At 44.9% G+C, this 244,247-nt stretch overlaps 12 protein-coding genes, 1 non-coding gene and 1 pseudogene across 20 annotated transcripts in view; 6 read left to right on the top strand and 8 right to left on the bottom strand.

The window, feature by feature from the left end:
* Positions 1 to 3,707: 3,707 nt before the first annotated feature.
* On the bottom strand, positions 3,708 to 10,411 carry LOC144155660 (trafficking protein particle complex subunit 2-like protein). Its single transcript, XM_077687246.1, has 4 exons — positions 10,192 to 10,411; positions 4,067 to 4,327; positions 3,904 to 3,983; positions 3,708 to 3,822 (listed from the first exon to the last, which is right to left on the bottom strand). Exons 1-4 carry the CDS (start codon positions 10,222 to 10,224, stop codon positions 3,780 to 3,782), a joined length of 417 nt encoding a protein of 138 aa, XP_077543372.1. The 5' UTR covers positions 10,225 to 10,411; the 3' UTR covers positions 3,708 to 3,779.
* A 116-nt stretch (positions 10,412 to 10,527) lies between these two features.
* Positions 10,528 to 32,785, top strand: LOC144155656 (uncharacterized). 3 transcript variants are annotated; one of them, XM_077687239.1, is made up of 17 exons: positions 10,528 to 10,832; positions 10,911 to 11,138; positions 14,144 to 14,353; positions 15,031 to 15,219; positions 16,084 to 16,128; positions 19,240 to 19,447; positions 19,568 to 19,665; positions 19,748 to 19,832; positions 19,946 to 19,982; positions 22,563 to 22,733; positions 23,244 to 23,366; positions 23,431 to 23,506; positions 28,340 to 28,415; positions 30,542 to 30,593; positions 32,095 to 32,137; positions 32,372 to 32,439; positions 32,504 to 32,783. In XM_077687239.1, exons 1-17 carry the CDS (start codon positions 10,757 to 10,759, stop codon positions 32,630 to 32,632), a joined length of 1,914 nt encoding a protein of 637 aa, XP_077543365.1. In that variant the 5' UTR covers positions 10,528 to 10,756; the 3' UTR covers positions 32,633 to 32,783. The 3 variants fall into 3 exon arrangements, with proteins under 3 accessions (XP_077543365.1, XP_077543366.1, XP_077543367.1); XM_077687240.1 differs by lacking the exon at positions 16,084 to 16,128 and having other exon boundaries at positions 32,504 to 32,785; XM_077687241.1 differs by lacking the exon at positions 22,563 to 22,733 and having other exon boundaries at positions 32,504 to 32,785.
* LOC144155657 (periodic tryptophan protein 1 homolog) lies at positions 32,749 to 34,346 on the bottom strand. The gene has a single exon (XM_077687242.1). The coding sequence runs from the start codon at positions 34,241 to 34,243 to the stop codon at positions 32,831 to 32,833; it is 1,413 nt and encodes a 470-aa protein (XP_077543368.1). The 5' UTR covers positions 34,244 to 34,346; the 3' UTR covers positions 32,749 to 32,830.
* Positions 34,347 to 34,511: 165 nt separating this feature from the next.
* LOC144155659 (AN1-type zinc finger protein 1-like) lies at positions 34,512 to 39,285 on the top strand. Of its 2 annotated transcripts, none has more exons than XM_077687244.1 (7): positions 34,512 to 34,840; positions 35,397 to 35,439; positions 35,487 to 35,553; positions 35,634 to 35,859; positions 37,107 to 37,300; positions 37,375 to 37,455; positions 37,548 to 39,285. In XM_077687244.1, exons 1-7 carry the CDS (start codon positions 34,783 to 34,785, stop codon positions 37,713 to 37,715), a joined length of 837 nt encoding a protein of 278 aa, XP_077543370.1. In that variant the 5' UTR covers positions 34,512 to 34,782; the 3' UTR covers positions 37,716 to 39,285. The 2 variants fall into 2 exon arrangements, with proteins under 2 accessions (XP_077543370.1, XP_077543371.1); XM_077687245.1 differs by having other exon boundaries at positions 34,521 to 34,840; positions 35,508 to 35,553.
* Positions 39,286 to 43,290: 4,005 nt separating this feature from the next.
* On the bottom strand, positions 43,291 to 58,218 carry Mrpl38 (mitochondrial ribosomal protein L38). The gene is made up of 10 exons (XM_077687243.1): positions 58,079 to 58,218; positions 56,478 to 56,697; positions 54,600 to 54,758; positions 54,285 to 54,493; positions 52,285 to 52,403; positions 51,720 to 51,881; positions 49,798 to 49,934; positions 47,748 to 47,835; positions 46,123 to 46,304; positions 43,291 to 43,536 (listed from the first exon to the last, which is right to left on the bottom strand). The coding sequence occupies exons 2-10, from the start codon at positions 56,599 to 56,601 to the stop codon at positions 43,397 to 43,399; spliced, it is 1,320 nt and encodes a 439-aa protein (XP_077543369.1). The 5' UTR covers positions 56,602 to 56,697; positions 58,079 to 58,218; the 3' UTR covers positions 43,291 to 43,396.
* Positions 58,219 to 60,742: 2,524 nt separating this feature from the next.
* Positions 60,743 to 96,995, bottom strand: Ranbpm (Ran-binding protein M). The gene is made up of 10 exons (XM_077687238.1): positions 96,760 to 96,995; positions 93,456 to 93,620; positions 89,275 to 89,465; positions 87,170 to 87,271; positions 86,995 to 87,077; positions 82,449 to 82,561; positions 78,784 to 79,230; positions 72,403 to 72,548; positions 69,194 to 69,305; positions 60,743 to 65,348 (listed from the first exon to the last, which is right to left on the bottom strand). Exons 1-10 carry the CDS (start codon positions 96,950 to 96,952, stop codon positions 65,218 to 65,220), a joined length of 1,683 nt encoding a protein of 560 aa, XP_077543364.1. The 5' UTR covers positions 96,953 to 96,995; the 3' UTR covers positions 60,743 to 65,217.
* Positions 83,535 to 83,607, top strand: Trnat-cgu (transfer RNA threonine (anticodon CGU)). The gene has a single exon. It is a non-coding gene; the product is annotated as a tRNA-Thr (tRNA).
* Positions 96,996 to 100,081: 3,086 nt separating the features above from the next.
* LOC144155654 (uncharacterized) lies at positions 100,082 to 107,584 on the bottom strand. Of its 4 annotated transcripts, none has more exons than XM_077687235.1 (3): positions 107,419 to 107,584; positions 106,927 to 107,042; positions 100,082 to 101,661 (listed from the first exon to the last, which is right to left on the bottom strand). In XM_077687235.1, exons 1-3 carry the CDS (start codon positions 107,493 to 107,495, stop codon positions 101,249 to 101,251), a joined length of 606 nt encoding a protein of 201 aa, XP_077543361.1. In that variant the 5' UTR covers positions 107,496 to 107,584; the 3' UTR covers positions 100,082 to 101,248. The 4 variants fall into 4 exon arrangements, with proteins under 4 accessions (XP_077543361.1, XP_077543360.1, XP_077543359.1 ...); XM_077687234.1 differs by having other exon boundaries at positions 107,371 to 107,579; XM_077687233.1 differs by having other exon boundaries at positions 107,362 to 107,577.
* Positions 107,585 to 111,828: 4,244 nt separating this feature from the next.
* On the bottom strand, positions 111,829 to 150,063 carry LOC144155652 (uncharacterized). Of its 2 annotated transcripts, none has more exons than XM_077687232.1 (14): positions 149,567 to 150,063; positions 149,263 to 149,481; positions 146,023 to 146,172; positions 143,040 to 143,123; positions 139,391 to 139,522; positions 136,265 to 136,338; positions 128,205 to 128,280; positions 121,381 to 121,442; positions 121,027 to 121,054; positions 118,593 to 119,234; positions 117,256 to 117,336; positions 116,546 to 116,608; positions 116,228 to 116,371; positions 111,829 to 115,075 (listed from the first exon to the last, which is right to left on the bottom strand). In XM_077687232.1, the coding sequence occupies exons 1-14, from the start codon at positions 149,663 to 149,665 to the stop codon at positions 114,950 to 114,952; spliced, it is 1,980 nt and encodes a 659-aa protein (XP_077543358.1). In that variant the 5' UTR covers positions 149,666 to 150,063; the 3' UTR covers positions 111,829 to 114,949. The 2 variants fall into 2 exon arrangements, with proteins under 2 accessions (XP_077543358.1, XP_077543357.1); XM_077687231.1 differs by having other exon boundaries at positions 116,204 to 116,371; positions 149,567 to 150,059.
* A 3,063-nt stretch (positions 150,064 to 153,126) lies between these two features.
* Positions 153,127 to 198,307, top strand: LOC144155651 (uncharacterized). The gene is made up of 15 exons (XM_077687230.1): positions 153,127 to 153,507; positions 155,518 to 155,699; positions 159,392 to 159,527; positions 160,829 to 160,920; positions 166,309 to 168,246; positions 171,528 to 171,768; positions 172,553 to 172,754; positions 173,779 to 173,872; positions 175,947 to 176,256; positions 179,703 to 179,989; positions 185,474 to 185,679; positions 187,758 to 187,869; positions 191,670 to 191,948; positions 193,538 to 193,681; positions 196,987 to 198,307. Exons 2-15 carry the CDS (start codon positions 155,538 to 155,540, stop codon positions 197,065 to 197,067), a joined length of 4,284 nt encoding a protein of 1,427 aa, XP_077543356.1. The 5' UTR covers positions 153,127 to 153,507; positions 155,518 to 155,537; the 3' UTR covers positions 197,068 to 198,307.
* A 12,623-nt stretch (positions 198,308 to 210,930) lies between these two features.
* On the top strand, positions 210,931 to 227,071 carry LOC144161853 (protein unc-93 homolog A-like). Its single transcript, XM_077692440.1, has 3 exons — positions 210,931 to 212,047; positions 216,353 to 216,617; positions 224,529 to 227,071. The coding sequence occupies exons 1-3, from the start codon at positions 211,085 to 211,087 to the stop codon at positions 225,032 to 225,034; spliced, it is 1,734 nt and encodes a 577-aa protein (XP_077548566.1). The 5' UTR covers positions 210,931 to 211,084; the 3' UTR covers positions 225,035 to 227,071.
* Positions 227,072 to 236,890: 9,819 nt separating this feature from the next.
* On the bottom strand, positions 236,891 to 237,637 carry LOC144161842 (cullin-1 pseudogene; annotated as a pseudogene).
* A 797-nt stretch (positions 237,638 to 238,434) lies between these two features.
* LOC144161832 (cullin-1-like) lies at positions 238,435 to 238,998 on the bottom strand. Its single transcript, XM_077692426.1, has one exon. The coding sequence runs from the start codon at positions 238,996 to 238,998 to the stop codon at positions 238,435 to 238,437; it is 564 nt and encodes a 187-aa protein (XP_077548552.1).
* A 3,526-nt stretch (positions 238,999 to 242,524) lies between these two features.
* Positions 242,525 to 244,247, top strand: part of LOC144155650 (protein unc-93 homolog A-like) — an 11,515-nt gene continuing 9,792 nt past the window's right edge. Inside the window, exon 1 of the mRNA XM_077687229.1 lies at positions 242,525 to 242,658. The gene's annotated coding sequence lies outside the window, so the exon portion shown is untranslated. The remainder of the gene's footprint in view (positions 242,659 to 244,247) is intronic.

The following is a 244,247-nucleotide window of genomic DNA, read 5'->3' as shown; positions in this document are numbered from 1 at the left end:
ACCTGTCGCACCACTTCAACGTCTGCAAGTCTTCCTCTCTCAGTAGGTTAACCCACTTGTTAACCCAGTCACCAGGTGTCGTACTTCACAAACTGCTAGCTTCAGGAACGTTTCACATAAAAATTACAGGGCATGCTCAACTTTCCCAGAATGCGACGGCAAAAGCTTGGGCCTTCTGTGGATCTGCTGTTGAACTTTCCGTCGAACTTGTGGCTGCGCACGTCGCCACCTGACCAGCCCCTGGACAGCACCCTCCAAAGCTTGTTCCGCCTGCTCACCATCGCTAAGACCCTCCTGCTTGACCCCATCAGTACCTCCAGTTCTCAAGGCGGCGCTACCCTCCTCTGACGCTGCTATATCTCTTTCCCAGCCTGCACTCTGTCGCCCTTTCTCAGGACCCTCCCTAGGTGCTCCAGTCTCCCTTTGCCGGCGCGCACTCCCTGGCTCGGGCTCCCATTTTCTGTATCTTGCGATGCTCTACACCTCAACACATTCCATGAAACAAATATCTAAGGCTTTCAACTTGCATTTTCAGAACTTCCCAGTAGTGATTGCTGGATAAATACACAAGTACCTAGCAAAAACGCCCGTGTGTACGAGATTTCAGCGCACGTTAAAGATCCCCAGGTGGTCAAAATTAATCCGGAGCCCTCCACTACGGCGCGCCTCATCGCCTGCGTTGCGTCGGCGCGTTAAACCCCACAATCAATCAATCAATCAACACAAGTACCTCTGCTATACGTCACGCCCCTTTACATTCAGCTTCACTATTGCACAAAAACACTGCTAGGAAGACACTTTTCACTGCATCCTGCACTCTCACCATTGATTGTAAAGAAAAAAGCCACTCGGAGCATAGGGGTAAAAGCATAGCTCACTCCTGGGGCTCTGGCAATTGTTCCAGGGATACCCAAGAATAGGACAGCCAATAGGTTACCCGCCGAAACTTCATGCATAGCAAAAAACGGACAATAGAGGAAGACCGAAGAGAGAGCAGATGCTTGCAAAACTTGCTTCTCCCTTCTTGCACCAACAACACGAACTTTGCAGTGGCAGCTGTACATGTATTTGTCTTACAACCTACTCATATTGGCTACTGTGGTGCAATTGATACATAACGGAGGCACACTTGTTTCCCGTGCATTATGACAGTTTATGTTCTCCAGTGCATCTTGGCCAACACGTCACAAGACACTACTCAGGACTTCGCACAAACCAACATTGTCCCCACAGGCAGGCACTCAACGTTCGCACAAAACAAATGTTGAAATGGCTGCAACGAGGACACTTGCCGTGAATGTGAAAACCGACGTGTGGCACGAGCCTCGCGACAAGTTTGTCATGAAAGCCTGCCATGCCACGGCTGCTTTAGGCTGCAAAGAGTCTGTGGTGGCGGATAGGTAGCTGAGCTGTTTACTCTACCCATGTGTAGGGAAGGCGTCGCCCAAGGAGCAAAGCCCTTCTTTTTGTTTTTCAATTTTTCTGTTTCTTTGCCAGCATGGTCACTGTCATTGGTTTTGTGGCAGCCGCAGCTGGCTCAAGCCAAGGCCACTCGGCATAGTATTATAGTAAAGACAGATATAGATAAGGCATGTCTGGGGAGGAAAATTCGGTTCCCGACATTCACTATTATTCACTTCCAGACAACAGGCATGTTTTTTTTTAAACATTATTGTGCATGACTTATTTATACCAAATTTAACAATACCCAAACTATTCTTCCTTTTTTATGTTTGCCACAAAAATGGATGGCAGGTCTATTCCCAAGGTAGCACTGTTACTCACAGCCAGCTCTGTGGAACTGGCGCTAATGCAGTTTCAGAGATGGAAACCTGGTCTGCCTTCCCTCATTAGAAGCAAGCCCCAAAGGTTCAACTGGGAAAAAGCCTGCAAACTCAGTAGCCCCAACACAGATGCCACCATTGGTGAAAAGCTGCCGAAATATTAACAGTACCAATAAGAGAGCACCCGCACTGCTTTCCAGCTTTATGCATGTGCACCCGTTGGCAAAATAAGCCGGGGCACGTGAGCGTGGCAAAATCCATCGCCGTGCTATCTTACATTACACTTCTGGTGTCGAGACATCGATGTGCGCGTGCGCATCCAACTACACTCGTTATCCTGTCTTTTTATTCACTTCAAGCAGCAAAGCTGATCACATTCAGCGTTTGGCGATAGGGGTCACACACTGTCTGTTTCGCGCACACTTTGCCGGTGAAAGGTGCGGGTGAAATGTGCATTGCTCACTCTGCCCCAATACGACAGATAACAGATTTTGTCCGTCTCGGTGGCGAACTTGTGCCGCCGAGACGTTGTTGTATTTTTTGCCAAAAACATGCAGTAGGTTGGTAAATAAAAATGTACGCACCAAAACAGGAAGCAATAGAGGCAAGACACTTCATTTGAAGAAAGAGTAACGAGAGGTCACCTTGCCCACGTAGTAAAACAGGTACTTGATGGGGAAGAGTGTGAAAAGATGCCAACGCGGTTGTGGGTTTGATAAAAAAGAACAAAAAGAAATGCTTCCATGTGCATTCAATTGGTTGACACAAAGACCAAAATTTCTCTTTTAAGTTATCAAACAAAGGATACCTCCTTTAAAACTAAGAAATCAACATTTCCTTGCAGTGCGTCTTTTGCCAGAGCCAGGCAGATAGAGCAAAGCCAGCTTCACCCTCGCTGTCCCCGCCGAAGCGTGCGCCAAGATGTGTTGACCACAATGGCCCCTAGCGCCAAGCGCTCAATGCTGTCAGCTTTGTCGCTTGAAGCCAATGAAAAGACGGCAGTATATGGGGGTTGGACGCGCATGCGCATAGTGGTGACCAGAAGTGCAACGGCAGATGGCACGGCGATGCATTTTGCCACGCTTTGCCGCCTGGTGTACCTACTGGGAAGTACCAACAGTTGAGAACCGTGTGCGCTTACCCACAACGTACCGGTCGTCACTTGTTGGAAAGCCATACTGTCGCAGATCAGCACACCTGACCCCTTTGCCGGACGTGCAGCCACCACCAGGTGGGGGAAAGCTGCAGCTTTTGAAAAACTTGCTTCACACTGCCTTTGAAGTTTCACTGAAGAGGAATTTGCAGTTACTTTCAAGATATACCCTACCACTGCCATTGCTGTATGTAGGGAGCCAAAGCAAGACAGTATGGCAAGTAAAGGTAATGAGAGAGATAATAAACTTTATCAGATGAAAGGATTCAAGTGGTTGGTTTCCTCAGTTCAGGACCTTGTTGGAGCGTCCAACCAACTCGGCCAGGTGGATCAGCGCGAGCTGATCTTTGGCGCTCGAGCTGGCTAGTTCTCCCTCCCACTGTTCAACCGAGTGGTTAAAAATCGGGTAAATTTTAACTCAGCTGGCACTCCCACACTATGTGATACAGCGTGCAGGGTGCATTGCAGAATCGGCACTGCAAGTTGTACTGCATGGGCCAGATAAAGTAGAGCTTGGTTGGATGGAGGAACAGTCCAAATTTGAAGGAGACGCCAGTAGCGCTCCCCTTTCTTGCTGAGAAAAGAGTGGCCCCGGGGGGGAACGTAAGCCAGGCTAGCCTATAGTATTGGGTCACCTCTGGCTATAAAGCCAAGGGGATCATTGTCCCTAACCAACTCTACACCGAAGATGAATTTGCAGTTACTCCCACCATGTACCCTACCACTGCCACTGCCGCTTGTAGGGAGACAAAGCAAGACAGCACGGCAAATAGGGTGATGAGCACAGTCACAATTTATTTTCCCCTCATTTGTGATGATGGGAAACCTTGAGGCTCAGTCGATCATTCTCCTGTCATTATTCCATTGACAGTGTTATCAAATGCCCTGAAATACATATCACAGAACACCCAGCATTAGATATAAATTGGGTGATGCACAAACTGCACACTTCACGGCGCTACTTACTTGGACTTGATTTGTTCACCGGGAACATAGAAAGGGTTGCACACAACATCAGAGTATGAAGCATGAAGCTTATGAAACATCTGCAAATAAATGAATGAATTTGTTTCAAAAAAAGCCATTCATGTGTATGGAATTTATGAAATCACACTTGCAGTGCATTTACCTGTCTGATTTCATTGTCACGAAGTGTGGTACGTGAGGTCTCCACAATTACAATGAACTTCGTTTTTGTGTTCGTGACATATCCATACACTTTGTAGTCCTCTGTAGGGTATAGCAGTCCCAGATAAAGTTCTCGTACATCTCCAGAGCTCTTATTTCCAGGAGATATTTTTTCCTCAACCACATCCAACGATGTGTGTATTGTATATAGAAACTTGAGCTCGTTGCTTGGTGCCACAGTCTTTACAAACAACGGAGAATTCTGTAGAGAAAGAAGAAGTGCAAATTATAGGTGCAAACTTGGCCTCCAGTGACACAGTGCTTTCCCTGCCCCTGCTGTGTAGACCCCGTGTTTATAAGGCCTGCCCCTGTGCTCATGAGAAATTATCCCATTTCTCATTTCTCAGAAATTTAGCGACCATGCTCTAAAACCTCCTTCCAACCAAATGCAAAAAGCACCTACGGCAACAACATATTTAGGACCTCTAACTATGAACCATTCTCCTTGAGAATACCACAAAGTGAATGACATCAGCTATAAATGGCATTCGGTTTAGCCATGCGGGTCTACATGGTGGCAAAGTAAATGTCATTTGATAATGATAGCAGTGACATTGGGAAACTTGCAGAGTTGTAAAACAATAATGTAAATGCGTCCCTGAAGTTCTTAAACCTTGTACGTTTTTAAAACAAAACAAATTTGCTTTTGAAATGAAAAAAGTATAGCTCAATTATAGGTGACAATCACATCACAAGCCGAGACAAGCAACATATCCTTATCTGGGTGGCAGCAAACGTGGCACATCTTTGCAAAGGTGTCATTTAGTCTTTTTTTTCTACATTAAACAATGTACCGAGTAAAATGCTGATTTACTGGTAGGTTTTAAAGATAGTGCTTTACTGCTTATTATGAAACTTCTTTGTTTTGTAACAGACCACTGCTGTGGAGGCTACTTACTCAGTTCAAAAGCCAGAGCGAATATGTTACCTCAACTCATTCAATCACCGATTGCCGTTCACATAAATGTAATTTAGCATTCTCGTGTAGCGCTAAACTGATGGCATTCACAGCTAACGTCATTTACTCCAAATGCCACTATATTTGCCGTGTGACAGGGGTATAAAAGAATTCTCTACAACTGGAAAGAGTCGGTAAGACAAACTGCGCAGCAGCACCTTGTGTTAGAGAAGGGCACACTGAGCATGCCACAGAGGGAGAGAGAGTGATTAATTTATTACAAGGTTTAACGCGCCGATGCTTCACAGGCAATGAGGCACATTAATTTTGACCACCTGGGAATCTTTAACCTGCGCCAAAATATTGAACACAGGGGTCCAGAAGGGAAAGAGAAGGATACAGCAAGCTTTACCTAAACACATGACTGCTCCTCTATTGTATCCCAGAACTGTGCATGGACAGCTGTGGAGGAGCCTGTTATCCACTGTTTGGTGTACAGGGTGTTGAAACATTAAATGAGCGCCTTAAAATATTTCCCAACCGAACCACTTCTTTGTTCACTCAAACTTTACGCGACGTTCATGCTTGGCTGCATTCTTCCACGAGCTGGCATCACACATTTTGTTTTGAATATTTTGAATATTTCAGGTGGCACTGTTATTCAAATGTGGTCCTTTTTCCACCATAGCCCCGCTGGCTGTCCGATAGGTGAAAATCTCATTTTTTATCCCTAAATAAGCAGGTTAAAGTGCCACCATCGTTCTTGGTGTTAAACAAAAAAAAGACCAAGAAATGCAACCTTGATGCGAACGAAGAAGCAGTTCACTTAAGAAAAACTTTTAAAGACGATCAATTATTGTTGCAACACACTACATACGACGAACAAAAGGTGGCCACTACAGATTTTGGGTCTTACAAAACGGACGTGACAACTGCACCAAAAAGGCCTGGCTATTAATAATCCATTCAATAACCTCGCCTGGTGCGAGGTTATTGAATGGATGGGAAAAGGACTGTTGCCGGCTCTGCCCTGATGAGAAATTCCACAGCACATGCTGATTATTGGGGCACCTGCCCCACTGTGAGCTAGTGAACATGAGCAGGGTGCTTTCGAGAAAAGTGAGTGCTTGCCTGCAACCCTCATAGGTCACACATGCACCAAGCATGCACCTTCAAACCAGGTGAACTGCCGGTAGATAGCATAGCCTGCATTTTGGTGGGTGCTCATATCAGCAGACCTCTGCCCCCGACAGTACTTCAAGAACAGAGCCTTAGATGGAGAATTATGCAGTGCAAAAACCATTAGAAACAAGAAACCACTGAAAAAATTGGAATTTACAGGTCACACTTTGCAGAATATACATTATGAAAGACTAAGATGTAAGGGTGTTCCATGCTAGCAACAGCAAGACATTCTTCAGTTGTGTATATAGGTGCACGAATTGGCTTTTTTTTTTATCGACTCAAAAACTGCAACAATTGTGTAATTAAGCAAATAAACCGGCTGAGCTACTCGGCAATTAAGAAATCAAATTTTGAGAGGTTTAATCTGCCAAAGTTACGCCTGGCCTACAAGGTAAGCTGTAGTGGAGGACTACAGAATAACTTAAAGACTTCCTACGCATTTTTAAAGTGCTTTGAAATCTCGACACATGGCAGCTTTCGTTTTTCGCTTCAACTAGAAAAATGGCAGCCAAAGCTGGGATCGAACACTCATCCTCTTGGAGCGTGATGCTCCATGGGACGCTACATCTCAGTGACAAGAGGCACAATTTCAAATAAAAAATCTGGAGATGGCGGCAGCTGGCTATCGTTTCCACAATTTTCCCAGTGGCTCTTAGACTACACAGCGCATGCTCTCCAAAGAGATTTCTTCAAACATGTGCAGTCACTGCCTCGTTTCTAGAAGCATACTCATAACCAACTCTTTTTAATGCAACAGCTGAGCATCGAACACGCCTTTGTTAGCAGATCACTACTTTATTGAACAGCCAATGGCAAAACAATGCTGCGCAGCCTCATTTCTCTACGCCTTGAAATTCATGCTTTTCCATCGAAACTCTGTTGGACTGCTGAAGACCTTTCAATAGATGCTTATCAAATGTGTGGAAGCATATTTACAGTGTTGGGACGTATTGCTTGAGCAATTCAGATATTATCATTTTATATAAGAAAATTGCTAGGGTTGTACCTAACAGTCCTCATGTAAGAGCATGTTAAATGTGCCTTTTTAATGCTAAAAATCTGGCCTCTAGTCATCACATTAAAATGCAGTCTTAAAAAAGGCCAACCGCATGAAGCGATTTTTGCGGTCGATGCGAGTTATAACTCTCTGGGTACCACGACCTAGTGTTGTTGCCAGCACACCCTGTAGCTGAATTTAGTCTCATCGTGCGACCTCAATCAAGGTTTAAGGAATCACTACCAAAAAAACTGCAAAAACACCTGCTTCTGCATAGGCTTCATGAATCCACAGCGCATACCATTAGAATGCTCCACAGGGTAGTGAACATGAGCCATGGATTGAAAGAACAAGACATGGTCTGTCTGGTGCAGGCCTTTGTTGCCTCCAGAATCATTTATGTAGCGCTCCCTATACAGCCGTGGACCGTAGAGGTGCTCATAAGGAGTGTAAGGGCTTGCTTAGATGCTTTCCTCTGGAGTGCATCTAGCTTTGGTGTTGGGCACCACAACACCAAAGCTAGATGCACTCCAGAGGAAAGCATCTAAGCAAGCCCTTACACTCCTTATGAGCACCTCTACGGTCCACGTAATGACCTTAAGCCTGCCCAGTGCCGTTGATGAACTGATCGAGGCCCAGCTAATGATGCAGAAAGTGAGACTGAGAGCAACCACCATGGGAAGGGAAGCGCAAGACAAGCTTGGATATGTGGCACTCCACATTATGGAAGATGTGGTAGACATCCCTCCCCACCCCAACACAAGACCCTGAGTCCTTGTCTGATCAATCGTCAGGAACACAACACCTCAATGTCCTGAGAAAAGACACAAAGCGAGGGGCGCTGCATTAGAAAAGCAGTATAGAGATGAAGACCACATTGTTTATACTGACATGGCAGAAAATACCAGACGTGGGGCGAGATAGGCAGTCATCACCTTTGGAATGGATCTAATTACAATCCCGGCCTTAGTCATCTAGCAGGTAGAAGCCTACTGCCCTCAGTAAGACAAAGGCCAAAGCAGTTATCACCGACTCTCAAGCAGCCTGCAGAGCAGGTAGAATTTCAAGGCAAGTGCTTGGGGTTCTCTTACCAAAACCCCAGCAGAAGCATGTCAAAATCATATGGACGCCAGCCCACTCTTCTCTTCGCGGTAACTAGACAGCAGACGTCCTGGCCCGAGAAGTCGCCCACCCGGCACCGCAAAAAGAGTCTGAGCGGATCTGGCAATAACTTCTCACATGCGTAGATACCTCCTAACACTACCAACGAGACAACTATACCCTCCAGTAATCGATCAGCTCACGAAAGAACAAGTAATCCTGAGACAACTCCAACCATGCACATACCTACCCACAACCAACACGCCATCCATCCCACACTCGACGACTCCCTCTGCCTTCACTGCCAACCCCTAGCCACACACTACCACCTCGATTGGGAATGCCAGGGAAACTCTCCCCCATTCCCTCTCTCGAGAAGTGGGAGTGAGCTGGCCACGCAGCTATGTTTCGCCGAAAGGGCATACACAACTAACGCCGAAAGTTTTTGGTTAAAGTTGTTGCTAGGTGATTGACGACTCTAGGGATAACACACTCATTCTCTCTGGGCCTAGTACGGTGGACGACAGCGACAAAGATAGTACTATCGCCGGCACCCTCCGTCGTCGACTTTTGTCGCGTTGCTCGGTACCGGCCAGAAGCACCGAGCAATGCCACAAAAATCAGGGACGGAGTAATCTTTGTCGCTGTCGTCCACAGTACTAAACAGTACTATCTTTGTCGCTGTCGTCCACAGAACCAGTACCAGGTCATTGCACCCATGCAGTAACGCCCGTCGCGTCGTTCCTTAATGCAATAAAGTATTGCAAAACTGGGACAGCTCCTACTTATTTTCCAATGAATCCGCGCAAATTAGGTACTGACTACAGTGACGGGGCCCGTCGCTTTAAAATCTGCACTACAGTGACGGGGCCCCCTCAATATAACAAAATCAAAACCAGCCGATTAGCTGCCGTTTCTCGGTCAGGGATTTGGTGTAGTGGTTCAGCCGCTGACTACGGACGTTGTAGTCCGTGGTTCTATTCTCGCATCGTGTTTTTTTATTTTTTTTGTGTGTGTGTGTGTGTGTGTGTGGCCGCGTGGTTAGCGTTTTGTAACAGCAAAACAATTCACGCGGTGAGAGCAGTCGGTCTTGGTTTTTTACTCAAGCGGCCGAACCGCTCCCGCTCACTGGAGCCAAGGCCGACGTAGCCATCGCCAGTTACGCCCGACCTCTTGTAATTATTACCAGTGATTAATAATTAACAGTGACTCTGGCTAGTCAGTGAGCGGAAGCGGTTTGGCCGGTTAGGTAAAAATCAAGACCGATTGCTCTCGCTGAAATATTGTGAAGCGGGCGTCGGGTGGCAGCTTGGAGATCCGTTCGGATAGTGCTAGAGTTAGTCCGACCATCTGTAATTATTAATAATGATTAATAATTATCACTGATTCTGGCTAGTCAGTGAGCGGTAGCGGTTTGGCCGGTTGGGTAAAAATCAAGACAGACTGCTCTCAACGCGAGTTGCATTTCCTCTGGACGGAACAATTTAGGGGGCCCCGTCACTGTAGTGCAGATTTTAAAGTGACGGGGCCCCGTCACTGTAGTCAGTACCCGCAAATTATGCCAGTGAATGCGCCATTTTTTTTCTCCGCCTTTATGGAAAATTACTCCGTTCTTCGAATTATTGTCAGCGCTGTGCACCGTCACTTTTTTTTTCTTTTTGCCCTGTGCAGTACTTGTAGGCTGATTTGTAAAGAAGTGAATAGTCCAGCACAAAACAGATGACAAGCGCAATGTCGAAGAGAAAACCTCCGCGCAATAGCAGGTAATTAACTGTGCCGAAAGATCTCTCACTGCAGTAGGCACAGAAATTTGTAAACATCGACAGGTTTTCACTCACAGTGATAACGACAAATCGAAGGAAGGGAACCAGAAATGGGCGTTCACCTCTTTGCCGATCACAGCAACGGCGACAGCCATCACGCACTCTTGTTGAAATACTCTAGTTATCCAGTTTCACCCAGCACGGAACAATTGACTTTCTCCAGGCTGCTTCTTGAAGCGGCGTGCACAGTGAACACTTGCGTTTACTGGATAAGTTTACATGTCATTTCCAACAACATCCTTGAACTACGCTCAACGCTGCCGCAAGCACATGCGCAAGCAGATGCGAAGAGCTTTGGCTTCGTTTATGCATTGGCCGTGATTGGCTGCAGTCTTGGCGTTTTTTAAGCCGCTGATTTGCCGAACTTTACCAAGGACAGCAGTATTTGCAAAAAATACATTTTTAAATTAAAAATATTGCATAAAAGTAAAAGAAGTGTTGTTGATTTATCGTAGCTGTGGTAAGCCGAGAACATGGCGTGAAAGAGTCGGCTGAATGGCTGAATCCGTACCGAAACCCGCCAAACCGCCAAATACGCATTGTAAAGAATCAAAGGATTTGCGAAGAAACGAGGCTGTGTAACTCAGTGTTATTTTGTCGTCTCAGGAAAGTAATGATTGTGGCTCAATGGACAAAACAGCATCCTTTTTAACCTTGTGTCTGGATAACGATGTGCCAGCAGTGCGCAGGTTTTTGAAAAACGGTCAGTATTATCTCGCTTACGTCGACGTTGTGCTTCTTACCTGTAGCCGATGTGTAATGTACTGGCCTGCAATTTCAGGAATTCCAGTTGATGTTCAAGATGTGGATGGAGTGACCGGCTTACAAATTGCGGCCACAAATGGATACACGGTGCTGGCCCAGCACCTTACAGAAGAAGGCGCCAATGTTAACCTGGCGAATAACTGCGGTTGGACACCGCTCATGCATGCAGCACAACACGGACACGTGCCTGTCGTCATGCTGCTCTTACAGCAAGGTGCAGCCGTGAATGAGACCAGCTTCCTCGGTTAGTGCGAAAACAGCCTAATGACCCAGCGGTCTTCGCAGGAGGTGGCCTGAGGCACCCTCCACGCTCGGAGTGTTCGCTAATGCAGCTCAGTGGCGAGGCAGTGGGGTGCACTGGCGAGCGATCCGGATGCCCGCCTTGCCTACATGACCGCTGCCATTTCAAGATTGCTTTTGCTGTTTTAATGCGATTAGCATTCTTCGCGGACTCTACCTATTTTGCGGTATATCTGTCCGCGTCTAGCCTCATATGCCGAGGTGTGTGAAGCTGGACAAGAGCCGAGAGGAACTAGGATGGTGGTGCAAAAGATGTCAGGGAATAAAAAGAGAGGGGTGAAGTGACCTGAGTTCGTCCACACAGATATCTCACATGAATGACATTATAACTTGAATTCAACAGCAGAAACAAAAAAAAAAAACAAAAAACGGACGAGAAGGAAGACAAGGCGCACAGGTGCTGGCTCTCACTTGCCGTTTATCACGTGGCAGGGAAACTACCGGACAAACTGGGAGATGTGTTAATGGTGGATTAAAAGAACATAGTTACAGTCATGGACAATTCAAATACGAACTGCGGAACGCTCGGCCGAAGATGCTGGTGCCGTCACCTGGCAGTGGCCATGGAAGACGCACGGACATGCGCAGTTGAGATGTCGGGAGCGAGGCTGCGTGTCCTACTGCGATATGTTGCCCTCTGCTCGCTCGCATGCTTGCCTTGTCGCCATGCCGCAAGAGCGCTGAAAACAATTGTTAGTGATCCGATGTGAGATAGTATCTGCAGCCACTGTGTACTGGGCTCACACGAGCGCCTGCTCCCCGTGATTTCTGGAGTCGCACTGCCAGCATAGCATTGCATGTGGAATACAATAACTTGAGCAAATAACGATGGACACCTGGGTCAGGCCCAAACCATGCTCAGTGCTGCCCGCTCCGAAGATTTCTACAAGCACTGAGGTGCCTGCCAAGAAAAACAAAACGAAAAAATCAGGCCGCCAAAATTGTTGTGCAAGGGCAACTGGCCTATAGAATGGTTGGACCTGCCTATGTTCTTAATTTTGGTGAATATTAGAATTCTACCAGTAATTTCCCAGCCCACGCAATGCTTGCAGTTAATGTATATCATTGGAGGCGAATTCTGGCGGTATATTTATTGTTTGCTACAAGCAACGAATCCGCCAAGTGACTCAGCCATGACTCCGTCAAACAAAGGCGTATTCTTGGCGGCCAGCTCATTGTTCAATTCTCGAGCCACTGCACCACGAACGCAAAACAATGCAGTGCCGTGAGAATATCGGCAGCATGCATTTATTTTTGTCTCCATCTCTGTTTGCTGGTTTCCTTCAAGAAAGCATGATGAGCTCAACAATATGCCTTACGAGAACGTGCACGCCTTTCCCACGCAAGCACTGGCCACAGCTGCAAGCAATTGCGTGCCGCATTGCTCTCAACGCAACCACCACCCTCAGCTGCAGCAGTGGTTTTGCAGAGCTTGCAGCGCTCCTGCGGCATGGAAACAAGACAAACATGCAAGCGAGGAGAGGGCGACATATCGCAGTGGGACATGCATCGTCGCACCTGTCATCTCAACTGCGCATGTCCATGTGATTTCCACGGCCGCTGTCAGGTGACGGCAGCAGTACCTTCGGCCATGCGCTTCGCGGTTCGTATTTGAATTGTCCATGATTGTAAAACCTAGAAGAATATACCGACAGCCATCTCGGCAAACGTTGCGGAGACTGGGACTGCAAACATATCTTCAATTGCGCCTCAACACTGAATCAAAATAAGCAGAAACACATGAGAAAGAGTATCGAAGGTCATAAAATAGCAAAAAAAAAAATACACGTCAGCTTCCCTAGTGCCGTTTTATCGGCCAAAGAAATCATCTATCTTGAAAGTTTGTAAGCATATGGCGGTAGTGTTGTCATGTCAGTTTCATTGGTTATTGTCGCTTGCCATGTCGCCTTTTTCTTGCATTATTGCCTTGTAATCTCCTGTATTTATATGCCAGACGTCACAGCAATAAACTTCAGTTGAGAATCAGCGCCAGTGTGTCTCGTCCCCCATCTTGTCCTTGTTTTTTGCACTGTGCCTTGAAGAATATGGAAACCATCTTGCCCAAGCATCAGCGCTGACATGGAATCACACTGCTATTGCGAACCCCACCTTATCACTCAGAATTATCTTTTTAAGATAACCATGCACCGAAATGCTACCATGTGATGAGTGTGCACAATCAGCGATTCTCGCACGGTTGCAGTTTGTTGTCACCCCTACTTGACTACTGGGATTGAAGGGTGGCTGCCTCCATTAGTCAAAGGGATAATGTCACCCATGACAAACCCATTACCATGAATACTAGGCTAATTGCATTTACTTGGATAACCATCACCTGAGGGATGGGCTCTGCCTCAATTTTTTTTTATTTTGTGGCTTAAAAGCCTATCTTAACCTCTAACATCATTGAAAATCTCTCTTAATATCACAAAACCCATTTACTAAGATTATAATAAAGAAATATCAGATTAAACAACAGTTCTCAAAAACAGTCCTGGAACCTCATTAGCTCATTTTCCGATGGTCATGGACTTTCAAGGCAAAATTGCCGCAGTTCTTTTTTATTCTTTTGAACTACTTTAAAATAGCGGCCTGTATTAAACAACGGTCCTCAAGCATTCAAAACTATTCAGACTTGCATGGCGACATTTGTCGCACCTTATGGGCGTACATTCAAAATTAAAACTTTTTTTTTTTAATTTGCAGTCTCGTTAACCTGCGGCATGGAAGGCAAATATTTCTGATTACAATTTACTTGCGAACTATGGCACCATTCAGTCATAGACAACTTTTATGACATTCATAAAGAGCAGCCTGAAAAAATTGTAAATTCAAATTGGGGTCGTTTGATTGAGTTACGGTTGCACTGAACCTACTATTCACGAAACCCAAAGAGCTGTGCTCATGTGTGGCTGCAAGCCTGCACTCATTCCTTGCACTCTTGAGCAGGTGCAGGAGCACTGAGCTTGGCTGCAGCTGGGGGCCACCACTCCACTGTCTGCCTTCTGCTGGAAGCGGGAGCAGACATCACAGATCGTGCTGGCCATTCAACTTCTGGGCTGACACCCTTGGCTGCAGCTGCTGTGAATGGCCATGTGTCCATCGTAGAACTTCTCCTTCAGAGGGGAAGCTGCACAAATCATTGTCTTCCAGCTACCGGTAAGTGATTCGCCTAGTTTTAGCACGTTTCAATGAGGCCACTGCCGGTTTGTTGCACTGTTGAAGCTATACTCAAGCATAAGATTATCAGCGATTTATGGCATGTTAGAATTCACCAAGTGCAGTATATTAAACCTGGGCTTATTTCTACATCCAGAAAGTTTGTGATATTAAATGGCACCTGAAGATAACAGTAAACTCTGCTGCATTCAACAGGAGCACCATTAGCCTGGTGTTCCATCTGAGTGGCAGGTTCATTTAAGTGACACCTGTTTAATTATATAGTACACTCTGCTAGTTATTTCGTGAAGTTAAGACCAAATTATCACTGTTCATGTGTCGCTCAACTATGAAGAACATTTATGTAGTTAAAAAATTTCTAGTATATTTAACCCAAGTCCTCTCGGCCCACTCACTCCTTAAACAGTTCTTTACGAGCAGTGCTCTTATTTATTGTTGTGGGATATAAATTTCAGTGAAAACAACTTTGTCAAAACCTATAACAGCGTGCTATTTAGTATTTTTAAGCTTGAAAACCACGTTCTAAATTGAGATGGTCTATAGACTATTGTTGTAAACGCATCCTTGGCTGACACACTGCATAGAATGGATGAGCTCAAACTTGAAAACATGTGGCCACCTGTGTCTCAGCAACTGATGCCACCGCATTCCCGCAGGAACCAGCCCTCTTATGCTGGCTGCAAGTGCAGGTCACTTACGTGTCGCACAGATTCTCATGGACCAGAACGCTAACCCCAACCATCAGGATTTTTCTGGCAGGACTGCACTGGATGTGGCTACAATAAGCTCAAAAACAGAAGTAGCCGAGTACCTTCGTAGCATGACGCACTCGACACCTAATCAAGGTATGACCAAAGAAACAGCTACAATAGCAACCATGACCTTATCCAAAGGACTTCTATCGCCCCTTATGTAGCTGATTGCAAAGAACTGTATGCTTGTAACCTGGAAGCAAGAAGTTGCATCTAGATAGGTACTTGTATAAGTATAAATCCTTACACTCAGTCTTTTCATTTGCATGCAAAACTGCCAATAAAACTGTATGTAATGCATATTAAATGCCAGGGCCTTAGCCAGAATTTTTTTTCAGAGGGGTTTATGGGTTATCGGGAGAGCTTTCTCTGAAAGGAATACTAAGTCTCACTTACGGGCTGCCCAGAAAAAATTTTAGAGGTGGTTCAAACCCCTAAACACCCCCGCTGGCTGTGTCCCCGTTAAAAGCAATGCTAACACAAGACAAAGGGAAAATTACTAGCCTGAGCACGAGGTCACGGGTTCGATTCCCGGCCGCGGCGGCCGCTTTTCTGATGGAGGCGAAAAGCAAAAATGCCCGCGTGTACGAGATTTCGGCGCACGTTAAAGATCCCCAGGTGGTCAAAATTAATCCGGAGCCCTCCACTACGGCGCGCCTCATCGCCTGCGTTGCGTCGGCGTGTTAAACCCCCAAAATCAAGCAAATCATCAAAATTACTAGTGCAGCTTCTTGCAGTACCTAGAATGAGCAAAATTTACCTACTTGTGGATTCTTTAAGTCAGTGCTTGGCCACACTAAACTTTATTATAAGCGAGAAACAATATCCCAAGAGTGTTTTACCACTGAAACTTTTGTTCTTCTAGTGTTTTTCTAAAGAGTGACAAGTATTTGAAGATTTCATGTGCATTTCTGTCGTTCACTTACGTTCACTTACGTTCACTTGCCCACCTCACAGAGTACAATCCAACAGTGATAGATATCTTTGAAGCCATTACAACATGTGAGTATGTCTGTTGACCAGCTAGAGGTGATGCTGTACATATGTGAGCTAAACCTCCGTCACGAACAGCACGAGGGGAAATTTCAAAATATGTCCAGTTTGTCAGAAGTTTTGCTAAGTAAACATTTTATTCCAAAGCTGTTAATATCACAGTTTTCACCTTTTAGTTGACACCACATGGCGTCATTTGCAGAAAACAAACTAAATGAAACGCATAAGAGCAGGTGGCCGGACCTCCAGGAGAGAGCAAGTGCAGCAGAAACGACTGTACTTCTCCCCCCTTGCACTCGAAATAGCATCTGTGGCAATTTTACAACTTTGGTGGCACCAGTGGCAAGACACGATTTTTAATGCCCATTTCAAGAACCAAAGGTTAATGAGCTGTAAAATTAGTTCCAAGCGGTGCATCAAAAAACCGAATCTCTAATTGCACTCACCAGGCTTCATAGTATTGCAAAATGTAAAGATTACAGTTTTATGACCAACACTGCTTTGTCTATTGTTCCTGCAAAAATGGCTAATTATCTCTAATTAATTTGCGAACTAATTTACCAACTGAAAAAATAGCGGCATATTTGAAATCAGAGAAAAAAAAGCAGCAAGGCTGGCAAGTTTCACAGAGTTTACTTAGAAATTAAAAAAAGTCATGCAGACAATACAGGTGTTTGGTTGATTCGAAAGATTGCCTCGTTAGAATCATACTGAGACCACTTTTAACGTAAACTTTTCTCAAATAAGCTATGTAATTAGGAAGGAAGGGAATGGCCGTGGGACGACCCACTAGCTCATTTCCTGCAACAGAACCTATGATGTCATAAGCCCTGCTGTGCAATTGTCTGAGGCCGGCAAAAGCAAACATAAATTAGGCAGGGCTTATCAGCTAACCGAACGATCGAGCTGTTTGCGCTTAAATTTAGGGAACATTCTTTTTATAGCAGTAAGAATTGTGGGAAGAACAATTAAAGTTACGAACAAACACATAAACACCGAAGCAGTTGGTGTGGCACTTTGCCGGCTGACACTGCCTAATTCAGCTGTCGGACGCGTTGGACTTGTCTGACACAACACTGACCAACTGACATAAGTGGCACTGTCACCTACATGACCATGTTTGCTGACTCATAGCTTATATTTTAGCAAACGATTAGTACAAACCCTAATAAAAATACGGCAGGTATAGAAGTTCGGTCAGAAGCAAAGTGCGAACACTGGAACTTCAGCGGTATTTCAACGCCTTCTATGAAAGTGGGCGAGCTGTCTGTGAGATTGTAGCAGCCCTGGTCAGCAGGCTATTTTTAGTTTTAAGGCCATGCTCTGGATACTTCATTGTTAACGTCATGAAATGAAATTAAATGTTAACGTCAGTGTGTAGGGTGTGAAATGCCCCATACACTGAGTTTCCTTCCTAGAATTGACTGACACGAACCCAGATTAAACTGCCGTTTTATTTTTAAATAGAAATGTCTTAACTTCAGCTTGTCTGGATGGATATATAGACTCATTACACTAATACTGAGGTCCCCAAACGAGGTGAAAGACGCCGCCATATAAAAATAATATCAGCAGTAAAGGTAAACGCAACTGGATAGCATCTTTGTGTTTTCCCTTTTGTGCCACAGTAAAATTTCTCAAAACCTTACAAAACAATTCTTTTATTTTTCGACAGGCTAACAGGTACTGAAGCATGCTTGAGAAATTGTATATATCAGTTTTTTCTTATTGTAAATCGCTAAATATTCTCTTCCATTCAAAAACGTTGCTTTTATTCGCGACTATTCAAACAAAATCATTATTCACTTTTTATTCACTTCAAAACCAAAAATAACTAATTGCACACCCCTAGTAATGGCAGCAAGCAAAACTAACAAAAGAAAATGCACTCATCACCTTCACGAGCACATCTGCCTCCTAGTATAAGCCCATCTGGATGTCTCTGTCCTATCGGGATTTTTAGATGCCTGTCACTTTGTAGCTTTCCTGTGTTTTTAAGCGAAGACCCTCGCGAGCATAAAGCCCCGTGGCCTAGTGAGCATAAAAGCTGGTGTCCAGCATCCGTAACAGAAAAGCGGCCTCTTCACGAGGCGTTCTATCGCACAAGGCATTCTATAGCACATGGTGTACTACAAGCTTGAGCACAAAAGCCGGTGTCCGGCGTTGGCTTTAGAAAGACGATTCCTTTGGAGGCATTACGTGCCATAAAGCGTTCAACAGCACGAGTGCAAACTCGGTAGCTGCGAGAGTCATCCACGCCAGTATACCGCTGTAGCGGATCATGGGCTTTATGATCCAGTTGCACAGCCAAAGAAGTGCCTTTACCTAGCCTGCCATTGCTTTCTGCTGGACAGTTGCCATCCACTGAAATACTTTTGAATTAAATATTTTCTCCTTGATTAGTAAACTCCAGTTGTTAGACTATCACTGTCCCTGTGTTCCTTCTCTTTGTCTCCGTTTTTGTCCCGCTGGTTTCATCCATTAAATAAAATGATAATCGCGAACACTACATAGCAGGGCTGAAAAATTTTGCATGCAACCTGTCAACTGTAAATAAAAACAACCCTTCTCAACTTATCAAATATGATAGGGCTTGCAACCATCTTCAAATTTCTGGTGCCACATGCAAGAGTAGTTTTTAAACCTATTTTGTTTTTGTTTTCAATGGTTTTTTTCACGGGTAGATAGGGGTGCAGCTGTTCTGTGAATGCAGCCATTGCGTGCATTTATATGTTATTTCAATTAATTCATGCCTCATGTGCTAAATGACTACCAGTTTCAACTTTGTTTTAATATGTGTTATGTTAATGTGTATGAACAGGACTTAGTGAAAGTGTTGTTGAATTTATGAAAAACTACTTGTGCATTGTCAGAATGTGCAGCCATTTTTTTTTTTTTTTTTGTCACCAATTGAACCGCAAAAGAGCAAGCTTAAGTATCAGGGTTTACTGGTCATGTTATGCAATCAAAACATCGCACATTTTACTTAGAATGAGGCGGCAAGAAGGGCACAGGTTGGTCTTCAAAATGCTGTCAAACTGCCTAATGAAATGTAATCCCGGTTGTGTCAATGCCCTGAGGTTTGGAATTCATTGCTGGAACTGTTGATTTCCCTTGAAGGCAACATGAAAAGCCTGAAGGAAATTCTGAAACAGCACCCGTGCTGCGCCAATTGGTGCCATCCCAAGACGGGCATTACTCCGCTAATGCAAGCAGCCGTGTTGGGCTACATGGACGCTGCTGTACTCCTGGTAAAGAACAACGCTGACATCGAATTGCAAGACCACACAACTGGATGGACAGCTCTCATGCACGCTGTTTATCATAGGTATTATGTGGTACTTTCAGCTGTGGTACTTTCCTTGTGCTAAAAAATACCGAACCCTGAGAGCTCGTGTGTGTGCATGTGTTTTGTTTTTGATTTATTGTTGTTGTTTTTTAATCACAGGCACACCAATGTGGTTCGCTACCTCATCAGCTCGGGTGCTGACGTCTGTGCGGAAGCTTTCAATGGTGCCACTGCTCTAGACATTGCTTGCTTCCTTGGTTAGTGACACTTCCACGTGCATTCCTGGACGTGACGTGATGAAAACATGGGTCAGTCTTCGTTTTTCTTTTTCTCTTCCAGAAAATGGAGAAGCCAAGGTTATTCAGATGCTGGCTGATCAAATATTTGCCCGCTTTATGTCATCATCGGCATTAGAAAATGAGAGGTGCACGCCACGAGCATAACATCTTTGCTACTTGTTCATTTTTGACCAAGGCTGAAGTGGCTCAGCAATAGACCAGGACAATTAGTCTTCTTAACTTGCTTATTAACTTTCAGGGAATCAAGCGACTTGCAGCAATCGAAGACATTTAAGGTGAGCAACCTGAACAATAACTTCTCTATCTGCGTTTCTCTGTCTACTCTCTGACAAGTGTGGGTACAAATTTACCCAGACAAGCAATGTTACATCACATCACTCTTGAATAAGAGGCATTTCACACATAGTGAAGTTACATGACCACAAGCCAAGTACTTGAGCCAGCACCACTCAACCTGTTACTTTACTCTGCCTTTGTCACACTTTTTGAGGTAGCCATTTCTAGATCCAAAGCCAGATATGAAACAAAAACCGACCCAGTTTGTCACTTTACCCACAAATTCAATGGTGCAGTTATCAGTTGTGCAAATTTGACGCTGTCTCGAGCGTCGTGTTGTATGCAGTGATGTGATTGGCCCACGTCATTTTGGACCACCAATATGGATTTTGCAGCTGCCAAAGGGAACAATTCAAAGCAACACAGCGAACTTTGAAGAAGAAAGGAATGTGCCTTGGACAGGTCGAATGAGCTGTCGCACGAAAAAAATAAAGAAAAAAAAACACACAGGGACACTAAACACATTTTGTTTAGCCATAAAAAAATGTGCTCATAAAGTATTAACATTTGTTATGCTTGCAAACTGTTTTGTCATGCCTCAGGCAGCAAGTTTGTGCATGCTTTTTGATAAGTAGCTAGATGTAAGTTAAATGGTGCAATCACCTTTAAAAAACAATCTGAATTCTTTTTGTTTCAAAGCGGCTGAGTCTAAGGCAGAAAAATGATATAAAACAATCTGAATGCTTTTTGTTTCAAAGCGGCTGAATCTAAGGCAGAACAGTGATATAAAGTTCCGGAAGACACCTAAGTCTACTAAAGCGCGAAGAATGCGAAAGCATAGGTATATATGCTGCATGGTGTTTTCGGGATTCATTTGCGATTTGACCACACTCATTTGGTTGCAGCAGCCACAGCAGTCGATGTCGAAAGAGCCGTAGACGTGGAACCAGTTTAGGTTCAACAAAGGAGAGTGGCAGCAGCTGGAGTGTGAGGCTCATTGTGGCACTTGCTGAAATCGTGTGTGCTAGCCACGGGAGGGGGAGGCGCATAGCTGCATCTCCCCGGCCACTGGGCCACCAGCGGTTTGGCTGGCCCCTTAGCAGTGATGGTGCACCATTGCCAGTCACCCCTGTTAGGCTTATGTTTAAGCCCTCACTCCAAGCTGAATGACCTGCCAAGCTGCGTCAAACTCATTGTATGCCAAGCTGCAAGTATTGCTTGACAGTGTTCGATCTCAAAGCGTAGCGTTAGGCCTATTGTCAAGGCAGTGGAGCCCCACCACTTTCCCTCCTCCTGTACCACCAGCAATCCAGCTGGCTGCTCAGCGACAGTTTCACTGTTGCTAAGGCTTAATCTTGTATCCGCAAAATCCAGGAAGGCACGTTGCCCAGATGCCTCTGCACTAAAAATGGTTCTTGTACTGATTGTCGAGTTTCCTGTATGCAAATTTATTTACCTTCCCCCGTGCAAGCTAGTGCTATCAAAGTTGAACGGGTGAACACAACTGCACCGAAGGAGACTAGACATAACAGGCTTTTGGGTGCATGTTTTTGGCTGTATTTGGCGGTATGTTTTTGAGCTAGCGTGAGGACAACCTAAATCTTCTTTCTCATTTCTTTTTTTTTTTTTGCTAGCTTTTCTAACACACTTTCTTTCCTCTACACACGCATGAAGTCCAAAAGGGTCATAGTTTGGGCCTGTTGGTGATGCATAATGGAAACTGAAAGTGCAAATTAGACACGGACAAAGAAAGGGGACAACAGGATGCATGAAGGAAGGGCTGCGCATGTGCATGATGAGCAGTGTCGCTCCCGAATGCAAAATACTACAACGAGCTCAGGTGCCAGTTTAGTTTGTGTAAATGAGAAAACGCAAGGTCTTGCACAGGGTCAGAGCAGATGTCATGAAGAGTGATGCAGCAGCATTTACCTTTTGGCGCGGCAGTCACACATCACTGCTTATGTGTTATCATTTTGCACTGCCAGTATATATTTATCGGAAAAAGCAGTGCAACAAAAACGAGTAGAAGAAAGACACACGAGACACACATGAGAGCTTGTGTGTGCCTTCTTCAGTGCTCATTTCTGTTTGTTTGTTTGTTTGTTTGTTCGTTCGTTCGCTTGTTTATCAATTACAGGTTCCTAAGCACCTGTACGGCATTATTGTACAGGGGTTAATTTCAAACAGTATACAGTACATAAATGTGTCAGCGTGAGACAAATAGCAATGAAACACTTATTTGAACAGCATTACATGAGTCAAATATCTGGAAGAAAAATTATACTGCAATTAAAATTGCACTGCTTTTTTCTTTTTTGCCAAATATGTCCAAACAACATTCCCAAGCAAGCGAGCATTCATGATCAGTCTGCCAGCTAGCCCACGTGTTGGTTTTGCTGAGACACAGCACGAGTGCTCAGCATCCTTGGCCACATTTGAACACAACCCACCAACATCAGCGCATGTGAAAATGCAGTTTTGCACTCGCTTAAGAAATGTGATTGCAATTCTGACTCGAATTTCAGCTGATATGTATGCCCTTTCTTTTATTGTATTGCTTTTTTATTCGCTACAATTAGGGCTGGATCGATCAGCTAACGCAGAAGCTAGCACTGCGGAAAAGCCGACCATCACTGCCAAAGAGCTTCAGCCAGGCAACTACTTTGGCTCAGGACCTGGAGTCGTTAACTGATCTGCCAAAGCATGGTGTGATGCCAGCTTTAGATATTTCATTCACTTCTCCTGAACCAGTAAGTTATAGAACAAGAATTTTCTTGCAGGGCCTGTATAGGCACTTTTAGCAACTTGTTTCGCTGCCTATGTATTGCAACGTCGTTAGACAGTAGTGAAAAAATAGTCAGTGCATATTCGTGTGTAGTTATCTCAATTTTTCTCTGATTTGAGGAAAGTTTGGAGATTTGAACTCATTTCCAAGTTGCTGGAAGCAGGGACGTAGCCAGAGGGGGGATTTGGAGGTTCGAACCCTTCCCGGATTTTTTTTCAGGCAGTGCGTAAGCGAGACTTACTGTTGCTTTCACCAAAACTCCTCCCTTCCCACACCCCATAACCCCCTCCAAAACAAATTTTTTGGCTGCGGCCCTGACTGCAAGCACTCAATGAAAAAATGCTATAACACTGTGGTATATAATTGCATTTCCAAAAAATAACCTTATAAACTTAATATCTCTGTGCATGGCATACACTCTTGGCAGACTTTGCACTCAGTGGAGATTTTTATTGTGTGCTGTGTTGTTTTTTAGACATTTCCTGAAGTAGATGCTGTTTTTAGCAGAGTTCCACCGTCGTTTCCAGACTACGATAAAATGCTTGACATGATTCCAGCAGCTATGCCGGATTGTCCCACACAGATCAACTTACAAAAGGTAAATCAATATTTGCAGTGGTGTAGAGGCTATATCCAATGAATACTGTTCTCTCCTTATGCAGATCACCAGGAGAGCCACTGAGCCCAAATTTCTCCATCACCTGAGGCAACCCTCCATTAGCAGACTTGTGTCCGCTGGTACGTAGTCAAGTACAAAACAGTGTTAATTTACTCCTCCTGTATAGTTCTCAAGCATTGTGCGTGAGAGCTACTACAATCATCCATATATACACTAAAGGCCAGATACCAGTTAGACTATCAATAGGTCGAAATGGTTATAACTTACAAGTACACTACTTTTTTGTGGCAACAGCTTCTTCGTTGATAAGAAAGCAAAAAAAAAAAAAAAACTTCTATATGACTTTTTCTGCTGGGCCCTGACTCATTTTGTGCCCTGGGATTTGTGGTGCCCCAAAGCGTGAAAGTAAATGTATTGAACTTAATTGTTAGAAGGCCTGTGATAATGAACGTGTTCACAAGTGCGCAGTGTGTGCGCCGTGCATGTGGCGAACTTGCAGTGTGTGTGGCTCTTACAATTGTCACCAAATGCGGCACTCTATCATTCGAAATTTGCAATGTCTTACTGTGCACTTAAAAAGAGTGGGACAAAAATGATTGAAATTTTTGCCGTACTTCACAATTTCTAAGCAAAGAAAGGGACAAATTTTTGACAAATGACGAAAATCTTTACGTTACAACAAAAACTTCACAAGGCCCTCTTTTTAGGTATAGTAACATATAAATAATTAAAAGGTATGTATAAATATTAAGAGTTGTACATTGAACACTTCACGTAATATGTGTAAAATAGTATGTGGTACATACCGAAAGAATGGAAACCATTTCAAGCATGGATGCCATCCACAGCGGCTGCTTTTCAGATAAAAACAAAAAGGAAGAATGCCAGTCTATTGAGATTTTGGTGCACGTTAGAGATCCCCAGGTGGTCAAAATTAATACAGAGCCCTCCACTACAGAATGCCTCATAGCCCTGGTGTAGCTTCAGCGCATTTAACCCCAAATTATTTTTTTATTTATTTTAAGCATGCCATGGCTCAGCATGACTCAGAGCCGCTGTTTTAAAATTCCCTGTTATGCAAGGATTTATCAAGCCATCTGCCTTCTCCGCCTGCCTTACTCCATCTGCTTTACTCCAACTGCATTCTGGGCATCCATAGTGCCCAGTGGTTTAGTGGTATTAGTTTAATGTAGTTCTAGCTTATTCTATCATTTGGTGGTTTTCTTGGGAAGAGAAATGCCTTTATTTGTATTTCTGAGGTCTTCTTTTTATGTTTTGACCTTTTTTATTGCAGTATGGAGAAGAACTTATGTTTTGCCATTGCTACAGTTCTCTCACGTGCCTTATTGTGGTTAATTAACAGGCTGGCATTTTTTTCTGGTGTGTCAATTCAATTGGCAAATGTTATGAATTGAGCATCTATGATGCACTAGTAACTGTACTATAGTAACTGTAGTAACTGTACTGTACTGTACTCTTGACTGTACTATTTAATTATCTGAAGAAAATTTTTGTTCTCTGTAACTACATTGTGTTTGATAACTATTTTTGTAGGTGCCGTAAACATCTTTCTTGGATAATTTTCTGAAACGTATTTTAGTTTAAAGGAGTAAGGAGTACTGACACCAATTTTTGGCGTTAATATTATTGCACAGTTCGCTTCCTTCACTGAACAGAATACCCTGGCTGAAATATGAGTGGCCTGCGATGCGCAGAACATACTTTAACTGGATCTCATTTATCGCGCCGACGGAACCGCACGCAGAGCGGCGCTCAGCAAATGGACATCGGCGTGACATCATCCCGTGGTAGCCAAAAGAAGTGAAGTGGCCAGCGCTCTTCAAAAGCTCGTGACGTCACATAACAAGTGCGGCCCCAGAAGCAGTGACTGGGCGCTGGCACATTCACAAACGGGTGCACGTAGCCAGAGCTACAGGCATAACCGCTGCTCAGAAAGGCACTATTGGCAAAAATAAAGTTCCACACACGGGAAAGGAAGCGATAATATAGCCCAGAATCGCAATATAAGTCGCCATCAGGACTTTTATTGAAAGCGGTCATCGAATTTCCACCGCAATCGTAGGCCTAGCAACTTCAGGCATCCCAGCTGTTCAGCTCTGGCGGTGACGCAGTCGAAACAACGCCCCCACCAGCCTCCGCAGTGTTTTGACGTCCGCACAACGCGGTGAGGTCATGCCGGGATTCTGTCATATGCGCCTTTCGGGCTGAAAACGCGGGATATTGATACCAATGATTTTCAGGCCGTTCAGTTAATTAATTACCACACGCTCAAGTATTTAAAGGGCTGTTTCGGGTTCGCCAGACAATTAAGCATCGATAAAAGCAATAAAAATGGAACATAAAACTTTCGTGTCAGTACTCCTTTAATTGCAACGTGTTGTGTGGTGCGTAATTCGACCATGATTCAGCTGGTAAGAACACCACTGTTTCTTCCAAAACTATACAGCCATCTTGGGTTGTCAACCCACATTTCAACATTGGCTGTTTATGGATGCTACATCTTCCCCTCAGGGAAGAAAAGAAAAGGTTACAAAAAATATTTCAGATGCACAGGTCGTTGCCTGTTTCGTTGAGGGTACTGTCGTGAGACACTCTTGGGAGTTGGGGGCAGGGCTTGGTGAGGATCAGCTGCACTGTGGCCTACAAGGTCACTGTTACCTGGCACAGCTTCATCATCCAGATCTGGCATGTCGACCTGGTCTTGTTGTTCTTCCTGAACGGTGCTTGCATCTTTGAAGAAGCTTAAGTTGCGACAAATCGGCACCTCATTCCTGAACGCTGTGACTCTGGAGCCATTTACCTTGGTAACCGTTTATGGATGCGGTTCATAGTAAGGAGGAAACTTACGATTTAAGAAAACTTGTTGCTGATCTAGTTGGTACATACTTAAAGAAAGAAGAAAACGTGGTGCAAACTAGACGTGGATGAAGAAGAGAAGATACGGCAAATGTTGCGCCTGTATCTGTCGTGTCTCCTCTCCTCCATCCACGTCTAGTTTACGCCACGTTTTCTTCTTTCATGGAGAAAACTTATTTGACCTGCCTTGTCTGCAGCGGACTTGTCCAACACGCAGCTGGTTGGGGCTGGTGTGTCTCCGAGTGTCGGCGTACTGTTTGTTGTACACTTTCCTTTGCGTGTCATTCCGGCTAGCTTTGGAGTAGGCTGAGTTGCGAGCACCAAGTGCAAGCGTTGGTAGAAGATTCCTCATGAGTCTCCCAAACAAAAGTTCTAACAGACATTTTCCTGTGGAACCATGGGGTGTTGACCGATAGGTAAGCAGAAACTACTGAAGCTCAATGGCCCAATCCGAATGGCTGACACGACTTGAGAGTACAGACTTCTTGAGGGTGCGCATAAATCGTTCGGCTTCTCCATTAGCCTCCATACCCAAGATGTCTGTATAGTTTTGAAATAAACGGCGGTGTTCTTCCCAGCTGAATCATGGTCGCAACAACATGGCCGCACAACACGTTACACAAGCTATCAATGATAGCTGGAGCATGAAATTGCTATGTGCACTAATCTGATCATTTTTTTTTACTATGTATTCTCCTAATGAATTTTTTCCTTTATACTGTAATGAGTTTCAGTGTCATTTTTAGCAAAACTAGCTTCTCCTCTCACTATTGATAAATGGGAATCAGTGTGTGTCATATCAAAAAAAAAAAAAACTTAATATGCCTCACTCTCAATTTCATTTTCTCAGGGCAGAAATTTTACCTACAGTCAGCTCTCTTAATGTTACCATGGCTGCATGCTTAAGTTTGGTCAAATTAAGTGGGCAAATTAATGTGAGTTGAAAAACGATATAACTTTAGGCACTGATGGAACCAGGGCCGTAGCCAGAAATTTTTTTCGGGGGTTGGTATAGGTTATAGAATGGGTGAAGTCTTGCCAAAATAGACACTAACACCCACTTGCGTGGTGCCTGGAAAAATTTAGGGGGGGGGGTTGAACCCGCAAATCTCCCTACGGCTACATACCTGGAAGGAACCACCACATTTGGTCGAATGAAGTAACAAAATTGAACTAACCTGAATAAATGTGCATTGCTCAATATGAATAAATTTCTTTGTCCAGCTATGAACAATGTTATCTTCAAAAGCTTCTTTTCGCCAATGATTACACAAAGCAATAATTTAGGTTTCAGAGCCTGCCTGTAGCAGATAAAAGTGTCAAAAAAATAGCAGATAAAAGTGCCAAATAAAATGGAATTTGGCCAAAAAGCATAACTCGTTTTTCTTTTGGCCACATTCTGTGAAATGCACATACCATACGCAAATGTATCTTTGTATTCGAAGTGCATATTGATATCAGATTGTTGCATTTGCTTGGTGTCACCATGTGACCCTGTCATAGCCGTGATGTGGCCATCGTTTCCAAGTTTGTTAAATGCTGCTATTATTATTTCACTGTGAGAAAAGAGTCGCAAAAGCTGCAAAATCAAATGCAAGGTATCCAGTAGTTGCGAAGTGGTTTTCAAGTAATAAATTTTAGCGAACAAGCACAATTATTGGCCACTTTGTGGTCCTTATTTACATTCTTGTGGGACCATTTTTGTGCAAGTGCTACCTGGGAAAACTATTTAAATGAGAAAGATTCGAGCCGTATACGAGATTTCGGCGCACGTTAAACATCCCCAGGTGGTCAAAATTAATCCGGAGCGCCCTCCACTACGGTGCGCCTCATCGCCTGCGTTGTGTCGGTGCGTTAAACCTTTCAATCAATCGAGAAAGATTCGGGCCATTATTATGCATTCATCATTCAAATATATATCTGTGCCACACGTGTACAGCTTAACATTCTGTGCATAAGAGTGATATAGTTCTGTTTCTATGATTTTCTTGTCCACTAAATAAAAAGATCAATCCACTGGCTACTTTGCGGGCTGTTGCTGGTGTATGTTGCTAAATTCTGGCTAATCCTTGCAGTGGAGCAATGTGGTGACATAAAGAAGTGTGGAACCTTTGATGAAAAGCACACTCTTACGCCACGGCAGCTTGAACAGTGAGTGACTGTTAAGTATTACTCCATTTCAAGAACATTGTGACCTACCTAGTACATAATTAGATTAGCATGCAGCATTTTGTCTGACAAGCGAATAGTCGTGACAGGAAGTTGGGAATTCTGGATACGATTGTCACCCCGATTATAACTGCTATCAGGAGACCTGTCACATATCTGATTACAGCTGGTCCTGATGAATGGCCATCTGTCTATACAATCACCTGTGGTATTGGAACTAACTCTCGAGCTCAGTTTCAAGCAAAGTTGTCAGTGACGAAGTAGCATGCTAAACATAACTGGAGTGAAAAGCGCTTATACTATGAACAGTGGCAATAAGGACCAGAAAGACAAGAACACCAGATGAAGCGCAACTAACAACTGATTTATTCGGGAAAAAAAAGTAAAATAAAAGAAGCTTACAACACGTGTGATAACTACCGCACACGGCTTACGTAGAGTGCATGCTCAGCTCTTACTGCGACAGGAATTATATTTCCCTGTTTTCCGTGTGTGGTGCTTATCACGCGTATTCTAAGCTTCTTTTATTTTGCTTTTATTTCCAAACATTATTTCATTTTACTTTTATTTCCAAACAAGCAAGTATATATGTGTTAAATGTGTGTTAATAAATCAATTGTTAGTTGCGCTTCGTCCGGTGTTGTGTTTCTAGTCCTTGTTGCTACTGTTCAAAGTATAAGCGCTTAATACTCCAGCTATGCAGCACCAACCAGCCCCTAAAGATGCCCTGTTAGCATGCTAAAGGAATGCTGGTATAGGCAAGAACAAAATGCTGTCTGAAAGACATCTCAAATGTCTGTAAAATTTGCAGCTCTTCAAAAAAATTTCCAATTTTGGTTTCAAACACTTTTTTTTTCCAGCAACATTTGCACTGACCTGGTTTTCACATTTTGTGCACTCAACAACTCTCAAGAGAAGCCAACATTTTTTTTTTTAACTGAGTTAATGTTCTTGTCATTGACTGCAGCCTGAAAAGCACAACCCTTTGTTTTAGTGCTTTGGTGCTTCTCCATACATTCACTGCTAATAATTTTTATAGATATGCAATAAAGTACAGTCTTTGTCAAAATCTTCTAGCCCACGGCGACCGTGGCCAAAGCTGGCACGCGGCCCAGCAGGGGTGCTGTGGTTGCCGCTGTCGGCTGGTTGCGTGGCTCAAGAAAGCGAGGGGAACTTTCACTCTTGCTTTCATAGTGTGGCTGATGTGATAAGTGCAGCATGTGGCCAGTTTCTCAGCGCGGGCACTCCGCTTCAGCGCAAGCACTTTGTGCTGCACTTGTCGCGCCAGCCACACTATGAAAGCAAGAACAAAAGTTCCCCTCGCTCTCTTTAGCTTCGCAACCAGCTGACAGCGGCAACCACGGTCGCCGTGGGCTAGAAAATTTTGACAAAGACTGTACACACTTTTGAATGCAATGGGTCATTTTGTTTCACAAGTCAAGTAATAATTTTGTGCTATAATTGTACCCAGGGGCAGATCCAGGAAAGCTCCACAGAAAAGGGGGTAAAGAATAAAATTCCTTGGGCACTTCGCTCTGCTTACGTGGCTTGAATGCGAAATCATTGATGCACTTGTATGGTAGATCGTGCTTAGCCGACACAGAAACTGGTGATGTGCCCAACGTCAAAGAACTTTCGATCCCAAGAAACGGTGAAAGTTACTGCAACACCTCTGATGAGCACTAGTCAGACGAACGACTTCACTGCGCGTTCTGTCGAGCTACGAGTTGCATGTGCTCACGGAGCCTCAAGGGGCTTGCGGTTGTTTTGGGTTTTTGTGTCGCATTTCTCCTCTTGGCAATCTTTCATTCGAAAGCAGTGTTGTATGAGCACAAGTGAAATTATGAGGCCATCTGCTGCTCACAGTGCCAGGGTTTTTCGCCTCATGGGGCACATAAGGCTTTCACCTTAAAAATAGGCTGAGTTGAAGGGACTGTGGTCAGCTTTCCCGCAATTTTCCACTAACTGAAGGCCATCAGAGAAGGCTTGTGCGCCCAGAGCCCACTGTCTGCATCCGCTAGCGATTGTGCCTGCAGTTCAGAATTTCTGTAGGTTCGCATTGAAATGCCTCTCTCATTTGCTTACATCTTCCCTTCTTTTTGTCATAGGATGGGGTCAGAGCCGAACGCCCATCCATCTTTGTCTACGCTGAAGTCAAAGGTAATGCTGCACTTACTGGCAAAGCGCCGTTCAGAAATGTGATGTGCAAAAGTATACCGGGAGCATTTCCTACACAATGTATCGTGTTTTGCTGCATTGAGTGACGGTCATAAAAATGTTAGGTAGGTACAGAAGGAATGGGTGGCAAAAAAAACAAAAAATAATGTACAACCTCTACTCAATCTGTTCTTTTCATAAGATTTTAATAAAAACATTGACCAACTAGCCCCATTCTCTCGTGTTGCAAAAGGGAATGCAACTGACATAGCGAGGGTGCCATGCTACTGAACTATCATTGAATATGGTTCAATTTGCAGCACACTGTTAAAATTAAGGGACGCAGATTAGTGATTCCATGATGCAGCAAAAAATTATTTTACGTGAATGTGGCAATGCTACAACCAAACAAATAAGAGGACGTATCAGCAGTTTGTTGAGCGACACAATAATAGCTGGTGCTAAAACAGCTGTAGCGGTATTTTATGACACTAGGTATGATCTTGTGAGAAACCAGTCATTAGTAAAAGTAAATGCTTTCCTGTGAGCTCCGTGTTGTCATGAACCACGTCTAAGGAAATAAGTGGCATGTGATGGCATAAACCCATCTGCCTGCCTGTGGCACATTTGGGTATGACCGATGGTGCGATATGACCTAGATTTGTTGAGCTTTGAGCACTTTTTTATAAGCACATAAAAAGCATTCCAATGGCAATACTTCTAGACATTGCAGCCCTGGCTCACTGTCTCGGCACCTTTCCTGATCAGACAGTCCTTCGTACTCTACAGTTTAAGGAAAGAGATAAAAGACATGAATAGAGCAATGCACTAGCTACGCTAAGCGAGCACAAATAATCATTAGTGCCTCATTGCATCGCCAAAAATGAGAACCACACAAAGGCCTATTTGAGCTACGTGCAGAACATCAACTGCATCGTAATCTCTCTGGCTGGTATCTGCCGTTTGTAGGACACTGTCCTTCGAATGGCAGACACCAGTGTCACAAAAAGTTAAATTTATAGTCTGTATCATGTCTGGTAGAAATTGGTAATTGCTGATGTGTCAAAGTTGCTTCACAGCTGTACCAATTATGTGAGCCTTATTTTATATGAACTAAGTCAGAATCAGTGTGTGTGTTATAAAATTGAGCAAGGGACAAATGCTACAAAACTAGGTAGCATCAAATACTTGGTGCTCACACTTACCCTAGCCAAATTTCCGCAAAAAATTCCCTTCTGTACTTAATTTACCCACCTCTTTTAAAAACGAAACTTGTAATTAGCACTTAGCAATCTTTTTTTTTTGCACGAGTGTAATTTACTTAACTTCCCAGGGTCCAAGAACTATGGCAAGGAAACAAGGGATGTAGTGACGTATATACAGTATACATATACATCGACTTTTCGTAGTGCCCAAGGAATACTTCCCACTATTTTGACTGTACAAGGAATACTTCCTACTATTTTGACTGCATTTATACACCTGTTGTCTTCCTTTTTTTCAGTGGCCACACAATCAACCAGAAGCTACACCTTCGCCTGAAGCAGGTGCTTAATATTAGACTTCTCTAGCCTTCAGAAAAAAGTTATTTGAACTTTACTCACTGCCTAGAAGTTTAGTACAGTGGTAGATCCAAGCTGGCCTTGCTTTTCATACTGAGTAGTCAAAGGATCGGGCAGCATGCACCTTCGCTCAAACCCTAGCAATTTGGCCTACTTGCACACCTAAAATCAGCTTGAACTCTGTAGCGTCCTGCTAATCCAGTGTTTTACCATTTTCAGATAACGTAGTCACGATTCTGAAAGCACTTGGTCTGGACAAATATGCAAAGAACTTCAAGGATAATGAGGTAACTCTTTTTATGCCTATTTTGTATAGGCCATGACCCCCCACCCCTTCCTTTCTGCCTTTAGGTTGACTGGGAAGCATTTGTGACTCTGGACCAACAAAGCATAGAAGCGATTGGCGTTAAAACAGAAGAGAACAGAGAAGTGCTACAAGAAGCTATTAACCAACTGTGGAAGATGCAACAGAAGCCATGAAAGGCTTATTAGAGCAAGATTTCGCGTATCAAGATAATGATTCTTATGTGCTTTTTGCAGTTGAAGCCACAAAGCAAGAGGCTTTTCGAGCTATGAACAATAAACCATTCTAGTCATTCAATAAGTAAAACTGCCTTTATTGCTGCACCATTTCTAGCAACAACAAGACATCTCAGCCAACACCGTGCACGAAAAAATTTAGGAGTCGAGGGACAGGCTGCCAAGTGCTCCGGATGGGATGTCAGTGTCCATCTTCGCTTCGTCTGCTTGAACGTCAGGTTTGAGCAGCTTCCGACCTTCAAAGTGGCTCAAGGCTGTCCATTCCGTAAGATCGAGGACGGAAAACCCCAGTGACTTGTCGTCGCCTCCAAGGGCCACCACAAAAGGTTCATCAGGAGAGCTGGCCATTGCAAGCACTGACCCAACTGCCAGCGGCTCCTGCGAAAATAGGAACACCGGCTTGTGGTCTAACACGTCCCACACTTTGAGTGATTTGTCTTCGGAAGCGGTGATGAGGCAGCCTGGGCAGTACGCGCTCAATGCCAATCCAGTAACTGCTTTGGTATGAGCCGAAAGAGTGAACACTGCTTCATCTTTGCGTGCATCGAAGGCGTAGACGTTGCCCTTCTCTGTGCTGACGTAGAAGTAGAACGGGTCGAAATGGTTCCACAAAACTTTCTCTACCTCTCCGTCCACGGCCCACGACTTGAAGCTAGCGTCTGTGCCTCGGCAGTCCCAAAGTTTCGCGGTGCCGTCGCACGCACCGGTGAGCAGTGTGTGACTTTCAAACGGATGCCAGGAAACGGACTGAACCTTCTCCCTGTGGGCAGAGAGACATCTGGCCGGTTCGCCCGTGTCCAGATCCCAAACAAGGGCCTTGTGGTCTGCCGAGCCACTGGCAAGCAGGTGCCTCATTTGCTTGTTCCACGACAGGCTCAGGACGGCGTCGGTGTGCATCATCTTGGTCTTGGCGGACGCTTTCTTCTTCTTCGCTTTCTTTCCCAATTTGTACGCGGGCTCCAAGCTGTCAACTAAATCCAAGTCCCACACGCTGATCACGGGAGTCATGTCGCCGACAGCCAAGTAGTTACCCGTGTTTGGGTCTGTCGGATCGAAGTTCATCCACTCTAAGCACAGTGGGTAGGCGGGCAGGGCGATGTCGTGGTGAACGTACAGATGTTTCTCCTGGTGGTTGCTGACGTACACTTCAACAGTAGCACACGTGTCTTCGTCAACACGTGCTACCGCAATCAAGTTGTCGGTGGGCCTTATGGTGAAGTTGTCAATTTCGTCCTCGCTATCTTCGTCGTCTTCCGGGTCCAAGTACGGGTCGTCCGCGTTGTTTGCGAAAACAGCAAGTCCAGCCAGACTTCCTACCTGCGCTGCAGTGTCCTCTTCATCATCGTACGTGTCCAGACCGTACTTAGCCGTAATGTCGTCGTCGGGTTCTTCCACCTTGCCGTCATCCATGTCGCCCATGCCGTCCACATTGCTGTCGGGAGCGCCTTTTTCTATGAGCTCTTTTAGCTGTTCACTGAGTAATTTTACTTTTTGGGGAGTTGCCTTGGCTACTCCGCGAGGTACCCAAGCGAGACAAGGAACGAAATTCATTGCAAAATTTAAAATGCCTCACCAATCTGACTGGCGCAGGCACACGCGCACACGACCGTCTGCTGTATGCCGAGCTCGTGAATCGTTGGATTGGATTGGATCGCTTTGTTCGTCTGACATTGTCCGTCTGGTTTTACGCTTCTGCAGATTTAGCGCGTTTTGGTTACGCTCATGTAAGTTGTGTGGCAGAGTTATTTTGATGTGCTGACGTGCTTTGACGAAATTTTTGCAAATAATATTTATTGATCGCAATGCCCGCATCTGTTACGCAAAACCTATTGTGCCATGTCATGTACGAAGCCATGACAGCGTCAAGCCAGAACCGGTAAAAATTTCGTCGACTGCGATGGTAGTCATCGAGTGATTCGGCCGTTCCGCAGTGAACTGGCGAACTTTTTGACAGGGCACAGTTTGCCTAATTCTGGTGAATTTATTTGTGGTAGATGAAACGACGCATATAGGCAACAGAACTTTCATACAGCAGCGGCCTGGGTGCACCTAGAGCCACTAAATAACTCTAGGTGCACCATTTGAGGACCATGGCTGAGCTACCGCAGCTGGGTAAACATTGTCACGTGGAGTCATGCAATCGCTTAGGTGAGTAAATCATGCCGTTATTAAAACGTCCCCCCCCCTCTCCCAAAAAAGAAGCGCAACGTAAGTGCATCCATTGATTCGCGCATGTGAGCTGCAAAAAAAAAAAAAAAAAAAAGTAATGTTGATTTTTCGCACTCTGATCGGACCCTGTGTGTTAGCTGTGTGTCAAGCTAAGGCACTCAAGCGGACGGTTCGTTGTCTTGCTTGACTATTCTATGACTTTATACACGCGTATGCATGCTTAAAGTACGTAAAAAAACAATTTCTTTGCAGAAACTCCAAATGGTCCAATTTAATCCGTTTCCCTCCATAGCAAAGATGCTGCTAGCTTTGGCGCGTAAAACTCCAATTTGAGGCATTCTGGCGGAAAACAGCGTAAGGCGGAAGCAAGGCAGAAGCACGAGCCAGTCTTTCTTCCCAGTCTTTGCGCTGTTCAAACCTTGGTTACACCCAGTGTTAACTTTCTCGCATAATAAACTCGCTGCCAGAATTTTGAATTGTACAATGATCTCACTAATAATGATGATTCTGGATGGTCTTCTGAACTGGTTTGCAGATTTTTTGCCTTTCGAGTGTGCACACTGCAAAAACATATTTTGGTAAGTTCTGCGAAGTACGCGCTGCTATAATAAATTTGCTTATATAGTGTCGCACCTTTTTTTCACAGCAGTGACCATCGAACTTCCGAGGCGCACGTGTGTGATCAAGTGCAGGTATGCTCCGTGTAGACTTTGCCACCGCAGTGTGCCCACAACGCAAACGATGCACTTAATCCTGGCAATTTTCTTCCCAGAGCCATGTGTTGACTGACAAGGAGGCCAAGTGCAGCAGGACTGGGACCCTTTTCTGCTGTACTTTTAGTGACTGCGTGCAAAAGGAGCTGACGCCTATAGTCTGTGCGCTCTGTAAGGCCAACTACTGTGTCCGGCACCGCCATGCTCAAGACCATCAATGCCGATGTCTGCCATCGCAGTCGGACCACATGCCCCTCACTACCAAGGTTGTCCAGAAAATACTAGGTAGGTCTAAGAGTCCACGCTTTTCAACTTTCTACTGCATGCTCTGTTTGTGGGAACCGTGGCTCGGAGCACCCATTTTTATTACGTTAGTTCATCAGAGGTGAAAGCACCTAGTCCTGGGTTTGCCTTTAGAAGCCAAGCTGCTGTATTTTGAGCGCTGAAGTCAGAGGCAGTGTACAGTGTTAAAGGGAACCGCTGAGCGTGCGGCCACTGCGCTCCGTGTAGCACCGGCGCCGAGGAGTGACAAGAATTGGAGACAACCAGCACATGTGCGCTGACCGCACGAGGTGGAAAGCCAACGTTGGCGGGAGTGGCCGCGTGTCATCTGCTATGGCGCGCCACCATGCTGCTCGGCTTGCAAGGGCTGGGAAATTTCACAATCAAAGAATAAAATAAAGGAAATACACTTTCTCTTCTCGCTAGAAAGTAAGAGTACCTTCTTACAGTTGTATGCATGGTGCTCAAATAAGTTAGCTCACTTTTGGTCCGCTCCCAGTCGAGCATGATATTTTTATGCCTTGCCCTCTTGGTCACACTAGTAGTTGGGGCATATTTCCAAGGTGCAAATACAGGAAATATGTTTCAGAAATGTGCCCAAAACAAAGGACCTTGTATATATTTTAAGGTTGTGTGAATGATTGAGGTTTCAGGTATGAACAAATGGTTTTTATTTGATTCTTTGATTATTGGAATGTTTCATTACCGTATTTGCACACCCTCATTGTGCATGAACAGACACCGTCATCGCGCAGGTGCAGAGATTACCTGTGTCTGCATTGTCTTTTTAAGTGCCCCGTAAAGAGCCTTGCAGCATTTTTGGGTGATGGGGGGAAGTAAGTATAAAAATAGCAAGCACCTGCCATTGACATTGAGCCGATTTGTTGCGGTGAGTTTGTTTGTTGTAGAAAATGTCCAGCTGTTTTTCCAGCTATTCCCTTGCCAACAATTTGGCAAGCACCATGTGTGGTTTCTCTGCATTGCCACTGGGGTCTTCAATTTTTTTCTCTGTCTTGTCTCTCTACCCAGTACACTCCTTTTTTTTTATTTTTTATTCACCTGTTTTGCTGTGTGCAACTGGATTTCATACTTCTTTTTTTTACGTTAGTGCTGCACTAGAGACTTGCACTTGTGATTGAAAAATTGTTGACAGACACAATGAGTGAGCTCAGTACAGGTCTCTGGGAGGGGGCTCTGCAAAAGGAGCTTACAACAACAACACTGTCTCTCCTCTTTTCACCTTCTGTCAGAGTCAAAGAAGCCTGCGGAAAGACCTGTGTCAAGCAAAGCCAGCATATCCCCAACTGCACAGAAGGTGAAACTGATGAAAATGAAGATGCATGCGGCAGGCGAGAAAAACGTTCCTCTCACCGACAGGGTGTACTTTGAGGTCTTCTTCCCCAAGGGCCACAAGGTCCGCTCAAAGCCGTACCATTTTTCCAAGGTAAAGCTCCCTAGTCTTCGCACTTTCACTGTCCAGGTGCACAAAAATGTTGGTTCACGTTTGTTGATCCACAGTTGTGGACAGTTGGGAGAGCGATTGACAGCACTGCCATCATAGAGAAGCTTCCGAACCAGAACAACAGACTTACTGAGAAGGTAGGCTACCCTCATTTTGGGCCCAAATGCTGCGATTTAAAATGTTTTCACTGCCAAGTTGTATTACCTACCTTCCATTTTCGTTTCCCCAGAAACTGCTCTTCTTCCATGCAAGCACTTTGAAGGCCCTCCACTTGAGCGATAGCTTCGAGACACTGCTGAACTCCAAGCTCCTAAATGAAGCAGAAGCTCTAGTCCTTGAATATGTGCCTCCAAGCTGCGATGCATTAGCAGAAGACTATCATTATGAAGAGATTTGAGCTTTTATATTTGTGGTAATGGACTACACAATTTTGAAGTGTAACAAGGTCTAGCATGATGCACTCGATCAAGCCGGGCCCTGCCGAAGGTGCCTGCTGCTGCCGCTCTTGACGTGCGGATAAGCAGTCTTTAAAATTGTTGATAATTGTAACTTGCTGCTTGTCACTTCCTCACCTGTATCAGTCACTTACACGCAAATAAACGTACTGCACACAGCGAGGTTCCCCCCTCCCACCCTGCTTAGGGAGTCAGGAAAATGCATACTCAGACACGTTCTCATTGCATCCACTGGGACAGTGCACATCGCTCAAAGAGTTGGAAATAAATTTGAGGCTCCTACATTTAAAGGTGGCAGCATTTAATTTTTTAGCTTGTTAGTTAACGAGGAACACAACAATTTTCATACGAAATTTGATAGCCGCCTTCATTTTTTTACACACATGCATACGTGGTCCATCTTTGAAATCAGCGTGACCATGTTTGAAGCCTCCTCTATAGCTCACAACGCGACTACGTGACAGGTAGTTTATTGATTGATTGTGGGGCTTAATGCACCGAAGCTACTCATGGGCTATGAGGGGTGCCGTAGTGGAGGGCTCCAAATTCATTTTGACCACCCGGGGATCTTTAGCATGCACCAAAATCTTGACACATGGGTATTTTTGCTTTTAGCCTCCATCAGAAAAGCACCACCGTGGCAGAGATTGAACCCATGTCCTTGGACTTATCAATACAATGCCTTAGCAACTGAACCACTGCGGTGGGTTGACAGGTCATAGTTAGGCCTAATGTCGCACTTTGAAGTCGAACATCATCAACCAGTGCCCACAGTTCGATGTAAAATGAGTATGACGTTGCTTGGCATGTGGTAGGCTCAGCTTGAAGTTTGCATAACGTTAGGTCGAACGTCACACTTTGAGGTCTCACATCATCAAACTGTACTCGTTGGAAAAAGTAGTCACTTTACTCGATGTACTTCAAGCTGCGGGTACCGATGGACATCAAAGACTTTAGCGAAACGTTAAACCGGAGCTTGGGCACATACCCGACAGTTGCTGCGGTTAATCAGAGTGATACATACCCACTGGGTTGCACGCACTTGCAGTAGAGTTTTGGATAATGCTTATAAACAGGAATGTATGCTGCTGCAGCGCACATTGTTGCGGACACTGCTGGGGCATGCACCAAGCAATCATTGAATCAATCCCCGAATAGCTTACAGCGCAAACACCTGGAGGCCCTACCACAAGAAATCTGTGGCCATACTTCGAATCTAGCAAAGTGTTACACAAACAGAGTAGCACAGACCCACGTCGGAGTATAGGACAATGCTTTATCAGCAGGAATGCATGCCGATTTCACAGGATATTCTGCGGTTGGCACTGCCAAACTGTCTAATCAAAGCAAAACGTTGACACTTTTGCGTACCCTGCATTCATGAAGTGACACATTATTATGGCATTCTTGTGTGTGTTTGAATGGCAAATAAAATGAAAACACCACCAGTTAGGCAAGAGTTATCATGCCACAGTCACCATGTGCTTTAGAATAAACTTTTGTGCAAGTTTCCATTGTTTCATGCCTGAGATAAAAATTATCATCTTTCTGCTGTAAAGCAAGCTGCTCTTACCTATCCCAACTACAATGAGCTCTCTGTGTCGGTTTGTGGTGTGTATCAAAGAGATAGTAAGTTAGTATGACTTCATTTTTCGTTCAGCAGACAACACAGGGCTCCCGTCGCCTTCTCGTTTGTCCCCATCTAAGTTGCGCTGTTGAACCAAAAATGAAACATAATGTGTAGTCCATGTGTAGGCCCATGTGGAAATGCCGGCACCCTCCTTGCATGTTGCTTTCTAGGTTTGCACTGTTGCACAGTGGGAATTAAACGAGAAATTCATTGCCCACAAGCGCTGGCAGTAACAATGCAATGGCCCAGTTCCTGTGTTGAGCTTATGCACACGCTGCTGATCCCATCACGTCAACTCCCGCTGCAAGTGTGAACATTAAAACTAGGTACGGACTGAAGCTGAAGCAAAGATTTGTCGTGTTGTGCTAGAAAGCATCATGCAGGATTAATTCCATTGCCAAGACGAGCAATCCTGGGGTTTACTGTTATGACTGTCCACTTTTACGTTCAATTGTGTTGAGGTAATTTTCTGTAAGAGACGTGGGAATTCGCTTGATTGATTGTGGGGTTTAACGCGCCGACGCAACGCAGGCGATGAGGTGCACCGTAGTGGAGGGCTCCGGGGTTAATTTTGACCACCTGGGGATCTTTAGCATGTGCCGAAATCTCGTACACACGGGCGTTTTTGTTTTTCGCCTCCATCAGAAAAGTGGCCACGGCGGCTGGGAATCCGCCACGACCCGCCACGGCGGCCACTGAGCCACCGTGACCGTGGCAGGTCGTGTGAATTCGATCTGGACTAGTCCTGATGTTTACTATACTAGGCGGTTATGTTGACCTGGGTTGCTGCTGCAAGGAGCTACCATTTCAGGTTTTTATGAGTAATTGCTTACATGCAGACTGTGCCATTGGTATTAGTATTGGGGTTCCCCAAATGAAAAGCTCTTGGGGGGGGATTTTCCACGAAATGTTGCACACATTTTTGAGATTACTGGAATTATTACTAGGAATGTGGATGCAAATATTTGAGTTAAGACCACAAATACCTATAGTCAAATTGAGAATATTCAAATTCACAAAAAAACTCTAAACATTGAATGACTAAGGTCTTTTTTTTTTTTTCAAATTTTGTTAAAGTCTAGTACTTCTCTTACTCTTTGCCACAGGTCTGCGAGCTTGATCTGTTCACCATATCTAGAGCTGTTTCATTATTTTTTGTTTAACTTAACTTCGCAGCCAATGCAACCTTGCAGTAGATATTATTTACCCATGCAGAAAGAAAGCAGCTACATGCTCTAATGCTTCCAGGTCAAGCAGCCAGTTATTTTTCACAAGGTTTACTACCTTGGGTTGGGATGAAGGTTGTGCACAGGCTCTAGTTTATTGCTTATTAAAATTTTATCAATGTTCCTCTGTTTCATTACTTTACTTTTCAACTGTTCAAAAAAGAAAGCAAGGAAAGGCAAACATTTACAGGATAAAACTATCAATTGAGAATAAGAAAGGGCAAAATTGTATCTGAACAGTTATGTACAATACACTGCAAAACCCTTATCAGCAGTCGGAGCATCCTGTACTTGACATCCGAGACTTTATTTTTTAAAAAAGTTCATCACTTGAAAAAGCAGCAGCAGCGGTTCTTTTTTCTAGACTGTGTTGCGAATAGTACTTAAAGAAAAATCTAATGGGAGGGGTAATTGTGTGAAAGAGGGCTAAAATTATGGAAATAGCGGAGGTGCTCTAAAAAGCATTTCACAAGAAATTTTGCAATCGAGTTGAACACCGGGGCACCGTATGCGGGTATCGTCTCGTACATAGAAATTTCAAGAGATTTGCGAGCAATATGTCTCAGGTTATATCAGGGACATGTAAAAAGAAGTTGGGCTCGGTAGTATACACAGCAATAGCTGTCTGCTGTCAAGTTTTCGTACATTTTACAAGTTGCTTGGACAATCACATTGTCAATGCTGCTCTGACCTTTGCTCAGGCCAGACGACCTCTGTGACAGGTAGACACTTCTGTCAGTTCAGTGCCAGTCTAAGCGTTGCAGTACCGTCTTCACGAACTTACCAATGCAGCCGAGATGTGCAACAGGCCAATATGAATCAATATGTGTGGGAAACATTGCCAGGTATCAAAAATAGCATGATGCAGGCACGTTTTCCTCTGGCTCATTAAGCCGGTCTGCCGAGAGTTGAACACACTCAGAAGCCACCGCCTTATGACAAAATCTTATAGCTTATTCCACCTGGGCCTTGCAGAGGAAACTTCCTGAACTGATGCCAGAGCAGCCTCAGGCCTTTCCATGGACAACGGCTTGTCCATGTAAGCCATGCTTAGTGACCAAGGGTGGGAACTTGGGCAAAGAAGGTTGCAGCTACATACAAAGCCTTTCGTCTTTATTTTCCGAAAATTGAAGCTGCCCTCCAACTGCTCCTGTCCTGTGTAGTGCGAATGCATTCTTGGCCCCTGAATTTTCGTATCTCGTCTTCCTGTCTAGGTTGTCTTGCCCTTGCGCCCACTCCACTCGGTAGCCATTCTGTTACTCAGACGCAGTCCACTTGGTAACTGACTGCATCACAAGGCTGGCCCACGTGCGCTTTTTTTTTCACTTAATCTGCATCCAGTTTATGAAACCATAATTAAGAGGGGAAGGACAGTAACTGATAAAAATTGAAATTTCGTTCTGATTGTAGATGTGAATTTTGTTTTTTTGTCTAAAATGTATTTTATTATCTTTTTTCAAATTTTTTGACAGCTTTTGTAAAAAAAATTACTCCACAGATGCAGCTGAACATGGCATTGGTGAAGTGTGCACAAGCCAAGGATTGCAATAAGACTATTATCATTCTATCTGTGTTGGAGCAGAAGTTAGTCGTTTGAAGTATAGGCTTGAAAGGCAAAATCAGTTTTCCCTGCGTCCATTTTTCAAACCTGAAGTTCAAATGGCCATAACTTATGCTTCAACACAGGTAAAATGATGATGTTCGTCCTCTTGGAATCCTTGCTTTGTCCACCTGCATCTGTGCAGCATATACTTCTTTAAAAAACCAGGAAAAAATTAAACCTAAAAGTTTGAATAAATTATAAAACACGTTCTACACACAAACAAAATCCATACCTACCACCAAAACACGAAGGAACACGACTCGCAACTTTTCTCATCACAACTGTAGAAATAGTTTTTGGCCTTCCCCTTTTTAAGTGCATTGCACTGGAGCGCATTGAAAAACACTCGTGGAGCTTCTACACTAACATTTTGCCAGTTTCACACCCATGCATCACACATTGAAAGCGCCCTGTTTTTGAAGATGAAAATGTGCAAAGAATGTCAAGCGTGCACTGGGGACAACTGAAAGTGCTGGAAGCCAGGAACAATGCTTTTGCTTTGTTTTATTTTGTAATTATTTTCAGCCTTTAAAATTAAAACATGCCCATCCTGTCATATGTCATTTTAGTGCCAAGGCACGTGCTTGTCTTTTGACATAGTGGTCCAAATTTCTTCCAATACGCATTTGGCAATTAAAGTAACACCCCCAATGAGAGCACCCCCAACTTCCAATGTATCTGGTGCCTGTTAGCTATGGAGATGCCGGGGATATTTCGAAATGCAAGATCCAATCACTCCTGCATACAATTCAAGAACCAGAGTTTTACTATTCCAGTCAAGCATACTACGCTGTTGAAAAAGAAAGATACTACAGTGAAACCTTGTTAAACCATACCTGACGGGGACGCGAAGAATGTACGTACTAACCGGCATTACCGTTTATCTGAAAGTATTAGGTTAAAGGGAAACCGAGTCGAGGATTCTTTTAACTATGAATAAAAACAAACTACGGCTTATGCGGGTATGGTTTAATGAGATTCCACTGTATTTGAAATTCAACTCTGCCTTAAATCATTAGGTGAAACCTTCTTTGTAGTGAAGACAAATGTTCACTGTATAACATGACAAATTTCCACTTTTATTTGCCATGGCACTTCAATGCCTCGTTATGGGGCGTCTATGCATGAAATGAAACGGCTGACTATGGTGATGCTAGGAGAGGTTCATGAAGGTGGTGACTTTGCGGCCCGTTGCTCGGCCCATTTGCGCTCAAACTCTTCCTGCTCCCTCCAGGCTTTCGCCACAGGGTCCTCGTACTCTTCCTCAGGGTAGATGGAGAACGGCCGCAGGTCCCTGTACTTCCCTGAGGGGAAAGGGGCACACAGAGCACTGTACTAGTGTGCACCAGTGCAGCACCAGAGCTATCTTTGCCGCGTGCGAGACCACCCACAAGTTAAAAGCGACCTTGCACTGTAGCCATTTTGACAAGAAAATGTGGCCAGAACCGATCACTGGCAGAAAAACTATTTCCAAATAGCCCCAACAGCACGCACTATAAAAGCCATTCACTTAAACATATATAGTACGACCCACTTTCACTAGGTATTGTTGAAAAGTTTGAATGGCACAGCTGTTGCTCGGAGATGCACTAACTGAAATGCACTAAACATAACGACTATGGTGCTCAAAATGCTACAATGTTGTTAGCTGAAGCATTAGCACGCAATTTACTGAACTAAGAAGGAGTTGCTGCATCCAAGCCAAAGACAGTGTTTTAGCTGCAGCTGGCAAAGATTGGTAGAATTAAGGCAGTTGAGACCGGGAGTACATCTCGGAAAACACATTGGATGTCTGGCTAAAGAATTAAAATCAGTTCTGTAGTTGATGACTGACCCCTTGACCAACCACCTCCTTTGGTCTTGTTTAGATCTGCTTCCAGGTACAGACAAATGACATTTTTGCAGCCATTTGATTACCAGCTAATGGGTATTTAAAAAATGCTTCCACCACCTTAACTCAGAAGCCATTTAAGTAAAACGCACTTGAATAAAATTTCTTTTTTTCAAAAAAGTACTGAAACCAAGTTTTTATGTTCTCTTTTAATGATCGATGCTCACTGGTCTACAAACCATGGAGTCCTGTATTCAGGTAAAATTTAAGAATGACAGCAGAAGTTGCTCCTGGGCCTCATCACCGTGGCCAGCTGTCCCGCCACAAGGCGCACAATCCGTTAGTGAGCATTTTGAACGTGGCGCGAGTCGTTTCCGTGATTTTTCTGACTGAACCTGCTTACAAATTATTACGACAAACAAACTACAGTAAACTCATGAACTAAGATGAATTCTCGCTTATTCCGAACGCGGGAATGTTTGTTTGACTTTCCCTGGAAGCAACGCAAAAAAAAAAAAAAAAAAAAACGTTTAATTAAGACGAACGGCCTTGCACATACTCTTTGGTTAAGACGAACAACTTTCGGGGTGACCACCACTGCTGGCGATTCTGGGTAGCGAACAAGGCAGTCTTTGCGGGGCATTCACGCGACCAGAGGGAAAGAAAAGTAAAAGAAAACCACAGCGCGAAGTGAATTTGCGCCACGGAGGAAGGGAAGGAGCGAGGAAAAAAGACACGCAGATAAAGCTACCACTTCTCCCACCCTTCAACCCATGGAGCCAGTGGCAAAGCGAAGAAGAAAAAAAGAGTAAGGGCGAGTTTTGTGGCCACTCTGCTCTGGAGGAGAGGCACAAAACTTGGAGACTAAAAGAAGCAAAAAGAAAAAGGAGGGGTGTGACAACGTAAGACTTCCTGTTCGCGAACGTAGCAGCTCTCCTGACCAATGCCGTTTCTCAACGGGAGCATGCGAGTTCACATCGGTTTGAATCACAAGTACCACCGCGTCACCGCAGAGAAAGCAAGGAGTTCCCTCTCTGTCTCTGCTGCATTGTCGCTTGAGGTAGCGGGTGTACGCTCTCCGTCACCGCCTGGACTGGATAAAACCAGGCACGGGCACTTGAAGACAGTCTTCTATCAACTTGCACACTCAAACAATTTTTTTTGTCTTCTTCCTCCACTGTAAGTCTACTTCATTCACCGTCCTGAAGCCAGATATTTGCATGCACATGGACGTGTAGCCGATTCTTTTTTGGGAGGGCTTCTGATAAGACGAACTTCTGATAAGACTTACAAATTATCATGGTCCCTTCGAGTTCGTCTGAACAGGAGTTCACTGAATTTGAGAAAAAGCAGACGATGTCATGCATTAGGTGCAATCTCCTTTCAAAATGTGCGTGTGTTTACATCTGGCTCCGTTGCTTTGGCAGAGTGATCCACTACATGAGCCATTACCATTCTTAACCGATACCCAAGTATAGTAGCTTTTCTGTGCAGAATCTTTGCCGATCTATGCTGGCACAAGGTGACAAAATGCAAGCATCACTATTTACACAACTCTCCCACTTCATCTCTCCCTTTGCTGAGAGAAGTCCTATAGTTCTTTTATGCTTGCAACACCTCAGAGTAGCAGTGCTGGGCAGCTTTGTGGCTTCTAACATAAGAGTAGTCATAAAACGTCAACAACATAATACAATTGTTTGCAGGGTATTTTTCTCATACTGCGCTCATAGCCTCCTTGCCAGGGCACCACATTTTTGCTTACAGCAAGTACATATTATACTTTATTAAGAATGAGAATGTGATGTAATATGAGAACAATTAGACTGCAAGCACTCAAGAAACTACCTGTGCTTGGTCTTCGGTTGGCATTCTGTTTTTGAGATATTAGTACGATAAACAGCATTTTTATTCTGCTGCTGAATATGTAGACACTACGCGCACACTTCTTAGCTATTGCTCTCAAAAGGCCTGCACTACACAGTCGTATTTTTTAATGCTGCAGCGAGTAAAGGTGTCCAACATTTACGTAAGGTAGGGATGGTGTCACAAGTTTACAAACCTATACGAAAGCGCTCTTTCCTCATTTCGTCCACCAGCCAGCTGGGAGTTCCCTCTGGGATCTTGTAGATATTGGGGTACTTGGGCATGGGAGGCTCATCTTCCAAAGGATTGAGAGACTTCAGTCGCTTCAGGTAGACCTCTTCCCGAATGTCCCTGGGGTCTCGGTACATGTCCAAGTACCTGCACACGAGCCAGGATGGATGCTGAAGACAGAAAGCCAACACTGCCCCCTTGCCACTCGCGCTGTTTCATCAGGCTGCCAGACTGAAAAATACTTCAGCCATTGGTTTTCGTTTGACCAAAATTTTTCAGCCCCAGTGGTGCCCTGAAGGGCAAGAGTATTGATACAAACCAATGTTCACCTGTTTATCTTTGTAAGAAGAACTGAGGACTTTACACACCAAAGCTATACTGCGACCACGAAGCATGCAACAGTGCCAATTATGATCCTTTCACACATGGCAACATCTTGTGCACACCTCCAATTTTGCTTTTTCTCTCCATCAGAGGTCAAACTTGCGGTGCCCTCGTGCTCAGTAGCAAAATGCCTCAGCTACTGAGCCTACCCACTAGCCCCCCCCCACTTCAACTTCACCAAGGAAAAAAAAAAAATCATCCTTTCACTCGTCCTTTCCCTTGTGTGCCTCTGGAGGTGGTAAGCAGCCACACAGAAAGTTGTGTCCCACGACATTCAACTGATTTCTTTACCAATTCTGTACTTTTATGGGATCATACAGACATTAACTATATGAGCTTCTGGTTCTTTGCTAAATAAGATGCTAATAACCAACTTGAACTAACCAATGGTGCATCAATCATTGCTCTAGATAAAAGAAAGTGACTGAAAATCAAAAGTAATCTATAGCACATGCCTGCATGGCATTGAAATTAGCAGTAAGGCAATACTTGTGACCTGTTGGCTACTGGTGTCCTACAGACCTTGTCACACTATTTAGTCTGGTTTTCAACGGTTCGACAAAACTTAAAGCTAAGCAGTCCCAACCAGGTGAAACAGTTTTCTGCAGAAGGACCGATAAAACTCATCCACATTTGAGGTGAGCCAACATCATACTCCTATTAAAGTGAACTTGGCTTAATGGACACTAATGGCCAAATCACATTTATCTGGTAAAATAAATGCGATTAAAGGAACATGTTTTCTCATGACAAACGCTTACAGTGCAGAATAACAACGCAAAGGTAGAACGTAACAACACAAGCGCTCATGTTCTTCCGTTCTACCTTTTTATTCTTGTTGTTCTCCACTGCAAACATTTGATATGCATAACCAACAAGCCCAACTGGCTCTTAATGTTTCCTCAAGCCCTTCAAGTTTGTCTTAATAACGTGCACTGCATTTAAACTAGTAACTAAAAGTTGTTGATTAAAACAGTATACATATTCGTTTAACTATACATAAGTTGTGAAAATATCATTTTAACTACAATACACTAAGCAACATAAATGCGCATACAAAATGTTATGCCATTTGAGAGCACCCACTCCCTCCACACTCAGTAAATCTCAGACAGCTAAACAAAAATGAACATCTGGTACACACCTTTGCACATTAGTTACCTCAGTCGGTTGCTAAGGGATGGGAACAAAATGTTTGCAACTTACGTGTTGAAAGGCTGCTTGTGCGGGTACAAAACTTGTTTCGGGACATACGCCGGAGGGTGAACATACTCAAATGTAGGAACCCGCATCTCTGTAAACAAAAACGATTGTGCAGTGTGCGATTGCCTTGACAAACTTAGCTTACCTACTCATCAGAAACAAAATACTATGGCCTTTTAGCATTGATCAAATACATATAGTCACAGTCACCCAATAAATTATTCCTGTCCCACCAGGAAAGGCTGGTTCTCGGCCTTGCTCATGCTCAGTTCATATCTACAAGTGCCAGCACTCAAAAGCTAAAATAAGCCTTTGTGAATATGTATCCTCGATTTCGCGGGCCGCTACAACCACTTTTCACACTGTCATTTTCGACAAACACCAAGAGGTGTTTATCTAACATGACAGTGTGAGTAAACAATGTGAAATGACACCTCTTCTCATCTCACTCTCACATACTTGTTCTGAACCCATTCCAGACAAGAAAATTATAGCCCTTTGTGCATCTTTCTATTTGCCAAAACATAATAAAAAGCACCTCAATTAAACCTCTGTAAAAATTTTGTCTTTCGAAGGAACGTGGCTTGTGGCCTAGATGAAATTCGAAAGTATAAAAATAGAGCCGTAGTAAATGAAATCGAAAGAAGTGGCACCAGTGGCAAGGAACCATTTCGAATGCCCATTTCAAACACCAAAGTTTAATGAGCTGTAAAATTAGTTCCAAGCAGTGCACCAAGAAACCACTTCTCTTATTGCATTCACCAGTGTTCATAGTTCTGGAAAATGTAAAGACCACAGTGCTATGACACACACTGTTGTGTTTATTCTTCCTCCAAAAATGGTTAATTATCCCTAATTATCTTGGGAACTAATTTTACTCTGAAAAAATCATTGCATATTTGAAATTAGTTTGGAAAGGCAGCAAGACTGACAAGTTTCACAGAGTTTACTTAAAAATTAAAAGAGTTAGTTTTAAGAGCTGTGTCCCCCTTAAAAGAATAAATGATCAAAACAGTTCATAAATGTTGTATATGCACAACAGAACATTTGCGTCGAGGTCAACCCATTGCTGACCGACATTCCTAAACGAACTGTGTTCTACAGAAATATATTTAAGCACTTAACATGCGGACCGGAGTTGTAGCAAATTTCGTTCATGCCGAATCGCTGCCTGAAAACAAGCACGCCTGAACAGACAGCACATCACCCTAATAATGGTATGGAAGGTGCAGCAACAGATATTTTCATGGTTTAGGAGAGATTCCTTCCTGTCCATTGTACCATAATGCTCACAGCGCAAAAAAATGTACAACAGAGAAAGGGACAACAAACAAGTGCCTTGTACATTATACATTACACTTCTTTTCCATCTCTCATGGCCGACTGATCCCTTTAACTAAAAAGCCCCTTGATAACTCGGAGGGAGCCTATCCGAGGACGCTGCTTTATCATACGGGTGGGAGCACCGTCATGTGCTATTTTTCATATTTTGTGGGGATTCTTTATCAGTTTGAAAAGAATGAGCATGCAATTAGTACATTGCAGAAATCACTCAGACGTCCCTCATGGGTGCCTACAAATGCCTCATTGAAACTTTATTAAATCAGGTGGTATTTCTCGAGTTAAACAAATAATTACAAATACCTGATTATATTTCACTAACCAAAAAATTACTGGTGGCAACTCCAATGTACTGCAAACATTATGCACTAGGTTTTCTTTGAGTGACACCCTTGCTCTTTTTTAAAATCCTGGTGCATTAGTTGGGACATCCTGTATACCTGCTCAATGTGACAAAATACACGAAGATTTTTGTACTAATAACACAGAAGAGTTTTTCTTTTTTTGATCACTTGCAAAACGCTGCAGAATTCTAAAACTACTCTTGCGATATCAACTACAGCCATGCCCACCTAGTGCTTTCTCAAGCATGCAATTTTACAATAAAGGTTATCCAAGAGCCCTGTTTGCTGTGATTCATTTTCAAGGTGGCGAGAAAGTGCAGTGCACACCACTCTCCCAAAGGAAGGGTGAAAGAGTGCTACATCCTTACTCAGGGTTTCATGAAAGAAGTCCACCAGGCTATCCTCCCACGTGCACTGGAAAAACGCCAGTCCAGCAGGTGTGAGCACATTTTCGAAGTCCTTGTAGAAGTCATACATTTTGAACGTCCTTTCCTTCAGGCTTGTGCTACAGTAGGAAAGTTGCATAAAAATAGAGAGAAAAAAAAGTACCGTATAAACCGGAATATAGGTCGAGTTTTTTTGCAGAAAAATCCGCACAAAAGTCACCCCTCGTCTTATATAGCGGTCATTGGCAGAGTTTAAATCGTCATCTGGCAACAATGTGCAAGCGTAGTCCGCTGTGCGCTTGAAACCCCCAGAACCGATCGTTCCGTGGACGTGAAGCGGTGAACCCCGAGTTGGAGAACAAAGTGGCGTACTTCGTCCGGAAGTTCGGAGCCTGTCCGGCAATCCGCGGACAGGCTCCGCGAACTGTACAATGAGTGGATAGCCGGCGACAACAAAAATACCCATATGGGCCGGCTGCGACCGAGTCAAGCTTGGTGTCCTTCTCTGGGCAGTCGCTGCCCGATGACATGGTTACACGAGCGTTCCGGAAGTGCTCCATCAGCAACGCGCCTGACGGCATGGAAGATGACAGTGCAAAGCAGTCTACTCTGAGAGCTTGGACGAGTGACTTCGGCAGGCACAGTGAGTGGCAGTGGCGGATGGGCGTCGAAAATAAATATAGACATTTGTGCGCGCTTCTGTGCCGAATTATTTTTTTTTCTCAACTTTTCCCACCTCAAGGTAGGGGGGTCGACCTATATACCGGGTCGACCTATAATCCGGTTTATACGGTATAGTAGCATTACACAGACAGGTGGAGCAATCATCTGTCAGACACCAGGAGTAAATGTAAAGCGCTGTCATGAACTTAATCTGCCGGGTAGTCGAAATGAATCCAGAGCCCTCCACTATTTGTGCATCTGTTATAACAAAGGTGTAACTTTGGTGTGGCAACCCCTCAAAAAAAAAAAAAAAAACTTAAAAAAAAGCATCTACAAACAACTTTAGAGCTATCTATTGCTCTCTGAAGAAAAGAAGCCATTCCCCATAAGCAGTCTAAGTTTAATGCCAGCTGTGAGCTGTAGCTACTGATATGCAACTGCTGCAACCATTATAAGGCTGTAAAAATATTGACAGTGTTTTGACCCGCCGCGGTGGCTCAGTGGCTAAGGAGTTGCGCTGCTGAGCACGAGGTCGCGGGTTCGATTCCCGGCCGCGGCGGCCGCTTTTCTGATGGAGGCGAAAAGCAAAAACGCCCGTGTGTACGAGATTTCGGCACACGTTAAAGATCCCCAGGTGGTCAAAATTAATCCAGAGCCCTCCACTACGGCGCGCCTCATCGCCTGCGCTGCATTGGCGCGTTAAACCCTACAATCAATCAATCAATCAATTGATAGTGTTTTTTTTTTATTATCATTGACAGGGTTTTTTTGTATGTACAGGGCATGGCACTGATGCCTTTCAACACTTAGCACATGATGTGCTTTGCAGTCAAGCCTTCTCTTGAAAACAAGGAGGGCAATCGCGAACATCTGCACAACACGTGCTCGCATTAAGCATAGTACATGCGCCGCCTGTTATAATTCCTGTTCCATTACCCATTTATTTTGGCTGAATTCAGCTTTTTTTTGTTCAACGTCAGGCATAATTTGAGAAATTTTAGGGCATGCTTTGTTTGTTATATTTACATTTTTTTTTCACCATGAAGAGTGGACTGAATTTTGTTCACTGCATCCCACATTTCGTTGGTGCTTCCTTTTCAGTGTGCATCTTTCATTCAATTCTGATTCATGCTTGTGGCCCAAAGCAGCACATTGTTTTCACAGATGGGAGCAAATGGTCCAGTGCTCTAGGTTCAAGCTTCCACATTCAGTCAATGCACAATAATCATGGAGCTCCTAACCTGTTTGGAGAAGGCAGTTTCCAACTTGAGTAATCGACCAGCCCATCCTGCTTGTACAGGACAAACACGAATCGGTGGTAGCCAGCGCCACGGGGCACGAATGGCTGCAGGTAGTCGCACACCACTTCGCCGCTTGCCACCTGGTTTCCTCTGATGTTGCCGCTAAAACATGAAAATAAAATAAATGTGGGCCCAGCTGTAATCACAAATAAGAAGTGAGCCAGATATGCCTGGCCAACATGTGGCCACACTTATGGAGGGAGCACTACAGGGTGACATAAAACTGAGATATCCCAACTGAATTTCCCGTCAGAGCACACAGTACACTGCCGACATAGAAGAGCATAAAACGAGTGCTATCGAGCTCTACACTTTGCACGTATTTTGTACTGCATTCATAAAAGACTAGCGGTCGTTGACAAAATGAGTGGATGTAAATAACCCGTCCCTGTTTACGTTAGCCCAGCAGCCCCATACATAGTGTGGCCGACAGTCACAGTAATGATTCCGAAAGCGGACTGCAACTTTTGCATGATGCAGACAAATTCCTTCCAGAGGTACTTACACAAACCAGTGCACATATTCTTTGCCATTCTCAAGCAAATGAGAATCCAGGCTGGTCAAAATAAGTGTCCAACACATGTCCGGATCAGATTCAAACGAAACTGATGGAGCCTTTGCAGCCTGAAATGAAAATAACCTCTTTTGCTAGCTGCCCACATGTGATTCCCAGTCAACTGAGCATTAAGCACAAACTGAATGAAACATTCACAACAGGTCTTCCTGTATGGTTGCCAATGTGTGTGTTAAAATCCGATATCATGTGCATTACTCAATTTTTAGGTTCACGTTATCATTCTGGAGGGATGACCTGAATGGGGCCATGCAGACAAAACACTAGTTTGGCTCATTCGAAAGACTGCCCCATTATAATCGTACTGAGAACACTTTTAACGTAAGCTTTGCTCAAATAAGCTATATAATTAGGAAAAAAGGGAATGGCCATGTGACTCACTAGCTCATTTCTCACAATAGAACATATGATGTCATATGTACAGCCAAGCATTTGGCTGAGGCTGGCAAAAGCAAACGCAAGTTAGGCAGGCCTTATAAGGTTGCATAACGAGCTACTTTCACTTAAGTGTAATGCATATTTACTTTATAGCAGTAAGAATGGTGGGGTAAACAGTACAAGTTACGAAAGTACATGGAAACATAGTACCAGTGTTGCATAGTACTGCTGTTAGTATTGGGCGCACTATGCTTGTTATAGCTGCACGGCAGTGCGGCACTTAGGGGTTGTCACACACGACACTGACCAACTGGCATAACTGACATTGTTCTACGTGACCCTGCTTGTCGAGCGTACCCAATGTTTCATGAAATTATTACTATCTACCATAACAAAAACAAGCCGGGCGCAAAAACGGTCAAAAACAAAGCAAAGGCGGACAGTAGTGCAGCGCAGTATGGTAGCAGCAAGGAAGCAGCAAAATTCAGCATCAATAGCAAAGAAAATGTCAACGTGCACGGTAATTTTTTTTTAGTCAGCTTTTTCAAAAAGCTTGGAAAACACCTTTTCACGATTGGTGATATCACGAATTGTTTAAAAGGAGCCTGTAGTGGTGATACCCATCCTTATGTTCTTGCCACTTTGTTGTGCACAATAAAGTGGCTGTGCCAGGTGCAGTATATTTATTTGTGAACTTTTCACATCAATCTAGCAACGTAGATTTAAAGTGCTTTGTCTCGTCTGTTTTGTTTTCTTCTCTTGTCCCCGTGTCAGTTTGCGCTTCCCGCAAATGCAACATAGATCAGCGTTCGCTTTTGATTTTATTGTCCTTTTAAGACAGCAAATGTACTGACTGACCACCTAGAACCCGTCAAGACTTTGCTAAAGGAATAAATGCAATTAGGCTAAAAATGAAGGGAAGGGAAGACTTCATTTGCAAGTTTTTGTACCAGCACACACAAAGAATTGCATTCGCATTAAAAAAAAAAAAGCACTGGCTGCAGCTCGAGTCTTTCTCAATGCATTAAGAAATCCAATGCCTGCAAGTGATTTACTGACAGGGACTGGATTTACAAAGGTCTGTCTGCATTGATTTCTTCTTTATAACTTGTATAATCCTTGCACACTTCAAAAGTTCAGCATGACATTGCCAAAGATGATACCTCTTACGTTCACTCACCATGTCGAAAGTGGCAAGATATATACTATAGTTCATATCACAAGCTAGCTGCAGCACTGTGGAGGCTACATTGTTGTCCCCCTCAGGGCGCCTAACTCACCGCGAAGGAAGCGACAAAAGGCGCCGGGGCCTTGCGGTGCCACTTGCCGAGAGGGGAGAAGGGAATGTCCTTTCAGGACCCCCTTCATGGCGGATTAGGCGCCCTCAGTGGGCGCACTATTGATAACAATGTAGCCTCCACAGTGCTGCAGCTAGCTTGTGATATGAACTATACATATTTTTTTGCTCTCATCTCGTAGCATAAAAGTTCTCATTACATCGATTTTCTCACTGCTGAAAATGACCACAGCAAAGAAAATGGAAATGAACTCACCTCAGAGGGAAGGATTATGTTGCCATAATGCACAGGTGTCAGATAGTCTGCATTGTAGTCATAAAGGATGTCCATGGGAACAACAGGGTGAAAAAAACCAAACTCATAGAGGTCCTTGAAAACACCATAGTGATCTGCAACATCTTTCACGTGCACCGGTGCATGGGTTTGCTTCCATTCCTGCCTCGCATCCTCGTACTGTATCCTCACTTAGAAGAAAAGAAAAGAGACAGAAACCAGTCAAGCAATGGTGTGCAAAAAGTGTGCACAACACCCACCCTCCCACTCTTGCTCCTAAAGCGAACAGTTACTCACAGGTACCATTACGCGACTTTTCAGCCATATCATAATTGTTCTTGTTGTCTTGAATTATCCTTCGCTGCTTTTTTAACTCTTGTCTGCTGGCGCTGTGTGATGAGATCTTGAACCCAATGTCAACCCGTTCTTCATACACGGGATCTTTGGCGGCTAGAGCTGCATGGGGAAAATAAAAACAACAACAAAAAACTTGATTGGCATAAGGTGCAATGGAAATGTTTTTTTTTTAAAGAAAATGAGCACAGTCCTGAACAAGCCAGGTGGTGAAAGAGCAGGGCGATACACAAACAACAACCTGTTTGCTCTTTGCTTAGTGACTGAGCCTTTATGCAGTGAATGCAGTTATGAAAGACAGATTTTACACCTAACACGTAGCAAAACGTTTCTTTAAGGTAAGTCAAGGTAAATTTACTTGCTGATGGTGAAGGGAACCCAGCAGCATTATGTGCGCTGGTTATCCCACAGACATAAGTGCACCACTGAGTTACACAAAGTAGAGCCACATTTCCATGCCAGGATTCACTAGCCCTGAGCATGGACGTTTTCGAGAACTTGAAGACTGCCAGGTAGAATTCATAAATTATCAGCGAATGTACCAACGGCCCATCACATATAAAATACGAAGGTCAAGGCACTTGAAATCACTAACACTTTCAATGGTCCCCGCTCTAGTTTTGATGCCAGCACAAGCTGGATAGGCAAGTTTATGAAGCACAAGGAATTTTCGGTGCCACAGTTGAGTGCTTCAAATAAAATGTCTTCCACCAGGTACGTGGCACGTCATGTCTTTTACACCTGCATGCTAGAATCGGCATCAAATAATTTTTACACGTTGCATGTTTGCACCTGCACGTTGCAATCAGGGGCACATCAGAATGGTGCAAATACGGTACTCTTGGTAAACTGCTCTAGTGTTCAACCCAGCATTATATAACAAGTTTATTTTTTTTGTAAGTCCCTGCTTCCTTAATCCTTTTGTCTGTGCCTACTATTAATGAAATAGTACTTTTTGTCTGGAGCTCTATAAAACGGGATCATAACCCAGTGTATACATCTTTTCAAGCACGCCTCCTGATGTGTAGCAGTGGTTTTTTTCGCCCTGCAGATATTCTGCAGCAGCAACATGTGAAATCTTGTTTAATTACTGATGATGCCAACATAACAGTTCACAGAAATCGAGAAAAAGTAATTGTTTATGAACAGTAGCGACTGGGGAAGGAACCAGATGAGACCGCCTCTTCAAAAACTTGCCGTTACGTAATCCATGGTTAAAAAATACATGTTAGAGATAGAAGCGCATGTACGATATGATCTTTGCGTCACGAAATACTAAGACGAATACTAAAACAATTATATTATTTAACTCCACTCTAACGGCCACAGGGGCTCTTCCGCACGATTAAAAAGTGGACTCAACTAATCCTCGTGCGCTCCTGCTAGTAATCGCAAAATGGGACAGCAGCCGGACATCAAGAACCTTCCAAGACAAATGACCGGATTCACTGCGGTAGAAGAGCGAGGCATTTGACTGCGACGACTACAAGACCTCCACGATCCTGTTCATCGCACTCCTCGTGTGCAACATACCAGGCAGCCGAAGAAACCGCAATACGTTTTCGTAGCAACGCTCCACAGTTATTACAGTTCCTAAGTGACCCATCGATCGTGAATACAAAACAAGGAATACTCAAACATGATTATCGCTACCTACTGGCAACGGGGAACTCCGAAAAATGGGACTGCAAATTTCCACTTTCGGACGGTTCATCAGGTTAATACTGCTGCGAGAGATTGCAGCCGGTTGATCACAAGCCGTAAGAGGTGGGCGCAATACAATAATGTAGCAGCCGCTCGGGCCTTTTTTTTGCAACTAACCTTGCATCTTTTCTTGCAAACTTTGGGCAGTGTACAGTGGTGGAAGGCGAACGCAACGAGTCATTGCTGGCTGGCGTTGTCCGAAAGCCCGGAAGCTTCTCAGCAACGCTGCCAAAGTGGCCATTGCTGAAGATGCTGTAAAATCACTTCCCGATTTCTGTTATTTCAGCAATAACAGATGCATTTAAAGTGCACCTACTTAGCAGACGTCAACGTTGACCTAACCAACGCCTCCTAAAAAAAACTATGCCTGGAACGTGAGCCGCGAACTCGCTGCCCTACCCTCTGATTTTTCTCTCCCCCTTCGGTACGAAGGCGAGCGCCTCTGGCGGTCGCTCCTGTAAACAAGCCGGCCCGCGGCCGCCGGGAGCAGAGCGGCCCATTCCGCGAGCAGACGACACCTTGCCGACCGCGCTTTGTCACCGCGCAACACTCAAGTGGCTTCTTTATCGTTGTTGCGAGACAACAAATTGCGAAATAAAATGAATTCCACTTTCTTGAAACTCATTTTAGGTAAACGAAAGAGCATATCAAGACGTAGGCCTGGCACAGGCCAAAATAGGCACGGTCGAAGTGCCTTAATTCGGTTCGCCGAGCGATGACCAATTTTTCACGCCTGCTAAGCGTCGTACCGCAACAACCACAACGAGACGGCACACATACCGAGGCGCGAGCACTCGACGGACCGCACCTCGGCAGACCGCCCGATGTGGTTCAGCATGAAAGATTGAATGACCGAGTACAGCGAAATAACGAAGGCTTTCTGCTTGGCTCGCAGAACTCTCCCGCCCCCATGCCCGAGGTTGAGTCGAGAACAAGACGTTTTATTTAGACAGCTGCAGACCGGCTCGCTACCCAGCCCGTTACTGATACATCGCATGTACCCTGAGACGCAACCGACCGACAAGTGCAAAGGCTGCCGAGGAGACACGGCGAGCTTCACGCACATCCTGGGTTATTGCACCAAACACCCGGAAGAAGCCTAGTCAGGAAGGATCCCACCGCGACTAGAAGCAGCCGCAGGGAGCGAAAACCCGGAATATTAGCACTGGGCCGTCCAGCAGATCATCGAGGTGCTAGCACCTACAGCAGGACCGGCGGACCGGCAACGGCGAGCGGCCGGACCCAGTCCGCGCGGCAGGCACCCCGAAGATGGCCCCGAAGTAGGAGCACGCGAGCGCTCACTGTGTTGCGCGTTCCCATGCACGCACTCACGCACAAAATCTCCCAGGAAAAAAAAAAGATACCACTGCTGTGGCTGGATGACTACATCACGGGGGTCACCTTACGGGTATTTTTTTTAGGCTGGCCAGTTTGTTTCAGTGCAAAATTTTGCTGCAGAGTTGCAGGTAGGTTTCAGCGCGGCGTCGGCTGCGCTGAAATCTACGCCGACGGAAGCTCGCGGGCTCGCGGTCTCCGCCGGCGGACAGCGCGGAGGCCGGCTGCTCCCGGCTACTCCATTGGCTGCTCCGGTAATGTCACGTGACCAAGCGGTACGAAGGCGAGCGCTCTCGCACGGCGCCTGGTCAAAACACGCGGCAGGGAGCTCTCCATGGGAAAAAGAGCGACGTTCCAGGCATAGTTTTTTAGGAGGCGTTGACCTAACTGAGCGCAAGAAAACGTGAAAAACATGCGTCGGAAAAGATTGGCTTGGATTGGATATGAATGACTTCAAGTTAATATACTAATGATGATGCGTGCAGAGCAAAACAGAGAAGCCTGGTTTCCAGCCGCGTACAGACGCCTGAGGATGTGAGTGCCGCCCCACCACGCAAAATGACAAATGTTTCCAGTCCAGTTCAGCCTCGAAGCGTTGCTCTTCCCGAGGGGCCCTGACCTGACCAGAGCGCGGGCCATCCTCGAGGCGACGGGGCTAAACTACGGGAATAAACCAATCTTTGTAGTGTTTTAACGCGAATGCCTTATATGGCCTCTTCTGCATTTGGAGTGCCCATGGTGGTGCCAAAAATCCTAGTGGTCGCGATATTAACATACCCATCCACAATTCTCGCATGCCTGCTCATGGGCATCAGCCCGTGACAGGCAGCGATTTATAGCGATTTATACCCCCCCCCCTCCCCCAACACCCATCTAACACCCCCCAGAAGGATTTCCTGAAAAAGCTTCCACAACCACGAGCACCCTGCCTAGGGATTAATACCCACCAAGGAGGTTTTCGACACCCCCCCCGCCCCCCCCCAAAAAAATCGAAATTCTGGATAAACCCATGGTGAGAGGTGCTCAAAAGCTCAAGGCAGGTTCAACTGTTCCAATTTGATTGCGACAGTGTCTTCACCTGCTTTGCTCTGTTCACCCTTATCCTTTATGACACAAATTCCTCCCTCCCTCACATTCCTGATTCCTTGCACGAAAGTTGTTTTGATGATGAATGAATGGGCAGAAATTTGACGGATTTCAATAACAAACAGCCCAACACACGTCGCTATGAGACTTGGTGGGCTGTGAACAATGCTACCTGTTTAAATGCAAAAAGAAACCCCTGCAAGCCATGCACATATCACGAGGTTCACCAGGACATGGGGCACACTGCGCAGTCACTGGAGGATTTCGGCACGGCTAGAGGATACAAAGGATACCTTGATCGGGAAGTAAGTAAAGATTGGTGCCCATTATAAATGTTCCTTCGCACATACCACACTTCTAATGTGCTCAGGATAAAAAAAAAAAACCCAGAAAAAGTAAACATCTCCGTGGCAGGAAAACTAGTCTCTCCAGTCACAACATATGCTACACACATGTACAGAGGCTCGACCCCCAGTTAACATCTAAAAAATTCAGAAAAAAAAAGTTTAGTGAGAAACTGTGTTTTTGTTTTTCAACTGTAGAAAGGGACACTATTGCATTAACTGCTCATCCTCCCGCACGTAAAGAAGGTGCACGACTTGCTACTTGCAAGATTTCTTTTTTGTTCATCAGTGTGAAGATCAATCTGCCCTTAATTCAAAAGATCTGCCCTTAGAACCATGTAGCCCTTACACACGTGACATCAGTATCCTCACAGGTCAACCCATGGTCTCTTATTAGCCTGTCCAAAACAGTTATGGACAGTGCCTAGGCAGACGAAAACTTCTCCTGCCATCGAAATTTTATGGGCAAATAAAATATGGAACTGCTTTGGAGCAGTTCCGAGCACTCCAAAATGACAAAAGACACCAACACCTTTACACGCTGCTTGTAAACATTAAGGGAGTGCCCAAGGCAATAATGTGCAGTAGCTATCGTCGTCCTGCACAAAATGATACGTGCACCTTTATGTTGATGTCTGTGCTGGGCAGAATTTAAAATTTCATTTTCTGTTTTACTCTGGAACTGTGGCTGATTGCCCGGCAAAGTTGGTAATGGCAGGCACTCACTCGAGCGGTCTCGGTTTATATTCAATTCCAACGCCCACACGCTTTCTGGGCGTTTTTCCGGGGAGAACAATGTATGCGTTATAATAGAGTAAATGCAGCACCTAATGATTGTTGCCTGCGACAAGTGGCTTCACTAAAAATACACCTGTCCATTAATTTTTTGCTTACACTGGCCCAATAAAGTTTACAGGGAGTCTTAACTGGCCCTACCGCCCAAAAAGTAAAACGGTGTTACTTAATGCCACCCACTCTTCCAAGAAAAGGGGGAGGGGGGAGGTCAGCACCCCCTCCCCCTCTCTAAATATTGTAACCAGGCTATAAGCACCACTTTGATATGCACACATTTCATAATTTGTGGGAGAAAGTGCCTCCACTGCCTCTAATTTTACACTAGCTGTGAGTGAACAAATGATCTTATCTGTAACAGCAATCTTATTCATAAGTGCCACATTTATAAGTTAAAATGAAAGCGTAGCATAAGTGGGCACGTTAGATTTTATTTTGTAGAGTATCCCTCTGTGCCAAATAGGATTTCAATACCTTTGCAGAACATTACATTGTCAGTGTTAATTACCATAGGCTCCCAGGCGGTCTGCTCCTCTCTCGACGACAACAAACTTAATTCGAGAAAGATGACACCTAATAAGCACAAAACGTGCGCCCTCAGTTCATCGCCACCTTCGAAGTACAGTGGGCTTCAAAATATTGGGACGTGCTGTTCGAGGATTCTTTTTTTTTTTTTGTTTTTTTTAACTGCAGAATATGATGCACACCTGGCTCCAAGAGAAAATTTGTTCACATGTACACATTTCCATCTTCATGTCGCCCAACACCTGAAATGTTTATGTTCATGCCCATTAGATGTCTTCAGAAACTCCAAAAGAAAACATGAACAATAAACATTTTCCAGTTTTACTCTTATAAACTTGACATACTTAAAAAAAAAGAGAAAGAAACGGGGATTTTAAGCGTGCAAGTGAATGCACTCAGTGCAACATGTCTACCTTGGCAGAGCCATAGGTAGGAGGATGGTAAGGGAATTAAACAAATTCCTGGCTACGCCAGTGACTAAAGGCGTGTCTCTGTATATAATAATATATAAAAAACTACAAGTAAAGGCCACATTTCTTGTTATGCTCGTAAATACAGACATCTTGAAGCATGAAGCCGCACCAACACTTCCAACATAAAACAAGAAAGCACAACCCAAAACTGATTTCTTTTTCTTCTGGGCAATCATACACGAAGTGATGCAAATCTCGAGGAAGATATTTTTCACACAAGCTAACAACAAAATACACTGGTACACCCTTTTTGGTGAATGTTACTGGCAGAAAAAAACCCACACAAAATCAGAAAACAGCAGCAACAAAACAACAAAAGTAGCATAGATATATGGCATTAAAAGCAGCATACGCACACAGAAGAACAACATTTCTTGTTTGCCTCGGGGCGTTTTGCATGACCATCATTCATAACTTATAGTGCCTGATCAGTACGGCATCAATTTAGCACATCTTTGGAACAAAGCTGCTTTCAGGAATATGCTAACACAGCTGGTAAGTAGGGTTCTGCATTTTTGGTTTAGGACAAGTGCCAATAGAGTACCAAATAAAGTTGTGAAAATTTGGTTCTAATATAAAAAATGTATGTATTGGAGGGTCTAGCAAGGCCCACCTACAGGAGACTACAAAAGATAACATATACATCGCGCTGACACATCCCAAGCACTTTGTGTGCGACATCTTTCACAGTTGTGTAGCCATACAGCAACACTAAGACAACCCACGCACAAATGAACTGCTGAACTGAATGATGTAAAGCGTGATGCGTAACTGTACCGTTAGAACTTCTGCATAGGGATTAGAAATTTAACTATGGTATTTTCTGGCCTACGAGTTAGTCGCACCACCGTATAAGTCACACCAGCCTATAGACAAGTATTTTGCTGAAAAATTTCATAGATAAGTTGCACTAAGTTCAGGTAGCGCATTTTTTTGTGGTCGTTTCCATAGGCGTGTGCACAGAGGGGGCAGTGGAGGGCGGCCGTCACCCCTAATAATCTGGAGGGGTGGCGCCAAATTTGCCCCATGCCTTCACTCAATCGAACCTGTCCTGCAGGGTTACAAGTCGACCACGCATGTGTTTTCACGATCATGGCAGCCGAAGAACCCTCAGGTTACCTTCCAAAAGCTGTTTACTTTCAGCCCGGAAATGCGGGGACTAAAAGCAGGTCGCTGTGAGAAACACGTTATCACTTTATTTGCAGCTACTACGGAGCTTGTCCTCCTCCTACTTTTTCTCGCAAATAACGTGTCTAGTACTGAGCAAAATAGCCGTGTAAAAAGAATTTCAGAACAGACAATATTACCTTCTTAAATTCTTACGAATTTCAAAAGCTAGCGTTCGAGCGGTACGCACGGGAACCTTGTGGCAGTTTACAAAAGACAGATGTGTCATATGTTTGTGTGCCTTAGGGAGAATGGAAGTTCTTTCGGCAGCGCGTTGTGAAATTGATGCCGCATCCGCCCTGGGACCTGCCCCCTTTGCTGATGTTACACATGAAAGTAAGAAGTTCTGCCCAGAAATATTTTGTATGTGTTGCAACTCCATTTCATTGAAATAAAAATTTTAAAACAATTCCTCGTCTTTCCAGTATGTGCTGACCGTAAAGCCTCCAGTGGGAGGAGGTTGGGAGTTCTCGAGAAGGGAAGGGGGAGGGGGGGGGGCTCAGGTAAGACTTTGCCCCCCCCCTAATCGAGAACCCTGCGCACGCCTATGGTCGTTTCTGATCATCGGCACTGCCAATGAACTTTGTGCAAGTGAAAGCCCGTTTGATTCTTTTTGACAAGCAAAACAACACGATCTTGAGCTCATTTACCGTTGCCAAACTATTTGGGCAAAATTCCGATAAAGAGCCAAACCACACCACTTGTAAACAAATTTGGGTGAACTGCTTGCATGCATTTGACGTCTTTCTCAGATTTGCTGAACCTGATCATTTATTCTGACGTTATCAATGGTGCCTTGGGGTTTGGTCCCGTTTGACTTCGCAAGAGTTCATGGAAAAATGCAATGCAATAAACTGACTTTAAAGTGTAAGAAAAGCCCTGATGTGAGCCCATGTCCTGCCCTGTATCACGCTGATAATGAAAAATTTTTGAATATAAGTAGCACCACTGTTAATATTGAGAAAAAAAAAAAAAAAAAAAAAAAAAACAAGATGCAGCATATGTGCAACTTATTTCAGAATTAAAAATGATAGAATGCATAGTTGCATATGTACACATAGACCTTTGCTTCTATATACCATGGCACACATCATATTCTATCAAAAAAGATTCTGTTGATTTTGCAGCACAATTACTAAACATATACAAGAATTCTGCTCCCGAACAGAACTTTGTACTTTTCGTAATGCGTGATATTTGAAACCTACTGTATCGTTTGAGTGTACATTGCACAGAATGATACTTTTTTCACATGCATGTGTCTTCTCTCGAGTAGCGAAGATGTCCTGCATGCAAGAAGTTGTGCTACAACTTATAATAAATAAGATTTGGTTGAGTGGACACAATTGAAAAGTGGTAGCTCGTAAAACATTCCATTTAGAACATTCCTTGAACAGTTGTGAAGAACATTTGCATTAAATGCATAGTTAGCAGCTCGCTCTAAATGTTGCAGTCACCACCAATCAGCTAACCCTATAAAGCTTGAATAGGTTTAGTGCACAACCGTTGATCAAGAAATGTTAAATTTTAAAGCTAGGAATACTAGGTAGCAATACTGGACATAGGGCTATGTCAAGCTCTTTGAAACTAATGTTGTGAGTCATTTAAGCGTTGCCACTAGCGATTGGGCATAACTTCGTTTGTCAATACACAGGCATAGAACTTCACACAATCCCCAAAACACTACTGAAAGTTTGAATCCAAAGGATGGGCTGGCAACCTGTTTTTGACACAAGGCATGATTTCTGCTTCTCGGGGGTGATTTTAAATCACAGATGCAAAGAAAGTGTGCTATGTGGAGCTACAGCCAACACATATCATTGCCCTTGAAGTGTAAAGGATGGGGGCACTGATTTTTTGTGTCAAGGTACGACACCAGATCACTACCCCTTTATGCAGTGCTTGCATCTCCATAAGCCCAGCCGCACTTTTGTATCAGTTGCAAGCATGCACTAAACAGGTCTAAATAAGAAAGCGTAACACAACAGCTGTCTGACATACTGAGTCGAAATGAGCACAAGCCCATTTTACAGCAGAACATCGCCAATCTTTTACCCCAATCAACCTCTACCAAAAAACAAAACAAACAAAAATTTTGCATGCTGATTCACATTAATAAAACCACACTAAATTTGAAAATGAATATAACCAAAAGTGCAGAACCCTACTCAAAAGCTGCAAAATTATAATTGAAAGCAGAGAAAAAAAAGAAAAAAAAGACCACCAGATTCAAAAGCTTGCCAAGTTGGTGGCCTTGGGGGACTCTTCCTGCCACACCTTTGGCAAACCTTTCAAATGGAAAGAACTATTCAGAACCTCATTACAGGACAGCATTCACACACAAGAATTGCAAAATGAAATACCAAACCGCTCAGTTGCACAACTCTCAATGAACAACGTTACTGCTGACTTCATAGAAGCCCAGCTAAGAGCATTCGCTCGGCCTGAAACTTCACGCACTAATTACGCGCGTCAAGTATTGATTAAAATGATGCAAGCCCACTGGGACGCCAAAACAATGTTACACATTTTTGCAGCTTCATGAGACAGTTTGAAAGTAAGGCAAGCGCTACAATTGATGCATCGTGTCAGGCGAGTACCACAGGACTAACGTCTCCATTCCAGCTGCTCACGTTTCACGTAAACAAGTTTTTTTTCCTTTCTTTCCACAATGCATTTTACTGCTGAGCAAACAGACGCCTACAGCCCGTCTCCACAGCAACTGGCCTGGCACCAGCATTTGGCACACAGCAGACCCCACTGTGCATAAACTTGTTTATTTCAACCACACCAAAAATCAACTACAGCAGCAGCAGCAGCAGCAGCAGCAGCACATGATTCACAGAGGAAAGCCCCGTCCTAGGTTCTTTTCTCTCGTCAAATTCATTGTGAAAGCGTATATGCAAGAGTTGAATCCTTGCGCACTGTACCTCCAAGTGTGCGCCACACAGTCTTGGAGTCACCTGCCCGTTAAGAGCTCTTCTACGGGCGGCATCACACTTCCACAGGGCTGCTTCCAAGGATGGAGAGCCTCGCACAAGCAGCCAAACACTTGACTCGTAAAAAAAGAAGAAAAAAAGGAGGGGCACGTGCGCGAGGCTTCCGGAAATAATTACATGTCGAAGAAAAGTCACATCACTGCAGCAGTGAGTCAATGTTGGCAAAGGCGCACGATCCCAAGCCTGCCTTGGACATCAACTTGAGCAGCTCGCGGGAGTGTGCGACTGCCAACTCCAGTGGTGGGCGACGGGGAAGCTTCTGAGATTCTGCAATGCAAAGAGAAACATACTGTGGACTCTGCTGTGTCAAGCACTAAACTCTGCAACACTGTTGTGAGGCAGTACACATGAGCTGCACCTGGAATCTGAATTTGAAAGAGCAATTTTTACTGCCATTTTTCATAGATGGCAGTAAATTACAGTGGTGATCTAGTGCATTAAGATCTGAAGCACTTTTTGGAGCAGGAAAAGAAATGCAGAGTTTTGGAGCAGCAAAATTACAATTTTGGACCACTCTTAGTGCTGTGCAAAATCAAATTTGTAGCAATTTGGCGTGGTGCTTTCTTTAGCTATGGTCACACTAGCAACACATGCTGCGCTACAGTAAAAAAATGAAACTCCTGTTTTTAAGTTGAATCCTGGGGGCCTTCAATTAAAGTGCTTCCACACTGTGTAAGGCAACAACAACGTAGTTCCCTGCCCCTCTTTCGAACGTTTTAGTGTCACTTCTATGGGAACCAGCATCCAGTATCAAATACAGACAATTCCAGTACGGTCAAATTAAGAACAGCATATCTGCTGCAAATGGTATTCCATTACTTAAGAGAACCTGTGGCGCGACAAAGTGAAACTAACCAGAGCAGGGCACAACCGGCAGAGCCATTGCAGACGTGTGCGTGTGGTGCGGGTGGCTGTGCAGGAGCTCTTACTGTTTTCGGAATACTGTGCCCCAACAGTGCACAATTTTCCATAGCCATAGCTGAGCTAAGCAAAGACCTATGCGAAGCCATAGTGAAGGACAAAATATCTGATGCAGGGAAGTGACAGGAGGCTCGGAACTTGCGCAATAAAGCATGAAATTAACTCTTTCGTTACCGCAAGAAACTGATCGATTTTGAGCAGTCCAAGAGAACATTTTTTTCCCTGCTAAACATATTGGTTAGGCACATATTGCAGTGACATCAAATGCAGATGACTCCACGTGCTATCAACAACACCAGTTTTAATGATGTCTTCATAAATAATGATTGCGAAAAAAATTACCAAATTCAAAATTTTCGCCCAGGTATCGAAGAAAATAAAAATAGGAAGTTGTGTATAACAAACCACCAGTAGTAGAAAAAATTTAGAATATACATTTTGTAAGTAAACATTTCAAAACCCATCCTAGAAAAAAAAAATTGAGTTGCACGGAACAATTTGCCAAATACAAAAGAAAATGTTAGCATGCATGGCACCCATGCCTTGTGGTGAAGCCCCAACTTAATTTCAAATTTTGCAAGTCAGGATGGTTCTCTGGAAGAAATCTGGTGGTTTGACATTATTAGAGGCACAGCTGAGTCGCCACGTTACGTACAAATACCTTGTCAATGACTACGGTCAGCACAAGATTCAGGGCAAGCAAGCGATGCAAGGAAATCAGCTTGGAGTTGAAAACCAAACTCGTTGGTGGATGCGTGCTGACGTTCTGATCATCACTTATCAGTCAGGAACGTTCATTTGTGGTTTATAATCATCTTCTGACTCGCTATGGTAGCCCTGTTAGCAGGAATAAAGGGCAATGTGCTAGAATCGTGCCCACCAAGCTTGACATTTAGAGAGCCTCCTACATTGCAGCGCCACCTAACATTTTCGAAAATAAATAATATCAAGCCTGCTGGAGACTTTGTCAGAATAGATAGCTCTACTAAGAAGCAACATTAGACCTCAGGAAATATCCTCGTACGGAAATGAAACTGGCTGGTGAACAGCTGGCGGTGTTCAGCTGGCGGTGTTCAAGGCCGATTGGAAGCGCTCTCCTCGTCTCAACTGAAATCACATGACCAGGTGTTATCTTTCGACTTTCAGCTCGAGTTGTTATCGCAAAAGGCATGGGTGAAGTGGAATCATGAGCGGCATGCATTTTTCGAGGATCAGTAGCGGGCGATGGAGGCGCCATGGCAGATCGGCTTGCAGTTCAGTAACTATGTAGTAGCGCCAAATATGAATTTCCCAATGCAAAACTGAAATCGAAACTGCTGAAAACTGGCTAAAAATGCAAGGCTCACTTGTTAGACATGCCTGGGACCTTCAGAAATAACCTTTGGCATAATAAAGCCACCCTTTTTCCGAACCAAAGGTCACTAGTGAATAGCTGGTGTCATCTTCAGGTAATTACAACCTCTCAACGCTGTCGGATTACATAGCTGACAACATAATTTGGTATTTGACTTGCTAGGAGCCTGTTGATAAAAAAGATATTGGTGGTAATGCAACATAACCACAAGTGGCATGCTTGTCTGTCAAGTGCAGCAGCCACAGCCCCTTTTACAAAAACACACGCCCCCCAGCTTTCAAAAAACGCTGTCAAAAATCTCAATGTCGCCAGAGCGGAATAATTTAAACCGATTCTAAAAGTGCAGTGCCTAGACTAGCCACTGGGGTGCATTAGGTGTATGAGAAATGATTACAACAGGTAGAAATCGGCAATATAAAGCACCGATCACCAGTGATCGATTTAAACAGGCGTGGTAATGAGAGTTAAGAAGGCCTGCCTCTATTGCTATCCAAATGAACTGCTTAAATCTGCCCGCTTATCTGGAAAGCACGTGAATTAAAGCTGGTCAATCACAACCAAAACAGCTGTGGCTCAGTTGTGCATGAGCAGAGCCTGCCATTCAGTGACTCTTGGTCACATGGTTTATCGCTCTGTAAGCTCCTGTCGTCACGTCTACTGTGCCGCTGCTATCATCAGGTGATCGTTCGGTCATTCCAGCTTAGGCTGTATATGACTATGCATTATTGGTGAAAAGTAAGTATTAATAAAAAAAAATGCTTTAGGCACCATGGTACCTGATCTAAGCGATTCATGAAAACAATGCTCATAACACAGCCAAAAGATAAAGCTTGGGGGCACACCATTCCTAATATTCTCCAACTTGCTAGCATATAAACATCTAGCAGCAAAACAATCTATGTTCATTCCCAGATGCATTGATTGGCAGAAGCTTCACTAGCGCTGTAGTAATGAAAAGTGACAAAAATGCCGCTGGCCAAAGAAATGGACGGGAAGCAGGTAGGCACAGTGGTGCCAACCGAAAATGTGCTTGAAAGACGGTAGCCAGACCGAAAACAAGTGTGTTCTAAGAAACGTTGTTTGGCACAGTGGGAGTTTAACTGGCAGCAGCTGGATCACCACTGGGATTACTGCTAAACTCTTTTTTAATGCAAAAGCATCATGCACCCTATGAAGCTGAAAAACCCGGCATTGTGAGCAGTGGAGGTCACGAAAATTCATGCATCTTCAACTAAAAAACTTTTCCAGGATTGAGTATTGATCCCAGGATGCGTTGTGCCAAGTGACTTAACCACTACTCTATATGCCTACACAGCACAAAACAAAGCTTTTGAGGCACACTGAAGCCTGCTTACATGTTTTTACTGTAAAGCATTATGGCTTTCCCTGGTGACAGTTTTACTGCTACATCACATAAGCGTCATGCTGGTTTCCTGAAGCAACCCCAATACATTCATAGCTTCTCAATTCGGCATTCCGAAAGGCCTTCGGACTGGTCCCTTATCCACTCAAGGGGGATTGGCCAATGATGATGACAGCAGCCTGCAACAGCTCACAGCCATTTCACCAATACCACTTGGCTGCAACGTCAACAAGCCCACCCACACAGTCCAACGTAACCACTCAGGGGGATCGGCCAGCGAAGATGACAGCTGCCGTCACAGGATCGTGGCCATTTAATCAATTCCCATTGCCATAACACTTTCACATTCAGAACATGTAACCAGACTTACATGCCCCCAGTAATTTTTGTGTATGCAGCAAGGATCAAACTAACAAAATTTAACATCATGCGATTAAAAGAAAAACACAAAGATAATGCAGGTTAGGTTCTCACCTAGAATCGCACTGTTGAGCGCCGCACACACAGGTTCCCTTTCAACTGGGTCAAGCTGGTATCCAACAGGACTGCTCCATGGGTCGGCATAGGCTAGCAAACTGAAGGCATCCTGCACATGGCATAACAGGGCAGACTTAGAAGCCTTGCTAAAAGGCAGAAGCCTTGCTAAAAGGCCTAATTAATTAAAAGGCCTAAAAAAAAAAAATGCAGAGACTTTCCCACCAGCAACTGCCTGTGCTTTTTTTTTTTCTCCCAGTTGCTACCAGAAACATCCCCCACTAAGCTGTTTTTGTGTAACTTGGTCGCAACATTACTGCAGACTACCATGAAAATGAATGCCTCTGATATCTTGCAGCATCCTTCTTGCACCCTTGCTTTTTTTTAACCAAGTCAGCCTTATCTTATCTCGTGGGCGCCTGGCTCAGGACTGGTAGGCTAGCGCAGAACAGCATACGAGTGTGCAAAACATAGTCACAGGAGACACGATGCTGCTGGTAGGTGCTTTTCTATGCAAGGGAGAGCCTGTGCCCACAATAAAATAGCTGTGTCCAGCTTGAATCAATCTTCCAACTTCTTCCCTTCGTCTGTACGGGATCTACTTTTTGCTGGCTATTTCCCAGTTGGGTATGTACTGTAAAAACTGCAGCTGTCCAGTGCTTGCCCATGAGCGTGGCGGTAAAGTTTAAGCCGATCGTTAGTCGCGGCAATATGCTAGCAAATTTTTTCTTTCTTCTTTTTTTCTTCAGAAATTTGGGATTTAGGTTAGGGGGTTGCAGATTATGCAAGGAAGCAAGTCGCGCAAGTAAATACGTTAGTTTAAACTAATTTCGGGCTAGCCTGCTGTGCGAGACCGTGTACCACGGTGGGCTTTAAAGGGACATTGAAGTGATTTGTAAACATTGCAGGATTACTTGCGCAGATTGTAGTCTGGAGTCTAGGTCATGTTTCGACCACTCTCGCTGCATTTACGCGACTCCATTTAGTAGACAAAACAATTCGAAAGTGCTCGCCTCCTTTCTGCATTCTCCTTGCCGATTTCCTACGACATTTCATATGAGGCTCAAACAAGATGGCTTGGCTTGACTGCACTACTCCACGGCTCGCTGACCCTCCGACAGAATCAGTCGCTCAGCGTTTAGTCGGCCGGCCACCAGCGGGTCGCCGCAGTTCGATCGCTCAGTTGAAACTAAGCCACGACACATTTGCGTCCAGAAGAATGTACCTTTAGTTTGTAAGTTCGTACACGGTATCAAGCTCTAAGTCCAAGTAGCTCCACACAGGCGCACATGTGATGCTTCGCTGTCTGGTATGCTAGTAGAAAAATCTAAGGCGGGAAAAGAATCAGTGAAGTTAATGTAGGTACTAAGAAATTAAATCAACTGAAACTTTATTGCACAGCGTAAAACCAAGGTGCCGAAAGCACTTTTTGCGCTGGGTGAACTAGCACAGCGGTAAGCAGCACGACCACACATTTGCACACACTTTTCTGCCGAAGGAATGCAGTCGCTAGAGATGAAATACTTGTGGGAATCTGGGGGACGCTTACTGCATGAGCGTTATTCAAGAAATAGTCATCTAAGCTGCTTGGAATGCTAAAACTAAATAAAAATGCAAACAGGCTATAGAATATGTACTTTATATTTCCGACCTTGACAGCGCTAGCTTATGGCCGAGTGGTCTGGAGCCTTAGATGTATTGTTTTGTAATTCACGAGTTCAAGTCCCCGATAGCGCGTTTTTTTTTGTTTTTGTTTTGAAGTTGATTTATTTGTTTTTAGGCAATGTTTTCTATACTGAATTCACCATTCTTGCGCTGTAACGCTCATTGCTCTACAAGCGAGTTTGCAGAACGCGTGCAGACTGACACTGACATGCTGGCGAGTTCTCGTTGGCGTGGTGTTGCAAGAAGCACTGACTGCTTGCGGGTAAAGTCCCGAATCAGTTGACCCCTGGCCTGGTGCGAACACACCTCCTACAATACAGGCACGAGCCAGGCGAGCTCCAAAGGTGGGGGAAAAGCGCATCGCATTTGAGCGTCTCTGGTGACGCGGAGGGTGTTCAGCCACAGTGTACACCTCGGGTAGTGATCGTTTGATTCCAAGCCATGCTGGCAGACTTATCTGCCATTTTATAGCCGGCAACATGGCTGAAGCGCGGTATGCTGATTACTGAGATATTGAGAATGCCCAGTCAATATTAACGTCGGATACCAAATGTGTCGTTTCACAGAACCAAAACCAAAACTGGTTTGAATCCTAATTTTGAACATCGTCCAATCACAGTAGCACCTCGTACAGAAGTCACTGCTTTAGTTGGTGCGGCCGCCGCAGACTGCGCATGGTAGTTTTTCTTCCTTCAGGTTTTATAAAATAAATATAGCCTTATCAACCGGATAAATGATGAAAAGTGTGTTTATTTGAGCCAGTCTACGGAACGCAAGCAAAAACAGAAGCTTGACAAATTCACTTCAGTGTCCCTTTAACTAGCTCAGATTACATTGACATTTCTGTTCATCCCACGAAAGTCATGTAACCTGGGTTCCACTGTACACACACCACCACCACACCCCTTAATAACCTCTAACAGGAAACTTTAGCTAAAGCCCAACCCTGCTGCGTAATAAAAAATACCTACTACACACATACAAAAAATCAACCTATTTAATAAATCTCATGTGCTTAAATCAATCCATTTAATAAATATCATGTGCTTAAGAAACCGCTTGCTTTCTTATGGTACGACATTGGTCCACAAAGTTCAAGCTCAACGTTGCACTCCGCCTGGCCGCCCTCTACTTTGTACTAGTCCCTCAGAATAAATTTGCCATCCATGCCCCTTCCCCATAACCAGTGAATAAGGCCATGATTGAGCTGGGGTCTTTGCTTGGAGGCGAGACAAGTTCTGGCCATAAAGACAGCCAAGCAGTCAAAGTCAACAAGCAGAGAACCCACCCTTCCCCAACACACACATTACTTGCACATTAGCTGCAAGCAGTAAGGAAGACTAATTGGAAGCGACACTGTACAAGGACTGCCACATGAAGTGGCGCTAACCCAGCTCCACACAGAGCCAACTGGGTTAACATCACTCAGTGTGTAAATTCACGCCAAATATATGCTCATTTTTCCTGCTTCCATCTTGCTGTTTCAGCCTCGTCCCTGTCTCTCGGCATGCCACCAGAGCATGCGTCGCCCGAATGGCACGCACCTGAATCATTTTCCGGTTCTCCTTGTTGGTGCCGAACTGGTGCTTGAGCTGCACGCTCATCAGGTGCAGCTCCCGGCCAAACTGCAGCATGCGCTCCATGCCTGCCTGGGTACCCCCGCACAGCTGCCGCTTGGGTGGGTCAACGTCTGCACGGGCACGCATGCCAACCGTTAGAGGTGGCACCCTGTGCTTGCTTGGAGAGCATCCACCAGGGTGCAGTATACTGGCTGCTTCTGTCCCACTTTAGAGCTCCTTTTTTCAAGCTAGTCAACAATTACACTGAAAATGAAAACCACGGGCCTCACTGTGCCTCCTTAATCAGAGGGGCCATGAAGACAACAGGCAAGTTTGGCTCATTCGAAAGATTACTTCGTTACAGTAACACTGACACCAGAGCAAGCTGTAGAATGAGGAAAACAGGGGATAGGCATGAGGCACCCCAGCTACTTTTCTGCACTGAACTGATGACGTACTATGGGCAGCTCATTGCAGCAACCTTAGTCAACATGGTCTGCTCTTGATAATTGCTTAGCTGAAATTTTCAGTAAATTAGAAGTGATGTACTGGTCCCGAAAGTTATTTTGAAGAAGAAGAATTCAGGCGACCGTCATTTTTCGATAAAATTCAAAATTTTCAACCGCAAAAACAGCACCATGTTTTGTACTGATGTTGGCACCCCCGCAACTGAGTCAGTGCACAGTTGATAAAGTAGCAGGCCAGTTAAGACTCCTGCTAGAATATGCATCATTCTTTTTTGAGTTCCTCAGCCTTCTTTGTTGCGCACAGTGCCGAGTGAGCAGTTTGTGAGGTGGATGCTTCAGGCGTCGATTTTAGCGATAGGCCTCAGCTATTATGGCAACCCATGACGAACACTCAATTTGGTGACGAAATTCGAGGTTCCAAATGAAATCAAGGGAGACGTCTTGCGAAATAATAACAATGCTGTTCTTCTGCTTTTTCGTTCAGTTATTCGAAATGTTTTGCGGTCCTCATGGGCTTCCCATTAATGCTCTACTAGAGCCTTTCGTTTTAGGTACTTTCCCTGAACAGAATTCTCATAGCCTAGCGTTGATTCGGTGCTGAAAGACGCCTTGATTGCTGAGAAATTGGTAAACAACGCACTTCCCTTCCTAATCTCCCTCGCAGCGATTCTATGACGTAAACAGTGGCTGCAGTAGCCGCTGTTTGCATCACGATAAAGTGGAAGCAAGTGAAGCAACAACGATGCATACCTATATAGAAGCAACCGAATACCATGCTACCACGTACCAAGCAGTTTCATCAGTTTTGGTTAAAACAGTCGTGCTTTTCTGAACTCCCAATGTCCTTTGCTGCTTCGGACCACTAAGCAAATGTTTCTTCATGGGAGCTGTGATCAGTAGTGATGCTTTGGTGAAGAAAAGCACATTATCCTTTTTTAGGCAGAGTGAATGCTGGCGTTGAATAAACCACTCTCGCGTAGCCCCCGCAATGCTTCCTTGCATAGCAGTACCGCCCTAAGTGTGGACAAGTAGTCAAGTAGTGCCATCCAGTGGTAGCCAAAGGAGACGTTGCATACACTTGAAAATACTAAACCTTAGCCAAAATAAGCGTCCCCATTTATTTTTTTTAGCACTACAAAAGTACGCAGAGGGTCATAATAAATGTGGGTGAGCCCACAGTACTGTAAACGGGTGGCACAATTATGTGGCCGGGCATTTCACTGTAACCGAAACGAACTTTTTGGCGTTTGGTGTTGGCGCGTGATCTATCAGCTGGGCTTCCATCATATTGTTTCTAGTTTCTCTTCGGTCTTCGACATTCAAACATGACACTACCAAAACCAGTTTTTATAAACTTCTGAAGGCGTATTGTTAAAATATTTGTCACGCAATTTTAACGTTTTCTGGTTAAGTTGAGCAGTATAGCCAGGCGGCGACACCTGTCTTCACATTTTCACTATTTTTTACCTTATTTCAGAAAAGCTGCGCGTAAAAGTGGTATATTCGTATTCCTGGTGAGCTAATACCCCTGTCACACGGGCACTTTCAATTGCGATTGAAGTGAATCGCGATCGAGTTTTCGAGAGCGCTCGACGCACTGCCGCTGCTACACGGCACGTTTCAATCGCGATCGAGAAGTTGCACGGGTTGCACTCGTGTACGCCAGATGGCGCTAACAATGTACTTGCGGCCGGCGTCTGGTCACTTCGCGCGGTCGTAGGTATACGTAACTATGTAAATATTACCTCACGCTTATTTGGGTCAAGTTATTTGACACAATTTGTGGCGTTAGTTGAAGTTGTCACATTCTGTGCCATTACTGAGCGGGGATGAGAGTATCGTCGCTTTTGTTCGATCGCGCTTGGAAGCCTCGATCGCGCTTGAGAAACCAGGATTGAGTTCGAGCGGGATAGAGCTCGATCGCGATTGAAACTGCCGTGTAGCAGGGGCCCGATCCAGATTGAGCTCGATCCGGATCGACTCAATCGCGATTGAAAGTGCCCGTGTGACAGGGGTATAAAATATCGATCTAGAGCAACTTGCATTTTGTATTCAGTGTTCCTTTAATGCCACCGAAGCAGGTGTACATTCCCGAGACTAATCTGCAGTGGGCGAAGCACCTATTTTGTTACTTTTTTTTTTGTTACTCCTTGACTGCTAGCAACCCCAGCTGCTATCCATGTATCTGCAGCGTGGTCAGCCTCAAATGTTTTTGCCCCTTTCTTGTGTGTGTGTGTGTGCTGCCAGAAAAGCAGGAATAAAAAGGTGCAGCGCTAGAAAGCACAGCTGCTCTCCAAGCAGCACGCTGAAGATGCACCTGTTTGTTCATACTGCACGAGGCGACTGCTCAGAATCGTGGATCGGCCACACGCGCATGCACAGATCGCTACTGGCAAAGGGTCTATTGGTTTGTCAACATCCACAGACGTTGCTCACTATCAGACAAAGCCCCTTGCAACAACATTCCCAAAGATCTTTCTTGTTATGGCTGCAACAAACCACAATGAATCGCCATCCGCAGGGATTTAGCATCATGGCATAAGCCTAAGTTGACATCAACAACGGTATTTGGTACACATTTATGTAAGGGTCAAAACAAACATCTGATAGACAAAAGCCTCTTTCCTCCTACCACACAGAAACAAAAGCCACAGCAAGGGGATGTTATCTTTACAATGCTCAGAAGCAACAGATAAATCTTGCTGATAACAAGAAACTGAGTGCCGCCAATTTGGAAGGGGGCCTAACGTATCTTGTCTGCCAGCGTACTACGCAAGCAAACGCGGTTGCAGGTAAAAGAGAGCACTGCTCGTGTATGCGAGCGTACACAGCAGAACAACTGTACCAAGCCTGCTTTGATGCGCTGGCTCTCCTTTCTACAGAGGGCCACAACACAGCCCGAGGAATGTGATGAGGGAAAGTGAACCTGCAGCAACTGAGGGCTACGCTCGCAATGCAAGAACTGCCGACTTTCTGCTTTGGCTAAAAATGTGACAGAAAGACTGCAGTGAACAAGTGTACCCCCTTTTCACGGAATACTTGTACAAAAAAATGCAGGTTTGTGTGTCTGCGTGTGGGAACAGAATACCACCACATGTCATTCTTCTCCTCACAAACATGAAAAGTGGCAAGACAGGTCACTGATCCTTGTGAGGAAATGGATCATCATCCTGCTTCCAGTGCCATTCGTGACGCCAGTGAAGAATCACATGAAGCGCCACGGCACGATCAGAGGAACATGCTTATGATCTTGAGGACTAGCATGAAACACCACTGCTCCTACACCAGGAGGAGGTAATTTTTTCCTCACTGAAACACTGTGTAATGCTTCCACCAATGCATAGCTATGCTGCTTAAGGCCGATCCACACGACGGACCGAGTCCGCGGTCCGATCGGTCACGTGATGCCACGTCACGGCACGCCGCGGTCCGGTGCAGCGCAGAGAGCATCCACACGGCGGACCGCCGTAGCAGACGACAGAGCGGTCCAACCAGCTGCACTCTCCACTACAGTGCTCCCAACCAGACGAACTCGCAAACCCATACGAACGGCTCGCACCCGCACCGCGCATGTTTTTGTATATTTTGCACTTGGTTTCGCGGTTCCGCGCGCATTTTGGAGCAGTCGAAATGGAAACGGAGCACAAGCGTCGTTTGCGCTGCTATGGCGTTAGTTTTGTACGTTGATGAAGGAGACTACCCTGCGCCGAAAAGGTCGTGCTGGGTTAAGGAGTGGATGTGTCGAAAAGAGCAGGGACTGCAGAACCAAGTTGTGGCGTGCGGAACTCTCGCGACCGTCTGCTACTGTCCCTGGGTCGCCTTCCGAACCCCTCGAAAAAAGAGAAAGCATTCTTTATTTTATTTTCGGAGAACACATAGCTAGGGTGCCTGAGACATTGGGCCGGGAGCCAAGTCCGACAAAGGGGAGGGGGAGTATTTCGACCGCCTGCTGTGCGTATAGTCATAAAAGCAGAGACATTTGCGCCCGCCGCAGTTTCTCGGAACTGCGCTGCAGTGGCGGCCGTGGGGCGGAAAAGCAGACGACAGAACGACTGGCTTTTCTTGAGCCAAAAATTGGATTGGATTTGCCTAAAAACACTGTGTTGCCAGACAACATTCGTTGTCCACACCAATTCCTTCGGTGCGGCTCCTTCGAGCGCTTCGAATCAACCGCGCTGCCCGCGACGTTCTCTATTGGCGCAACTGGACCCGGCTCTGCCCACGCGGCGCGGGAGCTGTCAGACCACGCTGATTGATGTCGCGGTCCGTCGTCGAGACCGCGGACCGAAAAGCCTCGGCGAATATTTGGACCGCGAAGACCGCGGTCCTGCGCGGTCCAACGGTGGCCCGCGCGAACTGGTGACGTCCTGTCACGTGATGCGCGGACCGCGGTCCAAATAATCGATTTGGTCCGCCGTGTGGATCGGCCTTTAGGAGGATGCCAACGCCTGCATTCCCCTCCCATCCCCATAAGCACGTGGTAAGCAGCTCCATGCATTACTGTGAGGGTCATCATCCAGCTACACTTGAATGATAATTATGTGCAGACAGGGCTGTAGCCAGTAATTTATTTCGGAGGGGGTTCTGGATTACAGAAGGAAGGAGCTTTGCCAAAAGAAACACTAAGCCTCACTTACACGCCTCCTGGAAAAAAATTTCGGAGGGGGTTCGAACCACCGAACCTCCCTTCTGACTACGTCCTTGCGTGCAGACAATTACTGCCCACATGCACAGACACAGAAAACCACAGGAAGTTGCACCACCTCGTAAAATATACCAATTGGAAATAAAAAATAAAAAATAAAAAATAAAAAGAGGCATGTAATGTTAAATGCAGCTTTAGCGCGTCAACATGCCACTCACTGCGGAGGCACACGCACATGTGGCATTAACACAAAAGGTGCAAAAACCTAGGTCCCACTGGGCTGCTGTGGCTAGTACGGAGCCCTCTTCCCATACACTTCCGTGTCGCCCACCTACCTGCACCAAGTCACTGAGCAAACATGGTACAGAGGCCACTGGACAAGACATCAAGTGCCCTCTGAGCAATCTAGGCCATTATTGAATACCTGAACCGCTGCTCACTGCAGAACATGGGTGACGAGCGTGACAGCAAGGTAGTGCAGGCCAGTGCACACCCTTGCTGGCAGGCTTGAGCAAACTGCTGGCACCGCTAAAATAATTCGCCACCAAATGCGTCGCACGGGTGGCTGGCTAGGTAGGGTGGGTGACAGTCAGCCGTACAGGCGTCGGATCTGCATCTTTACACCGTCCAAGTTAACGACACAAGTGCATGCATGTAGTGAAAGGATTACAGCTGGCATTGCCTTTATCGCTGGCCACACACCCCATGGTCAAAGCTGTTTTTACATAACCATGTAAGAAAATGAATCCCGACTGACAGTGCAATAGCCACACTGAAGTCAGGGGACCAATTCACGAGGCAGTTTTGATACACTACAGAAATGCTGCCTATAATTTTTAAGGCCTCTGTTGCTGCAATCTCGGGATGCTCAATGGGGTGAGTGTGGTGGAAAACTGGCTTTTATATGGGCAGCAACCACGTTAGTGCATGATTGATTGCAGAGTGACAGCTGTGTAGGTCGTCAGGTCTTAATGTGGAAGAAACAGGCCACAGTAAAGGATTTTGGAAGCACAGCTTCCATCACCGGCTACCACGACCAATGTGCCACAACTGTTTGCTGAATTCATCACAAAGTCTCACATAAACTTCACTATAGAAGGAATCAACTGCAACTCCACTTTGTTTTCTTCCTTATTAAGTAATATGCCACCATAACAGATATGTGCCACACTCAAAGTGCCTACAAGAAGGCAGTCGACCGGACCTGGCCGCCAACCTGTGCCCTGCCCGGCCAAGGTAAGGGTGCTCGCTTACCCATGTCCGTGTCCCCCAAGTCCAACCGGCTGAAGTGGCCGTTGTGCTGCCTGCTGTCGGGGTCCAGCCCGTTGGCCACCATAGTCCGTCCCTCACCACTGCTCTCCACGACCATGTCCGCCCCACAGTCGTCCTCGTTGTGGTCCCCATTGAGCGCAGAGTCCCCCCCGTTAGCCGCGCTGCCCTCCGAGCCAGCCACTCCGTTGGATGCGCCGTCACTGCCGGTCGACTTGGGTGACGAACTCAGCAGCAGTAGCCGTGGACTGGAACCAGGGGAACGGCGAGCTGGTCGCACTTCACCGTCCGTACCATTCACCATCTCCACAAACTGGCGGCAGCGCAGCATAAACAGCAGGTTGGGATTGTTCTCCAGGAGGCCAGGGTAGAGCCTCTGCGTCATTTCAATGGCCTCTCCCATGCGCCCGGCCAGCACCAACTTTTGGATTCCTGGAAGGACACGATGTGGGCACCCCATGCAGAAAAGAAGCTGGACGTATTGTTTTCGCAAACAACAGAACCCAGCCTGATGCTCTCAGGAGTTTTAACCTCTGGCATCGCAGTGAGCACACGGAGAGACTGATCCAGGATCTACATCATTCAGCTCTATTCCTATACTTGCCCATCCGTTAAGAGCAAAGACACGTTTTCTAGCAGCACCTTTTTTAAACAGTTGTGGGAATCGGGGAGAACCGCGACCCACGATCCTGAGCCGGTGCGCGCTTCGGGGAGAGACACAATGCTCTGAAACCGGTCCGGCGCTCCGCTGGTTCGTCGGCGCCTCAAGAGATGGCACCACTGCTCCGCACACTTTGGTATTGGCTGGCCCCGCGAACAACTGCGCGCGGAAGGGAGTGAGATTGGAGAGCCGGTCTGGGTGAGATCGGCGAAACAGCGCGGCCGCGGCGGACCATGTATCTCGGGTGGGGACTTCGTTGTCGCGTGCCGTAGGTGCTTGCCTCCCATCCGCGATCACAACCAGATGGCGTGATTCATGAACGCCGTCGAGCTTTGTGCTCGCATGCTTGCTCCCAAATAAACGGCTTCGCTTCGGCACTGCTCTATACTGTGTTCTCATATTGGCGAACCACGCAGGGCTGCCGTAGGTGAGGGGCCCACGTGGTTGACACGCCAGGAGCCAGCGTGGTGGCCTATGCTGGAGAACTGGCTAGGTCACCCCCAAGAACCCCACATATTCCACGCAGTGCAACATGGCCTTAACAGTCATCATTACCAATTGAGCTCAGAATGCCAGCCAGCCTTGTAATCACTACCAAAGGTACAGAGCATGGCCAGAGCATGGCCAGAGCACACTGGTGTTCACCACAACTAATGCCACCAACCCTTTTTAGTTGCCCAGTGGGTAAATTGTTTTGTGGCTAAGCTCAAGGTAGCACGATTGGCTTCTGGCAATTGTATTCGTCATTTTATGCTATACAGTTAAACCTGAATGTAACGAAGTTCATAAGTGTTCGCAATTTTTCGTTACATACAGGTTTTCATTACATGCAGGTTTCAAGTTAAGGCTCTCGCGTGAATGAAGCAGAAACCAAAATGATAGACATCACTGAAGGGGAACTTGTCCTTGAAAAATTTCTTTCACAGTGAAAAACTGCGCGAGATGCAACTGGTACTTTTGCACGAGGCAAAATCACTTACCCCCGTATTCACAAACGAAACTTAGGTATCACTTTTGCCATGTGCTGAAAAAGCGCCATTTTGCAAATTTGATGCTCTTTTCCGCGCTCAAAATTGTTGGGAGGGTGCTAGTTCAGATACTGTAACGGGTGGCTACATTTTTATTTTTTGCAGGCGGAGAAGGCATTTAAAATTGTGAGCTTGTCTCGGAAAAGACAAAACTTTTCGTTTTCTGACAGCAGAACTGAGCACCAACTGATACCACAGATAGCCGTGGAGATGCAGGACTACATGCCAACAGGCGGACCTAGCACCTCAAAACAATTCTCAAACTGACACTGCCTTCACACGTGGAAACGCACGGTAGTTTGCGGTGCGGGCGAAAAAAAAAGTGTTTACTACCTGGTGTGATGTACGCTACACAATCAAAACCAGAAGTGGCTGCTACATTAACTGTTCATCATCATCATCATCGTGTCAAATTTCGCTTTGAGGCGATTCTAGACATTTTCGTAGCTGCTCGCTCCATACAGTAGTGCTAGAATTTGCTAAATTAGCTGATTTTTCAGTAGAAGTGATAAAAACAATGGCGAATCAGCTGAGCGACTTCATTTCATCAAGGTTACCCCTTACACGGCTTCGTTACACAGAGGTCGCAACCACATGGGCTTCTATGGGGGTGGCATTGGGGAATGGAAAACCTTCGTTAACCCTTTCACTGCCGGGTGTTCCTGGCCGTAGCGCACTGCCAGTGTCGGCTTGGTTTCTGGAATATCGGGGAAAGAGCATAGTGATTTATTTGACTATGATAACTTCCGGAATGTAACGCGTCGAAAGAAAAGAGCATGGGTGAGAAATCGCCTCTCTTCCAAATATTTTCAGTTTGCCGTGTACGCTTCCGAGACGACGACCCCACCATTTCAACATCAGAATCTGACACTGTGGAACTCACACCCCTTCCTCGGATGAGAAACTCTCAGAATGCGAATTTGAGCTCAACTCGTATTCGAATCGGAACCGAAAGAACCATCACTCCTGCCCGCAGTCGAAGGCCCCGCACAGTCAGCCATCCTAAAGCAACCGCACGCATGGAGGGAGCACTTTCAGCAGCCCACACAACGCACAGAAATGACGCGTTGCGAAATCATGATGGCAGATAGAGATAGAGAAAGGGGATACAGAATTGATACAACAACCTCGTTTGCTGCTGACAGCGGCAAGTGAGCGCGCAGCGAGCGAGTGAAAGCTGCGATTGAGTCATGTTTCAGTTTATTGGAGAGGCAACGGCACTGGGCTAACCTGGCCTGCCGTAGCAGATGCGGGAACAGAATAATAATAATAATAATAATAATAATAATATAAAAACCTAGAAACCTGTTGCGGATGGCACAACAACCCTTGCACCCATAATCGCGCGCATGCTGCATGATCACTCATCCCGACAGAGTACAGCGCATGGAGCGACCATGCCCCCAGCACCGAAGGGTGGGCGCGGTCGCTGATGGCACGACCGCGCCCTTCGACAGATTCGACAGATGGCACGAACAGTTCAGGCACGCCTGCTTTGCAACATTCAATATATTCTTCAATATACTTTTGTAGAGAGCTTGTGAGTGAAAATACGAGCTACGAGAAAGATTCAACAGATGGCACGAACAGTCCAGGTGCACCTGCTTTGCACTATTGCGTGAATTTTTGAACACACAATGGAGAACGTACCGGTACGCCAGTGGCACTTCGTAGGGGAAATGCGAAAACATACCAGCACGTTAGTGACAGCAAAAAGGTTATATCCAGGAATTCTTTGCATAGAGGTTCGTTACAACCAGGTTTAACTATATGACACTTCTGCTTTTCTTATTATGGTGAAATAAAAAAAAAAAGCCTGTGTGTACAAGTCCTAACTGTACGATAAAAGAAGCCACATATAACTGTTAAGCTCTCCCCTACAGCGGTCTCCACAGGTTAAAAGTTTCTTGGGCATGTAAGCCCCGATTTGTTCTTTTTGCAATGACAAAGCAAACACATACTTTGCCGGTTCTTGATTGAAGAGACATCTTCATCAAATGCCTGGCCAGTACTTCGAGCAAAGGCTTCTGCTGTTGCACAGTAACCATGGTGGATGAGGTAAGACTGTACAACACTGAAAATGAATGAGCAGGGAGGGGGAGAGCAAGAGAGAAAAATAATGGTTGAAGAACAATGACACACTGAACCTAGTTTTACCAGCCGGCAGTGAAGTGAATTTCTGCAAAGGTGAAATTATCAATACGCACAAAAAAAAAACCCCTTTTCATCCTACTTGCTTCATGCGCAGGCTGTTATGAGCAGCTTCTTAACTGATGTGACAGCTGCATTAACATAACATCCGTCTGCTTTCTTCAACATCAAAAAATGCCTAGTCGAAAGGCAACACACTGCTATGTTGTGTTTGCAATGTACAGTTAAACCTCGTTATAACGAAATAATGGATATAACGAGCAAATCGTAATTCCCCTTAAAAGTCCCCATACAAATCAATGTATCCTCGGACTACCCGCGGACTATCTGCGGCGAGTCCGAGAAGAACCCCAATGCACACGGCGCGCTCGGTTGCGTCGCCTTCCTCCCCGCACCCCTCCTCCCCTGTTCGTTACACAGTGTTGCCAACTGTAGGGTTTTCGCCCTACATGTAGGGCGTTTTGGGAATTTTTTTTCTTGCCGTAGGGCCGTTCGCCCATTTTTCCGCCGAGCGTAGGGCAATTTTAAATTTTTCTGTTGAAGTTCCTATTTTAAGCCACATGAAGCCGCAAAAATCTGAAATTATGTCCTCATCTAACCGGTCGTAATGCAAATTTTGACCGCTAGATTACGTTTCCCCCCATTTCCTATTCTGATTCGCTACATGCATAGCGAGGGCCTCTGTTCTGGCATTCGTGGTGCCATAGGGAGCTTAAGAGGGTTCAACGCTGGTCGACCACTCTCGACATGTCGTAGACGCTCGAGTCACGGCCCGGGGGTTAAAAAGAAGGTCCCCTTCACCCCGAGAGTCCGAGTGGCGCTGGCTAACACCTCCAAGCGCAGGAAACAAAAATACCCTAACATAAATACCCCAGAAAGTGGAGGGGAAAATAGCCCCGCCGGTAGCGTAGTGGTCATCGCACCAGACGCGTATTCTGGAGGTCGTGGGCTCGGATCCCACCCGGCGGGCATTTTTCTCCACTTTCTTTCTGTCCTTCCAAATTCTTTATCTGTTTTAATGACCTACCACATTCTCCCCTTTGCTTTCAGAGGTTTTCTTGACTGCCAATGGTTGTATATATAAGAAGCAGTTTCTAACTCCGAAACTGTTGGCAACGAAAAACAGGAAACGTGTCAGTCGACTTCTTCCACTATATATATATATAAGCATTGATTTGGCAGCCGAAGCTAAATACTAACTAAAAGTAGCACAACCAAAATTTAAAAATAAAATAAAAAATAAAACCGTGTAAAATAAAAAAATGCAATTTTTTGGCGTAGGGCGGAGGGTAGGGCTATCGCAAACATTGTGTAGGGCGATGTAGGGTTTTTTGAGGTGCGGTGTGGGGCGATACGGTCAAAATTGGTTGGCAACACTGTGTTCGTATCGCCGATGTCGCTGTGTGTGCGTGGGTTTTGGCAGTCTTCAGCCTTATCTTTTATCGTACTGCCCGCATGATTCCAACAACGCGAGTGCGACAGGCGGGAAGCGAAAGCGCAAGACTATCACGCTTGAACAGAGGACGGCCATGATAAAAGCTGTCGCATCGGGCGCGAAGGAAGGTAAGGTGCACTCCGTGGTAAGGTGGCAAGAGACTTTGACGTGTGGACGAGTACGCTGTCCACCATCGTAAGCAACCGAGAGTCCATCGTCAGCGCTGTTGCACATGGCGTGAAAGGAAGCGCTAAGGACGGCGTCGGAGGCACTACATGCGGTGGACGTGCTGCGCGCCGCTACTTCAGCACGCTCGAGGGCGGCGAAGATGGCGTGAACATAGCGGCCGCAGCTGAGGGAGCCACCGCTCGCATCAGGACAGTACATCAACGTCCAATTACGGACTTCTTCGTAGCCAAGCCTGCTTGAAATACGAGTTTTGAACTGCAATAAAGTAGGTTCGTGACTTTTCCTTTTTACCTCCGGAATGTGTTTATTTTACTGACTACCGCCGTGCAACAAGATGCTATATCGCCCGCTTTTTGTTTTAGGTAACTACAATGCATAATATTTGCAGTAAATGTCGGTTACGGCTATAACGAAATATTGGCTATAACGAGCAAATCGCGGCACCCCTTCAAATCGTTATAACGAGTTTTAACTGTATTACAGTGCCTTTATTACCACGAATAAGACTTGATTATGACTACTACTGAAGTGAGTGCTACAGGTTAGTTTCTTTTTTTTTTTTTTTTGCGAAGCTTTTGGTATGGAAAACTCGTGTTACAGCGCAAGTAATATCAGCCCACTGCCCTTTTCGGTAAGGGAGCGAGCCTTCAAGCCACAACTTGGACTGCAAGAGTTGTTTCTATAGAATCACGAAAACAGTAAGACTACAAGGCTGATGCCCCTTCCATCTATTCCTGTGGATGCTCCACGTATAGCGATCGTTTTGAGCATGACCAGTATGCTCAGTAATCGTTTGCCTTATTCTTTGTTTTTGCTTGGGTTAAACATTACAAGAGGAAGATCAAATACTTGCATTGATAAGAAACAGGAGACCTCTAGGTTGATAATTCAATAGCTTGTGACAAACGTTAAAAAAAGAAAAAGTCAAGAGAGGTCTGTTTTATTGACCGCAAGGTTAAAATTGTAAAGAACACAACATTTCATATTCGAAAACATAAGTTCCCCACCTAAAAACTGCACTATAGGCAACTTAAGTTTGCACGTAATGAGCTGGTTTGAATTAATGTTGTGCTGCACCTCAATGATGACAAGTCGAGTTTGCTATTTTTGCTGAGTTTGCTATTTCTGCTTAACCCTTTAAGGGTCACGGCCGTACATGTACGGCATCGGCAAATACTTTCAAAATGGTCAATGACGTACATGTACGGCATTGCTCGTATCTTTAAAAAGCACGCCTTTTTCGCCAACTTCTCTTGCTTGGCATGTGCTGCCACACTTCGGAAATACGTCAAATTTTTTTCTATTTTTCTATGATTTACTTGAATGGCGCGCCGGCTATCGCTTGCACATCCCCTAACTAGGGGACGCGCTGGGGATCGCCCACCAGGCGGCCGGGCGCCTCTCGCTTCTTGTGCCTGCCACAGACCAAGGTTGCCTGTGAAACTGATGAGGCTCTTTTCTCCTTTTTTTTTGTATTTTATGGGCGGTGCGCCGTCTATCGCTCCCGCATCCGGCCGCGCGTGCCCCCGCGCGTGCAGCGGCTGGTTTTGGTATCGTCCTCCGGGCGCTTCCCGTTTTTGGCGCCCGTGCAACTGATGTCTATCTGATTTTGATTCACTCAAAAGGTGCCGGCTTGTTACTCTCTCGTTTTTATTTAGAATTTTTCTTGTGTTACTCATGAATAAACCACATATATGTAACACAAACAATTTTTTTGTCACTTTATGGTCACCCTAAAAAAATTACGATAATTTTTTCTCAAAATAGATTCATCCGAAGAATTTAAATCAGCAATAAAAAAAATCGACCCTGGGGGGTCGCATTTGGCGAAAAAAGTCGACCCTCAAAGGGTTAAAGACCAGAGGCCACTCATCACAACCAATTTATTAGAAGCTTATAAATCTGAGTTTAAAAAAATCTGTTGCCTCCTGTAGAAAACAGAGCTATTAATATTTAAAAAAAAATGCAAAAGCCAAACAGGGCCGTCAGTATGCCCAGCCCTTCTTTTCGCACAAACTAGGAATCTACATGTGCTGCACTGCTTTTATTTGCTATGCCCACATTTGAAGCAAGGAGGGCTTGCCATAGGGAACCACCCTGACAACCTGCCAGCCTCACCATCCAAGTTGGGGCTGTTGACCTTAATGGCACAAGGTACCACAGCGCTCCCACAAAAATAAATGAGAAAAGAAAAAAAAAAGCCACAGGGCTCCCACAAAAATAAATGACAAAAAAAAAAGTGCGGACAAAAACACCTGTCCGCACCAGCCTCAGTCAGCCTGCACCCTCAGTTGTGGCAAAAAAAAAAAAAAAAAAAAAAAGAAGAATGTTTCCAGGCACCGTTTCTGTATCCCTTATTTTCAGCAGCATGCACCGAATCAAGCGCAATGTATGTGTAGCAGGCAACTCGTCAGTGAACTTTAAACAGCCTTACAACTGTAGTGGGCAGTTTCAGTCATCACATCAGTTTAGCAGAGCTAAAATTACAAGGTTCTGATAATACTCCTTTAAGGAAGACTTCACAGCCAGTTGTAAATCTGCTTTGCAAGCAGTAGGAGTGGTGGCAGAGAAGTTGCTCGTATGTTTACAGTTTACGTTAGCGCCTAAGCCCCAATCAATGCCCGATCAACTTCCACGCTTCCAGGCTCCGAGAGCATAATTTGCCACTCAACAATACGTGCCGAGGGAAACAAAAGGCATCATCGTTTAGATAAAAGCCAAACCAATGGTACCTGTGTAATGTAGTCTGCCATTCACCCTGCTTGTCGTTGACTGGAAACCTTTCTATTGTAGTCCTTGTCCGCACCATCAGCTCCTGAAAAATTAAACCAATCGCAGCCAACGGTTGGGGGTGCCCTGCTCTGCAGCAATGGAACACACACTGACAGCGCTCCAACACACATTTACCTTCATCATGTCCTCAATGTCAAACACGAAGGGAGACTGTCCAAAGTTTGCATCCACCACCTCACCCGGTGTCTGCAAGCCCACTGTTGGGTACAAGTTGGGCTGCGAGAAACAAAAGGAACCTGAGAAAACAAGTACGCCAGACCTAGCCTTAGTACGAAGCGAGCTATGGCTTTTTAAACCCCTCACACCTATTTTACGGCAGAAACATTTCAACCGCTTTGCTTAATAGTAACTGCTTGATCTGCAGTTCTGGCAATGATGCACAATCCTTGAAAAGTGTGGACCAATAGCTTGTAGAACATCATAAAACAGAACAATAGCTGTTGCTAACCCATTTTTGCAAAACAATACAGCAAATTCCATTCACAATGATAAGGCATACTTTACATATAGAAGAAACTGCCAAAAACAAAAATAACATTGGAACCCACTGGGTCCTAGGACTTCACGGTAAAACTGCATTTTCTGCAAAAGCAATGCAAGAACACGTATTGTTCATTAGTGCAAACTAAAGTTCCTGTACACAGCTCTCCTAGGGGAGCAGAGTTGCGCATACATCTACCATCCCAGTTCCAAAGTAATGTGGGAAAGCCACCCGTCACGCCCGTAGAAGCCTCCGTGACGGTTGCAGTGGCAAAGCGAAGTCAGCACGTGCATGTGCCAACCGCTGCCCTGCGCCGGCGCAGGTCAGTGCAGTTGTGCGCAGGTTGGAACTCCTTTCCCAGTTAGGACCTACTTTCCCAGTTCGGTGCGCGGCACTGAAAGTGAGCATCCCTGTTACGGTGGAACTGGGGATGCGGTGGCTCGTGGAAATCAGACGCGCAACTCTGCGAAGCATACACTGGAACTCCAGTGCAAACAATGCTGCTCTAGCCACAGGAAGTAATGACATTCGATTTTTTCAACACAAGGTTTTACCCATGTAATGTATACTGCTTTTTTGTGGCGAGTATTATGCAAGCCACTACAAGACAACAAATCCCTTACCAGTACCGCTGCAGCTGTTTAACACTACCATATCGGCCCTGGGAATCGAGGGTGAATCGGTAAACGCAGCACAATTGATGCCATGTACACCTTTTATCTGCATGAATGCAGCACGCCCCTACGACAACTAGGCACAAAATGTGCCTGCTCTGATGACTTTGCAACTTGACATTGTCACACAGGTGCCGACACACTCAAACTTGCAGGGTGCACCCGAAATAATGAGAGAGGGTTTCACCGTTTTGAAGTCACAGCACTCCTTGCATTGGCCTCCTACTGCCGATTCAAATTTTTGGAGGGACACACAAATGACTTTACCTTATTGACGTGGTGCGGCCTTCTTACTGCTAAGATTTTCAGTGTGAAAAACAAGAGCGTGGCGGTAGCCATAATCACTCTACAACAAGATTGTAAATAATGACAGCAACGGGAAGTGGGCAGGGATGTTGAGCAAGTGCAGTAACGACAATATCCTCAACCTTTTATCTGAACGCAGAACAATGATCGGCACCCCTGTCCAACTTTGCAGTGAGCTCTGACACACAATCGTGTGCTATAGGTCGTATTGAACACGATAGTACGCACAGGGGGAACTTTAAATATATATAAAAAAGAGTGCCTTTTTGATGGTAACAGTCTACAAGACGCCACATGTGCAGGCCACAAACAACATCCACACAGCCTGGAACGATTCATCAGCCACCAAGTCAAAGTGCACACTGTGCTTATTGACTTTTAAAAGAGGCAACTGCACTTCCGTTTCAGGTAAAACACAGTCAATGGATAGTGCAGCATAAAAACGCAGCTACCGTAAATTCAGGGCATAACAAAACGCATAATTTGTCACGTGCATCATGATGCCAGTGACTAATTATGCTCACCTGCATGAAGTTACTTGAAGAAATGATGCAAAGAAGCCTCACTTGTCGTGTGGGTGCAATGGTGCGGGGATTAGAAAAAATTACTGCAAGGTGTGCTACAGCAACAGAAATAACAATTAAGTGGTATCACGGATTTCCCACCTGCTTCATACAGACGGGTACAATATACTTCTATAGGTGCAACAAGTTTTTCCAAACTCTGCTCACCCTCTTAAATGCAGAAGTCAATCTTACCGGTAAATCTGTGAAGGCAACTCCAAGATTGTGGCCATTCTTTGTGTAGAAGCACAAGTTGTCAATAAGGTTGACACCACAACCGATCACGTCACCAGTTGTGAACGTTGGGCCATACGGTTGGCCTGTCCCACTGGAGCAAAAGCTGTGCCCGTCATCCCCATGGTAACCATAGGAGTGCTTGTCCCAGCCTGCAAAACATGGTTTCACACACACACACACACACTGTTAGTCATTCGACAATACACAGTTCAATACAGATGCTGACAATGGACAAGGCACATCCGACACAGGATAACACAGAGTTAAAAAAAGGGGGGGGGGGGACTCCAAAGTACCGCACAGAATATTCTAAAGCCAATGTGTACTCACTGCATTACTGCTAACCTCATGAGAGATAGAATAGAGAAAGAAAACAAACCAAAAAAAAAAAGCATCTCACAAATGCATGTGTGCACGACGCCACAAAGCAACAGTAGCTCTGCTATCGAGGCACCCGCCTGTTGCTGGCTGGACTGCTGCAGTTGCTTATAAAAAAACTTTATTGCATCGACGCTCATCAATAAAAACCTGTTACAAAGCTCTAAAGCTTCCCCACATTTTTGACCAGAATATTCCTCTAGAGTTCACTTTGATGGTCCACATGCACCTAGCAGTTCGCTGTGGGAGCTGCGCACTTACTGGCTAAATTATAGGGAGAGCTATGTATACCTGATGTGCGCACCAACTGGTGACACCTCAAGTATTTAGCAAATGAGAGTGACATGAAGAATGGGAAAAGGAAGAGGAAGGAGAATCTGGGAGGGTGCTCACACTGCAGACTCTTTCCACGTTCCCAAGACAGGGCAACAAGGACAAGGCTCAATCAGGCAGAAGGCAAGACTAGCGTTGTTCATTTCACGTCTCCATTGCACTGCCTTGCTCCTACTGTGCTGGGAAGCACATTTGACAAACCTGGCCACCTAGACACACTCCACATTTACTTTTTTTCGTGCCGTACTAGGAAAATCGAACAAATAAATGTGTTGGTAGGCTAAACCAATCTATAAGATACCAAGATATCCGTACTTTCGAAATTAATGAGTAGAATTAACCTAGGAGAACATGTTCCAGTAAAAAAAATTGCTGGTCTTACGAGAAAAAGCCAAATCACTAGGGCTCGAACCCAGGCTGTTGGCATGAAAACACAAGACTTCCTCTACGCCACTGGTGCCAAACTGCGAACTCCGTTCAGCAGTTGATCGAGAGAGTAAAAGGAGATGTTCCAAGCAAACCAGAAGATGGCGCTAGTGGGGGTGCGCCTAGGCCACAGAGTTTCTCAATAGCTTACCTAGAGTGGAATATGGTGCAATTGTCAATGTGATTCTGCAAAACGCTCCATGTCTCCATGGGCGCCGCCATACCGTGTAGTTTGGCTGGAAGTACACCGTGGCATGGCCGGCAACGACTATGTGGCTACGCAAATTGAGTTTTTGTTAAAAAAAAATTGCTGCCAAAAGTGACGCCATTAACAAATTTTACTTTGTATAAAATACTGTGTTAGAGTGCTTAAGTTGACAAATACATTTGGGGGTTAGAAAGAAAAAAAAGGGAGTCATGCATTTTGCTCATGCCGCCGTATACTTGCGCCGTAAACGTAAGGACGGCTACACAATAGCTTTCCACTTCCAGTGCATAAGGGCTGTCCCGGATATATTCATAAATTATTACACACTCCAAACTAGATGCTATTTTCTTTGTTTTTTTTGTAATAATTAGCTGAAAATAACTTATTTAGATTGTCTTAAACTGTGTTCTTGCTTCCTCTCAACACAGTTATTATTATTGTCTGCTTCGCATTGGCAAGCGAAGTAGAAGCAACAGCTAGAGATGCAAAAGTGATGTCGTCGCAAATATAAATAAACCTAGAGGCGAAGCCTATTACCGCAAATAAAGTCTTCAAGCACGCGCACAGGCATTATAAAATTGCATGAATGCTTTAAATAGCAAATATATACCGGCTTGTCAAGTCGCCATGTATGTGGCCTCATTGCGCCTGTTAGTGCATGCTTCAAGGGGTAACCGCATGTAGCGACAGCGACGCAAAAATCCTAACTCAATGGGTACAGAAAACAGATAGTGTGGGTGATAGCGGCAAGCGGTATAAATTTATACACAGGCTGCCGGGCTGTCTCCATCGCTCGCTTTTTGCCGGCCAGAAGCAGCCCACAAGCGAGCGGCAGCGACGAGCGACGACGACGATGGAGGACACTGGCAATAGTGTACTAATTTTTTTCGCTTGTCGCAGTCACCCACACTATCTACCTGTTTGTTGTACCTATTGAGCCATATTTTTCGCGTTGCTTGTCGCAGTCGCTCCATGTGGCCACCCTTTCATCTTAGGAAACTCCTTGCTAAAGCGAGCACATGCATTAAGTGCTAATCACGCTGTGATTTAGACATTATCTATGATAGCCATTGAATGCCAGAAAGTGGTGTGCCGAAAACGGAAAAGCATGCCAAAAAAGAACTAACAGTTCAGCCGACAAGTCTAATCCATAGCACTTTGCACTAGCCACTTGCTGCCAATCCGATTCTCACGGTACCCACAATTCCCATGGCGGCATGCGATTGCAGTGACAGGTTTACTCTAGGTAATGCTGAGAAACTCTATGGTCTAGGCGGGCAAGTTCATCACTAACACTGCTGGGAAGGCAGGCTAGGTTCAGTAACAAGGCAAGAGAAACATGCCTCACCAACACGACACGTAAACGTAAGGACGGCTACACAATAGCTTTCCACTTCCAGTGCATAAGCAAAACATGCTACCTCAAGTGAGCAGCATCTTGTGTGCTGTAGGAAAATCTGTCTGCAACTGCATTCAGAGGGCTCACCAGTAAGCATGAATTTTTACATGCTCAATATATACACCAATTTCGTAGGTCTGCCATAGTTTTGTTTGCCTTATGATGGAGGCAAGTGTTGCAAACATTTTCACTAGTGCTATGAAATTTTTTATACCACTCAATCACAAATATACCGTAAAACAAACCAATTTCTGACTGCCTGACAAACCTCTCATAATTAGCAGCAAAAAAACATTGGTTGAGTAAAAATCAGTTCACAACACTACAACAGAATAGAAGGAATCAATCTTCACAAAGCAAGTGTGCAGGGTCATTTCACCACCAGGTTAAAGGCCTTGCTGGACAATTATTCATTGTAAAATTTAGAGCAAGCACCCCCTCTGCAGTTTCCGGCTAATTTCAAATTGCAGCTCAGATCGTGTGTCAGCAGAATCAAAGAATTAGCCTTGTGTTATTTTGGGTAGTCTTGCCTCAATCCAGCTGCACCCAGTAAAAGGGTGCACACAAACCACACTTTGCAGCTGTTTGCGGCTTGCAGTTTTCATTTGGCTGTGTTAGGCATGTTGAATGTTGCTGCTACGACAAGAGAGCCATGCACTTCACAGAGAGGAAAAAGAAGAACCAAGGCTGTGCAGTGGCCCTAACAAGCTTGAAAGAACGTGCCCTGTGCACCAAACTTCCTGTCCCTCCAAGATCAATAGCGAATGAATCTATGAGGACAAAAACTACAAGGGTTCGCTGCCTCACAGACAAAGGGAAGCCTAGGTGAAAGTAACTGCTACTATGAAGTGAACAGGAGGACAACACTTTCTTGCAAGTTTTTTCAGCTTGAGAGGAGCACACAAGCCAGTGGCCACAGAATAGCGTGGAAGCCACTCTGTGGGCGGACGCCAAAAGTCAACCTTACAGTTGAATGTTCTCAAGTATGTAGTGGGCAACGCCCACCTACGGGGTGTGGCACAGAGAAAGAAGGGGGTCGCTTCTCCAACAAGGTAGGTTGTTCTGTCGGACTGGCACTGCAGCAATTTATGGGTGGAATGCCCCGACCTGCTTCTCTCGTAAAGACCACAGAGGATGCGGTTGACAGATCTGAGAGACACTGAACAGTGTGCTTAATTAAACAAAGGCTTGAAGAAAAAAAGTGCCCTGCATTGCACTTTTTTCCTTATTTTTTTTTTACAAGAAAAATTTTAACTGTGTCTTAATTTCAGAGCAGAGCTGAGCAAAAGCGCCCTCACGAACATTTTCCCTTACTATCTCCATGACTGAAAGGGGTGCTTACTTGGCGATTTTAAGATCATCAAAAAGCAAAGATATGTCCCTCCCAAAACTGACCAGGCAGCCTGTTCATGTTGACGCCCTGGGCAGAGAGGCCCACACCCATGTAGCCATCCCTGCCCTTGCTGACGATCTTGACCTCGAAGTAATAGAGGCCGCATGCCGCAGGGATTGGATGTGTGGCACGGACACTGGCTGCATCCTTGTGGTTCTTGCCAATACCTATGACAAAACACACACATGTCAAAAATCCTGTTAGCAATAAGCTTGACGTCAGAAAGCCCTGTCTAAGATATGGGGAATGATGAAGCCTAGCTGGGTGCACTAGATCCAGGTTTTTCCAAAACACTTCTGCATTGGTTAGGAATAATTAACACAAGGTGGATATTTTAACCTGCATTGAAGTCTCAGAATGCAATTGTGTTGATAAGGCCTGGGTGTAACTGGGCACTGGCAAACCAAAATGCAAGTGGGGCATTGCATTTCAGATGGCACACTCAAGTACATGAAGGTGAAGAAATGTTCTACATGTACTCTGCTAAAAGCATGTAAAACATTCCTGTCACGGCAAACCTGAATTGTGCCTCGCACTTCCTCTGAGGACTTCACTGCGTCTAAAAATACATCTGAAATACCCACAAGAATGGTTTAGAGGTACGTCAAACGTGCCTGCACAAATTTCTTATGGGTACATCGGACTTAGGACTTGCTGTATCCCAGCATTCTTCCCTTTGGCATGCAGTTCACATATACCAAAAAGGTGCCAGAAACATCTTTGTTCATACAGAATATAGTCCTTGTGAAATTTCAGAAAGCAGGATTTGAAACAAGCGGCCCCACCTCTGGGAATAAATGGCAAACATATTGAGTTAACTGAAACATGCCCAAGACTTTTGCGCCCTGGAAAAATTTCCTGAAGTAAATATATATCTGTGAATTGCTAATTCTGCAATTTTATACAATGGATCAGCACCCATGAACATTTCTGAAGACACTTCACGGACGTAAACACATATTCTTAAAACAAAAGTGTGATGTATGTGACCAGAAAACACAATATACAGACAAGCACATATGCGAAAAAGATATGCAGAATAGCACTGTGGCATCTTTAAGTTAAATATTCACATGAATGGTCTGAATACAGTGTAGAATAGAGTTACTGAAACAGTTTATTTAGTGGCTTTAGTATAAACAGCATTGTGCAACAACGCACACTTGTCAAGTTTTCTGATTATGCAGCATACGTATTGCCAAAAGCCAAGACTGGCTTCTCTGAAATGTGCACAGCCACTGTCATAGCCTGGCCATTTCAGACAACGAATGCCTGAGGTTGGGAACTGTTTGTAGAATGTGATGTTTGGATTATATAACTATGCTTTTAGCTGGGTCAGTTTAACTGTATTTATACACTTTTGACACATCTGGTAGATGGGATATGATGGGACGTCAGTACCGTACATGACTGACGCAAGCCAATTCTTGTGGCTGGCAGCCTGATAACGTCGCTGGAAAGTACATTTCCTGAGAGCTGAAATCTCGTTTTACACTCGCCATAGATTGGCTGTACGCAATTCAGATACAACTACATAGTTCCTTTCATTTGCACCCTGATAGCATAGGCTGAATTCGAACTGAGCACAGCCTGTACGCTCTATCAGTAGCACACTCCCCAGCACGCCATAACATTTTTGGTGCTATTAATTGCAGCAAATAATAACCCAGCATATAAAATTGAATATGTTCAAAACATAGAGTTTAACATGGATTTACAGTAGGAATAGAATTTTTCATAACCGTTAAGTGTTGCCTAATTCAGCACCCTTTAGATTTCCCTCAAAGGGCGACTGCTGGATTCATCATGCCCGTTCTGCAATTTTATGATTTGACTCTATAGAAACGCCCCTTGTATGGCATACTGTACGCCTGATCTATCTTCAATAAGTTTGTGCGGGTATGTTCGACGTACCTATCTAAGAAGAGTAACATCCTGTCGCACTGCCGGAAATGGCTGCATGCACAACTGCTCATGTTCTTGGGGATCAGTTTGCGAATGAGCTGTGTGGTTTTATGGTGTCGAAGTAACACCTCCAACAGGGGCAGTGGGTTTGAATCCCGGAACTTTTATAGTATTTGTTTGCGGCTTTTTCTAAAAGCAATTCGCTCAACTTCCTACGCAATATTTATAGAAGCTGGAGCAGAGTGGTATGTTTCAGATTTATTTCAGCACAAGGCCCATAAAACCCTCCTACCCTTTGGGAACTCGTTTTTTTCAGGCAATAAATTAATTTATTACAGGGTTTACTCATCATCTTCTGAGGCAGGTGTTAAGTGGTACCTTTTAGGTCACTGTTGACACAGCGTGCCTAAATCCATAAAGTATTTTTTTATACGTTGATCGTGCCTTTAGACCGTGTGTGAACATTTACACTAAAATGTTATGTCTATGAAAAAACTACGGGGAAGAAATCAACTGTGCTTTTCTTGAATTGCAAATTGGTCGAGGCCACTCAAATTACAATGGTACGTGAATTGTCTATAAACATGGTTGGACGCTCTAAAGAAAAATTGCAGCGTTCTAGTACGGTCTGGTTCTAAAGAACAACTAGGTAAAGCTGAATACGCGCTCCAATTACGCAAAAGGAACTCCTCAAGCACTGCCCGCTGTTTGCGTAACGCTCATGCGCGCTTTCCACACACAACACAAATTAGGTTGTGCACACCACAGTACATTTTTAGAGCTATTACACAAACGATGAGGTTCTCGTACACAAATGATAACACACGGACTCAACGCGAACGTCCACAGTAGGCCTAGTGAAATAAATTCACACAAAAAAAGCAAATAAACAAATTTTAGTTATCTACCAGCCGACCGCAAGAGCACGGCGATCAGCAAGTTAATGATAAACGGCGACAACCGCACTGTGCATACAAGACCTATTGCGGAAGCAACGCTACCACGCCTGTGAAAGCACCAAATAACTACAGTTGTAAACATAATAAAAGCGCTTAACTTTACCTCGTAAAAACGCGAAACAAAATTCAGAGCAAAAACAAAGGTTCTAAACTGCAAGCCCGTCGATGCCATCAGCGAAAGTCTAGTACACATCAGCAACAGAACGCAAACTTGTCAGCAGCTCGCTTGGGCAGCGAACAGCTGAGACGCTCTTTCATGTGCGTCATTACAGCACTACAGAAGACAACATCGCAGATGCAACGCACAAGCATACATCATTTTATGCCACAGTGAAACTGGACAGTTTGATTCTTATTTGAGGCCAGAAACTTGTCACTGGTAGTGAAGCATGAATGCATAACAAGCTAATGACTCCCTTTCAGTACGTAACAGACCACCAACCTTTATAGTGCACTCGAAGATTGTTCTGTGACAAGCCTATGTAGGTAAATTTGTCCTTCGGGCTCCAAGAACGAGGGAGTGGGGTTTCTTCTTCATTAACTGTGGGATATAACAACTTCAAACGATCAACTGGCGGCTGTGAATACGATGTTGTAGGTTCCGAACTCCCAAAAGCCTGATTCATTGTCGCCATTGTAGTTGCTGCGAGTTGCCCGGATGCCTTACGCAAAAAACGTCACTTCGTGTTTCTTCGACTCCAAGCCCCCTAGCGACAGAGCTTTTCTTTCGTTTTTATTCAATTTGCATTATTTATGATTGGGATCCTTAGCACCATTTTACCTTGTTTTGTGTTATGATTCATTCCTGATTATTTGTTCATTAGACTCCACACTTCTCGGTGCAATGGATACAAGAAGCAGGAAAGTATGGGGAAATACGCACGATGAATAACGTAGAGTAAAAATTTAACAAAGTGGTGGGAAAAATTAAGCAGATGCAAATGACAAAAATTTAGTTAAAGTTACCAGCTACGGCCACACCTGCCTAAAAACACAGAGTTTCTCACTAGCCTAAAAATAGGTGAACAAGCGCTGTGGCAAAACCCAAGCCCCTACGCTCAAAATGAAAGCAATGTAAAGGAAAGCAATGTATTGAAAGCAATGAAAGCAATGTGTTGAATACCCAGGCAAGTGCTTTCAAATACCTTTGCTTAAAAATTAGGCAACCGTGGCAGGTAAAGAAGTGGTTACATGAAAATCGGAAATGTAATGCGATAGCATCACCCATTTTCAACCAAAGCTGACGTCAATTTGGACGCAGCATCATCACCGGAAGCTACATATACGCTGACGTCATACGCGCATTTAGTCGATGGCCTTGAGAACTTAGTTTGCCGAGCTAATTTATTTACTAGCATATACATGCATATTCAATGCGCAAATTTGTATTTTAAATGAACTGTTAAGCAGTTTTTTACTGAACTGCAAAAGGACCCCAGCGTTTTGTAGCATCAATGAGGCAACGTATTCCCGCGGGCATGTTCCAATTAAAAGCCTCTCAAGCCTTTTTCAGCAAGTGCTTTGTCCTCCAGGGGCCATGTTCAGCGTCCCTTCACCGTTAGATTTGTGCTTTGTGTTAAATTATATCATATAGGGGGACAGAGAACGTAACCCCAAGCAGATATGCATCATTCGACCCACGCGAGAAAGAGTGAGGGCGAATACATCTTTATTTGTCGAGCAAAGGTTGATATGGGCCTCATCGCGTGAAAGGCATCCTTGGTCCAGGACTCCTTGGGTTCGATTGGCTGTACGAGCTCGGGTCACCAGGGAAGCCCTCCACTGCTCGACCATGGGGTTAAGAGGTGGGGACAAGTGTGGCAGGGGAGCGTTGGCATGCCCGTACCATGTGGCATAGTGAGCTAGGCTGGGAACAGTAAGCGCAGACGGAAGGGTGTTGGGTGGGGAAGACGAGGTGGAGTAGGTGTTCATGGGAGTAAATGTTAATCTGGAGTTGCCGCCGAGTTGTGGCTTCCTCTTGGAAGAGGTGCCAGTATGGTGGGGGGAGGCTGCAGCGAGTTTGTCAGTAATGGGCGACTATCTCTGCGTAGCCATTCAGTGGATTGGGTTGGCCCTATGCGGGTACCAGCATCGGCAAGGGCTTGGTGTACTAAAATCGCGAGGTGTGACATTGGCGCCGCTTTATTGCCAGGGATGGCGGTGAGTCCAGGTCAGCGTTAACTAACAATAAGTGATGCCATCAAACCACATTAAAAACCAATGCAGTGTAATATATAGTTTGCGAGCGGTCAGTAAAGGCTTCAAGCTTTACTGCATGAGATTCCCAGTGATCGAACAATGAAATTACGTGCATTGAACTCACAAACAATAGTTCAATTAATTCATTTCAGTTCTACTGAGTTCGCGCAAGGATAAATCTGCCAATGAACTTATGCCGATTAGTAGTAATAATCAGTCTAGCGAAGTACCATTCACTCTGTGCCAAACCAGCAGAATACATTACTTGGTAACACGTGGCCTATGGTAGTTTAGTTTTCATAATATCGTGTTCCATGTTACTGAACGTGTTTTCACTACACTACCCTCCCCTGCGCCGACAAAGAGGTTTAGTGATGACAAGGTCTAAGTGGATCTGCCAATAGCAGTGGCATTACGACTGAAGCAAAAATCAAAAGAATTCCACCGAAAGTTGAAAATAAAGAAAAGTTAACCGGACTAGATAAACGTCTTAGCAAATCACAACATCTGACACAGTACAGTCAAACGCCGCTACAACGAACGCTTCAACTACGAAATAGCTAGCCTGTACAACGAAGCACGCGCCATGGCCTGACCAAATTCCTATAGGTCTCCCATGTATTGTGAATGCCACTACAGTGAAGCTCACTACAGAGAATTTGCCTATTTAACAAAAAAATTCATGCATTCGCAATCGCTTGTCATTTGGTAACGAATACGCCTAGCCGCCCACATGGTAACGCCCCGGCGATAGGTGTGCTGATGACTGTCAGTCATCCAGTTCAGCCATGGAGCTGCAGGAATCGATGAAGACGTACAGTGCATGTTGCAGCGCAGCATTGGTTGTGACAGCCGATGATTACATATCGGTGAATGACCAGGTGCTGGTTTGCTCTGACCTGACAACTGACAACGTCGTAGAGGCCATCATAGCAAAAAGGGCCGCCACAAGTGATCAGGCGAGCAGTGATGAAAAACTTGCAGAGGAGGCGAGCATTACGACTATCCGCAAAACGGCAGCGGCCTTTGACGTGCTGCAGATCTATACCTCGTCTCTCGCTGAACTTGCGCTGCAGCACGGCATGAAGCGCGACAGCATAAAGTCGGAGGTGGTTGCGCATTCAGTACACCATACAACTGTGCCGAATAAAATTGCCGACTTTTTTTTCGCCTATTGCAGTTTAATTGTGATGATTGTTTCTCTTAGTATGCTTATCTGTTTTCAGTGAAGTGCACGACACATATAACGAAGTGACGTGTATAACAAACAATTATCGCAGTCACACACGCTTCATTATACAGGCGTTTGACTGTATATGTAGTCAAGCACGGAGCCCATAAAATGTGTAAGACAATCCTCTTCCAGCCACAGTGGATAACATGAAAAGGTCTGAGGCAGTAGAATTTGAAGAAAATACAATGAATTTACTTTTGCACTGCGGCGTCCAGATCTGTGTGTAAAAAGTGGAACGGCAACAACATAGCTTGCAGCTGGGCAAGTTTGCGCGAAATAAACCTGGTGTCATTCTACTTTATCAAACTTTCAATAAAGACAAATGAATGAATGTGATGAAATTGAATTTTTATTAATGACGCAAAGAGTATACCAAGCACGGCATAGTCAAAGCAACAGCTTTTAAAAGCTGCCATTAAGCCCCTTCTTATACAGAAATGGCCGAAGTGTTGAATAGTCATCAAAGTAATATACACTTCGTTAGTTCAATTCTTGTTCAGATGCAGACATGCTTTGAGAATGCCAACAATGGCTCATAACCAGTTCAAGTATTTGAGGACAGCCTACTGTTGATGGTTGCTGCCCTAAAAGACAGGAGATTTTTCTATCTTAAAGAATGTTTACAAGCTCATGTGCCCACTGAAATTTGTGAATAAGCTTTCTTATCTGATGTAGCATCCTAACAGGACATTCCATTCAGCATGCATGCCTGCATGCTACCATAAAAAGTTAGTATATTTCAGCTGCATTGACATCTGCATACACAGTTCTGGTGCAACTTTAAAATTTTGGCCTTTTTGGCAGTTGTAGGTGTAATGAAAGATATAGAGCCAGTAGTAACACCGAAAAAGTTTCTAGTATCAAATAAATATTTCATCACTAGCTAAACATAGTGCTTTTACCTGAATGATAGATTCCATTTTTGATAAGTATTTCATTGACCAGTGCCTAGCCACTTCCCTCAACCCAGACAAAAAACAAAAAACTAATGCGATCAGCCTATGTTTATAAAGAACAAAAAAAAAAGAAAAAGAAAGAAACGACGGCACAGGGGTGTTGCGAATTTCGGTGTCAGCTGAAGTTATTGTATAACTGAAATTCATTGATTGATTGTAATTAAATTGGTTGAAATCATTCACTCATTGAGGGTGATTGATTGAATGATTAAAAATCATTGGCTGCATGCAACTACTTATTTAGCAGCCGCTTTATCGAGCCTTGGCCAATTGCACCCCTCTGTGAGGACATCTATTTCTCCATGAACACCATTTGGGCCGTGCACGCACTTTTCTGCGAACAAACACTGCTCAAAAAATCATGAATGCAATGATCCTGGCTCTGGCAAAGTTACGCAGTGAACAATCAGAAATCACTGCTCAGTCACAAAAATGACGCAACGGGGCAGGGCTGCTGTTCATACAGCCCAGAGCACACAGCTTGTGGCCAGCGTCATCATCAGATTTGAAGATGGCAGCATTGTTACACTCTAGTGCAAGCTCTATCGAGCGCTATAGGACGGTGGCGCCTGCGGACCCGGAGCCGGTACTGATGCAGTAGTGCAGCAGCCATAGTTCACGAAGCCAGGGTCCGCAGGTGGCGAGTACGGAGGTGGCGGTGGTGGCATGGTGTGCATTGGTGGAGCCATGTTCACCATAGCAGGAGCAACAGCGCTAGGAACCAAGGGCTGCTGGTAGCCAGAGATCTGATAACCAGACACCTGGTAATCTGTTGGGTGATAATAGCCCGTCGGGTGGCAGGTGAGCGGCTCGTAACGAGTGTGCTCCACCACAGTCATTTCCACATCTCGCCTGCAGCAGCAACCACAGCTGTAGCACACGCACAAGCAGCAGCTGAGGAGAAATACCGTGCCCAGGATGCCAGCAGGAAACAAGATGTCAACCGAAATTTGACCTATAGAATGGAGAAAGGACGAGTAAATTTTATTCGTACTGTTTCACATCCCTATTTAATTTAAATGGTCCAAGTCCATAAAAATAAACTCAGCTTCCCCTAATTTGAATGTCGAAATTGAGCAGCAGTGAGGAAGTATCTTTTTCAAATTTTGCACAACAATACACTGAAGCAGTTATAAACTTTTCAAAGTGTTCATGTTCACCGATTGCGATATTAATTTTATGTCCTCAGTGGCACTACTCTTAGTTTCAGTATTCCTGAACAAACAGCTTCCACAAAGGTAGACTTGTCACCAGTTCACAAACAGCAAAAATAAAGTTCGCTAGTGAGTAAAAAGTTTCAGTGAGCATGCAACGCTACCCGCTCCGACTAGTATGCAAGATTGATGATGGCGGGCAAAATGACCCGTGATGGCTGCTGTGCTTCCTTTCTGGTGTCTGCTCAAGCACAAATGTGCTTCCTCTTGATCATTTTGAGATCCGCTCACTTTTTCAGGTGCACAAATTATGAATGTGACACATAATAAGCCCGTACTGTGGAAGTAGGTACTATTATTTTACAGTACTAAATTTAGGTTCTTTCAGATAAACTTCTGGTTTGGTTTAGCGTTGCTAAAACATGAGAAAACTTGCATTCTAAAATGACAGTTGCTTTTTAATGCTATTTTTCACACAACAATCGCACAACTCAGTAGAACTCAGCAGCAAATAAATTGTCAGAGAATACTTAAAAGTTTTGTTGTTGTGAAAGTTATTTGACTGAAAAATGATTAGGTACAAACATATGGCAGCAATATCAACTTTATTTTCTTGCGCTGAAAATTTTATTCTTGCAGGCTTGTCGTTGTTACTGTGAGATTCAACAGTACTTTCAGTAGCAACGAGGCATCTTTTTTTTTTAATAACCATGCTGTGATGCTGTTTTTAAAAATGCATGCAAGCACAGTTGTAAAGTATGGTGTTAACTATAGGCATGCGAATACACGACACTTCCAATACGTCATGAGTAGTGTTTGCTATTTGGTTATATTCACAGCACAGATTTAACGTTTGAAGTATTCGAAATTTACAAATAAAATAGTAGCAATAAAAGTTGTATTCGAATTTAGTGTGCGCTGCGTACTTACAAGAGGGACAGAACAAACCATATGTTGGTGCTGCACACCAGAGCACTGCACGGGCCTGATTTTAAGGCCTGAGCCCGGCCCGAGCCCGCTTTGTGAAGCCCAAGCCCAACCCAGGCCCGTAACACCTAGCCCAGGCCCAGCCCGGGCCTGGGCTTTCATAAGTGAGCCTAGCCCGAGCCCAACCCAAGCCCGTCGTCTCAAGCCCAAGCCCGGCCCGGGCCCAGTCATTTATTTTTGAGCCTAGGGAGGTGCCACGTGTGCGGGACCAGACCCGGTCTTAGACGCTGAAGGAAATTTGTTTATTATATTTGGTTGAGTGTCTTCGTAGCAGGCTATCAGACGGAGCATCTACAGTCAAACCCGGCTATAACGAACCCGGATAGAGCAAATTATGCTATATATCGAACAAAAATATTTCAGTTACGGAAATACATGGGAAACATATTCCTTATAACGAAGTTCACATCCGATATATCGAACTCTGCGTGCCGAAAATGGCCGCCGAAATGCACGGTCTCGGAGCGGCGATTGGGATGCGGATTGGCCCCGACCACAAAGCAAGAGTTGCGACTGAGACATTGCACCTCGCACGGACGATGTGATGCCAGACACTTTCCGTAACTGTTTCCGACGCGCGGGACTCACGACGGAACTTGCGCAGTCAGCGAGTCTGGACCAAGACAGCAGCATCGGTTAATTGCGGGAAGAGCTCCCCCATGTTCCCGATGATGTTTCGAGTGACAGCCGTCCAACGCTTATAATGAAGCGCTTTCGAGAGTCGATGTGCTCGGCCAATGCGTCTTAGATTTTGGAGGACGCGGACTCGAACTAATGTAACAATGTTTCGTGTGGAGAATGCTATGCTAGTTGAAGCCGGCAAAACGAAAGTGAAAACAAAAATCACCGCATTTTTCTTTGCAAAGGAGGCAGTTCAGGCGGAAAGAAGCTTTATTAATTGCAATAAATAGATTATTTTGGGTATGGTACTGGCTACTTTAATGTGTTTGTTTCTGCATGTGGGGATGGTGAAGTGGGGAAGGATTGCGAACTTGTAACAATAAGTTCGTTATAGGTGGGTTCGGCTATATCGAACTATTGGATATATCGAACTAATCCCGGTGCATATTGCAATACGCTATAAACGGGTTTGACTGTAGTCTGTACAAGCACGTCATGAACTGAAACACAAAAAATAAGGGTTTAAAAGTGCATGTACTTTAGCTTACACCGTCTGCAGTTCACGCCACATCAGCGTAATAATAGCTCGTATTCTTACACGAGAGACACCACCACCTTTGGTGACCAGGCTCTTGGCACCTTCATGTGGTTGTCTCGCCTACAAGTTGGTATTGCTGAATTTTTTTGCTCCGCATTTGAATCCCCGAGTATGTATGTGCGTTAAAATATTTTACCTACAGTGGTTCTTAAGCACTGGAGTTTCTCTAGCACGCGAGTTTGATTTCCGGCCACGGCAGCCACATTTCGATTGGTGTGACACGTGTACACTGACATAGGTGCACAGCTCCAGGTTGTCTGAATTAATTCCTTCCCCACTAGGGCATTCCTTGTTATTGTACCTTTGGTATATGTTATAGATCAAAATATAAAATCTTGAGGCAGTACATGAAATGTCATTAAAATTACAGTATAGTGACTATCAGACCTAGCAAAACACATTTTTGAAACAACGCGTACAACTAATTACGAAGCGCGTAAAAACAAACTCAGAATATTCATTTTAATGCTCTTTTCTACACTTCACGACGGACCTATTAACGGCCGGGCCTATGAACCCGACCCCGGCCCGGGCCCACGGCATCAAGCCTGAGCCCGGCCCAGGCCCACCAATAATCGATTCCGGGCGCCCCGGCCCGGCCCATGGGCCGAGTCGGGCCCGGACTTTCGGGCCAGCCCGGGCCCATGCAGTGCTTCTACTGCACACTAACTACCAACTACCAACTAGCTACCTCACTAAAACGAGCACCTAAACAAGCACGCAAACAAGCCTTTGTTAGCTTCACTCTGGCACACGGCATGCAAGCTTTCAGGCTTCACCGCACGGCACGCCCCTTTATGACGGCTTTTTCGCACGACACTGAAGCCATACGAGAAAGCCTACCACGTGTTAGCCTTGCTCTAAACAAGTGCGGCGTTTTTTTATTTTTTTATTTTTTTAAATGAGCCAGATCCACCTAACGCGAATTTGAGAAACAAGTGGAAGCTTGTTACGGGACCTAAATGCAATGCCGTGAAAGCTATTAAATGATATATTTTATATGTCAGCTAGTGAAAGTTTACGGCCACAAGTAATTAAAAATTATGCCGTGGATTTGAGCAATGTTGGAGTGATAAGTTTGGATTTGGCTCATATTGAAGTGAAACACTCAAGTTGATGTGGCATTCTTATGAAAGACTTATTTAAATGAACTTCTAATAATGGCACGACTGAGTTTTGGTGCAAAAGGCATTAAACATATGCAAAAGGGCTTCAAGAACAGTAGAACTATACATGGAGAGCAGGTGAGTTGCCTTAATTGGCACTCTGCGTTAGGATAATTTTCTTGGACCCGCCTGAAGGCACTCACGAAGTAGGCAAGCTCTTCATTGTTTTTCTATGAATTTCCAGAACACTTTACGAGAAGGCTGCTCGTATACATTCTTCTCTGAATGAACTGGTTCGTACTATCAGAGGGGGGGATTTTCCAGGGCTTATAAGCGGCGGCTATTTAGTTATGGGAGCAAAAAAATAACTATAACGAGAGTTATTTCGTAGAGACGGGGGAGACGAGATGAAATCATTGTTTCACATCTCTCAATTTCATTTCGTTCACTTCTTCTTCCATTCACTTAACCATTGACATAACTGGGGACAGATCTTTCACCAATCTCCTAATTGCCGTCTGAATTCATGATAAGCCAGCTCCGAAAGGCAAAAAGAAAAAGTAAACTTCCGAAAACACCCACGAAACAGTCTGAACAGTGAAGCCAAAAGCAAACTCCCATTGGGAAAATGAGTAGCTCATTTTTAACCGTGAAACAGTAGGATCTGGCTCATTTTCGATAATGAACGCACACACGTTTTCAGGGCATTATCTCACCTATTTTCTTGCCACCGCTTCTTTAGGGGAAAGTTGTTGAGTTTTTCTTGTCACTCACTTTTATCTTACTCAGTTTCGGTTCCTGGATCTGGCTCATTTCGAAAAAAAAAAAAAAGCCTCAAGTGTATGCTAACTCAGCTGCATGTTCACTGAAGTGGAACACTACTTGTGTAAAATTCATGAGGTGAAAAAAGTTTCATTTTGCTATAATGGTACGAGTTTAATCGATATCGTTACTTGTTGGCTTGTAGCAAGGTTGTACCAAGAACTAGCATGCCTAGCCTAGTCAGTCAAATAAACTTCCTGTATTCACAACATGTTGAAGAACACACATTTTTTAACAGCAATTGACGTATGCCAAATTTTTGTTCTATTGCTTTGCCTTCTTCTGTAATATTTATTTCTTTGTAGCATTTTTTAATAAAGGATCAGTAATTTCAAGTTATCGTTTCTTTTTGTAGCTATGTTTTAAAAGCTCTACACAACACTGAAGCAAGAATATCCGTATTCAGAAATAATGAATTAGATTCACAGTCAGTTTACTATTAGTATTCAATTCGCAGCACTACCAAATTTGATATTTGCCCATCACTAGTGTTAACACTAAATTAATTAAAGGGCAGCACAAGTGCCAGAATAGGAAGTATCTAAGAAGGTTCACACTCTAAAAAAAAAAAAAAAAAGAAAGAAACTACGAAGCTGAAGTGCATTACAATGTCCCCATTCTCTGGCACAAGTGAACCAAGCACATACTACGGCACCAAATACAACAAGCAACAACAAGCTCCTCAACCCTTTACTTTTGTTTACTCCACTTGTTATTCCCTCATGCAAAACATGCAAAATTGTTCTTGCCCAGGTACTTGCTGTAGCCATCGCAATGCATGTCACTGACTTGAAATTCACATCAATTGCACCGGTATGTTTGCCTGTTTAATTTGAGATATTGAGATACTTTCACAGGCAACGGTTTGTGTTCTAACTAGGTAAAATTCAGTACAAAAATTGGAATAAAGTGTTTCAATGCACATTACCCACCATCGTCAGGGCTATCTTTAACGCTGCGATTCGAAACATGAGCAGATGACGCCACAGCTGACAAGGCTAGGAGCACAGTTGACACCTCGTACAGCATTGTTCCAATTATGTCGAGCCTGTTTTGTCAGACAGGAGGAGGAAGCATCATTACACCCAAAACTCCAATCCTCAAGCAAACAACATAACACAAGCTCTCTAGGTACCGCACTGACACCAAGCTAGTTTCTAGTTCTTGCATCACTTGAAAGCTTTTGAAAAAGCTTTATCTTCTAGTGTTACACAGAGTGTTACGCACAGAGCAACCAACTTGCTCTAGCTTAGCGCACAGAGGATCCTAAAATTAAACATTTGTGATTGCGCACACCTCTGTGCGAACATGCCTAAAAGCTACGTTGTTGGGAGTGCCATGGTAGGTGTCACGTGACAAATTCTCACCCCACACACAAAGAGAGATGGTCCCAAAATGTTGTTGCAGCTGGGTTACCGGTGCACCTGCATTCCTCCCTTTCAGTGTGCGCCTGGCTGATGGTTCTTCTCTGGTTAATTCTGGAGTCAGAACAGCAGATCATCGAAAAATATGTACGCCATATCCACACCGCAGCGAGACATAGATTTCTATTGCAGAAACTGGATAGTGGCCAGCAAGAGCTGATAAGGATACGTGCACTCAGAAATCAGTTGTTGTCTAGCTGGATAGATAAGAAAAGCAGAGTGCACAATGCGAAACAAAAAAGGAAGCGTTCACGGATGCCGGTGACCTGCGGCAGGCCGACAGCATGTCCTTGCAAATTGTGTTGACATTTCATACTCAGGGCCTCTCAAGTAGAATTCAACGGATTGCATGAAACCACAACATAAAATTAAAAGCTCGTGGAAAGAGTATATTTTACAAGATGAAATTAGTTAAAAAACATGTGCATGCAACTGCTACCGCAAACTGTCACCAGTTAAAGGCTGCAGAATGGTAACATAAAAAGAAGTAGAGTACTGCTTTAGAAGCATGAGTGACGTGGAAGAAAGGAAAAATTGGCTTATGTAAAATTCCATTTGAGAGTGAAATGAGCTTGAGCAGGTTGTTATACCCTTGGTTCTGTATTTTTATTTTCCAGAAATTCCACACTTTTCTCAATGTTCATCTGTAAATAACCATTTTTCAATACAGATTTGCTCAAATGGGAAAGTTGCCAGTTTTCGTTGGTATAAAATGAACGTTAGCTCAACAAGGTGCGAAATGTTCTTCAGCATTGAGCAATAACTACAGTTGCGTGAACTGAAAATACTCCCGTTATAGAATGCTTTCCATCATACGCATGCACATCTGCCCAATGAATGCGAAGCAATCTTATGTAATGTAATAATTTGGCATCCAAGCAATAAAAGAAGTTCAACAAATAAATAACGCAACAATGTGTCGCACTCAGTGAACACAAAACTCTAATAAAAAATAACTAAAGAGAAGATACAAATCAGGTAGAATGCCTTCTTACCTAGCTGAAATGACAAGAAACATGGTATTTAACATAATGCTTAACAGGATTGCACCTTTATTTTTTTTATCCTATACTATGCAATTGCACCTTTCCTAATTCCTACTCTCTGAATGGATTTTTTCTCATTTCCAGTTTCTCCTTTTTGTTCTAGATGACACTCCTATGTTGTGAAGGTGCGACTAAATAGCTTTTGCTGATACCATAGTGCTTACAATCATCCTATGTTCCCGCAATAAAATTTCAATTACTAACTACCAGCTGAACAATATTTGTAAAAGACTTTCATTAAAATCCATGGTGTCTCAACCATAATACCCAACTCTTTCAGTCTGTCAAAACTGATGCATCGTAGGATTGCATCGTAGAAAAGCCAACCAGAAAGTTGAATTTTAGCTTATTTATACAACCAAGCTGTCATTGGGAAAGTTATAGAAAGCTCTGATAAATACCTGTTAGATGTGCTTTTATATAAAACCAACCTTACACTTTTCATGGCTCTGTTTTCTGAGATGAGAGCTCACAAAGCTTGGAGCGAAATACTTTACAGCATGGCCTGATGGCACTGGTCTTCCGGTAATTTTTTTTCGACCAGAGACAAACCTGGGAAGAGCGCAGTATTACAAGGCTTGCCGAAAAATACATTACAGAACTGCCTGATGGCAGTGGTCTTGTGGTAATTTTTTTTCAACCCAAGTAAACGTGTAAGGCGCACAGTGTTATTCGGATGTACAGCCTCCCAACTTTTGAATAATATAGCGGGAGCGACGACTGACCGGCATGTCAGCGCCTTATCAAGGTGTCCACTGGCAAAATAGGCGAGGGTACACGCACGCGCATAGAACGACCTGTTGTGGGAGCGTCGTCTGCTCCGCTGTTCTTCTCAGGGCAACACACCCCCTGTTTTTCTTATCTTGCAAGGCCGTTTCGCTACCGCCAAATGTAGCTAAGCAGCGCGGGGCATAAAGGCAATCAGATGCAGTGGCAGGGGGTGTGCCAGTCTCAAGGAAACAGCGTAGCAGACGACACTCATACAGCAGACTGCCCTATCCGCATGCACGTACTCTCGCCCATTTCGCTGCTGAACACCGTGATAAGGCGCTGACATGCCGGTCAGTCGACGCTCCCACTATATTACTAAAAATTTGGGAGGCTGTACTCGGACATTACAAGGGGTGGGGCCTGAGTACCCAGGTGAAAATGTATGTTTTTTTCTAGCTGGATTATTGAACCAGAAATTTCTTCTAGCTAGAAATATTCTAGCTAGAAAAGGAAAATTTCTAGCTAGAAATAGCAGATTTCTAGCTAGAAATAGCAAAATTTCTAGCTAGAAATTCTGTTTCTAGTTCATTTCTAGCTGGATTGAGATTTACTTCTAGCTAGCATTTGTCAGTCCAGCTAGAAGGAAAAAAACCGCAAGCTGGAAATAATCGTTTCTAGCTAGACAAAGAATTTTTCTAGTTAGAAAGTTGTCGATTCCAGCGAGAATCTAATAATCTAGTCAGAAATGAAGCTGGAAATTATGATTTCTTGCTAGAAATGCTCTAGCCATTTTCACGGGGGTATACTTGAGAGTGGCACTTCAAGGGTTAAGTGCACCCTGACAGTGTCAAGTCAGCATTATCCTTATCCTTGACTGCAACACATGCAGTAGCAGCTGCTGATGAAGGCCCACCCAAGCAGTTAGCCATTAATAATGCTAGGTTCATCCTTGAAAACTAGGTTTAAGATAGCTGGAACTCAGATTGTGATATTTCTGCCAAGGGTTTTTTTTCTTTGTTTCTGTAGGGCCAGTCTATAAATGCGCTTCTCTACATGGCTGCTGTACAATTTTCATCAACAGGACCCTCGGCATGGCTCAGTTAATTGAGGGAAACTTCAAGGAGTAGGCCTAAAATGTCTTTGTCATCTCAGTGGCACTATCATTGTTCACATTTGAACTGATCATGTCCTTCCTTAAAACACGTTAGTGTGAACTGCAGTTTGTGGTCTATTCACACACAAGATATTGGATACCCACTATTGACTGACTTGGCAACACTGCAGGATATCGAAGTACCTCGCCTCAGACGTTTTGTCTGCTTGAGCGACATTCAAGTGCATTATCGATAAAGCCAACTAGGCCAAGTGTTCACAATTTTCAAATGCTCAATCAGAGAAGCAACATGTAGCAATGGGCAGTATAGCTCACCAGTACTATTCAAGGTATCACTTAAGGGCTCACTATTTCGTAATGCCCTATAACATAAATAAAATGCTGTAACAGAAAATAGCGTGCTGTAGTACTACAAAAAAAAGACACTGAAATTATTGGCAAGCCCTCTTCTGTGGCAAGCTCTATGTGGAAGTTGTCTAGAGCAGGGGTTCTCAAGCATGTTGGTCCCAGGGAACCCTGCTAAGTTCCGTTAAGTGCCAAGGAACCCCCCCCCCCCCTACTGCCATTTTTCATTCCGTTCATGCTTCATTAACGTGCAATAAATTCAAAATCAAGCAAGGGTACCGTTTTTTTTCCGTCGACTTTACGCGAATGCGTACGCTAGCGGCACCTATCCCCAAACAGGAGAAATGCGCATGGGGGTAATATAAGACCGAGATTCAAGTGCAATAGTTTAACCACGTTGCCCGTTTTCGGAGTCTGGCTGGCTACAAGCTGCTGGCGAGATTTATTGCGCAGCACGCGCGTTTCGGTTATGCGCCGAGATGTTCTTACTGACACAAGGGCGTGAGTAATGAGGGTTCCTTAGATCGATCGCACCTCAAGTTCACCATATAAGACTTTGTGACTGCGGAACCAGGGAAAATTTATCAGTGGCTCGCGGAACCCTGAGGAGGGGCCTGCGGAACCCCTAGGTTCCGCGGAACCCACTTTGAGAAACCATGGTCTAGAGCCATAGCTCGTACCTAAACTTTCTAAAGCTCAGAAGAGGAACATTGCGTAAACTACGACAATTACATCCCCCTCATTTGCAATAAGATTAGATGCCATTTCAATCTTATCAGCTTTATTATGTACAACAAATTTCATGGTTGTATCAACTTATTTTTGATTTAAAAGAACAACACTTGTACTCTGTACCTGCTGCACCCTGCTCGGTAGACTTGCATGCATGCCATCACAACCAATGCAATCAAATTGCACAAGGAGAATTCGTAAATGAAAACATCCCTTTTGAAAGACAAATTTTTTGTGTGAACAAATTTGTGCAAATTAAAAACTACAACCCCTTTCATTGTGGGATACACTTACTCTGCAGTGCAAACAGTAGAAAAACATGTTGTGTAGTCCTGCTACCATACAACATCAAGGCTCTCACACTTATGCATCACAAGCTTTGAACTAGAGCCTTTTCTCTAGCTCTCGCCAGGTGACAGTGCACATTTGGCAATGGTATACTGAATGAACAACTACAAAATAAACTGAAGTGAAAATATTTATTACCCAAAATATGCAAGCTTTCATTATTGCACTCTCAAACCAGAGCATTTGTTCTGAATAGACTATCCCTGGCTGTTATCACAACACAGCAAGACAAATGTGACGGCATATCACAAAAACTAGCACAGCATCATGAAAATTTATGATTTCCTCATCATTAGCGATGTGCGAATACGAGTTTCTGGTTCGAACTGAATAATGACTGAGCGAATAATTCGATTCAAAACTTCAAATATCAGCACTCCTTTTACCACGTGCCTGGGCATATTCTCTTCTACATTTAAGTTCAATTGGCTTGTAGTAACCGTCTTTGTAAAAACTACCATGTCTAAACCATCTTTTGGAACTCATGGGTGCACATAATACTTGATCAAACCGACATGCACTGCTCCAAAGCCAGATTGAAGTGATGCAATGGCTGCAATAGCTGCCTTTGTAATGCTGCAAGAAGCACTTTCCATCCGTGCACCTTTCTTATTGATCTAGCTAACAGTTAAGGATTGCAGGAAATCTATGACAGAAGGAAGCAAAAGCAACAAGGGCCAGGAGGATAAAAAGATCAGGCAGAAGCCACCTATGTGATGCTAGTAGCACTCTTCTCGATGTGTGACAAATTTGTGTTAGCCCACTCCTCCTCCTCGCATACCTCCATTCTCCTTGGTCTGAAGGTCAAGTTGATGCCCTACCATGGGGGAACGGTAAGTTAGATACAGACAGATGAAAACAGTTGGACAGAAACAGACAGCCCCAGAACTGGGTGAAATATCCGAAGAATGGCAACAGCATTGAAAGCTGGCAGGAAATGGGCATTGCTGACCACAGGTTTACTAAAAAAAATCATGCATCCCTCCATCGAACAACGGCGATGGTTGAACGTGAAGCTTTCTCGTGAGGGATTCTTCTGTTGTCGTCTGAGTTTAGACTTTGACTCGCCGGCAGTTTGGACTTTAGTTTCCACTACAGACACCATCAGTGAGACAGAAAGCTTCGCTTTATAAAAACGAAAACCTAAAGCAGGCTTCCCCAGTGAAAGAGTATATTTGAGGCAGAGTATGCTTTACAGGTGGAAGTTGGCTTTTCTGTAGCGGGTTTTGAGGTGGACTACAGACGCCATCAGTGAGACAGAAGGCTTCACTTTAAAAAAGACATTTCAGCTTGCATACTAAAGCCTTGTTCAGTCAAGTGTGAACAAGGCTCCTGTATGGAATTCACAATGTCTCTTTTTTTAATAAGCCTTTGGTCAACGATCCCCCTTTTATGACCAGGATTCTTCTACCCGACCAGACAAGATTTCGTCAAACCTTAGATTTCAAAAGGTATATGCACGTTCAGCAAAGGCATGGGCTTTTCTGACTTGCACTGAAATTGCCTGCTGAACATTGCTAGAGCGGGGCAACGCACCTGTGTTGCGATGCTGCTGTGAACACTGTACAAAAAGATGATGGTGATGCTATATGATGGTTTATAGCAAGCACCTTCATCAACCCCCCATGTCAATGAAGACGATGTCAGACACGACAATGATTGTTTTGGCTGCTGACTATCTGAGCGCTGATGAAGAGGACAGTTATGATGGTTAACAGTTATCATCTTGGCCAAATCTCTTGCATCAATGAAGACAATCGCAACAGCTATGGTTGTTTTGGCTATTGACTGTCCACAAATATACGATGATGGTAGCAGCAATTATAGCAATTAAGCTTTCAGCTTTAGTCCATTTTCAGAGTCAACAAGGACGACGATAACAATGATGATCCCTTTGTGCCTGCCAACTGAGACTAAGCGAGCTAACTGCACCATAATCTACCAACAAGGTAAGGTAAACAGCTTAAGTGCATTGAATAAGCCCGGAATATTGCCTCCTTTACTTTGGCAGTGGTGGTATATGGTTCCGAAAACCATATGCAGCCGCAACAAAATTGCGTATATTTAAATACTGAGTGATAACCCACTGCCAGCTATCGCTCGCACCCCATTCGAAAGGCTGTAGTCTACCTCATTGGGCACGAAAAAAATACTCCCGCTCTTACACAAGCCTGCCCAAATTATTTTGATCACAATGAAATACTGTGATTTTATTAACCTCAGGACGGAAAGTACAAATACAAACAGTAACTCTTTAGCATGTTACCACTATAGAGCTCACACCCTAGGATTTTTCGTTTCATTTCATGATTGCGAGTCCCAAAGGTATCGTCAAGGCGTATATAAGGAGCACATCCTACCTGCAGAGGTGTACTGGCCAACGATCACACCAGCATTTTTGTTTCGTGCTAGCGCTGCAGAGAAGCATGAGTACGCAATGACCTAATGTTCGGCCAAACAAAGCTGTGAGGTATAACGACATCAGCCTCCTAACAATAAGCCTAACAAAGGCCAACAAGGAGGCCTGCACTGCAGGGGGAGGTGGAGGGGATGCGACAGCTTGATGTCGGGATGTACCTTATTCCTGGGTGGAAATGGGAAGCTGGTCCCAATGTGAAGCTGGTTCCAGTTGGTCCCAAATGGGACCAGCTTCACATTCCTGCCTGGGTCTGACATCTAATGACATCAACTGCTACCCAGAGCTTGACATACAAAGAGTTTGTTTCATGAGATCTTTGTTTCACGTGTCTCAAAAAGTTGCACAATGTTGCCAACATAGCAATCTTGAAGTGGTTTCACGGTTACAAAGCATACACAATGCTAACAGGGTCAGAACACCTTCACGGTGTGTATTAGCCCCACATTTTTAGGTTTGAATTATTTAAATTTGAAGTTAAATTATTTTTTACATTTGAACTTTTCGCTACTGTCCAGCACTATTCGACTCGAGCCAGAATTTCATCATTTGCACACCTCTACTCATCAAACATTGAGCTCACAAGGCTCTATATCAAATTAAAAAAAAAAGAGTATCACACAGAGGATTTTGCCTTGCGATGAAGACGCCCTGGAATGTATTTCTTCTGCCCCCTGGCCAACGGAACAAATTTTTTTCCCCCCACAAATAGATTTCACTGCTGCAGCACACAATCGAAGACCACAAACACATACGATGTCCCCGGTAGGTACCAGAAGTTCGACGAATACCCCACCAAAGTGCACTGAAAGGTCCGGTTTACACATCGTGCACTTTTGGTCCATAGTTCAAGGAAGGCTCTTCTCTTGCTGCAGGGGCACCACCCTTCTTGAGCTCCACCAATGCATCTCGGAGGTGTTGCACGGTGACAGAGAGCTGCTGCAACTGCATGATGAAAATGGTCAATACACTGCACACGGAGAATGGCTACAAGCTCACAATGAAACCAAAACGCAGGCCTTCCAGTAAAGTTGAAGACATCAACTCGAAACAGCCATCTGATATAAATCTGCCCACTGCAGGTGACAGCAGCTTTCTTTTTTCTACAACGAATAACAGTCACCAGCTGAGTGTTTGGCCAAATGGACACCGGAAATACCTACTTAAAAAGTATTTGTGAACGCAGCAGTATGCCATAGATATAAACTGCATGGTGCTTTAACAAAAAATTGAACTTTTCCTCCAGAAATGACGCAGCAACAAAAATGACAGTCGACCTCTCATCAAGAAAGCCATCGAGTGGACAAAATGTAAAAGTGAGGCGTCTTATTAAGCACGCTAGCATTCCTAGTACAACGCGCAAAGCTTTTATTTTTTATTTCCCAGTTCTGCTCGTGGGTACGGTATTTCTCCTGCAAGTTATGCCGGGGCATTTTACAGATTGCACTGCTTCTTAACTACTCTTTTTCTAAAAAATGTTTCGATGCAGCCTTTATCGCACCAATTATATGACAAGAGCAATGAAATTTCCTGATTATAATTATGCATATTTTTAGCACCACTGCCAACTATTTGTGGGTGGAAGCCACCCCTGGATTTTCTCAAAGTGCACCACCGCACGAACTCCAAAACACTTGGTCACTGCTGCATCACTCAGCAGTAGCCTCGAAGAACAGCCAGTGCATTGAACATGAAGGAATTAAACAGGACTGAGTAAACACACAGTCAAGAATGTGTATTCATGCAGCACATGAACCTGAACTCAGACAAACCCGTCATCGAAGTCCTCACCTTGTAAAATGTCGCCTGCTTTGACATTTTATGCATAGAATGCCTTTGCTCTAAGCGGACAAGCTGGTTTTTGGCCTTGCACTTTCTGAAGCTTTCCATAAAAAATTGGCTGTCCACAAAAAATTAGGGCATTTCTCCACGATAGTAGTGATGAAATTAATCCCCGTGCTCGAATTTCTACACATCCAGGACAACATGTTGGCTTGTGTGTGCCTCCCATTGAAAATTAGGTGCATAAAAGTGGGGCTGCTGCTTCTTTCAAAAGCTTAAAAGAGCAATTACCTCTGTTCTCAGCTGTGTATTCACCTCTTGCTCCTTCTTTGTAGCTGCTTCCGCATGCTCCAGCTTGACTTGGACACATGTCACTTCCTTCTTCAAATCATCACATTCTTGCCTCGATGCTGACAGCTTCTTTTCCAGGTTCTGCAGGGCCTGCTCCATGAGTTCCACCTGCAACAATGTGTTACCATTGAAAATATTAGAATGGCCAGAGTAAGTATTGCGCTTGAGCAAAGCATGACCCAGCAAACAATGTAAAAATTAAAAATGTTAAAAGGTGACCAATTCTTTATGTATTTGCATGGGCATGCCTTCCAGCAACTAAAAAAAAAACACGGCTCTTACCTGCTTGGATGAGGAATCCAAGTGAGTCTGGAGCTGCATGGCCAGCAGTGTTTTCGACTGGGCCTAAAAAAAAGAAAGAAAAGCATAACCCCGTTAGAGGTTGCCCGTAGCTTCAGCAGTTAATTGTGTGGTTCGGGCGCACCGCTTGCCATCCTTAAACTGCCCGCTCAGCGTAATAAAGCTCCATCCATCCCAGAGTAAAATTTTTCACTGATGAAGACAACACCAGCCATGGTGATGAACGCTTTCACTATTGATTGTTTACGCATTACTAGTGACAATAATGATGAATTACATTTACCTTTTTGACTGATTTCTTGCGTAATAAATATGACAGCAATGACGATTTTTTTAGCTACTGCTGTCCATGCATCAACAAAGATGATGGTGAAAAGTTAGCCTCTCGGCCTATCTACTGTGTCAACAAAGATGGTGGTGAGAGTGGTAATAATTGTTCTGTGTCGTTCGATCCATTGAGATGCACCGCGATCTACTGGCAACTGTGCATAAACAGCTGCGCTGTAAAATGGGAAGTTGGTTTGATGCCTTTGAAAATTAGCACGAGCTGTATTACAAGGTGTAGTGCGGAAATTTTTATCACATTAAAAAAAAAAAAAAAAACGAACATTTACACACAGGTATTTACATGCACTGCAACCCATATAAATTGTTAAAAATTTTAGTTGCCAACAATTCTAAGGAAAATATACCTCTTGAGACGCCAAGTTGAGACGTTCCCTTAAAGAACACAGCTCTTGGTCTCGTTCAACATTTCCGGAAGGCACAGAGAGCTGGAAGTTGGAGGGAAAAAAAAATGTAACGTGTTTTGCACAAACTACAAGGCATGTGACCCGCATGCATGCACAATAAGTATCACAGGGTTATTCCATAACATTTACTAATACCTTGATTGAAAATGGTTGCTGTGGGCTACATCTGGCTTGTTTCCACACTTGCTTTAACTGTTTCACTACTGTGCCCCCATAAAATTGATCACTCTGATCGATGATTTAATTTCCTGACTTATTGCATTAGGGACATTCCTAAAACATAACAAAGCCTCCCAGTGCTTAGTTCAGCACATCAGCTTTGTTTCCATTTTTGGGGTGAATCAGCATTTAATTTTTGTGATCAGGGCACCAGTGATGACTTGGAAGATGACATTAAATCATTGTACATATGCACCCTGAAAGCAGCATTGGGTCAAATAGTTTACAATATTGGTAGGTATAAGTCGGTGAAGTTTGTTTTTGACTTGTAGTTGCTTTATTGCTGTTATGTGCGTTGCTGGAGTTCCTGTGCTGGTCTTGAATGCTGTTGCAACCATTTTCAAGGATTACAAAAAGTGTCAGTCCCATTTTTGTTGCAAGAAATTCGTATTTGGTATTACCACAAAGTTGCCCAATTATGGGTTTATCGGCCACAGCACCTTTATTGCATGCTACTGCTTTTCGCTACAGCCTCCTCATCAATCAAAGACTAAACACATGGGCCTCCGTTCAAAGTTCAAAGACTACTTTACTGCATGGTTCAGGCAACCACAAAAGCAAAAAAATTGCTTCTGTATCTCAAAAACTGTTTCGTGCGGACGATTTTTTTTTTGTATTTTTGAAACATGTATCTAGAGTACTTATGATCTCGATTTCTTTTATCAATTTATTTTTTAGTGATAATGACTTTTTACCTCATTACTTTTTATCATTTTTTTTGTCTCAAGAAAAAGTTTGATATTGCAAATTTTGTGCATATCATTTAATAAAGCTTTTTTAAATTATTGATACTGCAAGAAAGGGCATTCAATTATCTACATTATAGTACCTGGCATCATTTGCCATGATGCCATGTATGTCATTAGTATTTTCAGTGGCAACAAAAATATTTCTGTGGACCCTTGAAACATGGCCAGTTTTCCTTTAAAAAAAAAAAAAACATGATCTTGGGCACAGCAGCAGCCCAACTCAACAGCAATCCTGCCATGGTGATTACTAGCTGATGCATGAAGAATTCCTGTGTATTTTATACGAAGGAGAAGAGAATGTTCATTTACCTCCAATTCGGCATCAGTTTGGGTGCTGGTGACTCCAGACGTCTTCCTAGAGTCCTCAGTTTGCGTAGAGTTGTCTATCACTGATAAAGAATGGTGTGCCATGCCAGAGTAAGTGGCGTGGTCTGGCTGTGGTCCACCATCGGCAGCAGTGTCCTCGTGGCTACTCGTTTTGGTTGGATGACCATCGTTGCCTGCATGCACACTCAACACTGCGCACAAGGGCTGCTGGTGGTCTTGAGACTGCAATTCGCCACAAGCAGCTGCGCCCTCCAGGCTGCTGATATGGGTAGAGGGACTCGGAGCATTCTTGTCTAAACGCACATTAGCAGCATACAAGGGTCGATGATGGTACGGTTCGTCTGAGGGGTGGTACGGTATCAGTTGCTCGAGTTTCGGCGAGCTGGGGAACAGGCGCCTCCGTGCCCACTTCTCATCGTTGTTCACACTTGGTGGGACGAGGGGTGTGAAAAAACTGTCCAAGGAGGTGGAGGTTCGTGTGTAAAAAGATGGTCTTGGAGCCACCTTCCGGTTTTCCACTACATGTCCCTCAGTTGCTGGGTAGCGTGGCAGCCCGAAATATGATGTACCTCCACTTGTATCTTCATCTAGCACCGGATACCTTCGGCCAGGCCATGCGCGGAACTAATATTAAAGAAAAGAAAAAAGGAAGTGAAGGTTGAATCAACAAAAAGAACAGCTACAAAGCACAGTTGCCCTAGAACACAAAGAGTAATATGTTTTGATACCAAAACACAATGCACTAGTCGGCAGCTTTTACCTATTTAGAATACAAGGAGAACAGAAAAGTGGCTTGCAAAGCAGCACAACAATTAGTAGACAGCACAACTTGACACATTAATTGAAACAAAATCGAGGGAGTGTTCAAAAATCCTTTAGAAGATGGTGGTGTAAGGCAGCAGATTCTCTGAATGCATTAGAATGCCAATGCTGCCACATTCTTAGTCTTTCAACTCAGAGGAATATGCATGTTGCTTCCAGACAAACATTCAGCTGTCTCCTTTCTCATACCTTAGAGGGTGCACAGGGTGTTTGAGAAAATGCACAACAAAAAAAGCAACATTTCTTCAAAAAACACATATTTTCATAAAATTTCGCTTGCTGGTTTTTCTCTTTATGTTCTCTGGGGCTATAAAATCACCTTTAGCCTCGACAACAAACTCAATACACTTACAAAAAATCTGAATGGTCTCATTTTCATGAGTGCCAACTATAAACTCTACAACAGCCCCTATTGTGTGGAAAACAAAGGAACAGGAGCAGATGTCAAACGGGAGGATAAGCGAAATCAAGTCTGTGTGTTTAAGAATGTACATGACCAGCCGCAACTTGGGCAGATGGATGTCTTAGTGGGACTGATGATGAAGAATTGATGCGTGCATCCAAGTAAAGCGGGATTCACAGACAGATGGAGAGGCTGCCGGAGGTAGGTAGATATGTGACCCGACCCCATCACCAGATGTTCTGCACTGATGGAGCATTCCTAAATATGGAGAAACTGGCAGACCGGGAGGAGGAGGCACGGAAAATCTCAGTCTCACCGTCACACCACAGCAGGCTGCAGAGTTATGGCAACTACCGCTGCTTCCCAACTACACACCTTTCTTTGGTCCAAAACAGGTTGCAACTGCTACAAGAAGAACTAACAGATGGCGCCACATAGTCAAAACGAGTGCATTGGCGGCAGGCCCCAACCCATGGTGTAAGAGCCCCAACCAAGCCACCTGTGGGAACAGCTCCCAACACACGGCCCCACGAGCTTCCTCTCCACCTCTCTTCAACAGCAAGTGGTGAGCTTTGAATAGACGATGCATTGGGTTCCGTTCGCGCCCGGGCCGCCACTTAACTTTCTCTTCTATCCTCCAACCATGTAGCCGCTTGTACTCTCTTTCTCAATCAAAGCTTTAATAAACCCAAACCTTTCACTTCAAACTTCGCAGTTGAAGAAACATTCGCCCTGAACAGGACGAATTTTTCTTTAACTGCGAAGTTTTTGAGAAAGCTGTATAGCTTTCCTTTGTAGCCATATGGCTGCATTGAGGTGGATGTCAAACTTTCCTTCGCAAAAAGGTTCTTAGCATTACGGTGTTGTCACTGGTACAGAATGTGATGAGGACAAAATGTGATGAGGATGGCATTACTATTTATTTCAAATGTCGGGTTTGGTGCTGATGCACAAGTTAAATTGTGTTGACATAATTGTGAGCTAACAGTAAAGACTTGGAGCAGTAAAGTTCCTTTTAAGGGACCCAGAACTTGTTGAAATTGGACTTCCAATAAGGTGCGCACCCATATGAGGTTGAGCATCACCACCCGTTTCATGAAACACACACAGCAATGCCACAAACTGCTGAAAGAAATTTACAAACACTAAGGAATTGTGCAAGCTGCCAAATAAACACAGAAGTGACCTCACCTCAGAAGGGGTGGATAGGCCGACGTGACTGAAAATCGTGAAAAGGTGCAGTTAGATGGTGAATTTGACACTATAGAATTTATGACTAGGCAGTTTTATTGGTATAACCATAGAACTATGTAGAGAGCTAAAACTAGGCAATGCATATATTGGTCACTCATCTCTTCTACACTTCCAATGAAATTAAATTTTGTGTGTAACTTCCTCACTTGTCACAAGTGGGCTTAATAATACCAGGAAATCAAGCAGGAAGCAAAGAAACTTAAGTTTGATTTACCCCAACTGAGCACTAAATTATCTAATTGTCAAAGGTAACTTTTTCGTTGCATCCACATAAAAAAATTAACATCTTACTTCGAAATGCTCAAAAAGTCTGTCTCACTTTCAAGAGTACTTCCGTTCATTGCACAGGCTCCCTGTCAAAAAAAGAAAAAGAAAAAGGCAAGACAAGATGATTACGAGGCACTCTGTCTAGCCTGACGAAATTCTACATCAAGAGGATAATCCTCCTATATTTAATGAGAAAAAAGACAAAACAGGAAAGAAAACAATACTTTTCTGCAGTTCTACACACTAACACTTTCAAATTGATCCCGCTAACGTCATACTAAATCAGCTTTTAAAGTCTTACATGGGCAAATGAAAAACAAAGGAAATAATCTGGCCCAGGCAAACAATGAAGATTACCAGCCATTAGCGAAGCACCCTGTGAAAAGTTGCATCCTGTCTAATCAAAACACAGCAAACATGTGGCCTATCGCCCTATGTTGGCAACATGCAAAACCCTATAGTATCGTCACTGCCAAAGAGAGGTTCCATGTCAATTATGAAATGCTTAGATCTTGGTGGTCATACTAGCTATGAGGTTCCGTAAGGATGACAGGGCTTATGGACATGGTCATGAGCACAGTTTTTATCAAAGACGGTGAAAAAGGTGTGTGTATGTTGTATGCGCAAGTGTACGAGCATATGTGTGCACGTGTGCAAGCGTGCGCACACACACACACACACACACACACATTAATATATGTATGCCATACTATTCCTATTCAACACCCACATAAGATACGGGTTATAAAATGAAAATTATGTAGTGGGTGCTCTTTCATATACTAGCCGTAAACTAAAAATATGGGTGCATTCGTAATAGCCTGACTGTACGAGTTCATTACTCTATTAGCTGTCATCATTGGTAAACATATTCAGGGGTTCTCTGCTATCCTTGTCGAATACTAGGTTAAGTGCTTCGTTGTTCAGGCTTCTACAAACTACAAACCTCATTCTTTGTATAGATTCTAACTGAGGCCAGAAGTTAACATTTTCCTGCTCATGCTCATTCCAACTGACAGCAGTTTGTCATGTTTTCAGATTCTAGTTTTGCTGCTCTCCAAGCCTGCCTAGACAACTGGTGCAACCTAGCGGGCAATAAAAACACTCGTGTCTGACTTCTACCCTCAATTTTGCTGTTTTTCTGACCAGCAGTGATTTTAGAAGTGTCACCAAAGTCGACATCGTGCTAGTGTCCCACAGAAACGCCACATTTCTAATACTGGAACTGTAAGATATGCCTCGAAAACAGAAAAGTCAAGCAGATATATACAGTTGAACCCCTTTATAAGGGACACGTACCGGGGAACAGTTTCCGAGATGTCTCTTATAAGCAGGGAACCATGTTTTCACTTACTAATCAGACCCTAGTTCAATGTGGGCACCGTATGACTAAAATAAGCTCAAAAGAACACTACAGCATGTTGCAAAAGATTCATTCTAACTTATGTTTGGCCCCCAGAATTTATGAAACAGTTCTGAATCTTGTTTGCTTCATGACTGTATTTACACTGTTTTTTACAACCGATTCAAGCTTTCTTTCCTTTCACTGCTTGTGGAAGATGAATCGTAGATGTTGAGTTCACAAGTCTGATGAATAGCCAGAGCGCACAGCTTCTTCCGCTGTGTGCTCAGGCTATTCATTACGCTTGCAGGACTCAACATCTGCGATACTGATTGGGAGCTACGTGAGTGGGAGCTACCCACAAGTGCGGTCGCGCTCCAATGGATGGCAGTCAGCTTCAACCCCTTCTGTAAGTTGCATTTCCATTGGCAGGGATCCTCGCCGTCATTTCATAGCTGACTGAACCACCGTGTGTTGCCTGAAGTTATAATGCAGGCGTCTGTCGTCCACCTGTGCTTCCACAATGGAAACAACTGCAATTAGTAGCTGGTGGCACTGCATCTGAAGTTAAAATGTCTGTTACAAGCGAGGTTATTGATTAAAGTTCAAGGATGACTTGTTCCTTATAACCAACTGTGTTCTACATCCGATGTCTGTTATAAAAGAGGTCAATTTAATGGGAAAGATAGGGCAGCCAACCATGTGGGTGAATAGTGTCTCTTATACACATTTGTCTCTTACATCCATGTCTCTTATAACTAGGTTCAACTTTATATATATTTTTTGCGACACAGGTGCGGCTAACTTTTGTTTTACAACTTTGAGAAACCGATCTGCCCAATAGCACCACCCTCAGTGGGACTAATTTATTTTTTCTGTAAGTGAAGAAATGTTAGTTAGATGACATTTGCAGGACTTTTTCACAGATACTACGCCTATAATATGTATTTCTTTAGGTGTAGTATCTAAATTGTTTATTACATCTTGTTCCTGTGAAGCAACATTGACACTTCTGCATATTTTTTACAGGTGCAAATACTCGCAACTTGGAATACTTTGCAAATATCGTTTGTTATTCTATTCAATCCGAAGTGACGTTTCACTGTTAGAGATATCCAAAGTTTACAAAAAAATATTCGAAGTTTGCTAATATGTATATAAGCACAATAAAAGCTTGCTATGCCACTTAACGTACAAACTTTCAAGCTTCTGGTTAAGGCAGAAAGTTGTGCTATTTGATTATCTGACTGCATTTCACTAGGGCATGGTTTCTCAAAGTGGGTTCCGCGGAACCTAGGGGTTCCGCAGGCCCCTTCTCAAGGTTCCGCGAGCCACTGATAAATTTTCCCTGGTTCCGCAGTAGCAAAGTCTTATATGGTGAACTTGAGGTGCGATCGATCTAAGGAACCTCCATTACTCACGCCCGAGTGTCAGTAAGCACATCTCGGCGCATAACAGAAACGCGCGAGCTGCGCAATAAATCTCGCCAGCAGCTTGTAGCCAGCCAGACTCCGAAAACTGGCCACGTGGTTAAACTATTGCACTTGAATCTCAATCTTGTATTACCCCCATGCGCATTTCTCCTGTTTGGAGATAGGTGCCGCTAGCGTACGCATTCGCGTAAAGTCGACGGAAAAAAAACGATACCCTTGCTTGCTTTTAAATTTATTGCACGTTAATGTAGCATGAACGGAATGAAAAATGGCGGGAGGGGGGGGGGTTACTTGGCACTTAAGGGGGGACGTGGCTTTCAAAATCAACTTTTTTATTTCTTTGTGGATTTTGATGAAAATTGGCACAGCAACTGGAAATGCTTCTGTGATAACACCATAAAAATTTGAAGTTAATATTTTGATAACTTTTTTATGTATGAAATTTTCTTTCTGTTCCGCTTGTACCGAGCTTGAGCGGCTTATAAAACACGATAGAAAACTTGTTCGAAGTGCTTTGCATTCCCAAATGAATGGACGAGGTCGTGACAGTTTTAGAATTTTTTTTTTACAACACAATGTTTTTTAGTTTTCATTTTTTTAGAGGTTAATGTGCAACAGGCATGTCAACTGTGAACGATTATTTGAATAAAAAAATCACAAAAAACAAATCTGGAAAACTAAAAGTGTCACGACCTGAACAGTTCATCAAGGAATGTAATGCAAGAAATGGAATCAAAATAGACCCAGCGGTCACGAAGAAATCCCTGGGACAAGCGACACAGGTGGCAAAAAAAAACTGTTTTGAGAAAACGGCTTCCGAAGTTGCAACATAGGTTTCACATATCAAAAGTCGTCACGGTTGTAGCCTTTCATGTCTTTTTGAACATGGGGCTACTGGAAGGCCTTGCCTTGAAATTGGAGTGCCTTTTCAGCCTTTCTCTTTCCAGAAAACATCATTTTCAGCTCCTCCGTGAAGAGTACATACCCCCCTTTGCAAACCAAACGGAGGGGAGATGGGTTTCAATGGGCTTTCAATGCAAAGTAGGTTAGTTGGTTGGCTGTATCGCACTGGACAACCTCCTTTTGCAGTTTTGTCACCATGGCAACAAGTTAAGCATTTTTTTAACTTAAATTTGAACATTTTTGGCTTTTTTTTCATGTTTTTCTTGCCTGGCACAGCAACTTAGTACTCATAGTGCAGGTGTTCATTGCCAAAAGTTTGCATACCACAAGGTTGAAAATGAGCTACTTTGAAGCTTGGTAGAGTATTCTGCATAACTCCCAACTTCAATGCAAGAGCATATTTTTTTTACTACTTTTGACATTCAAGGCATCCAATATTTCTCGCAGCACAGCTAGTATGCCCTGAGCAATGGTATCAATAATTTCCCTAAAAAAATCACTGTTAAATGCTGCCACAGTAACGTACATTTTTAACGCAGAGAGCATATTTTTATTCCTATATTACTAACTCAAAACCTGTTTGCATGAAAATTACAAGTGCACGGGAAACGTTGCGCAAGAAAGGCGATATGGCTCGCGCGCATCGCAGCGCACGCTTACCGCGACATATCGAGCTTTGATTATACCTGATATGGCTGGTCAGGTCGCTTTTAAGATTAAAACTAACGTCGCAGGCATTAATTACAACTACTGGCGTTCAATCGTAACCGGTTGCCCAGTCATGTGATGCTCCAATGCGCGTCGGCTATGCCGTGCGCGCCGCAGCGTTTGACACGTCGACCGTTTCTTTCTCAAGGCTAGCGAGCCCACAGTCAAAACACAGCAATAACTAAGCGTGTAAACATCGCAAATCCGACTAAAAGTTCACTTCACGAACCGCTATCGCAAGCGCGCACACCGCGTCACCCTCCGGGGTCTGGCGACGGTAGAGTCACGCGCACCACGAAACGTTCGATGACCTCCGCCTTTCGAGCCCCACAACTTCCCGTAATCTGGCTCGTTATCTCTGGCATTCCCATCGCGATAACGTCCGTGTTGAATACCACAGATTGAACAGAAACTCGGCCGAGCGAAGCGGCGAAAATGAACTCAATCCGCTCGCTACGCAGCTCAGGCGGCCGCCATCTTGCGTTGCGCCCGCGACATCCAATCAGGAGGGTCGCTGTTCTGTGCCCCGACCGGAGGACCAATAGCGCTTCAGCATCTATTTCTAGCTTCGTTTGTGCGTCGTTTCTTTTCTGCCGTTTGTGCGTTTGTGAATGAACGAAGATAAAAGAGACGAGCGGAACGGGAAAGACGATCGCTCGGCCGATCTAACCATATCAAAATGGCCGCGCCCGGTGGCACCGTTGCGGAGATAGAGCGCTCCGAAAATTGCCGTTTTTTCGCCCTTTTGCGCTGATAGTTTGTCACCGCGCCTGACAAAAGTATTTTTTATGCCAATTTGCGACGCTTTTCAGCGTAAAAACTTTGCAGACGCACAGAATAGGAAACATAGAAGCCGAATATGTGGGTTTCAAAAAAACGATGTTTTGGTCATTTTTCCGAAGTTGAAAGCCGCGTCCCCCCTTAACGGAACTTACCAGGGTTCCCTGGGACCAACATGCTTGAGAACCCCTGCACTAGGGGAAGGGCATGGTGATATGTTATCTTTCTTTGTTTCACGGACGCTTAGTAAAATTTCAGTTGTAGTCTAGCGAGTGTCCTGTGTACTTCTTCGTCCGCGTCTGTTTTTCGCTAGTAAAATGCAGTTTCAAGCTTCACCACATAGTGTTCTCCTTTGGGTTGGCTTTTTCGCGCAACACCGAAGTTGTACAAGAAACCCTAACTAGTTTAAGCTTTGCAAGACACAAATGTATGCTAGCTCTGGTGTACATTAGCCTAAGTGGCACACTCCTTGTACAACATATGTAAGCTGAAAAGTGAGGGAAAAATACCTAAAGCAAGTGGTCCAAGTGTGGGGCGGACACATGTAGTGACTGAACCCCAGCAAAACATACTCCACCATGTGGAAATGTCGAAAGAACCATATCTGTCTGCATCCCAAGTTTCCAAAAGCACAGGAAAAGCCCGCTTTTTAGACTGACGGGAAATTGACTGACGGGAAATTTTTTGAGCTTTAATAAAATTGGAGATTGTGCACCTCTAATGTGGTGAGCGGGCAATTGCGTGCAAGTGCGCTCCATCAAGACAACTGGGCGATTTAAGTTGCAGAAATACAATGTGTGAATGCTGCGAAATTAAGGTAAAGAAAGAGAAGAAGCTATGCAGACAAACGTTTACTACTAGTCCAGCAATGAACCTGCAATGACCGATAATGAATATATGAATACCTGCAATGACCGATAATGAAAACATGGCGAGAAAAATGTGTCCACCACTCAAAGGGCTCATATGACAGAGGCTTTTTTGATCAATTTCTTCACAAAAGTGGCACGTAAGGCCTCGCATCAATTTGTAAGTTGCCTCCAAAATGGTCTACAAACTGCCCAGTAAAGGATGGCACATCAAACTGCATGCATTTACTGGTGCATGCATCTGTGGCGTGTCAAAAAACTATGCCAGGAATGCTAACATAGCCCCGACTAGTGCGTGGGGATTATTTGCATAATCTTGGAAAATATACCAAAAGCAATCGAGAACAAGTGTATAAACAAAAAGAAAAACACCATACATTATATATAGAAACAGTAGGTGCGAGTATACATATTTGTAATGTACGCTAGTGTTTATTCTTTTATTTGTAGTGTTCTTTTTGTTTATGGATTTGATATTGATAATTCGCATATATTTTCTTAGATTGTGCAAATAAAGTCATTCCATCTCAAACCTGCTGTTTTCATGCAATGTGTGCTGTGCCCGTGTTTGTGTGTGTGGATTCCCACACATTAAGTTGCATAGTGAAAGCTCAGTCAGACTAAATTCTGTAATTCAATAAATGATTACTTTCTATACAATGTGCCAAATCACAACCTAATTACCCATGGAGTTTATTGCAAACTCAAATGAATTCAGAGCTTACCTCAACTTCTGAGATATTTGCAGTGCCATCACGAGCACAATCATTATGGATGGAGTTTATTGCAAACTCAAATGAATTCAGAGCTTACCTCAACTTCTGAGATATTTGCAGTGCCATCACGAGCACAATCATTCATGGCAACCGACCTGGAAGCCTCACTGTTCCTTCAAGAAAGCAAAGAGCAGAGAGAATAAGATGACCGATAGATACTCCTGCCCAGCGTTCACAAAGCTACACAATAAAGTCACATTCCCACACTTGCAACTTGGCATGTCGCGCGATGTCACAAAGCGATGAGCAGGCTGTCGCTTTTCGTCACCTTGCGACGGCGGAGCTGATCACTCTCGGACCAAATTCCCTTGTTGCGTGACGGCATCACAAAACAAAATAGCCAATCATAGCTGCAGAGCCGACTGACGCAGCCGGAAGTAAAACATTTGTTTACATCAGGCATTCCAAACGACGGCGAGCCAACCTCGGCGGGCCTGCCAGGCCGGCAAGCAATGTCCTTTATAATTCAGTTCTTTGATCAGTGGCTTTAGCATACACGCATATGAATCAATAAACAGCGTGGGACTCATCAGTGTAGAGAAATGTGTTTGAATTGTAGAAGCAAGTAATCTTCGTATATAGCTAGATGGATAGCGGGACAGTAGGCTGACTTGCAGCCTGTTCGTACTTGTATCGACAAGTAGTAAGCACCGTGGAGTTCTAAGGTGCCAGAACTTCTGCGTCTGTGAAAAGAAGTTAACTTTGCAGGCCGGGATACAAGTGTTGTGGCGTGACAGTAAACGTGTGTACAGTGTAGACCGCTTATAACGTATGTCGCTGGAGCCGCAAAAATCCGCACTATAAGCGGTACCGCACTATAACCAAAACGTGCGCGAATTCAACCAAATCGCCACCTACCTCTCAAGTCATCCTAAATTTTTTATCACTCAAACGCACAGCGCCTAAAAACGAAGGAAGGGTCTTTATTTCGTATTATTTTTAACATCAGCCGCTGCTGCCGGGTCTCACACATTGCAAAAGCGCCATCTTACAAACGGCGAGTGCGGCTTTAACTTCCGATGTGTTTGTGTTTTGAAAGACCATGGCTGCGTTTTTTGCGTCTATGAAGATGCCGCAAGACATGATAAGAAAGGCCAGCAGGATTTTTTTTTACCCCACCTTGGGTTCACGATGCCGAAGGCGGCTGCTTATCAGCGCAATGTACTGGTGGTGGAAATCTTTGCGCGGGGCTCGCTTGTTCGGGGAGAGCGGTGGCTTATCTGCACAACGTTCTAAAGCATGAACCGCATGCATGGAGCGATTTCTCGCGAAAACGTGCAGCGCACGCCGCAGGCGCGGCGACGCCGGCGCGGATACAACTGACGTAATGTGTGCGGCGCGGTAAGAGGCGGCAACATGGCGTCGGCACTGGCCGTGAAGCGGTGCAGGCAGCTCCAGCGACCACTTCTAACCGCTCGCTGAAATGCCGCACGAGGCGCAAGCGAAGATGCTCATGCAAGAAAAGAGCTGATGATGTGACCGCAAAGTGGAATATAAACTGCCATCCACGCTGCTTGTGAAAGCGCCCATCAAAAATTACCGCGGGTCCGCGGCGGTAAGCCTAAACTAAAGTCCCTTCATCTGATCGAGGGACTTCTCTGGCGCGGCTAGCCGGCTCGGAGCGCTTCGAATCTCCCGCCATTAGGTGCGCGTCTTTCCATTGGTGCAAGTCGTCAGGCTCCTCCCACTGCCACGCGAAGAAGCCACCGCGAGCGCAGAATCGTAGACGTGAGCATGAAAAAAACGCACGCGCAACGCCGACGTGCACAATTCGTGTGCGAAAACGGGCCATGCGGTTCACGATTAATAAAAACAACTTGCCGCGCGCGAACGGGGAGGGGAGTCGATCGCTATCTTCCAAGGTGCATCAAGCAGGGACAGTTGTTATCACGTTCGCGCGAACTAAAGGGTGCCTATTTTTTTCTTCTGTGTCCAAGTTAGGAGAGCAAGGGGTGCGCGCTGCGTCAGCTGGCCGATTTCATCATTTATTTTCTTTTGCTACCCTAAAACGATGCCCCAGCTGCGCCGGTCGATGAGCAGACCCGCCGAAAAACCGCACTATAAACGGTTTTGTGCTTCGGCCAACCGCATCTTAGGCGGTATGCTTATGCATCGAGTTCTATGGGAGGCAAACCGGTGGTCACGAAAACCCGCGTTATATCCGGTCCCGCACTATAAGCGGTTACGTTATAAATGGTCTACACTGTATTTCTTCCTGCAATAATATGTTGGAAAGAGCCTGCTTGAGTTCGTTATTTTCGACTCCTCCTGCAATGCTTTCAGACCTGCCGCGGTGGCTCAGTGGCTAAGGCGTTGCGCTGCTGAGCACAAGGTCACGGGTTCGATTCCCGGCCACAGCGGTCACTTTTCTGATGGAGGCGAAAAGCAAAAACCCGCGTGAGCACGAGATTTCGGCGCACGTTAAGGATCCCCAGGTGGTCAAAGCTACCTAATCCGGAGCCCTCCACTACGGTGCGCCTCATCGCCTCGTCGCCGCGTTAAACCCTAAAATCAAATTGCAATGCTTTCAGCACTGTTCCAGGTTAGTACCGCGTGTTTTAGAGTGATTTCTACCTGTTCTTGTCACGCTCGTGTAACAATTTTTTTTTTTTTACTGCAAATGGTAAAAGCACCAAGAAAGTTGTAGAGGTTGGGTAAGAGCTCCGCTAAATGCAGTCACATCATTGCTCGTCGCAGGTGTGAACACGACCTCATCCCGTGACACGCCGTCGCGTGACGTGCCCGAGTTGCAAGTAGGAATGTGCCTTAAACTTTACACATACATAGAACTTGTCACCTGCCTCTATAAGAACAGCGCTTGAGGCTTGCTGCTGAAATAGCTTACATAGCAATCTTAGAACCCTAGCAAGCAGTCCCACACCTATACCAGAAAACCTAGTAACACCAGTAGAGATAAATGACTGAACACGTTAAAATCTTAGTTATCGTATAAAATGGTACACATATTGAGCTTTTTTTTTTTTTCAGAAATGTGCATAAGAGCCATTGCTCCTCTAAACAAGCAGTCATTGGGGGTGTGTAAATCGTAATGTGACAACACGAAAAGCCCGAGAATTCTACTCTCATCATCGCCCCTTTGTGAATGGACACTACTGCTATGGTGCCTGTGAAATGGGGACTCACTAAATGTGAGTTCTTTTATTGCGTGAGTAATAGATGAGGCATTTTGGAAAAATTTTTCACTGCCCATCCATGAACAGATAGTGAAAAAACAGAGAAAGGCAGAGCACGCGCGGGGAGAGGTGACGTCAAGCTGAGCTGGCTGCGGTGCTGTGGCCTTAGTGCAGTTGCCTACCTATAGCACGGAAAGCGATGGCTGCTCCACACCTCTCGCCTTTGAAGTGCCTATTACCCAGCATCCCAGCATAAAGTGGAACGTGAAGCAAGTGTGAGTAGGCACAAAAGAGGTTGGAATGGGAATGAAAGCGACAAAGTGCCGATACCGGTGGACAACAAAAGGAGCGACAGGCAGCCAATGCCGCTGCTAAAGAAAGCCAACATGACCACTGAGAGAGTTAGAATGCAAAGCAAGGTTGGCACGATGTGCGAGGGATGTGTGAGGAACACTATGTGGCAGACCCCTAAAGATAGACCAAGGCGAGCACATTGGGCCAAGCCTCAAGTCTGCAAGGGAGAGCAGTGTGAGATGCTCACTAGCTGTTAAAGATTCACCAATAAATCTTTTATTTTGTTTTTTTTTTTGTTTGTTTTTGAACTAGGTCTTTCGCATTGTTCATTCTGGTCTTGCGATGTTTAAAAAGCTGTCTTTACTCTGACATGAGTGATGCCGGAACCTGGTGAGGCTAGAGGGATATTGTAGCCAAGCAGCAGCTGGAGAGCGAAATAGCTGACTTACAACCCACAGAACGAATCATCCTGCGGACATCATGCGGTGCACCCCGCATAACAAAACAAATGTGTGGACTGCATCCCTAAGTAAGAGGTCAATCTATACAGAAGCCCACTCCATCCACTGGTTTGTATGGTATAGCTGCTGCGCACACATGTAACAGACACACGCCGTCAATGTGCAAGCCAACTGCACCAGCCAGGGCACACTGTTCACTACTCCGTAGCACTCCTTTCAGCAAAAGAAACACAGGGAGTTGTACACAGTACAGGGACACATTTAAAAAAAAAAAAACCTAAACGAAACCATCACAATGTGTTCATTTAGCTTCATGGGCATTAGAGAAGTGACTGCTGTAATCAATCAATTACCAAAGACAGAAAAATTTTATAGTAAGTTCTGCAGTGAAGGAGACAAAGCAATATCAAGATGAGAGCTATCCTAACTGTTGCTTTTAAAATTAACATTTCATGTGGGAGAGATGCTTGGAATAACTCTAGGCATTAAGAAAAAGCGTTCACTCATTATTACAAGGCCCTCAAAAAAAAAAAAAAAAAAGCCAAAACTGAAATGCCAAAATCAATCTTCTCAGTAACCAGTGAGCTAATACGAATAGAAACTCATTGTCTTCAAAAGAAAAAACGAATTCAACCAGCCGAGCCAAACAAAGTCACTTTCTTAAACTAATTTGTGCCTTAAGTTATGCTTTGAAAGGTTTCCAAAAGGTAACGACTTTAAAGTGAAAATACGGACCTTCAAGTGTAATCGATCTTGAAATGTTTGACATCCCTCGTCTTTTTTAAAGCACAATATTAAAAATTTCGAGTTTTCACCACTCCCTAAATTTTTACTACTACTACTTTCAAATCCAGCAAGTTTTCACTCTAATTAGTTCGGCAGCCAGTGTAAATTTATGCTTTCATGCTTCAGTGCCTTATTGCAATTCTAAGCACCCTGCTTCACTTTTTGTGATGAAGTTTCAGACAAAAAGTTACATCTTTCTGAGCAATACGGCTACACAATGCTGCAAGCACGACTGAATGACCTCCTTTGGCTCCCGCTCCGAGTGGCATAACAGGCGAGAATATGCATTTCACGCAGTTCCCCATAAGTGTGAGAAACAAGTGTAAGCAATGAGGCTGTGGGCCCTCTCAAAACAAGGAACCCTCCCCTACTTTATATTAAAAGCGATGCTAGAAAACCATTTAATATGACCCTTATCTAAAGAACCTATCGGGATGAAGCTCCCTGTTAAGTACTACGTTACCAGCACTGCCTTTATAGCATTCTCATCTTCATGGCGCTAATCAACATGCTCAATATACCCAATATTTTTAAGTACGAGAGAAGACTCACATGTATTCGAGGCTGGCTAGGTTTTACTCATTGGAAGACAAAGGCAACTGGAAATTTAAATCTTATGAATGCAAGCTTTCCTTCCATGGCCTTAATTTCTACTGCAGGTGTTGCACTGTCAAGACTGGCCAGCATAAAATACACTTCTGGTCTACACACACTCACCGAGTGAATGCCGCACGCACAGTATCACACAAAAAGCTATCACAAAATAGAATACTGACCCATGCCATTGGTGCCTAGCCAAGATTTGTTTTCTTTTGAGGGGGGAGGGGGGAGAAGTACCTGCAATGCATAGCTGCAGCTAATTTCGGCTAGAGGTCATGCTGGCACTCAGCAATTTAGTACAGTTGTCATTCACTACAAATCAGAACAAGATTAAAGCAGCATTTCATGCGGAGCACAGGGTAGCAGTTAGTACGTATTACATGAACTGAAAAAGTGTGTTGGTGCGGGCTTGCTGGTGCGGGCTTGTTTGTTGTCTATTAAATATTACAATTTTGCCAGATTGTTTTTCTGAAATTCTCAAGGCGACGTGTGTGTGTGTGTCTGTGTGCGCGCACATGTGCGCATATACACACCAAATACCTTTTGAATATTCTTCACAAAAACTGTCCCACACATAAAAAACCCCTATACAGTCGAGCTCATTTATAACGATACCGTTTATAACAATATATCGGATATAACGATAAGCAACTATGGCACCGTCCACTTTTGCATGCTTTCTATGGTAAAATAAACTGCTTATTACAATGTTCCAGCACTGCGATATCGGATATAATGATTGAATCTGTTACAGCGTGACCCAACAATGTGAGCTGCCGCCGGCTGACAACATGCGCCGTGAGCCGCGATGCGCCTCATCCCTTCCACTTCTCGGAAAATGAATCGACTGTACTGCTTACGAGGAAACGAGGGAGAAGGAGAGCAGTTTTCCTACTGAGCCCCCCTCTCGGCGCCGGCACTTTGTCATCGTTCCCGCGCCCGCCCACTCGCTAGCACCGCTCGCTTCCGCGTTTGGTGGTTGTGTCACGTGTGCGCCGCTTAAAATTTGGCAGGGTGTCTCTTCAACTGCCTCCGTCTTTCCGCGGATGGGACGTCAGGGCCAATGTTTTGGAAACATCTGAGTGCCTCAGGGAAGAAGCGATCGTCACGCGGATACGTGCTACGGACAGCAGTGACAGTGATGACTCTGACAACGCGGTTGAGCAGCCTATTCAGTAGTCTTTGCAGGAGGCCCAATGCATGACACAGTTCCTCAAGGACTTCGTTTCCGCCAAGGACCTTTTGCTCAGCTAGGTGAAGCACCTATAGATGCTCTTGAAAAAGATGTGCGCCAGCTTTGCGTGCAGAAAACAAATCTGACCGACTATGGCTTTAGACCTTGCTTGCGTGCAATTAAAATTGTGTAAGGTCTGTTTCATCTTTTTTTTTTTGCAACTCACTTATTACAATTATTGGTTATAATGATGGGATTTCCTTGGTGCTTGGATATTGGTATAAGTGGACTCGGCTGCATACCTAATTCTATAACACACAAAAAAAATTCCCTATAGTAATGTCTCCCAATAGCCAGGCACCACGTAGAGAATTGGATGAAGTGCAAGGACAAAATTATCCAGAGCAAACTGTCAGCACAAAGGAAAATTGCACCAAAGGTTAGCGCTATGCACGGTGCAAATTTGGGAGCAGTCTGTAATAGTTGACATCAGCTTACCTCTTTCCCTCAAACGGAAAGCACACAATCACTGCACACTGCCTTGGATACCCTACGGGGGGGCAGAAGCTTGGGGTCTTACGAAGCACCTTGAAAGAAAACCGAACATCAGCCCCGAGAGCCACAGAAAGATGACAGGGACAACACTGGGACAGGAAATGAGCACCATGGATTCAGGAGCGAACAAATACAGGTGGAGTGAATTCTAGCGCAAATTGGGAGAATGAAGCAGAGTTGAGTAGGACGGCATCTGATAAACGGCATAGACAACAGGTGTACTATGAGGGTAAGCGTGTGGCTACCAAGAGATGGGACAAAAAGATGAGGGAGGTAAAGAAATGAGACGACACTCTAGGAGTAAGGAATGGACGAGGCTCGCACAGGAGCAGTTGAAGACTATTGAGAGGAGAGGCCTACTATGAGCCCCCAATGACCGATAATAAATACATCCTTGGCTGGACCGTGAAAGAAAACATGGACAGGAAAACAGGAATATGTCAACTCAACAAACTCATTCACACGGCCAGTTTTTTTTTTTTTTTTTTCTTTATCATGGTCACTGCTGTGGGTCCCTTTTCTGTTAAAAGGTATTTTTGCAATCAATTCCCCCACAAAAATGGCGTGTGAGGCCCAGCATCAGTTTTTTGGTTGCCTCCAAAGTGGTCTACAAACTTGGCTGCACAACTAACTGCATGCCCGTACAGATGAATATGTGAGGGGCACGTAACGTGTCGAAAAATTATGCCAGGGACATTATCCCAGCTGTGGTGTAGTCGAGACTGATTCAGACTATTCAGACTCTTTCAATCGATCTTCCCAAAATATTGCATGCAAACATATTTGCACTACTCCGTGTTTATCAGAACCAGCGGATATAAGGACTGTGCTTAACCTTGATAATGATTCCTCGCGCGTTATGCAAGTCACATGGTGGCCTCGACAAGGAAGCAAAGGAAATTTGAAAGACGACGTCGTTTTGGCGGTACCTCAAAAATGCCCCTTCTCATTCTTGTAACCATGCCAATATATGTGTGCTAAACCTCGCCATGTGACAAAAATAATGATTTGCATGTGCAATGGGGAGCCTTAATTTATGGTGGTGATGTTCATCAAGAACTAAACGCTCCTACATGTCCAAACTGGCACCTACTGGGTGGATGAAAGGCGGCAAATGGTCCCGTACACATCCTCAGGGGAGAGGTCGCAAAAGGTGACGCAATCCATCTGGAATACAAAAAGAGATGAAAAAAACTCGTATGATGCTTTGAGGTAAAGCACTGTCCAAAAGTGGAATGCTTACGTAGAATAACTGATTGAAGTTACAGTCACACAGCCCTCGTGTAGAGGGGGAAAAATAACCATATGAGATCCAAAGGCTTTCCAACCACAATATATATATATAGTTCAGCCTTGTGGCTAAGGGTGAACAGTACGAAAAACACACAATTGCTTGAGCAAAGTTATAATAACACACATTACATAATTTAGACAGTTTTTTAATCAGATACATTATAATCAATACTATCTATGAAATAAAATTAGTTGCCTAACCCTGATATCACAAATTTTTTATTTAGCTTAAAGTTTAATAAGTACTCTTCCTACTCTTAATAAGTATTCTTTCTGCTTTTAAACTGTTTCACAGAAATAAAACCTTCTTTAGGTGGTCTCAGTAAAAAGTTTTTTTCAGTAACAACTAATGATGTATCTGGACATACTGAAGTAGGTACTATATCTAAACATAGCTAAATAAATTGTTTTCAACAATGTAAACATCTGACAATGCGTCACTTCAAATATGGTTACGTACCAATTTTCCTGACCTGACGAGCATCGTAAAACTTTCTACACCATCACGCAGCTCAAAAATTGAGCAGAAAAAGCACTACGAGTCTCAGCAAAGATGTATTCTCGGGCAGTCCACGAAAATAGACATTGAAAAAATCAGTCATTGACTGTAGCATAACAAAGCTTCGAAGCAAAACAATAGAAAATGTTGTAGAACCAACAAAAATATTTGAACAAGAAAAGAAAAAAAACTTTAGCCCACATTTTGTGGCCTAGCAGCTAGTACTATGTTTACGAATTGAAATAGCCTTGATGTTAGACATGCGTAAATATTCGCTTGTTTTTTCTACTATTTGATCGAATAAACATTATTCGACATTCGCTTAGATCAGAATGCCAATATTAAGAAATTTCAAAGTATTCGGAACTAACGCATAGTGAATGTTAGGCTGACTTTTTTTCCTCCCTGAAAAGTGCAGCATGTGTAGGGTGCACGCTCAACGCAACGCAAGTCTAGTAATACCCCTGTCACACGGCAGATCTAATGACATTTACAGCAAATGTCATTCCCTCTAAATGTCATTAGTTCGGCGCTACACGAGAATACTGAATGACATTTGAGGCGAATGACATTTAGCGGCTAACTGAGGTCCCGGACCTCAGTTAGTGGCCAAATGAGTAGCCTCTACAGCAGTAGCGCGTCCCTAGACAGGAGAATTCAAGTACTAACAAAAAAAAAATCTCGTCCCCTGCACGCGCTACCCTAATCCGGATTTTTCGCAGACTTGTCTCAGCTTGTGATGTCTACTGATTTCACCTAAATCGGTGGTTTTCTTGTTTTTATTTTAAAAATATTCCTTTGTTACGTTTTCTTTTTTAAATATTACGTGTGAAAACATTCTAGATGCGCTTGAAATGTAATTTTGCGGTTTTGCAAGCTCGCTAATCGTCACCGCTATCACAATCAAATGACATTTGTTCCGCCGTGTAGACCCGCACGGCCGAGCCGAATGTCATTTACATCTAATGTCATTCAGTTTGAATGACATTACATTTGCCGGGTGACAGGGGTATAATACTCGTGCCCCACTGGCATCTCCAACACGTTTGAACCAAATGTCGTTTGACTCAAATGCAAATATTCTGCTGCTCCACTGGGTTTTTCAACAGCATTCGGTTCATATGTGCTTTGAGCTGAATGATCATCGCAGAGGACAACTGAGGCTCTCAAATGCCTTCAAGCCGATACAAATGTTTGTACCCTCGTCGCAGTGCCTTCACACAACTTTCAAGAAAATTAATACTGAAGTCCCAATACAGAACACCGTTTAAACATGAACAATTTTTTAACAAAAACGTTATGCAATTGATTTTTCAAGCCCTGTTGACATTAAACTCTCCATCCAAGCAATGCAGATAGCAAACATTTTGAGAGTTACAACTTGTTTAAAAAAAACCCGTCCAAAAAGTGTTTTTTTTTTTTTTTTTGTGACCAGGTTTTGTGACCCATGAAGTAACGTCACAATAGGAAACCTATTCGAAGCCACTACCTTTTATATTTCTTTATGGCTGGAGTTTTTTTTGCACGCGCAGCCCATTTTCACCTCCTTCGCCAGTTCACCCGATGGTCAGACTCTGCCACAGTGAAGAGGGGAGCTTTGCAGGCAAGAAAAGATTGCCCACCGCATAGGGCCATATGCATGGCAGGTGAGCATTTTAGTGGCATTTTTTTGGTTGAAAAGAATGGTGCATTTGTAGTGCACAGGGGGGAAAATACAAAATTTTGATTGCCACCATGAGAAGTGCAATTGTACTGGTTTTAACACTCTTGCGTGAGAGCAAACCGAGAAGAGCTAACAGTCAGGTGCATTGGTTTTTCAACTTCCGTAACCCATGGAGTGAACCAGGCAGACATGAGGAACACGAAGAACAGAAGATGGCTGATACAGCAAGTCTGAATGCAAAAGTGTGAATGCAAAAACGGCCACGTGAGCTTAATATAAAGATAATCTGCATTGTGGTTGGCTCATTGGATAGCTCAAGTTACCCCGAACTGACAGTTCCCCTCCTGCACACATGCTTGGTGTGCCTGTTTGTGTCTCGAAATGTATCAAAATTTCCTCGGCAGTTTACATTAGCTGCAACTACTAGTCTACTGTTGTTACATGAAAAGGGGAACAGCTGGTCTTATCACTCAGCTCTTGTCCTGGTGGGCTTACACTGTGACACACATTGTTGGAGCTCTATCAGTTAAGAAAAAGTAAGCTCAAGATCGGTTTGGTCCACTGTTTTGCATTTTATTTTTGTTTCTAATCACAGCCTTTAGGAACCACAACAGGTGATAAGTAATCTCATCAAAGACTTGTTCATGAGGCAATGGCCGCCTCAGTGACTCCTTTAGAGTCACTGAATAAGCTGCAGTCACCTAGACTGCAGCTTATTCAGTGACTCTAGTTGAGTGCACAACGCCAACTGGATACGTGCTCACCTCCCAGTTTCCTGTTGTTCGAGCCACCTTGACGATGGACAACAGTGAGTGGAGATCATGGTCAAGGTTCTCGTTGCGGCTCTTGAGACGGCTGTTTTCTTCGCTTAGCGCCTCGACCACGCACCGTGCACCCTGCACATGCATAAGACACCGCCAGTTTTATGAAGCTTCCTCCACAGCAAAACATTTTAAAACAACCAATCAATGTTGTTTCGTCCCCTTTGTGCCCCTTGTGCAGTGTGCCTGGTGATATTGATCACTACCTTATGAACTGCTCCAAAACCAGCCTTGAGGGGACAAATTTATTCCGTGATCTCCAGAAGCTAGGAGTGCCCCATGCTACATCAGAGGACATTATTTTTCCTAGGGACCACTGGATTGTGCGAAGAGAGATGTCTCATCTTCTGCTGGGATTTTTGCAGTCCACAGGACTAAGTGAGGTGTGGTGACACAGGACTAAGTGAGGTGTGGTGATTTTACGTGTCTCGGATATAATATTGGGGACGATTGGGCAGAGCAATCGCCTGCAGGTATGCAGAGCGCAGGTTGCCTCATCCAATAATAGATACTAGTACTACTACTACTACTACTACTTTAAACAACGCCTACTCAAGGTCTATCACCATACAACCACAAACTAAACACATTTCAAAGCCTCTGATGCATGTTATGACAAACTGAGCTGCTTTTCAGTCTCAGTCTGGATAGCAAGCGGCACAAAAAAATGACAAGTTTCAGTAGCAAAACTGTCAGGTTTATCATTAATTCATGAGCAAGTGGTGCACGACTGCAACAAATGATATAATGAAATCAAGGGCAGGTGCACTGAGCCACCCAGCCCTTATACTTTTCTCACTCAAACAATACCTGCAGTAAAAAACGTTCCCGCTACATGAAACGCATATTAAAGGGCCATGAAGACAACATGCAACCTTGCTTTGTGAAAAAAAAATTGGACTTTTCTACCTCACTAGAATTTTGTTTGGCAGGAAACAAAGCTTCCATAACGGAAAAATTTGCATTTAAAGAGGACAGATTTGGAATTATCCGCTCACTTCCCTATTTGCACTGAAAGTCTCCATGATGTACCGGGTGCACGAGGTATTTGAGAACAGAACATTGGCGTCAGGCACAATAGAATATCTCCAGCAGAATCAGACATATTTTCCCCAAACTTTGCGAAGTACTTCTCTCATGCTTTATTTCCATAACTACTCAATGAATCCGTCATCGGCAGCAATAAGCGATTCGATTCGGCTTCGCAAATGCCCGCATGCACGGATCAAGTGGTCGTTAGAGATGTTGGCCATTAAATGAGAAATGGCGGCCTTCAGCGAGTCTTTTGTATTATGCGGCCCTTTGTTGGCCTCTTTTTCAACGACGCCCCAGACATAGTCATTAGGCGGATTTAAATCTGGAGAACTAGGAGGCCACAAATTGGGAGGAACGGGGTCACAGAAGTTGTCAGCAAGCCACGATTGGGTGATGCAGGTGGTGTGGGCAGGAGCTGACTTTTGCTGAAAGACATATGGTCTTCCTTTTGAAACACCCTCTACCCATGGCTTCCCAATGCTGGCAAGCACATCCACGTAACCGGCAGCATTAACGCGGAGTCCTGCAAACAAGTGTGGCGTCACGACGTCACCCCTCACTGCGGACAACGGATAACACCACCGCCGGAGAAATTAGAGTTCTGATGATGTCTGACTGCTGAATGTGCTTTATTGTTTTCGCCACAGATGCCAGGTCACTGCTACAACACATCAGCTCTGACCGAACGTTGTGAACGAAAGACTTCACTACTTTTAGAAAGGTGGATATTTCCATGTCGCTGTGGTGCGTGGCCAGGGCAGCGAGGACTGCATGGGGTTTCATTTCCTGCTTCAACTTGCACTCTTCCATCTTTGAACAAACTGTGCAGTATGACTGATAAGGAGTCGACGAACAAGAAGTGGTACGCCTAGATATATAAGATGAGGCTTCTGGTGTCGATGGCTTTAGGGAATAGCGTTCTCAAATACCTCGCGCACCCGGTATTCAGGTAAAGAAGACAAAAATGGGTGGACAGTTTGACAACTACATGTAAATGGATACAGTATTGACGGAACAGAAAATTAGGCCGTCACCATTTTACCTTGAAAAACCTCGCAGAGCATTTCACCAGTGTACTAGTGTTCCCATGCGGTCCGTATTTATTTCAGATGCTGAAACTTAAGCTCATGTTTATACTCGCCTGGAACTGGACAACCTAAGCACCACTGAACTCTCAGTGCTTCAATGAGAAAAATAGGGACGACATTTCTTTCGATCCTGAAGTCTGCACACTTACAAGAGCTGCACAGAAATGGGCCCACATACTCGTCTTCATGGGTTTCCACCGCAAAGTTACTGTCACCTTTCCATAAGTTTTCGCATCATAGTAATTTGTTAAGTGCCTTACCACTTACAAAATAGTACCCTTTTGAATTTCATGCAAGCACAGTCACCTTAAAAGAGATGGAAGCTTAAAATTCTAAAAAATTTGCTTTTGTTTTTAACGGCATCAGCAAATCCCTAGTCAGCCCGGTGGCATCTCTCAGTAGGTTTGCAAAAATGCCTCAAGGCATCGCTATGCTATCTATGCTACTCCTAATTAACTTGCCCAGCTAAATTCAGCTAGAATTAAACTTGACACATTTTTTAATCCACCATCACAATCCTTTGACAGAAGCAAGGTTGTATGCTGTCTTCATGGTCTATTTAAGGCATTCGCTTTTGCAAGCAATGCACAAGCAATGCCAAAGAGTTACTGCCGCCTTCCAAATGAGGACATGTTATATACACCCAACAGAGGACTCCCTGTTCTAGCATGCAAGCTACACACAAAATCTGCAAAAGAACAGAAGTGCTGGAAGCATATTGTGAGTGGCAGGGAGGAGGACGGTAAGAGAATGCTACAAAAAGGCTTAGGCCCCTTACAGCTCCTCTTACACCTCTGCCAAAATGCAGTTCACAGTCATAACTGCAGCAGATGTGCACTTAAACATACCAGCGTGTGCTCAAGGCGACTTTCTCACAGGCAGCGCCAATCGCAGGGCTCCAGTTACAGGAGCCCGCGACCATATCATATCGTGTTCCGCGCCTGTGCTCTATGGCGTAAGGGGTTTGTTGAATAAACACAACACCTAAGCCCCAAATACCAATTGCTGTGGTCGCTATGTTTGTTTCTTGCCCAATAAGTGAGACCATAATAATGCCTGTAGCAGATTGTAATAAATAAATGCATAAACAAGCTTGCACACCATAGTTCTATAAAAGAGACAGTCACAATTAATGGGACACTTGAGAGTTTCAAACATTCCCTGCAATCATGAATTAAGTATGTACACAACTTTTCAAGTTTTTTCCCGGCTAATCCACGGATCTCTCTTTTTTTCCACAAGAGTACCTTTCACCTCTCCCTTCCTCCCCCCCATGTCGACTGCGATAACCCACAGGTAGGTCCTCTGCCTCTTGCTTAGCAGATGCATATGAGTGCATGCAGCTGTAGGCATGAGTCCAACAAGCCCTTTTCAGTCTCTTTAGCAGGGCTGTCGGCAGTACGTGGGCCCTTTACTAAAAGGGGCGGACAAAAGGCGCAAGGAAAAAGGTCAGGAGAACACACACGTACGAGGACAGCTTGCTCAGCAAGGCACTTCTGATTGACCAGGTCCAGCAGGACCTCGCCCCAGTCGCTGATCTTGTGCACGGCATCCTAAAAATGACCAATAACATAAGTGAATGCATTGTTTTATGAACTCAAAGATGAAAACAATAAGCACTTGATAACCACACAATAAAGCCCGTAAATGAAATTCAGTACTCTGCCTGAACACTGAATGCTTTCAAGCACAGCGTTGCAAAACAACGAATGAAAGACTGGCCCTTGAACCAAGTCACCTCACAACATGTTTTATTAACTCCATTCCTTCTTACCTTATCAATACATGAAAATACGTATAATGGATACAAACATTTGACGCTACTTGTTAGGAGTAGCATCATGTGAATCTTGGTCTTAATTAGTACCACATATTCTAGGCGATTTTTTTTTTTTTTTCAAGTTTTGACCTGAACACACATTGACCTAAAATTAAATTTTCCAGACAATTCGCAGGCACTAAATCTGGAAACACAGAAGGGATGGGAAACTAACAGCGTCATCCAAAACCTCTAGTGGTGATTTTTCAATGCATCTACACTTGTACTGGCCCACTGTCTGTATTGTTCTCAATTGGCTTGAGTTAGGCCATGAGGGTCCACTAACCTAGTCGCATGGCTGCATGTATAAGGAAGAACTCACTGAAATTGACATTGCGATGAAAGGGCACACACACACGCACGTAACCCTATGAGGTCGGCAACCAAATTTTGACCAGTGCCTGGCATGAAAGGCAAGGAAGAGAAGTCAGCAAAACAGTCTCCTATTGAGACGTGGGACTCTGACATTTTCATGCCTGTAACTCAACCGCAACATTGCACTGAAGTGCACGGTCCAGAAAACTAAAACTGAGGCATGGGAATCAATTACAGAATGGGCACTCCTTCATTGCTACCTAGTACTGATTGATTGATGTGGGGTTTAACGTGCCGATGCAACGGAGGCGATGAGGCACACCGTAGTGGAGGGCTCCGGATTAATTTTGACCACCTGGGGATCTTCAACGTGCGCCGAAATCTTGTACACACGGGCGTTTTTGCTTTTCGCCTCCATCGAAAAGCGGCTGCGGCGGCCGGGAATCGAACCCGCGACCTCGTGCTCAGCAGCGCAACACCTTAGCCACTGAGCCACCGCGGCGTGTCTACCTAGTACTGCACTCACTGAGGAACGAGGCATTATTTGCGAGTGTGTGTGTGCTCGTATGTGCGCGCACATTCGAGAAGAAGGGGATGTTATAAAAGAACTTCGTGTTCGTATCATTACCACTAGAGCAACCAATTTTTCATTCTTATAAAACCAGTTAATATTCCGCTTGAAATTTTTTACAAAGAAGGAAATTTAAGTTATGTTCAAACAAAAAAAACTGTAATGATCAAGTCCTTTAAATGTACCATCTATGACCCCTCTCTCACCGGCTATACAGCTTTTACGTTGGGAATGAAACAGACTAGAGTCATTTCGTTTATCAGCTGGCACCATGTTGTCATGTCAGTCGTCAGGGCCCAGAACACTACAAAGACAACAGGCAACTTTGCTTTATTCAAAAGATTAGGTAGGTATTTCACACCTCACTAAAATATTGTTTGGTGAAAAATGCTTCTTGTATTCAGACAAATTTGCAATTTAAAAAAAAAAATTATTCGCCAAAATTTTCTTGTAACGTATATTAGGGAGCAGACAAACACGGATGGTCAAGGAATGCAGTTTGGCAGGAATAGTGAGTCAGCCCACATAAAAACAAAGGTGAAAATGTATAGGTGTTTGCAGCTGGGATGCGTAGAGTTGTGGACACACCACAATTGAAAGTTTCGCCCGCTATGACATGGTGCACTCAAGTTACTTTTGTTTTTTTGCATCTTACTGTGTTTATGTGCATTTTCTATGTGTATTTTTGGTATTTTAGCTGCAGCAGCTACCAATGCCAGCATAACTGCATTTTTGCAAAGTTGCACTGTGCAGTTGGACTACAGGCATCCAACCTAGTGAAAACCTCACGGAGCGTTTCATTTCTGTAATGGTGTGGCAGTGGTAACCATGCTTGTTTCAGACGATGAACCCCAAGCTCAGGTTTACATTTCACTAGAAGTGAATAACTAGAACTCTACTAAACACTGAATATTTAATGAGGAAATGGGCAAATCTAGTTCCTAATATTTCTTTCAGTTTTGAGTGTGCATGGTCAGTGTAGAGAAAGCGGTGCTTAAAGATAAACTGGAGCAAAAATTTCAGCCTGTTGAAAACCCTATTTACTATAATCTGGCTAAAAAGGCAGGAAGGTAAAAAATTTGACACCTAAAAATTATGCAAGACACCAGCGAAAACTGGCGATTTTGAAAATGATACTGATAAAAGTGCAGCCATTATGACCAGGCAGAGGTTGCGTTGCAGCCGGCCCAATAAGTGGTGCAAGCAAGCCCTACTGGCAAGCCGCTCATGTCGAAGAATGCACGACATCTCGGTGCGTATGAACAGCCACGCTGCGAAAGTGCATGGAGCGGAGCTCACTGGTTCTCTGCCCACATGGATGGCCGGTAAATCAGGCTGGCTGGGATGTCACTTCTGCTACATGGCTGCTTGCACACTACACTGGCAGTGTCGTCTGCTACCGAGCTATGTTAAAAAAACAGAGCTGCCAGTTGTGCCCAAGTTGCTTTGGTAGCACCTACTGCACTCTCGGAATAAATTTGGAGGTGAAATTTTGCTGCAGGCCACACAGAGATCTGAGGAAATTGCTGGATATAGTGATCAGGTGGACATTTTGTGTGCACATCAAAGCCGTGATCAAGCCTACCTGGTGAGTATAATAAATGGCTTGTACAAAATGGGAGCCCCACTGACAGCAGAGCTGGAGTGGACAGAGTGAGCGATTCGAGGTGACAATGCTCAAAGGTTTAGTACAAGCAGGCATGCACTAATGACCTCAAGGGGTGTTTTACGCATGAGCATGCATTACCCGTGTGGTGACAGCAGTCTCTCTAAGACGCTGTTGCAACAGGTCTGCTCTCTTCTCGGCCTCCGTTCCAATGTCACCCAGACACTTCAGCAGCAACCGATTCTGGTCCAGCAGGTAAGCAATTACAGCCTTCAAAGAGTCAGTGAAATCCTGGAGGTGAAACACAACAAACACTCATCAGGTGACATGGCCACCAGTACAGTGCCAAAGTGGAAAAAGGCTACTGTGCAGTGAAAATCCAAGTGTAGCAGGTTCTTGCAGTTGTGACTTCATAGCATAATTTCTTCATGAACCTCATGCTGAATGCAAGATTCTCCACATATACAGTAAACTTGGGCTCAACAAAAGATGAAATTAAACATCGCGCGGAGCAGGCGTCAGCAGCAATGGTCGGAGTATAGGAAAAAAGAGGGAGTGACTGCATGGCGACACTCACATTCAAAAATTTTTTTTTAAATGGTTGGCACGGTCTTTGACAGGCCCCATCAGAGTGCATTGAGTTTGAACATAAGCAAAATAACCAGGTGCGTCGTTTTTAATGCACGCCACTTCGCCGCCTCAAAAGAGTAGCACCAAGACGCAATTGGAGCAGACGAATAGCGTGATCAAATGAAACCTGTTTTTGCCAGATCACATAAACAGGCACGCAAGGAGCTGGATGATGTTAAACTTTCAGTGATAAGCACACACCGCAGTACAAGCGAGCAAGCGTTTATTGTTCTCGCTTGTCTGGCTGGGGTTGAACACTATTCAAGGCATGGCTGGTGTGATAAGCAATCCGTCCAAGGTGGACCGGTGGTGGTGATCCTGTCCCTAGCCACTGAAGGGCATCAACCAGTCGAGATTCATTGCAGAATGCAGGCTGCCCATGGTGACAAACATGTCAAAGACGGCCAGTGAGTATACTACATGGAGCCATTAAACCTGGCATGGTTTCTTCTGGTGTGATTCTGTTGCATGACAATGCAAGGTGTGTTTGGTCACCACGAGACTTTCCCTTGTTTGGACCCTTAAAGAAACTTTTAAAAAGACTACAATTCTGCTTTATGCAAACATCACGGATGTAACTTAATGCACTACCATCATCCTTTTTCGCAGACAATATCTGCCACCTGCCCAGGCAGTGGGGCCTATGACTGAGTGCATTTAGCGCCTTCAAAGAAAATCTGGTGTCTCTTGCATCCTTGTAATATTGCTTCATTTAGTTCTACCGCACCTGCTGATACACCTTTTTGTTTGTCTGAATAAAGTCATGTGAAGGGGTTTCACATTTGATCACGCTTTGTACTTTGAGTAAGAAGCAAGAACTTTGAGCAGCTTACTGACAACCAATAAAATTTGGTTAGTTTGGATAGGTTAGCCCCTAATAAGATGTTCACTGGCTCATGAGTGCCACAACAAACGGCACACAAAAAAATACATACAAGGAAACACACACAAAAAAACATTGCTCAATTGTTTTTTTCTTCATTTAATGCTTGAGTTATGCCAAACAAAAACGCTATTTACACATGATGTACCATACGATGCATTTTCAGCAATTTGAAGCCACAAAACTCTGCATCTTTTCCAGCATGGAACAGAAGTTCAGGGCATTGCTACAGGCTTTACAGTCAGTGTTTGATATGGGAGAGGGGGGCTGTTTTCAAACACAGCCAGAGAAGGGGGAAATCGTGATTGTGGCCAGAAGACTATTCTGACTGGCTTAATTAAAAATTTGTCAGACAGTTCTGACATTCAATTTCTCTCATTTGTAAACGAGGAGCACATGAAAAATCTTACAGCCAGTCTGAGCTGCAGACAAGACTTCCAACTCTTATTAACCATTTTCATAATACCGGTTATGTCGAAAACAGCCCATATGCTCCTACCCTGCACAGGAACTCTCAGCACAATGTACCATCAGAGCAACTCAGCGACACTGTTAAAACTTCCGACACTCGCGTAGTGCGTGCAATGTGAAATTCTCCACACCAAAATAGCCTCTTTTCTAGTTGGGAATTCCTGTCTGCCATGCCAAAACCCACTGCAGAAGCATGTTAACTGAACAAAGAGGGACGGTGCGTCAAGTTCCCCGTTTTGATGGGTATATTAACGAATACTCCTGCTCCAAGCTGAGATGAATCGATACGTCTGCGGCATCCTCTGCTTCACAAGGGTGCCTTTCCAGCTTGGGAAAACCGGTAAATGCACGGGCTTATGCTTCCTGAGCCAATAACAAGTAGGACGCTTCTTTTGGCACCTGCTGTACTGAGTATATAGCTACGGCGTTGTGGTACTAAGCACAAGATTACGGGTTCCAATGAAGCTGCAGCCTTTGTAAATAACCAAAGCACCTGTGTGTCAAGGTCTGAGTGCGTGTCAAAAAATCCCGAGGCATTCAAAATTATTCTGTGGATCTCTAATGCCACACATGTACCTCATAGCCCAGCTAGTATAGCTTTGGCATGCAAGTTTTATAACAATTTCATTCACGTTTTGGTGTCACTGTAGCAATGTGCCTGACACAGCACCCTGGCACTGTACTGGTAGCTCGGCGCTTAAATTACCATGCTTCAGTTGTGAAAGTCTAGCGCCGTCCTAGTTCTTGGGACCTCTGCTCCAGAGGTTTTTGTAAGTGTTTAATTTCACAGAAGCAGGCCTTTTTTATTGACCCCTCAAAAAAAGCCTGGCCAACTTCTGGCTACAATTATTAAGACCAACTCGATGAACACCAGACTGTCCAAAACTGCCCGGGACCAGCTCCGCCTTTTTATATTAATTTTTTATAATTCCTACTACAAGCTTAGTCCTGGATTGCCCGCGAACTCTTCCGGACTGACAAATCGAAGAGACGACCTGCGTGGTGCCAAAGCACCCTCGCGCAAATCCGGGAACGTGGTGCCTTAAGTTAAAAGTCGAACGTCGAATCGCGGGCACCGGTACATGCACTGCGCACGCGCAGAGCTACGGCGTGACATCGCAAAGCTGGTCCGGTAGTACGCGATGCCACGCGCTCTCGTATACGCCGCGCTGTCAGAAATCAACACGCGTTAGCAGCGTGAGAATCATGGTTTCTATATATGTCAAGTTGGTCCCATAGAACGCGAGGTCACACGTTCCACATGAACATAGAGATCGATCATTTCAACAGCCCAAAAATAATGACTGCACTTTGTGCTTCACTTCACTGCAATCACAGGCCGAGTTGCACGAGTTGTGAATTGGAGCTAGCAAGCACGTCAGCTATGCGAACGGTACCTGACAGTCTTTCAAGGAGGATGTCGCATCCAAGATCTTGCTCAGGAACTCTGTTTCAACATGGTCCGTGAACTTGGTCATCACACCAACCATTGACTGAACCGCACTAGCTTTCGGAGGAGCAACGTCACAGCCCGCAGACTGCTTCGTCTCTGAAGACAGCAGCGAGGAAGTGAAGTCCATAGTCGTGAGTATAGAGTGTATGTCACTCAATTCCGTCTGCAACAAGGCGTACAGCTCATTAATCGCTGAGAAAATAAATTTAGAAGAAAACCGTACAATGCTTATTTGCTGTAGCGCTCACCTCCGACACCTCCGGTACATTCTGGACTGAAGACGCAGACTCGTCCGGTTGAGCCTGGGATTGATTCTCCGAAATCGCCGCAGCACGGGCCTCGTTCATTAGCGATCTGGTTCCAAAATGGCGATGAACGATTGAAGAACACTATTCAATAGGTCCTAAACACGCTGGCCTGCTGCCATATTTTTCTGCAGTTCGTCGCGCTGCTAGCGGCCTGCAGCGTTGCGGTTGGAGGCAAGGTCGTTGTCGTCGTCTGCTAGCAACCTCCGTACGCGTGGCCCGCGTGCGTGGACGTCAGCAGTCGCACTCCCTCCCCCTTCCACCCTCATTGTGATTACTTAAATTACTGGTTTTTTTAGAATGGTGTAGTGTTCAAGTACATGCAAAATCAAATACGAGAATTCAAAAAAGTAAAATTATACTGCAGTGCAGCAAGCCATCAGCAAGCCCAGGCTGGGGACACGCAGGAGACACCTGGCGCGCTGTAGTGAAAAGTTACTGACTTGTACCACAGAACAGGGAGGATTTTAGAGAAGCAAAGGTCTAGCTTTGCCTGTAGTGCCAGAAAAAGCGTAGTGGCGGCAGGGCTCGCAAGCTTGGACGTTCCCTGGTTTCCCTATAGGCGGCGTAAAAATCGACGCCCCACGTGACCAACCTATAGCGCTGTTTTCGACCATCAAGTCCACCAGACGACGCAAGCGAAAGGTTACTTTTGGTATAGAATACAAAACATTCATTCCGTGACTCAAAGAGCTGTCAAAGAGCCCACACAGTTCGCTTACAATGTGTTATTTAAAAATATTATTAACAAGTTCCACATCAAACATCCGTTGAGCAAAAATGTGCGCAACTTTTTACGAACAGCCGACTGGTGCACCACCTCGTTTCTGAATTCGCAACCACAAAGCCGCCAATTCAAATTGAAACCGCTGCAACGGCCCACCGTTTCTACGTGCGCGGAGCATTAGTTTCGTGACTGTTATTGCTGTTATGTGCTTTTGCGTCCATCCGCTGTTGAGAGGACTGGCAAAACACGGTAATTGAGTGCTTGTTGAGTGACAAATGTGGGAAATTCCGCATCGGAAGACAGCTGTCGAGGCCAGAATATTTGATTCTTCCAACAGAAGGTGAGTGTTATGCACTCCGCTAGAAAGACGTTGCAAACGAAACCGTTGTCGCCGTCAATACCTCATTCGTGCCCTTCGTTCGAAATCTTAGCGCAAGTGAACGAGTTGTTATGGCAAAAAAATAAAGTCATGAAAGCGACGTACAATTGCAGCGATCGAAATGAAATGATGTCCTGGCCTCTGTAAACTTGCGGATGTCAATAAACGATTTGTTCTCACTTGCTGCTCACTGTGGTCTGTGCCAGTCGAGGCCATCTGGTCACCTGGCGTAACATCACTTCACTAGCGCGGCGCAAGTAAACACGCGACCAGCGTGCCAGCCAGGAACCAGCAGGAGCAGCCACGGCCGGACTCGACGCCCCTTTCGCGCGCGGGAGGAGGAGAGTCGAGTCCGGCCGTGGAGCAGCGAGCCGGCGGCCGCCGTGCGAGGGCAGCCATGTTATTAAGGACCTCAAGCGGCCTGTGCAAAAAGCATCCGCCATGTTTACAAAGCCGTGTTTACAGCGCCATCAAGCGGGCGTACTGGGTAGTTCACGACGCCGCCACTACGCTTTTTCTGGCACTACAGGCAAAGCTAGACCTTTGCTTCTCTAAAATCCTCCCTGTTCTGTGGTGGCGGCGTCGTGAACTACCCAGTACGCCCGCTTGATGGCGCTGTAAACACGGCTTTGTAAACATGGCGGATGCTTTTTGCACAGGCCGCTTGAGCTCCTTAATAACATGGCTGCCCTCGCACGGCGGCCGCCGGTTCGTTGCTCCACGGCCGGACTCGACTCTCCTCCTCCCGCGCGCGAAAGGGGCGTCGAGTCCGGCCGTGGCTGCTCCTGCTGGCTCCTGGCTGGCACGCTGGTCGCGTGTTTACTTGCGCCGCGCTAGTGAAGTGATGTTACGCCAGGTGACCAGATGGCCTCGACTGGCACAGACCACAGTGAGCAGCAAGTGAGAACAAATCGTTTATTGACATCCGCAAGTTTACAGAGGCCAGGACATCATTTCATTTCGATCGCTGCAATTGTACGTCGCTTTCGTGACAACATTTTTTTTTGCCATAACAACTCGTTCACTTGCGCTAAGATTTCGAACGAAGGGCACAAATGAAGTATTGACGGCGACAACGGTTTCCTTTGCACCGTCTTTCTAGCGGAGTGCATAACACTCACCTTCTGTTTGAAGAATCGAATATTCTGGCCTCGACAGCTGCCTTCCGATGCGGAATTTCCCACATTTGTCATTCCACAAGCACTCAATTCTCGTGTTTTGCCAGTCCTCTCAACAACTGATGGACGCAAAAGCACATAACAGCAATAACAGTCACGAAACCGGTGCTCCGCGCACATTGAAACGGTCGGCCGTTGCAGCGGTTTCAATTTGAATTGGCGGCTTTGTGGTTGCGAATTCAGAAACAAGGTGGTGCACCAGTCGGCTGTTCGTAAAAAGTTGCGTACATTTTTGCTCAACAGATGTTTGATGCGGAACTTGTTAATAGTATTTTTAAATAACACATTGTAAGCGAACTGTGTGGGCTCTTTGAGTCACGGAATGAATGTTTTGTATTCTATACCAAAAGTAACATTTTGCCTGCGCCGTCTGGTGGGCTTGATGGTCGAAAACAGCGCTTTAGGTTGGTCAAGGTTGGTCACGTGGGGCGTCGATTTTACGCCGCCTATAGGGAAGACAGGGAACGTCCAAGCTTGCGAGCCCTGCTTGTACTCTTGCAGAAGCAGAATACATCAGCACCTAATTTAGTCCTAGAGATAATTTCTCACTCTACAAAATTTAGGTCAGTGTAGTAGTGACCATCGAAAGGACAACGGCTACGCCTGGCTACGCTACGGATTAAAAAGAAAATCACTGATTTCTGAGTGGACTACCACAGCGCAGCGCAAATCGAACAGACAGACATTGAACTTTATTAAGACCGGAAGGTTTAACCTAGAGCTTATTTAGTGGCTCTAGTTTAACCTAGCGGCCGGGACAGCGCAAATTGAAGCCAAAATAACCTCAATTTCTTCTTAGTTTCACTGCCTACTATTCGCGCTTTCGTTTTATTTGAGCGCCCTCTTCCTTGCTAATCCCCGGTCCATGCCCCGGTCAGATCATACCGCGGGCGCGTTCTTTTTGAAGTCGGATACAAATCCCCATTTTTTGACCGGCGAAACGAGTCATCACAAGGGAAACGCGCTCCCTATTTTCCCTGGGAGTTCTGCCACAGTTATGTCGTAGCTTGACGTGCCGTGCATCTTTAGCGATGCATTCGACAAATACTGCAAATAATATAATGCTTAGAAAATTTGTTCGTCTTAGTCCGCTCAGGTGAGGAAATCGCACGCTGCTGAATAAAGTTCCAGCGGGTCCGGTCGTATGTCTAGCTCCTTTCCCCGTACATTCCGTAACAGTCTCCGCGCGTTTGTTTCGAGGGCGCTGTGCTTGCTTCAAGTGCATCGGTGCTGATCGTTTGCCCGTTACGATACGACGCGAGTCGGGGCAGGCACGCATGAGGCTGAAGAAAAACCGCCGAAACTTCCGAAACAAAAGCATGGGCGCCTGACGTCACGTGTGTAAAAATACTCCGAAGGAAGAGCCACGAAGAGCGCCCCAAACGACGGTTGAACCGAAGCAGCTAGCAGCACGGTAGTCTGCCTAACAGCAAGCTGAAGAACGCATAAAATGACCGAAAAAACGTGTGCGAAGAGGCGAACGACCGGACCTTGGCGGGTGAACCACTAGACGGAGACGGGATACGAGATACGGCGCAGCAACTGCATTTTGGTCTCCCGAGCAACTTGCAAGATACCAATGCCTGCCTGCTGAAAATCGGTGAATATAGTTACTCTTCCGCAAAAGCTATTGAACTGGCGATCCGCTAAATCCTTTTTGTTGGAGATATTGCATGAAAGCGTGTTCGAAAAAATATATATTAGTTAGGCATTAGGGATGGGCTGCGGAATCAGCCCATCGGCGCTAGCACTGGGAAGCAAAGGTTGAATATAACCTTGTCAGGGTATCGGTATCGCGTCGCATTGGCTCGCAGTCACGTTGGCCCTCACAGAAATATCGCTATCCTTTCAACTGCCCTTCGCTCTCTCGGCAACAGCCCCGCTACTTTTGACCCTTTTGACTTCCGGTAATAACGCCAACACCCGGAAATCCATTCCCGGAAATGTGGGGGGATAAACGGCGAAGTCATAATAAAAGTTTTTTTTTTTTACTACGATCTACGGGGAAGTGCGCATTTCATAGAGCTTCATATACTATAAAATCGATGAAGGGCTTTCTCGATTATCAATCCCGCGGACCGCCCCGCGAGATGTCAACTGTCCGCAAAGTAAAATCCTGCCTAAAAATTCGACTTGTGGGCTTTCCCTGTTGCCCAACTTGGCGGGAAAAAATAAACATAAGAAAAAAGCGGCGCTAGTTTCGCATGTAACAGCAGTACATATGCAGCCCAAAAAGAAAAACCTGAAAAAAAAATCATTCTGCAACATGCAATTGAGCTGTGCCCTAATAAAAATCGATGTGCTTTCTTCTAGCGCATGGTGCTAATACATGAAAATCCACTTTTAAAGTCAAGGGTGTGAGGGACGGGATCCATGTTCACGGGTAAAAAACAAGCATGTTGACCCCAAAGTCAGTAAGTATAGAAGTTCAAAGGTTAGGTGTCCCCGCAAGAGTCTTGAAAAGGTTAACGTTATAAGGCTGCGTGGAAAGCCAAAACACCAAACCATTTATACTGCTGACCCTGTGGTATAACGTCCCTGCAGTTACATTCTTGACAAACCACTGCACCTCCCATGGTCGAAATTTAGCAGCTCAGTGATTCATGCCGAGCGTGGAAATACATAGTACATTTGCTGTGTGGTGCATTTCTGTACTTCCTCAGCTTTTACAAATGTGTGTTTCAGCTGTGTATGCGTGCGGAGTGGGAATGTGACTGCATAAATTAACAGCAATTGCATCCATTCATAAGGGCATAAAAATTTGTCCGTCTTAAGGGCACAGGGCATGGCGAAATTTTTAAAAATATGACTTTTTTTTCTTCACAATTACTGAAGTTCATTTCCAATGCTCATTTTCTATGATCACACTTTTCTTAGAAAGTCGGATTTCTGGCTCAAAAGCAGTTTTTCCGTAAGCAAGTAGTAAGTGACCACATGCCATTTAACAAATGTGGAAAAAACGTGCAACAGCGACTTTGGATTTTTCTGGCTGAAAAATCAGCTATGCAATGGTTACTAAGCAATTTATTAATACAGCTGGTTCCGGAAAAGCGTTTTGATCTCGAACTGGACATTTTTTGTTGGAAAAATTAAATTACAATAAACACAAAGCACATTCTTAAGTTAGTTGGTTTAGGTACTACGGCTCAGTTTTCTTGTGTTTGTAGCATATCGTCCAGTGGTTCAAGTACTTACAGAGTGCGTGGCTTTCTATGCAGTCCCTAGGCATCATTTCAGGCTTTATGTAGGTGCAGGCAAAGAGTTGCTAGGCATGATGGCAATAGTTGTGGAACAGTTCAGGTTTTAGCAAAATAATTTAGGGCAGGCCCCCCAAGGGAGAAAATTTCTCCTAAGAAAACAACTAACATCCGGTTGAGGGGATGCCCATTCCATTCTACTTTTGCTGTCTCTCAGGTTTTGCAGATGCAGTCATGCAAAGACCATATATAGAGGCGACTTTGATTCGGGGGTGTCTCTCCACTCAAACCCTGCCCACAGTGTTGTTCCCTATATTTCTTGCCAACGTATTTACTGTGGTGGCATCGGCATCACATGTAGCTTTGTGGCGATGTTACAGAATGGCACGTGTATGCTTATTAACTTGATGCAGGGGCGGAATCCTCTGAGGTTATGTCTTTGAGGAGAGCACTTGGTGAAGATGATACTGGACCTCTACTGACGCTGGGAGACCGTGTGGTATGGTTGTTTGAGCACGGACCTGAACATGGCTGGGTTCGTTGGATTGGCCGGATTCCTGTTGTTTCACCAAATTGGGCTGTTGGTGTTGAATTTGTAAGTATTTGTGATTTTTTTTTCCTAGCTTCTAGAAGATAATGTTAGCAGTTTGAACCTTTCTAGCTGAATGTTTCACTCCTTGCTGTTAAAATTGGCTGCAACTTGTCTGTTTTACGTCTGATTTAAACCGACTTGGCACTCATGGCACCCTTGCACCACTGACATTTTTTTCTGCACTTCCTTTGGGGCACATGTGTTGCTTTTTACGTAGCTGCTATGCCATTGCTAAGTTGAATACCATGGAACTTGGAAAATATTGACGTCATCAATGTCAAATACTTGAATGTCAAAGTGACAGTGAACTTTCATCTTCCAGCTTTTTCCCTTTGCCCCTTCTCTTTTTTGTTGGACACAGGTAAAATCTTGTTGAAAATAGATAAAAACTTGTGTGTTTATTAAATGGAACCAAAAATAATCCTTGTGAATAAATTTTGCAGTAAGTTAAGTACCGCATGAACTTCACAAAAGTTACTGTAGTATCGCGGCTGCAGTGGTTGTTTTTCTGATGGAGGCAAAGCACGAAAATTCAAAATTTGTGTGTATGTTAAAGGTCTCCAGATCTAAATGAATTCATTCCCTTCTACTACAACACGCCCATGTGCAGCTTTGGAGCGTAACACCTCAATTTGAACTTTGAGATCATGATGGTTAAAATTTGCATGAGCTTTTCAAAAAGGAAGCCATGGCTTAGTTCTGCAGGGTCCCATTGCAGTGGTCATTGCCACTGGGCCCTTAATTAAGAAACCACTTGAGTTATGGGTAAGTGATAGGGAAAACGCCTTTAGCCCTTTGAGGGTCGATTTTTTTTACTGCTGATTTAAATTCTTCGGATGAATCTATTTCGAGAAAAAATTATCGTAATTTTTTTAGGGTAACAAAAGAAATCGTTTGTGTTGTTACATATATGTGGTTTATTCATGAGTAACACAAGAAAAATTCTAAATAAAAACGAGAGAGTAACAAGCCGGCACCTTTTGAGTGAATCAAAATCAGATAGACATCAGTTTCACGGGCGCAAAAAGCGGGAAGCGCCCAGAGGATGATACCAAAACCAGCCGCTGCGCGTGCGCGGCTGGATGCGGGAGTGATAGACGGTGCACCACCCATAAAATACAAAAAAAAAAAGGAGAAAAGAGCCTCATCAGTTTCGCAGGGGACCTTGGTCTGTGGCAGGCGCCAGAAGTGAGAGGCGCCCGGGTGCCCGGTGGGCGATACCCAGCGCCCCCTTGTTAGTAGATGTCGGCTTGCTTGGATGTCGGCTTGCTTGGACAGAAAAATGTGACGTCAGGTTGTCCACGAGCACCATGAGCGCCCGTACCTCTCAAGGCCGAAACCAAAAATGATGCCATGAATGGCGTCGTAATTCATAATCAGCAACATGCTGCGCACCAGTAACCCATACATCACATTTTACGGGTTGGTACGGACACATTGAACGAAAGAGACCTAAAGACACAATTTCGGTGCTCCTCTAAATGAAACAAGAGCAGTACGAAACATTGCAATGCATCAAGCCAATAAGTGCTGGGCTGAAATTTTTAATGTCAGGCTCATTGGCTCACCATCATTCTTAATCAGCATTTTGAGCGATGTCTGAAGGTCGAGAAACTCTGAAGAGATATCATGGGAATATGCAAGTTTACAACAGGAAGCTATAAGATGCATACAATGGGAAAGCACCAGTTTACATAAACGTTGTGTTGGCATGCTCTCTGATTTGAACCTTTTAATAAACTAAGTTGCTTTTTGTCACTAATGTCTCAGTATAAGTTGTTGAGATCACATTGAATAAATGAATGAAAGGCTTTATTGAAACAGGAGGCTAGTGGCCTTGGCTAAGGTATGGGGTAAAAGAAAGCGAATAAGGAGTTTTGAAGCACTGTGGTAGAGTAAAAGAGACACTTGAAAGTCTTCACGAAGTCCTTGTAATGTCTGTTAAGTAGGGTAGCACAATGAGCAGACACTTGATAGCCTTTTAAGTTTGTCACGCTTCATACAAACCAGTAAAGACCATTTGTGAGAGCATAGGTGACAATGTCTTCTGGTAAGGAGTAGTTACCCTGACCTGCTGTAGGGGGTCAGTTTCATTTTCCAGAGTGTTACGCTTGGATAAGATGTTGCCTGCCCAGCAGTAAGGCTGAACATGACCATACTAAATGAAAAATATCAGGAAAGGTATGGAAACTTTTAGTGTGGGGAGGTGCTGTCACGTAGCCATGCAAACAGGCTGCAGGATTTTTTAAGACCAATTGATTTGAGCGGCATAGAAATCAATAGCTAATTTAATGTATTTTCTTAAAGTTGAATAACAGAAAAAGCTGAAGTGAGATAACACAGCATGTAGTCATAGGTGGGCACAAGGGCTATTATTACCTGCTCCTTCTAAAGCCATCAGCTCATGTGCCAAAAGTAACCACGATGGAAGGTAACATTTCTCCACGACGTTCACACAGACAAAAAGAGTAAACCATGATGCAAACAAGTGTGCACTTTCCCTCTTATGAACTGTCAAAAACAGCTGTTTTGGTTGCCCACCACTTTTAGGGATGAAAAGGCACTGCACTGTGCTTTTTATGTTTACATTGATTTCAGATGAGATCGAACAAAGGGTGACTGGTCACGCTCTGCGATTTGTTTGAAGTTTTTTTACATCATTCCCCAATAATTTTAATGTCTAGGTTCACCATCATTTTCCCTGGAGAAAATTTTGCCTAACTGAAAAAGATCTTGGAATTCAACAAGGCAGACCCCCGCCGCTACGTGCTCCTGCACCTCGGCCAACTTTAGCGACGTCTATTTATGAGAATATTCATGAGGGACAATTGGTAAATTTTATGCTTAATTTATGCATGATGTACATTTCTCTAAAAAAATTAGTTGCTGATGAAAAATATAATTTTTTGTAATAAAATGTCAAATATGGCTCAGAGCCCAGTTTTTTTTCTAACTTTGTACCTAAATATAACGAAAAGTACTCAAGTTACAACCTTCAAAATTTAGCCAAGGGTGCTAATTACACATATGAACAAACACACCAAATAATAAAATTATATTAATACGTGGCAGCAAAACAAGGATAATACGAACGATGGTTAAGGAAAGGCACTAAAGTGTCTATTTGGGCATGCTGGTTTAACATGGTCAGGGGGAGACAGCGCAGCTGGCACACATACAAGAAGGATGAAGACGCACACGAGCGCTGTGTCCAGTCGTTTGGGTGTGTCCAGTCGTCTTCCTTCTTGTTCGTGTGCCAGCTGCGCTGTCTTCCCTTGATGGTTAAGGATGACAAGTGATCTATTTACACTATGTACATGGCGGTCACGACAGCGCCCAGTCAGGTTGCGTGCTGCCCACTCCTTCGGCGTCGTTTGCAATGTCGTCCTTTTTCTTCTCAGAACAATATTTATTAAGGTTAAGATGCAATGGGCACGCAAGTTTGAAGAAAAAATGGAAAAACCCCAAGTTCAGACACTTATATAAAAAAAAATGCATCAATGATACAAAAAAAAATTCAAATTGGAGAGGTCGACCAGCTACTCTTTGTTCAATCCTATCTGAAATCACCTTTTAGTAATAGTATCTAGTGCAGTTACACCATCGCGCTTTCATTGCATAATGTGCACTGCTTGCAGGGGGTATGTGCTGTTAACACAGATGCTTGCTCTGGTGCTCACTTTTTGCTCTGCTAGGATAATCCAATTGGAGCTGGAGATGGAAAATTTGGTGGCAAACGCTACTTCTACGCAAGAAACGACCACGCTTACTTCCTGCCAAACTCGAGCTTGCTTCGTGCTGCCGACTACAATAGTAGCTTCCGAAAAGAAAGTGAGTGTTTTTCTTTTTACTTCATGCAGTTTGATGTGAAGTGTTGGTGGAAAGTAAAGAGACTGCGAGCAGCGCAAGCAGCAAAAAAAAAGAGGGTAGGGGGGGGCAAGGCCAGCACCCACACTTTGCAATGCAGCTTAATGTCAGTTTTAATCTACCAACCAGCACAGTTTAAACCCCAGTTTGCTTTCCGCAGTTATATCATATGAAAGGTCATGAGCCTTTAAGATGATATCAGGAGACAAAATTAGCACTATACTTCAGGAAACATCAAGCATCAGGGTTTTTTTTTTTTTTTGATGATTGTGTTGCGAAAGTGCTAGACGTTGGTGCTGCTGCAGAGTGGCCATTGCACAGCATTTCCGCATAGCACTTTTTTTTTTTCTCTCTCTCTCTCTCTCAGTTGGTGCTTCTCTTGTCAGCTTGTGGGGAGGCTCTTCTTGTCTCACTCTGCTCAGCAGAGTAGTGGTTTGGGCGAGTTGGTATTTTATGATTGGCGCTGCACAAGACGAGAGACAACAACACGAAAAAGACACACTGTTGCAGTGAACTAGAATATTCTAGTCCACTATAGCACCGTGTGTCTCCTTCGCTTTAATACCCGCCACTCACTCTGTCATGAACTCATTTAGGCTCCTTTTGATGCTTCACAGCTGTCTTTAAGAGGCCAGTGGTAAAGGAGCAGGTTTTGCTGCTACACATATCGGAACGGCTACACTCATTCTCTTCTTTTCTTGTCTTTTCTTTGGATGGTTGGGATAAACTAGCATGTGGGACTAAGTGCATAGTGCTGCCATCTGTGGCAACACGTGTATCAGATTGAATCTGCCACAAACTCCTCTTCGTCTTTCTTTTGTAATGTTTGCGTTATTTGCATCCTTAGCCCATGTTAGTCATAGTACATGCGAAACCTCGCAGGGAAGCGCATTAAGCAATCATTTAAACACTTATTAGATGTACAGTTGAAATCTGTTGGGTGAAGGGTTTGACAAGGCTTAAATTTGCACTATGCTTGAGATTGGGTTAGCATTGTAGTCTGCAGTGAGGCGGTGTATCTAAAATCGCTTAACCTTGGCAATATTTTTTGGGCCCAAAATACATTGCATTTATACAAGCATGATACAGCGGGCTGTTATAATTCTGTGGTTATTTTTGTTGTGAAAAATTATAGTACTTGCTTTCATGAGTATTTGCATGATTGCCAAGGGCTGCTTGAAAGCAAACTAGCTGTACAAAAAAAAAAAGAAAGAAAAAAAGCCAACCTTGTATTCTTTCATCTGCTGTTGTCTGCTTTGTTTCAGATGCCATGGCCACAGATGCCATGGCCACACCTGGCCATCAAGCTAAGATGTACACTTTCCCGCATCGCTACAGTGCAGCAAAGTGCCCATTTGTAAGTTGCATCTTTTGTGCCCGTGTTGTGGCCACTGCTCTAACTACTCGCCTGCATAGCAACTGTTGTCCGTGCATGTTTGTGGTGTGTGGGGCAAATTTTAGACTGTTGACCATGCTTCCAAGTTGTGATGACATGCAAGAGACAATTTGTTTTCTTTCCTGCTTTCACCAATTCTGTTTAATGGTACCTAAGTTGATATAAAATTCAATTTTAGGCTACTCACTGTAGGCCTAAATCGCTGGCCATTTAAGAATACTATCTATCCAACAGCAACGATTTCCAGCTTGAAAGAAGCAATGTGACACATATATACTACCACAAACACAAATGTTTGCATCTATATATGCCACCATTTGTATTGAGCTTGAGTTGTTTGAAAAACCCGTCACGTACAGTAAATGTTTGTTGATTCGAATCCCAAGGGGATACCATCTCAGTTAGAATTAATGAAAGTTTGAACTGCCGAAAGTGAAGAATAACCACTATACACTGCAATTGGGATGCTGTCGTCAACACTTTGATACTTGAAAGAGCCCGTGATGGTTGCCTGCCTTTTATCCCTAAAGGTGACAGTGAGCACTATTTGCTCTAACAAACGAATGTAGTGTAGAGCCTCATCTTCGCCTTCTTGAAAACTGAAGAGACGGGCGGAATTTCATCCGGCCATGATTTGTAAGCGGACAGCCGCACTATGCTTCGTTCTCGCTCGTCCGCCTTGTCGTCATTGTTAGCAACACATTCTGCGCTTCTGACCTGTGATATGATGCCCTCATCTGTCCGCACACCACACACACCACTGTGCTCCCATCCTCATTGACCGAGTTCGCGAAGAATGCGCCTTCCAAAACGCTTTAGATTGGTTTCACCCTGTTTTGCCTTCTCCGTTCTACGCAGCCTTGTCTGTAGGCACAGGGTGCTTTTCTCTGGTCACGTGCCAGCCACCAAGGTGACGCCACGGTGGCATGTAGTTCAAATTATCCGTGGCATAACCAACTCTGGTTCAAATTAGCGGGCTTCTGTATACATAAGCCTCTATGGAGACTTAGCCAGACGAAATCGTACAGTTTGAACGATCTATAAATTCGAATGATTGAAGCTCAAATTAACGAGCTTTCACTGTATAAGATTTCAAAATATTCCTGCTTTTATGAGCTAATACCAAAAGCAATGCATATTGATGGCAATCGTTCACTATGTTTTATCTAGGTAGTAACTCACATAGATAAAAAGGATAAAAAGAGTGTTTATTCTATTCTCACCTTGTCCTGATTGGTATGGGCAGGCAAATTTAGTATGGGCAGGCCAAATGCCCATATAAAAAGCAAGGATTTTTATGGCAAGAATAAAATGCCTTATTTGACATACATGTTTTTTAAATGAACACATCATGGTTTGTACCTAAAAAATGGCTCCTATGGCCTTTTTAAATGTTTAAAAATGTTTATTGTGATAGTACACCTTTTTTGCAGTGCTTGAAAGAGCTCATGGTTTTTTCATAAAATTTTAAATTGCAGAAACATAAGTCATTATTACCATTTTTATTTCTTCTAAAATATAAGAGTAAAGTTTTTTTTTTAATTTTTGTGGCATTAATGCTACCAGTCAAAACATTTTGCCAAATTTGCTTTTATTGAGGTTGATATATGTCTACATTAGTAGTTGGATTTCAATAATGCAGTCGGACCAACTGTAACAGTAAATTATGCCATATAGAAAGCATGAGAAATTCGTTGCTAAAACGCATTAAAGATATATTATTCACAATATGAACCACTCATTGGATATATCCAAACTTTTTGGCTCCTAGAATACTGGCCAAATCACTCCAGCTTTCTTCAGTTTTCGCGCCAGGCTTTTTTTGCAATACACCTTTGGCAAAATAAGTCTACAGTGCTATCTACATGCTGTCTTTCTTATGGTTAGGAGAGGAGCAAAAGGAGGACAGTTTTTAGGTTTAGCATGGTCCAATACAGACTTTGTGCATCCCTTTTTTGCCTGCTGTCAGCATGATCGCATATATACAAAGAACACTAACTACTGTTTTGCTTTAGGCATGTTTATGGTAGGCTTACACGAGTGTCGTCGTTGTTGTTAGCAGCCACAAAGATGTGCTTTTTTTTATATAACCAAATAGGTTTTTGTGATAGTTTGACAATATAATGCGAAGATGCTAAATGTTTCATACTGCGGCTTTGTGTTTCCATGCATCGCTGGTGCTAACTGAAGTTGTAGTAGATTATGCGTGCGCACTTCAAAAGCTGAGGTATCTGCAGTGTCTCAAGCACAACCTGTATCCTGTTCAGCTTGGTATAGAATTGTCCTACATGTAGCAAATTTGTAAGAAAAATTCTTTATATGCAGGTTCAGTATATTAAACTACTGGTTATATCAAACTGATTGTCAAATGTCTTCCAGTTCATTACAACAGGTTCAACTGCCAGTTTTATAAGCCATGTAAGCCATATGGACCATATTGTGAACGAACTCTCTCATTACGAATGGTATCAGTTGCATAGTTCATACTGCTCTGCTCTGGAGCATCAATTGACATTTGCATAGGTTCATTGTGTTGTAGAGTGCGGCTATAAAAAAAAAATTGGTGGCATGTGCATGTTTCATCTTGAGTGTTTAACTTCAGTACTGTTACATTTGCTGATGCTCGGCTTCCAGGATCTTCCCCTTCCCTTTGTTAACTGCTGCTGGCTGAATGGTTGGTGACTAACTTCAAGGTAATTATTAGAGAATTTGAATTTTGTGATATTGGACAGCAGTCCCTGCAGAGTTTATCTCTTTATTTTTGTGTGTGCGTGTGTGTGGAGAGGGGGTGGATTTGGTATAATGCATGCATGTGAAATGAGATCGTATGAATGAATTGAGCTTACTTACTGCATGTAGTTGAAGCAAAACTATTTGCTCAGATGTAATTTGCATTAGGTAGGTGTAATGAGGGCAATTAAAACAAATTTTCATTTATGCGCCACATCTGACTAAAGTCGGCACACAAGTACAGTTGAGCAAGAGAAAGCCGAAACAGAAATCGAGTTCTAGGTATTCTTGATCCTTTTTTTAGTTACAGAAGCAACAATAATAACAAATTAATCCTACAATTGCAAACCTAATCAAGGTTACAAAGCTAAATAAGGGTTTTCTTGTGTCATTGCATTCACAGAAGTGTATTGTGTTGCACTTTTTATACAGGGTATTTCGGCTAACTTTAGCCAGCGTTTAAAAATATGCCAATGCACTCTGAGACGATGCGGCCACATGCATGTTGCTCACTTTTGTGTGTAGTGTGTCATGCTATTTTTGTATTTTGCTTAATTAGGTAATTATTCAAGATTAATTAGTCAACTTCTGAAGAAACAAAGCTAGGAAAAAATTTCAATTGGAAAGTTCCAGAGCGGTTTGCAAAACATCCAAATAAATGGTTTCTGTCTTTCTATCCGCAAGTATTAGTGTTTTTCAGCTTATTGATGATGCCCGTGAAATAAAAAAATGCACCACGTGGCATACCCGCTTGCACATCGGGATTGCAGTGCTCCCAAGCATTCCGCGTACAAACAATTAGAGGTGCATAGTCGCTTAAAAAGCGACAGGGCAGATGGTGGACCTGTTGCATCCGGCAGCACAACAATAACTGCTGCGTCTGCTCATTGCTATGACGATCTGTCGCAAGAGGAGCACATTGCTGGCGTGTATGGCACAGCCAACGCCTACTTCACTGCCCTGTCGCCTTTCAAGCGGAAGCGCGCCTATGGCTGTTCGTGTGCGGAACGTTTGGGAGCACTGCAATCATGACGCGCAAGTGGGCATGTCATGTGGTGTTTTTTTGTATTTCATGGGCATCATCAGTAAGCTGAAAAACACTAATACGTAATAGATAGAAAGACAGAAACTGTTTATTCGGATGTTTTTGCAAACCGCTCTGCAACTTTCTAATTTGGATTTTTTTTTAGCTTTGTTGCTTTAGAAGTTGGCTACTAAAAATTGACTAATTCTCTAATTAAGCAAAATACAAATAATAGCATGACACAGTACATACAAAAGTGAGCAACGTGCATTTGGTCGCGTCGTCTTAGAGTGCATCGGCATATTTTTAAACTCTGTTTAAAGTTGGCTGAAATACCCTCAGTAGCCATCAGTAAAATTTACAAAAAAAATTCAGAGCCCTTTCCTCCTATAAAAAGGGAAGTCCAGCGAAGCGGGTGCTCTGGTGGAATTTGCTATGTCGGGTTGTAGCTATATGGGAGATTTGCTATGTTAAATTAGAAAGACAGTGGCACGACCTCTTCGTCACAGACTAAGGACACACACGATTGGTGGGTGGAGGCAATGACGTACGTCTCTAGTGCATCGCACAGGTTGCCACTGAAGAGCTCGCGGCATTGCACAAATTTCATTGGGGAGAGAGACGCTGTGCGTGGTGAGGAGCATACACGACTTGGGAAAGAAGCGGCAGTGGTGGCGAGGAGCATTAAGTGGGGCTGTAACCTTACTCCCTCCGTAGATGGTCATGCTTCACTGTGCAACACACAAATCTTCTTATACAAACAAAAAATAGGCTATGTCAGTTGAAAAGGAAGTTTTGAGAGCCCTAATAAATTTCGAACTGTGGCTTTACTTAAAATTGGGTAAACAATGTGTAACGGGCTTTGCCAGCTATAGCTGGTACCTTCAGTGACGAACTGGTCACCCACATGAAAACATGCCATTTACATGGGTAGTAGAATGTCTTATGCTTTTTTTTGCCCTGCTATAAGTAAAATCAGTCTTTTGAAACTTATTAAGAATGATGTCCCCCAGCTTCTGGGACATCTTTTTACACACCCGATTTTATATGAAGAAAAGTGCAGCAGTGAAATACTGAATAAGTGAATAACTAACAGTCAGCCCATGAATCACCATAGCAGATATAAAAATGTAATTTAGCACAAACAGCAGGAAAAAAAGACATTAGCTGAAACATGATAAATATAAAATTTGCATTAGTGGTGAAAAGAATTGCTATGCAAAAGGTATATAAGAAATGCAAAGAAGGCTTCCCAAAGTTGTGCACTTTTGTTTGGGATGTAATATTTCCAGAATTGATTGTGCGAAATTTGTCATTTGCCACATGCAGAGTAAGAGTTAATTTATGTCTACGGAATGGCTTGTTTGTCATCTGATGTGTCAGAGGTAGCTTTGGGGATGTGGAGGAATGGTTTTACATTCATCGTATGGAGAGAAAAAAGGCAGTGAACTCTGTTAGGGTATGGGCACCTTCAACTAGCGGCCTGTGATATGTGTTTTGAGTGACACTTAGGACACGCAACAACTATCACTTTAAGCGTTTGGGTGGAGCACATGCACGAGCAGTCAACAGTGGTGCACTTCTCTCCCAAACAGCCTGGCTCTGCAAATCCTGGCGGCGGTGGACGCGTAACTGAAGTGCACCTTATTAGCTCCAGCAGAGACGGCCAGCCGCACAGTGTGTGCAGTTCCAGCAAGTTGCACCGGTCTCAGTCCACGCGGCTACAGGGGGGACCCAGCTTGTGTGACTACGACAACTGGCTGGGCGGTCGAGGAGACCCCTGCAACGTGCATGTCAAGTCCTGGAAAAGCAGCAGCACCCACTCTGTGGTCAGCTGTCCGCCCGTGCTGCTGCCCAAGATGCTGGTGGCCCGTGAACTGACCTCGAGCTCGGACAGCGAGGTGAACTTTGGCACTCTGCGTTCCCTCATGTCCTGCTTCACATTGGGCTCCCACCGGCGAAAAAAGCGCAGGAAGAAAAAGAAGAAAAGCCACCGCCTGGTGATTGCAACTGGACCCAACCACAGCAACTACTGCTATTCTGGCGAAAATGCAGCTGCCACTCAAGCCCGACAGCTCGTTTGCGAAAAGGAACGTGGCAGTGAGCGTGGTTCACAGGAGCTTGACTCGGCCAAGGTGCGCGTATCTGGCGGGCCAAAAGCTATGTGGAGGTATTCTCTGCAAGAGCAGGACTTGCCAAAGAGAGACCCGCCTTCTAAGGAGCCGGTCACTAGGCACGCGACAGAGCAGAAAGGCCCGCCCAAGCTTCCACCCAAGACTTCTTCGAAAAAGAAGCGCCTGGCACCACAGCCGCCCGATGGCACAACGACCCCCACAGGGTCCCTGCCCAGGCCTCGACCAGTGCCACCTGCGGCCGGGCCTGGCAGCTCCTCAGCGCACAGCACTGAGAGCCTCAGCCTGACGCGACGGAAGTCTCACAAGAAGCCAGCACCCCAGCCGCCTGCGCGCGATGCTTGGCGCTCGGTCACCAGGGGTGCAACTCTGCCGACTGCAAAGCAGATGGGTGTGTATGCCAACGAAGGCGTAGAACATAGCAAGGGCACAGCTGCCTTAAAAGGGCATACACTCTCTGTCAGCAGTGCCCTTGAAATGTCCAGCAGCTCTCTTGTTCGCTCCTATTCCTTGAAAAGTCAACAAGCTCAAGAAAAGCAAGAATTTGGTATAAATTTGGTTAACATGGTAATCAAGCCTGACCTCCCTGTCAAAACAATTCCAGTTTCGAAACCTGCTGCTGTCAATGAAAATGCTGTGGTCATCGGGTGTGATGGATCTAGTGAAGGTATAGGAACCAGCATCAGGCAAGTTGCCAAGACACCTGATGGAACAGGGAAGCCAGAACTTGGAAGGACCGGCATCTCGGGCGGAGAGAAACGGGATGCTCTCAAGCACCCAGTCACTGACAGAGAAGTGAGGTCATCCACTTTGCCGCCTACTAGGCAGTGCCCGCCGATTTTGGAAGAAGAAGAACCGTATGCCACTACAACAATAATTGGAGAACCGAACAACTTGGAGTCTGTTCTAAAGCGTAACTCAAACGTCTTTGAGCTCTTGGATGCTTTCAGCAAGCTTGAGTTGAACTCTGAGGAAGTACAAGAGGACAGTCAGCCTGAATCGCCGAAGCAGCAGAGAAAGCAGGCGAAATCGTTGAAGTCCCTTTTTCAAAAGCACCCAGCAGATGCCAGCAAAGTTGTTTCTACAAAGTGGACTTATACGCCCATGGAGGTCAAGAAAGAGAATATTTTTGGGGTTCTCAAGCCTGCTTCTACATCTCCTGCCAGACATCAAAACAGTGGTGAAGTTGACCACAAAGTGGGGAACAGTAATGACCCAAGTCCGTCTAGTTCATCTGAAGCTCAGTTTGGGAAGAAGCCGCAGCCCCCTTCATCTTTGGACACACCGCTGGCATCTTGTCGCATGAACCTCAAGCCCGTCAGCCATTCGCCCGACTTTGGCAGTGTCCTTTGCAAGCTTCGTCCTCAAACAAGTGACTCATCTCCTGAAAATCCACCATGGGTATGTGCATAAAAAAATGCAGCATTTGTAGAAAGCTATGTAAAGATAGCATGTGTATCTTTACACAAAATGTTTGATTAATTTTGTTTAAAAACCACTCTGTGCTTATGTTAAGGTAATCGATAATTAGGTGCAAGACTGCTAAAAAAGCAATGGAAGGAGAAGTGGGTAGGTCTGTTTGAATGAGGAAATCTCTCTAAAACTTAGGTTTATAAACATTTCCGTGAAAACAGGTTCAAGTTAATTAAAATGGTGGTGTTTTTAGAGCTTTTTATTTGTCAAAGCAAGGTTCAGTTCATGGCTGGACATGGCCTTGTTGATATGGCTGAGCATTCTTTACTCATTTTGCTCTTGGTGAAATTTTCTTACTGCTTTAGGAGAATCGTGTTATAAGTGATCAAAGGCTGGCTTTGGTTTCTTCTCAGCTAGTTTTTCTCTCAACTTTCTGCTCAAAGAAGGTCAGACAGACGTCACAATTAAAGAATTATCAAATTTAAGGCAACCAGCAGGGAGGAATTAAAACACCTTGATTTTACAAAGCTCTGTCCTCGACCTCTTTGCAGTCTGTGGCTGAGTTTAAGAAACTAGAGTAGAAAATTTGCTCTGGGATACTTAATACAAGTCCTGAAACCTATTGCGAGTGGAATAGTGGAGGGATTTTGTGGAGCTAGCTGTGCTTTTGTTGGATAACAGCACAGGCTGAGCTCCACCCTTCCAAGTCATGTCAGGCTTGCTTTGTGCAATGCTCTGTGCAGTGTGACAGCACTGTGAGGAATTGTGTGGCTTTAGCAGAATTCTTAAGATGTGGGAATTACTTCCTTTGTCAACGGTTTTTTGTGGTATAAAATAAATTGTTAGCAGTAAAAACAACTGGTGTCTGCACTAAAATTAGCAAATTCCGTGACTCAGAAGTCCAGAAGTCGAGTGTTTTTGTTTGAGAGCCTAGCCATCTTGGGGGCTACGCTCTGTTTCATACATAGCGTGCAATGCTGCCCAGGCTAAAGAGTGCAATTGGGCGCTTCCTGTGGCAAGGAAAGTAAGGTGCAAGGCTGCTCAAAAAAATAAACTTGTGAATGCTTTGGACTCAGTTACTATAATTAGGATTTTGCTAGTGTTATCTAAACAGACAAAGTCTATGTACATTTACTGCTGCAATATTTGATAGTATTTCGCTTCCAGTATTTGTTGCAAGAGAAACTCAGTGATGGCACCATGTGTCCAAGCAGAGTGCTGCTAGACGAACACGTCTGAACTTTGAGCAGATGACGCAAATGGTTTCTCCACTCCTGCCTTTCCTTTCAGTCGTGTAGACAGCATGATTTGGCTGTGCTTATTTTATTTCCACACCTTTATTATTTTATTAAAAAAACGTTTTCCGAAAAAAGAGTCCAGGCTGCGTTTTAAGCCTTGGTCCTTTGGGTGTGCTGATCCCTGGCGTGTGCATCTGAGCCGTGATGTGAGGGGGAGTGATACAGTGTGTTTATTTTTTGCTGCGGATTACTTGTGTAGCTTCCACTGCATTGCACGCTATGTATGCAACGAAACAGGGCCGTAGCCAGAAATTTTTTTCGGAGGGGGTTATGGGTTTTGAGAAGGTGGTAGTTTTGCCGAAAGAAACAGTAAGTATTGCCTATGCGCTGCCTGGAAAAGATTTCGAGAGGGGTTCGAACCCCCAAACCCCCCCTCTGGCTACGGCCCTGCGACGAAGTATAGCTTTCTTTTTTTTTTTTTTTTGTCTAACAAGCTGCAGCCCTTCCTGGGACTATAGCATGAGTGGTGTGCATGTCAGAATATGAAGTACAAAATACAATATACAAAATACAAAGTTTTGCTTCGAAATGAGCCAGATCCACATACCGAAACTAGATCAGATAAAACTGCAGTGACAAGAAAAAACTCAGCAACTTTCCCTAGAAAAGAGGTGGCAAGAAACTGGGTGAAATACCGCCCTGAAAACATGTACACGCAGATTGCAGTTCATATCGAAAATGAGTCGGGTCTCGCTGTTTCACTGATCAAAATGAGCCAAATCCATCTGCCCAATGGGAGTTTACTTTTGGCTTGATTGTTTGGACTGTTTCGTGGATGTTTTCAGTAGTTTTTCTTTCGGAGCTGGCTTATCATGAATCCAGACGGCAATTAGGAGATCGGCGAAAGATCTGTCCCCAAACGTGGACGGCAAAGTGAGCGGGAGAACAAGTGAATGAAATGAAACTGAGAGATGTGGAACAATCATTTCATCTCGTCTCCCCCGTCCCTATGGAGTAACTCTGGTTATATTTATTTTTTACTCCCATATTTACCACTTTAGTGCATACCTAACTAAATAGCCCCTGCTTTTACAAGCTCTGGAAGGCCTCCCCCACCCCCCCTCTGTGGGTGCGAATCCATTCATGAAGGTGAAGAAGAAGATATGAGCAGCCTTCTTGTTAAGCGTTTTGGAAATTATGGAAAGGCAATGAAGAGCTTGGTTTGTAAGTGCCTTCAGGTGTGCCCAAGAAAGTTGTGGTACGGAAGAATTCGAAAAGAGCTGCCAGGGCTGCCAAGAAGACTCATATTCCCTTTATGTATAGTTCTACTGCTCTAGAAGCCCTGTTGCACATGTTTAATGCCTTTTCCTTCAAAACTCCAATGCACCATTCTTGAAAGTCAATTTAAATAAAGTTTCATAAGAATGCCGCATCAACATAAGTGTTTCAATTCAATACGAGCCAAATCCAAACTTATCATCCTAATGTTGCTAAAATTCACTGCATAATTTTTAGATACTCGCAGCCATAAACTTTCCCTAGCTGGCAAGTAAAACATATCAGATAATAGCTTTGACAGCATTGTATTTATGTCCGGTGACAAACTTTCGCTTATTTCTCAAATTCACTTTAGGTAGATTTGGCTCATTAAAAAAAAAAAAACTCGTGTGTGTATATATATATATCTCTCAAGTATTTTAGTCTGCTTAATGTGGTAACAACCATCCTGTAAGGAAGTCTTTGACTTTTATTCTAAAAAAAAAGACATGCTGGAGCATTACTGCTTCGTTTAAATATTCATATTTAAATTCAGGCAAAGAATTGCTTCAAGGGGCATGCACATTGTGTCATCATACCATGGTGCCCAGGCTAATTTTAAACGTCTGGCACGTGGTATTGTTAGCCTGCGATGGCAAGGGTATGAAACAGTTTATCTAGTTGCACTGTCTAATGGGCTCACTGTATGCCGACATCTAGATGAGGGGGGAAAAAAAAAGTCCTCCACTAGAAGTCCGTTGTCCCGCGATGCAGAAGCGTCAGCTGGAAGCCCTGAAAGTGACGGCCAACAAAGCGGGACCAAGCAGCGGGGCCCCTGTGCTGCCACCAGAGGCCGAAAATAGCGCACCTGGGGGGAGGAAAGACGGAAACTCGGCTGGTGAGAACGGCGCCTCGTGCGCGGCCGTGGTGGCTGCATCCTCACCCGAAATGATGGCAGGCAGGGCCTCGCCTTCACCAGCGGCCTCTGCGCGGTCAAGTTCGCGCACCAGTCCAGGTGAGCCTCCGCTTTCATTTCCCTCGTATTTTGTCTCGCATTCTGTGCGCTGACAGATTCTTTGGTGTACCTCGCATTTGGGTTTTCTGATCGGAGGCTGCCCTGCTAGGCATTGTGTGTGGGTGCCTCTTTGGGCAGTCTGCCTTTTGCCTGATTCATTGCTGAGGCATTTGACTGTGCTCGTTTTAAGTCGTGCTGCGGTTGTTTGCAGGAGTTGAATGTCTAATGAGACCCCTGAAAAAGCATCTTCCTCTTTGCGGGTGTCTAGTTGGTTTTAAATTGAGCTTTTTTCAGTGCGCAGTTTTTCATTAGTACAGAAAGAGGGAAGAACTTGCTGCAGTTAACTGTGCAGTGGGGTAGTTGGGAGGAGTGGGATTGAATATTTAGCTGCAGAATTGCTATGAGTGCGTTGCAAAGCATGAGAAAAAAATAACACGCGAAGGAGAAGGGCAGGCATGCAAGAAACCAGATTGGCAGGGCTGTAGAGGGAAACACACGAAGAAAAGACTCCACTGTACTAAAAATTGGTTAGAAACATGAAATTTTAGTTTATTCTGCAACTTGCATGTGTTTTTGGGTTTGCAATGGACCATCAACTAGCCAAAGCCTCTGTGTTGACAAGGCCAACGACACACTTGTGTGAACTCTGCCAACAATTGAAGAAGGGGTCTGTTTAATGGCCTAATTTGCGTTACTGAAGCCATTGAAAGTATACTGCTGTTATGTGTTATAGAGGTGCTTAAAAGAGTCGCTGTAAGGTTGTGCGACCATTCTCATTTGGCAGGAAGGCAGCGTCCACCAATGCACCCCAATTCTCCGACTGCTCTGATGCAAGCAAAGCTGCCAGCACTGTTTCGTCAGCTCGAAGAAGCAATTAGCAAAGGAGAGCATGATCGAGCTGCTATTTTGGCCAGGGAACTGGCTATGTACAAGGTGTCGTGCTCATTACGACGAGTGCGGAAAGTAGCCGATCCCAAGCAGTTCACGTGAGTTTGGACTTGAGCCCATCAGCCCTAGGGTTGCCACCTGCCCGGTTTTTGACCGGCCTGACCGGTTTTTTAGACAGCGGGCCAGTTGCCAGTCCTTACTTAAAACCGGCCATCATTGGCCAGTTTTTTGGCCATCGTGCCGCGATTATTTATTTTTTGGCATTTTATAAGCGTTAATTCAGCAACTACGACCATAAATAGGCGTCGGCAAGCTGTGCGAAGACACGCAAGCAGAGAAATATGCGGGCGAGCGTGGGCGAGATGCAAAGAAGAGCTTTTAATGGACGAAGTATGTGCGGTTACCTTTCAGTGCAGCACATTCAGTGCAATAACCAAAATTTCAGTAACTTTCATTACAAACGTTATGCTAATTCCTCTCTAGGAAATTGCTACAATGCATATGACATTGCATGTCATAAAACATGGATTTTTTGTTTTTTTTTTCCACCACAAATTCTGCCTTCTAAATACCACGCCCCCCCCTCCCCCGAAGGGCCGTTTTTTTTTTTTTTTTTTCGGGAAAAGGTGGCAACCCTAATCAGCCCGAGTTTTCATTTTCCGTGTTTTGTTTTTTATTTTGTACTCCTACTTTAATTTAATTTGGAACAATTACCATGAGAAGTGTGGACTTTTGTATCAATGCTAGTAGATAAGCCAAGTTAAAGGAAATATAAGAATGGTATTTCTAGGTCTATTTTTCTCAATTTTCTTTAAAATGTTCCAGGTTTTAGTAGTGTCATGTCTATTTACTCATCTAGTTTGATTAATGTTTTAACTTTATATTGTCTGGAGTAGCAGTTGAAAGAACTGCAAAATGTTAAAAAATATATATATTGTATGCATTTGATTGCAGCTGCTCGCAAGTTTATTCATGTTAAAATTATTCAGCTTATGCGGCACATATTGAAAATAATTTTTGGCCGATACGTTTCTTTCTTTTATTGGAAAGTGTCGAAAGTTCAAAGCCACAATAACCTGAACATGAAGGAGTTGAGTCAGTTTACCTCTGGTTCTTTTGCAGAGTGAAAATGTACGTGGAAGACAAGAAGTCTCATGTTGGTCCCATTTCATTGCCTGTACATCCTGAAATGACTCTAAGCAATCTGAAAAGAAAGGTTAGTGCAATTTGCTTGTACTGGTTCAATTTGCATATGGGACTTATTTACCATATTTACCATATGTTTGTTAGGGTATTGGGAGTTATAAGTGATTTCCAGCATATTAATTTTATTTGTAATTAACAATATGCTTTTTGACACATGTGTAGTTTAGGGCTTATGTAGTCCAAAGATTCAAGCAGTTACACAAACTGCATACATGAAATTTTGTTGAGCAGTAGCTGCCATGTTGAAGACTGAGATTCAAGGAGGAAGCTTTGTAAATGTGTATATATATTGCTATATAAAATGAGATCGTTGGCAACATTTATGAGTGTGCGTGTGTGCATGTGGGTGAACACAGTGAGCCTTTGATATATATATTTCATTATAAAAGATGTTTCATTAAAGCCAGCAAGGCTTTGCACTGTGTGCGTTGCAGTCTGGGATGATGGAAAGCTTTGAATAATAAACTGAGAATTCGAATGAAGTGATTTTGTTGTAATGAGAGTTTACTGTATGCATGTACTGTGAGAAAGATGGAGTCATTATCCCAGAATAAATATAGTGCAGTGTCATTTTGTGATGTTATTACTGATGAAAAAATGCTGATATCCCTGTTTAAACTAGGCAAACAGGCAAAAATGCATAATCAAAGGTAGTTACACTGTTACAGGTAAATATTTTTTGACCTATAATCACGACCTTAGGTCTCAAAATCAATGAGGCCTTTGTCTGGTGAATAAAAGGGTTTCTTGTGTAGAGAGGCCTTATAGTAGGTAATTTATGGTACAATATTGAATAGTATCAGCGATTTGAAAGGGAGTAAGATTTTTTGTATGTATACCACATTAAACACCACCTGAAGCTCTCAAACATTGATCTTACATGTAGCTGTCGTTGAATGCTTTTGCCCGACATTTGGCTACCTTTTTTATTGTTGGTGTCTAAATTTTCTAGGACTCTTTGATTATATTAGGCTAAGTACTAAACTCTATTCATGCACTCTACTGCCAAAATTAGGACATTGCACTCTCATTTGAGTGGACCAGAGCAGTTTGGAATAGTATGTGGGGTCACCAGCATACAGTCTTTAAAAGATGCAATGGGGGGTGGCTGTAACTTGTATGTAGTGTGGGCTAATGTACGGGTAGAAAACTGTGTTCTCAGTCGGATGCAACTTTGTAATGAAGGGCTATTTTTACCACCTTCACAGATAGTAAAAAATATTAAATTTTAAAAGTGAAAATTTAAAAGCAAATCGTGACAGCTGAAGATATGCAGAAATTGGAAAACTTGTTCCCATATTTTGGTGTGCAGGTTTACCGATACTATCAAAATGCAAAACAGTGGGTTTCTGGCAGGCTTGGACTGATTAGGAAGCATGCTCAGCTTAGTCTACCTCGTCACAGGCACTGATGAAGTCCCTCCAAAAAGTAGACCATGAAACTTTCAGTAATAGCTTTAGCATGCTGTTTGTCAAGTCCTGATTTCTAGCTTCCATAAAATCTTGCATTCCCCAATCCAAGGTTTGGGTTGGGCCCAGAATTAACGAACCTCAGTGCCCATGAGTATGACTCGCCCCGTGACTAATTTGTGAAAAATTTCGGTCATGAAATCAAGGAGCTGTATGTTATTGTTAGAAGAGGCAAAGAATTAATTTAGGCCACTTCATGTCTCCTCAGTTTTGGGTTATGGTGCATGGTGCATAACCCGAAATTTTTGTTAAAGATATCACTGTTGCATAACCGCTGTTGTATAAGATGACACTGGTGGGTTCAAGAACCCAAACTACAAACCAACAAAGCTTTTATGAGGTAGCATAGTACTTCTGCCCGTGTTTAAAAACTTTGTCAATTTTGGTTTTTACTTTCCCCTTTCCTTATGGTATGTTGTGCTGATACAAGTTTTCTTTTATTTAATCAAATTCAACAACGAGTTTTGCGCACTTCCTCCTGCCCTCCTTCCCTCCCTCTTTCCCTAATTTAGCATGGAATGTGGTTGTTGCGCCAAGTAACCACCAAGAGTGCGATTGTGATGTTGAACTTGTGAGCGACACCCATTTTATGCTGATCCCTCAATTGTTGCACAGATTGAGGCCGAGTACAACTTTCCCGTGAGGGTTCAACGTTGGATCCTGGGCAAGAACCTGGCCACGGATGATGGCGCCACACTGGAGCAGTACGGGGTGAGCCACAGCGCGTGCCCTGTGTTCCTGTACCTGGTGAGCCCTGCCGAAGAGCTGAAGGCCGACGAGGTCCTCCAGAAGAGGCGCTGGAAACCTCCGGACAGCATCGCCAGCACTGAGGAAGGAATGGAGGAGCTGGCACTCGCAGCGGGCAGGCGGGCACCCTCTGAAGCCTCGAGCACTTTGGACGCACTCCTCAATGACCACATGGCAGGTTCGGTTCGGGCCACTGATGCCTCCCTGTTTAATGAACGGGAGTTTCGGTTCGGTTCTCCTAAGGGGCTGTCGAACCAACCTCCTTGGTTGAACCCAACTGTATGGGTGGCTACAAGTGGCCGAGCTTAGGCAAGCCAACCTGTCTGACCCTTGGAGGGTCACTGAAGTGTAAAAACAAGTTGAACTATATGTATTGGTAGGTGACAGAGCAGGAAACTGCAAACAAGCCCCCCTGTGGCAGTAGCAGTTGTTCATTAACGTGGAAAACGTGAAAAGCATGGGAAGTAGTATTGCCGGCCTCTACGTTGACCACCCTGCGGTTTGTGACGTCTGTGAATGATGGAATGGGATTGACTGAGCTTGTCTAGACTTTTTCCTCATAAGGCAATAAGGTGGGGAGTCTGGGGACATGTGAACATCAAATAAATGTAGGAATGAAATTCTGCCGAGCACATGTTTTAAATAAAAGGACACAAACTTGAGATAGTAAACATCTTAAGACAAGCTTCTCACCATTGGAAGGGGTAAGCTTTCTTTCAGTTTCAATTTTGTTCAAATGTTCTGGCATGTAGTTAAATGATTCTGGCGTGATGTTCTGGCATGTAGTTAATGTGCAGTTAAATGAGTTGTGATTTATAGTAGTGAAGGCGAGCACTATTCTTTCTTTTCACTGCCAGCACCTATGTATTAGAGGCAGTGGCAAGTCACGAGATTATTGGTGCAATCAGCTACATGATCGTTCCCACTGCCAACTTTGCTGATTGCATGCTGGCCAATTGTGCAAGTATTATTTTCCAGAAGTGTAGCAGCCTGACAGTGTCTCAACTTTCTCGTAGGTGGTCTCCCGGCCAACTTTTGTGAAACACCATTTTAGGTGACCAAAAAGGGGGGGGTTAAGAGAAACAAGGGAGGCAGCCATTTGTAATTATTTGTTTCTAAACAAACCATGGTTTGTTGTCAAATGCGTGAAAAAGTACAAAAAGTGTGACTTTTTAGTGAAACAAAATGCTACTTAGCCTTTAGCGTCCCTTTAACCCTTGACGTTATGTGTCACAAAGTCAATATGGTGTTCCTTCACTACAGTAAAATTTGTCCGTATGCGAATGTAGGTACTTGTGTGTTCCGGTGAACAATGCTAATGTTTTATGAACTGCCAGAACCACTTGTGAGCTGGCCACCCACCGCGGTGGCTCAGGGGCTGAGGCATTGTGCTGCTGAGCACGAGGGTGCGGGTTCGATTCCCGGCCGTGGCGGCCACTTTTCTGATGGAGGCGAAAAGCAAAAGCACCTGTGTGTAGGAGATTTCGGTGCACGTTAAAGATCCCAAGGTGGTCAAAATTTTTCCGGAGCCCTCCACTACAGCGTGCCTCATCTCTTGTGTTGCGTCGGCGTGTTATACCCTACAGTCAATCAAAATCAAATTAACCCTTTGAGGGTCGAATTTTTTCATCAAATGCAACCCCTCAGGGTCAGTTTTTTTTTTTATTGCTGATTTAAATTCTTTGGATGAATCTATTTCGAGAAAAAACTATTGTAAGTTTTTTAGGGTGACCATAAAGTGACAAAAAAATCGTTTGTGTTGTTACATACATGTGGTTTACTCATGAGTAACACAAGAAAAATTCTAAATAAAAATGAGGGAGCAACAAGCCGGCACCTTTTGAGTGAATCGAAATCAGATAGACATCAGTTTTGCGGATGCAAAAAGCGGGAAGCGCCCGGAGGACGATACCAAAACCAGCCGCTGCGCCCGCACGCGCAGCCGAATGCGCGCGCGATAGATGGCGCACCGCTCCTAAAAAATGCAAAAAAGGAGAAAAGAGCCTCATCAGTTTCGTGGGCGCCCTTGGTCTGTGGCAGGCGCAAGAAGCGAGAGGTGCCCGGTGGGTGTAAGGGGCCTTAGGTGGGCGATACCCAGTGCGCCCCCTCGTTACCGGATGCGCAAGCGATAGCTGGTGCGCCGCTGAAGTAAATCATAAAAAAATAAAAAGATGAGCCATCAGCGCAAGAAAATTTCTGCAGTGTGGCAGCACATGCCAAGCAAGAGAAGTTGGCGAAAAAGGCGCGCTTTTTAAACATACAAGCGCTGACGTACAAATACGTTATTGACCATTTTGAAGGTGTTTGCAGAGGACGTACATGTACATCCGTGACCCTGAAAAGGTTAACTTGTGAGCTGACGTTGCCTAAGTGCTTCTGTCTTGCAAATTGGTTTGCTCACCCCATGTTAAAGGTGCCATGCAATTTTTGTTGAACATTAATACAAATCTATGGCAGTGCTTCCCTCCTGAGAAATGGCTTTAGTAGTTTAGGTATTAAACATAATCTGCTGTGCCTCCATATTTGTGCTGGAGGCACCACAGCTGTTAGTTGTTGAATCGTGCTGAAGTGTGTCATGAGTTTGCGAGTTTGCTATCTTGGGCACTTTGCTGGAGTACATTATGCAGCACTTTGAACGCTATATGACTTACACGTATGATTTGCCTCTAAAATTGTTATCTGCAACATACATACGACAGAAGACCTCAAATGGGCTTTTTGCTTAAAAGATAAAATGTAACCAATATGATTTTGCTTAATTGTCCTTTGTCAAAATGAGATCACTCTATGGAAAAAAAATGTAAATGTGTGAAAAGCTCAAGCATTCAACAGTTAAGTACTTTCTCAAGTGTGCTTGAATATGCCTTTACTCTACTGCAAGTGATATGTGCCTTTTTTGGAAAATGTCACTCAAGTCATCGTAACAAGCATCTAGTGCATGCATTAAGAGCCTTGTTGGCTTTTGACATGTTGAATGACGGAAATCAATCGTAATTTTTATCTGGCACGATGCCGGCTTTCATTTGATACAACACTAACTATCCTGTGTATCGCTTGGTCAGTTGGGCTCTAGTATGAAGCCCTATTACGGCCGAAATTTGTTCCACCCTGCTTTGTCACTTTGCACACAAAGGTGTGGTTGGGAATAATTTTATCACTGGTGAGGTTAATCCTTCTTAGGTCAACGAATCCTGTGTAGGGGAATGGATCCTCAACTGATGCCCAGTGAATGGAGGCCTTGGTGCTCGACACGTGCCATTAGCAGTGCACAGAATTCGATGGTAGTTGTACATGTATGGCCAGTATACAACCAGAAAGTTTTCGTGGAGTACTGGGATAACTGCTGAAACCACGGAAGCCTCGCTCAGTTGCGGTGGTTTTTCACTGGGAATTGCTGCTGTGCCGCGCTGCCGCTTTACTCACATCCGACCATGCGAAACGTCACGAAGCATTGCAAGGGAAACGTGTTCGATAAAAGCTATTTATAAGCATTTTTAAGCATCTTTCGCTGGCGAATAAATGCTGAGAGAGGGGTAGAGGAGGCCCAAGCTTTTGACTGGAGCATGTGTGAAATTTGTCTTCACTGTTTTTAACAGGGTTTTTTGCTTCATTTTTACTTTTAAGGTTGGACCTGCCAGCTGTGTGGTATCAACAACACTGAACCCGATACGTGTGCCATGTGTGGTGTTGCTATGGTCACTGAAGGTGCCAGCCACTCAGGTGGGAATGTCGACCACCGCCCAACAACTGAGGATGCTGGTGCTTGGGTTGAACCTGTTCACGGTGGTCGTCTGGAACTTGACCAGGCACACCTCCTTCAAGATGACCAACTTCAAACTGATGGCATCCCTACTAATGTGGACATCCCACCTGATGGTGGCTATACTGAAGTGGACATCCCTCCTACTAAGGTAGGTAGCATTCGTTTCATTTTTTTTTTTTTTTTTTTGTGCGTGCGTGCGTGTACGTGCGTGCAGGCGGGCAGGCGTGCGCGAGAGAACTGCGACTCTGTGAGGTATCCACCCACCACTTCAGCACAAAAATTTTGTGGAAATTTAATTCAAGCGAGAACTATGGTTTACTGTAGACTTTTATAGGAGCCACACCCATCAAACTTCAAAAAGCTTTTGCGGGCAAATTGAAGCAATGTTTTAGTTGCAGAATACTTTGTGCTGGCATTTTTAACATTTATAGGATGCCTAGGGGCTCTTTCTCTTTTAGTCGTAAAAGGGTCCCATTAGTATTAACAGTATTAGTATTCTTGTTTGAAAATGGGGTCAGTGACTTTATACATTTGTAGAGAATTGTGCCACTGTGCAACTTATTAAGGGGGGACACTGGTCTTGAGGACATTTTTGTTATTTTTTAACCTATGTCCTTTAGATTTACACATTGAGTGTATTTCAACATCTTGAGCACAAATATGCAGTCCGTTTTCATCTATGGGGTGTAAGTTTAGAGTTGTGCAACATGTTATGTCACTCCGTTTCGGGCAATTTTTTTCATTATGTACTCGTGAAATACTCAAGTAGCTTTTATCCCTTTGTGCTCTAGAAGGACCAGTGAGTGCAACTATACCACTGCAGTAATTTTAGCATGGTTTCTGCAAACGCTGTAAAATTTGTAAATGTCAGGTCATCAATTTACAATGTTTTTGTAAAACTAACTGCATAAAATCTTGTGCCAGCAAAAAGAAATTCTGTATTTTTGTAGTTTTATTGCACTGTTCAGTTCATAAGCTTTCGAATGCAGCAAAAATGATGTAAATCGAACCAGTACATCCCAAGATATTGTACCCGACAGCTGACCATGTGGGAAAAAAATTGGTTCTGAGAAAACAGGGCACGAAGTTTGCAAATATAGGCAAAAATGGTCATTTAGGCAACTTCAAAGGGCAACAGCTTTGTGAATACTTATGATACAGCTATGATATTTTGCAGGTACATTCTTTGGGACCTGTAGACTGCAAATAAAATTAATACAGAAAATTGATTTTTTGGAAAATTTTCGGTCCTCAAGACCAGTGTCCCCCCTTAAGGTAGGGCTTATAACGTCGCACATACACAATTTAACTACCAGTGCCATTCTTCAAACTGTTGCACATCACTCATGAAAAAAAGAAAAGGAAACGTGTTTGTAAATAAAAAAGCACCAACATGGTGTGAACTTATTGCGAGTTCAATGCATGGTTTTGCCCGAGTCTAATTTCAGGTCCTAACCAGATTAATGTTCTGCTTAGTCTTTGTAATGCTAGAGATGACCGTAAAATTTAAAGAAATAGTACACCCAAAGGCTGGAGTGGATCTAGTGAAAATAGTGGCCGGGCTCCCATAACATTGTTTTAGTTTAAAGGGACCCTGCAACACTTGCCATCGACTACTAGTACTGTATTTTGGGATAAAGTCTATTGTCCCAGAAATCTCCTCCCGCAAGAATTATGAAAATCCGTTCACAATTAACGAAACTACGCGCGATGAGAAATCGCGCATAATCGTTCCCTCTCAACTCGAGTGCGGACAAGGCGACGAAAGCTGCGCGCTCTCTCCCGGAGAGGGGGGCGGCTCGCAGCGTTCTCTTCGGTGGCCTTCGATATATCACATGCCGGGTAGTTTTCTCCTTTTCTCCGCAACGCGGAGGGGCCCATTTCCGGTCTGGTGCCACAAAAAAGCAGGCATGGGTGCCTGCTCGCAAGTGCGCGCTCGGGCTGGAAGGGCGTTTTTGAAGCAATAAACGTTTGTAGTCGAGTGGTCCCGTTGAAAGGGAAGTATTGAGCTCATCACCCAAACTCCACGCGCACTCAAAACACAAAATAAACGGCAAAACTGTGCCTACAGGTTCAGGCATAGAAGAGGTTCGTACACAGTGATGACGACGACGGAAATGGGAGAATCTAGCCGCGAAGTTGACCAGTGACAGCCGATCGGGCAGCCATGGCCCATGTGACGTCCCTTATGCCATGCATAATGAGGACAACTGAAGAGAGAGCGGTTTGTTTTTCCGCGTCTTTCACATCGATTTGCGCGCTCACCGCTTCACGTGCACGTGTAATATTTGGCTCAGGTATTCCTGGCAGTGTAATCTAAACGTCGCGCAGGTTTACTTGTACTGCTCAAAGAGTGTTGCAGGGTCCCTTTGAACCTGAAATGAAGTACGTACTTCTCTTTCTTTCCCATACACTGTGCAGCCAGGACTGTTCAAGGGGCAAAGAAAAAATGCTTGCAACTACTTGAAATTGCAGCCGAACGGCTACAAAGAAAGGCTACACATCTTCTTCAGAAGGTGTTAGTCAAAGGTGTTAGAAGATGTTAGCCTGAGTAAAGATGTGTGGGCTTTTTTTGTGTAGCTGTATGGCTGCATTTTATCTGATGTCAATTTTTCCTTTGCATCAACTTACTCCCCCTTGAGGTTTCATATAAATTAATTGACTAATAACTTTTCAAGGTATTAACGAAAAAGTAAAATCATGCCAGATACTAGGGTAGGCTATATCTGGAGATATGCAAATATTCCAAACTTTGGTTACTTTGCCCATAACTTGTGCTATTTGATTCGATTTGCATGTTTGTTATTTGAAGTATTGATTTTCTTTTTAATATTATGAAACTATGATTAATGGCAGCAAAAACAGCATTTTGGTTTTGCTGGAGGACACGTGCATATTCCAAACTCCATCACGGGGCAAGTTTTTCTTTTGTTGTGGGCAGTTTTGCTGAACACCGCAGCTTTGCAAAAAAGCCGAACATGTGTAAACCTTTCTCAAAATGACTGTATGCTAACCCTGGGGTATGTCAACGAAACTGGATGGCTATTTGCACATAAAGTTTCAAAACCTATAAAGATCATTTTTGTCAGAGTAGGAAGAGTCAGTAACCAAGAGTCACTGCCTGCTCGCTATCCTTGATATGAAATGTGTGGTCATACCAGCCATGAGCATGTCTAACAAGCACCTCGTTTCAGTGACTGGAGGGGTCGCAGGCGGTCAATGTGCAATCAATCAGTTTGCGGTCAAAATTGATATTCGCACACCTATAGTTATTGTCTAGAGGTGGTACATCTCTCAAAAATCTGTAATAATTCTTGCCAAGAAAATCAATGGAGTTCAGGTCTAGATAGATGCAGTTCCAGATTAGCTGGTAATTAGCTAGTGTAAAAGTAACAGATAAATGGTAGGAATTAGTAGAAAGATGAGTGCACTGCAAAATACAAGCTGCGGTGATTGCATTGCTAGCATAGGGATGATTGTAATCAACTCCAATCAGTCACGTGACCACTTGTGCTCTGTTGTGGGCTTTGTCAAGCATGCAGTGAACTGTTAAGTTTTTTTTTTTTCCGCAGGCTTGAAAAGCATCCTAGTTCAGTGCTTTTTCTTTCTTTTTTTGAGCAATCGATTCGGCTTGTCTGCATTTAAAATGGAATTTGGAGTTTTTGTATGGAGGGCATTTTGTTTATCTGCATGAGATCTTCTGAATGTGTAGTGTGTGTGCATATCTTTTCTTTCTTTGTGAGCATTAGACAATAACCATAACAGCAGTTCGAATAATTCATTTGTGTGAACTAGCGAACTGCGTTGGTTATAATTTCTAGGCACTGAAAGCAGAGAAGCGATTGAAGCTCGTTTTAGAGAAGACATGCCTGCTTTCTGCCAGACAAGCTCCATAAGACTTACCACCAGTGATGATATGTGCGATGGGCCTTTTTGATTGTTTTCATATTGATCTAGTAGCCTGCATATACAATCTCTAGCAGATGAGGGTGTCAAGAAATGTGCATGAAATTGTTAGATGTTTCTTTCGTGCCCTTTAAAATATAGAATTACCTATGTCCGCCCTAACTTGAAGCAGAAATTCCTTTTCTGGGTGTTATCTCGTCATTCTGAGCTTGTGCTGAGCAGGTTTCAGAGCTCAAACCTTGTGCTCCCTAGGTGGTATTCAGAAGAGGTGTTAAGTGAGGCCACCAGTGTCGGTGGCACGTCGGAGATTCCTCGTGACTATTTATGAACGGGCGATCAGGGCCTTTGTGTGTTAGGAACTGACTTGCAGTGTGCTCCTATTGCTAGCTGCCACTGTTTGTCGAAGCAGGCATCACATGTTACGATTAAATGAGCATATTTGATGGTAGATGTGGGATAAAAATGTTTAGTGATCATTTGGAAAGTCTTTATACGATGATCTTTGTTCACTTAAATTGAGCTGCAATAATAAAATTTGACTGCAGCTCTGTAATCCGTGCAACTTAGTATTTGTCCTGTCTCATTGGCTCCCGTTGACTCTAAACTTGAGCTCACTTATATTGAATCTACTTGCCATACGAAGTTAGTCTACTGCAGTGAAAGCTCATGACAAGCTTCCTTTTATAATGATTCTAGATATCAAACCAAGCGAAATTAAGGCAAGTTTTCTCATTTTGTCGTGATCATGTTCGCGCACTGAATTTGTAGGCAGTAATGAGCCAAGCAGCCCACAAGAAATCCCTGCTTACTACTAGAAGCTTATTTTAAAGGGGCCATGCAGACAAAACGCAAGCTTGGCTCATTCGAAAGATTGCCTCGCTAGAATCATACTGACACCACTTTTAACATAAACTTAGCTCAAATAAGCTATTTAATTAGGAAAAAAAGAAAATGGCCATGCAACCCATTAGCTCATTTCTGCCCAGCTGTGTGATTGGCTGAGGCCGGCAAAAGCAAACACAAATTAGGCAGGGTTTATGAGCTTGCTGAACGAGCTAGTTGCGCTTAAATTTAGGGTACATTCTTTTCATAGCAGTAAGAATCGTGGGGTGAAAAAGTAAAGTTACGAACAAGCACGTAAACACCGAAGCAGTTAGTGCGGCACCTTGCCAGCTGACACTGCCTAACACAGCCGTCGGACTTGTCTGACACAACACTGACCAACTCACATAAGTGGCATGGTCACTTACATGACCATGTTTGTCGAGTCATAGCTTATGTTTTAGGAAATGATTAGTATGAACCATAATAAAAGTACGGCGGGTATAGAAGTCCTGCCAGAAGCAAAGTGCGAACATTGGCACTTCAGCGGTATTGCAGTGCCATCTATGAAAGTGGGCGATAAACAGGATAACCAAACGGCCATCTGTGAGATAGTAGCAGCCCTGGAAAGCAGGCCATCTTTAGTTTTAAGACCCTGCTCTGGATACATCATTGTAGGCGTCACGAAAACAGACGATTTAGCAGGAGAATTGAAATTTTGGCTTAAAATTTAATTTCATAGTGAATAAAGCTCCATTTGCTGCCGGACAAGCGCTGAGGGCACTACAAAACACTATATCTTTCGAATAAAATAAGCTTGTATTTTGTGTGCATGGTCCCTTTAACTAAAAGAAAAAAACAGCGGTTATAACATGTTTGCCTTTATTCCTTCTTTCTTTTGTAGGAGAATGGAGGCATTCCTGAAGAGAAAGACAATATTCTTTCGCCACGAATGGCCGTCTCTTCGCCGCAGGATTACTCGCGGCTGGTAGAGCTCGAAGAGCAAGACCTGGTTCCAAGCATGGAGGCATTCGAGTGTTCCATTTGCTTTTTAGATGTGGAACCTGGCAAAGGGGTGCTGCTGAGAGACTGCTTGCACATGTTCTGCAGGTAATGGCCTGCTTCACTGCTAAGCTAATACTAGTAGTCACCCGCAGAAGAACCAAAGAAGGCAAATACCCAGAAAGTACTTGGTTAGATCGGGAAAACCAGAGTGAAATCATTTATTTAGAGGTAATTTAAACTGTTCTCAATATTTCTCAAATAGTAATCCCATGAATGGATTCATTATAAGCATGGTATTGCGTACAATGCCCTGGCTTCTTGATTACTACATTGAACTGTTGAAGGGGTCCTGCCGCACTTACCACCGAATATTTGGAATGCATTTTGGGGTAAAGTCTATTGTCCCAGCAATCTCTTCGTGCAAGAATTATAAAAATTCGTTCACTATCACCAAAGCTATGCAAGGTGAGAAATCGCGCATAATTATTCCCGCTCAATTCGACCGCGGACTACGCAATGAAAGCTGCGCACTCTCGCCTGAAGAGAGGGGCGGCTCATCGCATTCTCTTCAGTGGCCTTCGATATATCACAGTCCGGGGAGTTTTCTTTCTTTCTCCGCAACGTGGAGGGGTTTATTTCCGGTATGGTGCAACAAAAATGCAGGCATTGGTGCCTGTTCACAAACGTGCGCTCAGGCTAGTAGGGCATTTATGAAGCATGAGCATTTGTTGTTGAGTGGTCTGGATGAAAGGAAAGTATTGAGTCCGTCACTCAAACTCCGCGTGCACTTAAAACAAAAGAAACACCAAAACAGTTTGTACAGGTTCAGGCAATGAAGAGGTGTACACAGCACTGACACAGGAAATGCGAGAAATAAACCGTGAAGCTGACCAGCAACAGCCAATAGGACAGCCACCGCTTTAACGACTTAATTACAGTGGTGCATAATGAGAAAAATTGAAGAGAGCGCAGTTAGTTTTTCTGTGTCCTTCACAGCAATTTGCTAGTTTACCGCTTCATGTGCACCTGTAATATTTGGCGCAGGTATTCCTGGAAGTGTAATATAAACGTCGCATAGGTTTATTTGCGCTGCTCAAAGTGTGTTGCAGGGTCCCTTTAAGGGAACATTGAACTGTAAAATCAAGCTGGCCTGTATCAGTGAATTGCAATGTTAAGAATACATTGCAAGAGAGAAGACATCCATAACCCTTTGTGACATGCATTAGGGTGTTACCATCAGAAGAATTTGAAACTGCCTGTGTATGTTTTTGATAGCCAAAATCTCACTTAAAAACCATAAACAACTCGGCCTCATAAGTAGCTAATAAATTAGGTCATGTCCTAATCGTAAACACGCTATTGTAAACGTGACCACCGTTTCGGAACCATTGCTACAATATAGAAAATGTATACACATTATTGTGATCTGTAGCCCTCATATAATAAGGTAACAGCTTCACTTTTGCTTTAAAGATAAAAAAACGTAAAACCAAGAGCACCTACTTGATGCGCTGAGCATTGGGCATGTCAAGTAAGTGTCCTTGAACCGCTCAGTAGGTGTTCTTGAACCCCACTTGAACCGTTCAGCCAGCATTCGCATTTCCTGCCGCTGAGCAGTAAATGTGAATGCTGGCTGAGCAGTTCAACTGGGGATGATGACGATTTTAACTCACAAAAATGCTCTTAAAAGTCGCATGTACAACTCTGCGTACATGGCATGGTACACGTCGTGTTGCAAGGGGTTAAAGGCCATATAAGGCGCATGGCAAAAATGCCATACGACCCAACTTGCTCTGCATAAAGGTTCTCATTGCTGCATTCAGCTGTATACATTGTTGTAACTGGATATTATAATCTGAAAACTATAGGACAACGTAATGATGCTTCCTTTTAAACAACGTTAAGCTTCCATCTAGCGTCTTCTTTTGCTATATTGAAAGTGCTGTTACCTTAGCTGTCATATTTGAGAATTAGCAGAAGATCTAAAAAAGCTGGAGATAGCAGCAATAGCAGCAGGGATTATCTTGCCCAGTTCCCTTTTCATTGCCACGTGTTTTTGCTCGTGCTTTTTATTTCCTATATATAGTTTGTGCTGTGCTGAAACTTGGAAAGTGTTGCATTGAAACGTGAAAAAGTAAGTCTTTCTTCTTCTCTTCTGTGGGTGCTTTTTTTTTTTTTTTTAGGGACTGTTTGTCAAACTCTGTCCGTTACGCTGAAGAGGCGATGGTTAAGTGCCCCTTTCGAAACGATGAATACTCGTGCAGCAGTCACCTACAGGAACGAGAGATTAGAGCGGTAAGTGCGTCGGAACTGTGTCTTTGGTGTCTTGTGCTTTTAAATTGCGGGCAGATGTCCTTTCCGCCAGACCTACTTCTTGTGCAGGCAATGGAAAGTACTAAAATTAAATTTTATATATCTCCTTGCTTCTTATGGGCATAGTATTACATGGGCAAAAAGGTACTTGTGTAACTTACAGGGGAGAAATACCAATGTCATATACTTCATGTTGCTGCCATCTTTGGCATGGCCATGTGCATTTTACTTGTTGGTACAGCCCAACACTGATGAGCAGTGCTTGTAGACAGGCAAAACAAGTCCACTGTCAGCTTCGTACAATGCATACACCTACATGTTATGTTGGGCTTCATAGTGACTAAGTGAGCTAACTGATACCCAATGAGCTGAGAGGCAGTTTAAAAGCAAAGGGAAGCAAAGGCGCAATTAATAAATCGCATGCGATGTTGAATTAGAAGAACAAGTTTGCTTTTTTTTACCATTAGTATGCATAAAAGTGGTACTAACATCGTTTTTGCATTTAGACGGCAAAGTAGCCTGCATCGGTGTTCACATCAATGCATGGTCATGGTTCAACACAATCTTCATTAAACAGTGTTCTTTGCCGTCCTTATTAAACTTATTATTAAAACAGCCTATACATATACAGTTAAACCTCAATATAACAAAGCTGTAAAAAACAGCACTTTACATCGCTGAATTTAAATTTTTTTGCATCCAAATTCTATACCTGGCATGCAGAAACAATGAGCTGATAATTTTTATTTTTTTTAAAGTAATCAGTGACATTTTTTTTTGTCTGCTTCGCTATCAGAGGTGGTTCCATACAGTGTTCATATGCCCACAGGGATCGCATCGCATCTTGCTGCCTAGCCAAAGTCGTGTAGCACCACAGCACGTTAATTGCATCAAGCACTTTGGGGTTACTGAGGTATTGCCATCATTGGACCAGTGTCACTTCCTGCCTTTTGCGAGTTTCTTAGCATGTCCTGCATGATCGAGTTGTCTGTTCGCAACGACACAAGGGTAAGCGTACAGCAAGTCCTCCAAAGCGACACCGTCAGGCAGTGATGTTCTGTACTGTGGAGAAAAATTTCCATTTCTATGTTCAGAAATTCCCAATCTTTAGCATTTTTTCCCCGCAGGTTTCTAAAAAATTCCCTGCAAATTTCCCTGCACTCGCTTTTTGTAGCTGATATAGTTTCACGTGGATTCCTGTTCAGTTTTGGGCAGTAGCCAGCGCCACCTACCGTATGTCTACTTTACGTAGCCTTCCGGACGCAGATGCCATTCAGAAAATCAGAGTTTGAGCGGGAACTAAATTCCGCTACATCTACAGCTCAGCAGCATTTGACTACGCATTTCACGTTTCGTACCAAACAGCATGCTTACTTTGCTTACTCTGCATACTAGAGCTGTGAGTTAAAACTGCCCATATGAAAAATAACAAGACAGTGTTGGGTAATTTAGGTAATTTTAGCTCAGTGCCAGGACTGCTGGCCCCATCTCTTGTTGACAGCACATGGACGAAGGCACACCCGGAATATGCTTGTCAGCATATTGCACAGGAATACATGTGAACGCTTCAGCCCTTTAGCCGCCACCACCGCTTCACGCTGTGCTAACTCTTTCTGATTAAGCGTTCTTTCCTCTATGCTCCCTCCTGTTTTATGAACTGAATTGGAAGCGGTATTGGATGCTTGCAGCTTGCGCGAACACAACTGGCGATATTTGAACATAAATCCAACCAAGTGTAAAGGGAACTTTTTAAAAGCAAACAAAGTAGTAAATGATGCCAGGTACGGTTTACTGACATTATTTTCCTTTTTACTCCACGACTATGAAAATTCCTGGCATCTATTAAAGATTCCCTTTTTCCCTTTTTGCCAAAATTACAGCCAGAAGTTCCCTGAAAAAGGGAAAATTCCCCGCACAGAACATCACTGCCATCAGGAGGTACCCCATCACATTCCAGGCATATTCATGCTTCTAGCCAGCCTGATTGTATTCCACGCCTGATTGTATTCCTCTGAGTGCATGGGTATAGATTGGAAACCATTCATCGGCCTCTGCACTGTAGTGTTCTTTGTGGGCATTCGCTGCTGCAACTACCAAATGAAAAGGATACGTGCACTGGTCCAGCGGCTGAACCAACAAAGTGCAGTTTGGTGGAAAAAAATCGCAGCTCGATACTTGTCAGCTCCACATTTTTTTCGTGGTGGGTGCCAAAATCACCACTTTGTGTTTGAGTGAAAGGGCCTTTCACCTAAAGTCACTCATGGTAGCGATGCATGCAAAAATGATTCAAGGTATATCCAGAACGGTGGAAGCAAAGGCAAGTCCTGGGAGCAAGTGGGAGAGCAAACACAGAACGTTGCTGTGGTGCAACAAGCAGTGCCCACACTGCTGCTCAGCTTCGAGTGATTGTTTAATGCCTGTGCTACACGGTCATTTCAAAGGCCTTCTAAAGGTCTTTGAACCAATTGTCTATTGGGGTCTCCATTGTAAATACATAGGGCAAACTTGTAAGTGAGCGTTCCACTGTCAATCGAAAGTTGCCGGGAAGCACAGGCATTACTCAACAAATGAGTAGTCCTGTGTGTATTCTTTAGTCACCTGCTTGCTCTCAGATCTTTCAAACAAAGCAAAACATGCATTTCTCATGCCAACACCGAATCATTTTAAGGTGACAGCCACTGCTTAACAAAATTTGGCCTCACCAAAGAAGCAGCGGCTGCGGAAGCGGCGGCCGGCAAGTAATGGAAATGGGCTGGCAGGGACTGGTTTATGCCACAGAAAGTGGGCAAGGAGGAAAGAATGTACACGGTAATGCCCTGCTGCGTTAACACTGCAGCAAAACATGAAGAAAGAGGTGGGGAAGCCCTCTAGCTGCTCCCTCCAACCTGTGGAGGAGCAGATGCTGCCCGACCCAGGAGGCCTGTCCGCACGGGTAACCAAGGCACTTGCGCTGGAAATGTTTTCCCTTCAGCTGTAATTGTTGCTATGATTTTCCTTCTGGTTCAACTTTTGTGAAGTCTAGACTTTGTTATAATGTAATGACGCCAACACCTACTTCATTATACTGAAGTTAAATATACATAGTTTTTAATGGGCTTAAGGTTACTTATACCATGTTACTTCATGACATCGAGGATTTTGTTAGATATTGAAGTTCGTTATGTTGAGGTTTTACTGTGTACACACAGGCTGGAAGGAAAGGTGGTCTATCACATCTAGTAAATATTTTAACTGTACCCAGAACAAGGCACGATATTTGATTAAAATTAAAACCAAAACAAACGAAAGCACTCGCCTGTCATTGTGAGACTGCTGGTTTTATGATGGTACATATTCGATTGCTGAAGTCTGCGTCTCTTGAAAGACATGGTTTGCAAAAGTTGCCAGATCCATTTATTTTAGTCACTATTTTGCTGTAGGGTTTGCTGATGGGATAGTTACTCGAGGTGATGAAAGCAGTGCTAAAATAGGATGAAAAGAGGGCAAGCCACACAACACAAGTGTTGCTTCCCTGTTTATGTATATTTCTTTTCTCTGCAGAAAAATGCGCAGACTACGGTACCTTTTTTCCAATCTCATTTCATCATCCAGAGTTAATGTAGCGATAATGGGACAAGGTCATAATGGGACAAACCATGGTGCGATAAAGTTTGTGGGGCTGCATTGCAAGTTTTTCTGCACTGAACTGAGCAACTGCCGCTGCATCTGCTGATGCAGGCCGTGCTTTCCCCTTTGAGTGTCACTCTAGGACAGCCCTTGTGCCACCTGCGTGCTGTGTGCAGCTGGTGAGTGCGGAGGTGTACGAGCACCACCTGTCGCGGAGCGTCAAGACGGCCGAGAGCCAGGCGCTGAACAGCTTCCACTGCCAGACGGCCGACTGCCCCGGCTGGTGCATGCTGGAGGACAATGTGAACGTCTTCCTGTGCCCCGTGTGTGGCCACGCCAACTGCCTCACCTGCCGGGCCATCCACGAGGGCAAGAACTGCCTCCAGTACCAGGACGAGCTGGACTTCAACGCTCCCGACGGACACGAGGCCCGCCAGACCAAGGAGTACCTCGACGTGAGTGCTCTCCCGGGGGTCCTCTCTCTTTCTCTCTTGGGAATTATATAGGAAGTACGACCAAAGCTTGGGAACACAATGATAAAGGCCTGCAAGTTCTTGTATTGATCTTAATGGTAGAGGGATTATTAGAAGCGTCGGAATATTCAATACTTTGAAAACACTTTTGCAGCGCCGTTTTACTGTTCAAAGTATTCGGAGTTATTTACAAATAGGGCAAATACTCTGCTGCATGACATGTGATCTTCGGAGCTTCACCACACGGCATGCATCTTTTTTCAAATTCAGATTTATTCATTTATGCATTTACATCTTATGTTGCTAGGAGTGTAGTCAAAAAGCCAGCACAGGTGCTGGCTTTACGAGGACCTTACCCCATGTACACACGTTGGCTTTTTCACACAACATTGTAGCTGTGTAAATAAGCCTAACATGTGAAAGCTTCACACGAAACGTATATGTTAGCAAAAGTGGAATGATATTTGTGTAAAATTTATAAGCCAACAAGAAGTTTCCTGAAAGCATAGTGGTATGAGTGAGTAGTCAAGGGCTTTAACTTGTTAGCAATGCTTGCGGTCAGGTACTGGTCGTACCAGCCACTGGCATGCCTAGCAAGTGGCAATAAATGGAGGAACCAGTCAAGTATACTATTTCCTGTATTAAACAGCATGTTGAGGAACCTGCATTTCTTCAAGTTTTGTTCTGCTGCTGTTCCATCCTGACTTAATTTTATTTTTAATGTTTTGTACCATTTCTTATCAAGCACTAGTACAGGAACACTCATCTGTTTCGAGTCTTGACAGCCTGATTTGTCTTTAAATTTGAAAATATTCCATCAAATTAACAGCAATTCTTTGCTATATATTCGTATTTGATTATCAGCATGCTTCTGCTGGCCTGTTCTGTGGCTCTAAATAATCACTGCGATGCTTGCTGGAAGCAGATTATAATTGGCCTGTTCTGCCATGCTAGGCCGCCTTGGCAGGGTTGTTGGCAGAGCCTGAGAAAGTGCCAATGGTGAATGGTCCTGTGGTTACAATGTACCCACCTCCTTATTTCCACAACAAAAAGGATTTGCAATTGCTTGGAAGAATCAAGTGGTTAGGTAGGAGAGGCAGCAGGAAAATGAAAGAGAGACTACTGGGGGTTCAAAACAGTAAATAGGAACAGTCTGCTTCTTGGGAGAGAAGCTTGCCGTGAGAAATATTTATTCATGAGGCTGTGAAATTTTGAACATGGCAAGTCTTAATAGCAGCCTTGGAAACTTTGCATTCTGGTGGGCTATATTTTTGGCTTCACTTCTCACCTTATGATTGCATTTTCAGGTGTCCCATAATTTTTCCTCCTTACTGTTTGTGGAAGGTCAAAAATTGCAGGCAGTAGGTTGGTTAGCTGGCTACAGAACTGTGCAGAACTTTGTTCCACCATATTGACTGATGCGGTATAATGAAGTATAAGGATAAAAATGTTTGGGTTTTTGAAGGTGGCTGTTGTATACGTGGGCATAATTCCACTAATTGGGCTTGGATCCCGTAGCTGCAAAGGGGAATAGTATCCTGCTCACATGCATGCCTCTGCTCTGATTTCAGAACATGGTGAAAGAGGGCCAAGCCATGCACTGCCCACAGTGCCGGGTCATTGTGATGAAGAAATGGGGCTGCGACTGGCTCAAGTGCTCAGTCTGCCAAACAGAAATCTGTTGGGTCACCAAGGGTCCGCGGTGGGGGCCCCAGGTGAGGGCAGCGCACATTCTCTTTTCGTACCTCTTTACCTCCATAGTAGTACTGACAACCAAAGTTGAAGACATTGCTTTAATGAATTCGCTACAATGGGAGGAGGCTTGGAAGTGGGCTTTGCTGTAGTGACAGTTGTCTAAGTAGAGTAAATAATTATCACTCATCACCAAGTGTTCTCTTTTTTCATACATTAATCTAAAGGGGTGTCTGTATCTCTAAAACAACAGAACTAATTCTTAAGAATCTGTCGCATTTTTACACAGTAGAGCTTTTAAGTCACCTGTAAGGGCCCGCTCCTTTCTGTAAAACGACTAGTTTGCTTTCTGGTCTAGGGTGGCTGTTTTTCTCATGGAGGCAAAAAACAAAAAGTTCAGTGTCATCCCACTTTGTGAAGGTGGATGACCAGTGGAGCTGTTTGTGGGTTACTATACCACACACGCATGTCTTGTCGACACACTCCGATGTTGCACGCTGCCGTAACGCCATGGCAGCATGGCATTACGGCAGCGTGCAACGGGAGAGATTAAAAAAAAAAAACAAAAAAAAAACAGGGGAGTTAGCTTATAACAGCTCCGTTGTAAAATGTCATTGCATACTAGATTTTACCACTTCTATCCCCAGCTGGTCAAAACTAATTCATAGCCCTCCATCTGTAGCCCTCCATCCACAGCCTTTCATTCGTAGCCCTTCATCTGTTGCCTGTAGCTTTAACACATAAAACCCCAACTGGAGCCTTAGGTGGCTTTGTTGTTTCTTACTTTTGATGTTTGAAAATTTCTCTTTCAAGGTCTATATTTGGCAGGCACTTGCTCTTTTAAGGCTAGCCAAAATAATTAGGTAGATCTTGCTGTCCATCACTCTCACTGCATTAAAGAAAGTTTCACATCCATATAGTATACCATTTTCTTTTCACGTAAAATAAATTTCTAAGGACTTTTAAATTGGGTGTTTTGACATTACCTAGAAGCAGTGCACCTGCTGTATTGAGGTGCAGATATGAGTCATTCAGCATCATACAAACAGAAATATGTTTTCTAAGCTGTTATTGTTTTTAATAAGAATGGTTTGTTTCAAATGACATATGTCACCACATCTGCACACTCCAGTGCAGCACACAAAAAAATTTCAGGCTTTAGAGAGCTGAGAGCAAGCAAACGCTGAAGGTTTTGTGATTTTACATACTATATTCATAATGTTTTGTTTATACAGGGTGTTTCAGCGAACACTTTCAAAAACTCTTAAAAATAGGCTCTTCGAGAAAAAAAGAAACCCTCTTCAGAAGGAGATTGCTAGCTGCGGCGGACGCCAGATAGTATCAAGGGTGTGCACATTAGTTAGGTGGGTAATTAAACTCTACTAATGAACTTCTTAATTAGCGGAGTTTGGTGGTTGTTGTCAATGGTGATTTTGTAGCCCCAGAGAAGGCGATTTCATATCAGTTTTTAAAACAACGATAAAGTCGGTGTTTAAAGCCCTGTAGCGCGAGGAAACCTGCCGTTGTTTTCCGCTCAAAAACGAAACTCTGCGCTGAAGGAGCGCTGGAAGTCTTGAGCGAACGCAACGTCGGCTGGTGACGTGTTTCAATGAATGTGGCGGCCAATTCGAAATGTAAGTGCAATTTTCCCTAGCTAGCTGGGAAGCCTCAGCAGCAGCCACAGCCGCGAAAGCCCTCCTCGCCCAGCAAACAAACCTTTCCTTTGTCTGATGCGCTTTCTAACACGCAGCGATTATAAACGAACAGCAAATAAACCTAACAAAAAAAAAAGGAACGGATGGTGACGTTTCACATCTTGCACGTCAGGTAGCCGCGTCAGATGTGGTTGAGACAATAAAAAAAGAAAAGTAAAACTGTCGCCATCGCCCACTAGGACTCCCGAAACGGGTGACCGTGTTGTGGGCAATGGCTAGCCTCTTTCTTGCGCCTACCAACGAAACAAAAGATAACGCTAGCCGTGGTATAAGGTGAGCGTTGATCATTGAAAAAATACAAGAGGCGATGGAGTTGATATCAGCTGATTCCCTAGCGTGGGGAATCACCAGAGCCTTTTTGAATTGGGCGACACAGTCACTGCAACACGTCATCAGCGGATGTTGCGTTTGCACTAGACTTCTGGCACACCATGTGCGCTGCATTTCGGTTTCATGGGGGAAAAATACTTGATTTTTGCGGGCTGCAGGGCTCTACAGAGTGCATTTTTCTTTGCTTTAAAAACTGGTCCGTTATCGTCGTCTCCGTGGCTACAAACTCGCCATTGGCAATAACCGCCAAACTTCGCTAATTAAAAAGTTAATTAGAGAGTTTTAGTTAATTAACTATGTAATTCGCATGTTTCTCATAACTGCTGACGTCCGCTGAACCTGATAGCTTGTTCCTTAAGAGAATTCCTATTTTTCTTGAAAAGCCTACCTTCAGGAATTTTTGAAAGTGTTCACTGAAACACCCTGTATATAGGCATATGCTAGTTACCTTGGCATAGTTACAGAGGGTTTACATCATTGTGTTGATGTTATATATACATATGTATTAATTAATCTGTGGTACTCTAGCTGTTTTGTTGCCTTTAATGGTATAGATAACTGTTCTCATTTCTCTGGTACCTTGTAAATACAATTGACGTGTGTGATATTCATCTGAAATGTTTTTTTCTTTTTGTGCACCTTTTACAAGATGGAAAAGGTGTTAATTCCTCTTAACTGAATCATTCTTAACCACATTTGTCTTACTGTATGTCTGCTGTAGATAGAACGAAAATTCACATCTCTCATGTGGGTTAGGGAAATACATGTGCATATTTAAAACATGTGATTCGCATTTGCAAAATTTGCTATAAGCGTTGAAGTTTAAAGGTGTGAAGAAGTTCACCACCTGATCCACTTACGGGATCAAGATTATCTCATAATGAATTCAAGTCAACGCAGCAGTCGACTTTTTGGGGTTTAATGCATGGTGTCATATCTGGCAGAGATGCAGTAAATCATCTCGTAGATTCACATCAAGAGCATTCATATAGTGTTCGAGAAATTTGGAGGTTGGAAGACGTAAGACAGCAGAAATTTGGCACAAGTAGAGGCATGTCCTAACATCCTAATGGCATTACAGAGGTTGTGATGAGCATGACTTTCACTACACAAGCCATGCGATCACTGCACATATAGTGATAGCATGGCTTTTAAAAAAGAAAGGGGGTTAACGAACCCAAAGCAAGTGAGAAAGGAACAGCTTTCTTATGGCATAGAGTGACGGCACTTTAAATAAACATTTCATTTCATTAAAACTGCAATGGGGCAATGTCTCATTTCAGGGCAAAGGAGACACTTCTGCTGGCTGCAAGTGTGGAGTGAACGGAGTGAAGTGCCACCCCAAGTGCAATTACTGCCACTGAGCTGCCTGAAAGAGACCATGAAGAAAGCATACAGGCTTGTTTTATTTGAAAGAGTGAGCCTCCGATCAAGCCCACTCGAACTCCATTCCGGCCCCGATGGAGAGTGTTTTTTTGCCACAGAAAGATCAAAAATATTGAAAAGCTTTCAAATTTTCTACTGCACAATGTCAGCAGTGTTTTCATTGGTTAAGTACCAGAAACAGAGTGCTTTGTGTGTTACTACATGCAAGCATTCAAGTAATGTGATCAAACTGAACCAGAGGCACCACTACATTTACACAATCATGTGTATTGGGGGTAGCATTTATCAATGGCTGCCAATCGCACAAACTAGTCCCTGTGGCGTCGCAAGGGCATTGCGGAGAAGTGGCTGGTGAGCTGCCACGGTTTCATTTATTTTTCATATTAACTTGCTGAACTGTTATCAGTTTGCATTAAAATTGGCTCATTATCTATTTGGGTTAAAATTGGGTTGTGTCTTAAAATTGGCTTGATCGTTGTTCTCACTTGGCAGATTTTTTAATAAATGACACTTGGATTTTGTCTTTTTTGTCCCCTTAAAGCATGTATTGAGTGCTGTTGGAAACATGGAAAAAGGCATTGCATGTTATATTAGTATACAAAAAGAATGTAGTTGTTTGTTTGCTTGTCAGTTTGTTAAAAGACAAGGAGTTTCAATTGGGGTAGTCCTTGTGGTACAGCCTACTCGCGGGTTGCAAATTGCGGAAACTATGCGGAATTCAAGTTATGAACGGGTGTACCCTTGCACAAGTTGCACCCTTGCAGCATCAAGAAAGGTTTCAAATTATTACCAGAAAACCTTCTATGCTTTTACTCGCATGCTGAGTTGCAGTGTTTTGAAGGAAATTTGTAATGTTGAGCGACTTTTAACGACACTTAAATTCACATTGCTCTCTTGTAAACGGAGCACTGAACAGATGCATCATGCATGTTAAAAAACACAGTACTGGTGATTTCATTCAGTGATACCTTTGGCTTCCGGACGTGTGTGCCTTAAGTTTAAGAGCCAAAGTATTGTTTATTATGTCACGTTGTTTCCTACAGGCATGGCAATTTTGCATGCGTGTAGCTGCGTACCTTGTTCTATTTATTGTTGCCCTTTTGCAAAGAGTGAATGGTGAATGTTTTTCGAGGATTATTCTAGTCAGTGGTGAAACTACAGATTACTGTGTGTTATGTTCATGAAAACAATAAAGTGTTATTGGTTGCCTTTAGAAAATGCTGTGATAATATTTCCACATTGGTCGAATTCTATGCGTATGCTATGCCTCCAGGTGTGGGCTTACTAAATGTAGGTTTTTTTTTTTAGTTAGTTCTAGTTCCAGCTTACTATTTTTAGTTTCAGCTAATTCAGTTGCATTAGAGGTATTTTTACTTTGATTGCAAAAAATGTTTGTTGCTGGCTGCCTTGGACTCACTGAGTTTATTTCTTGAGCAGCCACTTCCCCTCCACGAGACTAGTTTAATGGCCTTTAATGGGTCCTCTTTTTTTCGCGCCACGTGCGGGGGAAAGCTTACAAGTGGTGCCTGGCACCTAGAAAGGTTCATCTTATAAAAATCATAGAAAAATAGAAAGGTTCATCTTATAAAAATCGTAGAAAAATGCATAGCAATGGTCATTGTCTCAAAAAAAAAAGAAAGGGAACTAGGGGGATTCGACCCTAGGACTTGTGTTCAGGAGCGCGAGGCGGCTTTTTTTTTTTTTTTAACAATAACTTTATTTACAAATATATACAGAGCCGTAGGCAGTGATTACAGTGTTTTCCGAGCACATCAGAACATGGCTTCACTTAAACATAAAAAGGAGGCAATCGGCTGTCATGCGAGGAGAGGTTCAGAATACTTTGCCAAGTAAGTGTAAGCCAATCGAGGAGTATTGCCCGCAAAGCCACAGAGCGTTTGTGAAACTTAATTAAGCAAGAGAGATTGCCTACAGGGCTACTGTGTCATTGCACTGAGTTTGAAGTGAACGGGATAGAAGGAAGGGAGAAATTAGAGCTCTTGGGTAAAGCCATTTCTTGGTATAACTGGGCTCCGGCGTTACCCGGAGCTAGCCCTCAAGTTGCGTCTCATCTCCTCTGCTGTTGTGACTTGAAATCCATGAGAGCTCGCGTTCCCCGGGCCAGTGCGTCGCGTAGCGCGGAGTCTGCCTCAGCCCAGAACCGACAGGTCTTGCTCTTTCTTTCACTATTGCATGATTCGGAAGAAAGCCAGCTAGTGGAATCTAAGAACTGAAAGAAAAAGAAAAGCTGGACGAAACTGTTTGAATCAAACATGGGGCAGTTCTGGATGGTAGTCGAATGCTTTACCATCTTGGATATACGCGTTTATATCTTTATTCACTTCCTTAAAGCAAGGCCACAGCAAAAATTTGTCATGGTGGATGGTCCCAACAGAAAATGTCACCGATAAGGCAATAGATCCCAGTGGTTGAGGCGCAGTACTGCAGTACTGCTGGCTTTATGGCCAAGAACTAGTTATAGGGATAAGAGCAGCATCTGTGTGCTACCGTGGCAGTTTCCAGCATCATCTTCCTCTGCTGGTCAGACGATGATGATTACAGATGGTGGTTCGATGATGATAAATAGAAATGAGCTCCAGAGCAGTTGACAGTGGCAGCTGGCATTGAAGCGACTGGTGAAGCAGGCATCGACAGTGGGCTTACACTTGCGGCATTACCCAAAGAGAACTGTGATGATCACCTTATCAACAAGTCAAGAATCAGGAAATCCAGTGAACAAAACATGGAAACCAATTTAAAGGGTCGCTGGAATAGTATTCAGTACACTTCGCACAAATTGCCCTTCAAACGAGGTGTTAGCTGTGCTTGCAGGTTTCGCATGCTGCTCAATCATAATGGCACTCAGCACACCATGTGCACAACTTAGAACCAACAGGTCGTGGAAAATTAACGCTCCTGTGATTTATCACATTTGACAAACGAGCCATTACTCTCCTGCCATGTTTTTTTCTGCAAGTGTTGAAGAACGCAATGTAAAAAAAAAACGTGTTCCCGGTGACAAGTGTGCTTAAAGAGGGGTTAAAAATGTCAGAGATGACTTGTACTTTTGCTGGACATGAGGCAAATGGACTGGTGTAAGAAAGCAGACATCAAGAACCCTTTTTTTTTCTGGAACCTTGCAGATCATGCTAAACAGAATTTTGCACAAGGGAAATGGTGACATGAACGAATTCTTTGTGGATTGCCCTGATGTGTACACAAGACATTTTTGTATTTGGAAGGAGGCAGCTAGTAGATTCGAAAGCATAACTGAGTAAAAAATAGCACAATCCAGAGAGGAGAAGTCAGCCGTTAAAAAAGTCAACAGTCAAAAGCAGCAATCCATTCATAGTGCTTTTTGACAGGAGTGTGATGCTCCATTGGTTGGGCATAAAAAAATGTATGTAGTGTTTGATACCCCTGAAAGTGGATGGATGGCCAGTGTGAAACTGAAAGAAAGGAAGCGAAATTAAGCAATATAGATATATTGTAAGGGTACCAAAGCATCCGAGGAACGTTGCACGAAACCTGGGGAAAATTGGCCTTACAAGAAATTACTAAAAATAAATTAGAAATGACAGCTGCTGCTACTCCAAAAGTAATACTGAAGATAAGTTAGCAGGATAAGTTAAAAGGGAAGGGGATAAGTTGAAATAAGGGCAGTAATGTAATGGCAAATGGCTGTGTTCGTAGCGGTTGTAATGCAAAGCATTTCTAATTGCTTTCAAAACATTCCAATTGCTATGCCACACAGAAACCATGCAGCGATGTAGTCGGCACCAGTGTCTGGTTTATCAAGGGCAATAGCAGGTGTGGTGGTAGGGGTATATATGTTTACGTGTTTTCCAAAGGTAAGGAATGAATCGCGGGGACACGGCCTGTAGTTGAGTGGGAGGTGGGGAGGGGATTAGGCAGAGTAGATGATCTCGAAATAAGAACGAATGAGTGATTATAAGCTTCACTACATAAGCATGGTGACTTAGCCTAACTGGGTGGGGGAGGGCAACAAGCAAAGTTGAATACCTTCGCATCAGCAGGGAGACACCGGTGGCAAGAGCCAAGTCCGAGAAGGAGTTGAAAAGTTGCCTGGCTGAAGGTGCGGGGGGCTAGAGCCAGCTTTAGAGAGAAGTACTGTGGGTGGTCTTGTCGTCATTCCATTCAGTCCTCGGTCCACGGTCCCTACAGCCGGCCTGGTTGATCAGTCGCAACTGCTTTTTCAGGTTCCGATTCGTGGGCGAGAATGGTCCACCCAGGCTTGGACTGTTGCATTTTAAGCGGGCAATGGGGGTAATGTAGAGAAAGCCATTTACATTGCAGAAGAGTGGAAATGTCTCTGCAGAAGGGGCACCCATGGGGGAGGGGCGAGGATCGTGATGGAGAAGGGTGCGGTTAATGCTTGTAGTAGTGGCCACAGCACATCCTGGTGTGGCGTGAGGGAAAAGTCGGGTGGCGGCCTGGCGGGAATGCTGATTGGTAGGGCCAGGCATGGAAGTCCATATAACAAGGTTCTAACAGTGTGGGATTAGCGCCAGCGTTCTCTGTGGTTCAGTACGGGAGCTCCAGGGCCAATGCTAGAGTGTGTTCCTTACCCTATGCCTTACCCGGAGTACCATCCACCTTTGATGATGATGATGCAGTGGTGCCTTTCCCTTTGAAGAGGGCGGTGTGGCGCCCTCTTGAGGTAGCGACGGAAAGCAGATTGGAGGTCAAGGTTAGCGCGGTGCGTCGTGGTTGTTGCCTTCGGTGTGAGCGCGTTGTTTTTCGACGCTCGAAGAGAAGGTAGCTTTCCGTCTGTCTCACCTAGTCGTTTTTTTTTTTTTTTTAATCTTGTACTTCCCGACGACTGCAACTGCATCAGCATGCAATTGCCAGGGGAACAATTCATTCCGGGAGGCTTTCTTGCCGTTACCAACGGCTGGACGGACTTGGCCCGGTCGACTACGCATAATACCCTAGCTAAGTTAACCACGGTTAAGCGAACCACGGTTAGACAAAACCGCAGTTTGCTGCGTTACACGGCAGACGAACCTGCAGTTACCACGCTAACCATGGTTAATGCAAACTCACAAACTCAGCCATCGCCTCCTGTATTTTTACAATGCCAAACGCATTGCGCGCTTCCCAATGGGAGTGACTGGTACGCCTGCAGTGCCTAGATTTCGCAAGGTGGGGCCCCGAGCTGAACCGGGATCACGCAACCATAACTAATTTCGAGAGTGGCTTGTGCCTGGTTGCCAAGGAAACCTTTGGTTGAGATCATCGAAGGGGAGGGGGGTGGGGGGAAGGGGGGGGCGCCCCCGCCAGCGTCAGAAAACTCAGGCTCGCGGCGGAGCACGTTTTGCCAACGTTGCCGCTTTCACCACGCGTCGCGCCGGGATGAACCGGTCACGTGACTAAAGCGCTGGGAAGGCTACAGATTGGGGGAGAGTGGCCGGAGTAGAAGGAGAGGGCTTGGTTGGTCGGTCCGGGCTGATGCGTTTGGCATTGTAAAAATACAGGAGGCGATGACTCAGCTTGGCCACCTCAGTTCAGTCACGCTAATCGCAGTTCCCGCAGCTGCAGTGCTCAAAATCGCGCAAGTCAGTTCGGACGCAAGTGGCGGCGCATCAGCGGAGGCGAAAAAAAAAAAAAAAAATCACCTGGCGTTCCGAGGAGACGAAGGTTCTCAAATAGCGGGCGCCCCATGCCCCCAAGAGGCGCTGGCGTTCTTTGCGTTGTTCTCGCAAGCAGCGCGACTGCCCGTCAGCAGCGGCTTGTTTCCCGATCCACCCGATTAACTACGACAAAAGCCGTGCTAAATTTCTAAATTCCGCGCGTCGTCCGCCAAAAAAATGGATAAACCAGGCAATCATGAAGCGTTTTCAGCACTCGGAAACGATCGGCGCGCACGTCGGCCGTGCCTGTGAACACGCCGGCGCGCCTGCCCGCACGGAACTGCAAGCGGCACGAACCGGCCCAGTCCACGGCAGCAACAGCTTATCGCCGCTCTTCAAAATCAATCTGATCGCGGAAAAGAACTTCCACATGCGAGAAAGTTCATGTTAGCGCGGTGAAAAATTGTGCTATGGATTGTAATTCGCAGCTGTAGAGAGAGCGCCGGTCAAATATCCACCGTGATGCTAAGCCTAAAGTTCCCAACACCGAGCAGACCTGAGCAAGCCAAGCCGGTTGCGAGCAGTTGGGGAAGCCCCTATCCTCGCCGCGCGCGAGTGCGTTGCGTTTGGGACTGAAGCGACTGCTTTAACGATATTTCATTTTGTCTACACTGCTTCTCTTTTGTTTTTTCTCGTTAAGCTAAAAGTGTGGTAATTTATTTTTGTTACGCTCACAACCAAGTGACCGCGGTCACCACAATCAGAATTTCGTGTGTAACAGACAAAACCACAGTTTGTGATAACCGCGGTTAAAGTTTCGTAACACGGTTAAACTTAACTGCGGTTACTTCCGCTTCCCATTTTCGGACTGGCGTCTCACAGCGCTAATCCAGGCTTCTCGGCGTTGCCTGTCGCGCGTAGCTGATGGGAAGCGAAAAGCGAAAAAAACGCTCCTTCTTGTCACCCTTGGCCCGAGAGGTGCACTCGTAGGCACCACACGAAAGCGCCATTGCATTCAAACGACACAAAAGCGGCACGTTGCCGACGATGCATGGGCCTCAGCCGAGTATCGGTGGACGCTGCAGACCATGGAGGGAAAAAAAGCTTAGGAGAGGCCCCCAGCTATCCCCGCGCATTGGCAAAAGTGTGGAGGAAGTCACGTGTTTTCGGCGGCCATTGGAAGTCGCGTTAGCAACGGCGTCCTAGCAACAGCCCGCCCGCCGTTCGCCAGTCATGGAGGAAAGGCAGCGCCTGCCTTGTCGTCCGATTGCGAAGATTGCTGCTTCGCTTTGCTGCGCTGTGGTCTTGCGGAACTCGAAAAGGATGCTGCGAGTTGCGACAGCTGCGCCGATGTGAATATGTCATTTAATTTCTACTTGCAAGTGCACCTTGTACCGCGTCAAGCTTTTGCTCCGGTCGCGATCACGACGCGCCTATTGAAGTGCAGATATCGTGAACGCGCCGTCCCGTCGTACGCGCGGACACCCGTCAGGTAGATTTTCGGGAAGTGATACACGGTGTGCACTACGTAGGCGACTTGCAACCGAACGATTCGCAACTCAATTTTTTGGTTATCGCCGCTGCAATATATAGTTTGCTAGGCCGGCAATGCGCGGCAGCGCCTTTGCAACTGTTACAAGGTAGATTCCCAGTTGATATAATTCCATCGTCCTATTACATTAGTAGGTGTCCGTCTGTTGACTGGAAGAGTGCTGGATCTGGAATCTGGATCTTTTTGTGGTCTCGCTCTGGATTTCGCTTTTCAACGCTTCATACTGCGAGGTTAGTGTATGCACGTTTTCAACTGATATCACCTTGAATTTATTGACACTGAGACAAGTTGAAACTTGGCGAAAAAAAGTTTATTGACGCCACCCACCCTCTCATTTTTTTTTGTACTCAATAAAACGTTTTGCCTCCTCCTCCTGCTCCTCCTCCTCCTCCTTCGCAAAAAATTCTATCGAAGGCACGCGAACAACGCTAAAAACATTCCACAATTTTTTAGCGTGAAATATGCATGAAGTACTGCTTACCTATATATATAGAACGGCCGTTTAATTGACTAGTCATCTCTGGGATTGCCAGTGAAACTGCAACGCAAACTTGGGCACTTTCCAGTCCGGTAGCCGCACGGCGTTCGCCCACTGTTTGCGGCGTTCTCCATCGCTTGGGAACCTATAAACGCGGCGATTGCAAACAAAGGATGAATGCACACCAATGTACATCAATACTTGTCAGCGGAATGATGCACTAACCGGTGGAAAGTGACGCCCAATTCCTTGGGTACCGATCGCGACTTGCAGCCTGGCACCGAGCATTGCGGCATTGTTAGAGCGAGCCGCTCCGCAAACCTGCTGCGGCCACACTGAAGACGTGTAACAGTGTAACCGTGCGTTTAGGTTCACGGTCACGCGCTGCAAAACGGCCTTCTGCCTGCCTATCAGCTGATTTCCGCCGGCTCGGCGCTGGCAGATGCAGACGACAAGAGAGGCGATACAGGACGGAGGAGGCGGAGAAGGTGCACCGAGAGAGAGAGGCAAAAAGAGTCCGCCAATGGCATGGAGGGCCAATGGTCCGCCATTCGACTTACAGAAATGGCGTTTCCGGCTGCGCTGGGTGTGACGTCAGGGCCTCTCCTAAGCTTTTCTTTCCTCCATGCTGCAGACGGATGGTGCAGTGGCCCTCTAAACAGTTTCTCGCGTATCATCACCGCTAGGGCGTCGCGCATGCGCAGTGGCGTCTTGAAAAAGGCGGATTATGGCCAGACATCCACATCACGGCCACGTTCCGCATGGGGTGAAGGAGGAGTGGGTCAAAGAGGGAGAGTCGATGGCAGGAAGCCATTGAATAGAGTGTTCTGTGTTTTCAGAGGGAGGTAAGAAGGGGATAAGGAAAAAAGCAGGTGCAATGGTCTACCCTTGTAGGGTATGGACACGTCAGTGGAGCGTAACTTCGAGCCTACATGTCGTGGAGTCAAATTCAACCCGAACACAACTCCGACCAGGCACTAGGGGTAGGGGACCCAGGTGAAAATGACATTTTTTCTAGCTGGAATACTTAACCAGAAGTTTCTTCTCGGAAGTAGGCAGAATTTCTAGCTAGAAATTCAGTTTCTTGCTCATGTCTAGCTGGATTGAGGTTTTGTTCCGGCTGGCAGCTGTTACTTCCATCTAGCGTTTGTCAGTCCAGCCGGAAGAAAAAAAAATCTGCAAGTTGGAAATAATCGTCTCTAGCTAGACTAAGAATTTCTCTAGTTGGAATCTGTCGATTCCAGCTAGAATCTGTAAATCTAGTCAGAAATTAAGCTGGAAATTATTATTTCTTGCTAAAAATGCTCTTTCCATTTTCACGGGGGTCGACAAATCATTGCTGAGGATATCGAAGGTCTGAGATTGTACCAGGTGCTTCCATCAGGTGCTTCCTCTACCAGGTGCTTCCATCCACGGCAGTTATGAATTGTCGAAATCTGTTTTATGCCGCCGCATTTCCTCCTTTCGTCCCTCAATCGGGTCGGGCCTTCTGCGAGCGTTGTGCGATAGCTGAAGGCTTAGAGCCGTCAGCGGTAAGCGGCGTGTGACCACCCCGCAGATATCGCCCGACGAGCTGTTCGGCTCGGAAAACGCCGGAAGCGGGACCACAAAGGTAGGCAAAGGCAGGCTTTGGACGAATGGTATAATTATTATAGCTAAACCAAAGGTTATAACTAAGTGAAACCAAGACTTAAACAGGCTAAGCCAATTCTTTCGCTTTGCATGTGGTTAGCTGAGCTAAACCGCAGCGATTTACTTTTTATCTCATGCACGTACCTATTATTTATTAGTCTAGCTTTAAATTTGGATATGATATGAGGCCCCGCGGGGCCTCCCGAAATTTGGTACACATAAAGAGAATTTATTAAAAACTAGTTACAGCTAGGACCCGCTGTAGTTACCTACTACACGGGTCGACAGAGCACAGAATTTACGCAATGTGCCACAGAGGAAAGGAAGTGAAGATCACACAAGTTCACAAAACAACTAGTACACCGCACCGAAGGTCCTTTACAATAATGTCCGTGGCACGAGACTCAGACACCATAGTTCACGCGTGGGAGTGAACATAAAAACCACAACAGTTCACACACATCCGTTCTATGTCCGTACAGAGATGCATGCTCAGCCAGGCTGCCTAAACTGCGCCTTGGCCTCAAACATACAACTCCTTTCAGCAAGCAAGTTTCACCTTATTAATAAGGCACGACACACCATTGCACGGTGTTATTGGCAACCTTGATGAAGCGAGTAGACCAACGCACGAGGAAAGATTCTTCACCCAGCGCCACCAGCTCATGCTGCAGATGCTCTATGGCCATTTTCCGAACACGCCACAACAGGGGATACATGGCACGCTGTGGTCGTGCCTGCAAGGCGGCTACACCTCGCTGGCGCCACACAACAAAGGCACCCACACACAGCAGAAAGCTGACAAATGGGTCTTTCGATTTCGTGTGGGCTCCCAGCCTAAGCTCAAACATTCTGCTGAGTAAAACCCAGAATGTGGCGGCCACACGACACTCAAAAAGAGCATGCTCTAGCGTCTCAGTGCGTCCGCATTGCGGGCACCGGGAGCGAACCACACCAAATGCTGCAAGGCGGTCACACGTCGGCAGGGCCCTCCAGCCCCGCAGCCACCCGAAATCACGAACGTCTGCAGGAAGCACCGCTGACGTTAACAGTTGCCAGCGAGCGCCGCGAGACTTCTCTTTTTGCCGATCATTCAGTTGCCCAATAGCCAATTTCTCGCATATATCAGTCGCAGATGAGGCTCTAATATCCAAATCTGGGTTGGCCGACTGAAAGCCTCTAAGTGTTTTAGCAACGTACCTATAGAAAGCTGGCGGCTGCACGGCTGTAGGTCCGGTAATGGGCTCATCATAAAACAACAAGCGAGCAGTACCCAAGAAGTAGCGAAGCAGAGCCTGCCTCGGGTACTCATCATCATCTACTAGTTCCCACACACCGCGTAACGCTAGAACACTTGACATCGTGTTCAGGCATGGCAAGCTAAAACCTCCCATGCTGCGGGGCAGACGCAGCAAAGCGCGCGCAACTGACTCGGTCTTGCTAGCCCAGAAAAATGATCCGAATTTTGTGGCCAGCCGACGGGTTATGTCACGAGGTGGCCGAGCTACCCTCGCCACGTAAAAGAACGCCGCTGACACGCACGACTTGATGATATAGCTCCTCTCAGAGAGAGACAGCTTGAAAGTCGACGCTATGCTTATACGTTTGTCAGCCGTGTCTAACAAACCCTTCCACGTCTCACGAGAAACTTCTCCAGAGCCGTGGAAGACTATACCTAGCACCCGGACTTTCCTCACCCACTGTACGTCTCCAGCAAGGTCACTGGCAAGCGACCCAAATCGTAGTGCTCTGCTTTTGCCCTTATTCAGCCGGGATCCAGACAGCTCACCATACTGCAAAAAAAGCCGTGTAAACGCTCGGTAGCTGTCCTCATCCCGGAGAAAAAATTCCCCCGCATTTCCCCGAAGGGGAGTATGAGGAAGTGCGAAGCACGGGGTGATGCTATGAGGGGGAGTTTGTTGAAGTTTGGTGGCATTTTGCCCGCTATTTATACGGACCTCGACACGCGCTCGACCGCACCTGCGCTCGACTAAGCCTACCGCGGTCGCACGTGGAGCCCGCCGACACAATGGGAAGGGAAGAGGAGGAGCGCACCGCACCGCAGCTGCGAAGCGCCGACCGGAGTGAAGGGAGAGGAGGCGCAGTCACGTGAGAGAATGCAGAACTAGCGGGTTTGTAGTATCACGTGTACACCACGCAGTTATCAAGCCGCTATAACGCCGCTGAGTCGCCAACGCACGCCGCTGACGACGTAGTTTGAATGCGTTAAAGATATAAGGCGCGTTACTAACACTGATATCAGCTAATTACCGCCCAACTCTGCGGCTGTGCCAGCATTGCGACGCCACTAGCTTACACTTGCCGGCAGAACATGCTTACGCCATGCTAGCGTGAAGGCAGTAAGCGCCTGTTTTTCTGCATGCGTAGAGCTGCTATTGTGTACGACGAATACCCTGCATTCATTTGATGTGATCTTGTATTTATCTCTGTAAATAAGGTTTTTTGTTTATCAAAAAAAAAAAAAAGTCGCGTCCGTGGCTTAGTCGGTAGAGCGTCGCGCTGCGGCCGCAAAGTCCTCGGATCGAAACCTGGCGCCGGATGCTGTTTTTTTTTTTTTTAATAGTCACGGCCGGGCTAGAGAGCGAGCGGCGCGCGCTCGCGCCGCTCCCTCTCTAGCCCGGCCGTGTAGTGGCCTGGCTGGCGCGCCGAGAGAGGGTGTTGCGAGCTGGAGAGTAGTAAAGGTGCTTTAGGAGAGTAGGCGAGGGGGGAGAGGAGGCGCTATGCGAGCGCCCTCACGCGTCGGAAATCCGGCGCCGTTGCTAGGCACGGTAGCTAGCTCCGTTGCTAGGCTGCGGACGGAGGACGGCGGTGGAAGCAGGAGTAGGCCCGACTAAGAAGTGCTTCGCACTTAAAAGGGACACATCGTCCGCATATGCAGAGACCTTAATCTGACCTTGACCGGGCAGCGGGAAGCCGCGGATGAAAGGACACGCTGCCACGCGACGCAGAAGGGGGTCCAGGCATAGGGCAAAGAGCGAGGGGGACCAGGGACAACCCTGCCTGATCCCGCGCGTAACTTTAGAACTTTCGGCTATTCATCAGCACACAATATTACTATTAGATACGAAGATGCCGTGGAAGATCGTTGCTTGAAGTAACAATGGTCGTATACCTGCGGGGTTTTCCAAAGAAGCTTTAAAAAATCAAAACAGTGTATTTAGTTCATATCTTAAATTAAAAATATTGCTTTGAAACGCGGCTCCGTTCTGTTATACCATTTCTACTCTGCTTGCAACAAATAATTAGCAAAAGGAGTATTTAATGCGATAGAAGTATTACCGTGCATATGCAGTCCTGTTTGCACGATTGGCCCCTAGAACCGCAGGTGCGAAGCCCACCCGCGTGTGTGCAAGTCCCTGAGTCGTTTTGAGGGGATAATATTGCTAATATTGGTTTTCTTTGGTGTTTTTTGCAACGGCCGCTTCCGTCGCAGTTCTGCAGCACGATGGCAGCGCCCATTCTGGTGCTGCGAAAACAATGAGGTGTCCTTGTTTTGGGTGGCCATCTGATGGCTGTTCCCATGTTATTCATTTCGTCTTGAACAGGAAGCAACATCGGGAACGGCACTGTAGCCCAGAAGGAAATCTGCGAAGTTTCGAGTGCAGACTTCTCGTGAATGAGGCGCGGCCGACTGTACAAGAAGAATGAATTACTTCAACAACTTACAATTACGTAGTAAAAAGAATATTTTTGTAAGACAAGTCAGTGCTGTATTTTGCAATTTCAGTATTTAGCAGCAACACTTGGTTTTTAAAAAAAATAACGAAAGTTTTCAACGTACCCTATACATATCGCCAATGTACAAGTCTTTCTTCTCTCACTATGAAATCATGTCTGTCAAGAACATTTACGAATTTAATTTATTATATTCGTTTTTCGTTTCAAATGACAGGTTCATAGCTTTTCTAGAATACATGTTTAAGAATGCTGCGGAGTGATTCGCGCATTCGAGGTTGTGATAGGTGGCAGTTCCGCTTCGACGTACTGGCTTTTTTCTGCAGTCTGTTGTTTCCTGCAGGCTATTTGTTGTTCCTTTCCTGATAAACAAATACGAAATTGTAAACACAAAGCTAAGTGGCTACTCCAGAATAGAAATAAACGAATTGTTTTTAAAAAAGTCTTTAGCACACACTGTGGTTTAATATACGTGTCTATGGTGTCATGACTAACAGCGGCCACGAATGCAGTGGACAGCTGCTTTTACGGTTTACGCAGAGCACAAATACGGTAAAGCCGACACTTTTGGTCCTCTGCCATATTTTCACAATACCAAGCCAATCTCGCGCAAGCGGCTGAGCGTGGTTCGCGTGCGGCACGATTGAGTTCCGAAACTAAGCGCTAAGGCAGCGACGGCGGTATGCTCCACTTGCAAGAAGGATTATTCGACAATGAAAGAAGAAGACGTGCGAGGCTCGGCTAAGGCGCGCGTTCACCGTGCATGCTGTTTTTCCTCCGGCTCGAATTTGTGCACCGAGTCCGCCGTGGAGTCCACAGTACGACCATGGCGGAACATGGTGTGGGGAGAAGTTGAGGGTCACACGAAGACAACGTGGAGAAGCTTCGCTCAGCGATCGCTTGGCAATTTCACCAAACACGTCCACGCCTGCGTACCGTCGGGCACAGAGCTGGCTGCAAGATGTGAGTGCCTGCGGAGAGCATGCGGCTCTCGGGCACCGTCATCCGGCGGCCATGCGCCGTAGGTAGCCCGACGTGACGGCATGCAAGCGAGCAGTCCGGGCGTAGATGTCCGCCCGGAGCCTCAGAACAGTGTAAGTGTCCTGCCACCAGCAGCCGCCGCCGCCGAAGAGGAGGGGCCTTCGTGGGACCCGCGTCAGCGCCGGCAGCGGTTGCGCCGCAACCTGATCGTCCTAAGCGCCAGTTCGTTCCTCGTCAACTCGGCCTTCCTGTCGCTGAGCCACCTTCAGACGAGCGTGCTAAACGTCGAGAGCGGCCTGGGGACTGTGTCGCTGAGCGCAATCTCATCCTCGTTCGTCCTCTCATGCCTCTTCCTGGCCCCATTCTTCATCAGCGTGGCTGGGCTCAAGATCACCATCGGCGCCTGCACGCTGCTGTACACGCCGTACTTCATCGCGAACTTCTACCCACACTGGGTCACTGTGCTTCCCACGTCCTTTGTTCTGGGCTTTGGTGCGGGGCCGCTATGCACGGCCAACAACGCGTACGTTGCAGAACTGGCCGCGCAGTACGCGGGCCTGCAGCGGCAGAACAACGAGGTTGCGTTCGGCCGGTTCTTCGGCGTGTTCCTCATGTTCGGACAGCTCTCCCAAGTGTTCGGCAACCTCATCTCGTATATGGTCTTCGACAGCGGCGCCACCTCCGACACTGCCAGCGTCACCGAGGAGGCGAGCAGCGCCAAGCGCGCGGGTTGTGGCGTCAACTTCTGCCCGCAGTCGGCGCTCCAGACCAACATGACGGCGCCTCCGGTGACGAGCCGCTTCCAGCTGTGCGCGGTGTACACGGCGTTCGGCTGGATTGCCGCGCTCGTGGTCTTCCTGCTTCTCGACCCTGTGGAGCACAAGGCGCAGCGCCACGACAAGGCGTCGCTGCCACTGCTCATGATCACCATGCGGCACATGAGGAACCCCTACCAGATATTCATCATCCCCCTGACCATTTTCAGCGGACTCGAGGTCTCTTTCATTACGGACGACTTCACAAAGGTCGGTCATGTTCCCCGAGCCAGCCCCATGCTCATTGTCTGGCTTGCTCATGCCTGCCAGAATACTTTGCACCACAGGCCGCCAGGCCCTTGCTCGATTTACGTCACATGGTCTGAAGTATTGAGTTGACGGGTAGCGCAGACCTCGGAGCAGGTTTAAGTAAGTTTCGTTTTGTACTGCGATTGTAAACAATACGACACAGACAGTGTGACTCAACTCACTGTTTAACCTCAAAATGATCTACATCTTGACCAATAAGTATAACATTTAAGCACATGATGGGAAAGTATTGTGAAATCAAAATGTTTTCTAACAGAAAATTCAATGGGGATTTTGATCCCATTCAACAACAAACTTAATCTTCTGGGAGTTGGCTGTGCGAGAAAATGTGTAATGCCGTGGCTAAGACGAATGGGAACAAAGATAACTTAATCACTGGGGGGGTGGAATGTCTTATCAGCATCGCACTGCAGGACATTTACAAATTTAAAATTATTGGTACCGAAAACGTTGAGTTTCCCACTGATAAACAAATACTACGAAATGCTGCACATGTTGTGTAGCCAATGTTAGCTCACGCAGGTTTTAGCCGCGCAATGCTGTCGACAAATGTAGGTATTGCAAGGACTCGAGGCCAAAGCCATGACGAAAAGAAAACTGAGCACCTGCTACAGCTTGGTGTTTCGCAAGGTTTCAGAAGATTTGCACTCACGCAATGTCGATGGTGTGTCATTTCAATTAAATATCATCCTTTTTCTAAAAGCGAAGCTTTCTATGCCTAACGAATGGCGCCAGAACTCACTGCAGGAAAGCCAACTTCACACAATCGGTTTCACGAAACGATTATAATGATAAGCGAAGGCACATCAAACGCCTCAAGAAAAAAAAAACCTTTCCCGTGGTCGAAATCGAACGTTGGAGCCTCGCGTTATGAAGCCGACGTATATCCTACTGCGCCATCCCAACAAGGTCGAAACAGTTTGGATTTGGACTTACTCTTTGACTCAGGTTGCATGGGAGAAAGCTTCGCGCTGTAACCATCTTTCTCTTAAGAAATGGGCTCTGATTTTTCAAATTCGGTTACTGAAACACCGACTGTGGTGGTTAGTTCAGTGGCTAAGGAGCACCACTTTAATGAGCCAGAGGTCGCGGGTTCAGTTCCCTGCTACGACAGAAATTTTCTGCTGGAGGCGGTATACGGCGCGCCTCGTCGTGCAAGCAGGTGCAACTTCGGCGCGTAAAACGTCAGTTTAAACTTATTACTGGGAAAAAAAAAAAGCCATTCTGCACACAATTCAATACTTCCTTGGAATAGCTTGTGGTCCTTTTTTGATCAACCGAACCGTCCGAGATACTTGTAGTTAGCATTAAAAATGCGGTTGTAGCTAGCGAAGATACAAATTGACATACTACAGGAAATGGACAATAACCTTCAAGTAGACGCAATTTTCTTGGATTTTTCTAAAGCATTCGATCGTGTCAGCCACAACCACCTACTTGCTAAGCTATCATCACTAAACATCCCTTCTAACCTGATATCATGGATCGAACACTTCCTAAAAGGACGCACGCAATTCACTTCGGCTAATGAACACAAGTCATGTCTAACCAGCGTATCGTACGGTGTCCCGCAAGGTGCAAGCCTATCTCCTCTGCTTTTTTTTTTTTAATATACATAAATGACCTGCCTGCTGACATTACAGCAAACCTAAGGCTCTTTGCAGATGACTGTGTATTGTACCAAACCATTCACGCCGCCGATGATCATTCTAACCTGCAATCAAACTTAGACAGCATTTCATTACGGTGTACAAAATGGCACATGCCATTAAACCTAACAAAATGCAAATCACTCTTATTTTCTCGGAAACATGCCATATATCAATACACCTATAACGTCAACAATATACCGATCAGCTCAGTCCTATCATATAAATACCTAGGGGTTCACATGACGTCATCGCTTTCTTCGTCAACGCATATCGACACCATTTCCTCGGAAGCGTCACGTACTCTCGGATATCTTCGCCGTAACCTTAAACTTGCTTCTCAAGAAATAAAAAGACTAGCCTATCTAACATTCGTAAGGCCGAAACTGGAATATGCACCGGCCATCTGGCATCCATCACAAGCATACCTAACTGAACAACTTGAATCCATTCAAAACCGCGCTGCACGATATTCAAGTCATGTCAGCGTCACTGCCCTTAAACTATCTCTCTCCCTTCCGACCCTGGAATCACGCCGCGTTATTGCTCGCCTATGCCTCCTCCATAATTTCTTTTACCGGCCAGAATCAAGACACACGCTACTAAGGCCGCCTCACAGAATATCAACCCACTTAAATCACACTTGCCCATTAGCTCCGATAACCGGCAGAACGTCAGCATTTGTTTCGTCATTTTTTCCTAACGCTATTATTCTATGGAACGCTTTACCCGCCAACATCGCCACATGCACCAATAACAAACAATTTAGAGATAAGCCTCCGGGCCCTTAAGGGTATAATAAATGAAATGAAATGAAATGAAAGGAAATTTCGTGCAACAAGGCCACAGAGGTGCGCTCTTTCGCGGCATCACTGTGGCTCATTTGGAATTCGTTATGGGAGTGTCAAAAGCGACCGCTGACCCCAGATCTCGGTTTGTTTCGTTGCTCGAGTTAGTTGCTACATTGTCGCCGGGATGGCAGCGACTCTCACGCACCATTTCCACCCCGCCGGTAGCTACTGTCGCTAGTGTCGCGGAGCAACCCTCAAGTGGGAACGATTTCCTGATATTTCAGTAATATGTCTGCGTAGCATAATTGGCTTAATCTAGATTTTTCCAATGGGCGCAATATATTTAAGAACTTCTTTTTGCAATTTCCTGTATGCCTTTTTTTTGCCCATACACTGCCCATATGAAAACATTTAGCGGGATTGACGCAGTAAAATAAAGTTACGGGGAATGCTTAGAACTTTCTAAGAATGTGAAGGCGAAAGCCTAGCTGGACCTTCTGTTGATCTGCTGTTGAACTTTCCGTTTAAATTTTCGGCCGCGCCCGGCACCACTTGACCAGCCCCCTGGACAGAACCCTCCGAAGCTCGTTGTTCCGCTCGCTCGCCATCGCCAGGAGCCTCCGGTTCACCCCCGTCGGTACTTTCCCCTCTCGAGGCAACTCATACTGCACGTGCGGCAGCGGCCTGCCCTCTTCCGGCGCTGCGGTTTCTGTGCCTTGCGCGTTTCATGAAACATCGAGATGTGAGGCTTTCGCCTTTAAAATTAAGGCAGGCACAACTCCAATTGAGCGCAACGTATTGCGAAGATTTCTATGTTTGGTACTTGTATGACACTACGAATCATGGATCGGGCAAACGTTCGCGCAGAGCCATAGCTCGTTGCAGACGTTGTACAAGGTCCCCATGGGACGTTAGTGACGGACTCTGAAGTTGCCATCCGCCGCCGTGTAGGTGTGCGCAGCCGCATTTGGGCGGCTCTTCGTTCGCGTATGGTGTTCCAAGTTCGCTGTAGTATGCGCTCCTCGAACTTGGCCTTGGTTTCCAAGTTCGCTGTAGTATGCGCTCCTCGAACTTGGCCTTGGTTAGCAGCTTCTTCAGGCGGGGCATTTTGGCGGGTATCAAGCTCATAGGGAGACATCTGTAACGCATTTGCACTGGCGACCAGAAGTGACTTCACCAACTGTTCCCTTTCTTCATATCCCCTTTATCATCCCCCTACCAGCACCCTCGGTTTGAAGTTGAAATTGCCCCTTCCCTTCCACTTCTCTCGAAGCACACCCAGGGAAGCTTGGAGCCTGAAATCTCTGCATGCTCTCCAGCTGACGCGGTGGCTGATTACCGCAAGTGACCGCGCGACTCAGACTAAAGCCGCCCTATCTCTCCCGCTTCCATCCCTCCCGTCCCACCAACCTCTTCCGTACTCTTTCTACCCCCTCGACTGCCTCGCGAATACGGTTACAAGCACGGTGATATCGTGGAAAAATCCTAAAGAGTACTCCTCATTAAAAAGAGAAAAATCCAAGATGAGCTAGCTGATTTCGTCGCCTCCTATTCATGACACGAGGTGCTTCTTTAAAGATACGCAAGCTGTAGCTGGCGCACGCGCTAAATGCGGGTGCAAGAAGACGCGCGTTATAACAATGGCCGAGAGCAAAGCGTTGATCGAAATTATTTTCTCTTTAAGATGGTCTGAATTGCTTCTGCCTCACGTCATGTATGGCCTTGCATCCGACGTTGCGAGGGCGCGTTTCGATATGCCCTTTTTTGGCGGTGCAGGCGAGTGTCTTGTGCTATGTCCTGCGCAGGCGTTCATCAGCTGCGCCTGGAGTATTCATTACGTGGGGCTGTTCTTGGTGAGCCTGGGCGTGTCCGGGGCGCTCTTCTCTCTCATTTTCGGCTGGCTGCTGCACCTGACCGGCCGGCCGCAGATCGTGCTGCTGGCCGCCGTGGTGAACGTGACCATGATCATCCTCATGCTCACTTACGAGACCGGCTACCTGCTGCTTGCGCTGCTGGTAGCCTCGGGCGTCTGGGGCATCGCGGACGCGGCCTGGACGACGCACATTACCTGTAAGCTGCCCTGCCGCACTCCCAAAACGGTGTTCGTCAATGACTTAGTGCGTTGGGTCGTTGAGTTTCTTGCATGGAATCTGACGCTGTCAATGCGACTCGCTTGAGGCCGTCCGTCTCACTGCGTGAATTATGGGAAGACTGCAGATGTCCATTAGCGTCGTAACTGGCTTGGATGAGAAGATTCGTAAAGTGCAGCACAAGAGTGCAGCACAAGTTCAACGAGACATGCCGAGTCGTCTAGCTCGAGTCTTTTTCCGAGGCACTAGTCTCTCGAGCCCTGTCCCGCCAGGCGGCAGGGCCCGAAGAGTTTTTTCTGGTTAGTGGCGGGAGCTCCGTGCACCCTTCATTCTAGGCGCACCCGAACAGGGATGGCCGAGAACTCGTGCAATGCGTTTACCGACGAAGTAGGAGGCGCACCCCACGATGAGGTGCCTCAAACACACTGAGCGGATCGAGTATGAGCCCCCCCCCACCTTCACCCCAATGTTACAGTGTACTTGAAGTTCAGAGGTGTGCCGTCCGGGTGCGGTAGGAAGCGGGGGGTCCATTTTACGATGAAAATCGGTATCGACCACCTGGGTTGCTGCTTATCGTATGGGAGCTGTCAAAGCCTTCGCAGACGTGGAGACGGTTTCGGCGGCCGTGCTTGGCGCGTTCGCTGGCCATTTGTGGTAGTTGTTTTTTGATTGATTGATTGATTCATATCTTTATTGGAGGAAAGGGGAGGGCCGGAGGCCATGCATGGGGATTGGTAGTTGAGGGATGGGGGAGCAGCAAAGGTCTTTGTCACACAACTGAATGTCTCTGAGCACTCATTTTAATGTTGATAACGCTCTTGTCGGGATGGCTAGTCACCCCCGGAATACACTAATCTCGCAAGGCCACTCTGTATACCATAATTGCCTAATGATGCCCCTAACGACTTGCACTGCTGCTTGTTCTAACTGTGTTTTAATACAGCGGAAGTAGATCGTTTGCGCCCCAATGTGCATACTTATCGCCACTCGGGACATCGTTGTCCCCTCTTAGTTTTTCGGTAACCCACCGCTGTGGCTGAGTGGCTAAGGAATGTGCTGCTGAGCACGAGGACGTGTGTGCGATAGCCGCCCAAGCGGCTGTTTTTTTCTGATAGAGGCAAAAAGCGGAAACTCCCGTGAGTCGATATTTCTACATTAAACCGAACCCCTGCACTATGGCGCGCTCATAGCCTGGCTAGGTGCGGGTCTGCGCGTAAAACCACATTTTAAATTTGGGTTTTTGTATTGAGTCGTCTTATTTTAGAATTTGCTGCTGATAAAGCGACTTAGTGTATAAACAAAACTGGATGATATAAAACTTCGCTGTTGCAAGTGTAAGTTCCCGCTCTTGCCTACAATAGCCAATGCAATGGCACACATTTAAAGATGCGGCCGAGTCAGTTATGCTTGATGGGGTAATTTTGTTGATTAAAAAGATTGTAAAGCAGTCTTCTGACGTGTTTACAAGCTTGTAAGCTCGCCAGAAAGACAGAGGATGCGATGACGACCAAACTCCTGCGATTGTTCCGTAAATGCTTACAGAACAAGGTCAGCACGTTGTTATTAACATCACCTTACAAGCCACTTACTCTTGTAGAGTACGTGGCCCGTATTTTTCTTACCCGTACCCGTATCGCACCCGTCTTGTATTCTACCTTACAGGTAGAATACAAGACGGGTCGGATTATAATGAGTGGCGCATTCATGGCCTTACGGTGCGTATACACTTTGCATCATCCACGTTACCTAGTCTCTTTAAATATGTCAAGTTCGTGAACATCTAGGAGGCTTAAAGCACACGTGACGTTTTCATCACGGTGTAACGGTCTTATTATCTCGGGGTCCCAGTTATATTTGGGGGCTGTACCAAGTTGCAAAGCGAGTGCATTCCATATCGCCAGAAACTGGACTGGTGTTGGGCGATCGTTATGTATACCGGTGAACTTCCTCATTATCCCAAACAGATTCTCCAGCTGTTTGCCACTCATATGAGGTCGTATTTAAATTTTTCTTCAGGCAAACATAGGCAACAGGATCGAGTGTTGCCTGAAAGGCCCCTCTGAGGCCCTCTGGTATGCTTGAACTCAGGGGCCCATTTTTTTTAGTAAGGTGCCCTAGACTACCTATCCAGATGAACCCTATCCTAAGCTTGTGTGCCGACTGAGGTCAGGGATTCTTATAACACCAGCGCGTCTGTGAAGGTGACATCACTCACGTAATATTATCATCAAAGACTCGTTGGCCATAAAATTGTTTTAAATCACCCATCAATTTCCATGCATTTCTCTGTGCGAGTGAGAGCGCATTCCAAAGAAATCGGGTTCTCTTTAATGAGGTCGACAAAATGGCTACTATCAACATCACTGCGCCTGGTAATTTGCCTCCTGTCACTTATGATATGCCAATAAGTCAAATGTACAAAACATATATGCGCCTAAGGAAATACTTCGGGGACATTTTTTTACATCCACGACAGAAGTACCCATGCGCTACTTTTTTATACTGACGCCTCCAAGTTTGCTTCCATTTTATCGTGTGCTGCACATCGCCCCAACAATACCAGCAGAAAAACAATGAACACAAATACTAGTATATGCATTTGCATCAGCAGCACGCCGCGTTTTGAATGGGGTGGAAGACATTACACAGTTGCATTATTTTTATGGACTCCTTAAGCAAGGTATCCGCTCTACATTCAGGAAAACAAACTAAAAATGGGATTTTAAGCAGTTTCATATAATGTCTGCCTATCCTCTAAAATTGACCTAAACAGTGTCCTGGCTCTCTGGGCTCAGCGGCATTCTGGGGCATGAAATTGCTAATCAGAACGCCGGCGTCGGAGCGCAGATGTCCCGCAGGTCCCCAACCAAGAGGTGAAACAGCAGGGGCCTCGGGATGAGCCCGGAGAAAACGTGGGGCACACGAACAGGCAACGAACTGCACAGTACAAAGCCACAAATAGGTATGTATGTCACAGAAGAACGAAACGAACCCACTGAAGTAGCCATGCTCCGGTCACACATATGCTACAAATGCACACCTTTTAAAATGCAACACAGCCCCCCCCCCCCCCCCCTTCCCCCCCTACCCCCTGGTGCGAACAGTGCGGACAACGACTTTCAGTGACGGTTCAGGGTAATGTCTGGCTTCCGAAGATGAAGCGACGTATCGCTTTACTGTACACCTGCACAATACCATTACATGCTTCATGTCTTTTAGCTGTTTAGCTGGCGAAACAAGACAGTGCCCTTTAACCTGCCTCAGGGGTGTTGAATTTTTAAATCTCATGTCGGGCGTAACCGCAGACCTCCTCAGAAAGGCGGCTGGCACTGATGGTTCCATTGCCGCAGCTAGGGCAAGGAACATGTCTTGAAGTTCGGGAGGCCTTTCACGCCTTACCACCCCTTCATGTTATTTGAGGACCTGTCCCCAGGGGTGGGGTGGGGGGGAGGGGGGTGGAGGCGGAGCGTACATCAAAGAAATGCACACTAATAGGTCTTTTCAGGAGCGATCTGCGCACGCGCTACTCTCGTACCCAGCACTTCCGCGCTGCCGGTCCGTTATTCTCGCATGGCGCCTCGGGCAATGTAAGCCAACAGGTGCCGTCTCGGCTTGCTACTTCGATAGAGTTACTAATATAGCACCCCATTTTATACTCCGCTCTTTCGACAGCTCGGGTTGAGTTCGTACACCGTGTGCGTGCGTGTGCTCGTGTGCGCTCGCTCGCACGCACGCACCCGCACGCACGCGCCCGCACAGGCACGCACGCACATACGCACAAACGCACAAAAGCTTACAAATAAGAGGAGCAAACACGTTTGAGGCTCACCACACTCCGAACACATGGCTAGCGAGTAGCAAAAACAAAATAAGTAAAGGAAGAGACGCTTTGCCTCTACTGCAGATTGATCTCTGAATTGTGTACCTGGTTCCGGGGCCTCTATGTGAAAGGAAATGGCGATGAGTGGGTGGAGGGAGGAATCAAGCGACGAGATCTTAAGGGGGCGTGCTTGCCCGACGTTTTTAGTGCGGCGTGGTTGCCGTAGGCAGAATGGTACTGGAAAACGGCCCATTGGGATCAATAAGCACAAAATTACTTCCTATCGTTATTTCCTTTTATTATCTCCTTTCATAATTATGCCGTCTTCACATTTTGGAATAGGGACCGTATGCACGCATATATTAACCCCTTTTAGGCACTTCGCACTCACACCATCAATATTTCAGTTGATATATCACTGACTTGGCGCTCTTTTGTCTTTGCTGCCTCCAGCATCCAAGCGCTTATGGCTTAGGATGTGGAGAGTTTTGGAACGGAGCTGGTGCATTCACCATTCGTGCTCTCTCATCGCTAAAGCGCATTCACCCTTAAAGGTGAACTGAGCGGGCGAGACAAGGACCTTGTTTACATGGCTGCGACAGAAGCACACACCCGTCGAATGATAAACGCAATCGGTGGCTCTTTCGATCACGGTTTCCGGTAGCGGGGCATTTGGTTGGCGTGCACATCGCACTTCGCTGTTTTGCCTTCATGCGCAAGGGGCTATTCTTTAATACGTTTCGCAGTGCCGGAGATTGGCCGTCCGATCACTGAGTGCTTTGTCGGCGGCCACCAAATGACAGCTAGTTAGAAGTAGGGCGCGGCGTGCCCACCGCATCCGTCATCAGCGGCGACTGAAAACGACTACTCATAGGCGCGCCTCTTTTCCGCACTCCCGGGGTCGTTGCGTCCGATTCCGGCGTCAGATAGGCGCTCACCTCCGGTCGCTGCGTCGCTGTTTCCGTTTGACCGCGATGACGTCCTTCCGTGGACGCTTGATGAACGTGGCTTATAACCATGGCTGCACCCAACGGCTTGCGCCCACGGAAAATCACTCAATGAGCCTAGTAACGCTCTCGCGTTAAAAAAGTCCCGCTTAAAAACAAGCATTCGCCTTCCAAAGGTCGTTGTCCTGCTACGAGACACAGGGCTAATTTGTTGATGCCATTGATAAGTTTTTCGGCACCTTGTGGTGTTCCGATCTGTCTTTGTGTGACTCTTTGAACCTTTCAGATGTATGGCGGCAACAGTACTTTCCTGCTGTGTCCGGCACGTCAATTCTAGTCTGCTTCAAAGATAGCTTACTCTCCTCTCCAGAAGCAGTCAGGCAGAGGGCGATCAATTAAACTGGTGGATTGTTTTATACGCCGAAGCTACACCTGGGCTATGAGGCGCGCCGTAGTGGAGGGCTCCGGATTAATTTAGACCACCTGGGGACCTTTGACGTGCGCTGAACGGGGACCATGAAATCTTCGGGCTGGTGAAAAGCACGCCCGCACTTTGAGCGAAAAAAGCGTCTTATTCTCACAAACGCATTGACGTAATTCTGCAGGGTTTTCTTTGTCGAGGCACCCATTTTTTTTTCGTTGTGCTGCAGGAACCTGCTGGTCGCAGAGGCTCCTCTCCTCCTTCCTTGGTAGCGACTTCGACATGTACCCCGGCGCATCAGGAAAAATCGCAGTAACAGCATCCTTTGTAAGCAATGGTTACCCCGTAGAATCTCCACGAGCTCACCGTGTGCTTTTGTTTGAAACGGCCGCTGAATAAACCGAGGTTAAAAATGCATCCTGTAAACAGTGCTTCCTTCCTACAGTGGCTTGTAAGCCCTCTTTATGTTGCGAAACTTCAAATCATGCGGGTCCAGCTCGACAGACACTAAGAAAAATGATCGTCTCTCCTCACTCAACCATAGCCCGCTGGTGCAACCTGGCACGAAGAAGCCCAAGTTCTCTCTCATATCCCGTTTCCTCTTCGTCATTGCGCTTACTTAGGACCTCCAAACAATTTACGCGCCTGAAACCTGCATACATTACAGATCCCACACTGCTTTCAACAACCGTGCCGCTGACGGGCTGTCTACTTCTAGCAATAAAAATATTCCAATGCGCTTGTACCACGCGGAAAGATGACCAGTCGGTTCCCCACGTTTCGTCGGCAACGATGTCTTTTATTTACTGCTGTGGACGTAATCTTTACTAGGCTCCTTGAGTGGAAGCTAGCGTCTGCAGTCACCGTGGGCACCAGCCGTGCTAATCAAGCGTCCGCGAAAGACGTCATCACGGCCAACCGGAAATGACGGCTGCAGCCAGAAGGGAGAGCTTGTTTGGAGCTGGAAACGGGCTCAGCGACAACTGGAGTGTGGAAAGGAGGATGCGTGCCGGTACGCTCGCATTGTACTACGGCAGAGAAAAAAGAAAGGATGGGGTATTTCAGCAAGTGGTGCGCCTGCGCAGTGAAGTTTGTTGTCCCTCCGTCGGTGCTCGCACGGACCTCGGCAGACAGTCACCAGCCGTTCCCGGAACGGACGCCATCACACCAAAGCGCCTCTCCAACCGGAAATTCCGGATTCAACATTACGACACCTAACTACACAAAGTGTACAAAACGTATGCTATCAAAAACCAATGGAAAGGTTAGATTATCACCAGAAACGAATTAAAATGCGTCCCAATAAATAACTAAATTCAGTAAATAGCGTATAATTACGCGAATATACAAACACTTTTTGAATCTTTCGCTGTCTAGCACCGCCTCAAGCGCTGCCAAACGATGTACTGCGCCACATGGCCAAGCGCCGGTGCCGCCACGACGCTCACAGAATACACATTTCGAAACAATGAAACTGTCTCGTTTTTACTCATGCTCAGGGACAACACGCAGCCGCAAGCTTTCGCTCAGACAGAAGCATTGATGTCCCCTGTCTTTCATATTTTGAATGCACCAGTTTATAAAAAAAAGTCGACTCACTGCAAAGATACACGTATTTGTGAAACACAGGTGTGCTGTATGGGTAGTGAATATGTGTAGTGGTGTTGTTGTGGGCATAAATACAGCAGGGCGATGTGTTGATCGTGTAGTGTAACGCCGTGCGAAGTTAGCAGAACAGCAACGACAGTGACCGCCTTGTCCGTCTCTGCTCGTTGTTGTATGTGTAGTGCGTGTCCGTGTTCGTGTGCGTGTCTTGGCTTGGAGCAAATTGTGTGATGTGTAAATGTATTTGCTAATTAATTCGTATATACATGACCACCTTTAGCACAACTATAAACTTGCTAAACCAAGAATAACCAGGAACCACCAAAAAATAGCGCCCGACTCTCGCACTAATCTGTGATTGTTAAACGACGCTACATTTTTTCATTCCTACCGAAAATGACTCGTGTGCTCCATTGCTTCGCTTTCCGGACGGCACACCTGTCAATATGCTCCTGCACTGTAAAAATGTCAGTGGTATCTCCATACCAAGCAGGGCATATAAATCTTTGGCGCTCTCCCGGTCGGCAGCAGTGAGTTGAAGTTGAATTTGTGCAGATTGTACGTGACCAGAGTGTAAAGTTGGGCTTGTTGGTGATGCATTCTTGTAGGCTTAGCGCGAGGCAGACAGAGGACGAGACAAGAGATGGGACGAGGACGAGCGCTAAGTTGTTCGTCCTCGTCCCATCTCTTGTCTCGTCCTGTGTCTGCCTCGTGCTTAGCCTACAAGAGTGTACATGACCCTTCTATCGTTACACAAGGTTGGTCAATCGGCGAACTCGTAAAAGGTGCTTCAATATACTATTTACCGTGGATATTGTTGAGACCTGCAGGCAAAACAGAATAAGAGCTGCACTACTTTTCTTTGTTTGGGGAGGGGGGGGGGGGGGCGTTTGGTCAGATTAAAGCACGTCAATTCGTGGTTGGCGTCAGGTTTGTAGCGAAAAAAAAAAAAAAAAAACAGCAGCACTGCCCGAGACCATGTCACACCGGCAAAATCAAATTTTGAGCCAAATTCGTCTGTTCTTTTTGGCTTGAGTGCAAGTTCACTGGGCGGTGTTTTTTGCCTCTATAGATGGGAATAGCCTTGCACGCTTTCAGGCTGCGCACAACCTTACGCTATCGGTTTTCCCCAGGTGGCCTACAGTGCTAGGATGGGTGCTGTGGGCCCTCGGGGACGTGTGCGGGGTGCGCTGCGAGGGCTTACCGTCATCTGGCGCTTGCAGCGTAGCGTTCCTTGTGACGCAGCCTTCTACGCCGTGGCATTCTGGCAAAGCCCCGAGGCAGCGTTCGCCAGCTACCATCTTTGGCGCGCCGTGGGCAACATCGCGTCGCTGAGCTACAGCAACCTGGTGTGCACCGACATGAAGCTGTACATCCTGCTGTGTCTGCTCACCGTGGGCGTGGCCGGATACTTTGCTGTGGACGCCGAAATAAAGCGCACCACGGCCGCAACGTTGCCGCCGGCCACCGTGGTCAGTGCCACCGTGACGCCCATAATGAGCGCGGCGGGGCTGCAGCCGCTGACCGCGGCATTCGACGCTTCCGCCGGCATCCCCGTCGTCATACCTGCGATGCTCACGTCTAATCACCTGGTGGCGCGTTGAGTGACGCAGCGGCGATACAGGACCGCTCAGTAAACTGACCATGTTTGCCCGTGTGATATCACTGTGCAGCTATGTACGTTTCTCACCTGTCTTGCCCACTTTGTTAAGCCCGGTGTATACTATTTAGTACACGCGTGCTAACGCGTGTCATGTTTGTTGTAGTTTAGATCTGAGCCTCGGACTGGCTCTTTTCGTCTGTTTTCTGTGGTGAAAGTAGGAGGCGACAGAAGCTAATGACTATTAAATATATCTAGTTTGTTGCTTATTTACAATGCAGCTTTGCTATTCCATGTGTTTATTTAAGGTCCAACATACCCGTCATCTTCGGCACAGTGGCTGTAACGTAATAGCATTTTTCTCACGGGGGTCCATATTTTGTACCTCTGCTGTTCCTCATTCTCTTCATCCCTGAGGCCACATTTTGAACATAGGATGTATACGAGCCTTCTCTTGAAAAAAATTACAGCGTCACATTCCATCGAGTGGCACGCAGGCTGTGCACGCATACGGACAGGCTGCACCTCTGTGGTTTGGGAGAGGAGACACTGGAGCAATTGGCAACCTCTTCTGCCTAGTCACAAAGGGTGCAGCCTGCCATCCATGAAGCGTGCTCTTGTGGTGTTGGCGTCCTCAGCTGATTGCTTTGCTACTTTGCCATGAGTAGAGGTAGGTAGAGGAGTTCGTAAAATTCAAATAAATGTAATTATGTTCGTAGATGCGCACGCAATACCTCCACTGGGGAGTTCGTAGTAAATTTAGGTTGGTGATATAATCGCGGCAAATGCTGGGGACCAAAAAAAAAAATAGCTACATGGACGGAGGGCCTGTGTACCCTCCTGCGTCAGCTGGACATGAGTGCACCTGCACGTGTTGTTTGAACATTTACCAACACATTCTGTGCTTCCTGGTCTTTGTCAGTATGATCAAGTTGCCCTAATGATTGGTGTTTACCGAATCACCGCCGTTGAATAAGCAATCATTTGGTGCGAGGGGGGGTCCTTTATTGTATCTTCGTCGGGAGTTGGAGGTGGTTCCAAGGCACAACAGCGGACATATGTATACCACGTGTCCTATACCCCTGTGAAACTGCACGGTTACTCAAAGCAGTACTCAAGTCCGCACACCGCCTTCTATAGTACCATCGGTTCGATTTCCAGCCACTGAGGCTGCATTTCTGACAAAAATTAAATCCACTGAGGCCCGTGTTTACGAGCTTTCGGCGCACGTCAAATGTCCCAGGCGCTCGAATTAATCAGTAGCCCACCATTACGTTGGCTTGCTTATTGGATGGCATAGTAATGCTGGAGAGTTGCATATGTTACTGTTGTTCTTTTTGCCTGCCTTTAGTTTAACCCGAGAGTGTTTCTAGGGTCCTTGAGCGATCTTCCGTGGGCGCTAGCCGACTGCAGCTTCGGTGGTTACCAGCCGTGTTCGCCAGCTGTCCGTGTAAAGACGTCATCACCGCCATGGCGAAACGACGATGTGGCAACCGGAAGTGAGCGCCAGCCGGAACCTGGAATCGGGCACAGCGACAACTGGAGGGTGGGAAGGAGGAGGCGTGCCAATACGCTGACCGCCAATGCTACTACAGACGAAAGAAAGGATACGTGATATCTGTGCTTTGAAGTCGGTGGAGCTCGCAAGGTGCTTGGACACGGTCGTCAACCGTGCCCCGAACTGACGCCACCCCACCAAAGCGCGCCTCCCACAAAAACTGATGCCAGCGCTAACATTGCGTCATGTGACCACAAAATTCAACTATATCGATTCATGAAAATAAAGTTGAATTGAATAGAACCAACTCATTGGAAGGCCCAAATTACCAGCTGAAACGAATTAAAATGGGCCCTAATTGTAGGTATACCCAGTAATAACGTCTAATTACACGAGTCTGCGAATTACTTTTCGAATGTCCCAAGGCCCGTTGACCACCGTGAGCTCTGCCAAACGATGGATGGCGCCTCACGTACAAACGTGGGCCCTTCCACTACGCTCACAGAAATGCACTTCGGAACTCTGAAACTGTCGCATTCTCACTGAAGCACAGCCGCACACTTTCGCGCCGTCATCTTAAAGGGGCCGTGCATACAAAATAACAAGTTTGTTGTCATCTTAAAGGGGCCGTGCATACAAAATACAAGTTTGTTGTCATCTTAAAGGGGCCGTGCAGACAAAATACAAGTTTGTTGTCATCTTAAAGGGGCCGTGCATACAAAATACAAGTTTGTTGTCATCTTAAAGGGGCCGTGCAGACAAAATACAAGTTTGTTGTCATCTTAAAGGGGCCGTGCAGACAAAATACAAGTTTGTTTTATTCGAACGATTACGTCTTTTATAGTGCCCCCAGCGCATGTCCAGCAGGAAACGATGCCGTATTCACTGAGAAATTAATCAGTTTAGCTTATTTTTATTCTCCTGCCAAATCGCGTGTTTTCGTGACGTTTGCCATGAAGTCATGAACGCGGGTATCCAAACGGAATTCCAGAGCGTCATTAGGCTCTGCACCCTTGTTGGCCGTCAGTTTTCCCAGATGGCGCTACCCCACTCTGCCGCGGACCGTTGTCCGCCGTTGCGTTGTTTTTGACCGTATTTCCTCCTGGCTTGTTTTTGTTACGGTATAAAGTAATCGTTTCGTGAAACATGAGGTGTGCTCGGCTAACAGGGTCACGTAAGACAACGTCGCTTACGCCAATCGACTAGTGTCGTGTAAGGCAACTCCAAAGCAACAGGCGTAGTGCAACAGGCGTAGTGCGCCCAGTACCAACAGCAGTGCGCATCGTGTTTACGTGCATTTTCGTAACTTTCATTTTTTACCCCAGCATTCTTACGGCTGTAAAATGAATATGCATTACATTTAAGAGCAAATAGCTCGTTCGGCAAGCTTATAAGCCCTGCCTAATTTGGGTTTGCTTTTGCCGGCCTCAGCCAATCGCACCGCTGGGCATATGGCATCATAGGTTCTGTTCCGGAAAATTAGCTAGTGGGTCGCATGGCCATTCCCTTTCTTCCTAATTATATAGCTTATTTGAGCGAAGTGTGCGTTAAAAGTGGTGTCAGTATGACTCTAACGAGGCAATCTTTCGAATGAACCAAACTTTTGTTTTGTCTGCATGGCCTCTTTAAAACGCGCAAACGTTGTGGCCCTGTGTCTTATTTTTCCTCGACATTTTTTACTCCTTTTTATTTTATGATTTAGATGTTACTTTGCTTTTAGAACTGGTTAGGACGACGATGTTATAAATACGCATCGGAGCCTCCCCAAATTGCGTCTTGGCAAGGGTCGACCCCCGAACCAAAACGACGACCAATAATGTTTTAATGTGAAAGCCTTCGATCTCTGTTTCAAAGTAGCGTTCTGAGGTACAGACAATTGGTGTGTGAGCCGGAAAATGAGAAGAGCCATGCGGGAGGAGAGTTCTGAGCAAGGGCCACGGAGCGCAGTCAGAGAGTTGAGGTAAAGGGCAACGGCGACGCAGTAGGCGCGTGAAGGGAAAGGGCAACAGAGGCGCAGTGAGAGCGACCTCGGGCGGCGCTGGGAAGCGCGCCTCCGTGACGTCGGCTTAGGGATTCTCGCATTTGTCGTCTGTTTCACTCGGGCTCGCTCTCCCTGCTGTTTCTTTGCACTCCGTTGTCGTCTGATGCTCGTCGGCACCAGATTTTGCGTGTGCGTAACTTTTTATCATAATATTAGGCTTAAAATAGCATACACTAGCTCAAGGCGTGAGTTAATGTGAGTTAACTAGCTCAAGGCGTGAGTTAGAGTGGGCTAATACCACTTCATCTAACCTACACAGAAATTATGCACTACAGAAAAAAGCTATTCGTATTACAGAAAATGTTCCATATCTACAGCACACAGCACCACTCTTTGAAAAACATGCGATAAGGAAAGCGTAAAATATATACATATTCAGACTTGTGTGTGCCTACAAAAGTGCCGTCCAGGGAAGGTTGTACATGTTTCTAGAGCATGCTCATCTCAATATACATTACCATATACATCCCCGACGCTACAGACCACCATGACAGATACCATTTTCTCGTACTACGTGCGGAACGGAACGAATTCGGCACGCATTACCCGCTACACTAAACTACCTGGATGGAAGATGCATCGACATCCTAAACATGCCTAGTAAAGGTATTTTTGCATTGTTCTTGTGAGGAAATTTGCCAGCTCAAAATGTCATTTTTGTTTTTCCCAAGCTAAGCTTTCATCACCTGTTTCTAAGAATGTATAATGCCTGAAAATACTTTGCTGTACCACAAGAATCCTGACGTATACCTTGTCACGGTGCACACTTATTGCTTTTGTTTCGTTTGTTGTCTGGCTGTTCATTGCTTATTTAATGCACTGTTGTGAGTTTTATGCCCTGTGTCACTCTCTAAAATATTGCTTCTTTGTAAGGCGTGAGGCATTTGCGGTATATATTGCGTGCGTGTATATATATATATTATATATATATATATATATATATATATATATATATATATATATATATATATATATATATATATATATATATATATATATATATATATATATATATATATATATATATATATATATATATATCTTTTACTCCACTGATGGGGCGTATGCTTCGCTTCACGAGTGAGATGCATATCATTTTGACATATTTTAAGGTATATTTACATGCATCATTGCGGTCTTATCGCGTTGTATCCTCAGTAAAATTTTTACTGTGTACTTTTAAGCGAATTTTACAAGCTGTATTTTGTTTACCTTCTTCTTTATTTCCTTTGTTTTTCCTTTTTTTTCTTTTTCTTATTCTTGAACCTGCCACTGCTGTTTCGGGTGGATGGGGTTTCGTCAAGCTGCGAAAGTGCGGCTTTTTTTCCGACCACCTTTTTTTCGTTGTATATATGGCGAAAAATAAACTTATTTGATTGATTGATTGATTGATTGATTGATTGATTGATTGATTGATTGATTGATTGATTGATTTAAAGTATAGTTTTGGATACCGCTACGGAAGAAACATTACCGGCGTCACCCCATTCCTTGCGAAGCCGGTCCTGTGCGGAGTGCGAAGAGTCGGAGCTATACGCCTCGAGCTTCGCGATCGCTCCGCCCCCTGCCGCCGCTACTCCACGGCGCTTACGGGATGTCCGCAGCGCAGCTGATAACGGCCCATGCAGTGTTTTGGTTCTCTTTCGCTTCTTTTTGCCTTTCCGCGCCCTAAACATCATGTTATTCTGATGTCTATACGCAAATAGTACGTTTAGGGCACTTTAAAAAACAGCTGCGTCCTGATTAGTGTTGTTAGAGTGCTCAAACGCCGACAAGAGCTAACCGGGGACGCGGTACTGCGCGCTTCTTCGCCGCTCTTACGGGCGTCGGCGACGGCAGCGGCATATCACCACTGTCACCTCCGAATATCTCAGGCGCAAGTGAATTCTATTGACGCCTCGTTTAAACCTGATATTGACACAATGATAGGTATGTTTCGTTTTGCAGCGCGGACAATGAATTCGGCCTTGTTTTGAACGTATACGTCGTCCAAAAATATCATTCGGGGAGGTGATTACCTATATACCTGGCAATAACTTGTGCGTTTTATAAAAATAGAGGACACGCGAACATGTTAAGTATATTCCAAGTCTATGGGTCGCTAAATATGTGCCCACTCCCGCCTGATAGAACGGACCAAGGGGAGTTAATGAAACCACGGAAAAATGAATGGTCTGCCAAGTCCGGAAGCAATGTAATAGCTCGTGCAAGAATGAAAAAAAAAAAAAAAAAACAGTGCAGCTTCGCAAATCCTAGAGACGTTCGACTTAGTTTATAAGGTTGCACTCACTAGAGCAACTAGATGCGAAATGTACTGATGTTTTCCAAGACAGGGGAGGAGGAGGAGGGGCGCTTAACTATCGTTGTGTACAAATGCGGAGCGAAATCAAGGAAAGGCCGTTTTAGAAAATTACACACAAGCTGAGCGTTCACCTTTATTTTGTTTTTCGACTTTAACGAACAGCGGATCACTCGGCGGACACATTTTTTGAAGTACAGTAAGGAAGTTCACAAGCGATAAAAGGTGTCGTTGGATTGAGTGAGGTCCCCTGATTTCAGTTTTGGGCTAAATTCGGCAGGATCCCTGTTTCATGTGATGATGCTTCGAAAAAACGTATAGTCACGGCCGCGGATATGAGCGGAGGATTATGTAACCGATGACTGTTTGGGGAAGCTCACCTCGCGATAAGACGACCCAGCCGTAAATTCTGCTGACTCCCACGTGTAATTTTGCATTATCAATATTACTTATTGCGTGGAATGACTGTGATATTTATGTCACATTGGCTTGTTCAGGGTAGTGATCAATATCCGAGATATGAAGCATAACTGGCGGGCTGTCAGGTATGAGTTCTCAGCTAGAATATGAAACCACACGAAACCGATTTACATTGCAGTGTAAAGCCGTAGAATAAGCATCTGAACGAACGCTGCTTACGGAGTTACTGTTAGTAAATTTCAGGGCAGTGTAATCACAATCAGATCCATGGATATCTGCCGGTTTCGTGACGCCAGCTTGTGACACACACCTGGCGCTTATGCGGACCGAATGTACCACAGTAAGATCGCGTCAGAAGCATTTACACTCTCGTAAACGCACCACGTTTGCGAACAGAGTGACTGCTCCACATAAATATGTATTTCCAACGCATACAAACGGAAAATATCAGTCGCGAACGTGTCTCAAAAGCAACGGCGACAGTGGTGAGCGGGCCGGCAACTCCCGCGACTGCTTTCGAAACGGGCCGCTAGGGGGATTTCAGTGGCGCCCCTACACGCAGCGCTCGAGGCGTATAGGCGTCAGCTTCTGCATTAAGTAATCTTTCGAACAAAAGGAACAGCGAGGTGTTAATAACCGACAACAGTGAAAATGCAAGACCAAAACAAATACCAGACCTTCGGGCAGTCGGCTTTGGCAGAAGGCATTACGATTCCCGGTAATCACATGCAAGGTAAAACAGTTTTTGCAACCTTTCCGAACGATCGAAAGTATTGTATTACATCACTTTACGCTGTCATGGCATGAAAGTGTGCCGACATGCTCTGTCAGCAAAGTATGCCGACTGTCAGTAAGAGCCAACTTCCATTGGCGGTGAGATGTTTGAGTGGCGCCCCCTGGCTCTGACGTCAGCTTAGGGACTCGCGCCGCTGTCGTCTCAGACGACAGCGACGCGATCTGCTCACAACAGATCTGCTCACAACAGATATTCGGATACAACACACCGATTTGCTATGTTTGGTTCGTATTCCTACCTGTGTCATTGATTAAACTTCTTTTGCTGTGGTTTCTGTTGCAACATACATTCGGATTAACAGACTAGATTAAAAGGTTAGCAAGTCCATTTTTGCACCTCTGCAGCAGACATTTCAAGCGCAGACCTTTCATTTCATATATTTGCAGTGTTTGTTTCTAATTCACAATGGCAAACAAATGAAATCAATTAGAAACAACTAAAAATAGTTGTAAATTGGTAGAAGTGAAGCTTTTTGATTACCGAAAACTATTACTGTTAAGTGCATGCAGTAATACACTTGCATTATGCGTACGTGTGATGTTATGGCAGTCAGGAGATATGATTTAAAATTCAACAATGTTAGTGCAACAGACCAGATGTTTATGTATGAAAGTTACCATAGTTAAAACAAAAAAAGTAAGCCCCTTACAGTATAGATGGCTAGATCTCCAGGCGTAGCAAAGAGACCGTTACTTGCACTTCGCTTTCTCAAAACCCACAAGCACGTCCAGAAGCAAACTAATGTAGTACGCACGTGAAACAAACGCAGACTTCACACTCAGGTATAATAAACAAACCATGGAAGGGAAAATGTATATCTGGGATGAAACAAGCGGCGTTGTTTAAGAATACGATTCGATCAAGGAAACAAGTGTTTTCGTACAAGCTAACGAAACGAACAATGAAGCAAGTGCCGTTTCCCAAAAGGGCAATCCATAGCAACCATCGCCCGCTGCTTCTCGATCGTCCCGATTCAGTCGGGTGTTTATCAAATCACCTGTCCATAATAGTGGTGAATTGCCGCAGTTTTAAAATCGAGTCTTCCAAATTTTTTGCGCTGTTGAGCATGTTGCAACAGGATGTTGGGATTGTAACCGAGTCTTCTTTGAAATCTGAGATATCTAGTTCTGAAGTTTTTCCTTCGGCAATTACAGTCTATCGGAGGGACAGAGATGCTCGGAGAGGAGGAGTATTTATTTTAATTAACCGCATAATCAGCAGCGTACCCTTATATAATATAGATAATTTTTCTGATTCAGTGTGGTGTAGGCTAAACGTTTCACACCGAAATAGTATTGTAGTAGGCTCATTGTACAGCTAGATCACCTAGTTTGACTGGTATGGGACCATTTTGAAGCTTATCGCGATCCTTATCAGTGTTTGCATCTGAAAAGGTAATACATATTATGGGGTGATTTTAATATGCCTAATGTTGATGTTGAGTGGAATGAACGATCATCGGTTGAAAATGACCGAAACGCGCTTCACGCTGCTTTTTACGGATTAATTAACTACATCAGTTTGTTGAATTGCCGACCCGTTTTGGTGCTACCAGCGGTAATGTATTAGATCTTCTGTTCACTAACGATACTGATTTAGTTAAGTCGGTTATGATTGTTCCAGGCATTAGTGATCATGGAGTTGTGGTTTGATCTATTGTTTGCGAAAGACCCGTGTTCAATATTCAGCGACCACGAAGAGTATTTTTGTATGACCGCGGCAATTATGATGCTATAACCAATGAAACAGACTCGTTCTTCCCGACATTCTTAGATAAAAGTAACAGTTGTGACATCAACGAATTGTGGACACTTTTTAAAGAAAAACTACTTTATTTTATCACAAGCTACATTCCGTCTAGAGCGCTATCGAAAAAAATAGCGCGCTGAAAACCTCTGGACTAACGCTAACCATCGTTCTTCAATAAAAGCAGTCTCGGATATTGAAAAAGTACCGTAAAACAGGCCACCATGCCCTCTACGCTAATCTAAAATCCGAGTAAAAAAAGTAAAACCGAACCATTGCAAGCGAAGCAGGCATACTTGTCACCCCTTGCTGATAAAATCAAAACAAACCCAAATGAGGTTTTGCGATATATCAGAAGTAATTAAAAGGACAGCAATGGGATCTCAGTCATTATTCATGATAATATTCCTGTAAAAGGTGATGAGGGTAAAGCTGAATGCTTTAGTACGTGCTTTCATTCCATATTAGAGGCAACAGCCGGATTTGGTTCCTCTACACTGCACAGATCTGCCAAACGTGGATGAAATTGATGAAAGAAATCGATGAAGAAAAAAACCGCCCCATTCCATAGGGGAGATTTCCAGTGCAAGCCGGGTCAACTTCTCGAGGTTGTAGTCCCGCACAAGGGCCTAGCGCCAGTCCGGGGAGTCGTTTGTACCTATTTTACCGGTAGGGACCCGGCACCACCAAGGCCCACGAATGCACATGGTGATTTCCACCGCCACGGTGGACGCTCAACTAGTAACCGCATGTGGCAGGACATGCCGCCAGACTCTTTCACCCCCCGGCAATGCGGTGTTGTAGAAGGCCGGGGGGCCCCGCCAGAAGGACAAGGGTCAGGGGCACGGAGTGGTCAGGGGCTCCTCGGAAGGGTGAATGCAGCTTTCCATGCACGAATTCCCCTCTCAAGGGTCCGCACTCGACCAGGGGCGCTTGTGCCCGTTAAAGTAACTGGTGGGCGCCCGGGGGTACGCGGATTCGAACCCGGCACCTCCCGCATATACGAGGCAAGGGCTGTATTTCTGAGCCGTCACTGCGGTCAAAAGCTGCATTTTTATTCCACAGGGGCGATTTCCCGTGCAAGCCGGGTCAACTTCCCAAGCGTTGTAGGTGACTTGATAGGTAACTCGCTAGGTAGACAAATTTCTAGCTAACTTGAACCCACATTCTGCTAATGATCCTGATGGCATCGCTAATCAAGTATATTGAAACGTTGTGTGGCTCATATTATGCCTTTTGTAGTGATAATATTTAAAAAATCGCCGCAAAAGTCAAAATTACCAAAAGATTGGAAAATAGCTAACCTATAACCCCGATCCATGAGGAAGGTGATAAAGCCAACGTAAGTAATTATCGGCCATTGTCATTAACGTCTATGTGCTGTAAAACTTTAGAGCATACAATTTATTCAGGCCTCATGTAACATCTAAAAAAAAACGATTTTTTCACTAGGGCTCAGCATGGCTTCGGCTCCAGGATATCTTGCATTACCCAATTAACTGAATTTATCCACGATATTGCATATGGTATAAACAATAGCACACAAATAGACGTAGTATTTGTAGACTTAGAGAGGGCATTTGACGTTGTGTCGCACAGACTACTTCTGTTAAAATTATCTTTTAGGAATTCCAGAGCGCTTAATTGGCTGGATCAAATACTATCTGCACATGCGCGAACAACGCGTTGTTGTCAATGGTGTATCGTTCTCACGCGCTGAAGTGTTATCGGGTGTACCACAAGGGTCAGTACTCTGACCCTTGCTATTTTCTATCTTTATAAATAACTTGCTGGCTGATATTAGGTGCACCGTTAGACTGTACGCGGGTGGCGGTGTGTTATATCTTCCCGTTATGTGTGTTAACGATGATCAAATCTTGTCGCTAGTCGGCGTGACTGATGGGAAAGGTCCTCGAATACAAAGAAGCGCTTCCATGTACAGTTTACAAATAAGAACAACCAGCTAACAACTTCATACACCCTAAATGAAACTCCTTTGAAAACCTGTGATAAGATTCGATATCTTGGTGCCGTTCTCGTTTACAAGTAGTGATCAATCTCATTCTCAATCTCAATTACAAGTAGTAGTAATTTTTTTACAAGTAGTGATCAATCTCATAATAGATATACCATTAACCACACGTTAGTTAAAACCATTCTTTCATTCAAATATTCAAGGATTATTTTTAATGCAAATCTGTCTTGCAACTCTCATATTGAACTTATAGCTAGCGAATCACAGAAAGAACTTGACTCCTAAAGCACCGTTTACCGCAAGCTAACTCTATTGCCAGATTTCATGCTTATGTTTCATTAATTAGACCTTCATTACAGTGTGCGTCGATAATGTGGTACTCCCATCATCTTAATCTTACGAACTTATTAGAGTCCGTCCAAAACAAAGCTGCGAGGTTTATTTTATCGCCGTACTCTCGGAAGAAAAGTTTGTCTTTACTAAAAAAAATCCCTTGAACTCCCGCCCCTCGCCATGCGCAGAAAGTTTCCCAGACTATCAAACTTCCACTCCTTGTATCATGGCACCCATTCGTTCTCTCCTGATGTGCCGAGCATCAATACTTCAGGCAAGGTAGTGCTAGGTACTCACTTTTCCGCTGTCCTTTTCTAAATACTCGTTTTCTATGAGGTCGCTTATGCATTTTGCGATAAGGGTCACGCCTGGCGTAAACTTCGGCCCTGCTCGCTGACGATTTCTGCGGTAAGCTCTTGGTGCTAAGTGTTTTTCGAATCTGCGTGGTGCGCACAATGGAAGCTTGCGAGAGCATCTTTCGTTCGTCTTCAATAATCTTCTGTGTGACATGTTGCTCGGCTTTGAGCTCTTCCTCGAGAGGTTCGTTGATGTCACCACGAGATTGTTGTTGTGGTAGCCTTCAAAGAGGGACACAATTGTATCTGGTCGTAGCTTAGCGAATTTCTGTCTTCTCCCCAAGGCAGAAGATTGCAGCATCTGCCCATCCATACCCATGTCTATACCCGTGCATTCTTGCAGTTGCTGCATCTTGAAAGAAAGCCCTTGGTTGTACTGGAGAAAGACAGTCGTCTCTAAGGTTGATGCCTGCAGGGCGGCGTCCTTCTTGAAGAGCTCGTCACTAGTTCGCCCTTGGATAAGTCGTGGAGAGGCTGTATCTTCCTAGTGCTGTACAGCCCGCTGTAGAATGTAGCGAAGCTCTGAACGATGCCTTCCAACTCGGGAGGAAGCTTGAGGTGGGAAGAAAGCCTGAAGGGCCACAGTCCAGAGGCCAGAACATGGATGCTGAAATCTAGTCGGAAGCATTCATTGGAGTTTTTAATGTGCCTCACAAATTGCTCTTTCACCTCTTTGCTAGCTGACACATCGCGGAACATGCGCTGGAGTGTCCAAGTGTACCCATTACCACAGGCATCTCCGAACTTGTGCATCAATTTTTCTTCCATGCCTTCGCTGACTGAGAGCCGTTGTAGTAGTCGCGTGGCCAACACTTGGGTGCAGCACTTCTGGAACACGTCTTTGTCATCTATGCACTGTAGCATGGCAGTGACGCCGACAACAGCGTCGTCCAGCTGAAGTTGTGGCGCTTCAGAGCTTCTACTGAGAAGGGTGTCACAGTACGCAGCGAAAAATTCGGGGGACTTTCGAGTCGACTGGTCAAGGAACGTGACAGCGTTATTGTTGATGAACCTTTTGCAAGCAATGCTGAGGAAGAGAACAAAGCATGCGTCATTGTCGAAGGCGGTAAGTACGATGTCGTTGTATTTGCGATAGACTTGAATAAGGATGTCAACGTGGAGAGTGGGATCCTTGGCCGCCATATCGTCCACACGTTCAACTGCTGACATTCCTTGCGCACATACGTGTTCTTCAAACATCGCGGCCAAATTGAAAATTGCGTCACTCGAGCGCGACATCAGCTGGTACACGTTAACGAGATCGTCTCGTATGTCTTCGCTCAGGAAGTTTTTGAACTCCGAGCACAGTAATTTGAAATTCTTCTCTATCAGAACTTCCTGAAGAGTACGCACAAGAGGTTTCAGCGTCGACGCATGCAGGTAGAGTTCCACTCGCCGCTCTTCCTCATCCAGGTGCTGCTCGACTTTCTTAACGTACTCGGATACGGGGTTCTGTTCGAACAGCTTCGCTGCGACCCGTTGGTAAAAGCGCTCCGTGTTTTCAAGGAAAGGGAATTTGATGGCGGTCTTGTACACTTCCGATTCGGACGGCCTCTTGGACGAGTCTTCCTCAATCTCAATGAAGCCGAGCTCCACGTAACTAAATGCGACGTTTAGAATCAAATTGATTGATTGATTGATTGATTGATTGATTGATTGATTGATTGATTGATTGATTGATTGATTGATTGATTGATTGATTGATTGATTGATTGATTGATTGATTGATTGATTGATTGTAGTGTTAAATGCGCCGACGCAACGCAGGTAATGAGGCGTGCCGTAGTGGAGGGCTCCGGAGTAATTTTGACCACCTGGGAATCTTTAACGTGCGCCGAAATCTCGTACACACGAGCGTTTTTGCTTTTCGCCTCTATCAGAAAAGCGGCCGCCACGGCGGGGAATCTAACCCGCGACCTCGTGCTCAGCAGCGCAACGCCTTAGCCACTGAGCCACTCCGGAGGATCGCTTCGAATCAAGCTGATGTCAACAGGCCCCCCACGGCGCTCGTTTTCAATCAGGTCGAGCACGCCATCCCTGACCTTCGTGCCGTACGCATGGAGGAACACGTCTCTCCAAGTTGGAAGCGACAGCTGGTACTTCGTGTATAGCCTTTCTGTGCATTCAGGCCACTCATTCTTCAAGCTATTTATGTTGCGGAAAGGCAAAATGGGGCTGAGCCTCTCACTGGAAGACTTGAAGCGTTCCCACTCACTACTGTAAAAGCGTAGGATGTCGTCCGCCATTGCTAAGCCATTCGCAGAATTGGAGAGGGTTGTGAAATGATTACAGCGGAAAGTTTTGAGGTATTCGTAAAGCTCGTACCCGGCCACACGATGTCTCGGTGTCTCTCGAAACGCCTTGACTCTGCAGAGGTTCTTCGCACGCGTGTGTAGGGCCATGTATCTTGACTTCGTCAGCGGTTTCTGACCAAGGTAAATCTGCTCGATGGCATCTCGGAGGTCGTCCCACCCCTCGTCAATGCCGGTTGTGAAGGACCCCATGGAAAATGCTCTTCTTTCGGGGTGCCGGCCTCGGGCAAGTCTGCCTGCTTTTTTGTCTTCGGTATGACGGCGAGTGGCAGGAGCTTGATGTGGATTGGTTCTGCGTCATAAAATTCTAGCGACACATAAAAATGAAGAAAAAGGAAAATAGGCGAAGTGTGAATAGAAAAGAATTCTATATTTTTTATTCACTTTTTTATACAATTCTATATACACTTGCCAGAATGGCACTCTTGATAAAACTAAGTTGATCATGCGGCAAAGGACCTGATAATAAGGTATAGGATTGCAATAAAAGTCGCCATTCGCGCCTGTATTGAAAGCGGTGATCATATATCCACCGAGATGGTAGGCCTAAACGCCATCAGCTGGTGCACGCGGGCATCAAGGCATTCTACTTCAGGCAGCTCAACCGCTCAGCTTCGGTGGCGGAGTGGTCAGAAGAAAGCCTCTGCCAGCCTCCGCAGTGTTTGGCGTTTGCTCAAAACGGCGAGGCCATAGCATGGTTCTGTCTTACGCGTTCTCCGGAATCGAAGCGATGGAAACCGAAACTGAATATTTCCAGTTCGTTCTGTGTAATTAATTATCGTGCCCTCAAGTATTCAAAGTGCTCTTTCAGAATGGCTAAGCCATTAGGCATCGATAAAATCAAGAAATACAAGGCATAATATTTGGTGTCAGTACTCCCTTGCATTAATGAACATTTTTGAAGTGTAGTCATAAACAGTTCTGTTGTGATATATTAAAGAACTGTCGACACTGATTAGCAAGGATACAAGAGCAATTATTATGTATGAAACATTTTCCGTAGCAATCATACATCCCAGCGCACTGTAACCAAATATGAGCGATGTCGGATTATGAAGGCCAAATTCTGCTCTTCCGATAAAAAAAGAGTGGCTGTCGATTGCGGTAGTCCCTAATGCGGAATTTGAGCGCAGCTCTAAAGCTGTTTCGACTGTGCAAAATAGGTTGAGGTAAAGAATTTCATACACTCGTATATGTATGGCTACAGACCATTAATTATTCACATATTGCCCATTCTTCAAGAAGCACTCCTTTTGGAGTCCTTGATTGTCCTGAAGAAGTCCTTGTGGTCGGAGAAATGGGCGAATATACGCTCGGATTGGTGCACCAATGCCTGGTTCTCAAAGACGAGGTCTATGCAGGCATTCCACAAGGTGGTGACACTTTTTGGGAGGCGTTACGAGGAACAGGAACGAGATGTTCTGGCCCATAAGTGGTAGGAAACTCCTATTTGTCTTGATATCTACACTAAAGTTCCCACTACTAATGCCGGTGTAGGTCGCTGGGCGGTTAATGCGAGACTCAGGGAATGCGCTACACGGCTTTGGTGAACTCTGTAGGCGAGGAGTAGACAGCCCCTACCAGCAATTCGTTGTCCAACTTCGCGGCGCACAGCTCGCCAACATCATTAGACGTACTAAAGATTTCGGTGAGCACTGCCAGTCCTTCAATGCTTTTACAGTCCTTAGGGCTCTGCCCATACGCAAGTAGGTAGGCACTCCCGCCGTTCTGTTGCGGTCTATGCGGGGCGCATAACTACTGCTTCCGAGGCGTGCAACTCTGGTTTCTGCAGCGTCGGCGGCGCTGAGCCTCTGCTCGGGTTAGTGTGCTGGGCGTGCGTGCATCGAGGCACTCTAACTCTGGCGGCTCGTTCAGCGGCAGCTGCAGACTCAGCCATTCCATCGTCTCCGGACGCGCCATCGTCGAACGCTCGATGGCTATTCTGGCGTTATCTCGCTGGACTCTAAAATATGTTCGTACTTGGCAAATTTACAAAGAAATGCCATGCACAGATCTTTGAGGAAAAATAATAAATAAAATGTGATCCATAACAAAGAATTAAATAACAAATTGTTCCCGGGGGCTAATAAATATAAGGAAATTGACGCAACGCAGGCGATGAGGCGCGCCGTAGCAGAGGGCTCCGGATTAATTTTGACCACCTGCAGATCTTTATAAAGTGCGCCGAAATATCGAACATACGGGCGTTTTCGCTTTTCGCCTCCGCCAGAAAAGCGGCCGCCGCGGCCGGGAATCGAACCCACGTCCTCGTGCTCAGCAGCACAACGCCTTAGCCACTTAGTCACCACGGCGGGTAAATATACGAAGAAGAACCTAGACCCATGTGGAATGTCTTTAAATGCTTCAGAATGGTTTCTTTTCAGAAATTAATAAATCATTCAATCTCTGAATCTTTGTTCATATGAAACGTACATGTGCAGAAACGCTAATTTACCGAACGGCTCAAAGGCACGTTATTGAAATACTCTACCGAAATTACATGTACCGAAAAAGACCGAAGCCGGAGCTATGCCTTTATTTCCGCATAGAAGTGAGAGGCTTCGTTTGTCCACCCCCACAGCCCACCCCACTCCGTCTTTTGGACCTGCCAGGGACTATACTGCCGGCACCTGTTCGAGTCACAATTGCTTCCTCGTTCATTTTCATGGCGATGTTGCCCCGACGCTCCCCACCACATTTGAAGCCAAATATTACACGAGATGAGAAGAGCCTGTTATTCTTCTCTGACCTCTTGGCAGTGCTACGACAGCAAAGCTGATAATATAAATGACCGCCTAAACATGCGCTGTTTCCGAATGTTCTGAGTGAAGAGAACACGCCCTAGCATCAATGCTTGGCATAGTTGCAAAAGACTGCACAACAATATACGTCTTCCGAGGTATTTGAAACATTTAGTACGGCAAATGAATTGATGAAGACGTTTGCAATGGTCTTCATATTGGTCTCGTTTTTAGGTTGTAAGGGAAGGCCGGAATACAACAAAAATGAAGGGGGGCGCCGGAAGGCAAGGCAACATTGACAACGTGCAGCAGACAAGACCTACCCCCCCCCCACCCCCCCAAATTGATTGATTGATTGATTTATTGATTGAGGTGATGAGGCGCACCGTAGTGAAGGGCTTCGGATTAATTTTGACCACGTGGGGATGCTTAACGTGAGCCGAAATCCCGAACATGCGGGCGTTTCGCTTTCCGCCTCCATCAGAAAAGCGGCCGCCGCGGCAGGGAAACGAACCGGCTTCCTTGGGCTCAGCAGCACATCGACGCCTTAGCCACTGCGTCACCACGGTGGGGTACCCCCCCACAAAAATAAAACGAGTGTTTTTGCAACACCTTCGGAGTAACCGTGGAAGAGGAAGTGTTCGTCGCGATGCGTACTCTCGTCGCCGTTTGCACAAGGGCATGAAACTCCCCCGGCCCCTGAACTGTGTGTTTCGCAAAAGCAATGTCTCTTGTTTTAGGTGCATGCAGGGTTTGAAAAACAATAAGTGGCGAAGGGAGACAAGCATGTCGAGTGTAGCAGGATCGATTGCTTTCATTCGGGAGGAAAGCGGAGCAGCAAAGGTATCGGAACATTATCCGACGCGCGCGTATCGTGAGTATTTCTTTCGGATATCTGATATGAGTGCAACTGGAAGGTAAGATGTGCCGACAGGGGGGAAAGGGTAGCGTTCGGCATAGCGAGACGTTTTCTACCCGCCGCCGCATTAAACAGGGTGGCGCTAGTATAGCTTGCTTGCACGTACGGGGTATCGGCCAGATAACGCCTCGGAAGCAAGCGCGGCGCGCGGAGTTGCTATTTTTGCCCTTCCTTCGTCTGCGGTGGCCACAGGTATGTTCCTAGAGTTCCGGATCGTGGTAGCGGTGCTGCGTGCTTTGCTTGTGCAGTTGCTTGTCATACCAAAATACTAGTTTGTCCCAAATGTGGGAAGCTGCGAACCTCGCTGGCGCCGACATCGCGGGGTAAGCCGAATGGCGCTCTTTGACGGGAGAAAGGCCTTTCACGACAGTAAACAACGGCTCCACAATCACTACACCGCTACTTTTATAGCTTTTGTCGAGACACGGCGGCAGCCAGCTTTGCAATGGGCCGGCGACTAGTAGGGGATCAACTCTAAATAGGCTCAAAATCTGTTTACAGTTGATCCGCAAGTGTTCGCGGTTTATCTGTATTCAGATGCAGAGGTCCCTGTGTAATACCGTCAATATATTACTGGCGGAGGGCATTAAAGCCTTTTTTTTTTGCGGCTTCAGTTGTCGTTTTTATATACCTTCATCACACAAGGCATTTAATTGAATTTTTACCGGTGTTTTGAAACATAGTCTAATGCCGTGATTTTGTGCATACATTTCAACGAATCAGACAGTTACCAGTAACCAAAGGATATTTATTGCCCTCACGCCACATTCTTGCAATCTGCATTTTTTTTCGAGAAATTCTTTTCGGTTTACTCTTTTTCGTGGTTGTACGACTTGGTGTGCTTCCGAAATTTAAACACCGTTTTTATCCACGCTGTGTCTGCAAAGATCTAAAGGGTAACCCTTCACCAGCCCCCTAAGTATTTTTGATAAGTAATAGTGATGATTGGACAAATTAATTAAGAGATTGCGTTGAAGAGCGGATTTCCCGAACTGTAGATCAGTGCTTTGTTTCTTGTGCCGAAAATGACCTAAAACGTACCACTCCATTCTATCTTCGAAAAATAATAGGTAGCAATATTATAAACTTAGCGACATGAAGTCAAACGGTTGCTTCATTGCAACTGCTGCTCAACAGTGTGCGTGGTCGTACGTATAGCATTATTTATTTTTAATTAACCGAATCCAGGCAGAAGCATTTATTTGTGGTTTGTTGCAGGCGAAGCTATTTTGTTTATTCTTGCTTGCCCCGATTGGCTTTCGTATAATACATTGAATTCTAACTCCATTACACAACTGCCCTTTTTAATGTGAATTCCCGACTTACCTCCAAGCGGTCGCGCAGCAAGTTGCATGTTATTCAGAATAGCCCAGGCTTCCGTGCGGCTGTATACGTTTCACCCGCTGGTGTTTTCTCTGTTGCATGCTCTCCCCCTCCTCCCTAGTCCTTAAGGGGGGACGCGGGGATCAGGTGGCGAAAAGTGACAAAAAATTGTTTTTTTGAAAGTCACATTTTCGGATTGCGCGTTTTATATTCTAAGCGTTTACAAAGTTTCGCCCTCGAAAGCCATCCCGAAGTGCTGAAAAAAAATATTTGTCAGCTGAGGTGACAAAATATTTCCGCAAAACGACGAAAACACAGCAATTTTCCCAGCGCTGTATCTCCTGAACGACGCCACCGGGCGCCGCCATCTTGTTCGCGTTAGATCGGCCAAGTCTTCAACTTCCGCTTTCCGGTCACTGCTTTCATTGCCGATGACTCACAAACGCACAAACAGCAGA

This window comes from Haemaphysalis longicornis, unplaced genomic scaffold (genome assembly GCF_048455015.1).
Source record: "Haemaphysalis longicornis isolate Haplotype H1 unplaced genomic scaffold, Haemaphysalis longicornis Haplotype H1 scaffold_1, whole genome shotgun sequence".
NCBI lineage: Eukaryota > Metazoa > Arthropoda > Arachnida > Ixodida > Ixodidae > Haemaphysalis > Haemaphysalis longicornis.
Note: the sequence above shows the minus strand (reverse complement) of the source record. Positions and strands in the feature narration are given on the sequence as shown.

Coding starts and splice junctions, on each gene's coding strand:
- LOC144155657 (XM_077687242.1), bottom strand. CDS start 34,243: ATGAATTTCGTTCCTTGTCTCGCTTGGGTACCTCGCGGAGTAGCCAAG.
- LOC144155654 (XM_077687233.1), bottom strand. CDS start 107,495: ATGATCTGCTGTTCTGACTCCAGAATTAACCAGAGAAGAACCATCAGC. Junction 107,043..107,361: donor CATCTCTCTTTGTGTGTGGG/GTGAGAATTTGT, acceptor CTGACAAAACAG/GCTCGACATAATTGGAACAA. Junction 101,662..106,926: donor TAAAGATAGCCCTGACGATG/GTGGGTAATGTG, acceptor TCCATTCTATAG/GTCAAATTTCGGTTGACATC.
- Ranbpm (XM_077687238.1), bottom strand. CDS start 96,952: ATGGCGACAATGAATCAGGCTTTTGGGAGTTCGGAACCTACAACATCG. Junction 79,231..82,448: donor TTCAATCAAGAACCGGCAAA/GTATGTGTTTGC, acceptor GTGTCCTTCCAG/GAATCCAAAAGTTGGTGCTG. Junction 69,306..72,402: donor AGAACCGGAAAATGATTCAG/GTGCGTGCCATT, acceptor TGCCATGTGCAG/GATGCCTTCAGTTTGCTAGC.
- LOC144155656 (XM_077687239.1), top strand. CDS start 10,757: ATGGACAAAACAGCATCCTTTTTAACCTTGTGTCTGGATAACGATGTG. Junction 22,734..23,243: donor CATTCACTTCTCCTGAACCA/GTAAGTTATAGA, acceptor GTTGTTTTTTAG/ACATTTCCTGAAGTAGATGC. Junction 23,367..23,430: donor CACAGATCAACTTACAAAAG/GTAAATCAATAT, acceptor CTCCTTATGCAG/ATCACCAGGAGAGCCACTGA.
- LOC144155651 (XM_077687230.1), top strand. CDS start 155,538: ATGTCTTTGAGGAGAGCACTTGGTGAAGATGATACTGGACCTCTACTG. Junction 159,528..160,828: donor TAGTAGCTTCCGAAAAGAAA/GTGAGTGTTTTT, acceptor GCTTTGTTTCAG/ATGCCATGGCCACAGATGCC. Junction 179,990..185,473: donor TGGACATCCCTCCTACTAAG/GTAGGTAGCATT, acceptor TTTCTTTTGTAG/GAGAATGGAGGCATTCCTGA.
- LOC144161853 (XM_077692440.1), top strand. CDS start 211,085: ATGCAAGCGAGCAGTCCGGGCGTAGATGTCCGCCCGGAGCCTCAGAAC. Junction 212,048..216,352: donor TTACGGACGACTTCACAAAG/GTCGGTCATGTT, acceptor TGTCCTGCGCAG/GCGTTCATCAGCTGCGCCTG. Junction 216,618..224,528: donor CTGGACGACGCACATTACCT/GTAAGCTGCCCT, acceptor GCACGCTTTCAG/GCTGCGCACAACCTTACGCT.
- LOC144155660 (XM_077687246.1), bottom strand. CDS start 10,224: ATGGCTGTCGCCGTTGCTGTGATCGGCAAAGAG. Junction 3,984..4,066: donor GTGACAATGAAATCAGACAG/GTAAATGCACTG, acceptor ATTTATTTGCAG/ATGTTTCATAAGCTTCATGC. Junction 3,823..3,903: donor GGTGAACAAATCAAGTCCAA/GTAAGTAGCGCC, acceptor TATGTATTTCAG/GGCATTTGATAACACTGTCA.
- LOC144161832 (XM_077692426.1), bottom strand. CDS start 238,998: ATGGGGTCCTTCACAACCGGCATTGACGAGGGGTGGGACGACCTCCGA.
- Mrpl38 (XM_077687243.1), bottom strand. CDS start 56,601: ATGGCCACTTTGGCAGCGTTGCTGAGAAGCTTCCGGGCTTTCGGACAA. Junction 47,836..49,797: donor CTTCTTTCATGAAACCCTGA/GTAAGGATGTAG, acceptor TTTTGTTTACAG/AGATGCGGGTTCCTACATTT. Junction 43,537..46,122: donor GAAAGAGCGCTTTCGTATAG/GTTTGTAAACTT, acceptor CTTTCCCCTCAG/GGAAGTACAGGGACCTGCGG.
- LOC144155659 (XM_077687244.1), top strand. CDS start 34,783: ATGGCTGAGCTACCGCAGCTGGGTAAACATTGTCACGTGGAGTCATGC. Junction 34,841..35,396: donor GGAGTCATGCAATCGCTTAG/GTGAGTAAATCA, acceptor ACTGGTTTGCAG/ATTTTTTGCCTTTCGAGTGT. Junction 35,440..35,486: donor CACTGCAAAAACATATTTTG/GTAAGTTCTGCG, acceptor TTGCTTATATAG/TGTCGCACCTTTTTTTCACA.
- LOC144155652 (XM_077687231.1), bottom strand. CDS start 149,665: ATGAACGAGGCCCGTGCTGCGGCGATTTCGGAGAATCAATCCCAGGCT. Junction 139,523..143,039: donor TTGCTGAGCAAGCTGTCCTC/GTACGTGTGTGT, acceptor ATGCATGTGCAG/GGTGCACGGTGCGTGGTCGA. Junction 116,372..116,545: donor TGGATTCCTCATCCAAGCAG/GTAAGAGCCGTG, acceptor ACATTGTTGCAG/GTGGAACTCATGGAGCAGGC.